The following is a 236,650-nucleotide window of genomic DNA, read 5'->3' as shown; positions in this document are numbered from 1 at the left end:
GCATAAATTAAACACAGTTCTGATAACTTTTTTTTGTTGTTTTGAGACGGAGTCTCACTTTGTTGCCCAGGCTGGAGTGCAGTGGTGTGATGTTGGCTCACTCCAACCTTTGCCTCCCGGGTTCAAGCGATTCTCCTGCCTCAGCCTCCTGAGTAGCTGGGATCACAGGCGCCTGCCACCATACCTGGCTAATTTTTTGTATTTTTAGTAGAGACAGGGTTTTGCGATGTTGGGCAGGCTAGTCTCTAACTTGTGACCTCAAGTGATCCACCCACCTTGGCCTCCCAAAGTGCTGGGATTACAGGGATGAGCCACCACACCCAACCTCTGATAACATTTGAAATATCCTTGTCTATTACCTCTACATCTACATCAGTTTGGGGTCAGTTTCAATCAATTGATTTGGGGGCCACGTTTTTCTATTTCTGTGCATGCCTGGTAATCTTTGATTTAATGCCATAAGTTGTGAATTTTAATTCACAATAATTTGGTTAGTCCTGGTTTTTGACATTTGTTATGGGGTGATGTGTTACTCACAATAATTTGATTTTAGGGGTTTTTGTGTTTCAGGTTTGTTCATCCTAATTATTCCCCAGCTGAGACTGCCCAGCGTCTCCCTTCTGAGTTCTCCCCCAACAATCCCATGGATTTCGAGGTTTTCCAGGCTGGCTGGGAAAGAGGCCCTCTCCCGGCCCTGTGGGAACACGGGGTTGCTCCTCGGACTCCTCTAGATGGGCCTTTTCCTGGCCTGGGCCGCGTCCGCCCAGGGTGTGCAGAGGAGATCCCAGAGGCTCCGTGTCGGAGCAGCTCCCTTCTCTCCCTCTCTACCAGGCACCTTGGCTTCCTCAGACTCCGAGGTCGGTCCCGTCAACCCAGGACTGCACCAGGAAGAAGCTGCAGCAGCTGGAGGGCTCGTCCTCTTGGGGGCTGTGGAGCTCTGCTGCCGACGTCCCAGGCCTCTAACACTGTGGCTGCAGATATTCCGTCTGTTGTTGTCCAGGCAGGAGGTGACCCTGGCCCTATTACTGCATGTCGGCCCCAAAGCCTTTCTGAATCACGGTGACATCCTTGTCCCGCACATGGCCGCCTCTATCTCCCTGCCCCGGGCCTTCGCTCATCCAAGTTCAGCCCCAGAATGCCCACCCCACCCACCTCTCAGAATTCCACCTGTTACGGGGTATCCCGGAGACCCAGTGGGTTTGTTCTTGATGTGGCTGCCACTGAGAGCCACCGAGAGTGTAGGGATGGGTGGTGGGGGGTGGAGGTGACGAAAGGAGTGGGGGTGAGGTTGGGGTTGGGGTTGGGGGGGTGGCGGTAGAGGGTTCCCTGGAAACAGGCCTCCTTTCCATGGTGGTGCCTACGATGTAGCCTCTGTGAGTTTTGGGGGGTTTGGACACTGGGGGAGGACGGTGCATGGAGTGGGGTCAGGGTTGCAGCCTGGGCGGCACTGGCTTGCTCTTCTCTGCACCTCTCGGCTGTGGGCCCTGCCTGTAGTGGTCCGTGAGGATGAAGGCCCAGTGAGCTTTCCTGGGCTATTGTCTTCCTGCTCCCAAAAAGTCCTGACCATCCTGGGGAGCCAGGCTCCCCAGCTCCCAGCCGCCAGGAGGCCGACTCAGGCCCAGCACTGCAAGGACGCTGAGGCTCGGACAGGTGCCTGGGTGGTTGGTGGGGCCCAGTGACTCCTAGGCCCTATCCCCGAGCTCTCTCCGCATCCCAGTCCCCTGAGTGATCCTGGCTGCCGGAGTCGGTGGGAGCACCTTTCCCACCTCCAACCCCAGCAGGTGGTGCGAGGGGAGGTGTGAGACAGAGACTTTCTCATTCTAATTCTGTGCATAACTCTTTATTTGACATGGTTACAGGCATCATGCATTCGTTTTGCAATTAAAAAAACCCAGACAAGTAAGTCAATGATTTTACTGCTAAGGAAACAAAACACAATAAAAAGAAGCGAGGCAGAGCTGGCTGGTGATAAACTGGCCCATGTGGTGGAACCGAAGCCCCCGGGCCAGGCAGCAGCCTTGAAAATAAAGTTCCCGCGGTTTGTGATCGGACACCCCCCAGCCACGCATCCTGGGAAACTGCTGGGGGCAGGGCTGGCCATGACCTCAGCAGGTGGATCTGAAGGGGCCACTTGGCTGCTGAGGATGTGAAAGTGAATTTTATTTTCTTCAGGTTCCGGAGGCAAGAAATGGCCTGGTAAATATTTTTTGTGCCTTTAAAAAAAATATTCAGGCTGGGCGTGGTGGCTCACACCTGTCATCCCAGCACTTTGGGAGACCGAGGCGGGCGGATCACTTGAGGTCAGGAGTTTCAGACCAGCCTGGCCAACGTGGTGAAACCCTGTTTTGACTAAACATGCAAAAAATTAGCCAGGCGCGGTGGCGGGTGCCTGCAGTCCCAGCTACTTGGGAGGCTGAGGCAGGAGAATCACTTGAACCTGGGAGATGGAGGCTGCAGTGAGCTGAGATTGCACCATTGCCCTCCATCCTGGGCTACAGAGTGAACTTGATCTCAAAATAAAAAAAAAAAAAAAATCAGCCGAGAGAAGCCTTTCCAAGTCAGATGCCCTGTGTGGACGGACAGGTAGTGCTGTGGAAACCCGCTGGCCAGTCAGGTGGGGAGAGCCCCGGGCTGAGTCCTGCCTCTCGCCTGCTTGCTGCCAGCGCCAGGAGGAAGGGTTCCCAGCGCTATTCTGGGCAGCTGAGGACCAGGTCTGCCATTGGCCAGGAGAAACCCAATGGGGTACAGCCCCAGCCCTAAGGGAAGGAGGGAGACTGGGCCAGGGAGGGTGAGACCTGCTTGTGGGAGGGGTGGGGCTGGTGACAGTCCACACAGGGATGGTGGGGCGGGGGCTGGGGTCCAGCTGGCACCAGGTGCAGAAGGGTTTACCCACACATGGGTCTAGGGGGTCCTCAGAACCCCTCATGGACACGGGTTGGGGAGATTACCAACCCCTTCAGCGGGTTGGCCAAGACCTCCCTGGGGGTAAAATGGGTGGGGAGATTCCTGGTCCTGCCCAGGCCCTCTGCCCTGATGCCACCCGAAGGAGTTCACCCTACTCCAGAGGCTGTAGGGCCAGGACCACTGGGGACTTGAGCCAGCCATGAAAGAGTCTAGGTCCCCAGATGGACCACCCCCATCTTGATAAGGACAGAAAGTCCCCCCTTTTCTGGTTTATCATCCTCTCTTTCCACCTCCCCGCCCCCAGCTCTCTCCATCGACACCGTCCCCAGCATGGACCTAGATGGGGTCCTTACACCTGGGGGTGCTGGTGACCCCATTTTACAGATGACGAGACTATGGTCAGGACCAAATGGCAGAGTCAGAGTTCATAACCTGATGCGTGACCCCGGGGTCCTCACCACCCAGCGGCAGCGCCCCCAGCCCCCGCTGGTGCTGCGACACTTCCAGCACCGCCCAGCAGGTGGTGCTGCAGGGACAGCTTCTGGGGCCCGGCTCTCCGGCTCTGCACTGGGGGCTTGGAGCTGGGGTCAGGGTCTCCCTCCAGCCTGCGGTTAACGGCGACTGCAGCTGCGGTATCAGGGAAGGCCGAGCATCCAGAGGCCAGTGGAAAAACCATCTTGCCACGGAGTCTGTTTCCTCCTGAACTGGAAACGGATTTCAGGTAAACAGTGTTGAGTCCGGGCCCAGCAGAGCAGTCACTGCACCTTCTGGGTCTCGGGTTCCCAGTTCCCTCCCCCGGAGCCGCCGTCTTCCCTGGTCCCTCTGGACAGGTCAAGCGCCCTGTAGGGAAAGCGGTCGGCCCCACACTCCTGAAGCCCCCTCCACGCTCCCCTCTGCCTGGGAAGGCTCCGTCTCCGCCCTGACTCAAGAGGAGGCAGGAGTGGCCTCGGAGACAAACAGCCCCTTCGCCAACTCCCCAGCCAAAAATATACACAGGCAGGAGCGCGGTTACCAGCACAGCCTGAGAGCAGGAGGAAGGGCCTGCAGGCCACAAGGGCCCCCGAGCCACACAGGAGGTGAGGGACGGTGCCTGTCATACCCTTCTCTTTCTCCGAGCCAAAGCGGCCCTCTGCGTGAGGGCAGTGGCAGACCTTGGATCCTGAGTTCACATCTGTGCCTCCCTACTTTTCTTTCTCCTCTGATGGAAGTCGGGACACCAGGGGAATGAGGGGGACCCCCAGACTCACATGATGTTGCCCCTAGCTCTGGGGAACCCGTGAGAATGGCATTTCACACCCAAGCGGCCACCAGGCTTCGGTTCCCATGAGCTCCTATTTTAACCTCCTTCTCCCAGAAGGCAGAGGTCTTCAGCACAGGCAGAGCTACCTCTGGTGCAGGGCTGGGCACACCGCAGAGGCCAGGTGCCTGTGAGGCTGGGGAGCCGGCCCTGGAGTTGGAATGAGCAGGTTCTGGAGGCTGAGGGGGCTAGTGTAGGAGGCTGAGGGGGCTGGGGGAGGCTGAGAAAGCTCATCTTGGCAGTTGAATGATCTCGTCTTGGGAGAAGGCAACATCATAGGGGCTTTTAGGGTGCCACAGGGGGCAGCACCCAGGCCTCGGCCTTTGGGTGGGAGGGTGGGATCCCTCCGCCTTTGGGCGCCTCCCTCCCGCCTCTGCTGGAAGGCTTCTCCCTTTGTCACGGGACCCTTGGGCTGTTGCTTTTCCTGCTGGAAGCCTCTGTGGCCGGTGGCACCTTTGCCAAGGTTTGCTGGGGCCCTCTGGGCTCATTCCGCCCACTCGGCCCAGGAGGTTGGGCTTGGCTCATGCTACCCGCGTGGACCCCACACCTGCCGAGGGCTAGCCAGGCGCAGAGCGGTGTGTGAGCGAGTGAGCGTGGGGTCCAGGCACTATGCACAGCCAGGCATGCCGGCTGCGGCAGGGAGGACAGCTCCACATGCCGGCTCCCTGTGAGGCTGGCGCTGGACCAGGCAGACCACAAGTGGCTTCCACAGCTGGCACCAGGGAACGTGGTGGTGCCTGGAAGCTTGGAGGTACCAGGAACTGCAGAGCCCCAAAGATGGCGTCACAGCCCTGGCTCTAGGAGCTCCTTGGTCTGGGCTCCCCGAAGGGCCGCAGCTCTTCTCTCCTCTCTTCTCTCCCTCTCATCACCCACAGCATGGCGAGCAAGGGGGGTGTCTCAACCCTGTCTGTCATGGCTCTTTCAGCCCTGCCATTTGGGCCCCACATTCTTGTTCCACACCAGGAAGAATGAGGTACGTGGACACGTGGGGGGGTGACCGGGTGAAGGGGAGCTTCACTGAACAGCTCAGAGGCGACCCGCAGTGGGTCACTCCTCTAAGCAAGCAGGTGACCCATTGTCATCTGGAGTCTGGCTGAGTCTGGGTTTTTATGGGCTTCAGAGGGGAGGAAGTGCATGCTGATTGGTCCGTGGGTGGTCATGCATGCTGATTGGTCCATGGGTGGTCATGCATGCTGATTGGTCCGTGGGTGGTCATGCATGCTGATTGGTCCATGGGTGGTCATGCATGCTGATTGGTCCGTGGGTGGTCATGCATGCCGATTGGTCCATGGGTGGTCATGGGTGGGCCCAGAAAAAGTATCACAAGTTCTCACTGTGGTCCACAGAACTGGCAGCCCTGGCCTGAAGATGAGGCTTCACTGGGACCCCCCGCTTTCCACCCAGGAGCCCATCTGCCCCCTGCCACCATTAACCTGCTCTCCACGGTGCCCACGGTGCCCAGACTGTTTGTGCTGAAGGCTGCCTGCAGGCCCACACTGACCTGCCCTTAGTGTCCCTCAGCCTCCCTCCCATGCTTGTCAGCGCCCAAAGTCTGAAGGGGGGCCAGGGCAGCAGAGGCTGGTGTGTCAGTGCTGCCCCAAGGGTGAGTACACCCAGGCGGGCTGTGACAGTGCCTGGGCTCAGCCTCAACTTTGCCCTGAAATCAGAGCAGGCACTGGGAGCAGGGAGAGGCCAGGCAGCGGGGGCAGGGGCTTCCTGGACCTCCGAGAGTGCAGAGATGCCTGGGTCTGCAGCCACAGCTGGGCCCCCACCCTGTCAACTCAGAAGTGGGTGGAGCTTCCACCTGTTCCCAGCTCCCACCAGCTCCACAGAGCGCACAGCCCCGGCTACACCTCCCCGACGGCAGCCAGCATCATGGCAGCCCATTCCAGACAGGCCGCCGCTGCTATCACCTTCACCGTTGGGTGATCCAGTCTGGTTACATGCTGGCCTCTCCCTCCCCCTGCCTTCGACACAATCAAGGGAACAGATCATGGAAAAAATGCAGAAGGAGCCTGAGTGGACACTGGACGTGTGGGTTTGAGTCTAATTTTTGAGCAGATGAAGAAAGGCCCCTCCTTTTCTTTGAAAATTGAAGCTGGAATAACACAGAGTATCCAACAGCAGATCCGTGTGGAGGGCCAGCTGTGAGCAAATTTCAGTGTGGACACAGCACAGTGCAGGCACAGCCCTAAAGGAGGGTACCACGCAGCGGGGGTGAATGGGGGGCCCCGGAGCACAAAGCGGAGGGTGGTTTTGGGAGGCTGGAGTTGCTGTTTTGTGTGCACGCACCCCCTTCCCCCACTCCCTGTGTCTTCCACCTCAGACTGTCCCCCACTCCCTTCCCTGGGTGACCCTCAGAGCTGCTCATCCTGGGGAGCAGGTAAAGTCAGCACCTTGGATAGCTCTGTCACACAGAGGAGGCCAGGCCTTGAGCAAGGCCCCCTGGCTTCAGCTCCTAACAGCTTCCACTCCTACAAGCGTGCAGCTTCGGGTCAGAGCCCCGCGACCCCACAGCCCACCCAGAAGACGTCCTCGTGGCACGGCTGTCCCATTGCACTTTGCCAAGTGTTGGCTGGAAGGTGGTGGGAGAGGAGTGACAGTTTGATGAAGAATGAATGAATTAATTAATTAAGGCACAGGGTAATAGAGGCTGGCCAGGCCCGGTCCCCGTTCCTTATTTCCTAATGCAGATAAATTCCAGTAATTTCTGTGGGGTGAGAAATGGGCATCAGAAATAATGGTTTTACTATCAAAAATTGAAACATAGTGCCTGTGTGTATCTGAAACAATACTCGTTGTTCAGATGTCTCTGGGGCAAGAACAGCTCGATGCCGAGGGAGGAGGCTTTTTCGATTCCCGCACTGCGAGGTACTCAGCAGCGATGAAGCCCCCAGGGCTGGGCCACAGCTGTGCCATCACACCCCCGGCCCCGGGGCTGACCCTTTGCTGACGTCAGCTCACCAGTGCCAGCTCAGCTTCCCTGCAATGCCCTTGATATTTACAAGGTAGATGCTAGAAGCCCGGGATGCTTTGCTGTTGGGAGGGAAACGCCTGCCAGACGGAGTAAACCAGCTGCTCCGGAATTCTCACCAGCACTGGGAGGGTTGGTGTTGCTGCTCAGCACGGGGGCTCAGAAGCCCTCCCCACGCCCCCATTATCCTCAGCTTCCCCAGGCTCCATCCAGCAGGAGGGAGCAGACGGTGGGCCCTGCCTCCTGGCCTTGAGACCAGAAGACGGCCCAGGGTTTGAAGCAGGTGAAAGTCTGAGCTACTTCTGCAAGTGCAGCCTTTGTTCCAAGGAAGCAGGGCTGCCCCGCACCCCGGTGTGCAGGGGGGCAGCTGGCTTTTCCCGTCTGCAGAGCTCCGTCTCCCCAGGAGGGGCGTCCTGTCTCGGGCCAGCATGACCGCCGTCTCCCTGCTGCTGAAGGGGAGGGCCCCCTTTCTGTGGGCCTTGGCCTCTGTCTGTCAAATGACGGTAAGACGCAATCGGGGTGCATGAGCTATGGTCCAGAGAATGGCATGGGAGGGAGCTGGCTCACCTGCCCCCCAGGCTGGCTTAGGGTCATGGTTCACCCGTCCACTCTGCACCCTGTGAATGATTCAAGTCAAGGCCGTGCCTTCAAAGAGCTCACGGCCTCATGAAATGTGACCCACAGAGGCACGTGCAGGTTGCTATGGAAACACACACAGGCTATTCGGGGTGGGGGATGGGCCCGGAGGGTCTCGCCGGGGATGAAGTGTTGAAAGATGAATGAGTTTTCCTCTCAGAGCCGGGGAGGTGGCGGTGCGGTGGGAGGCGTGTGCTCCGGAAGCTGGAGGAGACCCCACACTCCAGATGCATCAACCTGCCGCCCCGCAAAGCTCGTTTATTTAGAAACGTCTCGGCAAAGCCAACCGTGGGATGGAAGCCTTTCCCTCTTCTCCCTGATCTGGATGTGCAGAGGCGAAGCCACTACCGTGACTGGCTGCTGATGCTCCCTCCGGACGCACCCGTCCCTGGTGCAGCTCCGAGCTGGAGGGGCCTGGGTGCCCCCGGCTGTCACCCCAGACCAAGGGCCAAAGAACTGAGCTCCCCAGATGAGCCAAATGGGGGCTCCCTCTGTCCCCACCCCCCAAGGAGGGATGGCGGGGGAACCCAGGTCCTCGGCCCCGGTGGTCGCCCGGGGGCTCTGCGGTGGGTCCACCAGCTCCCCTGCTGTGTCTACACCCAGAGCCTTTATTTCTCCCAGGCAAAGCCACTCGCCAGCCCACCCAGGTCGGGGAGGTCCACGGCGAGGGGCTTTCCCCTGGTGGAGCTCCTCAGCGGCCCTTCTACCAGAGTGGCTGGGGGCAGAGCTGTGCCCCTGGCATCCCCAGGTTGAGGTGTCCTCAGAGCAGGCGCCTGACAGCCTGTAGACCGTGACCCTGGGGGCTGCACGGAGAGGGGTCTCCCAGAGGCCTTGGCACCGAGCCCAGGCAGGGGCACCCTGGATGTGAGCTGCTGATGCACCTGCCACAGGCACTTTGTTTGCTTGGCCTCTGAACTGTGAGTCAAGGGTGAAAACAGGAACCTCTCTTCCAGGGAAACTGTCCTGAGGGGTCCAGGCTGTGTGGCCTCTGCCCAGACTGCTGACCCAAGCTGGTGCCGACGAGCCTGCAAAGGCCAGCAGCTCCCATGCAGGCCCTTGTGTACTTTCAGGGTGGGGAACCGCACCTCATACCTCCGCTCCTGGGCTCCCCCCGACCTCAACACCCCCACTCTGGTGTGGGAAAGCAGTGAGGAGGGAGGGGCATCCCCGGGCACCCCCGGCTTCCTCTGCAGCAGGGACTGGGCAGCCGTCATGGGAAGTTCCCTTTGTCTGGCTGCTTTGAACTCTTTTCCAAGGAAAACCTATTCGTGTTTTACCCACGGAATTAAAAAATCATTAAAAGAAAAGTGTACGAAGAGAAAAATCAGTGAACCTGGGAGTATCTTCTCCCCAAAAATGGTTGAGTTATCACTTGTTGCTGAGAAAATTAACAAAAGATCTGAGTTACGGACATGAGCAGAGCGGGCAGTTTCTGAACGGTGCTTCCTGGAATCTGGGGTTCCTGGGAAATGCCTCGGAGTCTGCGCAGGGGGCTGGGGCTGGAGTGCAGGGCTGGTGGGGGGTGTGGGACTGGTGGGGGTACAGGGCTGGTGGGGGTGTGGGGGTGGTGGGGTGGGATACAGGGCTGACTGGAGGATACAGGGGTGATGGGGTTGCAGGGTTGGTGGGGGTGCAAGGGTGGTGGGGCATAGGGCGGGTTGGGGGTGCAGAGGTGGTAGGCGGTGGGGTACAGTGCTGGTGGGATACAGGGCTGCTGGGGTGCAGGGATGGTGGGGTTCAGGGATTGTGGGGTGCAGAGCTGGTGGGGTGTGGGGTGCAGAGCTGGTGGGGTGTGGGGTGCAGGGCTCATGGGGGGTGGGGTGCAGGGCTGCTGGGGTATAGGGCTGATGGGGTACAAGGCTGATGGGGTAGAGGGCTGATGGGGTACAGGGCTGATGGGGTATAGGGCTGGTGGGGTGCAGGGTTGATGGGGTGCACGACTGATGGGGTGCAGGGCTGCTGGGATGCAGGGATGGTAGGGGTGGGGTGCAGAGCTGGTGGCCGGTGGGGTGCAATGCTGGTGGGAAGTGGGGTGCAGGGCTGATGGGGTACAGGGCTGATGGGGTGCAGGGCTGGTGGGGTGCAGGGCTGATGGGGTACAGGGCTGCTGGGGTGCAGGGCTGGTGGAGTTCAGGCCGGTGGATCTGACTCAGAGCCACCAAAACCTCAACCAAGGCCTCTCTGCTTTTTTTCTTCTAAATGGTTCTGTCATGTAAACTTTTTTTGAAGACGAGTTCTGTGGATAGAACAAGGTTAGAAACGCCACCTGACAGAGCGGCCTGCAATGCCCATCACTGTCCTGGAGCCAGACAGGTGGAGGAGAGACCTCAGGGCTGGGCCGGGTCAGCTGACTCCAGAGTGGACACCAGGTGAGTCCCAAACCTTAGGTGAGGGTGAGCCCTGTCCAACCCTGGGACGCATCCTGGGGGCTAGGGAAGCCGTGACCTTATGCCCTTGTCATGTGCTGCTGAGATGGCACCTCTGGTGAGACGCTGGGCACTGTCTCTAGGGGTGCAGGGAGTGGGGGAGCCTGGGAGCTGTCTCCAGGGGCGCAGGGAGGTGGTGGGGCCCTGACTGCCCCCCACCTGCCCACCTCCTCCCTAGAGGTTGCATCCAGCCAGTATGGCTTGCACAGAGAGCCTGTTAAAATCGTGCATCTCTTTGAGGGGAAGTATCTCTGCCCCATCAGCCTGGTGGGAGGTGGAACGCCGCCCATGCCTCCGGAGTCCGAAGGAGATACAGGACCCGACCATGGTGACTGCCTGGGCTCAGCCTCCCAGGCGTCTCTGTGGGAGAGAGAAAAGAGTTCCTGCGGGCACTGGGGGTGTTGCAGCTAACTAAGCCAGAAGCCAAAGTGCAGCCACCTTAATTAGCAGTTTCCCCAGTGTGGAGGTTGTTCATTAACCGGAAGTTTGATGCGTAAGGGGCGAGGGCGCTGGAGGCAGGGATGAGTGAGCTGTCTGCCTGAGCCTGCTACTCTGAGACCCTCCTCCCTCCATCCCGAGCCAGTGTCCTGCCAGGGTGTTGCCCCGACTGCTCCCTTCCCCTCAGGTGTGTGGCCTGACAATCCATCGGCCCCTCATTTCCAGGCAATGCCCAGGGAGGGGACTCCTGGAAGAAGCCGGCCTCTTGACTTAGGGTTAAATGTCCTCTGGTTTGAAGACACAAGAGTCTGCATTTGCCCAATACTTGGGGTTCTCAGCTTTTCTCCAACCTGGTCATCACAGAGTGACCAGCATTGGCCTGGCAATGGTGCCTTCACATGGGAGCGAAAAGGACCAGCCTGAGGTGAGGAGGATGGGTCCTGTGTCCCCACTCTCCCCTGAGCCCGGGGCGTTGCAGTGGCCTTGACCTTCAGCCCTGGGCTTCTTCCTACCCGAGTCCCCGGCAGTGTCCCTCAGCCCAGCCCGGCCCGTTCAGCCTTTGTCTGGGGCCAGTCACTGAGGGTGGCTTCCCCGGGACGTCCCGGGCTCCCTTGAAGGAGCTGCTCTCAGCGCGATTCTGCGGACGGATGGCGGCATCTGTGCTGAGCCCTCCACTGTCTTGGGCTCTTCTAATATCACACTGAGCACTGGGCGTTGTTCGTCCCACTCTACGGATGAGAAAGTCGGGGCTCATGTAGGTGGAGGAAACTGCCTGAGCACCAGAACCCGGGGAGGCGCCGAGGCTGGACCGAGCCCACCCTGGCTGTGCCTGTGCCGAGCTGAGCCTGCTGTGGCTGTGTTGCTGCACATTTACCAGGCAGGGACTCAGTTTCCCCTGGGGTACAACTGAGGGCTGGGCTGGGGGATCACAAAGAGGGAGGCAGCACGAGGTGCTTGTGGGGGCTCTGGGCTGCACGTTCCAGCAGGAGCAGGGGCGACGGCCCACGTCTCTGAACAGGCTCTTTTAGTGGTGCTGGGCGGGACCCGGGTGTGCCCCTCCCGTGGGCCAGAGCGACTCTAGGGCCCAGGCCTGGACTCTTGGGCTGCAGGTGAGAGCCAGGCGGCGGGGCAGGGAGTCAGAGGCAGAGGCAGGGGCGAGGCAGCTCCTCCCGGCTGCACCCCGAGACACTGGAGGAAGCTGTCTCTGAGCTCTTCCTCCTGCTGTCCAGACCAGGCGCTGAAATCAAAGACAGAACTGATACTGACCACAAAACCTCTCAGAGCCACTTCATTGGAGAAGATTAGGGTCAGGCAGCTGCGGGCAGCTCACAGCCGGCACGGGGCTTCCCTCTGGGAGGCTGGGATTTGATCTCCCTGTGCAGGATTTTCCATAGGAAGAGTCAGTCCCGTGCGCCTCCTTTAAGCCTTAACCAAAGCGGGGTTCCTCCATCAGGCCTGCGGGGGCCCAAGGCCCCCAGCTGTTGCCCGTGTGCACACCTGGAACCACGTCTAAGTCCTTGCCGTCCAGAGGCCTTTTCTCACCACCCACGCTCATCCTCAGCCCTTCCTGCCTTCAGCCATGCCCGAGGCTCTGCCCTGGGTAATAGGTCTGCCCTGGGTGGAGGCGCTGCCCTAGGTGGTGGGTCTGCACTGGGTGGCGGGTCTGGAGTGGCCAAGGCAGGTGCGGCCCTCCTGGGCCCTTCAGTCGGCTGGGGCGAGAGTTAACCAACAGTCTCCATGGCGGGGAACAGGAGGGACCTGTCCCGTGAGAGGGGAGTCAGGGAGGACTCTTGGGAAGATGGCCTTTCATTCAAGGCCTGAATGAGAATCAGCCAGATGTGCTGGGGCCAGGCAGGTGGGGACGAGTGCGCGGGGGGGGGCTCAGCATCTTCTAGAACCAACCACACACCTGCAAGAGAGAAGACAGGGTAGACCCCTGCGGCCCCCTGGGGCTGAGACGGCTTTAGGATGGTACTCCAGTTGCCCCCATCCTTTCCCGAGACCCTCCTGGACCTGAGCTCCGGGATGCAGGAGCGGTGAGTCTGCCTTGCTTTGGTTTTCTGTGGGACTGGCGGCACGTCCAGAAGACGTTTGCTGCGTTTAATGAGACTGGGGACAGGACAGTGGCCCTGGGCATTTAATGGGGCTGGGGACAGGCCAGTGGCCCTGGGCGTTTAATGGGGCTGGGGACAGGACAGTGGCCCTGGGCGTTTAATGGGGCTGGGGACAGGACAGTGGCCCTGGGCGTTTAATGGGGCTGGGGACAGGACAGTGGCCCTGGGCGTTTAATGGGGCTGGGGACAGGACAGTGGCCCTGGGCGTTTAATGGGGCTGGGGACAGGACAGTGGCCCTGGGCATTTAATGGGGCTGGGGACAGGACAGTGGCCCTGGGCGTTTAATGGGGCTGGGGACAGGACAGTGGCCCTGGGCGTTTAATGGGGCTGGGGACAGGACAGTGGCCCTGGGCGTTTAATGGGGCTGGGGACAGGACAGTGGCCCTGGGCGTTTAATGGGGCTGGGGACAGGACAGTGGCCCTGGGCGTTTAATGGGGCTGGGGACAGGACAGTGGCCCTGGGCTCTGAGGTCCCTGCAGACCTGCTGCATGGCCAGGTCTCAACTTTGGTCTCTGCACCTCAAAACAAGGGTGTTGACACAGGGTCTCTGCGACCTGTGGCAGCCCCGGTGTTCCGTCCTTGTCCTCACGGGACTCAGAGCCTCCCTCCACGAGATGCTGCTGGGCTCACCTGTCCTGGTGGTTTTCCTGAGCCAGGAATAGAGTCTTCACCTGACCTAACCTGAGGCCATGCCCAGGCCACTCTGAAGTGAGATCCGACGGCCTGGGGAGGTTCAGGGGCTCATAGGTGGCTGCGCCCAACCCTGCCACACTTCTCCTGGACCTATCAGAGGTGCATGCTGTGGTCAGTGCCTGGAGACAGAGCAGCTCCAGGCCACCCACCCTTCCGGTCTGAAGCGTCTCACCCCACACAAGGCCCCAGCACCACAAGCCCATTCTCCCCGTTCCTTGGAGCAGACCCTGGTGGCAGCATCTACAGGGGGGTCCCAGGCAGCCTCACCGCAGGCACCACGGAGGCACGGAAGAGCTGCCTTGCGCCAGCACAGGGCACGCAGGGACGTCTGGGTGCCCCGGCTGGCAGCCACTCTCCCCGCAGGCAGGGTCTAGTGTATCCGTGTGCGATGTCTGTGATTGGGCTTTGTGCTGGGAGCGTAATGAGGAGCCTCCCCGGCCTCCCCAGACCCCGTCGCTGATGGGGGAAGGACACGTGGCCATCATAACACATACATCACCAAACGTGGGCTTCCAGCGCGGAGGAAGCAAATTAAACGCTGCAAACGAGCGTCAGGGTAATTATCCCCACCAGGGCTGGGACAGGGTCCAGGCCTCCCTGAGAACGGGGCAGACGCATGTTGAGCGCTTAAGAGACGGGGAACTGGGGCAAAGGTGCTGGTGCCACAACAGCCCAGACACAGAGGAGGGTCGAGGCCGCCCCACACCCCCATCTGCTGCGAGGAAGAGAACGATTTGGAGAGGAGCTGAAAGTCAAGTGAGTGCAGCCCATGAGGGGAAGCTCGTTGGTTTAATTCCAGATGGTTAGGAGGCTCAGAGACACCATCGGAGCCGTGAATATTCATGAGCCGGCAGCCTTGCCCAGGTAGCCGAGGCCTGGCTGGTGGCTGCGTTGGCTCCGCTCATTTTTGAAACGACACAGCACTTCTGGATTGGAGACGTGATGAGCTATTTGTAGACATGTCCTTGTTGATAAGGAAACGGCACTGGTTGACAGAACTCTCCACCCTCCGGCGCGGCTGGGCTCTTCTCCCGGGGGTGGGGCGGGGGCATTGGGGGCCCGGGTTTGGGGAATGGGGCATCAAGAAGCTGTGAGGGTAGAGAAGGGCCCTGGGCTGGGTCAGGCTGAAATGGGTCCGTCTCCCCAGCCCTTGGCTCTGTCATCATGGGAGTAACAGAATAATAATGTCACCCCATATGCTCGTGACAATCCATCTGGTATGACAAATGTTAGAACACGCTGGAAGCTGACAAGGGCTTCGTGCTGCAAACGACCCCTGCCCCCCAAAGCTATGCTCAGAAGCCCAAGGCAGGTGGGGCCTGAGCTGTCCCTCCTGCTCAGGGGGCAAAGTCCCGTGAGGGCAAGCTGGCACTCACCCACCCACCAAGGACCCAGGCCGGCTCACAGGGACCTGTCCAGCTGGGTCCCAATCGTTACACTCCTCCACCTCCTCCCAAAGGCACCTTCACCCAGGCCTGGCTCTGGGCTCCCTGTAGGGGGCTAAGTGTCCAGCGTCCCCTTCCTGTAAGGAAGGAGACCAGGCTGCCGGGAGGCTCGCTGTGGGCCCCCAGCTGGGGCCAGGGCATGAGGGGACTCTGGCGTGGGGCACACTTGTGGCGGTGCTGGCCCCACACGAGTCCAGGAGGGTGGGTGGGGCTGGGAATGAGGAGGGGTTGGCTGAGGTGTGGTCTTGGTCTTGACTTGAGTGCTGGGGAGGGCAGGGCTGAGGAGGGACAGGTGGGAGGAGGCACTGCGTGGAGGAAGAACTGAGCTCCTGGAGAACTGGGTGCACCGCTCAGCAGGCGGGCAGGGTCCCAGACTCGGCATTGACACTGCCCCGGGAGGGCAGGCCTGGCAGCAGGCGTTCAGGTGTCCTGCACTCGGCCACGTGTGACTGAGCGGTGCCCCGGTTTCCCGACATTACAAGAGGTGCCCGAGTTGCAGGCTGCAAGTTCCCCACCCGGCCTCAGAAGCCTGGGGTACCCGGTGCTGGGAGGCAGAGCCTGAGGATGCCCAAGGACCCCTAGCGGCTGTGGGGATGAAGCCCACCCTCTGCCCCCACTTTCAGAGGAATGTGCTGATGTGAAAATCCAATTGCCTGGCAAAGGAAACCTCTCCCTCTGAAATTAGCCCCTGGGCCTGGGGACCTGAGTCCCCATAACCACAGGCTGAAAAAGGCAGTGCTGTGGGGGTCCCACCCCCAGATCCAGGGATAACAACATGGAGAGGCTGAGGCTGCGGACGTGTGGGCCACCCCCCTCTGCACAGGACCCTCCCAGGCAGAAGAGCTGGGCAGGGGATGTTGGGGTAAATGAGAGAGGCCCTGGGTCCGGGTGGGCAGGGTGAGCAGAGGGTGAGGCCGCCTGTCAGCAGGTGACTGTCACACTCATGCTTGTGAAAACATGCTCCTGTGCACACACATGCCCCATGCACACGTGCACACACCCTGTTTGTGCATATACAAGCCCTGTGTACACACGCCCCATGCACACATACACACTGCACACACATCCTGTGCGCACATACACACGGCACATCTCATGAAGCATGTACCACCTGCACACACACACCCTGTATACATATACATCTCATGAAACAGTCCATGCACACACACACGTCTGTGCACACGTACCCTGTGCATGCATCTACAAGCCTGGTGCACCCACACCCTGCACACATACATCTCACACACACACACATCCTGCACACACACATCCCACGTACACACATCCCACAGACACATATCCCACGTACACGCATCCCACACACACACATCCCATGTACACACATCCCGTGTACACACAGGAAAATGATCCCTGCTTTGTGCCTCCAGGCCTGCAGCCATTCTGCTTTGGTGGAGAGGCCAGGACTGTCCAGGGCTTCCTCACCTGCTGCAAGACCTCAGCCAGTTCAGGCCCCAGCAAGACCCTCTCCACTTGCAGGAGCCAGGCGGCCATCTTGGTCCCTTGGCTCATTCTCAGCAGCTGGGAGACACCTGCTGACACAGTTCACTTTGGCTGAGGGGGAGGGAGACCCCACGTTGCTGCCTTTTCCAGCTGGTGTTTGTGGGACACGGGTCCCCAGGAATTGTTCCGGAAAGTCTGGCAGGGAGTGTCCAGCATGGCCCGTGTGGCTCCCCAGGGAATCTTTGATCTTAACAAGGTTTGGGTGGTCTCAGCAGGGTGGGGAGGAGAAGAAAGCCCACTCAGGGTGCTGGTCCAGGGGTCGCTTCTCTGACAGTTCCCCCCGCTGTTCCCTGGGACGGGGGCCTTCTGGAGTTTGCAGCACCCTCCCTCGGTTAGAGACAGCCCTGCTCTCAAAGCCTCAGAGCCGGGACAAGCAACCCAAATTTTATGGGTGGGGAGGCTGGGCTAAGATGGGTGGGAGGACTTGCCCAGGGTCCTGAACCTGGAGGGGGCAGAATCAGGCCTAGGCCTGGATCTCCTGACTCGAGGTCCCGTGGCTCACACATACCCCAGAAAGTGGGGCCCTGATATGCCCGGGGAGGCTGAGGTGGGCTCGGGGTACATGCCCTAGGGAGGAGGGGCAGCCAGAGGGCAGGGTGTGAGGGCCACAGTGTGGTGTGATGAAACCTACATGGGAGCCCAGGGCTGCCCCCAAGAGCTGGCCCAGGGCTCAGGCCCTCGCTGTGCATCAGAATCTCATGGGAGCTTCTACGGGCCCAGAGGGGCCAGGCTCCAGGGGTCTCGTGGACACTGGGGAAAGCCACATCCACAACTGCAGGGGTCTCCTCTCTACTGGGGGTCTGGCTGGGGAACACGGGAGAGGGCAAGGTGACCTGGAGGTGCAGGAGGAGGAAGAGAATTCCCAGGACTCGGCACTCTCCTTGGAGGGGTCACTGGATCCGCAGCAGGTCTTGACGGTCACCTGAGGTCCGTCCGCAGCTCTGGGGCAACGTGCAGAAGCGTCCGGAGCCTTCACCCACCCTCCCCACCCCTGACCCCAGGGAAGCTGTGGCCCTTGTTCCTCCCCGGCTGGAGCCGCCACTGTCCTTTCTGGATGCAGAGGTGGCCTTGGAAGGTGCAGGCTGGATGTCATTAGCAGGCGGCCAGCTGGCTGGGACAAAGGGCTTTTCTGTGTCAGTGACCTGTCGGGACGTAATTCCTCACAAAGAGCCGAGATGCGCTCCCTCTCCCGATGCCTGCCCAGAGCTCGCTGCTCAGGGCTGGGAGTGTCCTCTGGATTGGGAGGGGGGTGCTGGGGGGAGCCTAGGGCTAAACCCTGAGTGGGATTCCCGGCCCCTGATGTGGTGTGAACCGATGGCCCACGGCCCCCGGGGCTTGCCCCCTCCCCTGGCTGCACCACATCTGGCCTGGCCTCCGGGCCTGTCTGGACCCTGAAGCCACTGAACCGTGACCCTCAGATGTCAGCACAAGGGCTCCCCTGAGAGTGCAGGAGAACTCCTGGGTGGCTTCAGCGAGGACCCAGGAGCCTGCACGACCCCCTCTCCATCCTCACAACGGCCCAGTGACTCGGGGCCAGCACTGTCCCCACAGCTGAGGAAACCAAGGCCCAGAGAAAAAGATGATTTGCCTGAGGTCCCCTGGCAGCAGGGGCACAGCCAGAGTTCAAACCTTCAGCTTGCTGCCAACCTTCCCACTGCACGGTCTCTGGGCCATCCGCGAGACTTGGAGGCAGACCTGGGTGCCCGATCATTCTCATTCATCGCTGCAGTTTCACTAAGAGGCTGGAGACTTCCTCTGGAGCGTGCTTATAGTGAATTAACTACTCAGCAGAGAGGCAGGGAGTGTGGAGGGAGGGCCAGAAGCACTTAGAGCCACAAAACCGGAGCCAATGGGAGATCAGTAACTGTCTACAAAGAGCCTGGCAGGCGTCACAGGGCAGGACCCAGCCCCCAGGAAGCCCAGGTGTGGCGGAGCCCCTGAGAGCTTGAGGAGCCCCACTCAGAGGGCTCAGGGGAGAGGGGAGTTGCAGACAGCCCCGGCCCTGAGCCAGAGACACCCTGTGAGCCAGGACACCTGTGGCAGCTGCTGGAGCCGGTGGCAGACCCTCAGGCCTGAGCTGTGGACGTCAAGGACATCCCCACAGGAGGAAATCCACTGTGGCCCCAGGCTCTGACCTTGACCGTGACCCCAGGCCCCGACCTTGACCGGGACCCCAGGCCCCGACCTTGACCGCGACCCCAGGCCCCGACCTTGACTGTGGCCCCAGGTCCTGACCTTGGCTCGGCTTGGTCTCTGCTTCGTGTCTTTGGTCCAGAAGGTGGGGATGAGCTGCTGGCTTCTTGGTGGTGAGGGGCCTTGGCTTCCGGTGCTGCCATTCACTCCTCCCCAACAAGGAAGACCTTTGGCGATTTTCAGGTTGTGATGCGTGGAAGGAATCAGGCCTCTCAGCCAACCTTTCCGTCTCCCACTATCACCCCAGCGGCTGTGCCCTACATCTTTTCAGCAAAGGCAGCTTCAGCAGGGCCCGGGATGGAAGCAGCTGCAGGTGGGGAAAGAGGGGGTGTGAGGAGAACATGTTGCCCCTTTGGCAATCCGGGCCCGATTCCCATGTTTCTCTTACACTTAACGGTCTTCAAAACCTGTGCTGAACAAAACGGACAAAGACAGGGGCTCAAAGATCTCTTCTCTCAGCCCGAGGGAAAGCACTCTCTGTTCCCTGCAAGGCAGAGCACCAGGAGAGGGCAGGGAGCACCAGGAGAGGGCAGGGAGCACCAGGAGAGGGCAGGGAGCACTAGGAGAGGGCAGGGAGCACTAGGAGAGGGCAGGGAGCACCAGGAGAGGGCAGGGAGCACTAGGAGAGGGCAGGGAGCACCAGGAGAGGGCAGGGAGCTGGGAGCGCAGCCGAGGGCAGGGAGTTGAGAGCACAGCCGGGGGCAGGGAGCCAGGCCTGGGGATGCAGTGGGGAGCACCTGGGCTCTGGTGAGGCTCCAGGAGGCCACTCTCATCCATGGGGTGCTCATGTCTGTGAAGGGGCAGGTGACACTGCTCACTTGTGTGGCCTCTTCGTTTTCCCGCCTCAGAGGAACGGGGTCGGAGGGACGCAGGCCAGACTCAGGTGAGCAGCAAAGCATGGGGCTCAGGCCCCACAGAAGGGGTGCGAGTGACTTGGCCCCACAGAGGGGCTGAGCCCAGGCCCGACTCTCCTGATAGCCCCAGAAGGAACAGCAGCCGGGACTCCCGCAGGGCCGGGTGCACTCTGTCTCCAGGGGGGGCCCCATGGCAGGGCTGGCAGGGAGGGGTGCTTGGGGGCCACCAGGCGGTGAGCATGACCCCCGGGTCCACGGGAGGGCGAGGAGGCCTTCCCAGACTCACGGAGGCTACAGGACAGAGTTACTCTCCGCCCGTCCTGGTGGATGACAGGGAAGTCAATGTGGTGAGAACTGACAGCATTGAGTCTCCGGGGCCCCAGCGTTTCTGCTCCCACCTGTCCTGAACCCTCCTCAGTCCTCTCCTGGGCCCCGTGACTCCTTGCAGACATGGGTCCTCACTCCAGGGAGGGGTGAGGTGGCCGCTGGTGACAGGCCTGCTCTGGGCCAACCCTCCCTTAGCCCTTGGACAGGCATCCGTCCATCTGTCCACGTGGTCACTGTGGCCCAAGAGCCAGGCTTCGCCTGCCAAGCCCAGACCTGCCCTCAAGGACTGGCACTGTTGGCAGGTGGGGGACAGGGGAGGCCAGCAGAGAGCAGACGCATGACGTTTGGTGTGAAGAGTGCCAGGAAGACAGTCGGGCAGAGCAGGTGGGGGAGTGCTGCCCTTCCCCGGGCTTCCCCTTTCTCTCAGGGGTGCTGGGTGGGACAGAGTTTCCACAGAGCACGGTAGGGATGGGCGAGGCCCAGCTGCAGGAGGGGGAGGCCCTTGGGGGGGATGGGAGCACAGGCAGGGCCCCCTGTCCATGGGCTGAGCCCACAGCGCGTCCCAGCACTGGGACCTGGGGCTGGATGCCTCCTGCCTCCCACAGCCATCTCCTTGGGTGCGGCTCAGGCTCAGCTGGTGCCCCGCAATGCTCACCTTTACTACAAACCCTCGGTTACCATGGGCAGGTAGACAGCAGTGAGGGAGAGAGAAAAATCACCCCCAGAGCCGTGCTCCCAGGGGAGCTGCTTTGCACCGTAGCCAGTGGCAGCCTGGAGTTGGTGGTGACATGGGGAGGGTGGGGGGCAGGGGCTGGTGTCTGCAAGGGCCTGGTTGTGTCCCCCAGGGTGGGGGGCGGGGGCTGGTGTCTGCAAGGGCCTGGTAGTGTCCCCCAACCTACCCGCAAGCCCCCTAGGGCGGCTCAGGCCACAGAAAAGCTGTGCCCCCAAATCTGGTCTCACTGGACTTTGAATCCAGAGTTTTTGTTTCCTTTGAAGCAGCAATTTCAGGAGCAGCAGAGGCAAGGGCCAGGATGTGGAGTAGGAATCTAATTCAGCCTCGGTGATTACTGGGTTCCCACAACCAGCGCTCTCCAGCGGGCGCAGGTGGGAGGGAGGGGCTGTGCAAATTAATGAGTTAGACCTGATTAATCTTGCTGCATTAGCAAATCCAAAGGGAAAGCCAGTGAGGTTGGACAGATGTGTGTGAGCGTGTGCACTCGGCCGCAGGGCTGTGTCACCAGAGCCCCGGGCGTCCAGCTGACCCGGCCTGGCCCCTGGCTCCGGGAGAGACAGGCCTGCTGGCCCTGGCTGAGCTCTCAGAGTGAACTCACCTGCAGGAATCCACCAGGGAGAGCCGCCGGCTTGAGACCGCTTGACCCTGTGGAAGCCTGGGCCTGTTTTGTTAGAAAAGTGAGGAGGAGACAGAAAAGGCAAAGCTGGCTTAGTCTCAGAGCCTCTGCTAGGCTCCTGCCGAGGCCCACGGCCTCTTCCCCTGCACCAACGGGGGACAAATTCCAGCCCCTGCCCCAGGCCAGGACACCAGGTTCGGGCTGAGCCCTGGCTGCGGTGGGGAACCCTGACCCTCCACATCAGCCCTGGGCCAAGTGGCTCTAAGCTGACATTTCTCCGGGCACTCTGGGGCCGCCTGCATCAGAGCTGCCAGCAATGGCTGGTGGAAGCCACAGATTTGGAGGCCTCACCCCAGACTGAACAGTCTCTGAGGGTGGAGCTCCAGAATCTGGAGTTAAACAAACGCCCCCACGCACGGCTGAGTGGACACCCGTGGCCCTTCAGGGATTCACCCAGCTCACCACACGCCCCCCGCTCTGCTGTGACCCCAGATAATCTCCACAGGAGGCCTCGATTTTAACAAGTCCAGGGGGAAACCATGAGCCCAAGTGCAGGAGCAGGGGTGTCCTCTTCCCAAAGAGGTCTTTGGTTTGCCACGGGAGGGTGAGGCACCCACGAGGGTGTGGAACCCACGAGTGGACATCACTTTATCAGCAGAAGAGCCCCGTTTCGGCCAGCTGCCAAGTCAGAGAAACGATAACCCCGTGTCACAGGGGCTCCAGCAGGGACCGCAGCACGGCTGGCCTCTCCACTCACAAAAGAATGTGGATTTGGCTCTGCCAATGGCATTTGCTCTGCGACACCACAGGCAGGGGCTTCTCACCAAGGTGGGGCCTGAACCAAAGGGCAGAGGCCAGTCTATACCATGCGGGAACCGCTGGCCTTGCCACCTCTCTGTCCCCTTCCTAAGCAGAGAGCCTCATGGGCTGTGCCGCAGGGAGCGGGGGTGGGGTTCTGTGAGTGGGTCAGAGGTCAGAGGTCAGCAGGCTGCCCTCACGGGGCCTCGGGGGACTTTGCTCTTCTCCCCTCCCTGTGTTTACCAGCTGCTTGCTCAGCCCAAATATCCATCCAGCTTGGAACCTTCTAGTTCCTGGCACAGAACTGGCCCATGGAGGGGCTTCATGTAGGCCAGAAGGACCAGGGTCTTGCACTGCCCAGGGGCTTGGGAAGAGCAAGGAGAGGAGGAGGAGGAGAGGGAATCCTTCCTTGGGGGACTTCAGTCTGCCTAGGGAAACAGGCCCTTGAAACCATCGAGGGTTGGATCTGCAGGGTGGTCTGAGGGAGAGCCGTCAGCAGGGTGGGTGGCAGACACCCATGGCTCCAGGAAAGAGTTCAGGAAAGTAGACCTGGGATCTCCCAGGAGGCTGTCCCAGTGAGGGCACGTCAGCCCAAAACTACATCTGAGGCCAGCAGGAGGCCGGGGTGCAGACCCTAAAGCCAGATGGCCTGGGTTGGAATCCCAGTACTGACTGTGAGCTTCGGCAAGTCGCTCGGCCTCTCCGCACCTGTGTTATCTCTTTGGTAACGTAGGGACAATTGAAGAGGCCACCTCAAGGGGGCCGTGGAAGTGCAGGGGGTCCCTGCATCCAGCTTGCTTGGACCAGCATGTGGGAAGGCCACAGAAGCAGGGCAGGTGTTGTCGCTGGACCAGGCAATTCAGGAGGGCAGTGTCGTCGTTGGACCAGCCACTGTGCAGCGGCTGTGTGTTCTGAAAGCTCTAATTGTAGGCACTGCCCACAGAGCGGACAGACAGCTCTGGCCAGTGAGGAAGAGCTCCTGCCCGTCCCAAAGCAGGTGTATGAGGAGCCATGAGCTCAACCTGGAACCAGAGGTGGGCAGGGAGGGGGGAGAGGGGTGGGCAGGAGCAGTGGCTGCTCAGGGAAGCTGGGGGGAGGAGGAGAAGGAAGGTAGGGGGTAGGGACAGGGGAGATGGGAGAGCGATGGGAGGGGCAGGAGCTGTAGGGCTCCAGAGGCCTGTGCTGGAGAGGGGGTTGCTGCAGGGAACTCCTGACGGAGCCCCCTCGCCCGACCAGCAGCCTTGCAGCCTTGGAGGGAGGGGCGTGAATGCGGAGGGTCACCGGACCTCTCCAGCCCCTTCTGCTCTGCCTTCCATTACCGACGACGGAAATCTCCGTTTTCGGGGGCTGTGTCCCAGCTGCAGAGCCTGAGGCTGGGCCAGGGGCGCGGCTACAGGGATGGCCGGGTCTGATGTTTCTGCAGAGCCTCGCCCTCTCCTCCTGCACACGAGATTCAGCCGCACAAGGCGCCCCTCCTCCAACGCACCTGCTGCTCTGTGGGCGGCCACCTCGGCACCCACCTGAGGGCGGGGCCCCTCCCTGGGGACCGTGCGCCTGGGCTCCCCTCTGGACGCCTCTTGGGTCTCTGCGGAGGTACCAGGGAAGGCGGGGGCTGCAGGCGGACAGAGAGTCCTGAACGGCTCGCTGGGGAACAAGACCAGAGACGCGATTTTCAGGCTGCAGACACCGGCTGGCGCGATGGAGTAACCCAGATGTGCTAGGGGTGCCCCTCCTTGCGCCGGATCCCCTAGATGTGCCCCCCACCCCTGCAGGCAGGGAGCGGGCGCCCAGGCTGGAGATGTGGGGAGGGAGGTCAGACTGACTCCGGGACCCCCCAGTCGCACTCAGTGACCCCGGGGTCCCCGTCCCCGGCTCAGGCACGTCTCGAACCCCAGGAGAACAAGGAAACTTTACCCCCGCCCGGGGCCCAGCGCAGCCTCCCCGTCCCCCTGGGCGCGCGGTCCATCCCTGCTCATTCTCCCTGGCCCTTGCTCCCTCCTCCCTTTTCACTCTCCGTTCCCTCCCCCTCCCCTGCTCCCCCTCCTCCCCCCTCCCCTGCTCCCCCTCCCAGCCGGCTGAGGCGGGCAGGGCCGGGCGGGGCCGCGCCACGGAGCCCACAGCCCGGCGCTCCCTGCCGCGCCGCCGCCGCACCGCGCCCCACAGGAGAAGACGAACCGGGCCCGGCGGCCGAAGCGGCCCGCGAGGCGCGGGAGGCATGAAGTTGGGCGCGCACGGGCCTCGAAGCGGCGGGGAGCCGGGAGCCGCCCGCATCTAGAGCCCGCGAGGTGCGTGCGCCATGGAGCTAGGGGGCCCCGGAGCGCCGCGGCTGCTGCCGCCGCTGCTGCTGCTTCTGGGGACCGGCCTCCTGCGCGGTAAGTTACGGGGCGCGGGATGGGCCCCCTTTCGCCCGCGTTCGGATGGCCTGGGACCCCCAGAGCCAGAGGGAGGCAGGCTCCTGACTGCGGTCCCAAGCCGCGGGTGCGCGCGACTGGGCGACCGCGAGGCTCCCCATCCCCAGCCGCACAGGCTGCGCTCGCACCCGGGCTGAGCCAGGCGAGGAGGGAGTTGACCGCCGGCGAATGCGGAGGGCTGGGAAAGGGGCTTTCCGCGGGGTGTGGGGGGTTCCGCTGCTATTTCAGGGCTGGCCCCAAAAGCTCGAACTTGAGCAGAGGTGGGGCCACCTTCGCCCTTCCCCCATCCATCCAGCTAAATTTCCCTGAAGACCCCCATGCCTGCTTCCTCCGGTTTAGGGGATCAGAGGGGTGGCCTCTGCCCTTGGCGGCCGCCACCCACCTTTTCTGCAGGAAGGACAAGGTCGCGGGTGGGGACTCTGGGCTGGGAGTCAAGGCTCCCAGGGGTGTAGAACTGACCCCTCCCCCTCCCCGAGTCCTGTCTGCGCTCTCAGGCCAGCGGGACCCACCAGGGAGGTGGAGGTCTCCCCCTCCGCCCAGACCCGCCCCTTATGGCAGCGCCCAGGACAGGCGGGGAATGCCTCAGATCCTGGGGCCCCGGACCTGGAGCACAGATGGACCTAGGGCTGTGCTCCTCCAGAGCGACTCATCAGGGGCGTTCTGGGTCTGCCCAACAGCACGGGCAGGCTGGGGTGCGGAGGGGGCTGGCACCTCGTTGGGGTCTGCATCTGAAACACTCCTCGGGCATCAGGGGATTGATGAACCAGGGGAGGTTCCGTAGGAAGCGGGCGCTTGTGGGGGCCCGATCCTCCTTCCCCTTCCTCCCTCTTCCTGCCTGGGCTGGCCCCGCTGCCCTGTACTCCCTCCTTTGCTGCTGTTACCCCCGAGTGTCCTCTGACTCGCCAGCTGCTAGAGACACAGCCCTTCCCTGGAAGTCAGTGTGACAGGAGACCCAAAGCAGTCCTCGGCCCATCCGCCGCCTGGTTTTGTGGTGCGGTCAAGGTGCTGGGAAGGCCTCCGTGGGCTGAGGGGCCTGGGAAGCTTCCCCGAGGAAATCACAATTACACCCAGGGGTGGGAGAGAGCCGGAGGCCAAGAGAGGTCAGCGCACGCCACGCCCGGCACACACACACACACACACACACACACACACAGCACACGCCCGGCACACACACACACACAGAGCGCACGCCCGGCACACACACAGGTCCTGGGGTGGGAAGGGCTCATGTGAGGAGCTGAAAGGAAGTGGACGTGCTGGGCAGGGGGCTGGGGCAGCCTGGAGAGCTCCTGGACAGCTCCCGGCTCCTGTCCCGCCTGCACCTGAGCCACTGGCCTGCCTCTCCCCGCAGCCAGCAGCCATGTGGAGACCCGGGCCCACGCCGAGGAGCGGCTCCTGAAGAAACTCTTCTCCGGTTACAACAAGTGGTCCCGACCCGTGGCCAACATCTCGGACGTGGTCCTCGTCCGCTTCGGCCTGTCCATCGCTCAGCTCATTGACGTGGTAGGTGAGGGCGTGGCCATCGTGCACTGTGACTGAGGTCGCCCTGCAAGGAGCACAGGGGTCTGGGTGGGCAGAGGGGACACAGCCATCAACACTCCCCGTGGCTGTGAGTGTCCGGCCCGGGCTGGTACGTCAGAACGACAGCCACCAGCTCTGCCCCGCCTGAGCCCCAGCCAAGGGTTGATTCAGAGCGTCCCAGCCAGGCCCTGCCCTTTCCTCCCCCTTGACGTGGGAACACTCCAAGTGGCCAGGTTCTCAGTACAGAGCCCAGGCACCTTCGGAAGCAAAGAACAGCAAAGGCCTTGCTTGGGGGTGGCGGGGCACGCTGTGACCTCGGAGCAACAGGGACAACCGGCCGGGGCAGGGGCCGGGGCAGGAGCAGGCACTGTGGTGTCCCGGCAGCACCCCAACCTTAGCTGGCCCCAGAGGCCCCTCACCCACAGATCTGGAATGTGGGGTTTGGGGGAGTCTTGGGCGAAGTCTGTTTGTCTGAAGATATGTTCTTTCTGGTGGGGGGCCCAAGAAGGCTGCTGGGAGGAAGCCTACTGGTCCAGCCAGGCCCCTGCAGCGTGGGCCAGTGCACATGGAGCCCCAAGGCAGGATAGGAACCAGGAGGCTTCGAGGCTGAGAGAACTGAGCTGCGGGAGGCTCGGCCTTGTGCTCGGTTGAGATGCTTGGTTACCTACCCAGGCCTGAGCCAGACTGTCTGGGGGTCTCGGCGGCCCTGGAGGGGCCGGGTAAGGGGCAGCAGAGACATTTCCACGTTTCCCAGCCAGGCTCAGCCACTCCAAATGGGGTGAGACCATCCCTCAGGGTACCTGGCTGGGTGGGGGTGCATAGCCTGGGGGCTGCCACCATGGAGGAGGGCAGGTTGGGCAGGCCATGGTCTCTGGGAGCTGGCCCACTTGCGAGTGGGCAGCCAATGGCCAGCTGAGCTGCAGGGGCTCGTCTTCCACACTGAAGTCCGCCAGCTCCAGCCCTGCTGCCAAATCCCAGCTCGCTGGTCCAGGGAGGGCACCCCCACATGGGGAGGCATTTGTATGCTGTAGAGGCCCAGCCCACACCTTGCCAGGATGCCAAGCCTGGGTCTGCCGCTGAGGGAGGAGCCACCGGGTTGCGGGAGAATTTCCTCTCTTTGGGAGGCTGGTGCCGTGCGTGTTGGGTAACCCTGGGCCTGGGGCCTGTGAAACGGGGTGAGAGCTGCTTCACTATCCCAGGCTGAGTGGGCCACACCCCAGGGGCTTTTGGGAGGTGTGGGGAGCTGCAGCCACATTCCCGCGGACAGGCTGCTCAGTGGTGGCAGTTGCCCATGCAGGGCAGCGCATGGAGACTCCAGTCAGCCAGCCCCGTCCAGGGTTGGCCACCCAGACCTCCAGCCTCAGTGTCCTGGAGCTGCCCTTGAGTGGCTCCTGTGGAGTGTCCCTGGCGGAGGCCCAGCCAGAAGACAATGCGGGTTGCACAGGCTTGGCAAGCCTGCTGAGGTTTGCAAACACGGCTGCAAAGTGATAGCTGGCAGAGGCGGCCGCTGGCAGCTGCCCAAGGCTCTGGGTCTGCCACCCCCCACCTGGCTGCCTACCTGAGCTTCTCAGGGCTCAATCCATGGCTCCCTACGCCACCACAGAGTCCCCAGTTTGCCCAGGAGACATTGAGGCCTGGAGCACACCCAGAACCAAGACTCCCAGAGCTGCCCACCCCTCTCTCCACCCTGCAGCCGACTAAGGACTTACACGAACATGCACACGTGGGTGCTGACGCTCCTGGGTGCCCAAGGCCGAGGGCCACGTGTGCACGGAAGGGGCTGCCTGATGCTCCTGGGTGCTGGCCTAAGGCTGAGGACCACGTGTATGTGGAAGGGGCTGCCTTGTGTCTGGCCCACTCTGCCCGTCCCACCAGGGGCTGGGGATTCACCTGTGCCCCCTTTGCGGGCTCGGATACTTGTTATAGGTGCCATCACCAGGGTCTGTCCTGGAGGGGAGGGCTTGTGAGCTGCACGTGTGAGCTCAGGCCCCAGGACTGGCTGCAGAGGAGGGTCTGGAAGACCCAGTGCTTTTCCAACCAGCCCAGGCCAGTGCTGAGTGGTGGTGAAATGTGCAGTGTTGACCTGCCCTCCAGCTTCAAGGGCGACTGAGAATGACGGCTGCAAGGGGGTAGGGCACGACACTGGGCAGGAGGGCCAGGCCTGGCCACGTGAAGCTGGTTCTGAGGACCCTGGAGCTTCCTCAGACACACGGGATGAGGTCCTGAGGGGATGAGGTCCTGTGGGGAGATATGGCCCTGCACGGAGACATGGTCTGTGGGGACGTGGTCTGTGGGACGTGGTCCTGTGGGGACATGGTCAGTGGAGATGTGGTCCTGTGGGTTGTGGTCCTGTGGGAATGTGGTCCTGTGGAGACGTGGTCCTGTGGGGACACGGTCCGTGGAGACGTGGTCCTGTGGGAATGTGGTCCTGTGGGGATGTGGTTCTGTGGGGACGTGGTCCGTGGAGATGTGGTCCTGTGGGTTGTGGTCCTGTGGGGACGTGGTTCTGTGGGGATGTGGTCCATGGAGATGTGGTCGGTGGGGACGTGGTCCTGTGGGGATGTGGAAGGAGGTGGGTGGGGTGGGTCGGAAGGGGCTGGGGTGAGTGGCCCAGCTGCACACAGTGACCTTGAGTGACAGGTCCCACCTGCTCAGGTCATGAGGCACAGTCCTGGAGGGGCCACCCTGGCCAGCAGTGGAACCCACTTATGTGCCAGGGGCAGCTTTGCTGGCTGTGTGTGCCCACATGGGGGCCTTGTCTGCAGAGGGGCTGCCCCCAAGGGCCGGGAGGGAGCAAGGCAGGTGGGCAGAAGGAGGCTCCCCATGCCCGCCACACCTGTCCTTAGCTGGGGAAGCCTGTGAGGCCGCCGACTCCTCTCCAGTTTCCTGCTGGAGATGTTTGTGGCCTTGTCCCCACATCCCTAGGTCCCCTCAGAGTCCCCATCCTGGGCTCGGCTGCCTCCAGGGACGGGGCACTCACCCCCTCCACAGGTCGCCCGTCCACCATATCTTGCCCTGGCCGTGTCCTTGTGCCAGTGGCTGTAGATGAGGAAACCTAGGGCCAGAGAAAGACACCAAGGGGTCACTGGCCCCCTTCCTCTCTCGGTGCCCTAGGATGAGAAGAACCAGATGATGACCACGAACGTATGGGTGAAGCAGGTGAGTGGGAGGGCACTGCCCTGCCCCACCCCTGCCCTCCCCCACACCCCTCACCCTGCTGCCCTGTCCTGGCCCTGCCCCACCCTGGCCCTGCCCCACCCCTGCCCTCCCTCACACCCCTCACCCTGCTGCCCCACCCTGGCCCTGTCCCGCCCCTGCCCTCCCTCACACCCCTCACCCTGCTGCCCTGCCCTGGCCCTGCCCCTGCCCCACCCTGGCCCTGTCCCGCCCCTGCCCTCCCCCACACCCCTCACCCTGCAGCCTCCCCCCGCCCCACCTCATCCAGGAGTGGCACGACTACAAGCTGCGCTGGGACCCAGCTGACTATGAGAATGTCACCTCCATCCGCATCCCCTCCGAGCTCATCTGGCGGCCGGACATCGTCCTCTACAACAAGTGAGTCCTCTACAACAAGTGAGTCCTCTACAGGGCCTTGGTGGGCAGGAGTGGCCAGGGCCTGCCCCTGCCCAGACAGGGAGCTCCACCAAGGCCCAGCCTGGCCCAGCGGGGCCTATGCCAGCCCCATGCATGCCAGCCCAGGCCCAGGAAGGAAGAAGCAGGAGCAATGGAGAAATTGGTGTGGGTTGAGGAGGGAAGGGTCCCCCCAGGCCAGCAAAGAGGCTGAGGGCATCCCTGGGTCTCAGCACTGGAGCGTCAGAGCCGGAGGGGCCTGAGAGTGGCTATGGCACCTGGACACAGTGTCCCTGCCTGGACCAGTCCTGAGGCCTGGGGGCTGGCTCCTGACCCGCGACGTCTTTGCCCCCACCCTTGACAGCTGCAGGAGAGCCCTTTTGGGCAGGAGTGCTTTTCGCCATCAGACCCCATCCTGGCCTTTCTGGGAGAATAGTGTGGACTGCAGGGTGCCCTGGAGAGGGGTGAGGAAGCCCCAGATGGTTCTCATGCCACTAGGGCCTCTGCTTTCTCTGCATACTCACGCTCTGCCCAGGACATGTCACGCCAGGTCCCCAGCAAACAAACAAAGCCTCGGGCTGGGCCAAGCCCATGTCAGGCTCCTAGGAGGCCAAGATGAAGTCTGGTCATGGAAACGGGTTTTCTGTGCCTGGAAGCCAGGGCAGCGTTGCCACGGATTGGCCGTGGCAGATGGTGGCCTCCGGAGGCTGCTGTCCTCTAACTTGTCCTTCCTGCAGATCTGTGCCGAGGGCCCTGCGCCCGGCAGCCAGCGCTCTCTGAGCTGAGTCCTCCAGGGATGATCTCTGGCCACAGGCTCAGGGTCTGGGTGTGGCAGGGTCACAGCTCCCACAAACAAAGCAAATGGAAGCTCTTCCTCCTCTCCCGTCCCAGCCATCTGCCCACAGCCCTTTCCAGGCCCCAGGGCACCCGCCTGACCTACAAACCCTGCTGTATGATTAAGAACGATTGGGCTCCTCTTCCAACTCAATTGATTCCAGTAATGGCAGCGGGAAGGGCCTCCGGCAGTGGGAGGGCCGGACGCTTTTCCAGAGTGCATTGGGGAGGTGGTCAGTGGTGAGTGGGCAGCGGGTGGTCTTCCCTTAGGACAGACTCCCTGCCCCCTGCAAGCCACCCAGCCACCTAGCTCCCCGCCACCAGGACCATGCACCGAATCCGCCTGTGTGACTCGCATGGACACATTTCAGGGAGAAGTGGAAACGCCCAGGATGGGCCGGGCAGAGAAGCCGCTCTGGGTGCCTGTGCACAGCCCTCCAGGAATGCAGCCCCCAGGAACGAAGCCTCTGAGGACCACAGCCCCCACTGTGACCTCAAACCCCCAGGACCACAGCCCCCCGAGTACTGCAGCCCCCCCCACTTCCACAGCCTCACCAGGACCACGGCCCTCCAAAGACTGCAGCCCCCACCAGGTTCACAGCTCCCCCAGGACCACAGTTCCTCTAGGACCACAGCCCCCTAGGACCACAGGCCCCCAGGACCACATTCCCTGCCAGGACCACAGTCCTCCCAGGACTTCATCCCACCCTAGGGCTACAGTGCCTCCTGCAGAACTGCAGCCCCCACAAGGATCACAGTTCTTGCCTGACCACAGCCCCCTAGGACTACAACACCCCTAGGACAGCAGCTCCCCCCCAGGACCACAGCCCCCTAGGACCACAGCCCCCCAGGACTACAGCCCCCCAGGACCACAGCCCCATTTAGGACCACAGCCCCCTAGGACCACAGCCCCCCAGGACCACAGCCCCCCCAGGACCACAGCCCCCCAGGACCACAGGCCCCCAGGACCACATTCCCTGCCAGGACCACAGTCCTCCCAGGACTTCATCCCACCCTAGGGCTACAGTGCCTCCTGCAGAACTGCAGCCCCCACAAGGATCACAGTTCTTGCCTGACCACAGCCCCCTAGGACTACAACACCCCTAGGACCGCAGCCCCCCCGCCAGGACCACAGCCCCCCAGGACCACAGACCTCCCAGGACCGCAGCCCCCCCGAGGGTCACAGCCCCCTAGGACCACAGCCCCCCAGGACCACAGCCCCCCAGGACCACAGCCCGCTAGGACCACAGTCCCCCCAGAACCACAGCCCCCCCGAGGGTCACAGCCCCCTAGAACCACAGCCCCTCCAGGACCACAGCCCCCTCTAGGACCATAGCCCCCTAGGACCGCAGCCCCCTAGGACTACAGCCCCCCAGGACCACAGCCTCCTAGGACCACAGCCCCCCCAGGACCGCAGCCCCCCCAGGACCACAGCCTCCTAGGACTGCAGCCCTCCCAGGACCACAGCCCCCTAGGACTACAGCCCCTCCAGGACCACAGCCCCCTCTAGGACCACAGCCCCCTAGGACTGCAGTCCCCCCAGGACCGCAGCCCCCCCAGGACCACAGCCCCTCCAGGACCATGGCCCCCTCTAGGACCACAGCCCCCCAGGACCGCAGCCCCCCCTAGGACCACAGCCCCCCCAGGACCACAGCCCCCCTAGGACCACAGCCCCCTAGGACCACAGCTCAGGAGAGCAGGGATTGCTGCCACCCCATGTTCTCCTGTGTCTCCTCCTCACCATGGCCTGTGGGATGTAGTGGGGTGACCCCAGTTTTCTCTTTGGGGCTGGGATTGTCACCGAGGCTCTCTCCGGACAGGACCCAGGGTTCCTGGAGTGGCCGCTGGTGCTGGGTCTGCTCCCGCTGAGGAGGCCTGTTTCTGGGGCAGCAGGTGGCTGTGGCTGGTGGCCGGCCAGGCTGCAGGGTGGGAGGCCTCGGCCCTTCTCTGGGATTTGGCCACCCCCAGTTGGGGGCCCTGCTGTCCACTTGGGGCAGGTGCCCAGAAATCCCTGACCTGGACTGGGGTCGGGGTGGAGGGGACAGAGGGTCTCACGCCAGCCTGTGGGCCCTGGAGCAGGAACCTGGACCTGCTGGACTGGGCGGCTCCTCAGACCCTGTCTGCTCCCAGGGTGCAGCTTTATGGTGCGAGTCCAGAGCCGGCTCACGGCCGGGTGGTTCAGCCCAAACGGGGTTCTCCTCAAAGGCTCCCCAGAGGGCGGCTGGAGCCAGGGGTGGGCGGGGCAGGGAGCAGCAGTGATGCAGCCCAGGGGTGCTGTGGGACCTGGGGGCTGGGGGACCTGGCCCTGACCTTGTCCCGTTTCCTGTGGCGCGGGCAGAGGACCCTGGGGGAGGGGGGCCCTGCCCAGAGTGGCGCAGACCTGCACTGTTCCCTGAGCATGGCCCTGGCGTTCCCTGTAGAGTGTGTGCTGAACAGAGTAGTCACCCGCTTGCCATATGAGAATCTTTTAATTTGTGCCTCAGAAGGTGGAGGGCGTTGGTTTTTGGAGAGATGGGCTGGGGAGAGGGAGCAAACTTGAGCCTGATTCCACCCAGACTGACTTGGTGGTAAAGCCCCGCCCCCCGCTGGAGGGACGCTCGGGAGCCAGGCTGTGCTGGGCCGGAGCCGCATTGAGATGCAGCTGGTGGCTCTTGCTGGGTCTCCCTCCCTCTGCAGCTGAGCGGCAGCCCAGCCGGCGGTGTTGGCTCAGGACCAGTTCAGGGGGGCAGAGGCTCAGCACCGACTGAGACCGTGGGGGGCCAGGTCTCCACGACCTGGAGGGCAGAGCTCCAGCAGTGGCGGCTCCACAAAGGGAGGGTCCCTGAGGGTTGGGAGGGAGGTTGAGGTGCAGGTCCAGCCCTGGGACTCGGGGGCAGGCACAGAGGAAGCTCAGGGAACAGTCGCCAGCTCTGCCCAAGTACCTGGAGAGGCCCTGGCCTTTGAGCAGGCTCTCAGGGAATGAGGCAGAGGAGGGATGGGCAGGGGTCCAGGCAGCTTGGCAGAGGTGGAGCAGGAGGTGTGTGGCTGGGCAGCCGCTCCCCCCGACGCGTCGTGCCCCAGCGCCCTCCACAGAGCTGAGCCTGGCCCCATGCCTGCCAACGCTGGGGATTTAATGGGGCCTCAGGCTTCCCATTGGTGGGGACTTCTGTGGGTGGGGGTGGAGGGTCGGCTGCTGCCCCCGTGAGCCTGGCTGCCTCAGCCCTGAATGTGCTCCTGCAGTGCGTCCCACCCAGCCAGCCGCTGTCTATGGAACCAGGGGCTGGGGCTGGGAGCTCTGCCTACCGGGAGGAGTTCAAGGGACATCAGCCCCTCGCTCCATTGCTCTGTTGCCCACCTGGGCCTGTGGACAGAACACCCACGTCCCCCAAGGCAAAAGAGAGTCCAGAGCCAGTGGCTCAGACGTGGCCCTGGAACTGGGCAGTGCGTATGCAGCCCCACTGCATTGGCCCTGGGTGGCCAGAACACCTGTCCTTGCCTCTGTGGCCCCTGGTGTCCTCATGCTCACACACTGGGAGGTGGCCTCCAAGTCCTTGGGGTTAACGGCAGAAGCTGGGTGAGGAATTCCCATGGTGGCCCGGGGTGCTGCTTGGAGGGGCGGGGACATAGGGATGCCGTGTGTCCCAGGAGGTGACGCTGGGAGACTAGCCCCATCCATGCGCCACTCATGGATAAGGGTAATCACCAGCAGCAGTGATTATGTGTGTCAGGCACTCGTAGGTCCCTTCCCGTTCTCTGAACCACGTGCTACGCCCAGCTCAGGGATGATAAACTGAGGTGCACGAGTAGGTGAGAAGACGAACAGTGTACCCGGGCAAGGCCGCCAGCCCTTTTGTGCTCCTGTGACGTGAGAATGCCTCTGTGTGTGGACGTGGACGTGGACGTGGACGTGGGTGTGGATGTGGGCGTGGACGTGGACGTGGGTGTGGATGTGGGCGTGGGACATGGATGTGGGCGTGGACGTGGATGTGGGCGTGGACGTGGATGTGGGCGTGGATGTGGGTGTGGGTGTGGACGTGGGCATGGGTGTGGCAGTGGGCGTGGGTGTGGACGTGGGCATGGATGTGGGGGTCTCACACCCTTCGCTCTCTTCCTGCCCAGTGCTGACGGGGACTTCGCGGTCACCCACCTGACCAAGGCCCACCTGTTCCATGACGGGCGGGTGCAGTGGACTCCCCCGGCCATTTACAAGAGCTCCTGCAGCATCGACGTCACCTTCTTCCCCTTCGACCAGCAGAACTGCACCATGAAATTCGGCTCCTGGACCTACGACAAGGCCAAGATCGACCTGGTGAACATGCACAGCCGCGTGGACCAGCTGGACTTCTGGGAGAGTGGCGAGTGGGTCATCGTGGATGCCGTGGGCACCTACAACACCAGGAAGTACGAGTGCTGTGCCGAGATCTACCCGGACATCACCTATGCCTTCGTCATCCGGCGGCTGCCGCTCTTCTACACCATCAACCTCATCATCCCCTGCCTGCTCATCTCCTGCCTCACCGTGCTGGTCTTCTACCTGCCCTCCGAGTGTGGCGAGAAGATCACGCTGTGCATCTCCGTGCTGCTGTCGCTCACCGTCTTCCTGCTGCTCATCACCGAGATCATCCCGTCCACCTCACTGGTCATCCCACTCATCGGCGAGTACCTGCTGTTCACCATGATCTTCGTCACCCTGTCCATCGTCATCACGGTCTTCGTGCTCAACGTGCACCACCGCTCGCCACGCACGCACACCATGCCCACCTGGGTACGCAGGGTCTTCCTGGACATCGTGCCACGCCTGCTCCTCATGAAGCGGCCGTCCGTGGTCAAGGACAATTGCCGGCGGCTCATCGAGTCCATGCATAAGATGGCCAGTGCCCCGCGCTTCTGGCCCGAGCCAGAAGGGGAGCCCCCTGCCACGAGCGGCACCCAGAGCCTGCACCCGCCCTCACCGTCCTTCTGTGTCCCCCTGGATGTGCCGGCTGAGCCTGGGCCTTCCTGCAAGTCACCCTCCGACCAGCTCCCTCCTCAGCAGCCCCTGGAAGCTGAGAAAGCCAGCCCCCACCCCTCGCCTGGACCCTGCCGCCCGCCCCACGGCACCCAGGCACCAGGGCTGGCCAAAGCCAGGTCCCTCAGCGTCCAGCACATGTCCAGCCCTGGCGAAGCGGTGGAAGGCGGCGTCCGGTGCCGGTCTCGGAGCATCCAGTACTGTGTTCCCCGAGACGATGCCGCCCCCGAGGCAGATGGCCAGGCTGCCGGCGCCCTGGCCTCTCGCAACACCCACTCGGCTGAGCTCCCACCCCCAGACCAGCCCTCTCCGTGCAAATGCACATGCAAGAAGGAGCCCTCTTCGGTGTCCCCGAGCGCCACGGTCAAGACCCGCAGCACCAAAGCGCCGCCCCCGCACCTGCCCCTGTCGCCGGCCCTGACCCGGGCGGTGGAGGGCGTCCAGTACATTGCAGACCACCTGAAGGCCGAAGACACAGACTTCTCGGTAAGTCCCGCCCATGGCTGTGTTGGGCGCCTCTGACCCAGACGGAACCGGCGGACGCCCTTTCTTCCTGGTGTGTAATCCAGGAGCCGGGCCCAGGCCTCAGGCTGCTTCGCTTTGGGGTGCAGGGCGTGGCCCCTGCTGCAGCAGCCTCTTCCCAAGCCTGCTATGTGGCCGCAGGTCCCAGGCTGAGCGGGGCAGGGGGCCCCGAGTGGCTGGCACAGGGTGGATCCCGGTGCCGTCTCTGGCTTTGGGACACAGTGGGCCTCGGCGGACGGCACGGTGAGGGGCCACAGGCAGCGTCCTTCCAGCACAGAACGGGGGCGCTCTGGGAACTCCTGCCCAGCAATGGCCAAGTCCCCAGAACGCAACGAGGCACTGCCAAGGCCCTTTCTCCAGAGTGCGCCTGTGCCTGCCCCGCGGGCCTCCCCGGGGCCCCTCCGTATCTGGGGCCTGGATGTAGGGGGCTCAGAGAAGATGGGATGGGATGGGCTGGTGGCAGGAGGACGGAGCTGGGACAGGGACACAGCTCCAAGACCATCAGCCCCACACGGCCAAGCTGGGGACAGGTGGGAGAGCCAGGGGCTGGGGGCAGAACGCTGGTCCCACGGCTAAGGCCCCCCGGGGCCCGGGGCCAGCCCACCTACCCTCACCCTCCAGCGCCAGGCACTGGCCGCACAGAGGCCCCAGGAGCCACAGTTTCTGCTAAGTGGCAGCCATGTCCGTGTTACCCGTGGCTGTGCAGTCTCCTACCCATTCCATGCAGGAGAGGCTGGGGCTGAGCCAGCTTTGCCTGACCCCAGCACCAGGTAGCTTCCCTGTTTCCTTCTGCAGACATTTACTGCCTGTCACATGGGGGGAGGCACAGGGGCCAGGGTCCACGGACAGGATAATGGGGCGGGACGGGTGGGGCACACAGGTGGCCGGGGGTCTCGGCCTCGGCTGTGCAGCCCATGACGTCCACAGCGGCAATTCGGCATCTGTCCTGTCCATCCACCTGCTGTCGCCGGCACCTCCTGGCTCTTGTCCCGGTGCCAGGGCCTGGTGCCCTCAGTGGGCCACCTCCGTCTGAAGGGGCCACCTCTGCCAGGACCCCAGAGCGCCATCCTCGATGGTTTATTCGGACGCATCTGGTGCCTGCCCCCACTAGCTGAGCGAGCCCCAAAGCGAGGGGCCCGTGCTCCATACCCATGAAAAGTGAGGGAGTTGCTCGCCCCACACAGCCACCCCACTGAATCCCAAGAAGCTGCAAAACCTCCTGCAGGTTCCAGAACATTCTGGGGTCACGAGAGCAGCCTGGAGAAGCATCGGGATCCTGCTTTGCTGCCAGCTCTTGAAGCGAGAGGCAGCTGTGCCCGGGCTGTGCCACCGTGGGGTCAGATGCATTTAGGTGTTTGATCAAAGCGGTCCTGAAGCTGGCAGTGGGTCTGAGCTCGGCGGTCGCGCGCCCTGGGCCCCTCCAGCAGCCTTCTCGGGCCGATTGCTGCCGCTGCCTGACCTGGTTCTGGGCTTGTGGGGAGCAGAGCTGACTTCACAGCAGCCACCTCGGGGACAAAGGGAAGGCTTTGGTCTGCGGCTGCGTTTCATCTTCAGGGTGGATGGAACGCGGCACACAGAACCCAGGGAACTAAAGGCACATAGGAAAGGGCGAGAGGGCGGCCGCGTCCCCGCCCCCAGAGCCGAGGCCTGGGCAGGACTTTATTTATAAGTGACCCCGTTTGCCTTCAGGCTTCCCGTAGATAAATGCGGCCGTTTTGGTTCAGTTTAACACCATCAGGAGACCCGGGATTGCTATAAACAATCAGAGCAGGAGGCGGCACTGTCCCCACAGTGTGCCCAGGCCCCCGCGGCACATCCCTCCCATCCCTCAGCATCCACAGGCCTGGGACCCAGGACACCCTCACGGCCGGGCCCAGAGGCAGCTCATCAGCTTGGGGGTTGTCTCAGGTCCTACACGGCAGAGCCAGAGACGCGGGACGGGGGAGCCGGGGCGAGGGCAGTGGCCAGCGGCATGAGTGCCTTGGGCTGCACACAGCGGCTGTCTCGAGAGTGGCTTCCCGACTCCAGGCCTGACCAGGCCACTGCCTCTGCCCTCCCTAGGCCTCTGCTCCTGGGGGTCACCCGGGGGAGGTCCGCCCTGCATCAGCCCCAGGAGTGTGGGGTTAGAAGCCGGACCTGGAGCCGGAACCCGCTGTCCCCGTTCAGATATGTAACCGCAGCCGCCCCTGAAGGCCTCAGTGTGAAAACGAGACAGGCCAGGGGAGGCTCGAGTGAGAGACTGCAGATGGCGGCAGCTCTGCGGGCTCCATGTGTGCTGCTTTCGTCCGCCCTCTGTGCGCCCACCGGGCCACATTTGCCCATCTGCAAAACGGGGAGGGGGATGGGCCCTCCCAGCGCTGGTGAGCTGAGAGCAGACCGCTCACGGGGTGCCTGAGCCCCCCTCCCCCGTGCCCCCTTCCCGGAGCACAGGCCGCCTGCTGAGAAGTGGGGGCACACAGGGCATAGTGCAGAGCTTGTCTCCACAAGGGGGTCTGCCCAGCCAGAATTCCCAGGGTTGCAAGGTCCTCCTGCCCCATACCATGGTGATGATGCCCCCCGCAGAGCACTGGCTGTCCCGTGCACCCCAATTCCTCCCCTCGGTGCAGCTGTGTGCCGCGTGCACCAGCAGCAATGGCTGCCTCGGGTGGAAGGTGGGAGGTGGAGAAGCTGTTGCCGGCGGCGCCGGGGTCCTGAGGGCTGTCCCCGCTGGCGGCGGCCGGGCCGTGCTGGAGTGACGGCGTCTGTGCTTGCAGGTGAAGGAGGACTGGAAGTACGTGGCCATGGTCATCGACCGCATCTTCCTCTGGATGTTCATCATCGTCTGCCTGCTGGGGACGGTGGGCCTCTTCCTGCCGCCCTGGCTGGCTGGCATGATCTAGGAAGGGACCGGGAGCCTGCGTGGCCTGGGGCTGCCGTGCACGGGGCCAGCATCCATGCGGCCGGCCTGGGGCCGGGCTGGCTTCTCCCTGGACTCTGTGGGGCCACACGTTTGCCAAATTTTCCTTCCTGTTCTGTGTCTGCTGTAAGACGGCCTTGGACGGGGACACGGCCTCTGGGGAGACCGAGTGTGGAGCTGCTTCCAGTTGGACTGTGGCCTCAGGAGGCAGTGGCTTGGAGCAGAGGTGGGGGTCGGCGCCTTCTACCTGCAGGACTCGGGCTAAGTCCAGTTCAAGAGTCTCCTGAGCTCCCCTGCAGATGGAACTCACTCCTCCCAGTCTCTCAGCAGATCTGGTGATGGTCCCGACCGCCCCAAGGGGCCCTTGAAGGGAGTTCACGCCCCTTCAGCCCCAAGCGCCCCGTCTTCTGGAGGCCCGGCCGCCTCTCCCACCCACCGTGTCCTGCGCCTGTGTGGGCTTCAACTTCTCCCCCAGGGTCCTTGAGCCTCTCGGGCCCCATGAGGGTGAGCCAGCAGCGCTCCAATCTGCTTCGCTAGGAGAGGGTCCAGGCAGGGATTGTGTTTGGTTGTGTTTTGGGTAAGTTAGTGAGAACTCAAGTCTTGTGCCTAAGGAGCCTTGGAGAACAGAGTTTTGTGGAGCTGGTTCCGCGTGGGGAGAATCGGGAGGCCCACGCGGGACCAGCTCTCCCCTGCGCAGGCCCTCCGCGGGGGACAGGAACACCCAGCCCCAGCGAGTCTGGAGACCAGGACTCTGCCTTCCAGGCGTAGGGCCAGGGCTCTGGCAGGTGGCCAGGGCTCCACGGGGGCCTAGTGGCTTCAGCCCCTGGGGTACTTCTGTGTTGTGATTCCCCGGAGCTGGGAAGGTCCCGAATGGAGTCCAGACCTGGGCCCTGGTTCCCCCAGGACCCTGAGGGTTTCCACCTTGGCGCGCAGCCCGGGAGATCCGCCCTGGGCTCTGGGTTCGGGAAGAAGGACTTCCTGCTACAGTAGCTGTGGGGAGCTGGTGGGGGCATCCTTGAGGACCTCCACCTGGGAGATGCTGGGACCCTCGGGGCAGGAAGTCCCTGAGAAGCCTCATGGGAGTCAGGGAGCCCTGGGGTTTCCACACAGGCCCATGCCCTCCGTCCTGGCAGGGCAGGCAGAGCTCAGCACAGCCTCACCCCTGCAGGCGGTATCCAGAGGTGAGGGAGGCCTGAAATGTTTCCAGGCATGACCCTGGAGCCCGGCAGTGCACCCCCTAAAGATGGCGCACCCGGCAGCCCCCCAGTGTCCCCAGGGGCACACTTCCCCTTGGGATGGGCACAGGCTGCCCCACCCCTCCATGATTCCAAGGGCCCAGAGGGGCGGGGCCAGGATGGCGTGTCCCCTGCCTGTGAGTGACATCGGTTCAGGAGGAGACAGTCAGGAAGCCTCCTGCTGAGTGGTCCACATTCTGCTGCCCCCAGACCCCATCCAGCCAGGGGTGGGGATGGGGTTGGGCTCTGCGTCCCACTGAGTCTCATTCCTCTGTCCCCGAGCCGAGCTCTCCTGGGCCAGGGTCTCGTCAGGAGGTGCCTGAGAGCAGAATGAATAATTGAGGTTAGGAACCCGGCATGCCGAGTGCCCCAGAAATGCCGCTGTGTCCCCGCGGGCAGTGACGTGAGTGGGGAGGAGACTCAGGCCCACATTGCCCACACCTGCCTCTGAACTGCTGCTGGTCACCCCCACCCCCGGGTGCCTGTGACCGGGGTCCTGAGGCTGGGGCTTTTGTGCCAGGAGTGGGTGGGACACAGAGACCCCCGTGCCAAATCCTGGGCATCCCCAGCCCCCTGGCCCCTCCCACATCCCCCGTGTATTCAGGACCCCATCTGCTGAGCTCTGACCTGCCCCCGCTCTGCCATCAGCCCCTGCTGCTCCTCGGCCAGAGCTCCCAGGACGCAGGGAGACCCTGGGAGAGTGAGGTCATCCCGGGGCCATGGAAGCTGGCAGGAGACACTGGTCTCAGAGGAGGGATAGAGACGCAGATTTCAGATGTAAGAAGCCCGATCCACATTGCATAAGTGGACCCAGCTGCCAGATGTGTGGGCAGCTGCAGGGAGTGGCCCGGGGTGCTGGGCCCAGCTGTGGTTGTTCTTTTCTGGGTCAGGAGTGACTGCGGAGTGGCTGGGACGCTCCTGCCGGGGGACCCTCCTGCCGGGGGTGGCCGCTTGCCTGGGGGAAGACCCCTTTCCCTTTCTTTTTTTTTTTGAGGCTCAAAAAAAAAATCCAAATAAAGCACCATATTCCCACCACGCCAAATTAACCTTGACAACAATGTTGGCGTATTTGCGTCCAGTGCTGTTTTTATTAATTAAGGTAAAATTTACATATGGTGAGATGCATGCTCTTCAGTGGAGACCCAGCCCCTAGAAGGTCCCTCCAGCCCTTCCTGTCGGCGTCCCTCCCCATCTGTGGCTCTGACTTAAGCACCGTGGATTGACCTCTCCGGCTCACGACCTTCGAGGAGTCAGAATCCTGCAGTTGGAGCCTTTGATGTCTGGCTTCTTCATCCTATGACTTAGAGCTTCATCCGTGCTGTTGTGTGTGTCCGTAGCTCCTTGCTGTCTGTTCCTTCGTTTTTAATTGTGAGCAGTGTTCTTCTGTCTGAATAAACTAAGACGCAGTTTGTCCATCACCTGTTAGTGGACTTTGCTTGCAGCTGTCGGTGATTAGGAATGGAGGTGCCGGTGTGTGCATGGCACTCTATCCGTTATGCATGTTTATTTTCTGCATCTGTTAATGTTTTAACATCTTTCAGACCCAGGACTGCTCCTCCTAGGGCCAGTTAGTTCCCGGGGGTGGACAGCTTGCCTAGAACCCACCTTGCCAGGGCTGTGACCCCCGACCCCCTATCAAAGTCTCACACTAAGCCAACGTTTCCCCGCCCTGTGCCAGGCACCAGGCAGCGGGAGACACTGCTGCAGCTCGAAGCCTGCCGGGGCGCCGGCCCCTCTGCGGCTGCTTGCGCCATCCTGCCCCCTCCTTCCCAGGGGAGGCCCCAGTGAAGGCCCTGGCCAGGGCTTCCCAGCCCCTTCTGCCTCCGGACCGGCCTGGGTGCTTCCCGTGTGGCCCGGCCTGGGGCGACGTGGCCCTCCTCTCAGGAAGCGTGGTAATCTCTCAATGGCTGGCCTCCGGAGTTGTCACTCAGGCTCCCTTGTAAGTTAAGGCCGGGCCCAGGACACTCTAGGGCACGCAGCTGCTGTGGGACTGCTGGGTTAGGTGTCCCCTGGAGCAGAGGCGGCTTCGGATTTCTAAAGTGGCTGAGTCCTTTCACCTTGCACCAGAAATGCTGGATCAGGCGCAGCACACACAGCACCTGGGGATGCAAGCCCGGCCAGCCCCATGGACCAAGCCCCGCCGACCGTGTGGCCCGCCGAGCCCAGGTGCGGCCGCCCGGCTTCTGCAGGCAATGTCTGCCAAGCCCTGGAATGTGCTCCCAGTGTGTGCACAGACTTCAATGAATAAAACGCACCGTCACCACGTGTGCCGTGCTTTGCATTTTCTATTCAAGTGTCTTCTATTTCAGTCTGTAGGAAAGGCTGGATGCAACCCACAAAACTGATTTCTTGACCCACGGTTGGAAGCTCGCTGCTTAGGACGGAACACCTGGTAGTGGGATTGTCAGGGGTTTGCACTGGGTTTTAGGAGATAATGCCAACGTGTCTTCCACGTGACTGTGCCGTTTACACTCCCTGTCTGCAGACAGGCGCTCCCGCTGCGCTAATCCGAGCTGGCATTTCTTGGCATTTGCCTGCCTCGCGGGGTAAGGTACACAGCGTGCGTATGAATCCTCAGCGGCATGACAAGGCATTTTCTTTCACAGACTGAAGAATATTCGCATAGAGCCGGCACCCAGGAATCCCCTGCCCAGCCCGGCCGGCCACGACCCGCCCGAGGTCACCCAACACCTCTGCCCCGCGTTGCCTGGCCCTGGGTTCTGTGCGTGGCCGCGCCAGGCGTGCCCTTCTGTCGGCTCCCGATCCCGGGTCATTGCTCGCTGCGCGGCCACTGTGCTGCGGGCTCCGCCGCGTGGCTCCACCATCTTATTTACCCGTCGCCAGCTCGGGGCTGCTGTGAACAGACTTTGGCAGGGAGGCTGACCCAGGAGCTCCCGCTCTGCCGTGGGAAGGAAGGGTGCGTGGTCGGCTCAATGAGCTGCTGACGAAGGGTTTGCCAACGTGGTTGCATCGACGTTACCTCCTCTCAGGGCTCCGATTCTCCCCCCTGTACCAAGGGTTCTTAAGTTTTGCCAGTCTGGTGGGAATACAGTTCTCTCTGTGTTTTAAATTGCATTTCTCTAGTTACTTGAGTTGGGGCATCTTCTCACACGTTTATCGGCTGTTCACGTTTCTTCTATGACGTGCCTATTTTGTCAGGTTTTTGAATCTCTGTTTTGTATTTCTAACTGAATTCCTCTGGAGTCAGCAAAGTATTCCATTTAATTTCAGTGCTTTCAAATCCTTCACGCTTGTTATCGGGTTCAGCATATGGTCTGTCCTCATCAGGGTTCCACGCAGCCTTGAAAAGAAGACATCTTTCGGCTCTGTTTCAGGGAACATTCTAGAAATGCCCGCCAGGTCCCGCCTACTGAGGTGTCCTTCAGGCCTTCTACACCCGGGCCAGTGTTCTGTCTACACGGTGTAGGAGGTTTCAGAGGGGAGCTGAAGTCACCAAGGAGAACCGTGGCTTTGCCCCTTCTCGCAGGCGTGCTGGCATTTGCTTCGTGTATTTGGAAGCTCTGTTAGGTTGCATTCAGGGTTGCTGTGTTCTCGCGAGGGGGCACCTGCTCACTATGTAACGGCCTCTCTATCCCTCGTACCGTGCCACTCTCTCAAGTCTCCTTTCTCATCATCACGTAAACGCTCCGGCCGTCTTTTGAGAGTTGTTGGTAGATCCCTTTCCAGTCTCTCCTTTTCACTTTGCTGCTCCATTTGATTACATATAAGGAAGGTTTCCTGCAGACAACACGTAAGCACCATCCTAGTCAGACACAGAACGTTTCCCTCACCCAGAGAGCTCCTTCGTGTCCTGTGTAGCTAAAACCCTCTGCGCTCCAGGAAACCGCTGATGTGATTCCCAGCTCTGTGGATCATTTCTGTTATGTTCTAGAACTTCATGTAGGTGGAACAGGTGCGTTTGTGGATAGCCTCTGTCATGCAGCATGGCGTTTGGAGTTGTTGATGAACAGTCAAACTCTGTAAAATATTTGAAGAGATTTATTCTGAGCCAAATCTGAGTGACCATGGCCCATGACATAGCCCTCAGGAGGTCCTGAGGACACGTGCCCGAGGTGGTGGGGCGCAGCTTGGTTTTATGGATTTTAGGGAGGCGTGAGACATCAATCAATACGTTTAAGAAATACATCGGTTTGGTTCAGAAAGGTGGGACAGTTCAAAGTGAATTCAAACATTTTCTGGTTGACAATTGGTTGAGTTTGTCTGAAGACCTGGCATCCATGGAAAGGAATGTTCAGGTTGAGATAAAGGATTGTGGAGACCAAGTTTGATTGGTGCAGAGGAAGCTCTCAGATAGCAGACTTCAGAGACAGCAGGTTGTGAAATGTTTCTTATTGGACCTAAAAGGGTGCCTGGCTCTTAGTTGATTATCTCCTGGATCTGGAAAGGAAGGAAAACAAAGGGGAAGGGGATTCTCTATAGAATGTCGGTTTTTCCCGCGAGAAACTTTGCAGGGCAATTTCAAGGTATGGCAAGGAAATATATTTTGGCGTAAAACATTTTTTTTTTCCTTGTCTCATAATGTTACACCAGAGTGAGACTGGGAAGTAAGTCACGATATATAGGGTCAAATAAAACACATCTGGTGAGAATGGATAGTTTGTAGGGCATGACTCCCCAGACACTTTTGATAGGAATTTGGGCAAGATAGGAAATCAGAACTTAGTCCTTGTGGTATTCACCCAAGCTGTTGAATGTACGTAATTCACTCCTCTTTATGGATATGATGTAGTTCGTTCATCTGTGTGGATATGATGTAATTCACTCGTCTTTATGGATATGACATACTTCACTCATCTTTGTGGATATGATGTAATTCATTCATCTGTGTGGATATGACGTAATTCACTCGTCTTTGTGGATATGATGTAATTCATTCATCTGTGTGGATATGACGTAATTCACTCGTCTTTGTGGATATGATATAATTCATTTATCTGTGTGGATATGATGCAATTCATTCATCTGTATGGATATGATGTAATTCACTCGTCTTTGTGGATATGATGTAATTCACTCATCTTGTGGATATGACGTAATTCACTCGTATTTGTGGATATGATGTAATTCATTCATCTGTGTGGATATGACGTAATTCACTCATCTTTGTGGATATGATATAATTCATTCATCTGTGTGGATATGATGCAATTCATTCATCTGTGTGGATATGATGTAATTCACTCATCTTTGTGGATATGATGTAATTCATTCATCTTGTGGATATGACGTAATTCACTCGTCTTTGTGGATATGATGTAATTCATTCATCTGTGTGGATATGATGTAATTCATTCATCTGTGTGGATATGATGTAATTCACTCATCTTGTGGATATGACGTAATTCACTCGTCTTTGTGGATATGATGTAATTCACTCATCTTGTGGATATGACGTAATTCACTCGTCTTTGTGGATATGATGTAATTCACTCGTCTTTGTGGATATGATGTAATTCATCTGTGTGGATATGATGTAATTCATTCATCTGTGTGGATATGACGTAATTCACTCGTCTTTGTGGATATGATGTAATTCATTCATCTGTGTGGATATGATGTAATTCACTCGTCTTTATGGATATGACATACTTCACTCATCTTTGTGGATATGATGTAATTCATTCATCTGTGTGGCTATGACATAATTCACTCATCTTTGTGGATATGATATAATTCATTCATCTGTGTGGATATGATGCAATTCATTCATCTGTGTGGATATGATGTAATTCATTCATCTGTGTGGATATGATGTAATTCATTCATCTGTGTGGATATGATGTAATTCACTCGTCTTTGTGGATATGATGCAATTCATTCCTCTGTGTGGATATGATGTAATTCACTCATCTTTGTGGATAGGACGTAATTTACTTGTCTTTGTGGATATGATGTAATTCACTCATCTTTGTGAATATGATGTAATTCATTCATCTGTTTGGATATGACGTAATTCACTCGTCTTTGTGGATATGATGTAATTCATTCATCTGTGTGGATATGATGTAGTTCACTCATCTTTGTGGATATGACCTAATTCACTCGTCTTTGTGGATATGACCTAATTCACTCATCTTTGTGGATATGACGTAATTCATTCATCTGTGTGGATATGATGTAATTCACTCGTCTTTATGGATTTGCTGCAATTTGTTGAGTAATCAATGCACATGTGGATTGTTTCCAGTTTGGACTTGCTCTGATTAAAGTGACTGTGAACACTCATGTGCAGGCTTCGTGCAGACACCTGCTTTCATTGCTTTGGGGCAAATACCTGGTAGAATTGCTGGGGGCATAGGATAGTTGTACTTTTCTGTTTTTGTTTGTTTTTAGACGGAGTCTCGCTCTGATGCCAGGCTGGAGGGCAATGGTGCGATCTTGGCTCATTGCAACCTCCGCCTCCGGAGTTCAAGTGCTTCTCCTGCCTCAGCCTCCTGAGTAGCTGGGACTACAGGCACACACCACCACGCCCAGCTAATTTTTGTATTTTTAGTAGAGACGAAGTCTCACCATGTTGGCCAGGCTGGTCTCGATCTCTTGACCTCATGTGATCCACCCGCCTCAGCCTCCCAAGGTACTGGGATTACAGGCGTGATCCACCGTGCCCAGCCTGTACTTTTCTCTTTGTAAGGAGCCCCGACGTTGTTTTCCAGGGTGGCTGGAGCATCCACACGCCCCGACATCCTCACCAGCACCCAGTGTCTTAGCTGTTGCAGTGACTGTGATTTTCATATGTGCCTCCCTGATGATGGTGATGTTGACCATTTTAGGTGCTTACGAGCCACTTGTATGTCTTCTTTTTGTGAAGGATCTGTTGAAATATTTTGCCCATTGTTTTATCAGATTGTCTGCTTTTACTGAGTTGTAGGAATTTTGTGTACATTCTGGATGTAAAACCTCCATCCAGGACTTGTGGTCAGAGTAGGTCCTCTCTGCCTCTGACAGCCCTCATTCACTTAATGGTGTCTTTTGAAGAAAAGCTTTGAATTTTGACAAAGTGTCATTTTTTCCTTCTGTTTGTTTTAATGGTTAGTGCTTCGTGTGTCCTGTTTGAGAAGCCTTTGCCTACTCCGAGGCTGTAAATGTGATCTTCCGTTTTTTCCTTTTGGAAAGTGTAGTTCTGGTTTTGGTGTTTAGGTGAGAGTCTTTGAATTAACTGTTGTGTCTGGTGTGAGATAAGGGTGGAGGCTCATTGTCTGAGCACCATTCCCGTGGACGTGGCTGGAGACTGTCGCGAGCGTGTTACCCAGCTCTGTGGCTGTTACTGGCCCAGGACTGCTCCATCACGGCTGGAAGCAGAAAGCTGCATGTCATCTTTAAATGCCATTTGGAGAATTCATCCTTCGATCAGTGAAAGGTATTGCAGTTTCTACTACAGCGGGATATATTTAGGCCAACTCTGTGGTTTGTTGTTGTTGTGGAAATACGTTCCATCCCTTCTGTGGGAGAAAACTGGTATAGTCAGCTGCTCTGGAAGCTACACATTCCCTGGTGACTGCTCCTGACTCAAAACAAGCATTTATGTTTTTCAAGAGCTTAGTATATTGACCTGAAAAATGCCTCCCACCTCCAAAGAAAACAAGTACCCCAGCGTGCCTTCAGGAATTCTGGCCTCCCACACACCAGCCACACTGGAATAACCTAGAATTTCAGCTCTGGATTGCCACAGACATGATTTGTCTGGGGTGAAGGGTTTGATTATTTGGTCCATAGGGAACTTTACTAAGTTTTACACTTACTGTGGGATTTTCCCAGGTATCTGGTGTAATTTCTGATCATTTTCCTTTTTTTGCAGAATACTTCCTCCAGTGGTATTTTCAGAGACGATCTTGTGTGTGACTCCTTCTGACAGTCTCAGGGATTCAGAATGTATTTTTGTCTCATTCATTTAAGTGATAATTCTGTAGATATGAAACGCGAGCATGTTTTCTTGAACCCTGTGGAGCCACCGTCCCAGCGTCTCCTCTGCTGGCCCCTGGTTCTTCTGTAGTCTGGGCTGCAGGTTTTCCCCGGAAAGATTTCTATTTTTTTTCTTTTAACTGTGTGTCATCCCAGCAAATGGGGCTATGCTAATCTTCTCTGTATCGTTCCAATTTTAGGATATGTACTGAAGATTTTTAAAAGACTGTTTTTCACCGTCATCATTATGTACTGCATTATATATGGCATTGAGGAACCTAAGGGTACATTTAAAAATTTATTCCATTTGACGTTCTAGGCCCTTTTAATCTGAGATCTTAAATCTTTCTCTAATGCACAAATCTTCAGAAAACCCAGTTATTTCAACCTTTCCCCCTCCTCTTGCTGTTTCTTTCCTCGTAGAGCCCCCATGGTGTGGGTGCTAACACTTACATTTTCTGTTTCCTTTTTATCTTTTCCCAAAGCCTCCCGGGAGACGTCTCAGACCTGATCTTACAGCTCCGCTTTTAACATTTCTCTTTTTATGTTTTATACACATCATATTCCTAGTTGGTTTTCCTTTATACCTATAATTCTGGCGTCATGTTACCGATATCCCTCCTTGCCTCTTTAAGAGATTACAATTTTAAAAAATTAATAGATCAAAGAGAACAAACATGAATTCTTCTCTGCCTGGTACAGATTCTCCGGTTTGTCTCTCCCAATGCTTTTGATCTCAGATACCCCACCTTCCCTTGTGAATACGTCCCCTCAACATGGATAACAGCGCTGTGCATGCACAAATGTGTGAGTACGTGTGTGTATGGGTGTGTGTTTGCAAATGCATGCCTCGTGTGTGTGTGTACGGATTTGGGGAGGAGACAGTCCATTGTCATGTAATGGTTTCTTGTGGGCTACTGTCACACACGCGTGCATGCACACGCACACACGTGCACAGTGCACGCAGACACGCACACAAACGTGCACGCACACGCACGCACACACGTGCATGCAGACACGCACACACGCAGATACGTGCATGCACACACACGCACACACATGCATGCAGACACGCACACACATGCACGCAGACACACGCACACACGTGCACACACAGGGTGGCCTGAGTCGTCCCCAGGGTTTCTCCGTTTCTGTGTTCAGATCCTGGATTTGTCGGGCTCCCTCCCCAGTCCTGGCGTCTCACCAGGCAGGAGCCTCTGTTAGTGGCCATCTTGTTTCCAGGAGTCTGTGGGGACTCTTCTGGAAATGCGGATGTCTGAACGCCCATTTCACCTGGGCCTGCAGATCTGTTGGCGTAAAATGGGTCAGAGGGCTCTGGTTTTCAGCCTTGTCTTCATCCATGGTTTTGTCCTCTCTGCCCCAGCACTGTGGTGGCCCTCTCGTTTCTCTGGCCAGGTGCACTTCACTGAGCCCTCCGGGACGTGGGGGCCACCTTCCCCACCCCGTGGCTGGCCCAGGGCTGGCCCCACTCTCCCTTTCCCCTCTTGCCTCAGGAAGGAGCCAGAAAAGGTTCTACTCTTGCAGCTCAGCTTGGCCGTGAGACCGACGTCTGGCCACAGGGATGTAGCTGACAGTGGCAAGGACACCTTTGGAATGTGCCCTTCAAGGTTCCGAGCCTGCCCTTCTCCCTCCTCTTCTTCCTGTTGTTGGAATGTGACCCGATTCCGGGCCAGCCTTTCTCCTCCCTCCTCTTCTTCCTGTTGTTGGAATATGACCCAACAGTGGAAACAAGGGCAGTGTCCTGTGTGGAGGATGCAGAGCCAGGTGAGGGAAAGAGGCCTCCCCGTGCCTCTGAGAATGTCACTTCCACACTGCGAGAGCCACTCTTATCCTGTTATTATTGTTACTTGAAGCCACATCGAGCCCTACACGGCGCGTTTAGTCACTCTGTGGGAGGTGGTAACGTGTTCAGCTAAAACGTCTGTTTTCTGGACAAGGAGAGTTGCAGTCTTTGTCCTTAGGTACAAGCAGAAGTCTCCAAGTGGGACTCCTGTTAACACTGGTGCTCTTCACCCAGAGGACTCCCGCCCCTTCCGCCAAGTGAGGTGTAGCTCCTGGAGCAGCAGCAGTCATCTTGTGATGAAGGGCAGCTACATGCCAAGGACAGCCAAACAGGCTGGGATCCGCCATCTTGTGGTGAAGGGCTGGGATCCGCCATCTTGTGGTGAAGGGCTGGGATCCGCCATCTTGTGGTGAAGGGCTGGGATCCGCCATCTTGTGGTGAAGGGTGGGGATCCGCCATCTTGTGATGAAGGGCTGGGATCCGCCATCTTGTGATGAAGGGTGGGGATCCGCTATCTTGTGATGAAGGGCTGGGATCTGCCACCTTCTGATGAAGGGCAGCTACATGCCAAGGATGGCCAAACAGCCTGGGGTCTGCCATCTTGTGATAAAGGGCTGAGATCCGCCATCCTGTGATGAAGGGCAGCTACATGCCAAGGACGGCCAAACAGGCTGGGATCTGCCATCTTGTGATGAAGGGCTGGGATCTGCCATCTTGTGATGAAGGGCTGGGATCCGCCATCTTGTGATGAAGGGCAGGGATCCGCTATCTTGTGATGAAGGGCTGGGATCTGCCATCTTCTGATGAAGGGCAGCTACATGCCAAGGACGGCCAAACAGCCCAGGATTCCCTCAATGTCCATTCCTGCCCACAGGACTTTACGTGTGATGGCAAAAACTGATTTAGGGAAGCCAATGGCAATCAGGTTTTAATTAAATACAGGCAAACACAGTACTAATGAATGCACACTGCTTCAGGGTTTATTTTCTACTATTTAAAATTGTTTGAGTTGGAATCTTCCCTAAAAACTGTGTTTAAGGGCCGGTGAGGTGACTCACACCTGTAATCCCACCACTTTGGGAGGCCAAGGAGGGTGGATCGTTTGAGCTCAGAAGTTCAAGACCAGCCTGGGTAACACGGCAACACCCTGTCTCTATTTAAAAAAATACAAAAAACATTAGCCAAGCGTGGTGGCGCACGCCTGTGGTTCCTGCTACTCAGAAGACCGGAGCAGGAGGACCACTTGAGCCCAGGGTGGCACAGAGGTTGCATTGAGCCGAGATCATGCCACTGTACTCCAGCCTGGGTGACAGAGCAAGACCTTGTCTCAAAAAACAAGAAAACAAAACAAAGCACTGTATTTACAGCTATAAATTGCCCTCTAGGTACCACTGCAGCTGCAGCACAGAGATTCTGACGTGGCGCTGCATCCATCATTATTTGGTTACAAGTATCTTCACGTTTCCTTTTTTCTCTTTAACCCATGAATTACTGTGGAGTCATGGGTGTGTCTTTTAGCTTCTAGAGGCATTCTTTAGCTTGTTATCATTGGTTGTTTTTCCAGTTTCATCAGTGAGTGAGTGAGTTCTGAACAGCAGGATCCTTTGGAATGTAAGGTTTCTTATGGCCCAGTTCATGGTTAGTGTGTGGATATTCCACACATGAGAGGAGAGTGTTTCTCCACTGGGCAAGGAGTTCTGTACTTACCATCAGATCACGATGGGGGGCTGTATTATGACATCGTCTCTGTGCTGGGGCTCAAGTCCAAATGTTCCACGCCCTTCCCCAAGAAATGCACTGAATCTACAGACACTGGCTTCCCCCACCATCTGCCCTGGTGTGAGTCCACGTGTCCCAGCTCTCCCGTCCCCACTGCCCTGGTCCTTGGTAGATGAAGAGGCTGGCAGCCATACGTCGCCCCCCAGGTGCAGATGGCATCGGGGCAGGCTCCTCTACAGCTGGGGTTGGGTTTCCTCAGCTTCCATTTCTGACACTGCCTGGGCCAGAGCCATCCTCTGTGGGTGGACACGCCTCACCTGCTGGTCCTGCGGGCACAGCACCCCCTGCCTCCTGCTACACATTCCTCCCAGGCCTGCACGCACCCGCCTTCCTGGGCGCTGTGCCCACCCCTCCCTCTGAGCTCATCACTGAGCCGTTCTTCCCAGCTCCCCACCTTGCAGGTGGCTCTCAGAGGGGCTGTGAAGGCCTGGAGCTTCCAAGGTCGCTCTTGGGGCCTCAGGCAGAGCCACTCGGCACTGCCTGCAGACCTAGGGAGGGCAGGTCAGATACGCATGGCTGCACGCCCCTTACAGTCCACACAGCCACACCACCCTGTGACCCCAGCGTGAGCCCCGTGATTCCATGACCTTCCCACAACCCCCATGACCCCAGCGGCCTGAGCTGAGCGTCAGATCAGCCTTGCGTCACACCACCTCGGTGGCTGGCCTGAGCTGAACATCCCCGGCTGCATGGGCACGGGGGTGACTGGGGGCAGCACCTAAGGCCATGAGCTCTGGGCCAAGACCAAGCACCTCCCTGCATTTCCTCCCGGAGCCCCCACACTGCGTAGGGCTGAAGCTGTGCTGCCTCTGGGGGTGGAGAGGGGACCGAGGCCCACTACAGAGGGGCCTCTGGAGGGGAGAGCTGTGGCCGTAAAGGCAGGAGGGGAGGCATTGCCAGAAACCCAGCGCTCTGGCCAGGAGCGTGAGCCCCGGCTCAGTCCCTGGGGGCTCCTAAAAGGACCCAGAGGGATGCGGTGGAGTCGGGGCTGATGGGAGACGTGCAGGTCGGCTGGGTCTCGGGGAGGCTGCCTTCCTGCAAACAGGAGCCAGGCCGGTTTGGTGCATCCGGAGGCTGCTCTCAGCTCCCTTGCCATCCTCACCTTTGATTCGTACTCAGCTCCACTGCACAGGCTGGGGCGGGTGGGGCCTCAGGGACCAGTCCCTAAGCTGCCTGGGCACCAGCTGGCCGCTGCCTTTGCTGTGCCATTTTAATTGGCCTCCAGCATAAAGTCAGTTTCCCGAAGACAGCCGGACTCCCCTTTTGAGGCTGAGCATCACTGGTGTCACACCAGCGTGGCGGGGGTAGGGCAGCTGAGGGGGTGGTGGGGATTAGAGCCACCCTGGTTCCCCCCGGCCAGGCTGCCTCCTCCTGGCTGCCAATGTGGTCTCAGCCACCCAGTGCCCAGTCCCTTCATCAAATTGGAGAGCCCCAGGAGAGGGGCTCCTTTGGAAGGCTCTGGATGCCCTGTGGGCTCTGGGCTTGATTCTAGCCCCACTCCTGCCTCATGACAAAGCCTGCTCACTCCACTGCTCAAAGAGCCTTCTCAGTTCAGCTGGGGACATGTAATTCCCCGCCCTGGAGAAACCAAGTGAGAGCAACCAAGCTGTTTTGCTGGTCACACAATCTGAAGCAACTCAGCTCCCCAACAGAAGCCAAGTGACCTAGGTGTCCTCCCTGCAGGACGGAGGGGCTGGCTTGGGCTGCTGCTCTCAACAACTGTGTCTGATACCTGCACTGAAGGCTATAACTCTGCCCCAGATGCTGCTTTACCTGCACCTACTTTGGCCACATGCTCTCCTTGTCCCTCAGTGCAAAATCTGTCTCGATGCCACGTGACTTCTTCGACGTCTGATTTGTCCACAGACTTTGGGAATTTTCAGTGGTCTGTTTCTGTTCTCATGCTGCAGTGGGAGCTGGCATTTGGGGCTGCTTCCTGGCCTCAGTCAGGGCTGTGGCTCCTGTGGGTGCAGGCGCTCTCTCCCATCCTGCTGACCCTGCCTATGACTCTCTATTTGGTCTCCAGGTCTGGTCAGTTCCTGGAACAGTTGAATCATAGATGAAGTGTTTGCCCTGAAGCTGTTTTGCGCTCACCTCTTTGGGGTATGCTTTGGTGCACGCAATGCTGCACTGGTGATCTTGGTGGGTTTTCCTTCTGTCAATATCAAGGGTCTCTCTTTGTTCCTTTTTAATACTTTTCATTCTCTCCTCAATGATATGGCTTCCCTCTTCATTTCTGGCACCTTTCTTGCTTAGCTGCCTAAGTGGTAACAGTGGACTAGTTACTGAATATTTGTTTGGAAAGGAAGTAGAAGTTCCCACATCACCCCCACGGGCCACAAGGCCCAGAAGCCCAGGTGTGTGTTCTGAGCTTGCCCCCATGCTGTTTGGGCCACAGTGGGGATAAGGCAGGAAGTCCAGGCTCACACAGCGTCTGTGATGGTTGGGAGAGACCTGGGCAGAGGTGCTGAGGAGCGCACAGGCCAGAAGCCTGCTGAGGGATGACCTTGCTCTGAGACCCTAAGGACCAGGGGCTGATGGTGCCAAGTCTCAAAGCAATGTCCCTGCACAAGGAACTCAGCACAGGGCTGGGTGGGTGAGGGGTGGCCATTCACACACAGGATCTGAACTCCTTCTTGGGCTGGGGACAGAGGGGACGATGAGGCAGGCAGGGACCTGCCTGTGCCCAGATGTGAAGGTGCTGGGGCCGGGGTGGGAGTGCTGTTCTGAGGGAGGAGCCATCGTGCAGGTGACTGGTGGGCCAGCAGTGGAACCATCTGTTGCCTGCGTGAGGCGCAGAGAGAGGCGGGCCCACAGGGCCCTGGCCAGGCTTAGATGAGGCCCAGAGAAAGGGGCGGGGCATGTTGTTGAGCCTGTTTTAGAGCTACTGAGACGGCCACAGGGCACTGCTGCCCTCCTGAACCCGATTCGCCATCAGCCCAGCCCCTCCCCTTCCCCACTGCGGCTGAAGCTGCAGGGCCTCAAGGTGGGGTGCACAGAGCCAGGGTGGGGGACACTCTCCCAGGAAATGACTCCCGCCTCGCTTGGCTGGGTGAGCACTCAGGGGTTTATCTGAACTTGGAAATGCTACAGAGCCAAGAGTATGGGGTGGGCCTTGGCCGAGGCCGCTGCTTCCCTCTCCTTCCACCTGCAGGCTCTTCCTGAGCTTTTCTCCTGGCTTCTCCAGGATGTGGTCGCTCTCGGTGTCCAGACAAACCCAGGGAGGAAGGCTCAGCGTTCCTCGGGGCAGTGCAGAAAATGTCCTGGCAGGAGAGAAGGGAGGACAGATGTGAGAGGCCGAAGACAGCTGGACACCGGCTCAGGGCCAGCGCCTGGCACTGTGGCCACCCTGAGAGCCCGCATCCTGGGTCTCTGCACACTGCGTCCAGCAGGGCCGTGAGTGGGCAGAGCCATGGGCAGGGCCGTAAGTGGGCAGGATTGCGGGCAGGGCCGTGGGTGGGGTCATTCTCTGACGGGTCTGTGGAGGAGAAGCAAGGCTGCTTGTTCTTAGCCCTGGGCTCTGACCTGATTCTTGGGCATCTCAGGCAGCTGCCCTCTTGCCCCAGCCTTACCAGGAGCCCCTGGGTCTCCTGCCTGTGCTCCTCAGCCCTCCTAGCCCCTGCCGAGTCCCCTAGCTCAAAGGTGCCGGCCCCTCATGGGCCCCAGGTCACACACCCTGCGCCACGCTCTGGCCCCTGAAGCTACTTGAGGCCGGAGTTGTGCTGTACCCACCACCTGCTCCTGGGACCCTGTCCCCACACCTGCTGCTGGGACCAGCCCCTCAGCTAAGTTTGCACACAGGGTCCGCCTGCCCAGCGCTTCCTGAGGAAGGCAGAGGTTACCTGGTGCTACTATGGCCCCCACCCTGCCTCTCTCATCGACATACCCAGGGCCTCACAGGCCCCTCCTGGGACTCCTGTGAGCTTTCCCACACTTGGACCAGGTGCCCACTGAGCAAACACCTGAGCTCCACTCTCCCTGCTGCGCTAACCCTGGTCAGGGCCTCCTCCGCCCCAGCACGCAACTCTGCATCCCACGAGGTGCAGCAGACTCCCAGCACGCCAATCCATCTCCGGAACCCCACGTCCTGTGACCCCACGCCCTGTGACCCCACACCCTGTGACCCCACATTCCTGTTGCCCCTACGGGGTCCATAGTTGACCCTACTTTCCCCAGGGCCACCTCGCCTGCCTCTGCTGGGCCTTGTGCTCCCAGCACCCCACCCTGGACAGCATGAGGCCCCACCCGTTGGCCCCTCAGGAGCTCCTCCTTCCTGGATGCCCTCAGCCTTGGCAGATAGATGCAGGCAGCAGGGGCTCACCTGTCACTCCCAGAGGCCCTGGGTGCTAGCCCCCTGCTGCCCAGGGCTGCCCATCTGACCAACAGCTCCAGGCTCCCCTGCGAGGAAAGGGAGGGCATGTGAGGACGGAGCAATGCAGTGGCTTGGGGCCCTGTTCTGACGGGGACAGAGGGTGTCAGGGCCCCTCCCTGGGCACAGGCAGCAGGTCTGGTCCTTAGATGGGAGTCTGAGATCTAGGGGCAGCAGCGTGCCAGGTCCCCGTGCTCCACACAGGCGCCTCCTGGGCTCCATGACAGTTCTGGGGGGGCATGGCCAGGTGGGAAGGCGTCAGGTGGGGGCCCTGTGATAGTGCCTGTCACCCTCATCTAGACAGGTGGGTGCAGAGGGGGCCGTTTATTCTGAGTAGTGATGTACCCCTCATCTGCCAGGCTGCAACCAGGCCACTGTGGGCAGCTTCCAAGCCGGGGGCAGGGGTTCCCACAGCCCACGGGGCTCCCCCCAGGTTGCCCCCAGTTTCCTGAGACGTCTGTGGGATGAGGGGTGGGATTCAGCCGATGCCCGAACAGAGCAGAGATGCCCCCGCTGCTGCCCCGGCCAGTGCAGAACTCAGTCCTCGTCTGGCTGGGTCATCCCCCGTCTGTTCTCCCCGTGGACGCCCCTCTCCAGCTCCAGCTCCCCGAATCAGCCTCTCCTCCATCTCAGCGTCCAAGTCATGACCCACCGCTGCTGCCTCAGAGGAGGAGGAGCACCAACAAGGTCACGGGAGCCTGCGACTGTGCGCTGGGTGGGGAGAGGCGGAGGAAGCAGCAGCCAGGAGGATAAGAGGGCGGGAGTGGGGAGGACAAGGAGGACAGGAGGGCGGGAGGGCGGGAGGAAGGATGGGAGGTAGGCTGGGCTCTCCTGTGTGGCCCTAAGCAGGCAGCTCATGTTTCCTGAAGACTGGGGAAGAGGTCATCTTGAGGGCCCTGGAAGGCCAGGCCGAGGCTGACCTCTTTGCCATGACTGGCTTTGTGTGGGCTCAGGGAAGCCCCGTGTCCTCACCCCAGCACCCCAGAGGCTGGACAGTGGCATCTCCAGCAGGAGCTGCTGTGCTGACACAGATTGAAGCCCCAGCCCCAGGACCAGGGGACAACCGGCGCCCCCACCGGCCACAACTCCCTCCCCAAGAGCCAGGAGCCCAGTACCTCTGCCCTCAAGGTGGCGGCCACCACGCCCCCATTCTCCAGGAACCAGGGCCTTGCTGCGGGTGCCAGGGGACCCCAGGGGCTCAGTGCCCGGCTCCAGCTTCTGCTCCAAGATGGGCATGGGGGGCCTGGTGTTCTCGTGGAAGGAGTCGAACTTTGACACGTGTGCTGTGGGGAGGAGGGGTGTCAGCAGGACACAGTGGGGACCCGGGGATGCGAGGCCTGTGCAGGCCACGCCAGGACACCTGGCCCAGGTGTGCTAACGATGGGTGAAGGCGGCCTCCCTCGGCCTGGCCAGTGTGAGGACAGACAGGTGTGGTAGGCACAGGTGCAGGGCTGCTGGCCTCACTCACTCTGAATGGCAGACTCACAGGCCTGGCTCACAAGCTGGTAGAGGGTGGCAAGGGACTGCGGCTCGCCCTGGAAGGGAAGGTGGTGCAGCTTTGGGACCCGTGTGGCAGGTGCCTTCCCAGGAGATCCCAAGTGAGCCAAAGATCTCAGCCTCACTTACCTTCTCTCCTCGTTCCCCTTTGGGCCCTGGCAGTCCCTGATGAGGAGGGGAAGAGAAAAGAAGTCAGCAGAGATGGCCTGAGACCACACGTGACAAGTGTGAGATGGCCCTGAGGTGGATCCTCACTCAGGCAGCCTGATAGCCACAGTGGCGGTGTGAAAGCCCCATCCCAAATTCCCAGATCCTAGGAGCCTGTGGTCCTCGCCTGCACCCGAGAGCAGGCATGTGAGAGGCTCGGTTCTGCAGCAGAGTCCTGAGTGGGGCTGGAACTTGTGCCACAAAGGACTTGCCTCTGGCTGTAGATTTTGTGCTAGGGGAGATGGCGGGTGTGGGACACTGCCCAGAGAACAGACCCCTCCCGGGCCCCGGGCCCGGGTCAGGCCTGTGCTGGCACTTCCCTGCCGTCTTCTGTCTTCTTCCACCTCCCCAGCTCCTTGGTGAACCTGGAGCCCACCTAAGGGGGGGCCCATGGAGCTGCTGAAGGCCAAGGCATCCCCCAGGGGACACTACACCCCCATCTCCCACGTCTGTCCCCCTACCCTCCATGGAGCCTGCCGCCCCACCACCTCCCCTCCACCACGTCTGTCCTGGGTGGGGTTGGGAGAGGTGCAGAACCAGCCCTTAGCTACACTCTCTTGTACTAGCACCAACACCAAGCTCCCAGCTCAGAACAGGCCTCCAACAACAAATGGGAAGTCCCTGAGTGGTCAATAGGAAGTCCCTGGGTGGTCAATAGGAAGTCCCTGAGTGGCCAACAGGAAGTCTCTGAGCGGTCAACAGGAAGTCCCCGGGCCGTCAACAGGAAGTCCCTGAGTGGTAAACACAAGTCCCTGGGCAGTCAACAGAAAGTCCCTGAGTGGTAAACAGGAAGTCCCTGGCAGTCAACAGGAAGTCCCTGGGAGAGCGACAGGAAGTCCTTGGGTGGTCAACAGGAAGTCCATGGGCTGTCACCAGGAAGTCCCTAGGGGGGTCAACAGGAAGTTCCAGGCCAGTAAACAGGAAGCTGTCAACAGGAAGTCTGTGGGCTGTCAACAGGAAGTCCCTAGGTGGTCAGTAGGAAGTCCCTGAGCTGTCAGTAGGAAGTCCCTGAGTGGTTGCATGTGGGGCTTGCACCCTTCGCTCCCCCACCTTTGGTTGGCTGGTGGGTGTTGGAAATGCACTTACTGTGGGCCCCACGGTCCCTGGAGGTCCTCGCTCTCCACTAGTGCCCCTGGCCCCTGCCATGCCCTGGAACCCCTGCATAGACACAGAAGTCAGGGTTTGGCTTGGGCCCCCAGCAAATCTGCTCCCACTTCAGCCCTGGTTCCCAGATGTCCCAGGGGCCCCCTGACCTGACAAGGGCGGTGGATGCCTGGCTGGCCCCAGCCTCCTTCAGGCCATTCCTCCGGCAGGTGGTGCCTCCCCTGCCTCCAGGCCCTGGCTCCCCATGCCCTGCACCCCTCCTCCAGCACTGTCAGCACGCTGCTCTAAACGTCCCCAGCTGTGCCAGCTGCTCCAGTGTGACTGCAAGTTGGGCTTCCCCTAAAGTGGCGCTTGCAGGGAGGCAACCTGGCCTGCCCAGCACTCAGCCCGAGGCCGATGCCAGGAGACCCCCCTCCAAGGTCTCCCAGGAACTGAGTCCTCAGCACAGAGCCCTCACTTGGGAGCATGCAGTGCTCCTGGGCAGACGCTCACCCACCCACAGGGCCCTGCAGAAAGTTCCAGCAGAAGTGAGGCCCTCCCAGGCACTTCCTGGGGTAACCTAGGGGTGGCAGCTGGTGTTCAGACTGGCCTCTGCCTGACCCCTGGAACACAGGAACCCTGGGTGGGGGTCGGGGTCATGGGAGGTCGGTGCCTACCCTGGGGCCAGGGGGTCCAGGCAGGCCAGCAGTTCCCTCCAGGCCTCTCATTCCCTGATGGCAAAGGAAGGCGCAAGCTGGGTGGGGTTTGTACCTGTACCCAGCCCTCCCATGGTGACAGCCCCCCAGCAGCACCCAACACACCCTGTAACCCAAGCAGCAAAGGTGAGGCAGCTGAGGCTGCCAGGCTCCTACCCAGCCACTCCCCCACCCACCCTGCCTCAGTGACAGCTCCTGCCTGGGGTGGGCTGGAGCTCTCCAGCCTTCTGGCCAGGCCACAGGCTGAAGGGGGTGGTGCAGCAGGTGAGGCAGGAGCCCAGGAGAAAGCACCTCCCCCTCCCTACCCCACAGCCTCCATCTCCAAGGCCCCCCGTCCCCAGGCCAGTCTCTACCACCCTGACAGAACCCTCCAAGCCCAGAGCCGGCACCTTTGGTCCCTGGAGGCCAACTCTCCCGGGGATGCCCTGGTGGCCGGGGTGGCCCTGGGAGAGAACAGAGGGGCCGGCCAGGCAGGGGCCAGGGTCACATCCAGAGGTGGCCCTGCCTGTGAGGCCTCACCCCCAACCCCTGTGCCCCCCAGGCACTCCCCATCTCCATCCCTGTCCTTCCCCCACCCCCACCAACCCCTGTGGCCCCCTGGCCCCAGCCACACTACCTGCAAGCCTGGAAGCCCATGGTCTCCCTTCTCTCCTTTGACCCCTGGTGGACCCTGGAGGGGGAAGATGGGCTGGACAGCGAAGCGGAGGGGGCACAGGGCAGGAGGGCAGGGAAGGAGTGACACCTACCACAGGCCCCTGGACTGCACGGCCCTGGGTCCCCGGCGAGCCCTGCTGGCCTCCAGGACCTTCTGGTCCCATCTGTCCGGGTGGCCCGGGCTCTCCCTGGAGACACAGGCAGCGGGTAGGGCCTGACAAGGTCACGCTTGCCACCCCTCCTGTGGCCCCTCTGGGTCACAGCCAGCCCTCCCAGCCCTCTGGGCATTCAGACCCAGACCGACATGGAGACACCTCCATTAAAGGAGCAGGGGCAGCCCCAGCACCCTCACTGCTCACCCTGGGAGGGTCTGGGAGAACCCACAGCAGGGGTCTGCAGAGCTAGAGAATGGCAGAGCCAAGCCTGTGAAGCCAGTTCCAACCAACCTCACCCCCAGCCCTCCCCTGCCCAACTCTGGGTTCTAACGGGGTGTGGGGGGCGCTGCAGAAATCACCGAGGAAAAGCCAGAGACCCCCACAGGCCAACTGTATGGAAGAGACAGAAAACTTTCTTAAGCCCTGGACCCCAAAACACTAGACTCAGGTTTTATGGGAAATCCAACCCTGTGGGGCAGAGGACACTGCTGCTATTTAAACTCAAATTATCTTTTGAACAAAGCAAACTGAGGTTCCAAACACTATAAAGAAAACTGTGACAGTCTTATTTAGAAGCATCAGTGCGAAATCCAAAACAAAATGTCAGCAAGCTGAGCTCTGCAGCACATGGCATGGATAACGAGAATTCAGCGACCACGTCAGATTTTCGACGGATGCAGCAATCATCCAGTATTTAGGGATATCCTACAATTAATAGCTCCAAGACGCACAGTCATTTCATTATGTCCATAACAGCACTAGAGCTTGTTTAATGTGCATTCTTGGTGTTTTAAATCTAATAAAAGAAGAGTGGATGGACTTCACTACCACATGACAAAATGCACCTGTCTCCGCTTCCAGGACAGCACTTTAATGGTCAAATGCTAGAAGCACTTCTGTTAGGCCAAGAAGAAAATGAGAGTATCTGCTACTGCCACTGTTCTCTGACAAAATTCTGGAGTATTCACCAACACCATTAGACAAGAAAAAGAAATTTGAGTGATCAAGACTGAAAAGCCGAAGGTGAAGTGTTTATTTGCAGGTGATGTCACTGTAAACCTGGAAAATCCAAGAAAACCACAAAGAAGATAATTGAGAAAGAAAACTGGGTACAAAAGTCATACACAGCGGTCACGGCCAGTGTGAAAATAATGAGGTAGAAGCTGTAATGAGAGAAAACACCTCACTTATAATAGCAACAAAAAAGAGGACATACGTAGGGATGAAGGAGAACCGAGTGGGTCTGTAGGAAGAGACCATCCCCACACTGTACTGAGGGCCACAACAGGCCCTGTGAACAAAAGGCAGGATGGCTGTGTTTTTGGATGAGAAGATTCAACATCATGAAGACATCATCTGTTCCCGAGTATATCTATAAAGCGAATGCAGTTCCAGTAAAAACACCAACTGAATTGTTTAGGTTAAACGGATAAGTCGATTCTACAGTTCACTGAACAATGAAATAAGCAAAGAGAGCCAGGAAAATTCTGGGGGAATAATACAAAAGAGGACCAGCCCATCTGGCATCGACATCTTAAAGAAATCTGTAATAATTTAAGCAGCACAGCCCTCGCCTGTGAACAACAGACACATCAACGGGACAGACTGGAGCATCTGAAAAACCCCAAAATACACAGGGGCCTTAGGACAGCACGAGAGCCAGGGCGTTCAACTTCTGCAAGGGGCTGGCTGTGTAATGAACGACTCAGGCGACCAGGGGTGGTCTGTGAAGAGGTGAAGCTGGAGTCCTCCCCGTCCTCTGTCCTCCCCAGTGCTGTAACAAAATCAGCTCTAGACGAATCCACCTGGGAGTGTCGAAAAGTGCCTGGAAGCACCAGGAGGAACCAGGAGGAGGCGCGATTTCTACTCTCGGAATAAGAAAGATCTTTTAAAACAGGATACAAAATTCAGAAGCCATAGAACAGAGCAGTAACATGGACTACGTAAAAGTTATTTTAAAATCTGTATGGAAACGCACGTCGCAAACAAGGTCAAAAGACAAGAAAATGCCAAACGCAGTCAAAACTCACATCACAGACACAGGGCTGGTTCCAGCAAGTAAAAAGCGTGCCCACAAATTATTAAGAAAAAAGAACGGTGGAGAAGAAGTCAGAGGACATCTCCAGCAAGAAAATATTGGCAACTTTCAAAGGGCATTCACGCTGCTTGGAAGAGAAATGCATTTTCATCTATCAGACGCGGCTCCCAAAGCAGCCAGGAATGCAAGATGGGGGTGGGAGGTCACCGCTGGCTCGTCGCGGGGGAGCGCCTCGCACGGCTCTGCCGGGCCAGTGTGGGGACATCCACCCCAAAGCACAGGGGCGTGTGCCCTTCCACCCAGCGACTGTCCTAGGGACTCTGTGCCTGAGATGTGCTCTGAGGCTCCAGCACAACCGCAGACAAAGGGAATATGGCAGCGCAGGTGCAAAAGGACAGCCCCGCCAGAGCCAGGCGCACGTCTTTGCTCACGGGGATGTGGAACTCGCTGGAAGGCTGCCGGGGGAGAGGTGGGTGTCGGGGTCGGGAGGAGGGCGGCCTTGCTGCATGCCGACCACGCCTTCGGCATCTGTGTCACGCTTGTGCAGTACCGTGGTTTAGGTAAATGTTTAGAATCGAGCCTGGAGGGCGGCCCTTTGGCGCCTGGGGTGGGGGGCTGCTGCCATCGCTGGGCGCGCTGTCTTCAACATCCCTCTCCGCAGAACCAGAACCTCCGCCCCCGAAACACCTCCCTGCACGCCGCGCATGCGCTGAGCCTAGAGACATCTGAAAATACTCTGTGGGCCTAAGCTCCTGGGCCCAGCCCGGCACACAGAAGGCATCTGGCTCATGCCTGCCCCATGGAAATCAAGGGCGGCCTTCAGGGCCAATAGGACAGGTGGCCTCACCTCCCCAAGCCTCAGATTCCCCTGCTGGGCCATGGGGTTCATCCTCCCTATCTGGGTGAAAAGGGGACTTGCACCATAACCAGGCCTGGGCCAGGCGCCCTGCAGGCACATGGGGGAGGCCAGCCTAAACCCCCTGGACTCCTGGGGTGCTGGGGTCCCTGCCTGTCTGCAGCTTGGGGAGACCCCACCCTGCCTAGGGAAGCTGCGTGCAGCTCCCTGCACTCTCAGGAATGCACTGGGAGGGGTGTTCTCTTCTGGTAGGTACGATCCAGGCCCCTCACCTCCCAGGGCTCCCCAAAACTTACCCTGGGCCCTGGGAAGCCCTGCTCTCCTGGGGTGCCATTCCTCCCAGGGAGGCCCTGCAGAGGCACAAACAGGGCTAAGCCCCCAGAACTACCCAACCAAGGTAGAGGAGCAAAGACCAGCCCCTGAGCCCCATGCCTGGCCCACCCTGAGCCCCATGCCCCACCCAGCCCCAGACTGTCCACTGCTGTCAAGGGGAAGAGAAGGGGTTTCCAGGGCAAGGACGCACTAGCCCATCCTTCCCTCTCATAGTCAGGCAGTTCTGGGTTCAAACCCCGGCCCCCTGAGTAGACAAGGCTGTGGACACTGAGCTCAGAGAGAGTGTGCTTGACCGGTCCCAGAGCCAGCTCTGGAAGCCCCAGCCGTCACCTGTGGGGCGCTGGAACCTTGGGGTGAGCAGAGGCAGCTGCAGCCATGGCAGGTCCAAGGACCTCTCAGGACCCACCCCATGGCAGGGGTCCAGGCCTGGAGGGCCGCCTCCCTGAGGCCTGGGTAGAGGGCCCGTATAGCTCCTGCTGCAGGTGAGCTAGGCTGCCAGCACCCAGGACAGTGGCCGTCCAAGTGGCTGTGACTCACAGCCGGCCCACGTCACACCCTGTGGCCACAGCACAGTTCTGGATCCCAGTTGCGCCTGGATCCGTCCCAAGCCTCACACTTCAGAAACACTGGATTCCACGCCAGAGGAGGGTTCGTGGGGGAGGCCCAGCCTGGGGGAAGGAAGGAGCTGCGCCTGGCCCCCCTTCCCAACCCTGACAGTGAGAATCACTGGATTCCGCACTAGAGGAGGGTTCGCAGGGGAGGCCCAGCCTGGGGGAAGGAAGGGGCTGGGCCAGGCCTCTGTCTCCTGGCCCAGGGCGGGCACAGCAGGGAAGAGGCTCATGAAATACATCCCAACTCTGCGGCAGGACGGGGGCATGGACCGGGGCGGGAGGGCCTGGGTTACACATCCACCAGTGGCAGCAATACATTGGCCAGTGTTCCCTGGTCACCCCAAGGAGACGCCACTGGACTCACTGGGGGTCCTTGAGGTCCTGGGGGCCCAGGGGTCTCTGAGGAACAGGAACAGGCAGACACGAAGGCGGGGCAGGTCTCTCCATCCCTCTGGAAGAAGAGAGACCCTGCCCATTAGAGAGACCCTCTCCCTGGCTCTTGCCTGACCCTAGAGCTGAGATTAGCCAATGACACCTGGGCTCCAGGGAGACTTCCAGACCCGCACCTGGGAGGCAGGGGCGAAGGTCAGGGGCCCAAGTGCATAGTGGGCAGGTCCAGGACTCAGGCCACTGAGCCCCTGTGTGTCCAGCCGGCCCTGGGTTCCCACCCTGCCACGCTGTCCGCATGAGCCCCAGGACAGAATGGTGCCTTCTCCCTCCCTCTCTCCCGTCTGGGCCCCCAGTATGGCCAAGCCCAGCACAGGGTATACAGAGGAGTCACTGAGGATGAGAGGGGCTCTCTGGCCTGGCCACGTGCCCCTTCCTGACTCATCTGCACCTGGCTGGGCCCACAGAGGTGGGCATGGCCCTGAGTGCAGCCAGGGGTTCCCAGCCTGCCCCAGGGCCTCCAGGACTCTCTGTCCAGCCCCTCTGGGCTCATCCACTGGCCCTGAGGCTGCCTCCTCTGAAAGCCTTCCCTGATCTCTCCCAGCACGGTGACAATCTGGACAGGCCAACTGACCCCAGGCACTGTGACCCTCAGTGGGCACTTGCCCTAACTTGCTTCGTGGAACAGGGGCAAGGGACGGGGCACACCGAGGCAGGGAGCTCACAGCACCGGTCCTCATCGGCCCAGGTGTCACTGCACACGATCTGCAGCATCTGGAGCTGAAACTGCAACGCAGGGGAGCCGGCTCAGCCCCGGGGCTCAGAGAGGCTGCCAGCCCCCACCAGCGTGGCCCAGCAGGTGGGCAGGGCCCAACTCACCGCGGCCGAACTGCTCCGGGGGCCCCTGGCCTTGGCCAGCCTCCCCAGCGTGACGAAGCCCGCAGCGGGTGGGCTGCCCATCTCCCCAAGGGGCCGCTCAGCCACCTTCCGGCAGTCCACATAGAGCCTGACCTTGGAGCGGCCCACAGCCACGTGCACCTGTGAGACGGCACGGGAGGTTCTCCACAGCCCAGGCGGGGCCGGTGCCCACCTGAGCCCCCAAGGCCAGGCCAGGGCTGGGGAGTAACACCCATCCCTGGGACCTGGGGTCAGGAACCTGACCTCACCTCAGGTTTCGGGGGACCCTGGGAGAACCCCCCCTTGCTGGGCCTCGGCTTCCCCTCTGTAAAATGGACCAAATGGCACCTGCTGCAGGAGCCTCCCGGGGTCTGTGGGTCCCAAAGAGATGGGCTGGGAGGCTCTTCAACTCCAATTAAGATGGAAGAGCTGGGGTAGAGGAACAGAGCCCCAGGTCAATGTTCCCTCCCAAGGAAGGTCCTGCTCTCCTAGGGAGAGGAGTTGGCATCCGGCAGGTCCCTGTGGGGCTGGGCTGCCCCAGAGCTGGGGGAACGGGGGAGAGGGGCGCGAGCTGCACCAGGACCTTGTGGAAGCTCCCGAAGAAAATCTTCCTCACTTCCTGCGGGTCGAAGGTGGCCTCCTGCAAGGCAGCCCTGGGGTCACGGTGGAAGTAGGTCAGGGACTTCTTCCCGGCTGCCAGGGAAGGGGTGGAGCAGGTGAGAACGGGCTGCAACCAGCCGGGCCTATACCTTGAGCAGGGCGGCCCCCACGACAGGACAGGAGCAGCCCTGAGGGTGCCAAGCTGGAGGTGACCCTCAATGTGGCCCACAGCCCCCTGCCCGGGACACCTGCCTCCCACCCAGAGGGTGCTGAGGGCCTGGCCTGGAGGCTGGACTTCCTCTGAAGGCCTCCCAGGGCTCTGGGGCCTCCCTGCCCCTACTCCTCCTGACTGCTGGGGGCGACGCGGGGCCCACGTCACCATCCAGCAGAACCCCAAGGAGGGGCTGGAAGTCCTCGGCTGTCATCTGCCACAGCGCGAAGGCCTCACGGGGTGTCTCGGGAAGTAGGCGCACAAGGAAGACGATGGTGTGCTCTGGAGGTAGGGGGGCTGGGTAGACGTCACTGTGGGGGTTGGGGGAGGGAGAGGCACATGAGCAGACCCAAGGGCAGCCAAACCTGGCAGAACGATCCGCTCGCCCAGCCCCAGCCCCAGTGCCAGTCCCTGAGGCTGCTCTGAGGGTCATGGTGGACCCCTGCACCCGCACACCCTTCCCAGCTGTAGACTGAGCGTGGAGGCCGCTGGCTCCCTAGGAGCCCAGACTGGTGGTTCCACAGAGCTGAGGGTCTATGAGGCCACACTGGGGCCTCCCTGCCTTGGTTTCCCCATGAGTAACATGGGGTACATAAAGGACAGAATCCCTCCCATTGAATGAGGAGGATTCAACAGAAGTACTTGGAGGCGCCAGGCCCAGGGCCATCCCAGGTCACATCCCAGATGACCCCAGCAAGGGCTCACCAAGACCCGTGCTCCCGGGGCCCGTGAGGGTGAGGGGTGCCGGCCCAGGACACCCCACAGGGGAGTCTCAGGATCACTACTGAAAGGCAGCTCTGCTCTCGGGAGCAGCTCCCCCGACTCACACTCATTGGCACCGCCCAGTGGGTCCTGGCCAGTGCCCAGCCAGACACCCTGAGGGGTGGGACCAGGGTCTTGGTCCCCTAATGTTCCAGGAAGCAGGGTCTCGGGCCTCTGATAGAATCGGGGTCCAGGGAGCAGGGTCTCGGGCCCCTGATAGAATTGGGGTCCCAATGGCCGTAGCCTCCTATCTGTCTTCCATTCACTCTTAGGATGCCCAGCCACCTTCCTGCCATCCCGAGAGCAGACTGGTCTGGGGCCTGGGCACCTGTGATGCCACCTCAGGAGCCTCCCGACCCCACACAGCAGGAGCCCTCCTCTTTTGGTGTGGCAACCCTCACGGGGGTCCACCCTGGGTGGCCGCACCTGGAGAACCATCTGCCCCCACTTCTCAGGCTGTGAGCTCTGGAAGGGCAAACAGGCATGGGAAGTGCCTGCTCATGCCACAAGGCTGGGAGGAGCCCTCATTTGAGAACAGGGACTCATGGAAACAGCCACCCTGTGGAGGCTGCCTGGTCCCAGGAGGGTTTGCTTGAGAGCAGAGAGGTTGGGGAGGCACCCAGGAGGCCTTGAAGCTGCCTCGGGCTGCAGGCGATCAGAGCTCCCACCTCACCCACCCGTAAGAACACCCAGCTCAGTACGTGCACCTGAGGCCACCGAGGAAGAGGAGAGGGGGGCGGGGGGCGTCTACACCACCTGAGGCCATGGAGGAAGAGGGCTCTGCAGCCTGCTGCCCAGAGAGGAGGGCAGAGGGCAACTATACCACCCTGAAGAGAAACTGCCATGGGGGCGGAGCACAGGGGGCATGTGCAGCAAGACTGGGGGGAGGGAGAGGATGGTGAGGGAAGCCGGGGAACAGTCATCGAGTTCAGCCACGAAGACACCGTGGTGACCAGGGGGCCAGGGCCGAGCATAGCACATGGGCCGGCGGCTGTGTGGGGACAAAACAGGCTGGGAGAGACATTCCTAAGCCCCAACAGTGCTAGGTGAGCTTTTAAATATATATATTTCTATAATTTTAAAATCTCTGTTACAGAATATAACTCTCCTTTGTAACTTCTTTTTTTTTTTTTTTTTTTTTAAGGGACGGAGTATTGCTCTGGTGCCCAGGCTGGACTACAGTGGCACAATCCTGGCTCACTGCAGCCTCCGTCTCCTGAGACAGACATGCTCCCACCTCAGCCTCCCGAGTAGCTGGGAATACAGGTGCCTGCCACCGCACCCAGCTAAGTTTGTTTGTTTATTTGTAGAGATGGGGTCTTGCTGCATTGTCCAGGCTGGTTTCAACCTCCTGGACTTAGCCTCCCCAGTAGCTGGGACTGCAGGTGTGCACCACCACACCTGGCTTCCGCCTTTATCATCAACCATTTTAACTTAAACTGTCATGCAGCTTATATCACAGTTCAGGGTCACGATGAACAACTGTTCTCTGTAAATAAGGGAGGGTGGTCATGAGATATCAGGAATTGTCCCAAATCTCATGCAAAGCTATTTGAGTGATCGCTTCCTCTAAATCCGGCTACTGGCAGTTTGGCCCATCGCCTCAGGTCAGTCTGGGGCTCCTGCGTGTTTGATCAGCCCTCAGCTCACATGGGAAATAGATCCATACTTGGTTGCCAAAATATGCCAAGGGGCTGGCCTCACTCTGCCCATGGAGATTTTATTAATTTGTAAAATGTGAATTTCTGAAGTGTGAGTACTGGGGTGAGTCAGCCGTTTGCTGACATAGCAGCGCTGCCCTGTCCCACAGCCTCCAGGAGGTCTCCGGCCCATGCCCGCCCCCCCACCATGTCCTCCTAATCTTCAGCGGCCCCAGCCTGGGCTTCCAGCTCCACCCCAGCCCTTGCCCTCACACCTGACCCGTCTTGTCAGCTGGGCGTCCTTGAAGAGCGTGAAGGTCGGGGTCCCACCGAAGGCAGAGGGCTCCATGGCCACGCCCCGGATGGACGCATAAGCCTTTTCCACCAGGCTGAAGGCCACCATCAGGTCAAACCCTGGGGAAGATGGTGGGGGAAGGGGCACCGAGGGACCCTCAGAGATGGCAGGGGAGGGAGGAAGGGGCAGGAGCGGGGACTCAAGAGGGACCCAGGGGCTGCAGTGCGGTGGGAGGGAGGGGTGACGGAGCGGCGTGGGTGGGAAGTCAGCACAGGGGCTGGGGGGTGGGCAGGGGTCTGCTTCAGGCCCTGGGCTGGGCATCGCCCCCCACCCCTCCCCAGGGGAATCCAACACACTGGGAGGGGCCGCTCCCCAGGCCACCATGGTAAATCACTGGGCCAAATGCCCAGCTTCGGAGACCCAGAGATGGACAAGGTGGACGCCCAGCCCCCGATCATGAGCCCCAACTCCCACCTCTCGCCCCTGCCCCCCAGCAAGCCCACTGCACCGCGTCCCCCGCCCGCCCAGGGTCGTTTTCCCTCTGAGGAAGACTCTGTCAGTGAGTTCCCCTTTGCTGGCACACAGCGTGGCCAGCTCGCTCCATCCACCCTGCCTGGGGGCCTGCGATGACCCCATTCCCTGGCGAGCCCCACCGCGCAGAGCCGCAGGTGCCAGCCACCACCCTCGAAGCCCCAGCTCCTTTCCAGCACTAATTGGTACAAAGTGAAGGGCGAAATCCCATTCACACTGCAGCTTATCAGCGCTGCCAGCAGGCACCGGGCAGGAGGCGGCAGAGGCCGCAGCCCCTTCCAAGGCCTGTTTCAAGTAGGCAGTCCCTGCCTTCCCACCATCTCCACCTCTCAGCCCCTCTCTGGGGAGGGCCTCACTCTCAGGCAACTCGAATGAGAACCCCGGGCTCAGCACTTGAAACCCCCAGCTCCAGTCAGCAGAGACCCTGGAATGGGGCTGGAAAGGACCCAGCGCCCCCAGCGCTGCCTGGGCTCTGCCGGTTCCTGGCCCTGACCTTACATAACCTTCGGCTCCCTCAGTGAGAAGCAGGAATAACCACCGCCCAGCCAGCCACAGGGACGTCTGTGGAGGCACAAACCCGCCCAAACATCCTCCAACTGCACCACCACTGGGTCCCAGGTCACGACACCCTTGGCCCCCACGCCCAGGAAGAGCCCGAGAGACTGTGGGTGGGCAGGCAGGGGAGGGCATGCAGGACCCACCTGGGAGGGAGCCGTCAGGGCGGAGGGCTGGGCAGGCTGCTGAGAGGAGACAGGGTCAGTGTGAGTGGGAGCGGCCCAGCCTCCAACGCCTGACAGACCGCTGGGGAGGGGCCACTTCATGGACGATGCCCCAGCCTGTGCTCCATCTGTATAGGTGGGACTGTGCTATGTCCCATCTGCCACCCACAAGGCCTGTGGTCCCCACGCCTCCCAGAAAAGGAAGGGAACAGGGATGGTCCCTGCCCCTCTGGATCTCACTGAGTGAAGCAGCTGCCCCCAAGACAGCCCAGTGGGCCCCGGGTCGTACCAGGCATCTCACTGGGTGTGATACCCTTCGAGGGTACTGGTCACCCAGGAGTGCCCTGAACTGGCAGGGCCAGGGAGATGCCTGGTGTGTGGGCAGGCTGGGGGCACACGTGTCCTGGGGGCCAGGGAGATGCCTGGTGTGCGGGCAGGCTGGGGACACACGTGTCCTGGGGCCAGGGAGATGCCTGGTGTGAGGAGAGGCTGGGGACACGCATGTCCTGGGGGCCAGGGAGATGCCTGGTGTGCGGGCAGGCTGGGGGCACGCGTGTCCTGGGGTCCAGGGAGATGCCTGGTGTGCGGGCAGGCTGGGGGCACGCGTGTCCTGGGGGCCAGGGAGATGCCTGGTGTGCGGGCAGGCTGGGGGCATGCGTGTCCTGGGGGCCCAGGGACTTGGGTTTGCTCCATGGCAGGTGCTCGGAACCCTTCATGGGCAGAGAAGGCAGGAAGGAGCACTCCTGATGGGAGGAGCAGCTCTCCCCTCCCATGGGAAGGCTGCCTCGCCGGGGAAGCTGTCCAGGCAGTGAGGACCCCGTCCCCAAGGGCGTGCAAGCCAAGACTGGAAGACCCCACAATGGGAAGCCCAGAGGGAAGCTGGAAGGTTGGGATGGATGCCTCTCAGAGCCCTCGCCCTGGACCTGTGGTTCTCCAGGAAAACCAGCAAGAGACAAAAAACCAGCAACAGCAGCTCCCACCGTGGAAGACCCCAGGCAAGTGTGACCACGTCCTTGTCCCTGGAGAATCCAGGTGGGGCCAGCCTGGAACCAGTCATCTCCAGCCACCCAGGACCCCTGCCTGCCTGTGACCCCTGGGGTCAACTAGGTCTGGGGTTGGCTGGGTCTGGGGTTGGATGAGTCTGGAGCTGGCAGGGTCTGGGGTCTAGGGCCCGGCTGGGGCTGGGTCTACCTGGGTCTGGGGTCTTGGTGCCCACTCACCTGTCTGGCCCGTGGCAGACACAGCCTCACTCCTGCCTGCTGCATAGATAGCTGAGACCAGGACCCTGTACTTCGTGGCTGCCTGCAGGTCGGGCAGTGTCACGTGGCTCCTGGCTCCTGGCACAGAGACCTAGGAGAAGGGAGGGTGCCTGGTCCCCACTTCCTGGGCAACTTTGCTCGTCCACGCGGCTCAGCTGCCTCCCTCTGCGTCCCGCCATGGCAGAGCTGCCACCCTTCGCAGACAGTGTGGCCATACCCCTTCCAGGAGGCCCCACGAGGTGGGGCAGCCTCAGGCTCTACCAAGACTCACGGATTTCTCGGGTCCCAAGCCAGAGGCGGGGGCGTAGGTGAGCCAGTAATGGAGCACGCGGCCAAGCGGGGGCGTCCAGCTGACCTGCAGGCTGTCGGGGGTCTCCGAGGCCAGGGCCAGGTTGGAGGGTGGGCTCCTGCTCACCGTGGCTGGCCGAGAGCATGGGTTGTGTGGGGCTCAGGCCCCTCCAGAAAGGAGGCACCCGGTGGCCAGAGGACCAGCTGCCCAGCCCCTACCCTGCTCTGCGTAATGCCTCCACCACATCATGCCACACCCCTACCACAGCCCGCATCACCCCCCTGGCACAACCACACCACACCCCTGCCACTGCCCACACCGCACCCCACCACACCCACACCACGCCACCTGCCAGGGCCCTCACCATACCCCCAACCAGGGCTGCTGCCTGGGCTGCCCTGCGGGACACTAGGTGGTTTGTGCACTCGGCCACTGGGGGAACACCTATACCCGTGTGAGCTCAAGGAAGTGCTGCAGACTCCAACGACCAGGCCCAGTGATCAGGGCTCTGGAGCCAGCAGTTCTGGGAGTCTAGGGTCCTGGGCCTGTGCAGCGGGTGAGTCAGGGATCCCCTGGGCCATCCCTGCCCCACACCCAGCAGAGGGGAAGTGGAGGGGCACCTACAGGGGGTATAGCGGAGGGACACAGGGTCACTGCGGGCCCCGTCCCTGTAGTAGGCCAAGATGGTGACGTCGTACTCTGTGTGCCTCCCTAGGCCAGGCAGGACGGCCGTGCCGAGGTTCCCTGGGACAGAGATCTAGGGAGAGGAGAGCCCCAGGGGTCACCGGGTGCAGTGGGGTCCTCAGGTTGGGGGGCCGGGCAGTGAGGCATCCCTGGGAGACAGGGTGGGCGCACATATGGCTCTGAGCCCTAGACTTTGGCTTCAGGACTAGGGGCCCACGGGGGGCCCCTCGGAAGGACAAACCCACCCCTGCCCACCTCGTGAGCCTTCCCCTCTCCCAGGGGCGTCCACGTGATCTGGTAGACAAGCACGCCAGACGGGGCTGCGGCCACCCACGCCAGCTGGACTGCATCCCCTGGCAGCTCCGTCATGGACAGCTGGCTTGGGCTGGGAGCTTTCTCTGAAGGAAGTGGAGACACAGGCTGGGGGTGTAGCCCCTGAGCCTGGGCACCTCAGAGGAGGGGCAGCCACACCCAGGAGCACCCTATACCCCCATCCATCACACCCGTCCGGGTGCCCATCCCCACCTGGCTCAGCACTGACCCAGGGCAGGCTCCCAAAACACTTGATGTGAACTGTCTAGCAGGGCAGAAGGACACAGAAACCCTGCTGGACCCCCAGCCCCAGCCTCTCCCCACTCACTGGTGGTCACCCGGCCAGTCAGCGTAGAGGAGCCACCCCCAGGGTAGAGGCAGGTGACACGGACAGTGTAGGTGGTGGAGGAAGAGAGAGGCCCCAGCGTGGCCGAGGTGGCGTTCCCAGGAGCCTCTGTCTGCAGCAGGTGGGAGGGCGACATGGCAGGCCCAGCTGGTGCCTGGAGCCCTTGCTGGGGTGGAGAATCAGGCCCAGCACCTGCAGCCAGGACTACCCCACGACCCCCCAGAAACGGGGAAAATGGGCTTGTCCTGAGGGATGGGAGGGCAACAGAACTGCAGGACGGCTGGGGTGGGCCTCCCCAGCCTGGTTCCCCCCAGACCCCACACCCACATCTGCCCCCACACCAGGTGCCCCCGCTGTGCCTCGTGGCCGCTGTGGTTTTGAATGTGTTATCTGATGGTTGGCTCCACCCCATGCCTGCCAGACAGGGCCCTGTGGTCCCTCAAGACACTCGGGCCCCCGGAGGGCTCTGCTCTCACCTGCCCCGAGTGTCCACCCTCGCTGGACACATAGGTGACCCTGACCAGGCGCACAGGCCTCGGGGCACCCTCCCAGAACACTCGTGCCGCGTCGTGGCTCACGTCTGAGAAGCCCAGGTGTCTCGGGGGGGCCAGGGTGGCTGCAAAGCACAGCAGAGCCTCAAGGCCAGCACGCGGCCTCCATGGCAGGGGCAAGGGTGGGCAGTGGCTGGGACCGAGGGGGCCTGAGGTCTCCCATGCCATGGAAGGCTGAGGAACAAGATGGGGCACCCGCCTGTGGGCAGGCAGCCGGGGTTGGAGCACTCACGGGTCCTGGCACGGATGCCCCGGGCCTCGCTGCCCTCAGGGCCTCGCAGGCTCTGCACCGAGACCTCATAGTCCCTGCCAGGTTCCAGGCCATCCAGCAGCACCTCGGGCCGCCCGACCTGCACCTGCAGAGACATGACGTCCCAGGCCAGCCCCCACTCGCTCTGCCCCACTCCTCTGCCTCCCCCGCCACCCCCCGGCCCAGCTCACCTCTCGCTCCTCCTCTTCACCCTTGGGGGAAGCAGGAGAACATCGCACCAGGTAGTGGGTGGCCCCGGCCGAGGGCTGCCAGGTGAGGTGGACGGTTCTGGGCGTCACTGCGGCCAGGGTCAGCGCCCGGGGCGGAGGCAGAGGTGCTGGGGGGCCATGCAGGGACACTTTAGGAAGGAGCCCACACAGAGATCACACCCACGCACGGGGCACCCTCACACCAGAGTGGGTGGGCACGGCCACCGCCTGGCAGGTGCACAGGATTCAAAGTGGCACTTCCCAGGCTTCACCTTGGGCCAAGGTTTGTGGCTCCAGCTCTGGGGACACAAGGCCACCCCACAGTTTTGTCTAAGGCCATCTGCCTTGAGGTCATGGGAGGAATGTGGCCTCCGGGGGGTGAAAAGGGCTTTGGGAAACACCCAGACACAAAAGTCTGCACTGTGTGATTCCACCTGCAGGAAACGTCTGGGACAGGCACATCCAGAGACAGAAGGTGGCTTGGGGTGGCTGGGGGGGCGGGTGCTTAGGGGTGCAGGGTTCCTCTGGGGGGATGAAAATGATCTAACATGAACTGTGGCCATGGGTGACAGCTCTGAATATACCAAAGCCACTGGAGTTGTACACTTTAAATGGGCAGGTTGTATGGTGTGTAAATTACATCTCAACAAGGCTATTACAGACGGGCTCATGGCAGTCCCTGGGGGTCCAAGAACCCAGCGAGCTAAGCCACGTGCTGGAGGCCAAGCAGGGGGGAGCTCCATGAACACTGTGGACAAGCAGCATAATGGGCTGTGATTACAGTTGAGGTGATGACACCAACGGTATAGCTGGTGTTCAGAAGAGAACACCCAGGGTCAGAGGGGCCCAGTGACTCGGCCTTGGTCACACAGCAAGCTGGGGATGGTGCCAACTGTGGGTGGTTAAGATCCAGAGCTGCTCGCTATGCTGCCCTGGGGTGTCAGGCTCCAAGGGACAGCCGTGAGTGGGGCCTCCCACCCAGAACCTGGCCGCTGCCTCTGCCCCACCTACCTGTGGTCACCAGGCCCCGCAGGCCTTCGCCAACCCCGCCCTCATAGATGGGGAACACGGAGACCAGGTACTCTGTGCGGGAGGCCAGGTTGTGCAGCTCCGTGGAGGCGGCGGGTCCCTCCACCACCACCTGGAACAGAGTGGGCAAGGACGGAGCCAGGAAGGGGGGTGCCGGGGGATGGGGAGCAGGACAGGAACTCCGTCAGCTGGAGTGTGAGCTCAGCTGGGGCCCGCAGGGTGCCCCACTTCCCACAGGCCTGGGCTCCCTGTACCTACGACAGAGCAGTGCCAGGCCCACCACAATTATCCATCGATCGATCAATCAAAGGGAGAAGGCGCTCTGAGTCTGACCCTAACCCCAGCACCCTCGGAACGCCCCCTGCTCTGCCCTCCTCGGCCACTAAAATGCACTCATCCCAGGCTGCCTCCCAGACGCAGCTCCCCAGTGAGTCCCTGGGCTGTCAGCCCCTCGACACCCCCTTCTCAGCCTGGACCCAGTTATTTGTGGGCCTTTATTCCTGCCCTCCCTTTGGCTTATCAGATCTCACTACGGCTGAGGACCGGCTCGGGGAGCCCTGTATACCGGCCCCCTCACCTCCCTGGGGGTGCCACCTCTAGAGGCTCGCCAAACGATCAGATACTTGAGGGGGTGCCGGGGGGCTGGAGTCCAGGACAGGCGGATGCTGGAGGAGGTCACCTGGCTCAGGACCAGGCTGGTGGGGGCAGGGAGGGTGTCCAGGGCTGGAGCCGCTGCTGCTGGAGTAGCGGGAGTGGGGGGCAGGTGGTCACTGCACGGGCAGCTGTGTCCACGCTCCCCCTGGTGGCCACTCACAGGAGGGACAGGAAAGCTGCTCCCCAGCCCTTCTGTGGACAGATGTAAGGGGGTGCTGCAGACCCCCTCAGAGCCACAGGAGCCGGCCTCAGGTACCACACGGGAGCCACAGCGTCCCCCCAACCCTTTGCCCAAAGCAGCCGGGGGGGCTGCAGCCTGTGCGGGTGACCCTGCCCCTCACCTGGGCCCTGCCGCGGGCTCCCACCCTGGAGCCTCTGGCAGATGAGACGGCTGAGCAGGCCAGCCAGCGCGCCGAGCTGCAGGAAGTCCAGCACGCTGTGGACGGTGATGTCCCTCGGCGGGGACGCCAGGAGCCTCAGCTCAGCCTCATCGGCGTTCTTCACACCTGCTCGTGAGGAGGGAGGTGGGGTTGGCCTGCACTGGGGTCACCCGACGGGGCCACCTGCGGTGGGGGTCTCCATGGAGACTGGGTCAGGAGTAAAGAGGCCTATGGGCTGTACTCGGCCCACCTGCCACCCACATGCTGGGCCAGGCGCTCCCGAGGGGTTGGGGGCATCAAGGAAGGGTCTGTGCTCCTGGGACTCCTGCCTCGAAATCTGGGGTTTCCTCCCCACAGGACAGAGTTGATTCGCCTGTGAGTCCCAGGCCCTGGAGGATGCCAGGAAGCTCCTTGCCAGGGCACAGCAGGCGGGAGTCACCAGGCACAGGGATGGTGGCCAGAGGGGGCAGCTGGAGCTGCTCAGTGAATATCTCACCAGGGAAGTTCACGCCACAGGGGGAGGGTTGGGGTGGTTCCACGGAGGGCACCAAACACCAGGCGATTGGAAAGGAGCAGCCCGCCTGTGCCATCGCCTCTGAGTGCCAGGCGGTGCCTGGCTCTGCGTGCAGCTCCGTGCCGCAGATGTGGAAGCTGGGGCTCAGGGACCAGGTGCCCAATGCAAGCTCCCTGCTGCGACCCTAAACCCACCCGGCGGTGAGACTCCAGGGCCGGGGGAGCCGCATGGTGCTCACCCACAGCGAAGACGTTCACGCCCAGGTCCTTGAGGACACGGGCAGCAGTGTGCACATCGTCCTGGGACTTGCCGTCCGTCACCAGAATCACCACCTTGGCTGCCTCTGGACGGAGGCCAGCCGCCGGCTGCAGGTTCTGCCCCAGCACGTGGGTCAGGGCAAGGCCTTGGGAGCAGCAGGAATAAAGTGACAGGCAGCTGCCAGCATCCCCTCCTGGTGCTCGGCTGGCAGCAACCGGACAGCAGAGATGCTCCTCTCCTTCCCTTGTGGGGTATCAGGAGGCCCCGCAGCAGCCCAAGGGAGCAGGGAGGGTCTACCTGTTGAAGGGCCCCAAGTTCCCCAGCCAGACCCTACCTGCAAGGTGAGCACCCAGACTGGGCCGGGTGTGGACCCAGCCAGAGCTGCTAATGTGGAACAGAGGAGCCACGCGCTGGACACAGGCCCTCGTTTTCATCAAAGGTAAACAAGGGGGTGACTCTGCCCTCTATAAAGGTGTGAACAGGGCTCAGGTCCACACCACTTGGAGCTCGATTTACACACAAGCTTTCGGGATCTGGGAGGGCGGCAGAAGGAGGTCCGCCCTCAGGACAGAGGGAGGGGCAGGCCTGGGCCGTACCTGTGAACGTGTTCCCCCCCTTGTAGCGGAGGCGGCGCACAGCTGCCAGCACCTGTTCCTTGGTGCTGAGGGAGTTCAGGTCCCACTCAGTCTGAGCATCCCCGCTGTACTGAGTCAGGCCTGGGGAGCAGGGGCATGGCCACGGGCTGAGTTTCCAATGCTGAGATGCCCAGGGAGCTTGGCACAAGGCCACACCTGAGAGCTGCACGTGCCTCTGTGGGGTCACCTGGCCACAGTAGCCAGTCCCCAGGGAGAGGACGCTTGCAGAGCCAGGGCCTCCACACGGAGGGGTCCCCAGAACACCCCATGTGGAGCAGGCGTCCCACCCCACAAGGTGAGAGCCCTGGCTGGTACGGGGACCCCCACAGGTCACAGCCTCCTCTGGCAGAGCTGTGGGGACCACACCCGGGTGGGGCAGGAGGCGGGCCGGGCCAGCACCCACCTACTTGGACCTTATCCGGCCCGATTTCAAAGGGTGCGATGACACTGGCCAGGAAGTCCTTGACCTGCTGGAAGTGACTGTGGCCAATGCTCCAGGACCCGTCCACCAGGAAGACCATGTCAGCAGGCACGGGGGGCAGGCAGCGGAACTGGGGGCCGGCTGGGGCGGTGGGAGCGGGTCAGGTGCTAGGTGAGGCCCATCCCTGGTCCAAGGCCCCCAGATCACCTACCCCGGGGCTCCAGCCACAAGAGTGAGGCAGGCTGGGCCAGGTTTCAGGGGAAAGGACTCCAAGGCCCTCAGGCCTCACCGGACTAGACAGCCCCACACCGGCACGGCTGCACATCGAGCCACCGCTAATGTGAGGCAGCCTGGTGCTCGGGCACCTCTGCCCTCCACGGCTGCATGCAGCTGCCCGCCCAGACATCAGGCCCAGAAGCCCACCAGGTGCAAACCAGGCAAGGAGGGGAGGGTGGGCACCACAAAGAGCCCCAGCAGAGCCGCCGTGAGCACCGCAGCGCGGCGCTGTGGAGGCAAAGCCGCCATCCCCGGTCTGGCGCTCCCCGGGGTTTTGCAGGAGCAGTGCCTGGTGAGGCGGGCCCCAGAGCCAGGGCCAGACCCCCGGGGAGATGCCTGAACGAGGCCAGCAGCCATCACGGTGGAGCCCCCCGTGGGGCGACCGAAGAGGCCCAGCTGCCCTGAGGCCTGCATGGGTGGGGACACTCCCCTGGGGGAGCCCAAGTCCAGGGGACCCAGCAGAGCCCAGCACCCTGAGGGGAGGACAGCAGCGGACCCGAGGACCCTCTGGAGGGGATATGCCCAAGTCTGAGGAGAACACTTCCTTCAGTTCCAAGTCTGACGGGGGAGGTAGAATCCTGCTTCTGAGGACCCCAGTCTGATGGAGGAGACAAAGCCAGGCCCTCCCAGTTCTATGGGGAAGCCCAGCCCTGCCTACGGGGGCCTTATGGGCAGACACAGTGCACTGCCCCCGTCTGTGCCCACCCCTTACCTGGCTTCTCTTCTGTCCTGGTGTGGCTCTACCTCTCCACGCCTGGGGCCGGCTGGGCAGGGCCCTCCCTCCAGGGCCCCCGGACCAGCTCTGCTCCTGATCCCACTCCTGGGGGAGCATGACCCACCCCTCTCACCACCCCCTAGACCCAGGCTGGAGGTTCCCAAAGGGGTCAGAGGTAGTGGGACCACCTGCTCCCAGTGGCCTGGCTTGAGTGAACCTGGGAACATGGCAACTTTAAGTTAAAGCCAGAGACCGTGTGGTCAGACACGAGGAAGAACTTCCCGGCCTCGTGGTCAGAGACCGTGTGGTCAGACACGAGGAAGAACTTCCCGGCCTCGTGGTCAGAGACCGTGTGGTCAGACACGAGGAAGAACTTCCCGGCCTCGTGGTCAGAGACCGTGTGGTCAGACACGAGGAAGAACTTCCCGGCCTCGTGGTCAGAGACCGTGTGGTCAGACACGAGGAAGAACTTCCTGGCCTCGTGGTCAGAGACCGTGTGGTCAGACACGAGGAAGAACTTCCTGGCCTCATGGTGGGAAATGTGGGAAACCAAAGGTCACTCCCTCCCCGGAGACTTACTCTCTCTCCACTCTGACCCACCAGGAGTGCGCGGATCCTGGCTTGGTGTGAAGGCAACTTGGGGCTCAGAAGCCTGCTCAGGGTCTGGGCTCCCCGTGTGGGAGGGGGTGGGCTCCGGGGCTCCAGAGCCGAGGGGCCTCTGGCTGCTCCTGTCCAGGGAGCTACTCTTCAGATCCTCAACTGCAGGGAGACACAAAGAGCCATCAGGGTGGGAGTGGAGGGCCTGGTCCACTGGGGCAGCTGCACATACACCCCTTCAAGGGCGCATCTGTGGGTGCTGAGGGCCCAGGAGCCTGGGAGGCATGCAAAGATGTCAGGGGCAAGGCAGCCTTGCTGGTGAGTCGGGACTTGAACCTGCCCCTAGCACAGCCCAGAACTGCTTCACACATACCCACCCCTGGGGCTGGAACGCAGCCTGGAGGAGGGTGGGACCCCAGCCCAGAGGAGGGTGGGACCCGGCCTGGAGGAGTGGGTACCCAGCTGGCAGACGGTGGACTTACTCACAAACTCCCTCCGAGCTAGCAGGAAGCGCCCAGAGCCAGTGAGCTCGAAGATCTGCAAGGTGTAGCCCTTGGAGGGGCTCAGGCCCCCCACTGTGGCCTTAGGGGTCTTGGTGGTCAGTATCACCTCCTGTTCCGAGTCCCCTGGGTAGGGGTGGGGAGAGCTTTAGAGGCCAAGGTGCACACGTGTGTGCATCTGTCACGGCGGGGAGTGAAACCCTCTTGGCTCCTCCTCCCCACCCCAGCTGCTCCCCTTGAAGCCAGAGAGACAGAAAGGGAGAGGGTCTGATGGAAGGGACATGGGCTCCTGGGTAATAATGTGACAGAGAATGGGGGTCTTGGGGCGGTGAAAAGAAGATGTCACTTACTAAACCCCCCTAGAGGAATCCGCCGCATGGTGAGGTGAGAAGCCATCAACCCTCAGAGATACTGTCAAGGTATGAAGACAGGGCTGCCCAGGGAGGGGATGACGACCCGAGGGGCCAGGTCCAAGAAGGAAGAGTCCGGGGCCAGGGCCCTGCCCACTCCCACAGGCTCCTACCCTATGGGCTGCACGGACCGACCAGCCGCAAGTATTTTCTGCTGTGTGACTCCATGATTCTAAAGTTAGGTCTGGATTTCAAGTGTGAAAAGCAAACAAATGATTCCAAAGGGGACACTGCCATATTCTCAGAGGAAAGAGCAAGAAGAAATGGCCTTGAAAGAGCACTCAGGAGGCAGCAGTCAGACCTGGAGAGGCACTGTGAGCACTGGGTGATTCTCTGGGTCTCAAGTGCTAAGGCAAGGGAGAAAAGGGCAAGAAATCCACACTTGCACACCTCGAGGGAGGGAGGGAGGGAGGAACCCACACCTGCGCACCTGCAGGGAGAAGAGGAGGGAGGAACCCACACCTGCACACCTGGAGGGAGGAAGGGAGGGAGGAACCCACATCTGCGCAGCTGGAGGGAGGAAGGGAGGGAGGAACCCACACGTGCACACCTGGAGGGAGGAAGGGAGGGAGGAGCCAGCACCTGCACACCTGGAGGGAGGAAGGGAGGGAGGAACCCACACCTGCGCACCTGCAGGGAGAAGAGGAGGGAGGAACCCACACCTGCACACCTGGAGGGAGGAAGGGAGGGAGGAACCCACACCTGCACACCTGGAGGGAGGAAGGGAGGGAGGAACCCACACCTGCACACCTGGAGGGAGGAAGGGAGGGAGGAACCCACACCTGCGCACCTGCAGGGAGAAGAGGAGGGAGGAACCCACACCTGCACACCTGGAGGGAGGAAGGGAGGGAGGAACCCACACCTGCGCACCTGGAGGGAGGAAGGGAGGGAGGAACCCACACGTGCACACCTGGAGGGAGGAAGGGAGGGAGGAACCCACACATGCACACCTGGAGGGAGGAAGGGAGGGAGGAACCCACACCTGCACACCTGGAGGGAGAAGAGGAGGGAGGAACCCACACCTGCACACCTGGAGGGAGAAGAGGAGGGAGGAGCCCACACCTGCACACTGGGAGGGAGGAAGAGAGGGAGGAACCCACACCTGCACACCTGGAGGGAGGAAGGGAGGGAGGAACCCACACCTGCGCACCTGCAGGGAGAAGAGGAGGGAGGAACCCACACCTGCACACCTGCAGGGAGAAGAGGAGGGAGGAACCCACACCTGCACACCTGCAGGGAGAAGAGGAGGGTGGAACCCACACCTGCACACCTGGAGGGAGGAAGGGAGGGAGGAGCCAGCACCTGCACACCTGGAGGGAGGGAGGGAGGAAGGGAGGGAGGAACCCACACCTGCACACCTGGAAAGAAAAGGGACACCATCCTCCCTGTGCAGTGAGTGGCTCCCCACAGCCCTACCCAGCCCCGCGCCAGGGAGTGACCAGCCAGGGAGGACCCTCTGTTCTTGGCTGAGCAAATGGGAGGCAGGGGTGTTGTCATTACCATCAACAGCTAACTGTTATTGAGTTTTCACTGTGTGCCTGGCAGTATCCTAAGCATTTCACAGGTATCAAGCCTCATAATCTTCACAACTCCATTACACCCATTTTATAGATAGGAAAACTGAGGCACAAAGGACCAATCACACAGCTACTCCGCAGTAGAAGTGGGATAGAAGCCCAGGTCTGTCATATTCCCAAGGCTTCCTGCACAAACACGTGATTAACAAGCAATGACAATAATGAAAAAGTTTTATGACATTTAATATAAATATAGAATTTTAAAAGCCGGGCATGCCTGTAATCCCATCTACTTGGGAGGCTGAGGTGGCAGAATCACTTGAGCCCAGGAGTTTGAGTCCAGCCTGGGCAGTATAGTGAGACCCCATTTCAAAAATCAATAAATAAACACAAGTGCTTGAAAATGGGATAAATATTATTGTGATGTTCTAAGGTCCTAGCGTTGCCTGGGGACAGCTGAGACAACCATTATGTATATCATATGCTGATAAATCAAGGCTGTATGTTGTGGTCGCTAGTGTGGTTACTTGAAGGGTAAAAGAATATAGAATCACCAAGTTGATGGCATCAGGGAATAATCACCCCATACCTACTGAACAATCTTAACTTCACAAGACACACCAGACATTATGTACCGCCAGCTGTGGTAACGCAGGAGTTACACAGCACCACTGATAAAGAATTCTTGTTAACAAATATAATCAAACTTGAGTCTGACCAAACTTCCAGGATGTAACTGCCAGTCTATGGGAGACAGGGTGGAGAGACGAAGGAGCGAGCTAAACGGCTCCCCAAAGATGCCACTGGCAAGAGAAGAAAGTGGGAAGTTCGACAGAACAATCTTGTTTCTTCTTCTACAAATAAATGTCAAGGAAAAGGGAGAGGGGGAAACTGCTTTAGATTAAAAATTGCTTAAGACACAGGAACCAAACACAGTGTGTAGACTCTGTTCACACCCCAATTCAGACAAATCAATTGTAAAAGACATGCATCAAGACCAGGCGCGGTGACTCACGCCTGGAATCCCAGCACTTTGGGAGGCCGAGGCAGGTGGATCACCTGAGGTCAGGAGTTCGAGACCAGCCTGGCCAACACAGTGAAACCCCGTCTCTACTAAAAGTACAAAAATTAGCTGGGCGTGGTGGCACGTGCCTGTAATCCCAGCTACTCAGGAGGCTGAGGCAGGAGAACTGCTTGAACCTGGAAGCAGGAGGCTTCAGTGAGCCAAGATCATGCCACTGCACTCCAGCCTGAGTGACAGAGTGAGATTCCATCTCAATAATTAATTAATTAATAAAAGACATGCATCAAGTTAGAAAACTCTACACAACTAAATATTCCATGATAGTACTGAAACATTTTAAATTTGGGAGCTGCTCATGGTATTGGGGTTATGATTGAGTCTTTTAGAGAAACATATTGAAATATTTATAGACAGGATTATATAATGCCTGGGATTTGCTTTAAGATAATATAGAATGTAGAGGGGGGTTGAGGAGAGGGACATAAAACAATATTGGCCGCACGCTGATAATTGCTGAAAGCTGCATCATGAAAACATGAGGTTTCATTATACTATGGTCTCTTCTTTTGCCTGTGTTTAAATTTTTCCATTGAAAAATCAGTTCAAACAAAGACAAGAAAGCGGAGAATAAAAACTTATAACAAGTGTAATAAAAAGGGAAGATTATAGATATAAACTCAAATGTATCATTAATTTCATTAAATATAAATGGAAAAAATCTTTTAATAAAAAGACAAAGACTGTCACACTGGGTGAAAACAATACCCAATTATATGCTGCTTAGAAGACACATCTAAAATGAAAGGCTGGAGAAAGATTAACAGTAAAAGAAGGAGAAAGGAGATTTAATGCAAACACTACCTGGTGAAGCAATAGTACCATCACAAGTAAGATGTAAGGAAAAAAACAGCACTAGAGAGATAATGAAGAGCATTTCAAAATGAAAAAGGGTCAACCTACCAGGAAGATACAATCATTCTAAGTTTGTATGTACCCAATAACAGAGCCTCATGCATAAAGCAAAGAACAGTAAGACAACCACAAGAAAGACACATCTACAATTAGAATGGAGATTTGAAATACTTTTTTCAGTAACAGCATAAGTAGACCCCAAACATAGTAACTATATAAAAAATCTGAAAAATAAGGTAAATGACTTAATTAGAACATTAGAAAACTCTACCCAACAACTGCAAATTGCATATATTTTCAAAGTCACATGGAACATTGACCAAATTGATCATATGCTGGACCATAAAGCGAGGTACTTTTTTTTTGAGACGGAGTCTTGCTCTGTCACCCAGACTGGAGTGCAGTGGTGCCATCTCGGCTCACTGCAACCTCCACCTCCCAGGTTCAAGCGATTCTCCTGCCTCAGCCTCCCGAGTAGCTGGGATTACAGGTGTGTGCCACCACGCCCAGCTAATTTTTGTATGTTTAGTAGAGACGGGGTTTTGCCATGTTGGACAGGGTGGTCTCAAACTCCTGTCCTCAAGTGATCTGCCCACCTTGGCCTCCCAAAGAGCTGGGATTATAGGCGTGAGCCACCACGCCCGGCCAGCAAGGTACTTTCCAAAGGACTGAAAGCATATTGTACATTTCTGGCCACAATGCAATGAAGGAAGAAATCCAAAACAAAAAATAAGTAGAAAATCCCCCATGTTTTAAAACTGAGAAACACACTTCTAAGTAGCCTATGGGTCAAATAAAAATATCGTAACAAAAATTAGATATTTTTACCTGAATGATAATGAAAATTCTACATATCAAAATGCAGCTATAGCTACTGCTTAGAAGAAAATTCAATAGTTTTAACTTTATATCTTGTAAAAGGGCAGAAAATCAATGAACTTAAGCATCCATCTTAAGTTAGAGCAGAAAATTAAACACAGAGTAAAAGAAATAGAAACAACAATAAAAAATAAACAAAATCAACGACAGACCAACCAAGCCAAAATGTGTTTTATTAAAAGACTAATAAAGTAAATAAACTTCCAGACTGCCTTTTGAAAGCAGAGAGAAGATTCAATCAATAACGGGAATGAAAAGGGTGCTATAACTATAGAGTCTATGGGGTAATATGAAAAACATTATGCCAACTAATCAGGAAATTTATATAAAATACAAATTCCTGTTTAAAAAACTAACTTACCAAAACTGACCAAAAAAATTAGAAAATCTGAGTAGTCCTATGTCTGTTAAGGAAATTGAATCAATTATGTGAAGTATTTACACACATACACACACACCACAAGCCCAGAAGTCAGTACCAGTGAATTCTAGCAAACATTTAAGGAAAAAAATACCACCAACATTACACAAACTCTTCCAGAAAACAGAATAAGAGGAATCCTTCCCCACCTCATCTTATGAGGTATAAAGCTGATACCAAACTTTAAAAGGACTTTATAAGAAAGGGTAGTTATTGGCCAATATTCCCTCATGAATATAAGTATAAAAATCTTAAATGAAATATTTGCAAATTGATTTAATAACATATAAAAGGGGATAGGCCAGGTACAGTGGCTCACCCCTGTAATCCCAGTGCTTTGGGAGGTCAAGGTGAGAAGACTGCTTGAGGCCAGGAGATGGAGGCTGCAGTGAGCTATGACTGTGCCACTGCACTGTGCACTCCAGCCCGGGTGACAGAGTGAGACCCTGTCTCTTAAGGTATACATATATATATACACACACACACACACGTACATATATATATACACACAACGTATATATGTATACACACACACGTATATATACATATATATGTATATATGTATATATTATGTTTAATATTTAAAAAATCAATCACTGTAGTTTACTACATTAATCAAATAAAGGAGAAAATAACCACCTCACTGAAGAAAAAGTTTGGAAAAAATAATGCATTCTCTTGACAAAAACTCAGCCTTACGTAGGAACAGCACAGGACTGAACCTGATAAGGTCCATCTATCTGGAAAAGGCAAAACAGAAAACAGCTCAGTGGTTACGGGCACTGGGCTAAGGGCTGACCTTGGGGTAACAGAACTGTTCTCTACATCAATTGTGATAGCGGCTACAGGATTGAATTCATGTGATAAATACAAATCACAGACCTCTTCTCAAAAGGGTGAAGATTTCTGCACGTAAATTACAGCTCCACAAAGAAACACAGGATACCACTGAACACCCACCAGAGTAGCTCCAGTCAGGCTGCCAAGCGTTGGTTGCCAAGGGTGTCATGCAACGGAAGCAATCATACAGTGTTGACGGGAGTATACACTGGCACGACCCCTTTGGAAAATAGTTCAACATTTTCTACTAACGTTGAAACTATGCACACACTGTGGCACTTCCACTCCTGGGTTTACACCCAGAACAGGCGCACGGACACCAGAAACACACGCGGGATCCCTCACACGGCGTCTACACAACAGCCAACCTGGACACAAGCCACATGTCCATCAATAGCAGAAGAGATCACACAGGGGAATACTATACAGCAAAGAAAATGGACGGCTGTTACACACCACGGGGCAAACCTCACAAAATGCCCACCAAAGACACAGACATGAGGGAGTCGCCATGGTGTGATTCCACTTAGAGAATGTTCTGAAACAGGCAAACTAGTCCATGCTGTTGGAGGCGGCCGTCCAGGGAGCAGGGGAGGGTGGACGTTGGCAAGGGCACCGGGGCACCCGGGACGGTCGTTTTCCACCCCAGGAGGGGTTTGAGTTGGCCACCCCACAGTGCTGATTCATACAGTTAGCATTTATGCCTGTGTGCTTTTCCATCTGAGTTTTGAAAAGCTTTAAAATTAGCACCCATTGTCAGGTTAGGACTGTTCCTGCTCTAGGAACAGGGTTCCCTGAAAAGGTGTCCTCAAGGCCCTGCTCCTGGAAACAAGGATTAACGCGTGGGGAGCAGGTGCTTCTGGGGTTCGCTGTGCGGAGTCCAGGCTGTTCTGAATGCCCCTGACGCATTGAGACTCGTTCTGAGGAGGGAGTCGTTTCTTTAAAAAATATGGACCGGGCATGGTGGTTCACGCCTGTAATCCCAGCACTGTGAGAGGCTGAGGGGGGCGGATCTCCTGAGCCCAGTTCAAGACCAGCCTGGGCAACATGGTGAAACCTCTTCTCCACAAAAAATACAAAAATTAGCCAGGAGTGGTGGCACGCACCTGTACTCCCAGCTACACAGGAGGCTGAGGTGGGAGGATCTCCTGAGCTCGGGAGATTGAGGCTGCGGGGAGCTGTGATCGCACCACTGCACTCCAGTCTGGGCAACACAGCAAGACCCTGCCTTTAAAAAAAATTAAAAATTGAAATTAAAAATCAAAAAAATTAAAAGTATGTACTGAATGCCTTCTGCAGGGGCTGCGTGCCAGGGACAGAGGAGCCCCATTCCCTCTTCCATGTCATATGTGACGGGGGAAAGGAATGTGGGTCAGCAGAGACCAAGGCCAGAGAGGTGCTGACACTAAGGGGCTGGTGGGAGGGATGCTGTGGGCCTGAGTGGTGGCTGCGGCCACCACACTGACTGTCCTCGGCACGTGCTAATGGGGAAGGGGGCCTGGGAGGGGCAGGTCCTCACCTGCCATGGGCTTCACCTGCACCAGGTAGCCGAGGCCGCTCCCCTCCGACTCTCTCCACTTCATCTGCAGCCGGTCCTCAGGCAGCACAGCCAGCCTCAGGAGACCGCTTGCTACAGAAACAGGACATAGTGGTCAGGACTGACCTGGCCTCCCCATCCACCTAATCAGCTGTGGGGGTACAGGCATCCTGCCCTCAGCATTTGGGAGGAACACAGTCCTATCCCGGGGGACCCCGAAGAGACAGAAGCCCACCCAGGGTGTCTGAGGCGGACTCAGCCCCACTTGGGGATACGAGGCCTCGCCTGGGCGCTGAGGAGAACCCGGCCCTCCCCGGGGTCCGCAGTCACAGGGCCACCCTGGTAGCTTTGGTGAGAGGGAGTCCAGTCCCACCCAGGGAGGCCCCAGCCTGGCTCTCCGGGGGTCCTCCCACCAGGAAGAGGCTCAGGCCCATGTCTGGGAGGACAGCAACCACCCCACTGATGATCGGAGGCCCCGAGCCAACACAGCAGCTGGCAACCTGCCCAGGGCCCTGAGCTGAGTCCCCTGAGCTGGGGCCCCTGGGCTGAGTCCCCGGGCTGGGTCCCCTGAGCTAAGTCCCCTGGGCTGGGGCCCCTGGGCTGAGTCCCCTGGGCTGGGTCCCCTGAGCTGAGTCCCCTGAGCTGGGTCCCCTGGGCTGGGTCCCCTGAGCTAAGTCCCCTGAGCTGGGGCCCCTGGGCTGAGTCCCCAGGCTGGGTCCCCTGAGCTAAGTCCCCTGGGCTGGGGCCCCTGGGCTGAGTCCCCTGGGCTGGGTCCCCAGGACAAGTGGCCATGCAGCTGCAGACCCCTAGCTGCCAAGGTCACTGCCAGGTGCACGTGCCGCCTCAGTGGGGAGTGTGGGTGCAGAATCCCACACTGGAAGTGTGTGCACATTGGCACGTGTGTGCACGTTGGTACATGTGTGCGTCCATGCCAAGACGAGGCTGCCTCCCGCGATGGGGGATGGGTGTCCAGGCCATCTGAGAGGAAGAGGGGGCGGCAGGGGCCTGGCCAACCTCCCAGGGCTCTGGAGAGGGTTGGTGCCCCCTGAAAGCTTCCGGGGCTCTGCAGTAGGGGCAGCTATTTTTGGAAAATGGGGACAGAGATGGGCTTCTTTGGGCTGCCCCCCGGAAAGCTGGGGCTCGGGGGGAAGAGCAGGGGCTGGGGGGCACTGGGGCAGACACAATGACCCATTCAGAGCAGGCAGCAGCTGGGCCGGGTCTCCGGATGGGGCTGAAAGGCAGGAATGTGTGGGGGATGAGGAGGGGGCTCTGAAGGCCAGCTGTGAGCAGGGCCCCTCCCGCAGCCCCTGCTTGTGAAGAGCCTTCTGTTGCTCCACTCTGCCTGAGAACGTCAGGGACCCCTTCCCCAGCTCCCTGCTGGAGGACAGCACTGTTGGGGCCTGAGCAGGGCACTGGGCAGACAGCGGCTGGTGGGAAGGGCCCCACCCAGGACCACGCTCCCCTCCCTGGACTGTGGCCGCACCCAGCCTGGGCCATCCTGGGAAGGGCTGCCCCAGCGTGTGGGCTCCCACCCGTCCTGGGCTGGACTCAGTGCCCCCAGCCCACCTGGCTGTCCTCAGGGACTCAATGGCCCCCGAAAGGCCCTTGTGAGGGGTGGCCCCATCATGCTGAATCCTGAACTAGATAGAACTAGATTTGCCTTCGCCTAAACTCAAGTTGTTTCTGTAGAAGCAACTTACTGATTTGGCTCAAATTGACAGTGCAAGCTTCTTTCAAACTGAAATCTCAGCCCCCACTGGCCCCAGGGCAGGGTTACCCTGTCTGAGCTGAGGGGACCAAGGCACCTGCTCATGCAATGGTCTGTTGCCTGTGTGCAGGGCAAACCTGGCACATCAGCATGGCAAGACAAGCCGTGAAACCCGGAAGGGTCTCAACAGGCGGCTCCACGCTACACCGGGGCTCCCGCATCTCACCCGCCCTTCTGCAATGGCAGCGGCACCTGGAGGCTCCCTCGCCCCGGCCTGTCAGGCCCTGGTGGGGGTGCTTTAAACGCACAGTAGAAGGGGGAGCTGCCTTTCACCCCAGCGGAACAAAACCATCGCTCAGTGGGAGCCCGGAACCTCCCAGGAGCTTGCAGGTGCCGGGAGGCGCCGCGTTGGCCCAGCCCAGGGACAAGTTTACAGCGTGGCCGAGGCCCCGGAGCCTTCTCCATAGACACGGAAATTCACCTTCCTAGAGTCAATCTAAACCCACATTTCTCAACAGGAGGAAGAAGCTGCTCAGACAGGTGAGCCCACAGCATCCTCTGCCATTTCCCTTTGCTGCCATGGGCGGTGCCCTACGTTACCCAAACGCCCCAACCAGTAGCAGCCAGACTGGAGGGGCCTTCTGAGGACGTGGTGCTGTCGCCCAGGGATGCGCACGGAGGGGGTGGTGCTGCGTGGAAATGCGAGTGCCGCACCGAGAGAAGCCAGAGGGCTATGTGCCCAAAACACCAGTGGGAGGCGGCGGTGGGAAGCAGGCAGGAGGGAAGGGAAGGCGGCTCCATCTTTACCCCAGCCTCCTGCTTCCTAGAGACTGCTCCGAAAGGTGTTCGTGGAATAACTCTCGGCCAAGCATTAATATAACAGAGAACTAAACCACAGAGATGTGCTCCCAAGGCGAGGCTGAAGGTTTGGCGGGAGCACACGCTCCCTCCCGTCTTGCCTTTGTTGTGGGAGCTGCTGTGAATTCAGCACGCATTCAACTTAGGAGGAAGACGGGGCTCAGGGGCGGAGGGCTCGTCCCGCGTGGGCACTGGTGGGGCAGGCGTGGCCTCGGGGCAAGCAGGGGCCCACTGCCAGTGTCCTTACCTTGAACTTGCTCTCTTCCCAGGGTGGCGCCCAGCCACAGCCAGAGGCAGAGGCCGAGGTGTGCAGGGTCTCCGGAGCTCATGGTGCTCGGGCTGTGGCAGGGAAGAGGCCATGCCCTTCAGCCGTCCCCCCGTCTGTCCTCTCCCTGACCACAACGCCAGAGCTTCTCCAAATCCTCGAGGGCCAGGCAGCCTGTCCCCACACCGGGCTCCACCCCTCACATGTGTGAGGACCAGAGGCCTGCAACCTGTTGTCTAGGGGATACCTCCCAGCTGCCTAAAACTCAAGGACCCAAGGCTAGAGCTGGGGCTGCCTCCCACTCCCACCCCACTCTTGGCATTTACACCACCGGGGGCTGCTCTGAGTGACAACAGGACCCCCAGCCCCCAGTTGTCCCCACGCCCAGTGCAGGGGTGGCTGGGACGGGCACGGGGCCTCCTGCTTGTGGGGCTCCCGAGGGCCACGGAGGGCTGAGGCAAGGGGCGAGCTCTCCAGGCAATGTCTGATTGCTGGACATGTGGAGTCCCTGTGGCCCCAGCCTCGCCCTGGAGGCGGAAGGGTCATCAGAGACCTGTGGAGGAGAGTGAGAGCTGCCTAGTAGGAGTGGGGAGCGGGTGGGTCTGGGGGACGCCAGCCGGGGGTGCAGGGTGTGTGTGCCACGGGCACACGGCTCTGAGGCCGAGACAGGGAGGCCGCCAGGGCCACTGGAGAGCTGAGTGGGCTACAAGGAGGACCAGAAAAAACCAGGCCCGGCCCACTCAAAGGGGCTGGGAGTGGAGGTTGGATTTGGGGTGCTCTGAGGAGCAGCTGAGGGGGACTCAGAGGCCAGGGTAACCCAGTGACCAGTGCCCAGAGGTGCCACTCGGAGAGGTGGGGAGCATGTCAGCTGCCAGGCCCGAGTCCTCCACCTGCCACCACGCCCAGGGCTGAAGAAGAAATGCCGGGGGTTCACTTGCACTCCGTTCCCCTGCACCCCCAGTCCCCTGCACCCCCAGTCCCCTGCACGCCCCCTCCCCCGCACTCCCCTCCCCCCGCACTCCCCCTCCCCTCACACTCCGCTCCCCTGCACTCCCGCTCCCCGAGACTGCTCATGCCAGCCCCTCACCCCACGCACCAACTCGGGCCTTCAGAAAGCAGACAGAGCACTCCCGGCAGGCCGGGCCCCTACCCCTCTGTGCTGAGCTGAGGGCATGGCTTGAGTGCAGGCCCTGGTTCTGTGAGCCCCAGCCTCCCACACAGTAGGGTTCTAGGGTCCTGAGTGACCCAGGCCCTCCCACCCCCTGCAGCCGAACAGAGACCCCCCCAATACACGCCCCCTCCCAGTGTGTGACCCCAGTATCCCCACCAGGGAATCTGCTCCTCTGCAAGGGAAAGGCCTCACCCGGCGGGAAAGCCACCGGCTTAAATCAGGGATTTCATGCCCGCCCGGCCGGCCAAGGGCAGTCAGGTAAGACCCAGGCATTGGAACAGGAGGCACCTGAGGGCTGGGCTCCCAAACTGATCACAGAGGCACCAGTGGGCAGCCCGAGTGCCCCCAAGTCCCTGGATCCTCCCACCCCAGAAACCTGGCTTGACTCAGTGGGACCCCTGCCAGGGCCACAGGCATCCAGCCTGAAGTGCAAGCCGCTCTCTGCTCGATGTGCACCCTCCTCGTTCCCCCACAGCCCTGGATGTTGTCTGAGACCCCCAGAAGGGAGCCCTTGGTGAGAGCTCAGGCAGCCCCGGGCTCCCACTGCCCCGGCCCCTCCTGGCCACACCCTGTGCGTGCTGGGCACCCCGGTCCTGTGGCTCACAGGGGCACTTGGCCTCTATCTAGACTTTTCTGAAAGTCAGTCACCCTCAGATCACAGGCTGAGTGGATCTCCTGGCAGCCCCTTATCCACCCAGCCTCAGGACCACAGGGAAGTCACCCACCTCCTCCTACTCCTGGGACCCCAGTCCTCTCTCCTGGGGTGTGCTGGTCCACTCTGGTCCTGCTGTGGCCACAGGAAGGCTGGAGCTTATGAAAGGCTTCTCCTCCACAGAAGTCACTGCCCCAGCCCACCCCCCGACCCACCCCTCGGCCTGCCTCTCTCTCCTCCCCTCCCTTTGCCCTCCACCCTTCCTGTCTGCCGCCCCGGGCATCTCTCCAAGAACGGGGACCACAAAGATCCCAGCACGAAGGACCCCACTGCACAGCAGGGCAGGGTCCCACCAGTGAGGAGGCAGGGGCTGCACGGCCCAACACTTTTACTCCTCACTCCCAGAGGGTCCATCCTGCAAGGAGGGGCTCACAGGGAAAGCCACTCAGATGCCAAGGCCGCCACGTGTGGGTGCTGGACACTAGGGATTCTGGCTGCCCACTGTGGGGAGCAGGCTGCAGTGGCACCTGGTCCCCCACCCATGTGGTCACCCTTCCCCTCCCCCAGTATGCCCTCCCAGCCCATCCTGAAGGCTGCCACCACCCAACCCACTTTGCAGACTGGTGCCGGTAACCAGAGCTTCAGCAGGTGCCCAGGCCTGGAAAACAGGCCCCTGACCCGACGGGACCCTGGGCTGCTCCCAACTGGACCAGCCCAACACTGGCCCTGCCCCTGCCCTGGCCCTGCCCCTGTCCCACCCGTGCTGTGACGTAAGGCCCCACCTAGGCAGCGCAGAGTCCCGTAGCACCTGCTGGCTATAAAGGGCCCACCGCTCACAGCTGTCCCTGCCCCGGGACTGCCTGGGAGATAACAGATGCACCCCAGCGGCCCTTGCCCAATGACTGGGTGGTGACGCAAGTGTGGGCATCCCGGCCTCACTGCACAGCCTCCTAAGACACTCACTGTCCACAGCTCAAGGTGGATCCGGCCGAGGCATCTGCCTCCCCGATAGACCCGAGTGCACCCAAATACGTGTCCCTACCTCTGTCTTTAAGGACCCCAGCCTAATACCACGCGTCGCATGGGTGCTTCAGGACCACTGGAGGCAGCTGTCGGCCTTGTGAGCCCAGTCCCCAAGTCCATGCCTCCTCTGCACTCAGGACAGTGCGAAAGGGCCAGCCCCCTCGAGGCCTCCCGACCCTGGGTTGCCTGAGGCCTGAGGGAGGATGAGCCTCTCCCGACCCTGCCTGCTGCTCTGGTAGCTGAAGAGAAACCACTTGGCCTGGCCCCAGGCTCAGCCTCCAGAGGCAAGAGATGAGCTGGAGGTGCTCGGTGAGAGGCCAGCGCTGGCACAGCGGCCACAGAGGAAGAGGTGACACCTGCTGGAGGCAAAGGCCCAGGCTGGATGCTGCGGAGGAGAGGGGCCAACCTCTCCACACCTCCCTGGATCCCTGGGCCACACCGATTCAGATTCAGGATACACCTCTTCATGAGCACCTCCTTTTTCTCGAGATGGAGTCTTGCTGTTGTCACCTGGGCTAGAGAACAATGCCGCAATCTCGGCTCACGGCAACCTCAGCCTCCCGGGTTCCAGCGATTCTCCTGCCTCGGCCTCATGAGTAGCTGAGATTACAGGCACCCACCACCACACCCAGCTAATTTTTGTATTTTTAGTAGAGATGGGGTTTCACCATGTTGGCCAGGCTGGTCTCAAACTCCCGACCTCAGGTGATCCACCCGCCTCGGCCTCCGACAGTGCTGGGATTACAGGTGTGAGCCACCACACCCCACCCATGGCCACCTCTTGCACAGCCCATCCACCAACTGGCTGTCCCGGAGGAGCAGCCTGAGAGATGGTGTCAGGTCGTCGCCGTGGCGGGCTCCCAGGGGGCCGGTGGTGCCTGCAGTCCTGGCCATGGCCAGAGGAGGGCGCCCAGGCTGGCAGACGGGCACCAGGCACCAGGCACCGGGCGCAGGGGTGCAGCCCCGGCTCACAGGCTCCTGGGAACAGGTATGTGCACCCACATCCCACACATGCAAGCCAGCGTCAGGGTCATCACAGACCAGGCAGTCAGGCACCCAGCACTCCTGGCTCATGAAATGTGAGCTCCACAAGGGCGGACCCGTCTGCCTGTTCACCCCGCCCCTGCTCCTGGACTCCTGACACCTCTGCAGCACCCCTCAGACCACGTGGCAGTGATCCGGCTCAGGCAGGGCCGGCGAGCTGCCGGGGTCACAAACGACAAAGGGACAGGACAGAACCTGGGTCGGCCACTGTCCTCTCCTCACCAGGGTACTGTGGCCTGAGGCCCCAACCCCACAGGAACCCCCCGCATGCTTGTGGCCAGTCACATATCACCCGGTTCCAGGTGGGATCCCAGGCCCACAGGTCCCAGAATTGGGGACATGGCCCCAGTGGCCTCCTGTGCAGCCTCCAGCCCCCGAGAAGCCTCAGTGCTCTGGGGACTGACCCCCAACCCCCGCCTGTGTTGGCTGGGTCAGAACAGAGCAGGGCCAGGCCCCACAGCCGTCAGCCTCACCCAGCCCCCTCTGTCGGCCAGCAATGAAGGCTCATGGGGCAGGGCTTGTCCCTGGAAGGCTCAACAGGGGGACAGCAATGCCAGCAGGCGCGATGAGTGGGTGGCCAGGGGAAACCCAGTGCACTTAGAAAAGTTTCGGGAAGGGCAGAAGCTGGCCTTGAGCATCCACTGGGTCACGCCAGTATCTGGGGACAGACAGCAGAGGCCGGCTCAAGGGAAGAGACGGGTGGCAGAAGGTGCCCAGCGTGGTCAGCCTGGACTCCTGGAGCCACGGTGGGGGTGGAACTGCATGCTGGAGGCCGGGAGCTGTGCAGCGTTACTGCCCATGCCCCACCAAGCTGGCCAGAGACCGAGACCAGGCTTCAGCCAAGAACGGACCCCAGGCCCACAAAGCCTGGCCGGGACCCGCCACTTTCGTCTTCCCCATCCGGCAGTTCTGACCTCAGCCCACCTGCCCTAAAGCGCTGCCCCAGAGCAGGATGACCCTTGGGAGCCACCCAGTTGAGACACAGAGACTCCAGGACCTCTGTGGGCCTCTCCTGGCTACAGCCACCCTCCTTGCCCTCCAACCCCAGCATCAGGTGGCACCTTGAGTTTCCTGGATACGGGCTGGGATCGTCCCCAGCATAGGGGGTGTTGAATCCCTGGGAGGGGCAGGAGCCCTCCTAGACACAAGCCCTGGTGCCATCCTCTACTACAGGAGCCACTGCCCACCTCCCCAGGCCAAGGGTCACTGGACCCCACCACAGTGTCTCGCTGGCCAGCCGGAGGCACATGCCAGGACCCCGTAAACTCTTCCCTGGCTGGGTCACCCAGCTGCCTGCTCCCCTACTCCCCAGAAGCTCTGGCTCAGATGGGGTGATGCCAGGGCCTCCCCAGGAGGGCTAGGTGGAGGGGGCCAGGAGCAGTGAGGGAGCCCGCCCACGATTCCTAGTGTCCCACCCCTGCCTTCCCGGGGGTCCCATGACCCTACTGGCACAGCACTGGAAGTGGCCCCTTGGGATGCATCCAGACATTCTGCATGTTCCCGTATGCTTTATTGGAATGCTGTCAGGTCCGCGCCTTCCACCTGGGCCCTCACACACAGCAAGGAGAGGCCCCAGCACCGGTCCCAGGCCCACCTGCCCGCACCTGCAGAAGGGAAAGGCCATCACCCTCCGTGGACGGGGTCTCGGCCACCACATCCACCTTCTGAAGGTGGCCCAGACACCTCCACGCTGCTGACTGCACTTCCCATCAAAAGGGACTCCCTGGGGCAGAGTGGGCCGTCCCCCTACCCCCGAGGAAGGCACCCTCCTGGGCGGGGACAGACCTTGGCTCCATGCTGCCAAGTCAAGGTGCTGGCGTGGAAACAGGCACATGTGGAACACCACATCCCACTGTCCAAGGTGGAGTCCACCCCTCCTCGGAGCACTCAGCCCACCAGGGTCCAAGCAGCCCTCGGGAGATACCACGCGGCCGCCCACGTCTCAGCTTGGAGAAAGACACTCAAAGACCCCCACGCTCAGCTCTCGGGGGCTGGCTTCCTGGGCCCTTTGTGCTGGCTGCTTTCCCGGTGGCTTCTCAGCACCTTGAGCCTCTGATGCCCCGCCTCTGACCTCAGGTCCAACTACAGCAGGTGGCTGCTTCGGTGATCAAATCCCTCCGTGGCAGCCAAGGACACCGGCCCTCCACACCAGCTACCAAGAGGGCTGGTGCCCACAGGGAGGACCGGGCGCCAGGAGGGCTCGCTGAAATCTCGGTCCCATCCTGTTCTGCAAGTGGCTGAGTCCCTAGGGTGGGACGAGCACAGGGGCTGAAGGGCCCAGGCTGCTCCAGGAGTGCTGCAGACGGCGACCGGGAAGTGGGGTGACCAGGGAGCATGGCCAAGGCCAGAGTGATGAGCATGGTGGCAGGGAGGAGAGCACCTCACGTACAAACTGCACGAGCTTCGGGCGCATGCATGGCTGGCCAAGACTGAGGGTCACACAGGGCAGACAAGGGAGACGAGTCACACGTGGCAGCACATCATCCAGTCCTCGGGGAGGTGAGGGTTGGCATGTGGCGGGCACCGGTGTGCAGGGCAGCCCCATCCTGGGGCTGGAGCTTCCCTAGACCCAGGCACCACGCACAGGCATCCCCTGCTCAGCTCCTGAACCCGGCCCCTCCTGCCTGGCCACGTCCGCTATCGCACCCTCCTGCATCAGGGCCGAGGGCCCACCCTGCGCTCCTTTTTCTTCCAGGGTGTTCCAGGATGGTCAAGTTCCAGCACTGAGAACAGCTCAGGTGTGGGTGTGGCTATTGTGGAGGCCGTGTCTGGTGAACCTGGTGAACTTGGTGGTGGGACGGTGCTGATGCAGGGGAGCCACAGAGGGTTACGACCGACGCGGGTCTGACAGCACAGGCCCAGGCAGGCGTGGACTCGGGAGCCGAGGGTGGTCGGATGGCAGCGTGAGCGCCAGTATCATTTCCAGCATTTCCATCTTTACCACTCCAGTCACTCTCTTCAAAAAGAAAGAACTAGAGCAAAACCAAAGTTAAATATCTCAACGAGAAGGGACACCTCACGTCGCTGACAGCTCGGCACGTGGCTGGTCCCAGGCCCCAGAGATACTGCGTAGTGAACTGGCCGCTGGAACGCAGTCACAGGCCTCTGTGCTGCAGCCCACCTCCCAGCAAGCCACGCAGAGCCCCGGCCTTGAGTCCAAGAATGCCCAGGGGAGTGTGGGACGGGACGGCCCCCACACAGGCTGGACAGCAAGCCGCCCCCACGCACCGAAGACTCCCCACGCGCAGGCGGCGCACACCCGGGTCTCCCTAGGGTCCTGCCTCCCGAGACGCTGTCCTCACACTGCAGTTGCTGATTCTTGGGTCAAATGGAAGGAGGAGGAACGACGAGGGCAGAGTGCAAACACGAAGTCGCCCGGGGGCGCTGGGGACGGGGGCGCAGTGGGCCCTACCAGTTCTGGTTGTCCCAGCCATCATCAGTGGGCACGGCCGGCGGCACTGCCTTCTTGGTGCCCTCCCCGCCCTCCCCGCCGTCGCTGTTGCTGTTCCTGTTGGTGGAGGCCGAGCCCCACACCTCCCAGCTGTCCGAGCTCCTCCTCTCGGTGGAGGTGTCCGCGCACGTCCAGCTGTCGCTGCTCGGGGACTTGCGGGTCTTGGTGGGCTCAGCACTTCCAAAGGTCTCCCAGAAGCTCTGGTCTATGTTGCTGTTTTGGAAGTGGTCCAGACCGCTGTTCTGATAACTGTGGCCCTCCGAGGGGCTTTTAAAGAGACAGAAGGGGGACTCTAAATGACTGTTACTCAGTCCACCACTGGGAATTCTGTGCCCCCGAGAGCTCTGCACCTGGACAGTGACCGCCTTCCCAGGCCAGCGCTCAGGGTCCACAGCAGCCCCACCAGGTGGGATCTGTTTCTCCCGCTTCAGAGCAGAGGAAACTGCTGGGGAGCTGGAGAACCAGGGCCCACTCTTTATCAACCACCCCAACTGGAGGACAGTTTTACAGAAAACTTCCTTTTCTACCAGCTCCAAACTGCTGCAATAAAACAGTGGTTTAGTCAAGTGGGGAGGGGCAGGGGCGCTTGGCCTCAAGCCGGGACACAGGCCCTCCCGAGCGACGCCCTCAGCTACGCTGGCCCCAGATCTGGCCCTGCCCTCTGTCCTCAGCTGCAATCACACCACTGAAAAACCACATACACAGAGGGAGAGAAGGGACATGGCGTCTGCAGGGAAAATTTGGGCCCACCTAGTGGGCAGTGCATCTGTGCCCACCAGGGCTGGCCTCTCAGTAGACAGCACAAGGCCAGGCCCGATGAGATCCCCGGTGGTTCCCCTGTTGGGGTCAGAGGCCGAGAACAGCAGCCAGCTTCCAGCAGAAGCGACTGGGGTGCCAAGCACTAAGGGCAGAGCTGGACATGGGGCCCAGGACAGGTCTCTGGGGCCCTAGCCTTCCTGTCCCCTGGCCCCCGACCTGCTCCATCCACCCAGAGTCTGGGAGACAGAGGAACAGCAGAGCAGCGCCAGCTCCTCCTACGTGGGGGCATATGGGTGAGACCCTCCCTCCCACCCTAGCCTGGGGAGCCCAGCTCCTGCAGGGTTCCAAAGAGCACACAGCAGGGCAGAGACAGGCAGGACAGGCCTCTGCAGCTGCAGAGCACTCGGAAAGCCTCCACAGTGCCCCCTCCCCAGCAAAGATGCCAGCCACCTCCCGGAGAGGCTCCACAGTGCCCCCTCCCCAGCAAGGATGCCAGCCACCTCCCGGAGAGCCTCCACAGTGCCCCTTCCCTCCCCAGCAAGGATGCCAGCCACCTCCTGGAGAGCCTGTAGGAGGAGTGGCCAAGGCAGGGGAGTGGGATGCAAGGCCCAGGAGGGGACACAGCATACCTGTCCAAGGGGCCCTCTGCTTTCCCCGAAAAAAAGGTGGTGACGTCCCGCCATCCCTTACTACCGACTCCCTGGACCTGGAAGGAGACGGGAAGAGAGGTTAGGCAGGCCCTGTCGCGGCACAGGCAGCTTCAGGAGGCCCCCACACGCAAGCCGGCACGCGCCGTCCCGCTGAGAAGACCCAGGCAAAATCCAGAAACAAGGGGTGCCTCGCACACACGTACAGACACAGACGCCCCGGCCACTCTGCAGCGGTGCCAGGTGTGTGCGGGACATGGCAGCGAGGACAGCCTCGTGCACAGACCTCAAGAGCTCCCACCACATGCTTGGGGGGGAGGAGCGAGGCCTGCTCTTCCCTCCCCGTCTGTCCGCAGAGCGCCTCATGCCAGGAAACAGGACAAAATGCACGCCCCAAATGGCCCGCAGAGCAGTGGGACTGATGGCAGCAAAGACGGCGCTGGCACTTACTTACCGAGGAAAAGGCCAGCAGCAGCAAGATAAGAGCAGAGGGAGAAGTGACAGTTAGTGGCTGACCGGGCCGCAGTGGGCCAAGTTGTTTCCATATCCCTCGGGCTGTCAGGCTGGGCAGCTCTCCTCCCGTCTCAGAGGACAGCGGCCACTGCCAAGCTGGGCTGAGGGCTGCACGGGGCACACCCTGCTCTCACGCCCAGGGCCGTGGAATATGGAGACTGGCTTCGACTGTGCCCGCGTATCTGGCAGGCTCCCTACCTTGGACGCCAACTGAGAGACCCCACTGGAGACATCATCAAAAATCTTTCCCTCCTTCACCTGCACGGATGAAGACAGCGGCATTAATGGGGGCGGGAGAGATGAAAGCTTAAAGCTTCAGGAGTGCAGGAATCCCCCGGGTGAGGGCATCCGAAATATCAGGGGCATGTGGATACCCATCAGGCTGAGCCCCAGAAAGTTCTACAGTGGCCCCAAAGGGATTCCAGCATCAAGAAACCATGTCACTGTGAGGCCTGGTGTCTGCAAACGTGGCCCCTGCCGGCCACTGCTGACAAATAGCAACGTGACCTAAGGACAGCCCACGCTGCCCCAGGTGGGTCTTCCCCACTTGTCCCAGTCAGGCCCCGAAGGAGGCAGGGAGCTGGCGGGGCTCTTGACCCCCTAGGATGGCAGGCATCATTCCCATACCAGAGCCTCCTCTGGGCACAGCTCCGCGGCCAGCTGTGGGGGTGAGGCAGAGGAACGGAGGTGGGCTGGGGGTGCTGGGCTCTGGGGCCAGCTGTAGGGGTGAGGCAGAGGAACGGAGGTGGGCTGGGGGTGCTGGGCTGGGGGCACTGCAAGGGAGGCCCTAGGCCAGGGGAAGGGACCAGCTGGGGGGTCCAAGAGGAGCCCAGGCCCCGAGGAGGACGCCTGTGCTGGAGAGGTGGGGTGTGAGGCTTGGCCTCGCTGAGTCCCAGCTGCTGGACAAACAATCCCCCTAACACCCCTGACACACCCACGTCCCCTGGAGTGAAGGGCTCCAGGCACAACCACCCGGAGCTGCCCGTTACCTTCTCCTGCGCAGGCTTGAGGACGTTCTCGTTCAGGCTGTGGCCCAGCTCGGACGCCTGTAGGAAGGGAAGTCACGTGAGCCCCACGACAGCTCCACCACGGGACACGGGTCGGCAGTGGCAGCACAGGCCAGCAAAGGGCAGCACGAGCTTCACCAGCAGGAGGGAAGGCAGCAGGATACAAGCGCAGGGAGCAGGAAACGGGGCTTTGCACACAACACCCGAAGGGCAGTAGGCCGCCACCTCTAGAAGGCGGAGACCGCGGCCCCCACCAATTCTTGCAGGAAGGTCCCCCTCCAGGGTCCTCCCTCACGCGCCACCATGCGGCCCTGCCGGGCCGGGCTGGTGGGAACAGGCCCTGTGGAGCCTGTGCCTGAGGCCAACGCCGGCTGCAGCCACCCCATGCTGACCTGCAACGCCTCTCCTTCCTCCCCAGGCAGGCACCGAGTCCCCCCTGGAGGGAAGAGGGCACGGAGGCTGGGGCCATAGGAAGAAGCTGCTGAGAAAGGAGCTCAGCCTCTCCTGATCCTGGGTCAGTGGAGTCGAGGCCACACGGCCACCTGGGGATGTGGTGTGAGGCCTCCTCTTCCCCCAAAGGCAGGGAGCAGCACGGATCAAAGGCCGGAAAGGGAAGAACTCGTCACAGAGCAAAGATCCTCCCCTTTGCACTGCGTTCAAGGGAGCGCAGGTGGCCAGGAAACCCTGCTCAGCAGCTCTGCGCCCAGTGCCCCCGCCCTCCCTCCAGCACCTCCCCGGCAGCAGGCCTGCGTTGGGGGTCTGTGTGTTTTGGAGATGGGGGTCTCATTTTTTTGCCCGGGGGGAGCGCAGTGGTACTGCGCAGGGGTGACAGGCACACACAGCCAAGCCTGATGCAGATCCTGGATCTTAAAGGAGAGCCACGGACCGAGGCCAGGGAGAGGGTCTGAGCGTGCGCACATGTGAGGTGACACAAGACAGTGGCAGCACGCAGGAGGGACAGAGGAAGCCAAGCACATTCTCGGCGGAGATGCGGGCGGCATGCACGAGCAGACACGGGCTTTACCGGCTCCGGCTGCTGCTTGTGACCCCAAAACTTTACCCGACAGCAAGAAGACAGGTGAGGAGAGAGCAAGGTGAGGGGCGGCATTAGTAACCAGCAGCGCCTTCGAACCCACCATGGGGTGCCGCAACACTAAGGCAGCACCGGGCAGGCTCTCAGCAACACAACCCTGGAGCAGCCGCTCCCTGCCCTGGAACTGACCACCACCTTCAGAAACTGCGCGAGCGACTGCACCTCAGGACCCTGGGAGGCCCACGAAAAAGCCAGATGGGCGTCCCTGCAGCTGGGGGTGGGCACGTGGGGAGACTCCCTCAGAGAGGAAGGGGTGATATGGGCCACGGGGGTGACGGATGGGCACCTCGTGAGAAAGGACACCCTCGCCCAGGGGGCAAAGGCGCGTCCTAGAGCCATGCACAGCTCCACGCCTGCAGTCCTGAGCTTTCATGGTGAGCCTCACATGGGTACTGCCTCCTGGGTGTGATTCTGAACCCGAGGACAGCCAGATCACAGCCCTGACCACCAAGTGGGAACCGCGGGGCCCCTACCCACATCCTAAAGAATAAAAAACATGCAAAGGCCTGAGGCCACACTGCCCCGACTGGGGGAAGCCCTGGCCAGAGCAAAGAGACGCTCCGTTGCCTCGAAGTGCAGACGCGTCCAGTGTGCCGCAGGCACAGCACCAACCACAGCGGCCCTTCTGGCTGAGCGGCCACCGCCAGCGTGGGCCATCTGCCAAGCCGGGCAGTCCTGCTCCCAACAAGGTGGCCGGCTGCAGTGGCCACACACCGGTACCAGCTACCAGTGAACAGGAAACGAGTTTGGCCCTGCAGGCCCTGAGTGGGTCCATGAGGCAGCCACCCGGGCATGAGGAGGGGAACAGCATGGCAGGAACACCCCCTTCTACGCTGGGACCCCTCAGCTCTGAGCATGTGGCCTGAGAAGAGGGAACCAGGCAGCTTCAGGTGCTGCACGTGACGTCAGACTCAGGATAGTTTCAGATGCACCAGGGTGCAGAAGCTTCTCCTCTGTTACCTTCTGACTCGCTTGGGATCCAAACTTTGTAGCCTAAAATGAAAAACAAAGACAAGGCTTGACAGACTTAACATGGGCTGCCAGGCATCCTTCCTCAGGGCCCACAGACTCAGGTCCAGGACTGTCTCTCAATGGCCCCCGGGCTGCCAGCGGCTCTGGGCGGGCCCTATAACTCTGAGATGCCCAGAAGAGCTGCAGCAGAGACTGGATTAGCACAAATGCTGGCCTCTCCCTAGAGGGAGGCCAGCTCGGTGTGCTATTGGGGTGAGGGCACACGTGAGCAGCGTGCAAGGCCAGGGAACAGCAGGGCCAACCCCATCCTCCAGACTTCAGGACAGGGCCGGGGCCTGCTGGAGCAGAAGACGGGCTGGGGAAGCCACACCAGCGCTATCTTCAATGGACAGTGCCACCGCCCCAGCCCCATCTACCCTGCTGTGGGGACGGCTCCATGCCCAGCACAGTCCAGGCACCTTGGTCACTTTAAAGCTCGGGGGGAGGAGAAAAGGCCCGGTCGTGACACTCTGGCTGGAAGGTACCTGGGCCTCCCCAGGCCGCAGCCCTCCCGTGCAGACGAGAAAACGGCGGCCCTGGCGGGAACCAGAAGCTGACGCTCGGCAAAGTCACGGGGCCGTGGGAGCTGGAGCGTGGACACCTGGCCTGCTGCCCCTTCCAGGGCCCTCCCAGGCCTTCCTCTCCCAGGGAAGACACGGGGCCAGAGTGACCACAGGGGCATGTGACAGGTGCGCGCTGTGACGGGGGAAGACACGGGGCCAGAGTGACCACAGGGGCATGTGACAGGTGAGCGCTGTGACGGGGGAAGACACGGGGCCAGGGTGACCACGGGGACATCTGACAGGTGCGCACCGTGACTTCCACTCACAAGAGCCCCACCCTAGGTGCCTTGGCTGCTTCTGCGGGCAGCTGCAGGCACCCAGCTGCCCCGCGCTGCCCTGCTCTGGGCTTCCCCTTCTCCTGTAACACCACAGCCCAGCCCCCGGGGGCCCATGCTCCATCCTGGTGTCAGGCCTGCTCTTGGGTCTCTGCCTCATGCTTCACTGTCTGCCCTGACGAAAGCCCCAAATCCTCCCCTCATTTCAGGCTGAGGAGCAGGCGAAAGAGAGAAATCGCTCTCAAAACACGACTTGAGCCCCAGAAGAAGCTCCAGGGCACAGGGTGCCGGAGACCTGCCCTGCTTGGATAGGGTGGAGTCTAGGAATCAATGGGGCTCACATCTCCCTCACTTTCATCAGGGCGGGACCCCTTTGCCAGCAGCTGGTCTGACACAGGAGCAGCTCCTGACAGCCTGGGCTGCTGTGTTCCTGCAGAACCTCCAAGGTCTCAGGACCACCCTGGCTGGTACTGCGTTGGCACAGCCCATGGTTACAGCACCCAGAAACCCTCTGTGTCCCACATCCCTTCTGCAGCTCCCAGAACCCCAGGCCAGCAGCAGCCAGTGTCCCGAGGGCCTGGTGGGGACGGTGGCATGGCAGGGGCAGTGACTTACGCCCTCCTTGGCTGCCGAGGCAAACCGGCTGGCTCCAGTGGTGAAGCTGCTCCAGCCCTGAGGGAGGCGACAAAGAGCAGCCACATCAGGACTGGGACCCAGGAACCCGGCGCTGAGCAGAGTATCTCAGCAAGGAAGAGGACCAAGGCAGAGGCTGCCCCAGGCCCCCGTCCCATCCTGACCCCACCGCGCCTGCTTCTCCAGGCTGCTGGAGGAGTGCAACTGGACCCAGGGCACAACAGAAACGCACCCTCTACCCCCACCTCGCCAACTGCAGTGCTCCCAACACAGCGCAAACCAGCCTCCCGTGGCTCCCACCACCCTCAAGAAGCAAGCCCACCCTGCAGGGCAGGACCCCTCCCCATGGCCGGCGCTCCCTCCTGCCTCCCTAGAGGAACAGGCAGAGGTGAGGCGTGTGGGGTCACGACCAGCGTAACCTGCTCTCCTTCATCTATGCTCAGGGTTTCCTTCTGAGCCTCTCAAGATAATTAAAGCTATTTAAAAAAATAAACGTCTCATTTCAATCACAACTCACCCTCTTCCTCCTAAAGGAAGTGCAAAGGGACCCTCACTTGAGAGATCACCAAGCTGAGCTGCCTTCCCCAGAGAGCAGCTTCCCAGCAAAAGGCAGCAGAAGGAAGGGCCACAAAAATGAAGCCCACACACAGGCTGGAAAAATGCGCTTTTCTTCCCTAAAGATGTAGCAATGACTGCAAGAGCTAGCAACCATGGCCGTCAGCGGCCAGAGGTGCAACCAGGCCACCCCGAGCGACTGGAAGCTCCACACACTTGGGGGCTCTTGCAGATGAAGACATCCGCTTTAAACCTGCTTATTTCCAGTTAACAGACTTTGAAGATCTTGTCATGCTAGTTATTAAAAAGCCCTTTCTGGCCAGGCATGGTGGCTCATGCCTGTAATACCAGAACTCTGGGAGGCTAAGCAACTTGAGAGGCCCAGGTGGGAGGATGGTTGAGCCCAGGGTTCCAGGCCACAGTGAGCTATGATTATGCCACTGTACTCCAGCCCTGGCAACAGAGCAAGACCCGTCTCCAAAAGAAACAAAAACAAAAAAACAAAAAACAAAATAAGCCCTTCCTTGGCTCTCAGCGCAAGCTCCCGTTTAAGCAGCCCCCGTGGCCAAAGGCTCAGGTTGCTGGTGTCACGGACAACAATGCTGCAATGAATAAAAATCTTTTTTTTTTTCTGAGATGGAGTCGGACTCTGTCGCCCAGGTCGGAGTGCAATGGTGCTGTCTCGGCTCTCTGCAACCTCCGCCTCCCGGGTTCAAGCAATTCTCCTGCCTCAGCTTCCTCAGTAGCTGGGGCTACAAGGCACATGCCACCCCGCCTGGCTAATTTTTATATTTTTTTAGTAGAGACGGGGTTTCGCCACATTGGCCAGGCTGGTCTCGAACTCCTGACCTCAGGTGATCCGCCCGCCTTGGCCTCCCAAAGTGCTGGGATTACAGGCGTGAGCCATCACACCTACAAAAATCATTTTTTAAAGATGGTAAAAATTTCCTTGGAAAAAGAAAGTGGAACAAAATGTATTCCCGTTAATAGCAAAATGGCAACAAGCCCAGGGTGTCATACTCTGAACATCTGACCTGGAGCTTCCAGGCATCCCCAGACCAGAAATGGCCCTGAGTGACCTCAGGCAGCACCCGAGCAACTTCCCAGCGCTGCCAGAGACCCAAGCACAGAGCCAGCTTCCCAATGCATGTAGCACTCCCCTCTGCAGAGAACCTGGCCAAGTGGCTGCCATCAGAGTCCTTGGGTTCCTTGGAAGAATGGCTGTTGTTAGATTTGAAATACACACATTTTGTGTTAGAAGTAAGTGATGGCCGGGCACGGTGGCTCACTCCTGTAATCCCAGCACTTTGGGAGGCCGAGGCGGACAGATCACCTGAAGTCAGGAGTTCGAAACCAACCTGGCCAACCTGGTGAAAACCCATCTCTACTAAAAATACAAAAATTAGCCTGACGTGATAGTAGGTGCCTATAATCCCAGCTACTCAGGAGGCTGAGGCAGGAGAATCACCTGAACCTGGGAGGCAGAGGTTGCAGTGAGCTGAGGTCGCACCACTGCCCTCCAGTCTGCAGCCTGGGCGACAAAGCAAGACTCCGTCTTAAAAAAAAAAAAAAAAAGGAAGTGATTGAATACATTTGGGATCTGAAAAATTTAAGCCACATTTTTGAAAGAAAACGTCGCTGAAGGTAAGGGAGGGGTCCTTAGATCAGAACAAGGCAAAGAGCACATGTTCCAGGACTGCCACACTGCCCACTATGGCCCGTCGTGCCCTCAGGGCGGGGTCTGCCCATGGGAGATGCTCTGCAGGGCCAAGTCCTCACCGAGTACAGGGAGGACATGGCGTTGTTGAGGAAGTCATCTTCTTTCTTCTGAGGCGGTGGCGTGTTCCCAAACCCCACGTAGCGATTCCCCTGGGCCCTGAAAACAAAGCGGACAAGAGGCCGAAGATGCTGGCATGAACCCTGCTCCTCCCGAGGGCGTGGGGCCCTGAACACAGGCAAGGCTGGGGCTCTGGGGGACGTGCCAACGTCCCCACGCACAGGACATGCACGCTGCCTCCTGTGGCAGCAGAGAGATGTGCTTTCTGATCATTTAAAAAGACCCTCCTGCCACATCACCACAGGGTCCCCAGCAAGTCCCCAAAGCCAGCCACAGAAGTACTAGAAGAAGGATCAAAACAACTTAATATGACAGCTTTGGGGATAAAAATTCATTTATAGGTCCAGCAGATTCCACGCAGAAAATGTGTTATGCTTTTCTTCTAAGTGTTAGCGCTTCTCTACACCCAAGACCCCCAATTCACACCTGGGCAGCTGGGGGTCACTGCAATACACCCAAGACCCCCAATTCACACCTGGGCAGCTGGGGGTCACTGCAATACATCTAAGACCCCCCAATTCACACCTGGGCTGGCTGGGGCTCACTGCAATACACCCAAGACCCCCAATTCACACTGGGCTGGCTGGGACTCACTGCAATCAGACCCTGCACCGCGCATGCCTGGGTCCCACACCCACTGCACATGGGAGGCCCCAAGGGAAGCAGCCCTACCCACCAGACTGAACCCTGTGGGCCTGGCCCACGCCAGGCGTCCCCAGCTCTCAAGTCCTTACCCTTGATAGGAGCCGAGGTCATCATTCAGCCAGTCTTCAAAAGCCTTGTCCGAGGAGGCGGTCACACTCTGCGGCTGGCCAGAGACTCTGAAACCGAGAATCGAAGGCTGGTAAGGCCAAAACTGGGTGAAGTCTGAGGTAACCCCAGAAGCACCCCCAGAACCATGTGGCCTACGTGGGCAGTGCCTTCACGTCACCCCTGAGAGCACCTGAGGCCAGGGTGGCCTTCAGCTCTGAGTGGCTGCTCGGGCTCAGGTGCTGAAACCCCAGCAATGCCAGCCTCATGGGCAACACGAGAGGCCTCCACAGTGGGCTCTGCACTCTCCCTGTTGGCAGGAGGCAGCGGGGAGAGGTGAGGCAAGAGGGCCGAGGGCCTGGAATCAAGCCGGAGTTGCCCGCAGTGCAAAGCCTTCCGTCAGAAGCACGTGGATGTGGCAGGACTACAGGGCTCCAGATGAGGTGGGGAGGCCTCGTGCTACCCAGTCACCCCACCCGGGACGTTCCTGCAGTGGGATGTGGGACGCATCCATGACGGGGTCAGTTCAAGGGTGCCAGGGCCAGTGCCACAGGCAGATGGGCAACTCTGGGGAAGGGCAGACAACACCCCCGTGAGCAGATGGAGATGTGAACTCCCACAGCGCCACGGCAGACACGGCTGTGTGCACACCTGGAAGGCGTGCGGAGCTTACCTGGGGCGCTATCTGAGACAGCTCTATGGGTGTCTAAATTTACTAAAAGCTTGTATTGTTTTGGCAATTTTAAAAAGCTGTTTTTCCCACTGACTTCTGGGAAAAGAGCTGTCACAACAGCAAAGAAGGGGAGAATTCTGTGGGAAACCCAATCTACTAAGTTCAGGACCCAGTGGAAACTGTACTAAGGCCCCACGAGGAGCAGCTACCGGTGCACCATGGACGGCAGCGTCCTGGGCTGAGGTGGGGTCCAGTTCTGGGCAGGTGATGACTCCAGAGACCACTCTCTGCCTTCGGCCAGAGCGACCACCTGACAAGGAGACACAGGGCATTCGAGAGCATAAAGGCGCCTGGCGATGCCCTCGGGCACCGTCGACTCCAGCGCACCCCCCACGGCCCGCCTGGAGCACCCACCACCCGCAGCCTCCTCCCGGCCCCCTCGACGGCCCCTGCTCAGGTGCACAGACCAGGTGTGGATGCGAGGCCAGGACTCACTTTACAATGAACAACAGTGCTGGGGAGCTCCTAGTTGGTGCAGCTCCAACTTCCAACACAGGGGGACCCACCTATTTGGCCTCCAGACTTCTTAGAAACACTGTGCCCAACATGTCACAGAGGCAATAAACGGTCACAGCTGCTTTCTCCCCTGGAGGCGGGGAAGGTCTGTCTCCCCCCGCAAGCCATTTGCCTCCCCTCTGGGCAGGAAGCCTCTGCTCCAGGGCGGCAAGTTGTGTGTGGCCCAGTGGGTGTGTCAGAACCAGCAGAAGAACCGACTCCAGAACCACTAAAGGCCACAGTCCAGCTGCCACAAACGGCAGGGCAGCCCCACACCATGGGCAAGAGTGAATCGGGCCCATCTCTACCTTATCCCTAAAGAGGGCCGCGGCTCTGCTGTTGTACTTCTCCTGCAAGGACCAGCAAGGATCGTAATCCTCCTGAGACTCCAGGAACTCTCGGAACTTAGCATTCCCACCAGCTTTCATCTTCTCAAGCTCAATGTCCTTCCACTTGTCCATAGTAACAGAGCGCACAAAGCTGGAAAGCAGAGGATCGAGCAGATCAACCAGCACCGGGGACACCCAGGGACACCCTCCACCCAGCATCGTCCTGAGAATTAGACACAGCAAGCAGCAGCCGCAGGGAGGCTGAGTGGCCAGCAGCTGGAACTCTGTGCCATGGCGTCACTAGAGTGGACACTGGCAATGCAATGGGAGGTGGCCCCCAAGCTTCCCTGGCGTCAGCACCTCTGGTGTCAGGAACAGATGCTGGGGTGGCCGCAGGCTCTCCGCAGAGCCAGAGCGGCAGGACACTGACCTGAGGTGAACCCCAAGCCCGCGGTGTCTCCCCGAGCACTCCAGGCAGATCCAGATGCCGTAGGTCACACTGACCCACTGAGGATTGAACGCGCCACACTCAAAACAAACCTGCAAAGGGGCCACAAGTGACTCACCAGGTGGCTCAGGGCAGAGCCCAGGGACCCCAAAGACCCGACAGGTGGCCTCAAGGAGCGAATGCAGAGGGCTGCCCAGGGTGGCCGGGGGTGTGGGTCAGGGCAAGGCGTGAGGGGAAAGAGCCTCCGTGTAATAAAATGTTCAGATGGGAAGACGAGGCGGACCTGTCCTTAGAGCGAGTGACCTGAGAAATGTGGAGGCGCCCCCACCCCCGACAGCCAGCACTGATGAGCGCCAGAAATGGCACCACTCTAAGAGCCGGCCACCCAGGCCACCAGCCAGCACAAGCCATGCACGTCCAGAGCCACGCCAACCACCATCCACTGCAGGAGGGTCCCAGAACTACAGGCTCAGAGTACAACTTCCCGGAACTCACTGACCCTGACCAAGCCTTAGGGCGGGGGGTGGGGGGCAGAGGCTTACGTTGTTCTCATCCTGCACCCTGACTTCTTTAAGAACCTTCCTGGTTCTTGGGCTGGCCATGATGCTGCAAAGGAGAAAAATAAACACTTTAAACTTACAAACAGGCTACTCTACAAAAAAGAAAATAACGTCTGTCCAAAAACACCACACAACAGAAAACCTGAGGGGCAATCTGTTGAGCTGCTTGGAAGCCCCGGTCACAGGACCACTCGCAGCAGGGGTCCGCAGGGACCACTTACTGAAGGATCTGTTCCCCATACCCCCAGGAGGCTCCCAGGCTGCGGCCAGGGCGATGATCAGGAAGACCATATCATTACTGCTGCCGCTTTGCTTAAGCTTATTCATCACCAAGACTGCACCAGTTATAAAAAGTCCTGTCTTCTAATGGTGAAATCCACAGCAAGGGGTAGTCTTTAAAAATACACACAGATTGGCTGCAAAATTCGATTTTCCACCTAAAAGGCGACACACCACACTTGGGCTGATCACTGCCAACGACAGGGAGCCCAGGGACTCTGCGCTCCACCCTCCCCACCACCTTCCCAACGCAGTGCAGGGAGGCTCCCGCCTGTGCCCCGCTGCCTGGAGTGTGTGGAAAGTCCAGCCTGCTGGGGGACCTGCAGTAGGTCCTTCTGGGGCCATTCTGAGGCATGGGGGCGACAGTGTGGCTGCTGCAGGACAAGGAGAGTGGCTTCAGACCATCAGCCCCCACCACAGTGACTCACGGGGACCCTACTGGGACAGCAGCAACAAGGTTTAGGGTGAAGAGAAAACCTATGGATGTCTCTGCAGCTCTCCTAGCTTCAGCAAAGTACAACTTCAACTGGTGGCCCATCTAATTCAGGACCAGGAAAATTGATATAGTTAAGATTCAAAGCCGGAGGAAGGGGTGGTACCAACCCCAGCGTCAAGGGGGAATGACCCAGTGGCCCTGCACACCACGCCACCGAGCAAACTGTAGAAGATAGTCCAGCCTGGAGGCAGCAGACCTGGATCCCTGCCAGCCCATGCCTCAGTGCGTTGTCTGAGGCTCATCCACCTCTCAATATGAATGGAGCCGTGTGCTGTTCCCTCTACCTCTCACTACACAGAGAACACGCTGAACTCTGTAAGCCATGGGAAGCTACACACGTGTGTACTGCTGACCTTCCCAGTGCCAGCCCTTCCCTCCTTCACTGTGTTTAAGAGGACTGTGTAGACCAGCTTTCCTATTCACAGTGTAGGCAGAGCTTTTAAAAAACAAAAAACAAAAACCTCTGTCTTATATTTCATTTCTAATCTTAAGTATCCAGAAATAAGATATTCACTGGGCGGGGGGGGGGGGGGGGGTCCCAACTCCACACGGCCAAAGTTTCTAAATTCTGAAGCCCATGACTCCTAGTATTGACCAGTGCCCACCTTAAACCTATTCAAAGTTAGGAAATAAACACCTGTTTTCTGCAGTTCATCAAAACAAAACCAAAAGTTCACCCTGGGCTCCCTTCTGCTCCATAATTCTGTGCCTTCTGTAAGAGTGTCCAGGAACCACAGATCATGAGGCAGACATCTGAATGCTCACTCCTGACCGCAGGACTTGGACCCCCAGCATGACTCATTCAGGCGGATACCGTCATCAAACTGAGCATCCACCTATACAGCCGACTGAGGATGGAATAGGGAAAACCTGTGGGGAGAGGTGCCCTGGCGGGGCAGGGAGCGGGACTGAGCTTACAAGGGCCTCGGGACACATTCTTGTCACAGCAGCCACTGAGGGCCCTGTGCAGAACCACGGCACATGCAGAAGCCACGGCCCACGGAGAGGAGGTGAGCCGCCAAAGCAGGACGAGACCAATCCTGGTCGCCATACTCGGTCCTGTACTCTTTCCATAGCACCACGTCTGCCCTCGGGGCTTATGTATTGGTCAACAGACACAGGCAAACAAAAGTCAGAACCATGAGGAGACGGCTGGAATTTCTAACTGTAAAACATACAGGATACTCACAGAACTACCGGAGGGAGAGAGTGTGTAAAAAGGAAAGGACTTGGCTTGGATTTAAGAGGAACTCCTCTACGTGACTATTTTGAATATTCAAGAGCCCTAGTTCCCTGAAATGTTAAAGTTAGTAACACGAAAGCAAATACCTCCTAACCTTCAAAAGTACAAATATAGTTTATCTTGAAAAATAACGCAAAAACTCTGAACGCTTGAAACCAAGATGTAAAAATATATCTCCTTCTTAGGACCCTCACTTCTTAGGGGGTGGAAGCCCCACCGGGCTTCAGAGGCCACCTGACTGGGATGTGTCCAGGCCGAGTCCTGGGTCCGAAGGAGCTCGGGAAAAGGGTGTTGAAGCGGACGGGGCAGGGTCCTGCTCGCGCCCCGGGAGGCGACGTGCGTGGGCAGGGACCCTCTGGACTCCCGTAACCGGTGGGAGATTCCAGATCCGGGGTGCGGGTGGAGGGCAGCTTCGTACGGAAGGGGGCACGAGGGGCGGGGGGCGGCACGGCGGAGGGGCGGCTGCAGCGGGGCGTCCGCGCGAGAAGGGCCCCGCCGCCCAGCGCCGAGGGAACTGGGGGAGGTCAGGGTGGGCGCCCCCAAGCTCTGGGGCAGCAGCCTCAGGGTGGAGCGGGGTCCGGGTGGAGGAGGCTGCGGCAGGGAGGTCCGCCCGCGAAGGCCGGGGACGACGCCGCGGCAGCCGGGGCCTCAGGCCGAGCCCGCGCCGCCGAGCCGCGCGCTTACCTGGAGGGAGGGGCGGGCAGGGCCGCCGGGGTCAGGCCAGGGCCGAGGTAGGGCCGCCGCACTGCAATGAGGATGCGCCCGGTCGCCCACCAGCCGCCACCAGCTTCCGGCTACGTTGCGCTTTGCAAGGTCTCACGGGAGCCGGCAAGGGCGGGACTTCCGCCTCAGGCCCCAGCCCCTGACGCGCGCACCCGCCCGGTCGCCATGGGGACGCGCAGCCACGCAGTCCAACTCCCACCCCGGGCCCCGGACCGCAGCTGGTCGTAGTGGCCGCGGAGGACGGCAGCTTTTGGGGGCCGGGCGGGAGAAGCGTCCGTTCATCCGCGGAACCAAGCTGAGGTGCTTCTGGGACGGCGCGTTCACCGGGGGCCGACAACGGGGGCGGGGCGGGTGGGGGCCTGGGGCGGGAGCTGCGGGGCTGGGACAGCCGGGCAGGAGGACGCAGGTAGGAGGACCGGGGGCCATGGAGGACCGGCAGGGGAGCGAGGTCTACGGGGCGGGGGCAGAGGGGCCAGGACAGCCGGGGACCGGCAGGGGGACTCGGGTAGGAGGACTGGGGCAGCGGGCGACAGGCAGGGAGGCGAGGGTCACAGGCAGTGGGCAGCAGGGGACCGGGGGACCGGCGCGGGGGTGGAGGGTTGCGTCCTGGGGCCCATGCTCCCGCCCTGGGGTCTGTCTCCCACCACCCGAGCCTTTGGGCCCTGGTGGGAGGCGGCGGGGTTGAGAGCGTCTGCGGGTCCCCACCCCTGCCACGCAGACGCCCCAGAGCGCAGGTGCGCCCTGGTGGGACCTGAGTCTGCACTAGGAAGGTACAAAGCTGAAAAAGCGATCACCTGTGGGAGGTTAATTGCAGGTCACTTTTTGTTTTGTTTTTACTTTGTACTTTTCTGTGCATTCCACGTATTCCTCCTTGATCTGGGTGACTTTCGAAATGATGGAGAATAAACATTTTTGAGATATAAGCTACACACCGCAAAGCGTCCAGTTCAATGAGTTTTGACAAATGCATACCCCCAGGTAACGTCTACCATAGTGAATTATAGAACATTTCCATCAGAGGCAGCCACTCTTCTGATTCCAGTATCCCCATATCTTAGTTTTGTCTGTTCTGGAATATCACACAAATAGAGTCGTGCAAAATACACTTTCGTGATGGCTTCTTTCCCTTTACGTGATATCTCGGAGATTCAGCCACGTTGTGCGTATCCGTAACTGCCGAGTAGTGTGCCATGGAAAACACGCCACATTCCTTCATTTATTCACACTTTGCACACTGGGGTGGTGTCTAAGTTTTGGCTAGTATGAATAAAGCTGTCTTGAAAGGTCTTTTTGTAGGCATATTTTTTCTTCCTCTTAGGTAATTACCTAGAAGTGAAATTTCTGGGTCCTGGGTAAGTGTGTATGGAACGTTATTAAAACATGCTAAGTGGTCGGGCGCAGTGGCTCATGCCTGTAATCCCAACACTTAGGAAGGCTGAGGCAGGTGGATCACCCGAGGTCAGGAGTTCAAGACCAGCCGGGCCAACATGGCGAAACCCCGTCTCTACTAAAAATACAAAAATTAGCTGGGCTTGGGGGTGCACGCCTGTAATCCCAGCTACTCGGGAGACTGAAGCAGGAGAATTGCTTGAACCCTGGAGGCAAAGGTTACAGTGAGCTGAGATCACTCCACTGCACTCCAGCCTGGGTGACAAAGTGAGACTGCATCTCTAAACAACAACAAAAAGATGGTAAGCATTTCACGCTTCCGCCAGTGATGTGTGAGGTCCAGCTGCTCTGCATCTCTGTCAACACTTGGTATTGTCAGTCTTTTGACGGCAGCAGGCCTTGTGGGTACAAAATGGTGTCTCAGTGCCATTTATTTGCCCTCAGGAGGGAGTCGCCAGTTCTTGCAGTAAGAAACCACTGGTGTGCACAAAAAGGAAAGGGCCAAGGTGACGTGCACAGGCACCAGCAGCATCTACACAAGTGGCAGTTGGAACAGTGTAGATTTCAGCACCGATCTCGTGGTCAGGACTGTGTGGGTACCATCAGTTCAGAGAGTGGGAGCCATGTGCTGGATTAGTCACAGTGGGCTGCCTGGAAGAGGCAGACTGTGAAGGTTGAGAAGCTGAAAAGGAGGAGAGGAAAAGGGAAGGCAGTCTTGGAAGGGGCACAGTTGGGGCCAACATCTGGCATTGGGTAACCAAACAGTCAGTGGAAGCTGAACTTGCAGTTTTCTGATTGTAAAGCAAGTAAGTCAGAGTGCTGTCTCATCAACCAGGCCCACCCGGACTCTGGGAGGTCTGGGGCTATCTCCACCCCCCAGAGCAAGGCCGCCCCAGTTCCTAAAGCTCAGATTAGAGGCATGGCCCTTCCAAAGACAGGGTAGCCTGCTGCCCCACAGCATCCACAGCAGCCTCGCCTCTCTCTGCAATCTCAAGGCTTGCAGAGGCCAACTCACAGAGGGGCCAAAGCTCGCTCACAGTGGTGGGATCTGGCAATGGAGTGGGGAATAGGGCGGAACCTGCAGCTGCCAATTGAAAACGTTCTATTTTCCCATCTAAAATATTTAGGTAATTTGTTTTTCTTCTGGAAGTGCCAGCAGTCCATTAATTTTCAGTTATAGTAATGTGATCGTCTCTGTGCTTTCCTCCCCGAGGCTCTTGAAGGTCTTGATGTGAATAAAATCAAACAGAATAATACAAAAACAGTGAAATGAGAACTTCCTAGTAAATGGCTGTGCAGAGCTGCCTGGGGCACAGGCAGGTGAGCAGGAACGAAGCTGCTGTGAGCCAGGCAGGAGTCCAGGTCACCTGTGAAGTTGTGGGACCTGCAGCAAAGCACTGCCTTTCCCCAGACTCAGGTCATCCATCTGTGGAACAAGGTCTCCAATTTCCCTTTCAAGCCAGAGGCCTACACTGGCTGAGCACTTGCCAGAATTTCAGCCCTGGGCTCGATGAGGAAGAGCATATTTAAACCGCGCAACCGTGCACTCCGATGTGAACCCATTGTTCAGATGAGGAAACCGAGGCACAGTACAATTCAATAATTTGCCCAAAGTGAAAAAGATGGTAAGTGGTGGTGTGAAGGTTTGCACCCAGTCTTCGGAATAGAAGGGGAGGGTCTGTGGAGCCAGCTGTCCGCTGGGCCAGGACCAGGTGGGCCCTGGGATGGGGAGATACAGCGTCAGTTGCAGGGGTGAGAACCACAGAGGTTTCATTCTAAACACAAGGAACAGAGAAAGTGGGCAGGGCCTTGAGCACAGGTCCTCTGTGACCCTGTATGGGCCTCACAGCCAGTCAGCCTGGTCTACAGGGTCCAGCCAGCTCCCAGCAGGGGTGGCAGAGCCTGAGGAACAGCTAGAGCTACCCAATGCTGGGGTGTGTACACACATGTATGTGCAATGTGTGTATATGTGCATGTGTGTGTATGCGTACATTTGTACTGCATGTATGGGTACATGCCTTCAGGCTCATCAGCTTAGGGTCACCATACTGGGTCAGTTATGGGGCATCCCCAAGGGCAGCCACCCTCCTAGGGCTTCCTTGCAAGGCAGGTCCCACTGCATCCACACCTTGCACAACTGTCAGGGCAGGGGCTAAGGCTATGGAGAGACATGCCCAAAGTCCCACAGTGGGTGGCAGCAGCACACAGATGGGGCTCCAGGCCACCCCCACCCCAGAGGCTCCGGGCCAGCCTTGCTGGAATGCCTCCAGCATAGCCAGAGGGTCGGGGCCCCTGCGCGGTCAAAGCACCCTCCCACTCCAGCAATTTGTGCAGCTCTTGGGAAGCCCTGTTGTCTCGTCTAAGGAGTGGCCTGGACCCTCCTGCATGGCAGAACCAATGGGCATCTTGAAATGACTTTTAGTCTCGTCAACTGTCCAGGGCTCCAGGCCCCCATGAGAGGCACATCTGGCCGTAGCGTCACCAGAGCCCTTAGTCTCCCCCGGACTCGGAGCTCACCTTGAAAACTGAGGCTTAGCCCGTTCATTCCTGTGGCTCAGCCCAGCACACATGGCCATGCATGTGGCTGAGAGCCCCTCCCAGCTCAGCTCCTCCCATCCTGCATTCCACCCACCTTTCTCCAGGGAGCACGCCTGAATGTCGGCGTTCCTGTAAATTCCCACGTTGAAATCCTAACCGCCAGTGTGCTGGTTTCAGGAGGTGAGGCCTTTGGGAGGTGATGAGGGGTCAAAGGCAGAGCCCTCATGAATGGGATGAGTGCCCTCATAAAAGGGGCCCCAGAGAGACCCGACGCCTTTCCCATGTGAGGACACAGAGAGGAGGTGCCGGCTCTTGGGCACAGACCCTCGCCCAGCCCAGAATATCCCCATGCCTTGATCTTGGACTTCCGGCCTCCAGAACTGTGAGAAATGAATTTCTGTTGCTCACAAGCCACACAGTCTGGTGGATTTTCTTACAGCAGCCTGAGCAGATTAAGACAAGCACCTCCCAAAGAATCACTGGCACAGCAATCCCTGTCTTCAGCCTCCAGGGAACCTGACCTACGACAGCAGCCCTCCCAGCTGGCATTCCGGCTGCCATGTGCTGTGATGGGTGCCAGCACCTCTTAGTTTGGGTGAAGGGGAGAGGCCAGCAGCATAGCAAAGGGGAAATCCTTCTGGATCGTCGCCTCTCTCTCTCCAACCCTCTCCATCACCAGCATCAACCTGCAAGTCAGGTCACCTTGAGCCAAAGCCAGAAAGCCCCACACTCGCTGGGCTGCTCCATGCTCAGGCTGTTCCCTGCTCAGCGCTCCACACTTCATGGTAGAGTCCCCTGAAGTTCTCCTGCCCAGAAGTTCCTTCTTTCTGCCCAGACCTCGCTCAGCACCATCATCCTAGGAATAAAATCCCAGGAATAAACTCATCATTCCAGGCCTCCTAGGAACTTGGGTTCTGGTCTTGTCTCTGCCCCGCCCTCTCGTGCAGCTGCTGGGGGCCTCCAGCCCCTGCTCACTCACCCACGCCCTCTGCACCCTCCACTTGAGAGAATTCTGGTCATTCCCCTGGCCCTGCCCTGCCCCGTTGTCTGGGAGTTGCTGGAGGGTTGGCTCATCCCCTCGCCCTCTCCCTGTCTCTTGGTGTGTCCGGCCAGGGCTCACACAGAGGCAGCTCCAGGGAAATTCCTGTAGCTCAACTGCTGGGTCCTGCATTGCCACCACAGTCACAGCCAGCTTGAGCGGTGACGGGGGGAAGAAGTGAGGCAGGGGAGCTGACTCGCAGGTGGGGCTTTCAGGAAGGAGGCATTCTACAACCCCAGGGCACCATGGGGGTGCCCCTTGGAGGCTTGAAAGCCCCTTTGGTCCTGGGCAGGACCTCCAGAGGGAGCACGGCCAGCAGTTTGGGGTGGACCTGCCCAGATCTTGTCTTCTGCATAAACAGGCACACGGCCTGGGCTTCCCTGCTACTCACACCTTGATTGGTGGCTTTCTTGCGTCCCCTCTATAGCAGAGGCTTGTTCATCTTAACCACTGAGGTCTCTTACGTTCTCTAACTGGCCTCTGATTGGAAGACAGGACTCTCCTGTCACAATCATCATTACTTTGTTTTACCTTCGATGTTGCACTGGACATCTTTGTGCGGTGACCTCTCTCTGTTTGTGCGAGTATTTCCACAACATAGACCTCTAGAGGTGGAAGTGCCAGGTAAGTTCTGGGAGATTCCACCAAATTGTCCTCCAAACCCCTGTGCCAGATGCGCTGATGGGAGTGTGCCTGTTCCTTGCGTCCCCTCCCTGGCTGCCATTACCAAGGGGGCTGTCTCCGCCGGGCTCTAAGCACACGCGTCGCCATCGCTGTTTAATTTTCTCATCTTAATGGTGGTGAGGCCAAGCAAACACGGCCTGGCCATGGTGTGTCCTGTGGATGCCTGTGTTTTTCTCTGCCCATTTTTGTCTCCTGTTGATCATCTTCCACCACCAGGTCCTTCTGAAACAGCTTTGTCCTGTATCTGGAGAGAAGCACGTGAGGTTGGCCCGGGGCTGCCCACGACGGTGCCGCCTGGGTCCTGGAGAGAAGCGCGTGGGGTTGGCCCGGGGCTGCCCACGACGGTGCCGCCTGGGTCCTGGAGAGAAGCGCGTGGGGTTGGCCCGGGGCTGCCCACGACGGTGCCGCCTGGGTCCTGGAGAGAAGCGCGTGGGGTTGGCCCGGGGCTGCCCACGACGGTGCCGCCTGGGTCCTGGAGAGAAGCGCGTGGGGTTGGCCCGGGGCTGCCCACGACGGTGCCGCCTGGGTCCTGGAGAGAAGCGCGTGGGGTTAGTGCGGGGCTGCCCACGACGGTGCCGCCTGGGTCCTGGAGAGAAGCGCGTGGGGTTGGCCCGGGGCTGCCCACGACGGTGCTGCCTTGGTCCTGGCTTCTGGCCTGCTGCATGGTGGGACTCCACCTGGCTGGTTCCAGCCCCGTCTGCCCCCACTTCTGCTGCCTGTGCGTGGCGTCCAGAAGAACTGGGGCCCAGGACAGAAGGAAATGGGAAGAATGTCAGGGTGTGTAAGTCACCCAGAAGTACAAATGTTCCTCGAAAATGCTGAGCCGCTCTGTCCTGAGCTCCAAGAAACTTGCAGCTGTGCTGAATTACGTGTGGCCACAGCGGCTAAGGAGTCACAGCTAAGAATGTGCTGAGACCAGGCCAGCTTCTCAGATTGCAGAACTGGTAGCTCAGATCCTGGGGCTGTGACAGCTGGACCCGCAGGGTCCTCCTGCTTTGGACCCTCCCATGCGTATCTTAGCCAGGAATCTTTCCAGATTCTAGTTGCTAGAGGCAAAAATCTCAACCCCAAATGGCTTAGCAAAGGGAATGTATTGATTTGTGTGATGAAAATTCTAGAACAAAGTTCAATTTCAGGTGTGGCTTGATCCAGCAGCTCAGCACTATTGCTGAGAACCAGGATTCTCTGTGTATGTTTGCAGTTCCGTCTTCATCCTGAGACCCCAGGATGCTTCTGGCAGCTTCTAAGGCTGCAAGCTTCATGATTCGCCTCCAGCAAGAGAAAGTAGCCTTGCACCGGCATCCCAGCTGAAAGCTCACGCTCCACCCTGATGGGCCTAGCTGGGGTCATGTGTCCACTTCCAAACAATCACCGGCCAGGAGGATAGAATGTGCTGACTGGGTGCCCTGGGCTCCAAGCTCCAGCCCTGAGGCCCATGTGGACTCAGTTTCCCCAGACTGTGAGGACCCCTAGCAGAAGACCAAGGTGTTGGGCACGGAGGGCGAGGTATTGAGAGCCTTGCCTCAAACCGGTGCTGTGTGGCTGGGCTTCCATGGTCCCGAGGGACCGGGAAACTCTTCCTGTGTGATCGGAGTTGTTCCCATGTGTCCCCAGGCCCAGCCAGTTGCCGACAGCCAGAGCGGTACCAACACTGGTGACCGAGTGGTGGGCATTACCAGCTTCCCAAACTGGGATGCCTCTCTCCTGCAGGACGGGGCAGTGTGAGGGTCGGGGCAGGGAGGGTGGGGGGAGAGAAAGGACTGGGCTATGGGGGCACTGAGACATCTCCCCACCCCACCCCTGCCCAGGAAAGGGGGGCAGGGCTTGTGCAGAGGCATATAAACTGTAGGCCTGATTAGCAGTTTAAAATGTTGTTTCAGGCTGGGTGCCGTGGCTCACACCTGCAATCCCAGCACTTTGGGAGGCCGAGGCAGGGAGATCACCTGAGGTCAGGAGTTCGAGACCAGCTTGGCCAACATGATAAGACACTGTCTCTACCAAAAAAACAAAAATTAGCTAGGCATGGTGGTGGGTACCCATAATCCCAGGTACTCAGGAGGCTGAGGCAGGAGAGTTGCTTGAACCGGGGAGGTGGAGGTTGCAGTGAGCCAAGATCGAGATCGCACCAATGTACTCCAGCCTGGGCGACAGAGTGAGACTTCATCTAGAAAAATAAACTAAAAATAACATTGTTTCAATATTAAAACAACCTTAAGTACATTACAAAGTGAAATTCAAGTGCATTTTAAGGATGAAACAGGAGCTCTTGAAATCCCAGGTTCATATCAGGCAGCTCTAGCTGGGCCAGGTCTCAGAAATGAGATCTGTTTCTTTAGAGACTTTGAGGAATGCTCACTGGGTCCCCAACTCACATCTCTGTTTTGAGATGACTTTGCTAATTAGTCATCCAACACGGCCAGTGTCGATTCATTCAACATTGACATTTTTGAGCGTCTGCTGGTTCCAGGTTCTGCGCTGGGAGTATGTAGGGGGGCAGGCACAACTCGGAGTGTCCCCCTTCAAGGGATGATCAGACGGACGGCAGTGAGCGCCACAAAGAGCAGGCTTGTGGGCCCCAGTGCAGGCGTTGGCCCTGCCCTGGGCGCTGCGGGGTAGTGAGGAAGCAAGGGAAGCAAAGACCCGGCAGCAGGAAGACTCGGTGTTTTTTTGAGCCTGGAGAAGCCACATGCCTCCTCTCGTGTGCTGGAGACACAGGGACAGCTAGGCATGTGCCTGGCCCTGGAGTTCCCGAGCAGCACAGTCTAGAAGGCTCACAGCCGCCGTCCCCACTACAGCCAGCAGCCGAAGCAACCAGAAAATGCACAGGGGCATGGCAAGTGGACGGCCAGGTGTCCACGTCTTTAAGGACTGCGCAGCCACACAAACAAGCAGACCACTGCCACCAGGACACAGATGAGTCTCACGCCACACTGGACATGGTCTGGGCTGCGCCATCCACTTACATGGATCCCCCAGAACAGGCGAGACCCACCAGTGCTGGGCAGGGGCCGATGCCTGCTCTTGTCAAAGAAAACTGAATGCAGAGGTCATTGGTTTGGACGGAGCTCCTGCAGGAGGCCCAACAGACAAAACCAAAATGGAGTCACCCATGCTGTGGTTCCTAAGATCTGTATCTGACCGCCCCCACCCTTCCCAGAAATCAGGGAGAGATAGCAGCCGAATCCCCAAACAGGCCACCAGAAGCCAGCAAGAAGCCAACATGATAAGGAAGTCCCCTCTGCTTTAACCTTTGTTTTTTTTGAGACAGTCTCATTCTGTCCCCAGGCTGGAGTGCAGTGGCGTGATCTTGGCTCACTGCAACCTCCACCTCCTGGATTCAAGCGATTCTCCTGCCTCAGCCTCCTGAGTAACTGGGACTACAAGTGTGCACCACCACGCCCGCTAATTTTTGTATTTTTAGTAGAGACAGGGTTTCACCACGTTGGCCAGGATGGTCTCAATCTCCTGACCTCATGATCCGCCCATCTCGGCCTCCCAAAGTGCTGGCATTACAGGTGTGAGCCACCGCGCCCACCTTTTTTATTTTTTTTCTTTTGAGATAGAGTCTCACTCTGTCACCCAGGCTAGAGCACAGTGGTTCAATCTCAGCTCACTACAACCGCCGCCGCCCGGGTTCAGGCAATTCTCCTGCCTGTCTCCCGAGTAGCTGGGATTACAGGTGCCCACCACCACACCCGGCTAATTTTTGTATTTTTGGTAGAAACTGGGTTTCACCATGTTGGCCAGGCTGGTCTTGAACCACTGACCTCAGGTGATCTGCCCGCCTTGGCGTCCCAAAGTGCTGGGATTACAGGAGTGGGCTTTAATCCTCTGCTTTAACCTTTACAGGAAAAGTAACTCTGAAGTGACCAGCGCGCCTTTGGTTTCTGTCTACTTTCCTCGGGCCTCTTCTGTCTGTGAAACCGACCTCTGACCTCCCCTCGGCTCATGAGAGCGTTCGTTCTGTTTTATGGAAAGAGGTGTTGCCCGATTCTAGAGTAGCAAATAAAACACAACTAAGATCTTGAAACTAAATGTGTTGTTTTGTCTCTGACACTCCTTCTGGGGGAGAAGCACTGACTGGGGGCCAGCAGGAGGGGGTTTCAGGGGAGCAGGAGGGTCTGTGTGTGGCCCCGTGGGTGACTAGTGACGAGGTGCAGCTTACTGCCTGCACACAGGTGTCTCCTACTGAGGGCCCCCACCTGTCTGCAGGTGCGCCCTCTCTGTACTGCAGTCCAGGTGTCCTCTCTGCACCTGCAGTTCAGGCGTCCTATGCTGTTCGCTCCCACGCCGGGGTGAGGAGGCGCTGCCAGAGCCCCAACCCTGGGGACTGGGGGTCCCAGGACCTGGAATGAAACTCAGCCCTTCGACTTCTGAGCTGTGGGGTCACTCAGCACGTCCCCACCCCCGTCTCCTGAGGGTCACTCAGCGCGTCCCCACCCCCGTCTCCTGAGGGTCACTCAGCGCATCACCACCCCCGTCTCCTGAGGGTCACTCAGCGCGTCCCCACCCCCGTCTCCTGTAAGTCACTCAGCGCGTCCCCACCCCCGTCTCCTGTAAGTCACTCAGCGCGTCACCACCCCTGTCTCCTCATCTGCAGAATAGGAGAATGGATGGTCGCTTCCTCCAAGGGTTCTTGAAAAGTAAACGAGGTGATGGGAGGACGGTGGGGACGAAAGGAAGTCCCTTGAGGTGAAGGGAGGACGGTGGGGATGGAAGGAAGTCCCTCGAGGTGATGGGAGGACGGTGGGGACGGAAGGAAGTCCCTCGAGGTGAAGGGAGGACGGTGGGGACGGAAGGAAGTCCCTCGAGGTGACGGGAGGACGGTGGGGACGGAAGGAAGTCCCTCGAGGTGACGGGAGGACGGTGGGGAAGGACGTCCCTGCTACGGCTGCTGTGGGGGCTTCTTAGTGCAGGATGGGGCCTCCTGGGCTCTGGCAGGAAGAGGGAGGGGCAGAGACTGGGGAGGGGGCACTGGTGTGTCCTCCTCAAGCAAAATCAAACTAATGAGGGCAAGGAGAACGCGAGGCTGCCAGGCGCTTCCTGTGCTTCCAAAGCCAGGACGCGGCCGGGGGGCACTCCTGAGTCCTTCCTCACACTTCCTGCTCTGGTTTGAGTGACATCTCCTCCAAAATTTGTGTTGAAAGCGAGTCCCCCCCGCAACAGCATTTAGACCTGTGGCCTCTGGGAGAACGGGACGAGCACCTTGTGAATGGGATCCAGGGGAAGGGAGCACCCTCTCACCCTCCCACCTTGCACCATGTGAGGCCACGGCCTTCGTCCTCTCTGGAGGAAGCAGCAATCAGGCGCTTTCTGGAAGCAGAGAGCAGCCCTCACCAAGCAGCGACCCTGCTCCTGCCTCAGTGCTGGACTTCCAGCCTCCAGAAAAACCCAGTTCTTAAACACAACCCAGTCCAAGGCATTTGTTACAGCAACACAAACGGAGCGAGACGCTCCCCAAACACTGGATTCATGTGACATTTGGGAATCCTAACCCCATGTGGGGCCTCCATCAGGAGAGCCAGAGAGAGGAGAGGGAGAGAGAGGGAGGGAGGGGCGTGCGGCGCTGGCCTCCGGGGAGGGCAGACAGATCCACAGGCAGCAGCCTGGCTTTCCTTCTCTTTGATTTTTTTCGTTTGTTTAATGATCCGAATGCTTGAGCAAGAAACCCTGGCCTCGCCTGCCTCGGCCTTTTCTCTTTGATCCCTGAGTTGCTGAGATTAAAGATGAGGTCCCAAATGAGAGCTACCAAGATGTAGTCGAGCGGCTCCAGCCCCTGGGTTCCCACAGAGAGGGTCTGGGGAGATCCAGGGGAGGGGCTGGCTTGGGGCCTGGACTCAGGATCCAGGGGAGGGCCAGTGCGGGGCCTGGACTCAGTGAGGCCTCCGTCTCGTACTGTGTCGGGCTCAGGGCAGTGAGCCCTTCTCCTGCTGGGGGCTTCATGCAGAGAGTTGTGCCGGGGGGACCCAGGGGGCTCTTTGAGGGCTGGCAGCCAGTCCTGGGGCAGCCTCATCTGCAGCTGACCCTGCTGCCCCCTCGAGACGCACTGGCAGCACCTGCCACCCAGCTGGGTCTAGGCTGCGCTGGTCTGGTGTCCACGTTTACTCCTGGTGTCAGCCAGCAGCCACAGCCACAGCCCTAACCTGTACGCGGTGCACCCCGAAGCTGGTGCAGCCCATGCTCTGTGCTGGAAGAGCCCACACCTGCTCCAGGAAGCCCTGCAGAGGCCGTGGCTGCTGCTAGGCACTAAATGTCGGCTTGACACAGCCTGACGCAGAGCTGGGTTCTTTCTGCCCCCACTCCTCGGCTGTGTGGCCTTCCCGAGACTCAGCTTTCCCCTCTGAAGACAGGGGTCAGGCCACCTGCCTCAGGGGCCAGGGAGAGCACACAGGGCAGTGTGCTCGGTCCCGGCCGAGGCCGAGGGGTGCAGTCTGCATTGGCTGGGCTGTTCTTGCTGGTGGCATGGGGCCTGGGGAAGGATGGAGCCTAATGTAGGCTCGGGAGGAGGGACGGCAGGCCGGGATCCAGAGGTGTCTGCGGGGCGGCGATGGCTGTGGGGTGGGCGAGATGAGCCACACCAACCCTTGCCGTCAAAGCTTCCTCTGCACCCAGGTGATCCGAGCTCCCAACCAGTGCAGTAGAGTGGCTGTGGCTGCAATCCCCTAGCCCCAGCGCCCTGCTCCAAAAGCAGAGAGGCCAAGGCCCTCCCACAGATGGACGGAATGGCCAAGGCAGGAGCCCTGGGCCCACCGCGTGTCTCAGGAAGCACCCTCTCCCCTTACACTTATTTGCTCTCCTCTCGGCTGAGGCTCCCTCTTCATGAAGGGTGAGTGTTGCAGGGCAGACAGGCTCGGGGCCCAGCCAGGGGGCGGCTGCAGCCAGGGCCAGGGGCATTGCAAAGCACCAAGAACCGAGGACACACGGGCTCGGGGTCTCAGCTTCCTGCCGTCCGTCAGTAGAGCTGGGAGAGACACAGGCTGGGTCTCACCTGGCCAGAGGTGTGGAGGATGCAGAGACCTCTGACCGGACTGGCCACGCTCGCCGTCACACCCTGACGCCTGCGGCCACCCGTGCAACTGGAAGCTGAGGAGGCAGGTGCTGAGCCAGGTGGGTGTCAGACCGGGGACTCAGAATCCTGTGAGGCCTTCATTCAGTTCCCACCTGCTCCGCGTGGGAGACTTGGCTGAGGCAGAGGAGAAAGTCAGCAGACCCGCAGGAGGGCGTGTGCGAGGTGCACAGGGGGCTACTCTCTGGGGCATGAGACACCACCTGGGACTTCCCAGGCTCACAGCAGCCCCTGGGGAGAGAGGCCCCACATGTGCACACAAGAGCCATGGGGATCTTCTCCTTAAACAAGCTACGTGACTCTCCTGGGACAGGCCCACCCGCCCAGAGCTCCCACTGGGAAAGGACCCCTGACAGGAAGGACAGGAAAGCCCTGAGGCTGGTTCTGTGGTCGCCAGCAACAGGAGCCTGGAGGGAAGTCAGGAAAGGCGCAGGCTGGGGAGCAGGCTCGGTAAGACGGCCTGGAGGATGGGGGCTCCCCTCTGGGAGCTGCGGCCATGATCCTAGCTGCCCCTCTGCCCCCTCAGCCGAGGGCTTATAGTACCAGGGAGAGTCTGACGGCCACACTCAGGCGGAGGCCATGTCTCTACGGCCAGCCCGAGGACGTGGTTGATGCGTCCCCTGAGGTTGCACACACAGCCCGTGTGGCTGCACAGAAGCATCCGAGTGAGGGAGAGGCGGCACTGCCAATGGAAACCAGGGTGACTCAGTGACAGACGGCCCAGGAAGCTGAAGTGCCTCTGCCTCCGAGAATAAGAAGACAGGGTGGGAAACGGTATTTCTGGCGAAGAACAATTCCAAAATGGTGGTGGGGGGCAGGGTGTGTGCCGTCAGGGCTGGAAGTGGGGGGCTGCACTGCTCTGCGGGGAGCTGGCATCTGGGTGGGTCCTGAGTGTGGGAACGGAGTTCAAGGGGGTGGGGGATTGCGGGGAACAGGACCACGCGTACCGTGAGGGGCCAGGGAACAAGAATCTCACCCAGGAAGCCTGGGCTGAAGCCAGCTGGGAAGAAGCTGCGGCAACTCCCAGGCAGCTCCCAAGAAACCTCTGGGAAAACGCCCCACCCGAGGCAAGCATCCTGGGCTGCCCCTGAAGTCCAGCTCAGCCTGATTCCCACACTGGGAGTGCACACACGTGTTGCATTGTTGGGCAGGACGTTCCTTTCGGGAGGGAGAAGCTGGGACTGGAGAGACCCGGGCCAGGCTCTGAGCCAGAGAGGGGCCTCTCTGTGTGTCTGCAGTAAACTGGAAACCAACCAGCACCCTTTTTTTTCAAAGGAAGAACAGAGTCGACAACATTGCCTGTGGGCCTGGATGAAGGGGTCTGGCTGTGCTCTCTGTGGAGCCATGGGGATTGGCCTCTCCTTTTCCAGGAGTGTTTGTTGCAGTTGAAAGTTCTCCCGGTTTCATCTGAAACGGGGACAGGGGTGTTGTGACAACAGAGGGGCCTTTGCAGCCCCGCACAGGCTCTGCGGACAGCTCTGCCGGGAACCCAGGCCTGGGTTCCTCTTCCTTTCCTTTTCCTGTTGTCTCTGCCACAAGGAAGGTCTGCCCTGCGGGCGGGCTGGGGCTGCTGCAGGTGTGGGAGAGCAGCGACTGAATGGTGGCCCCCAAATCTAGGCCTGGCACAGTGGCTCACACCTGCAAACCCAGCATGTTGGGAGGCCAAGGCAGGAGAATTGCTTGAAGCCAGGAGTTTGGGGCAAGGTTCTTTGCAGATGTGATTAGGGATCTTGACATGAGAGCATGCTGGATTACATAGGTGGGCCCTAAATGGCATCACAAGCATCATAGCAAGTGACACACAGGAGAGGAGGAGGTCACGCAAAGGTGGAGGCAAAGACCAGAGCGATAACGCCCACAGGCTAAGGACGCTGGGAGCCACAGGAGCTGGGAGGGGCAGGAAGGACCCTCCCCAGAGCTTCGAAGGCAGTGCAACCCTGCCCATACCTGGATGTTAGATGTCTAGCCTCCACAACTGTGACGTAATAAACTTCCGTGGCTTCAAGCCGCTAGTTTATGGGAATTTGTTATGGCAGCCGCTAAAAATGAATACACTGGGTTTACTAAGAAAGAAAAAAGGAGAAGATGCACAAGGTCCTGGCCTGAACAAGCTGTCACTCTCCTGAGTTTCCCTGCCCTGGAGGCCTTTCCCAGCTTGCCAGTCCTCCCAGGAATGCATGGGCCCCACTCGGCCTGCGTTTGTGCTGACTGGGGTGGCTGTCCTTCCATTGCTGTCCTTCTCTGTCTTTCACTGTCCTCCTCTGTCCATCACTGTCCTCCACTGTCCATCACTGTCCTCCACTGTCCATCGCTGTCCTCCGCTGTCCATCACTGTCCTCCGCTGTCCATCACTGTCCATTACTGTCCATCACTGTCCTCCGCTGTCCATCACTGTCCTCCACTGTCCATCGCTGTCCTCCACTGTCCTCCACTGTCATCCGCTGTCCTCCACTGTCATCCGCTGTCCATCGCTGTCCTCCGCTGTCCATCGCTGTCCTCCGTTCTCCATCACTGTCCTCCACTGTCCATCACTGTCCTCCGCTGTCCATCACTGTCCTCCACTCTCCATCACTGTCCTCCTCTGTCCATCACTGTCCTCCGCTGTCCATCACTGTCCTCCGTTCTCCATCACTGTCCTCCGCTGTCCATCACTGTCCTCCGCTGTCCATCACTGTCCTCCGCTGTCCATCACTGTCCTCCGCTCGCCATCACTGTCCTCCGCTGTCCATCACTGTCCTCCGCTCTCCATCACTGTCCTCCGCTCGCCATCACTGTCCTCCGCTGTCCATCACTGTCCTCCACTGTCCATCACTGTCCTCCACTGTCCTCCATTGTCCATCACTGTCCTCTGCTCTCCATCACTGTCCTCCACTGTCCATCACTGTCCTCCGCTGCCCATCACTGTCCTCCGCTGTCCATCACTGTCCTCTGCTGTCCCTCACTGTCCTTTGCTGTCCATTACTGTCCATCACTGCCCTCTGCTATCCTCCACTGTCCTCCACTGTCCATCACTGCCCTCCACTGTCTGTTGCTGTTCATCACTGTCCTCCACTCTCTGTTGCTGTCTATCACTGCCCGTCACTGTCCATCACTGCCCTCCTCTGTCCATCACTGTCCTCCTCTGTCCATCACCTTCCATCACTGTCCGTCACTGTCCTTCACACCTCAGCAGGACCATCAGCTTTTACTCTCTGGAAACTGGGGGATATTTTCCTGCCTGGCTGCTCCAGCTCTGCCCAGAGTCCCCCAGGTGGGCAGGCCGTGGCATTCCAGCCCCCATTCCCCAGCCCCTTAAGCGACAGACCTGTTGGGAGCCTGAAGACAGCCCACCTGTCCTCAGGTGTGACTCACACTCACTGCAGTTTGCTGCTGCCCCAAAGTCCAGTTCCGGGCAAGGGTGGGGGCCTCCGACTAGGGTCTTCCCACATGGGATTCTGTGTAATGATGGAGACGTGCTGCCATTTCACTTTTAAAGCTGTCATTCTTAGGCAGAAGGAATTCGAACAAGAACGAGAGCAGATGAAGCGTCCGAGAAAACCTCACCACCCACAGCTGGCCAGGCCCCAACAACTGACCTGGGCCAAGTCACAACTGTGTCACCCGCGAACCAGGTGTGCAGACCGAACCCGCCTCTGGAGGCTGCTCTAACGTTCACGAGGCAACACTGCGCCTGGGGTCCCCGCGGCTGGCTGCTGCCGTCAGTGTGCACCAGGGCAGGTGGAGTGTGGGCTGTGCACGGCGTGGGACCTGTGCAGACCTGCTCTGCTGAACTCTCAAAGGGGCTGTCCTGACCCCTTCACCAGAACTCGTAACTTTGGAGCAGGGGATGCCCACGACGGCTCCTGGCTCTGACACTGGCTCCTGCAAGGGACACTAGAGCATCGTTGCATCCTCAGCAAGTGAAGTCTTTTGCTTTCAAGAGGAAGAGCAGGCAGCCTGGCAGGACAGAACTGCAAGGCGCACGCATGTCCAGGCAGCTTCCCCTGAGAGAGAAGGATCCACACACACAGGCAAGGCTGAGCAGGTGCCCCTCCCTCTCCCTCAGGACCTCAGCAGCCGGCTCCGGGCCTTCCTCTGCTTACGTGGCACTGGGCCTCTGCTTACCCGGCTCCTCTGCTTACGTGGCACCTTTGCGAATCACCTTCTAGGAGTCCACGTCCTTCCACCAATGGCTCCAAGTGCCTGGAGGAACCAGGGTTATGGGGGACGGGGATGGTACCGCTGTATTTAAAAATCAATGTCTTATATATCGTATAAATAAACATTAATTTTTTCACATCTTTTAAAAATCGGGATATAATCCTCACACCATAATAGTCACCCCTTTACAGTGTAGTGCTCAGTGGGCTGCAGTATATTCACAGAGCTGTGCAACCATCACCACCATCTGATTCCTGAATATTCTTATCTCCCCAGCACTGCAAACAACCTGACGCTCCCCCTCCCTCCACAACTGGCCACACCTTTGCTCTCTAACCTTTGGGGCTTGGAAGCTACCCCCTCACCCGCCCATGAGCCTGGACTACAGATCTGGGGTGGCTCCCCGCAGTGCAGAAAACCTGACCCTTGGTCTTCTGTTAACCCCTCCTGATCCCCGGGACTGTGGGACACACAACCAAAATTAGGAAGGCAAGAATCCTCAGTAATTCATAAAATCTCGAGTGGGGCAGGAATTCAGGTTGCCATGGGAAACCCATCTCAGGCTCCTCAGGCGGTGGGTGGCAGTCAGGGAGCCTGCCCTGCCACTGAGTAAAGACCAAGTGGCAGCCCTGGCCCGGCCACCTGCCCTGATCTCCCGCTGTTCTGCCCCCATGGGCTTTCCGACCGGCTGACACTCTGGCTCACTGTATCCACGTCCTGCTCCTCTCGGGCCTGGCTGGGACCCTTCCCTGCCTCCAGCGCAAGCTTCTTCCGGAAGCGCAGGCTTTACGGGGTTCAGCCCCATCCAGACCCCAGGACCTGCCCTGGGCAGCTGGGTCCTGCCTCCACCGTGCACAAGGCCTCAGGCTGTCCCAACCCGAGGCTCCCTAGGCCCCTCCCGCGCAGGCAGGAGGCCGGTCCAGGCAGTTGGAGCAGACCTGGCCTTCAGGTCTCAGCCTTCCAGCAGAGGAGCTCCCTGTGGGAGGTGGGCGAGCCCGGCTCACTCCCTCCTCCTGAGTCCTCGGCCCGCCCGCCCGTGGAGGGGACCTCTGAGCTCTGGACCCGGGTCCAGGACTTCTCCAAGCCAAGGAATCTCTGAGACTCTCAGAGAAAACGCCTCGCGGATGCGGGTCGCTCAGACCCCACACGGGGAAGGTTGATGGGGATCTCACGCCGGAGGGCGCACGGCGGGAGCAGGTGCTGGGCAGGTCATCCTGCAGGAGGGGGCGGACGCCGGTCATCCCTGCCGCGTCCAGGGCGGGCTCCCCTCAGCTGCAGGTCTGTCCTGGGGCCGCGGCGCCGCCCCTCGCTACCCGAGAGGCCGCGCCATCGCCCCTTTAAGAACGGTCCCCCTCTCCGGCCGGCGCGAAGCCCCCAGGGGCCGCAGGCGGGGGTGGGAGGGGAGACGCAGCGCAGCTGTTACCCGGGGCTGGGGCTGGGCCGGGGGTTGCGGGGAGGAGGGGGGAACGGGATGCGGAGGGGGCGGGGTCCAGGCTGCGGCGCGTGGGGAGCGGGCGGAGCGGGGGCGGGGGCCGAGCGCGGGGCACCCGGGGGCCTCCTGTATAGGCGGGCACCATGGGCTCCTGCTCCGGCCGCTGCGCGCTCGTCGTCCTCTGCGCTTTTCAGCTGGTGAGTGGCGACCCCTCCGCGAGCCTCCTGGAGCCCCCGGTGCCCGACCCACGGCGGCTGTGGGGTCCCGAAGCGTCCCTCCGCCCCGGGGCCCGTTCGCTGGGTCCCGCGCCAGCTCCGAGGGGGGATGCCTCGGACCCCGGGCTGCTACGGCCGAAGGTGGCGTCGCCTGCGGGGCGTGGGGAGTCGCGGCGCCGGGTCCCGTCCCCGGTGTGCGTGCGCGGGGGGCGGCCGCGGGTCCGGAGCGGCGGGGACAGGTGCGGGGCAGCGGCTGGATGGGCTGGCCGGACGGAAGCCTTCGGGCGGGGCCGCCTGGACCCCATCGCCTGGGGAGGCGTGTGTGGCCCCGGGTGCGCCCCCGGGTGCGCGCCTGTCTCTGTCTGTGCGAGCGTTTCCCGCAGCCGGCCCCGGGCGCCGAGTGAGCGGCCAAGTTCCGATTCTGAGATTCGGGTGGGGCGATGACGGAGGCTGTGCCTGCGAGTTTGCGAGTGTAGGGGGCGGGGGGTGAGAACGTCCTGCCCACCCGCGAGCAAACCGGCCCCGCCCGCCCCCGCCGCCCCCCATTCCGCCCGGCGTGGAGCTACGCGGAGGCGAGAAGGGGCTGGAGCCGATGCCCGGGGCGCAGCGCGGGCGTCTTCGGTGTCGGGATTGGTCGGGGCTCCCTCGGCCAAGTTTCCATTCTGCCCCGGAGTCCGAAGCTCCCTGGGACGCCTGGGGGGCGGATTCTTTCCCGGAGCCCGGTGCCCTCGGGGGAGGGGGCTAAACAAAGGCCTCGCCTGTCCAGGCTGGGGAAGCTGCTTTGCTTCGATGCTAATTGGCCCTGGGTCTCCCGTCTTAAAAAGGAAACGATGCTTTGTGGGCTGCGGAGCGCAGCTGGACCGCGCGCCCCCCTCCTCCTCTTGAAGCTAGAAGGGCCAGAAGGGGCTGTTTCAGAGTTTTGAGCAGCGAAACCCTCGGAGTCCGTGGCTGTGCAGCTTGGGTGTCCTGTGCTCGGCTTAGGGGCACAGGCTTGCGGGCGGACCTAGGGACGGCGGAGGCATCGTGTCCTTCCTGCAGGAAGGAAGGAGCTTCCGGCGCTTTCCTGGGAGGCTCGCTGGGGCCGCGGAGATAACCTGAGGTCCTGCAACAGGCTGGGGGCCCAAGGACCATCCCAGGCCTTGGAACAGTTGGTATCTTTCAGTGAGTGGCTCCTCAATGGCAGGAGTCCCTTAGGAGACTGGTGGGGAGGGGCTGGAAGCAGGAATGGGGAGAGCAAGGGTGGGCACTCGAAGACTCCAGTGCCCGTCGGATGACCTCATGAAGGACAGGCACCAGCCTGGACGGTACCCCAGTTTGGAGCATGGCCAGTGGCAGCTGGTGATGCATGAGCGTCAGGAAGTGAGGCTGCTTTGGGGGACACTAGTGACATTGGTTTCCATCTGTTGAAGGTGGTGTGAGGATGTGCTGGGGTTGATGGTGCTGGGGTTTGGGCAGGAGAAATGGGTGCTTCAGTCTCAGGTGCAGGGTGAGGCACGACTGTGCTGGTCGGATGTGACCTCAGGGTGCAGAGGGGCGGGTGGGGTCATGTTCCCGTTTCACCTCTGCGGTGGACAGTAGACAGATGGGCGCACATGCAGGCCCTTGGAAATTTGGTTGCAGCCAAGAGGGAAAGAGTCATCCTGGCTTGAGGGCCGCAGGGCTTCACTAGCAGACCTGGGGACTCTCCAGGGACTGGGCAGAGCCGTGTCCTCTCAGGGCCAGCCTCTGGGTCACTGCTGAACCGCAGCAGGGAGCTGTCAAAGGCCTTTTGTCCTGGCCGGGTTGGCAATCTGGCAGCCCACTGTGCCTCCTCTGCCTTGGGGAAGAAGAGTCCTTGACCACAGCTCTAGTCACTGCATGGGGGTAGGGGGCCCGGGAGGAAGGGCGGGGTTGTTGGATAGCCCCTTTTTTTTTTTGACAAGTGTGAGAATTTTGTGTTACCAAGCTACAGGACAAAGGGCCCAGGCATCTCTTCTGAGCGCCTTTCTCCCCAAAGAACAGTGTGAACTTTGCTGGCTCTGAGCCGGGCTGTGCTGCGTCCAATTCCCAGGCTCTGCCCTGCTGCATTGAGGAGACCCTGGGAGCCAAAGGCCCAGGAAGGGGTTTGGGGCTGGGTCCTGGCAGGGCCACCAGGGTCACCTGCTTCCATGGTGGCATGAGCCTCCCTGCTCATGCATGTCGCCACATGTCATGGAGCCCTGAGCCTCTGGGAGCCTTGGCTTCGAGATGAAAAAGACGCCCCCAGCCCCTCTGTGCTGCAGGGTCTCCATTCTGGAGCCAGACCTGAGGCTGCTCCTCAGGCCGAGACCCCTTAGCCGAGATGTGCAGCTTGTCCCAGCCGCCAGCCCAGACCTCACAGAACTGTGCCCGGCGTAGGCAAAGTGGGCCAGGGCAAGAACTGCTCCCCTTGGGGGGCTCGCTTACCTTCCCCCCGGGGCTCCGGCAGGGCAGACATCCCTCCTCGTAGGTTAGTGTCCTCCGGGCACGATGGGGAGGCCTGAGACTAAGAGTTTCGTGGGCGGCTAGCCACCCAGGTGCCCAGGCAAGAGACCAAGGGCACGAGATGTTCCAGTATAATAAAATATATAATACAACAATAGTTATACTAGATATAGGTCATAGACATGATTATATATGAATATCATTCATCATTAGTTTGTAGCAATTACTCTTTGTTCCCGTATTATAATAATCCTTGCTCTACAATCATAATCTAGGAAAAACCAGGCCATACAGAGATAGGAGCTGAGGGGACATAGTGAGAAGTGACCAGAAGACAAGTGTGAGCCTTCTGTCACGCCCAGACAGGGCCACCAGAGGGCTCCTTGGTCTAGCGGTGACACCAGCGTCTGGGAAGACGCCCGTTGCCAAGCGGACCGTGGTCTAGCGGTAGCCTCAGTGTCACGGAAAAACACCTGCTACTTAGCGGACTGGGAAAGGGAGTCTCCCTTTCCCCGGGGGAGTTTAGAGAAGACTCTACTCCTCCACCTCTTGTGGAGGACCTGACATCAGTCAGGCCCGCCCGCAGTTATCCGGAGGCCTAACCGTCTCCCTGTGATGCTGTGCTTCAGTGGTCACGCTCCTAGTCCGCCTTCATGTTCCATCCTGTGCACCTGGCTCTGCCTTCTAGATAACAGCAGCAAATTAGTGAAAGTACTGAAAGTCTCTGATAAGCAGAAATAATGGCGTAAGCTGTCTCTCTCTCTCTCTCTCCTCTCTCTCTGCCTCGGCTGCCAGGCAGGCAAGGGCCCCCTGGCCAGTGGACATGTGACCCACGTGACCTTACCTGTCATTGGAGATGACTCACACTCCTTACCCTGCCCTTTTGTCTTGTATCCAATAAATATCAGCACAGCCTGGCATTCAGGGCCACTACTGGTCTCTGCGTCTTGGTGGTAGTGGTCCCCCGGGCCCAGGTGTCTTTTGGCTGGGATGGGGGATGGGGGATGGAGTGGCTGGGGTGGGGGATAGGGCGGCTGGGGTGGGGGATGGGGTGGGTTCCACAGCATCTTCTCTTCTCTGGGTTGTGCTTCACCAGCACGTGGGAAGGAGCTGGTGACGGGTGGTGCCGAGTGCGCCAGTCCCTGCAGTTAGCGTCCTGGTCATGGCTTTGCTCAGGTTTTCTTGGTCTCCTAAATATAAAATACCAACTTTATATTCCTCAGGCACCTTTCCCTCCCCCCCTCATTGGTTCTCTCTCGGCCCTGTGTAGAGGGCAGTTCAACAGAGTCCTGTAATATCCTGAAGTGGAGGGGAGGCTGCCTGCCTGCCAGAGAGCAGCCTCACCAGCCCTGTCCCCAAGGCCGAGATGCAGGCAGCAGGCTGGGGCCTCGGCGTCCAGTACTCTTGTGAACCCGCGTCCGTCCCTCCCGGCCATCCGACCCCCCCGAGTGGCGTTTTCTGGGCTGTGTGTCTGTCACCTGGCCCCACAGTTCGTGATTTAGAGCAGCCCCTGGTGTTCCCATTCTCCAGATGAGGAAACTGGGGACAGAGGGGATGGGGCCTACTCAAGGGAGGAACGCTCACCGGGGACAGACGGTGACACACGGGGACACAAGGGGGCCTGTCAGGCTCATTTGGGGATTCTTCTTGGAAGAGCCAAGCACACAGTAGATGCTCAGTGCCTGCTCGGTGGTGGTCACAGAGCAGGAGTTACAGCCCTGGTGTCCTTCGTCAAACAAAGGTGTGGTGGGCGGGTGTGGGGAGGAAGTCCCTGCTGAGATCCTGTCACCTTGGCCCAGTACCTGGCTGGCGGGCCTGGGGCCTCCCTCGGGTCCACCCTTCATGGCGCCCGCCCTGCTCCTAGGTCGCCGCCCTGGAGAGGCAGGTGTTTGACTTCCTGGGCTACCAGTGGGCGCCCATCCTGGCCAACTTTGTCCACATCATCATCGTCATCCTGGGACTCTTCGGCACCATCCAGTACCGGCTGCGCTATGTCATGGTGGTGAGTCCTGGGCCCGGCCCTCTTTATGGGCAGGTGGGTTGAGGTGACCAGGATGGCGGCTCCCATGGCACCATCCTGGCATATTTTCCTGGACACCACTGAACACCCCACAAATGCCAACCCAGACCCCTGGGTTCAGACCTCTTTGCTGCCTGGACATCTAGAATTCTGGTTCGGACGGAGGGGCTTTTCCGAGGCTGCTTGAAGGAGCAGCTGCATATATTGGGGGGCCCCAGGCACTGAACGCCTTCACGAATTCATCCCCTCAGTAGCCAGGGATCTGGGTGCTGCCACGATCCCTGCTTTACAGATGGGAAATCAGGCACAGAATCACTGTCGGAAGCCCAGGGTGGGACCTGGACCCCAGCAGACCCCTGGCCATACTGTCCTTGCTGCATCCTCTGGAGAAGCTGAAAAAATGTTCAGAAAAATGTCTCTCTGCTCAGTCAGCATTTTCATTCAGTGCAGAACCAAATCATCGGTCCAGACCAGTAGTTTGCAGCTGACTTTTCCTGTAAAGGGCAGATGGTAAATACCTTAGGTGCTGTGGCCCGTGCAGTCCCAACGCAAAAGCAGCTGGGCTGTGTGTGCACAAATGGGTGTGGCTGTGTCCGCAAAACTTTATTTACAAAAGCAGCTGGCAGCTCTTTGGGGTGCTCTCTTGGGGGTGGCTTCTGGGGTGCTCTGCAGTGGAGGCCTGTGCTGTCCACGTGTAATGTCAGCCCGGTGAGGCGAGGACAGGTCACGGCAGCTCAGCCAGGGATGCTGTGTCCGTACGCCGACCTGCGCTGGGGCTCCCTTGAGCTGGCTGTCCCACCGCCTCATTCCCGGGGCACCCACGTGGGAAAGCTCTGAGACGTGTCCCAGGGTGGGCTTGGGGGACCCCTTTCTCCATGCTGTGCATCTGGGGGCCGCCAGACTCAGGAGCAGAGGCCGCCCCTCCTATGCGATCATGGGACCCCTTCCCCCGGGGGCTGGATGCAAGCAGGTGTGCCCGGGAGCTGTGTTCAGCTGCCGCCCCATCCTCTCCTCTCCCTAGTACACGCTGTGGGCAGCCGTCTGGGTCACCTGGAACGTCTTCATCATCTGCTTCTACCTGGAAGTCGGTGGCCTCTTAAAGGTGAGTGCAGACTGGGAGGCAGCGCGAGGTCCTTCCCTGGGGTCTGGGCCGGGCCCCTGGTAACACCCCCTGTGTTTGCTTTTCATCTGTCGTCTGAGGCAGGGGCTCAGTCTGTGCATGGCTCTGTCCCCAGCACCCAGAACAGCCCTGGTCTGTAGTTGGTAACTCAGTAAAGGTTTGGGGAAAGACCAGTGATTTGATTGGTGAAAGAAAGGCGTCTGTGGGTATTGGCAGGCGAGGGGGCTCCAGCTGGGGAAGAGGGGCCTCAGAGCAGGGGCAAACCCTGGCAGAGATCTGCAGGTGAATGGACACCACCCTCCTGGGGCCACGTGGGGTCCTTTGTCCCAGCCCGACCAACCCTCCAGGCTGGTAAAGCCTCGTGCCTCCTGCAATGCAGGGAACCAGGGGAAACGTGGGGGGAGGGGGTGGGAAAAGGCCATCGCTGAGCCGACCCTGACCGAGGCTGTTCAGGGGAAACAGGGTGGGGGCCATTGCTGAGCCCACCCTGACCGAGGCTGTTTCAGGCACTTTGCTTACAGCTCAGAGGGTGGTCCTAAAGCCAGGGTGGATGGATTTTGGTCTCCCCCAGGGGCTCTCTGCTCTGGCCAGTGTAGCACAGGTGGGCACTGGGGCAGGTGCCCAGCCAGGCAGACGGGCCCCCGCTTCCTGGAACCACACCTGGGGCTGCAGCCGGGAAGACTGTCCCGAGGCAGACACACGTCACATGGCAGCTTTGGCCAGCGACACGAGGAAGGGGCCCGGTGCCCCTGAGAGCGAGTTCTGGGGTCTGGGCAGGGAGGCCTTCCTGGAGGAGGAGGTGTGTGGGTCGAGGGCAGGCGCAGGAGCGGCTGGGAGGGCCTTGGTATTCCTTTCCCCACCATGGCTGGAGCCCTGGGGGCGGGGTGCAGTGGGAGGACAGGGGAGGTGAGAGGACAGGACCTCCCCTTGCCTCGGTGTGGTGGCGTCCCCGCAGGCTGCAGTGGGTGAGGCCGCCCACCTCCTGGTGCTAACCGGCCCTGCTCCTGCACCTCTCCCCTAGGACAGCGAGCTACTGACCTTCAGCCTCTCCCGGCATCGCTCCTGGTGGCGTGAGCGCTGGCCAGGCTGTCTGCATGAGGAGGTGCCAGCAGTGGGCCTCGGGGCCCCCCATGGCCAGGCCCTGGTGTCAGGTGCTGGCTGTGCCCTGGAGCCCAGCTATGTGGAGGCCCTACACAGTTGCCTGCAGATCCTGATCGCGGTGAGCGTGGGGAAGGGGGCCCCCGGGTGGGGATGGGTTGATGGGGGAGGGGACATGGAGCTGGGGGCTCATCTCCCTGAGGCGGGGCCAGCTGACCTGGCCTCAGGCGTGTCTCTGCCTTCCTCATCCCCCACCCTTGCTGGAGAGGTTAAGGTATCACGGGTGGGTCCCATGTGGCTGGCACCTCAGTGCCTCCTCTGCAAACCACCTCCCCCAGGCGGGGCCAACCCAGGCGCTTTCTCAAGTTGAGCGTGGTGTTTGCTGTGGGGAGTGGGAAGGAATCGGATCAGGCCGAGACACCCCGCCTCTGGCTTTGACGGCCCCAAGGAGGAGGGGCATGCATCTTCCTGACAAACCCATCCATGCGTGTCCCGCCTGTTCCCTCGGCTGCCCCGAGCCCATGCCGGTCACAGGAAGTGGACAGAGCCTGAGGCTGGGCTGGCAAGAAGCCCCTCAGCCTTGTCGGGAACCCTGGCGTATGCATCTGGCAAGGCTGGCGCCACGTGACCCAGGTCTGACCGGACAGGGATTCTGTGGCCCCGGGTGGCGCTGAGGAGCAGCTGTTGCTTGTGCGGGAACGGGACTCTGCCGTCCTCTCCGGCCCTGCACGGGTTGGTAGAGAACAGGGGCTACGATGCTGCTCCTGGTATGGCCACACGGCCACTTCCCCGCTGTGCCGCCTCTGTGAGCCTAACAACCTCCGTGTGCCTCAGCTCCCGCCTCTGTAAAATGCAGATGGTGTCAGTGCCTTCCTCGAAGTGCTCAGAAAGAGGCAAAAGCTGAGGCGGGTGTGTGGAGGGTGCTCGGTCAGCGTTTCACCTCAAGAGCTCCGGGGGCAGGGCCAATGTGACTGCAGCACGGCTGGTGCCGTCGCTGGAGGAACTTCTGACCGATCTCGAGGCTCCCTGGCTTTTCCTGGTGCGCACGGTGGTGTCGACGCAACACACCAGGTGGACCTGGGGCTTCCAGGAGCGAGGCTCCATGGCCGGCGGCTGGCGGTGGGAGCTGAATTCCAAATCTAAGGAGCCCGTGGCCTGAGCACACGTGACGGTGCGGGTGGCCTCGTGAGCTCCCGGGGCTCCTTCCTGGGCTCTGCTCTGGTCCTGCAGGAAATCAGGCCAGGAAGGTGCTGCCCCATAGCAAGGGGCCACAGACGCACCCTGCCAGCTCCAGTCGGGGCCTGTTTCTCCCACCAAAGCCAGTCAGCAAGGCACAGAGGGGGCCCCAATTGCCCCCAAAATGTGTGGAACCCAGGTGCCTGCCACTGGAGGAGAAAGAGCCAATTTCCCAAGTGTGCACATCAAAGCTCCTGAGATTAGGCTTTGTGAGGAGGCAACAGAAAAGAAGCTAGGCTGGGTGCGGTGGCTCACACCTGTAATCCCAGCACTTTGGGAGGCCGAGGCAGGCGGATCACGAGGTCAGGAGACTGAGACCATCCTGGCTAACACGGTGAAACCCTGTCTCTACTAAAAATACAAAACAATTAGCCGGGCGTGGTGGCGGGCGCCTGTAGTCCCAGCTCCTCGGGAGGCTGAAGCAGGAGAATGGCATGAACCCGGGAGGCAGAGCTTGCAGTGAGCAGAGATCACGCCACTGCACTCCAGCCTGGGTGACAGAGCGAGACTCTGTCTCAAAAAAAAAAAAAGGAAGCTTGAGGGGAATGAATGAAGAGTCTCTCGGAGGGGGCTGGCGTGCTATGGGAGCCGAGGCTGGAGGAGTGGGCACTCTGCATGGTTGGGGAGATGGGGCCTCCTGTTGGCTTTTATCCTGACTCCCAGGGATGGGAATTTCTTTGATAGGATGTAGTTTCTAAATTCCAGCCAGCTAGTCCTCGCTAGGATCTCGCCCCTGCTGTTTGCTTTGGAGGGTCTGGGAGAGGCTGGCGGCTTGGTTGGCCTCTGCCCAGCTGTGCTGGGGATGGAAATGGTGGTGGCAAGAGAGTCGTCTGACAAGGCCAGGCTCTGGGGGTTGGGGTGCGGGGCCTGCAGATCCCAGGCCTCCATGCAGCAGGGAGAGGGGAGAGCTTTGGGGTGGACCTGGGGCTGGAGCCAGGAGGATGGGCAGGAGGCGGTGGTGTGCAGGGCGGGGAGCATGGGGGTGTGGGACAGAGGTGGCCTGCAGGTCCCCAGGCAGGAGGGCACCGGCTGGAAGGGGCATCTTCCAATGGCTCCCCAAGCTCGGCTGCCTGTTCGGCGCCACGGCCAGCTCCGGGATGGGGGCGTCTTGGGCTCCTTTGGGGTGAGGAGGGGGACGAGCCGTGGAGGTTGCCCACCCTCACCGCTGCTCCCACCCTGGCCGTGGCATGGAACCAGAAATGGCCATTTGGGACAGCTTCTTGAGCTTGTCTCAATATCAAGGAGATAGGTCTGCCTGCTTGGTGGTAAGAGAGGTCTCCTGGCCCCTGACTGACCCCTAGAAAGGAGCTGGATTTCCAGGAAAGCAACCACCAACTTGCCTGTACCAGATGGGGTCGGGGGTCGGGGGGACGGAGCCCAAGCATGTCCAGCCCTGGGGCCTGGCCTGCGTGTCCTGTCTCCTCTCCTGGGCACGGTGGCCTTCACGGGGGGCTGTTGGGCCAAGTCTATGGAGGAAGAAACCAAGACCAGAAGATGAAGTGAATTTTTGGGGTCACCCGGCTGCTGAGTGGTTGGCCTGAGGTGCAACCAGGAAGGTTTCCTGCCTCGTTCCGGGGTCCCTCCAGTCACAGACCCACTGCCGCCTCCCTCGGTGTCTGTGGCCTGGAGTGCCCCTGGCCAGGCCCTCTCGCTCATGCTGTTGGTGTTTCTGGCTGCGGCAGCACTGCCCCCCCTTTGCCAGAGCCCTTTTTCCCTCAGTGGCCCTGGATGCAGGTGTCTGCGAGGTGTGTGGGGCTTTGCAGCGGCCTGCCCTCTGCCCTGGACTCCCAGTCCCTCCCCTCTCCCTGCCTGACCCCTGCCCCAAAGGCAGCAGCCAGCCCCCAACTCTGCCCGGAGTTGCCCGCTGGACCCCGAGTCCTCAGCCTGTCTCTCCTGCACTTTGCCGGGCTCAAAACCAGAATCCCAGATGGCTTGCTCCACAGAGGAGGAGGAACCCCTGGTGGCTGCTGGCTGGAGTGGGCTGGGGCCAAAGGCAAGAGGCCCGAGGGGACGCAGGGCTGGGACTGTGCTGGCCTGGGGTTCATCCAGCCTGGGCTTCTGTGTCCTCACCCCGCTCCCTGCAGCCACTCAGGCTGACCTGCTCATCTTCCCCACCCAATATCCATTATCCTCACCCACCTGCCCCCTACCCAGTTGAGTGGGGTGGGGTGGAAGGCAGGGGTGCGTCCGGAGCTTGAGAGCTGAGGATACCCACGGGTCAGCTCTCCCACTCCAAGTCACAGAGGAGGAACCTGAGGTCCAGGAGAGGCAGGGCCTTGGTGGTCAGGGGCGCTCCAGTGCTTCGGCCCACATCGCCTCAATGACACCCCACAGGCTCGCCTGGCCGCACTCACGCCCCTGCCTGTGGTGTCTTTCAGCTTCTGGGCTTTGTCTGTGGCTGCCAGGTGGTCAGCGTGTTTACGGAGGAAGAGGACAGCTGTGAGTATGGGGCCTCTGCAGGCAGTGGGGCGGGAGACGGCTACAGAGGTGGCAGCTCTGAGTCTGTCCCGTCTGGGGCAAGGCGAGAGACCTCCCCACTTGGAAGGGACCTCACGCCCAGCAGGGCCTTGCTCACGGCCGTAGGCCTGAGCGAGGACTCGCCACACACCAGGGAAGAGATTAGCAGAGGTCCTAGCCTGGGGGCTCCAGGGGTCAGCTGCCCCCCGGTCCAAGGACTCCTGTGCTTTGGGCTGGGCCTGCCCTCATGATCCCCGCAGTGGCCACGGGAGGAAGGTCTGAGCTCAGACTGCCCAGGTCCAGGCCGCTGCAGCCTCCAGGCAGATCGGAACCGGGCCCATGGCCAGGACGCTCACATCAGGCCCTCGGTGGCAGCCTGGACCCATCTGGGCAGGGTTTCATCTTCCCTTTGCTCGCCAGCCCGTCAGCTTTCCTGTGATTTGCAACACGAGTGGTCCACACTCAGGCGCCCTCGCTGGGTCCCCTCGTCCTGGTGTGGTCTCACAGGAAGACCCTGTGGAGAAGGATAGAGCCGGGTGGGGAAGGGCAGACGCCAAGCAGGGTCTGGGTGTGCCCAGGGGTCCTGGTTCCTATGGACAGAACTCTCCCTGGGGTCAGAATCCAGTTCAGAACCATCTGTCCCCAGGACTCCAGGGGCCATGGGGTCAGCAGTCCACGTGTCAAAGGGCACCCTACCCTCAGACCAGGCCTGATTCCAGAGGCGAGGAATGCCCTCAGAGCCTCGGTCCCCAGCGCCCAGCATCCCTCAGCCACTCTGCTGCTGATCCTAAACCATCACTCAGAGCTCAGCCAGCTTCCTGGGAGGAGGCAAACGACTGGTTCCATTCAAACATTTTAAGATGGGAACCCCATTTGAACCTGGGGTTCAAAATGCCTCGACTTTGCCCCGCAAGCCCCTGCTGCCTGCTGGCTGTGCAGACACAGTGTCAAGGAAGCCATCGGTCTGAACATGACGGAGGGCGGCGGGAGAGTGGGCGGAACACGGTGCAGCCCCTGCACAGGCTGGAGGACCCGGGCTGTCCTGACCCCACTGTCCCCCGAGGCCATCCCCACATAGGCCGAGGACCCGGGCTGTCCTACCCCTGCCGTCCCCCCAGGCCATGTCCCCGCACAGGCTGAAGATCCGGGCTGTCCCACCCCCACTGTCCCCCGATGCCGTCCCCGCACAGGCCGAGGACCCGGGTGTCCCACCCCCCCCGTCCCCCCAGGCCATGTTCCCTCTGCTGTCATGTCAGGGCTTTGGGCACTGTCTGTGCCCCCAGGGACCCCTTGGGCTTCTTTGTCTGGTTGGGCTTGTTTTCCACTCTGACATCTTTTCCATTGTGTAGGTTTTGTTTTATTTGGGTCTTGATTTCTTTCAGTTGATTTCATTGGTGGATTTGATCCATTTCCTCTCTACCATGTCAATGAAAAGCCATCCAGTCTCTTGTCCAAGCAGGTGTACTTGTAAGTATGGCTGGCAGAACCTGCTCTGCGGCCAGCCTGGCCAATCTGGCCCTCACAGCGAGAGGCTGCCTTCCTTGGGGGCCTCACCAGGCACCTGCCTGTCCGTTCTGCCATCCATCCGTCCATCCATCCACTCTCACTTTTCTAACATCTGCTTCATGCCAGGCTCTGGGGTGGTACTGGGGCTGCAGAGACCTAGGACCCAGTCCCAGCCCAGAAGCTCAGAGCCCAGCAGAGATGGAGACTGTGGGAGGGGGTTGGGTCCAGGAGTCGGCTCTGAGTCGGGGGCCGCAAGGGTGTCCTGAAGAGCCACTTCCCAGCAGGCGGCATGGGGGTGCTGTAGGGGTCTCTCTGTGGCAGGAGCTGGGGCCCTGGCTTCCTATCTGGCAGAACCAGACTTGTTTCTTGAAAGGCAGTGTCCACAGCTCTGCAAACCCCAGACTTTGGCATGGGGTGCCAGGGCTCCCACCTGGCCTCCTCTGAAACAGCTTTTGCCACACAGCCCGCCCCGTACACAATCCTAGTTTGGGGCTCAGAATAGGTGGCTGCACCGCCCCTGGGCTGCCCAGGCCCCCAGACACACCTGATGGCACGCCCCTGGGTAGCCCCTGGCTCTTCTCTCCTAAAAATGAGGGCTGTCCCGGCAGGGGCCGTTCAAGGTAGCAGGAGCCCAGCTCCCATGTCAGAGAACAGGGGAATAAAGACCTGGGAAGGGGTGGGGTCACACGCAGACCCTGAGCCAGGGACCCAGGCACACCCCTGGGTGAGCCCCCTCTCCACTCCCAGCCCCACAGGCCAGACCCCACTGAGATGTCAGCAAACAGGCACAAGACGCTGACCTGCCGGCACAGAGAGAGGCAGTGGGGGCTTTCCAGAGCCTCAGTCCCACCCATCTCCTTTCTGCCAAAGGCCTGAAGCCGTCCACTGCTTGGACTTTGTTCCATTTCAGGTTCTCCAAGGGGAGGGGGTGGCAGCCCCCAGTGGCTGCCCCAGCCCTGTTCCCCCAGGTGCTCTCTGACCTTGTCCCCACAGGCCTGCGTAAGTGAGGAAACAGCTGATCCTGCTCCTGTGGCCTCCAGCCTCAGCGACCGACCAGTGACAATGACAGGAGCTCCCAGGCCTTGGGACGCGCCCCCACCCAGCACCCCCCAGGCGGCCGGCAGCACCTGCCCTGGGTTCTAAGTACTGGACACCAGCCAGGGCGGCAGGGCAGTGCCACGGCTGGCTGCAGCGTCAAGAGAGTTTGTAATTTCCTTTCTCTTAAAAAAAAAAAAGAAAAGAAAACATACAAAAGAAAAGGCAAAACCCCACATGCCCACCTCCTCTGGCAACATGGGGGTCACAGCTCTGCCCCCAGGCTGTCGTCTCGTCGAGGAGCCCCTCCCTCAGGTGCCCACCTGGGGCTGCTGGACCCTCGGGCTGCAAGCACTGCTGCTGGGATGCAGCCTCCCCAGGAAGTCAATGTGAGGCCCGAGACCCCTCAAGCGGTGAGGGCCCCTGTTGAACATGGAGGGTTCCTAACCCCAAACTCGTGCCAGAAGAACCCCCACCCCACCCAGGAGCTGAGGCTGATGGAGCCCTAGGGTGGGGGCTGGGCTTGACCAGGAACAGCAGAGCCAGGCCCCAAGGCATAGGGCAGGGCACATGGTGGTGACGAGCAGGCAGTACTCTTGTAAAGGGGGCTCTTGGGCAAACAGTCCCAAAGGCTCCCCCAGGTATCATCAAGTTGGTAAATAAACAGGAACATGGCCCTCACCCACTCTGTGGAAGATGCCGAGCTTGGGGGACAGTCAGGGGTACAATCTCAGGTGGGGCCTGCGGCCTGCCCGTTCCAACAGTCCTTAAAATACTGGAGGATAAGCGCGAGGGGAAGGAGGTGAGGGGCCTGGAAGGGGGGTGTCTGCGGGAGTGGGGGAAGTTTGGGGAGCAGCCTGGAGCCAGCTGGACCTGGGCAGGTGCTGCCCTGCCAGCCTGGAGAGGTGGTGACCTGTGTCGGGTTGGGTGGGTGGGGAGGCAGCTCGTGGTCTGGAACAGGCTGCTGGGTACCTCCAGGGAAAACCCACTTTATTTCTATTCAGAAGCATCCAAACAGGTACAGTTAAGCCATCCCCCACGCCAAGCAAGGGCCTCCTTCTCCACCCTGGGCGGTGGTCGGGGAATCAGGGCTGGTCAGTGCTGGATGGACACCAGCTCTGCCATCCTCAGCAGGCCCAGAACACAGTCCAGAACAGGCAGAGAGGGGCAGGGAGCCCACTCTGCAGCCCACCTGGCCGGCCATGGCACCTAGAGGGAGAGGAGGGGTGGGTGAGTCAATGGCAACCGACGGGGCCCACCTAGCCAGGGGCCTCAGATCCCAGAGTTCCCTGCCCGACCACTTTGTCCCCTGCCAGATCTTCAGACACATCCCGGGGGTAACTACAGAGGCTCTGGGGAGCCCCGAGGCGGTCACAGCACCTGTCCCTCGGCCAGTATGGGGTATCCCACCCACTTCTCTAAGAACAGGTTCACACACCCCCTTCCCGTGCAGGTGTTCCCACCATGCCTTGGCCCCGGGTTGAAGCCAGGCCAGTGTCTCGCTTGTGTAAGCCCAACCTGGCCCACCCTGTTTCCCCAAACGCCTCCAAAGCCGGCTTTCCTTGACCACTGAGGAAAATCAAGGCTGAGAGGAGCCAGCAGGCGTCAGTTAATGCAGGCAGGCAGAGCTATGGTGGCCGCCAGGGCACGGTGCCCGAAGGACCAGGCCCCAACCTAAGCGTCAAGGGAGGTAGTAAGATTGATGGGCGCTATCAGCGGGACCTGGGAGCCGGGTAAAAACAAGCTGACGCTGCCACCCGGGAAGGGCCTGCATGGGTTCAGGAGGGCCGGGCACAGCCGGCTCAGGGCCCCCTCCGCAGGAGGGCTGGCTGCGCGTGGTGCTGGGGCGCTCACCTGGCCTAGGACAGGAAGGTGCGCACGCGGCTGCGGACGGGGGCTCTGCAGATGGGGCACAGCTGCAGGCCGGGGGCACACTCAGCACAGACCAGGTGGCCGCACGGCACAAAGACGATGGACACGGCGCGGTCCAGGCACACCTTGCACGTCCTCTCCTCCTGCAGCCGCCGCAGCTGCGCCTCCACATCCCTGGCTCCTGGGGGCTCAAGAACCCACCACGCCCTCTGGGCCTCGGCTGGACTGACCCCTCCTAGGAGGACAGGCCTGCGAAATGTCCCCACACCCTGGCCCCCACCCTCTATGGGCCATGGAAGGTCGGGGTCCCTCAGCCCTCCCCTGCCCCAGCCCTCACCCAGGGGGTCCCGGGCCTGCACCTGGCTCCTGGGCACTTTCAGACTGGACCTCTCTCCTGGGTGTGGGCAGCTCAGGGTACCCAGAGGCAGGGACTGTGGACAGTTAGGATAGACTTGAGGCCTAACTCCCAAGGAGAAAGCTGGGCCGGCCCAGATACAGGTCTGCAGCCTGTGGGGTCCAGTTCTGGCCGGGAGTGGAGGGGCTGCAGAGTATCCCCGCTCCCGACACTTCTTCCCACCCCTCCCACAGCATAACAGGATCCAGAGGCTTCCTGGAGGCGCCACCAGAGAGCCTGTCCCTTGTCCAATGCCCTCTGCACATCCTGCCCATCTGGCAGTAGCTGCAGATGCTGTGTGCTGGGCACTGTTGGGGGTGGTATGGCGACAGGCAATGGGCTGTGCCCAAGGGGTAAGCTGGGAGAGAAGCAGAATGGGGCCTGGCACTGGGGGAGGCCCCTGCCGCCCCGCCCCCACCCTCACATGGCACAGCCCCCTGAAGCCAACCCAGGCAGCAGCGTCACACCCTGTCACGTGCCCGTCACTCTCCCTGCTGTCTGGGAGGGTGGGGACACCCAGTGGCCTTGGCCAAGCACAGGCTGCAGGCGCACAAGGAGTCAGCAGGGGTGGTGTCAGCTCTCACCGGAGGGGGCCACAGGGGCTGCGTCTTCCGGTTCTTCCCACGGGTCCTGGAAGGAGCCAGAGACCATCAGGCCTTGGGGAAATAGGAGGGGCAGGACCCCACTGCCACCCGGAGCCCCGAGGAGAGGTGGCGCTCACCCAGGAGCCCAGCAGCTGGGAGTGAGTCTCCTGCACACTGTGGACAAAGTCTCTTCCTTTTGACCGGAGCAGGAACTGACAGCTGCAGATGCCCCAGAGATGTAGGTTGGGGTTCAGGGCCCCCACTGTCTGCTTCAAGCCCTTGGATCCCCGGGGGTCAGGGTTGGGCCCCCTCCTCCCGCCACCCTGCAGTGCCCGTGGGCATGGGCGAGGAGGGCTGCTGTGGAGACGCCTCCATGGGGCTTCAGGGTAGTCCCATGGGAGAGGCATTTCTGCCCCCAGCAGCCCTTCCGAAAAGGGGCCCTCACAGGAAAAGTGGGTACCTGCCGGCCAGAAGCACCTCCCACAGAAGGGCCTCCCCAGTGCCCTGTGGGGCCAGGGAGGCAAAGCAGGCCTGGTGTTGGGTCGACAGAGCCGTTGGGGGCCCACCCCCTACCCATGATCAGACCCGGGGCCCCGCAGGGGCAGCCGGTACCTGGGGAACCACTTGGCATGCTCCGTCCAGGGGTCGTCCCCGCGCTTCCAGCTCTGCAGGCCCCCATAGCAGAAGAAGCACCTCACCTTGTCCTGATGGCCTGGGGTGCGGAGAGATGCTGGCCCCAGCCAAGTCCCACCCAGTCCCCGGGCCCCCGGTGTGTCCTTCCAAGGCTATGAGAGCTTCAGCTGGAGGGGAGCTCCCAGGTGGCAAGAAGGAGGAGGGGGTGGGCAGGGGGCTTGGTGGGGGATGTCACTTGTACCTCATTAGCATCAAAGGTGAAAAGGGGACAAGGGTGACTGGGGTGCCGGCCAGGATGGGCGAGAATGTTCAGGAAAGGACTGAGCTGGCATTTGCATTGTTCCCAGAGTGAGCAGTGGGGGCCCCCCAGGGCTTGGTACATCTATAGCCCTGGGGCTTCAGGAGCCAGAAGGGCCCCTCCCCAGGTCTCTGCTTCCCCAAGATGGATTCCCAGTGAGAAGAAGAAGGGAGGCTGCCCTAGAAGGCCAGTCTGGGGCCAGGCTTGCTTTTAGGAACTCATGCCTCCCTTTGGGGGTGGGGGACCCGTCATCTCTCTACCTCCTGGCGACCCCGTCCCCTCATCGGCATCCATGCGATACGTCACCTGCCACTGACATCACAGGTTTGGGCTGCATCGGGCACTGGACCTCTACCAGCCCCAAAGACCCCGGCTCTGCACCTGCCATGCCTCTTGCCTGGCCTTTGCCTCCTGAGCCTTGGACTTCCAGGGAGGTGGGTGAGCTGGGCCTGCCCCTTCACGCCACGGCTTCTGACTGTCCCAGCCACTGTCCCCCCGACCAGCTGTCTTAAGTTGGTCCAGCCTTACCAGGATGGTGCCCCGCCAGAGCCCACTGCTGACAATGACCATGGCTGTGCCAGTATTTGTAAAGCCCTCGGTGGGCCCTGCTGCCCTGTCCTTCAGCCAGGAAGTGGCAGAGCTGGGACCTGAACTCAGGTCTGACCACATGGTCTGCAGCTGTAGGGCAGAGGAGCAGGCCCGGGCCAAGACTAGGATAGGTACTCCGGGGACTTGATTCAGTTGGGGAAGACCAGACAGTAGCTGCAGGTTGGGGCCTGGAGAAATTCCCCACAGGCTGAGCATCCAGGACCTTCTGGCTGACCACTGCCTGCCTTGGTCACCCTGATCCTGTTCTTTAAACATCTCCTCTCCCTGTGCAGAACAGCAGCGGGGAAGGTGAGGGCCCCAGGCAATGTCAGCCCCACCCACTTCTATCACAAAGGGGTACTTGTGCACCAAGCTGGCGGCCTCCACAGCTGAGACCCTCAGACTGTGGCCAGAGGCAGCCCCTCCTCACATCCCACGGTCTGAAACACTCAGCCAGCAGAGACTCCGGGGGAGGGTGTCAGGCACGAGCCCATGGGCACTGGAGGGGCTTGCAGGACCACTGCTCCGTCATCAGGCCAGACCCTTCCTGTTGGGGGATGGATGCTACGGAGGAGGCAGAGCCCTGGGCTGGAAGGGTCCAGAATCGTGCCCAGGCCCACGGCAGGAAGGCCCCCCCGCCCGGGACTGACCTGTGTGGAAGAAGCCGGCAGCAGCCAGCAGCTCGGGTGGCACCTCAGCAGTCAGCGGCCAGTCATAGAAGGAGGCCAGACGCAACTCCTCAGAGCCCATGCCGGGGAAGGCAGGCCCCCTGGACAAGGTGGCCCCGGCGCCCTCCTCCTCTTCCTCCTCTGTCAGGGGCCGCAGCTGGCCCAGGATCTGCCCATCCACGTGGTCCCAGGCTCTGCAGGTGTCCAGGCCTAGGACAGGGCTGCCCAGAGAGCGGGGTCCACAGCGCTCCTGCGTGGGACCATCACCGGCTGCCCAGTGGCTCGGCTGTGGTCCACGGTGCAGGCACTTGGCACTGTCTTTAGGTCCCATGGAGGGAACACTGGCTCTGACCAGGTTTGCAGCAGAAATGGGGGCTGATGGCCAATCTCAGAATATGCCCAGCTGGCCCTTCTGGAGCTCCTGACCCCCGGGGCCCACCCTGGGGACAGCAGGGATAGGCACAGGCCTGCCACCAGACACCCTGGGAGGGGAGTATCCCAGGGCCCACAGCTTTCTGGAAGTGGCCAGGGTGGCCTCTGGGGTCACATGCTCTGTGCAGCGGGGGCGTGTCACGGGGCCCCTGGCAGGGTTGCGGATGCCGCTGACTGCACGTGGGCAGGCCACGTCTCTCTGAACAAGACGGGAAGGAACTGAGCATGGAGACCCCTCCCCAGGCTGGTGTCTGCCCCAGGGCTGTGGGGGAGGGGTTGGGGAGCTGGAGATGATGGCTCCAAGGTCAGGCGCCCAGGGCAGCCTCCGGAAGCAGAGAAGGCTCAAGGAAGGACATGTGAGCTGTGCTGCCTGTGCAGGCAGGGGCCGTGACCTCCCACCTTGCGGGGGTGACTCTAGCCTCACAGGGGCCTAGGGCTGCGTCACGCAGAGCAGGGAGGCAGGTCACCCGGCTGTTCTCTGAAACATCCCTCTGCCCCAAGGGGCCTCTGCAGGTCTGGGAGCAGCTCTTGTCCTCAGGCCAGGAAGATCAGAGCAAAAAGAAGGGCCCGAGCTGCCCTCACCTCCCGCTCCCCCTTCCCCCATCTCCCTCCACCTCCCTCCATACCAGCCTCCCCAGGTAGCCAAGGGAGAGGCTCTGATGCCCCCAAAAGAGGAGTACTCAGTGTTGGCACTGGAATCGGAGTTCCTGAGGTCTGCTGTGACCCTGGCTGCCGGTCCAAGCTCCACACTGTGCCACACTGCCAAACCCCACAGTGAGGGAACAGGGAGGAGGACTTAACCCCAGAGAAGCCAGGGGCAGAACAGGAACCCCAGGGACACCTGGGCGGGACAAAAAGGACAGCTGGATGGGGCCCAGACTTCGACACCCCCCAACCCCCGACTGAGCCCTCAACCCCAGCAAACCCAGCTCATCCACCCGGCTGGCCCTAAAAGCCCCCTGTCATCCTTCAGCCACTCTCCCCTGCTGTTCCGTCCTGGATGGGAGCGTGCAGGCTCACAGAGTTTGGAAGAATAAAGAGGAGTCGCACGCTGCAGGGCCGCTGGTTGCCACGGGGAGCGCAGGTGGGCAGGAGAGGGTTAGCTGCAGTGAAAACCGTCCCTGAGCTCACCTGGAAGCCTGGCCCGTTCTCTTCCCACTGCTGAGCCGCATAGACCCAGCTGCTGCCCACCACACTTTCACACCTGCCCCCCGACCCCCACTCACGGCGGGGGCTGGGGCTGCACCCGCCCTCCCAGGAGGCCTCTGGTGACTGTTCTGGTCATACTCAGGCCAGTGTTGCCAGGCCCCAGCGAGACCCCCAACCCTTTCCTATGCAAGGCCCAGAGCCACCTGGTTTCCTGCAGAAATCAAAGTGAAGGGTGTGGCTGGAAACCCCTCCCAGGCTCTTAAGGCCTCTGGGGTGTCTGCAGGCCCTGCTGAGGATAGAGCCCAGAAGCCAGGGCTGCAGGGCGCAGAGGGAGAGGCAGCAGGAAGCTCAGGGGCATAGGAGGGGAGGGCTGTCGGGAAAGGGCCTGAGGGCCAGCAAAGGAGTTAGGCTAGACACAAGGTAGAACTTCCCAGTGTGTTTTCTGGGATGATCTCAGGGTACCTCGCCTTCGCCCCCTCTCTGTCCTCCAGTGCCCACCTCGCCTTCGCCCCCTCTCTGTCCTCCAGTGCCCACCTCGCCTTCACCCCCTCTCTGTCCTCCAGCGCCCACCTCGCCTTTGCCCCCTCTCTGTCCTCCAGCGTCCACCACACCTTCGCCCCCTCCCTGTCCTCCAGCGACCACCTCGCCTTCACCCCCACGTCCTCCAGCGCCCACCTCGCCTTCGCCCCCTCCCTGTCCTCCACCGCCCCCTCAGCACAGCGGTTACCTTTGGTCACTTCAGCAAAACCCCGGGTGTGGGCCTGGGGCCCTTTCAGGAGGACGTGGGCCTCAAGCTGGGTGGATTTGCTGCCTGGTTCCCAGTCTGCCCGCAGTGCACCGGGGAGGTGGGAAGAGGGGCCACTGTCTCCAGCCTGCTTCTTCCAGGGGAGAGACACATGCAGCACCCAGGTTTGCTCTGAACTCTCAAGCTGGGGACCCTCTGAGGTGGGCAGGCAGCAGAGGCCGCTGCCATGGCCTGTTATGGGACCCTCTCTTCCCACTGCTTGGGGCTCGGAGAGGAGACAAGGTTGGTGTCACTCCTGGAAGTGGAAGGAAAGGCCCTGGGGCCCACTGGGGAGTTGGGGTTAGCTGGGCCATAAGCCGAGCCCCGCTCCTCCGGTGGGATCGCCCCGAGGTCCTGTGCACCTCCAAACCCAGCAGGTGTTTCTCCACACGCATCGCAGTGCCATCCCAGTGCGTAACTGTGCAGGGAGCTGCTGAGGGGCGCTCAGCTGCTTTGCCGTGTGCGGCCGGCCCAAAATTCTCAAAACAAGGACTATCCATATGTTGCTTATTTAATTAAATAAAAAGAAATAAGGAGCTAAAAATAATGGTCATGTGCCTATTCCAGAAGTGTCGGGAATACTGGGAGTATAAAGAAAGCGAAGTTCGATGTCTGAGCCATCCCTGTGGGCACCGGGGCGTGTGTGTCTGGATTTGGCAGTTGCCCTGCAGCTTTGCAGGATGATACCGTGGGGTGGGGCAGGGTGCATGGACACCTCTAGGCTTCTTTGCAATTCTGCATCTACAATGATTTCCAAATAAAAGCTGGGAAAACCCATATGCCTTCTCCCCGCTGAGCGGTAAGCACTGCTGTTACTATTTTGCTGTTTTCTTCCAAACATACCCTAAACATCTTTATTTGCTATTTGCCCATTTTTCAAAATGAATAAACATCTGTCAGTACCTAGGAGGGCCCCCTGTGATGCCCCCTGGATCCCTGTGAGTCTTTACAATTAAGTCTCCCAGCTGAGAAGATGTCAGATGGGGAGCCGTGGGGAGAGGCCTCCAGGTCAGTGAGAAAAAAGCCCTGGGCCCAGCAGGGACTCCTAGAAGCCCCAAGACCCCACAGTGACTGGGATTTGCAGCTCCCTGCAAGATTCAGAACCAGCAGGAGTTGGAGGAGAATATCCCCAAATTGCCCCCCACAGTGATGGGGACTAGCCTATTAAGGCAGGAAAAGAGGACCGTCGTCAGGGCCGGGCTCAGCATTCTCCACCAACAGCTCACACCTCCCCCAAAGCCACCCAGCCATCCGGGAAAGTCCACGCCCTGAAACTGCGTGTGGGTGCCACACGAATGAGCCCTGCTCTACTCCATGAAGCCTGGGGTTGGGGCCACGTGGGCAGATAGGTGGACCCGCTGGGCACAGGGTTCGTCTTCCTGTGCAGAGATGGGGGGTCTCAGGAGGGGCCTCCAGAGAAGAAAACATCTCCCCCAGGGCTCATGCCTGACCTTTCACCGCCAGAGCCTCACAGTCTCCTCCTGTTAACTTTTCCTCTGGGAATGCTTTGTGAGTCATTAACACTTTAGTATAAACAAGACTCTCAACTTTCTCAGAAGGAAGTTAGTGGGATTTTTAGACGGGGATGGGATCAGCCTGGGATAAGAGGGCTGAGTCAGAGCCTGTGGAGGTCCAAATGCTCTGAGCAGAAGGTGAAACCGTCAGAGGCATGTGAACCAGAGCAGCTCCGTGTTGAACGGGAGCTGGGTAAAATGGTAAAATGAGGCTGAGACCCACCGGGCTGCATTCCCAGACGGTGAAGGCATTTTAAGTCGCAGGATGAGACAGGAGGTCAGCACAAAATACAGGTCACAAAGACCTTGCTGATAAAACAGGTCGTGGCAAAGAAGCCGACAAAAACCCACCAAAACCAGGATGGTCACGAGAGTGACCTCTGGACGTCCTCACTCTCCACCAGCGCCAGGACAGTTTACAAATGCCATAGCAACATCAGGAAGTTACCCTAGATGGTCTAAAAAGGGGAGGCATGAATAATCCACCCCTTGTTTAGCGTATCATCAAGAGATAACCAAAAAAGTGGGCAACCAGCAGCCCTCAGGGCTACTCTGACTATGGAGTAGCCATTCTTGATTCCTTTACTTTCCTAAGAAACTTGCTTTCACTTTACAGACTCACCCTGAATTCTTTCTTGCAGGAGATCCAAGAACCCTCTCTTGGGGTCTGGATCCGGACCCCTTTCCTGTAACAAAACTGTCTCCACAGGGCTGACAAGAATTGCATGTCGGGTTCTGGACAGAAATATTATTATAATTAAGCATTAATCAGACTGCACGGTGGCCCGCTTTCTCGCTGCTAAACATCACCACGTTGCCCTCGGTCGTGACCACTGTGTTCCCACAGATGCGATCCCTGATATTACAGTCATGAGGCTTTTGTTGATTCCTTAAGATGTTTTTCAGACCCCAAATTCCAGCAACCAGTTTGAAGACCCTCATGGAGGGATGGGATCCACATGAGAACAGCTTCTTCACTCTGTCCTGTGGCTTCACCCTGCAACCTTCTACTAATCAACCATCTGCACATTTGGCCCACTCCAAAACTCTGGAAAACCCCAGCCTCAAGGCAGGAGGACTGCTTGAACCCAGGAGTGCAAGACCAGCCTGGACAACATAGCGAGGCTCCATCTCCACAAAAAAATTTTAAAAACATAGCTGGGCATGGTGGTGCACAACTGTGGTCCCAGCTACTCAGGAGGCTGAGGCAGCAGGATTATGCGAGCCCAGGAGTTGAAGGCTGCAGGAGTGGTGGGCAGGGAAGTGCTGGCTAGAGGAGGGCATGGTCCCTGGCTAGGGCTCCACGCACAGGCCTGTGCCCACGGACCTAGGTGAGGATAGACACACCCTGCCTTCATGTCCAAATGTTGCATTTCCCAAGACCACCCTGCCCTGCCACGCCCCCATCTGGTGCCTATAGAAACCCTGAGACCTAGCGGGCAGGCACCTAAGCCCTGGACACGGAGAGGAGCCCATTGGCAGAACACACAAGCGGCTGGACGTCGAGAGGCCATCAGGGGGAGCACGCCGGCAGAAGAGCACACTGAGACTCCGGCAGGCGATCAGCTAGTGGAACGATGCAGAGTTTGGTTGGGATGGTTGGAGGAGAGCCCCGGCTGCTGAGCGGCCTGATTCCAGGGGAAAGCCATCTCCCTTCTGGCTCCCCCATCTGCCGAGAGCTACTTCCACTCAATCAAACTTTGCACTCATTCTCCAAGCCCATGTGTGATCTGATTCTTCCGGCACAGCAAGAACCCTGGGATACAGAAAGCCCTCTGTCCTTGCGGTAAGGCAGAGGCCTAACTGAGCTGGTTAACACAAGCCACCTACGGACGGCTAAACTAAGAGAGTGCCCTGTAGCACATGCCCACTGGAGGTTCAGCTGTAAACATTCACCCCTAGAAGCTGCCGTGGGGCTCCCTGCCCATCTATATGCTCCCCTAGGGGTTTGAGCAGCGGGGCCCCAAAGAAGCGAGCCAGTCCCCATCGCAGGCCCTGCAAGGGGACAAGGAAATCTTTGCCATTTCACTATGATTGTGCCCTTGAATTCCAGCGTGGGACTGTCTCAAAAAACAAACAAACAAACACCAAACAGACACCAAACAACAACAACAACAAACCCCAGCCCCAGATTCCTCTGGGAGATGGATTTGAGGTTCCCTCCCAGCAACTTCTTTAGTGACCCTATGATTAACCCCTTCTTTGCTGCAACCCAGCATCTCAGCATACAGACTTGCCGTGTCCATCGGCAGCAAACTATCATAGTTACAAAGAGACAACTGGGGCTAGGAAGGAAGAGAGTTTCCCTCCAGCTGTAGCAGGAGGAGTCATAGACAAAATTCCTCAGACACTGGATTGTGGAAGGAAAGAGCTTTATTCAGCTGGGATCGTCGGCAGACTCACGTCCTAGAAACCGAGCTCTCCGAATAAGTGATTCCTGTCCCTTTTAAGGGCTCACAACTCTAAAGGGGCTGTGGGGGCGGGGGTCGTGATCTATTGAGCAAGCAAGGGGTATGTGACTGGGGGCTGCATGCACCAATGATCAGAACGAAACAGAACAGAACAGGGAGTTTCATGATGCTTTTTTACACAATGTCTGAATCCATAGATAGCACAAGCCCTGAGGTCAGAGGTTGAATTTTAACACCAGGTCTGAAATGTGGTCCCCAGTTGTCTGTGATTTTTCACTTCTGCCAATTCTAACTTCTACTTTTTCAGCAAACAAGAAATTAAGTATAAGACAATATAAGGAATGGTCTCCTCTCTGACAGCTAGATGTCAGCTTGCTTTGGGATTCACTGGGAGGGTCCCAACCAGGACAGTGTGCCAAGCCCTATGCTAAGGCCATCACCCACATTCCCTCACTGATCTCCTCAGTTACCCTTCGAGATGGGCACAGAGCTTATTTCAGAGGTGAGGAAACCGAGGCTCAGAGAGGGGCACAATGAGTTGGCTGAGAGCGGAGATGGAGGGCCAGGAAGCCTGTCCAGGGAGGCAGCGGCAGCCGCTGCCGGGGGAGACATGATCCCCACGCGTGGGGTGGGGCCGCAGGAGGGCGATGGCCTGAGAACCTGCCGGGAGGCCAGTGCTCCTGTACCCTTCTTCATCAGGGAGGGGAGACGGGGAGTGTGGACGGTTCTTTTGATGGGGCATGAGTGATCTTCGGGGAGAAGGGAGGGACTCCAGAGACAGGAACTAACTTGTAAGTGATTCCCTTTGGAATTCGAATGACCTCCAGAGGAGACATTATCTGGGGCACAGGTCCGTCCAGGTAAGGCTGCATTGCTGCTGCCCTCTTTTCTGAGGTTTCAGGGAAGGGGTGGAAGGTGACTGCGCTTCTCCATGGTGGGGCCCGGCCTAAGGCAGAAAAGGGGTTTCAGGGAAGCGGTGGAAGGTGACTGCGCTTCCCCATGGTGGGGCCGGCCCTAAGGCAGAAAAGGGAAAATCACAGCAGAGCCTCTTCCAGCATCTGCCGCCCTTCAGTGGCCTCTGACTTAGAGCAGTGAGTACGCCCGGGCACCATATGTGAGCCAAAAAAAAATTCCAAGCCCCTAGTTGACTGAATGGAGCCCCCTCTTGGCCAACGGTACTCAAGGAAATCTGAAAAACAAGTTCAGCCCATGACAGGAAGGTGGGGGCCAGACAGGCCTCGTGAGACCCTCCTCCTTTTGGAGTTCAGGAACGACTGACCAGCGTTAACATTAAAATCGAGCTCTTAAGCCTGACAAAACAGGCCAGGCGCAGTGGCTCACGCCTGTTATCCCAGCACTTTCGGAGGCTGAGGCCAGAGGCTCTCCTGAGCTCAGGAGTTCAAGACCAGCCTGGGGAACATAATGAGACCTCATCTCTCAAAACAAACAAAAGAACAAATTAGCCAGGTGTGGTGGTGTGCACCTGTCCTCCCAGCTACTCAGGAGGTAGAGGCAGGAGGATCGCTTGAGCCAGAAAGGTCCAAGCTGCACTGAGCTGGGCCACTGAACTCCAGCCAGGATGACAGAGGGAGATCCTATCTCCAAAAAAAAAAAAAAAAAAAAAACACCAAACTGACTAAACAGACTGTAAGATCCCGAATGCCAGCCTGACTCTGGCATAATATCACATGACAAACAAGGAAAGAAAAATATTTTATCCCCAAATACATTTCTTTGCCATAGTTTGGAAAGGCCCTATTGGCCGGGCGTGGTGGCTCACGCCTGTAATCCTAGTACTCTGGGAGGCTGAGGCGGGTGGATTGCCTGAGCTCGGGAGTTCAAGACCAGCCTGGGCAACACGGTGAAACCCTGTCTCTACTAAAATACAGAAACGTAGCCGGGCGTGGCAGCGTGTGCCTGTAGTCCCAGCTACTCGGGAGGCTGAGGCAGGAGAATTGCTAGAACCTGGGAGGCTGAGGTTTCAGTGGGCGGAGATCGCACCACTGCACTCCAGCCTGGGCGACAGAGTGAGACTCCGTCAAAAAAAAAAAAAAAAAAAATCAAGACCGGGCACGGTGGCTCACACCTATAATCCCAGCACTTTGAGAGGCCAAGGGAGGCAGACCACCTGAGGTCAGGAGTTCGAGACCAGCCTGACCAACGTGGAGAAACCCTGTCCTTACCAAAGATACAAAATTAGCCAGGTGTGGTGGTGCATGGCTGTAATCCCAGCCACTTCGGAGGCTGAGGCAGGAGAATCGCTTGAACCCAGGAGGCACAGGTGGCAGTGAGCCCAGATCACGTCATTGCACTCCAGCCTGGGCAACAAGAGCAAAACTCCATCTCAAAGAAAAAAAAAAAAAAAAAAAAGAAAGAAAAGAAAGAAAGAAAAGGCCCTGCAAAGCCATCTTGTGTGGGGGAAAATTTGTGTCTGTAAGGAATCTCTATTAACATAACTAGCTCTTTCCCCTTCCAGGCCCTCCCAATCCTGAAGAGGTTACCTGAGGGTCCAGCACCTTCTAAAGGTCTGCATAGGAAACATTTGCCATCTACTGTCTTTAAGGACAGACACCTATGGGACTTCATCTTCATAGTAAGAACCTCAGTCTCCACAACCCCTTATCTTAACCCAGATGCTCCTTCCTATTGGTCTTTAGATAATAACTTAACTCTTTCAACCAACTGCCAATCAGAAGATCTTTGAATCCACAATCCACCCAGGACCCGTAAGCCCCCACCTAGGACCTGTAAGCCCCCAACTAGGACCCGTAAGCCCCCACCTAGGACCTGTAAGGCTCCACCCAGGACACGTAAGCCCCCACTCAGGACACGTAAAGCCCCACCTAGGGCCCATAAGCCCCCACCCAGGACCCGTAAGGCCCCACCCCCTGCTTTGAGTCGTTCTGCCTTCCTGAACCTGAGCAATGTACACCTCACATGTACTAACTGATGCCGATGTCTCCCTAAAAGGTATAAAACCAAGCTGTCACCCAACCACCGGGACACATGTGCTCAAGACATAATAAGACTGTACCTCAGGCCATGGCCACCGGTATTAGGCTCAGAATAAACCCTTTAAATATTGTACAGAGTTTGGCTCTTTTTGTCACACGTATTTTGGGGTGAAATTCGCCGGGCTGCTTCACCATCCTGGCCTGCTGTGGCATGGCCATGCCCCACACCCAGATCTGCCTGACGAGGGCCTGGGACAGAGGGGCCTTGGGGGCCTGGTGTGGTACTGCAGGATCTCGGGTTCCCTTCCCCACCCTTGCCCATGTCCTGCTTAGAGATCTGTTTGTGGCGGGAAAACCTTGGGGCGGGGTCCAGCCTGCCTCCACCTGTGGGCCCCACAACCACTGCGTCTGGGCCGTCCAGTCCTGGCAGTCCTGGGATTCTGGGTCAGTGGCTGCAACGAAAGTCTGGGCTTGTGGTTGCAGTCACATGAGGCCAGGTCCTGCTCACCTCCGGGCCGTGCCGGCTGGAATGAGGCTGGACCTGGAGCCCACATAAGCTGAGGAGAAGGAGGAAAGGGGTGGGAGGGAGGAGGAGGAAAGGGGTGGGAGGGAGGAGGAGGAAAGGGGTGGGAGGGAAGAGGAGGAAAGAGGTGGGAGGGAGGAGGAGAAGCTCCAATTCCTGTCCAGGCCTCAGGCCTGGGTTCCCAGGAAGCTCAGCAGGTGTATGCTGGGCAAGGTGGGCCGGTAACCCCTGTGACAGGCAACCCTCCCGCACCCAGCCCCACTCCTGCTGAACAACCCTAAGTGCCCTCACCAAAAGTGGCTGAGCCGGTCCCCTCCTCCTCAGCTTGGGGGGCCAGAGCCTGCCAGCACTGGAGCAACCCTCCCTGTGGCCACAGAGCAAGGACTCCAGGGGACCGCAGGGCTCCGGACAAGTGCATCAGAGGCCCACAGGAGGGGCTTCCAGCTTCTGAGGCTGGCAACGGCATTAAGAAGCTCGAAGTGAGACAGGCAGGCTGGCTAGTTTCCTGTTTTCAGATGGTCTGGAGGGGCTGGGCGCGGTGACTCACACCTGTAATCCCAGCACTTTGGAAGGCTGAAGCAGGTGGGGATCACTTGAAGCCAGGAGTTGGAGACCAGCCTGGCCAACATGGCAAAACCCCGTCTCTACTAAAAAAATTAGCTGGGTGGGGTGGCGCGCGCCTGTAATCCCAGCTACTCGGGAATCTGAGGTGGGAGAATCGCTTGAACCCAGGAGGCGGAGGTTGTAGTGAGCTGAGACTGCACCACGGCACTCCAGCCTGGGCAACAAGAGCAAGACTCCATCGCAAAACAAGGCCAGTGCAGTGGCTCACGCCTGTAATCCCAGCATTTTGGGAGGCCAAGGCGGGCGGATCACCTGAGGTTGGGAGTTTGAGACCAGCCTGGCCAACATGAAGAAACCCCATCTCTACTAAAAATACAAAATTAGCCAGGCGTGGTGGCGCATGCCTGTAATCCCAGCCACTTGGGAGGCTGAGGCAGGAGAATCGCTTGAACCCTGGAGGCGGAGGTTGTGGTGAGCTGAGATCACGCCATTGCACTCCAGCCTGGGCAACAAGAGCGAAACTCTGTTTCAAAACAAAAACAAAAACAAAAACAAAAACAAACTCAGGACCCCAATTCACTCTGCCACAAGAAAAAAATTAAACTAAAAGCTAAGTCATGTGAGAAGCTGCCTTTCTTTTTGTTCCTAAGCAGGTAGTTACAGATAACAGGTGAAGCATCTCTACAGGAGACGTTCACCTTATTTCATACAAGTGCAGGTTTCCGAGCATGAGAGGAACACACAGCTGACGATTCCCCTGCCTGCTCCTCTTCTCTTGCAGCATGTGATTACCAAGGCCTCCCTCTTGCCCCTCCAGCCTGCTTTCCCCCCCTTTAAATGGTGGAGCCCTCAAAAGCATCTTTGGAGAAAGGCACAGACCACAGACTAAAAGGACATGTGACTCCATGTGCTTTTCTTCTAGGCATGTCCTTAACCTTGGCAAAATAAACGTCTCGATCGACTGAGCCCTGCCTCTCATGCTTTTTGGTTTACAGCTTCCTCCCCGAGTCTTAGGTGGAGCTCTCCAGAGCAGACCCCAAAACAAAAATGAGCAGTAGGTATGTTCCCGAGGGGTCACTGCCCTGGGCACCCCGCTGAGGGCCTCCCAGAGCCCAGGGACTCCCCAGGTATCCTGCCAAGGGGCCAGCATCCTGGCGCAAGTCCATCCCTCTGGGCTTTGGCTGCGGTGAGCGCTGGCTCCCAGCCAGCGCCTAGAGAGCCACAGGCAGAGTTGCAAGAGGCCAGCAGGGAGCGTCCTGAGAAGACCAGCGTGGGCCCAGAGCAGGCCCCACCACGGGCTTCTCCCCACCTGCTGGACTGGGCTGGGCTGGATGCTGACCCGACCATGGGTCTCAGTCTGGATGGTCAGCATTCCTCAGTGCCACGGCAGCTGTCTGGACCACACCTCCCGTGGCTGTGGCCCCACCTGGGTCCGTTAGTCTGATTTATTTTCCTGGCATGCCTGGCCCAGGCCTGTTGGGGGCAGGGGTGGGGAGAAGCTTATTTAGTACAGCTGTGCCTGGCTCCTTCCTGCAGCTTCCCAAGCCCCTGTGGCTTGTGAAGTTGAGCTGAGAGGCCACCTAGGGCCAGGGATGGACAGAAGGCCTGTATTAATGGGGAGGGCGGGAGGATGAGAGCAGCAGGCCTCTGTTCCCGCAATCCTGCAGAGCCCAGACATCCACCGAACAGCCCTGCTATCTGTGAGCTTCTGGGCATCATTTGAAAACATGAGATGCACCATCTCTGGCCCCAGATTCCAGCCTGGGAATCCAGGAGGTGGTTGAGTCAGCTTTAGGAAAGGCTAGATCAGGGAGCTCTGGGACCACAGGGAGGACTCTGGAGAGGGAAGGGGAAGCAAGAGGCTGCAAGAGGCAAACTGGACACTGCACTCTCCAGCTCCACACGCAGAGTGAGCAGGGCCAGTGAGCACTCCCCAGCTCCACATGCAGAGTGAGAGGGGCCAGTGAGCACTCCCCAGCTCCACACGCAGAGTGAGAGGGGCCACTGAACACTCCCCAGCTCCACGCAGCAGAGGGAGCAGGGTGGGTGAGCAGGTCTTAGGAGCTTGCCAACCTCGCAGAGTGCTAGGCACATGTGCAGCCATCAGGCTCACCTGGAGGTTTCAGGCTCAACCAGAGGCCTCCTGACCATGTAGGTCACCAACTCCACCCCAGACTACTTTGATTTCTCTGCTGGGGGTCGGTGGGGGGCAGAGGGGTGGACATGTGTGTTAATTAAAGCTTTCTGGGAGTGTGAAGGATCAGCGTTGAGTATCAGTGCCTGGAGTCTGAGCTTGGCCGTCAAAGACATTAGCCACTAGCTGCGTGTGTCTGCTGGAATTTAATTAAATAAAATTGAAAGGGCAGTTTCTCAATTTCAAAGGTTCAATAGCAGCACCTGCTGGACACAGCAGGCCACAAGTTACAGAATGCCCACCAGGTGGGGTGAGCCCCTCTGGCGCTCCCTTCCACATGCTGCCTCCCAGCTGGGGAAACTGAGGCAGGTCCCTGGGGAGCTGGAAGGTGCACACCAAGGACCTAACTCCTGATTCAGAGCTCCCTCTGCTGGACATAAAGCAGGTGACAGCACAGAGGTGACACCAGGGGCCTTGGAGCTGTCCCTACAGACAAGTGATGACCCAGTGGTCCCAGGTGTCCCCAGGGTGAGCATGAGATCTCGAGGAGCCACACGAAGCTTTGGAGAGGAGGTGAAGCAGGCGGCTTCAGGCAGAGGGAACAGCGTGGCCCTGGGGGATGTGCATGTGGCTGGCATCCTGGGGACTGTAGGCAGACAGGGGTGCAGAGGTGTGTGGGGCTAGCGCACGGGTACCTGGAGCCCCTGGTCCAAGAGGCGCTGGGAACAAGGGAGGGATCTGAGCAGGGCTGGACTGTCCAGACACACTCCTCCTCTGTGGAACTGTGGGCCAGGCCCGAGGTTCGTATGTTATGCTTGTCCCTATGGTCAGGACACTCAGCTGCAGGTGACAGAAACTCAAAGCTAAAAATGAAATGTATTGCTTCACCCAACCAAAAGCACAGAAGTGGACCATTTCAGACTCAGCTGGATCCTGGTGTTCAAGCATCTTCATTCACTTGCTTCTCCCTCTCTGGACTGGCATCAGGCCCAGGTGAGGCATCCATCCCCAACCACAGGGGTTGAGGAGGGGACGCCCTGAAAGAATATCAGGAATGTGGTCACTCAACTGAAGGGAGCTACATGCCGGGCAGGCCAGTAGAGTCACCCAAGACAGCTAGCAAGCCACGTGGAAGGGTGGGAGAGTCCAGGTGGCCTTCCTCATCCTGGGACAGGTGCTCCCCTGGGGAGAGGCTGCTGTTTGCAAGGGCAGATGAAATCAGCAGCGTCTTTTGCTAGCACAGTACTCAGCACCCGGCACGCCTCCCTGTAGCACCGCCCAACCCCAGGTCCTGTTCTCCAGAGCTAGCCCTGCCCATTCTCATTCCTGTCCCACCTGTGGCCCTCCCCAGGCACCTGGCCCAGGTAGATCCAGCCATTGTGGGGCCTCCCTTTCTGGGCCACCTGCAGCTCTAGCTGTGAAGCCTGAGCCTGCAGGTGCCTATCTGTGTCATCTGATCATGTTGGTTACTCTCTGGTCCCCCTCCTGGCATGGTTTCCTCCCCACTTTCTAGCCTGAGTCGTCCCCATGGTCCCCCTCTTTGAAGACCTCTGGTAGAGCCCCAGAGTCCTGGTGGCATCCAGGGACTCCTCTGGTGTCTTTCAGACCCAGGGCTGGCCTCATAGGATGTGACCCAAGCGGCCCCACACCCAGAGGGTGCTGTCGTCACCATCTTGATATTAACACTTTTGTCTGAATCTGTGTTTTGTGAGTGCCATCTGATGAGATGGTGGCATGCGCCTGCACTTGGGGTCTGGGAGCCTGGCTTGGCACAACCCTCCTCCCCCCACCCCCAGGAATGGTGTTTAGCCACCCAGTGACCCCTGCCAACCCTCATCCCAGCAGGGACCTGGGTGTGGGCACAGAGGGATCAGGGGCATGGCCCATGCATGGAGCCACAGGGACAGGTTCAGGTGCCTGTGAGAGTTTCCCCTCCCCTTGCCCAAGAGCACATGACGTTAAATAACAAATAAAAACACCATCACAGGTGCAGGGAGGGGCGCTGGAAGGAAGGAAAGAGCCTTCTCTTGCTGTTTGAACGAGGGCCCCGAATTTTCATCTTGCCCTGCTGGGACTCTGTCTGGCTGCCAGGCGAGGCCTCTCCTCACCAGAGCAGAGCCCAGTAAGCACCTCTTGTAGCAGAGCCTGCATTGTCTCACTGCTGAAGGTGTCCACGGAGGCGGGTGGTGCTGCAAGAGCAATGCAGTCCCTGCAGTCCCTGCAATCCCTGCAATCCCTGCAGTCCCTGCAGTCCCTGCAGTCCCTGCAATCCCTGCAGTCCCTGCAGTCCCTGCAATCCCTGCAGTCCCTGCAATCCCTGCAATCCCTGCAATCCCTGCAGTCCCTGCAGTCCCTGCAGTCCCTGCAGTCCCTGCAGTCCCTGCAATCCCTGCAGTCCCTGCAATCCCTGCAATCCCTGCAATCCCTGCAGTCCCTGCAATCCCTGCAGTCCGAAGCTACTGCGATGAGCAAGGCACGCTCACATCTGCTCCCTGAGCCTCCACCTTGGGGCTAACGGAGACATCGGCCCCAGAGCACCTGGCACTGGTACTTACAGGCAGATGACAGTTCTCTGCAGTGGGAGAAGAGGCTCTTGGCAAAGTGGAGTTAGGAGAGGCCCTGTTTCAACTCCTGGAAAAGCAGGGAGGGAGCTGAGGCCTGCAGACCAGCAGGACCGGGGCTAGGAGCTTTACTGTTCAGGCTGGGTTGCTGGCCCCTGGGGGATGTCATGCCGATGGAGCAGGGCCAAGGACAGGGCAGGTGCCAGGGCTCAGGACCAGGTGAGAGCTCAGGGAGCTGCCAGAGTAACTATGCGGCCTGGACACTTTCATTAACTTCTCAGAGGCTTAGCTGCTCCAGCAATCCAGAGTTGCTCTAACTCCCTCGGCTCTCTGGATGCAATGCAGAGCTTCCTTCCACGTGCTGAGCCGTCTTCCCTGTACCTGCACTCGGCAGTGGACACGAGGGGACCTGCTCAGGGACCTGACCTTCCAGTGGGCAGGCAGGTGTTGCTGTGTCCTGCCTCCTGCTGTCCATCCACCTGGGGCACCCTGCCCACCTGCCTGCATCCTCATTTGGTGAGTGCCTGCCTATCCTGAGTCTCTGGGCTCCTCTCTGTCCTGCCTCCATCACAGCTCAGATCTACAGTGACCCATCTACCTCTGCCTCCCATCTGGGTTGCAGGAGCAGCACCTGGCCTGTTCTGTCCCCGTGTGTGGAGAACAGCAGGTGCTCAGTGAAGCTAGATGAACCTTTGTAGGGCTATGGAAGGTCCCAGCACCAGGAGCTCTGCTGGGCAGGGGCCACCTCGTGCCCCCACGCCCCATACACATAATAAGTATGTGCTCAGTTCACACTTGTGGGGTGAATGGTCCAATGAGAAGCTTAGAGAGAGAAGGTTTGAAAACTGTAAAGTGCCGTGCATCATGGGAGGCACGTCAGCGCACTCCACGTCAGCGCACTCCACACACTCCACGTCAGCCCACTCCCCACACTCCACATCAGCGCACTCCACACACTCCTCCATGTCAGCCCACTCCACACACTCCACGCCAGCCCACTCCACACACTCCACGCCAGCCCACTCCACGTCAGCGCACTCCACACACTCGTCAGCGCACTCCACGTCAGCCCACTCCACACACTCCATGCCAGCCCACTCCATGTCAGCCCACTCCACACACTCATCAGCGCACTCCACGTCAGCGCACTCCACACACTCCACGTCAGCACACTCCATGTCAGTGCACTCCCAAGGCACAGGGAGGCAGGAGGAACCAAGAGAGCAGGAGCCAGTTTCATCAAGGACAAAGCAGCCCCGCCAGGGAGTACGGTGGGGAGCGGTTTTGGAAGGAGGCCTGCCGACTGGGGATGAGCCCGGGGTTGAGGTGAGGGAGGAGATGAGGACCTGAGACAGCATTCGTGGAGAGGGCAGCTGCGTGAGTGGCTGGTGTCCATCGAGACAGATGGGTATCTTCACTGAGAGCCCCCAGAGGCCAGCTGCAGGGTGAGCTGTGTCCAGCACTCAGGAGGGGTTTGGTTCAGCCAGGGATCATCTGAATTCAGGGCCCACAGCGTTTGGACCCTGCACCCAGCTCAGAAACCTCCTCTTGGCTGGGGGTTTTGGTACAGCCTCCTTGGGGGCCATCTGGCAACATCAGCACAATGGCCAGTGTAAGCGCCTTTGGCCCAGTGATTCCATGGGCAGGAGCCTCCTGCCAGGTGTCTTCGCACACGTGTGCATGTGTGTTGGGGCCAGGACACTCACTGGATGAGGCTGGAGCCCATGCCCTCCCTGGAGAGGGACGAGGTGGGTGGACGGCGGGTGTTGATACTCAGCAGCACTGTGGATCCCCAAAGTGCGGTTTCCCAACACGTGAGATGCAAGGGCAGATAGTGGAGACAGAGACTCATGCTTGCATGCACAGGCAGGCATCTGGAGGGCTCCCTCTCTGAGGGGTTTGGGGGTGGTGGTTTTTGCTTCCCACCTTATATCCTTTGAGTGCAAAGATAGCTTTTTAACCATGCGCCTGTGTGACTTTCAAATAAATAAAAACCCAAACCTTCCTAATGCTAGTCATGTTTAGACAATCCCATACCACTTGAGGGTGCTGCCAGGAGCGGGTACTGCTAGGAAGGGCTCTTGGATGAGCAACAGGTTCCCCGAGCAAGAAGGTTCCCGTCTGAAGGCAGACGGCCCACAGGGGATGGGCTCTTGTCTGTCATTGACGGCACAGGCTTAGAAATGGCAGGCTTTGTCTCAAGACCGCTGGGCCACCCAGAGGAGTGGCCAAAGCCCTCTGATCCGTTTCCATCCATGACATGAGGAGCTGCCTGCTCCCTGTGAGGGAGAGACAGTTGTCCCCTGACATTCGGTGCTGGGTGACCTCCCTTTTCCTGGCCGAGAGCTGGGCTGGGGTGTGAACCTGGGCAGGCTGGGCAGTGGACGTGGCCCTCCAAGGTTACAGGCAGCTCAACTCCTGGTTTTCTGTGACACCCTCCCAGGTCCTCAGGCCTGGCCAAGATAAAGGCTTTCCCCCCAGAGCTGGCCTGGGGACCTCAGCACCCCCTGCTGGTGCCACACCCCCTGCATTCAATTCACTTTAGGGCCCCCTGTTCCCGCCAACCAGACCTGTCCTGCCCCTGGGCAGCCCCCAGTCTCCTTCCATGTCAGGGTCAGCATGGAGCCTTCTGGAGTTCACAGCAAAAGCCTGGGTGGGTCCGGGCAGTGGCTGTGGGATCCTGCCAGCCTCTTCCCTGGCCAGTGGGGCTAGGCTGGCATGGTGGTGCCTCCTCAGGCCTCACTGTGGGGGCCTCTCCTTCCATCTACATTTGTGAGTAGAACCTACTCAGCCCCAGGAGTCACCCTCCAAAATCTCTCCATAGGCATCACTGTGAGGCCTCCCCAGTGATCTCTGTAGTGAGCTGAAGAGTGTACCCCCAAAACTCATGTCCACCTGGTACCTGCGTGACTTTATTTAGAAATAGGTTCTTTGCAGATATAATCACAAGACGATGAGGTTATCCTGGATTAGGGTGGGCTCTAAATCCAGATGAGTGTCCTTATAAGAAGAGACACAGGCACAGAGGAAAAGGCCATGAGGTGACGGAGGCGAGGAGGAAAGACCAGGAAGGGCTGCGGCCTCCACCGGAGGCTGGAGGAGGCTAGGATCCTCCCCGAGGGCCCTGGAAGGAGCTTCTGTCTCCACTTCAGCCCAGCAATACTGATCTGAGACTTCTGGCCTCCAGAACTGGGAGAGAATAAATTGCCGTTATTTTAAGCCCCCCAGTTCCGGGTACTTTGTTGAGATAGCTCCAGGAAACTGAAACACCTCCAGGGTCCTGCATTGCCGGCACTCAGCCATCTAAGAAGGCCCCTAAGCTCGGAGTGGCCACTTCCCGCAGGGCCAGTGCTGCCTCCTGTGACTGGCTGGGCATTTGTGGGTGAAGGCAGCAGGTAACAGCCAGTGTTGACAGAGCCCTGGCCTGACGCCAAGGGCTGCATACCCAGTTTCTTCCACACACTCATCCTGTGAAAGGGGAGTAATTAACCCACCACGGAGGAGGAAAGTAGGCCTGAGGCTGAAGGCCCTGTAACTGGCTGTGAGGCTCTGAACTCCAGTGGTGACCACTGCACCGTCCTGGCCCAGGGATGGGAGCTGGGTGAGAAGACAGACAGGGGCTCCAAGAGTCCGAGTGTCTACTCTGACCACCCAGACACCCCCTTGCTGCAGTCTTGGCCGCCAAACAGTTCAGTGTCCTGGGAAGCAGGCACTCAGGGCCTGCCCAGGATGCGCAGGCCTTATCACACAGAAGCAGGTGGCAGGGTGCCCCCAGGGACCCCACTGTCCCTACAATCCCCACACATCTTCTCCATGTGGGCCACCATCCTGGAAACGTGCTGTTCATTTTCGGATGTACCCCAAATGCACAGATTTCATCCTGGCCTGAGATGTCTGCCCATGGCCCAAACACATCAAAGTCCCAGGGGATCCAGATTCATCCTCAGGGCACCAGACATCCCCCAGCTCTGTTCCAGGGAAACAAGCCCAGCCCGCTTTCCCCAGCTTTAGGCGAGGCAGGGCTCCAGGGAGACCTGGAGCAACTTGGAGCAGCAGTCCTCTCTGTGGCTGACCGGCCTGCTGGGGGCAGTTTCCACCTCCTCCTGCAGCAGTGTGAGAGGCTGTCTGCTACCCCACTGATGCGGATGTCCAGGCTTGGAGCCGTCTTGGGACTCCATTGCCGTCCCTGCTGTCACTGTTCACCCTGCTTAGCGCATCTGCCCGGGCCCACTTTGTGGAAAACACTCATTTGACGTCAACCTGCCTGACACCCCATTCCAGGTCTTTCTCCTTTAGCAGGACCCAGATCCAGGCCACGTGAAGATGTTACAGCTGCCAGAGCTGGAAAGAAAAATATCAACCTGGAAGCCTCTGTAGGGAGTTAGCCACAAGGGTGGCAGGATTGGATACTGGCTGCAGGGAGCGAAATTCAACACCTTGACCAGAAGGGCGTCCAGGTTGGGGATGCTGAGGGGTTAGGAACTGAGAACTGGGCTCTCTTTGCACAGTTGCTGCTAAGAAGGGGCTGTCCATCCTCGAACAAAGATGACAAGTCCCCTGGCCCGGCCTAGGCTGGGGCACAGAGCACTGCTTTTCCTCCTGGTGATGAAATCGGGGTCAAGAATCTAACATGAGAACTTGGTTATAAGCCGGCGAGCCTCTCGCAGGTCCAGGGGTGCATCCACACAACAGCTGACCTCCGGGACCGGGCCCAGGGCTCCGCTGCGGCTGAAGGCCAGGGCCGCAAAGCGAACAAAGCCCGCAGGTCCCGCGGCAAGGGCCGAGGCGCGCGACCTGGAACACGCGGGGGCTCGGAGCTCTGGGCGGGCAGGTGTTTGCGCGCGGGGGAAGGGCAGACCGACCCCGGACAGACCCGTAGCCCAGCTGTCGGACCAGAACAGCGTTTAGTCTTCGGACCTTGGGGAAAACTACAGAGGCCTCAGTGCCGGTAGCGCGTCGGGGGTGCGGCTGTGGCCGGGGTGTGTGTGGGCGGCTGTACACCTGGCAGCAGCCCGCCAGCCCCTTCCCGCCAGGCCCCGCGGCGCCTCCGGACACGCCCCACGTGACTTCCCCGGCTCAGGGCTTCCCCGCCCAGCCGGCTGCGGTCCCCGCCCCGCCGCACGAGACTGGGACCTGAGAGCGAAATCCATCCCGTAAGACGGGAGCGCGCAGGCGCGAAGTGTGGCGGCCCGGCGCGGCGCTCCCGGCCTGCCCCGCGTGCACGCTGACGCCGCGCAGTCTCGTCCCCTGCCGCCGCCGTCGCCGCTGCTGTCGCCGCCGCCGCCGCCATTGGAGTCGACGCCTCCTCAGTGCGTCCGCGTCCCGGGCTCACCGCCGCTGCCGCCTCGCCAGGGGCCCGCGCGCCCAGCAGCCGCCGCCGCCGCCCGGCCGGCGCCCGGGGAATTGGCGGCGGGGCCCGGGGCCGCGCGAGCTAGGGTGACAGGCCCGGCCTCTAGGGGAGGCCCGAGCCGGCGGGCGCCCCGGCCCCGCGTCTAGTTGTTCATGAAGCATGTCGGCCACCAGCGTGGACACCCAGGTAGCGGGGCCGGGTTACAGGGGCCGCGGCCGGGGCCGAGGCGCGGGGTCTGGGTTGAGGTCCTGGGGCTGGAACGCAGAGCCCGGGGTCGCGGAGGCCGGGCCCAGGCGGGACCGGGGTCTCGGGGCCGGGGTCGCACGTGACCGCGCGTCGGGGCCGGCGGAGCTCGCGGCCCGTTGGAGACCAGTTCTCTGGTGAATAACTTTGTGTTTCCCTCTTCCCCCGGGTTGTGTGTACCCCACGTCCCGGCCTGCGGCGGTGCAGAGAACAAAAGGACAAGATAATAAAGGTGAGCGGAGTCCCGGGACGGCCGGCGCGGGCTGGAGTGGAGGAGGACGGGGAAGGAACGGTCCAGGAAGCTGCGTCTGGAACCGGAAACTTTCTCTCTTCCGCCAGCTTCAGGGAGATAAAACTTGAGGTTGTGCGACGATTCTGGGAGATTTGACAGGTCGAAGACAGGGGCTTCTCAAGAAGTGAATAAATGATTGCTCAGAGTAGTTTGGGCCCGTCTCTCCCCACCGCATGATCATGGATTTGCTTTGGGGAAGGGGAGGTAGGAGAGCCGGGTGGACATGGCCGCAGGGGTTGAGCGACTTGCCTTTTTCCGCCCAGCAGGGGCTGCTCTAGGAGAGGGGCAGTCCAAGGTTCTGCAGGCTAAGCTCCACATCCCCGGTAGTTGCAGCCCGTTTTCCAAGTCTGTTAGCATCTCCTGTGACATTATGGCTTGGGATAAACCCTCAGAGCGCACTCATGTGAAAACTGTTAAGTGACACTTCACGTTTACTTGGAACACTTTTTTAGCCAGTTTGTGTGTCAGCTCAGGTGTAACCAAATACGGTTCATCGTGTTTTAAGATTGGAAAAGGCCCAGCACTTTATTTACCTTTGCTTGCTTTTTCTGGCTGAGCATAATAACAGTGGGAAGGTAAGTGGTGTAAAAGGAAAACCAGTCTTGGGGCACCCAAATCACTGAGCCAAAGGGAGAAAGCTACGCTGAGAACTGCTGAGGGCAAACCTGCCTCCCATTCTATTCCTGAAAAAGATAGCTTCTAAGACAAAAAAAGTTACATACTTCCCCCACAGTTTGCCCACAAGGAAATTCCTGGTGGACAAAGGACAGAACTCAGAGTCATTCCTGCTCACTGAGATAAATGCTTATCTGATTGCTTCCTTTGGAAAGGCTAATCAGAAACTCGAAAGAATGCAGCCGTTTGTCTCTTATCTACCTATGACCTGGAAGCCCCCTCCCTGCTTCAAGTTGTCCCGCCTCTCCGGACCAAACCAATGTACATCTTACATTGATGGTTCTCATGTCTCCCTAAAATGTATAAAACTAAGCTGTCCCCCGACTACCTTGGGCACATGTTGTCAAGACCTCCTGAGGTTGTATCATGGGTGTGTCCTTAACCTTGGCAAAATAAATTTTCTAAATTAACTGAGACCTGTCTCAGATATTTGGGGTTCACTGTGGAGAGTCAGATAATAGCTCCCAACAGTCCTTCAGTTGCAGCCCCTTCCCTCCTAAGTTTTCTTCCCTCCGTTCTCCATACGTTTGGGCATACATTCTGCATTTGGGCTTTTGGAGGCTCCACTTCTTTTTGCCACACATAAGTCTTCTTAGACCATGTCAGTTTTCACCCTGGTTATGTGTTCCTTGCATTATGTGTTAACACTTGATTTGGTTAATCTCACCAAATTACGATTAAGCCTTTATTTAAAATTTATCCTAAATTATTGAAAGTTTCCCGTCCCCCTTCTAATTAGTTGTATAAACATCAGTTCTATACTGGTTGTACTCCTTTTAAAATTAAAGCATAATTTCTGCTAGAAATAGATGGAAATAGACTTTGCTAACTTTGCCTTCCAAGCTTAAAAGTAATCTTTTAAAATTTGAGGGTAATATTTTGCAACTTTTTGTTCTAGTACAAAATGGTTCGTTACATCAGAAGGATACAGTTCATGACAATGACTTTGAGCCCTACCTTACTGGACAGTCAAATCAGGTGAGTTTATTTTGTTAGCATATATTTGTTTTTAAGTTGGTTTTAATTGTTTTGTACCTTTACTGTCATTTCTGATTTTTAAATTATCCTAAACAACAAAGCAGCAGACTATAAAGTATTAGGAATGATAGACTGCTCATGAAGATGTGACTCCTGTTAACCTTGGGCATCAGTGGGGTGAAAATGATTTTCCCTGTGGAGGAGGCGGCATCCCACTGGGGCTGGGATGCAAACAGGTCTAGTTGGCTCTAGTGTTTGTGGGTCAGTGGTGTGTCTTGCCTTTGACGCAGTGGAGGTGTGTGTGTGTTTCTGAAGCTTCCTGGTTATTCTTAGCTCTGGATGATTGGAATTGTGGTCTGGGGAGGCAGCTAAGAGCTGGGCTGTGGAGCGACTGTGGAGCCAGAGGCCGCCTGGGTTTCAGTCCTTTTTTTGAGACAGCGTCTCACTCTTGCCACCCAGGCTGGAGCGCAATGGCGTGATCTCAGCCTGCTGCAGCCTCTGCCTCCCGGGTTCAAGCATTCCTCCTGCCTCAGCCTCGGGAGTAGCTGGAATTGCAGGCACCCACTACCACGTCTAGCTAATTTTTGTATTTTTAGTAGAGACGGGGTTTCACCATGTTGGCCAGGCTGGTCTCAAACTCCTGACCTCAGGTGATCCACCCGCCTCGGCCTCCCAGAGTGCTGGGATTATAGGCGTGAGGCACCGCGCCCAGCCTGGTTTCAATTTTAACTCCACCACTGACTGGCCTGTGTCCATGGCTTGCCTTCTCTTGCCTCAATTTCCTTTTCTGTAGAAGAGAGAGAGTAGTAACTGTTTGTAGAATTGTTGGGAGGATGACATCAGATGGTGCACATAAAGCGCTGAGACAGTACCTGATACAGCAGGGCCCAGTGAGTCATAGCTGCCCTGTTTTCTTAGGTAATTCAGGCTTTCTCTGCCTTGGCACTGTGGACATTTTGCACGGGAACATTCTGTTTTGGGGGCTGTCCTGTGCATTGTTGGATGTTTAGCAGCCTCCCTGGCTTCCCACCCACTAGATGCCATTAGCAACTCCTTCTCCCCATCCCCAGTTGTAGCAAGCAAAACTGTCTTGGTGGATGTTTTTTGGGGGATACAGTTGCCCTGGTTAAAATCTACTGGGAGCTGCTCTCTCTCCTCTGTGCTGCTGTTGCAGCAAAACTCCCAAGAGAAGCGGTATCTGTTTATGTCTAAGAGTCCAACTCGGGAATCAGACTTCCCCTGCCTCACTTTCCTACCTCCAGGCCGTTGGCTTGGATGAGGGGCTGCACCTCTGTGAGCTCCTCACTTTGGTGAGCAGGCCTCATGGGGCAGCACAAAGCAGATGCTCTGAGTGCTCCATTTCGTGTGCTGTGATTCACATTCCTTCCTCCGCCACTCCAAGTAGCCCTCAGCTACTGGGCATGTTTACTTTAAAGTAAAACCAGGCTTCACCTCTTCTCTGTGAAGGAATAAAACTAGTCTGCCCTTTTCTGAGGTGTCTTAGAACTTCTTAGAATGTTCCTTCATCCCCCTCCCTCCTACTGCACTTGGCGAATCAAGCAGCTTAGAGACCAAGAAACCTTGTACAGGTGGAGCCTCGGCAGCGCTGCCCCGCGCTCCGACCCTGCTTCTGTTTCTTGTCTCTTGGTTGCCTTCTGAGAATCTGCCCTTCCTCTGGGCAGAACTGACTTGACTTTAGTGATGGGCCTTTGGATAGAGGTAATGGCAGGAAGTTAACTAATTTTTTGAATTTCTTGTTTTCTAGTGTGTTCTTATTATTTTAGTACTTTAATGGTATTATGTACTGAATTTTAGCCAATAAAGGGGGAGGGAGGTTGCATCAGTACACTTAAAAGTGTGTGTGTGTGTGTGTGTGTGTGTGTGTGTGTGTGTGTGTGTGTGTATTTTGGAGACAGGGTCCTGCTGTTACCCAAGCTAGAGTTCAGGGGCATGATTATAGCTCACTGTAGCCTCAAATTCCTGGGCTTAAGCAATCCTCCTGCCTCAGCCTCCTGAATAGCTGGGACTACAGGCATGCACCACTACACCTGGTGATTGATTGATTGGTTGGTTGTAGACACAGGGTCTCTTTGTGTTGCTCAGGCTAGTCTTGAACTTCTGGGCTCAAGTGATCTTCCTGCTTTGGCCTCCCAAAGTGCTAGGATTACAGGTATGAGCCACTGTGCCCAGCCAAAAATATTTTTATAAAGTCGGAGCTTTTGTGTTGTTTGGGAGGATTTCTTTACAAATCGATTATTTTTATGTCAGTGGGTGTCTTAGCTCCATATGTAGAGTATACAGTATGGTTTTATAACTTTTGATTTACACAGACATACCTTTGGAGCCATGGCCACAGTTAAGATAGTGGGCATATCAATAGCTCTGGGTCCTTTTTTGTTGGAGACAGGGTCTCACTCCATTGCCCAGGCTGGAGTGCATGATGTGATCATGGCTCACTGCAGCCTCGACTTCCCAGGCTCAGGTGATTCTCCCACCTCAACCTCCCAAGTAGCTAGGACTACAGGCATGTGCCACCACGCCCAGCTAATTTTTAAATTTTTAGTAGACATGAAATATTGCTGTGTTGCCCAGGCTGGTCTTGAACTCATGGGCTCAAGCAATCCACACGCATCAGCCTCCCAAAGTGCTAGGATTATAGGCATGAGCCACTAGTGCCCAACCTAACCCTGGGTACTTAAAAGAGAAAAATCTAGATATGGTTTGTAGTAGCCAGTTGGAGGCTACCGTGTTTTGTGTGAAACTGTCATACTTAGAATGGTTTAGAAAGTCTTAGGAGAATGCCTGCCTGTTAGGTTGGTTTAACTTGTAATGGGCTGTGAGGGGTTGTTGCCGTGTGGTGGGGGTCCTTCCCTCAGAGAGGCCTCACCCGCCTTGCTGTGCTTCTGGTGCTAGAGTTTCAGTCCTAGTTGCCCCTGAGGCGCTTGCGACTGTAGCCGCTCAGTATCTGTCTTCTAGTCTGTGACTTGAATGGGAGTTGGGGGAGCAGAGGAACTGGGAGTGAAGGGCTCTGGGTTGGGCTTGATTGTTGTGATTTTCTCTCTTTTTTTGTTTTTTGAGATGGAGTTTCGCTCTTGTTGCCCAGGATGGAGTGCAGTGGCGCGATCTCAGCTCACTGCAGCCTCCACCTCCCTGGCTCAAGTGATTCTCCTGCCTCAGCCTCCCGAGTAGCTGGGATTACAGGCACGCGCCACCACGCCTGGCTAATTTTTTTTGGTATTTTTAGTAGGGACGGGGTTTCTCCATGTTGGTCAGGCTGGTCTCGAACTCCCGACCTCTGGTGATCCCCCTGCCTCAGCCTCCCACAGTGCTGGGATTACAAGCATGAGCCACAGTGCCCCGCCGATTCTCTCTTTTGAGGCTTTTCCTGCTCGGGGACTTCTGGTTTCCCAGTTCTCTGTTGTTTTCTGAAAGGAAAGACTGTGAAATGACCCAGAACAGTTCCTACTCAGAGTTTAGAAGACACTGTCTTGGCATGATGCCTGAGTTGGGAATAGATGCCGCTGGCCCCCCAGGCTTCCTGCACACTCCCTGACCAACAGACTGAGTGTGTTTGCTGTGATCCCACTGACAGAAATTACCAAGGCCATCTGGGCATGCCTGTACCTGTGCTGCCGGATGCAGTTTGGTCAGCAACAGACCACAATATGATAGTGGTCCCATAAGACTATGATGGTGCTGAAAAATTCCTGGCACCTGGTGACGTTGGAGCTACCATGTTGAGGGCAGTGTATTACTCGTGTCTGTGGTGCTGCAGTAGGTGTGACCAAACCTACTGCCCCAGTCATACCAGAGTATACACCTACAGTTACGTACAGTACCATACAGTACGTAATAATTGATGATAAACGACTGTTACTACTTTGTGTATTTGCTATACTTTTAAGAGCATATTCTGCCTACTTACTAGAAACAAAGTCAACTGTAAAGCAGCCTCAGGCAGGTTCTTCAGGAGGAATCCAGAAGAAGGCAATTGGTGTGACAGGAGATGACAGCTCCATGTGTGTTGTTGCCCCTGAATACCTTCCAGTGGGGCAAGATGTGGAGGTGGAAGATCCAGACCCTGTGTAGGCCTAGGCTAATATGTGTTTTTTGTGTCTTTTTGGGTTTTTGGTTTTTTTGTTTTGTTTTGTTTTGAGGCAGGGTCTCTCCCTCACCTGGGCGGAAGTGCAGTCATGACTCATTGCAGCCTTGACCTCCTGGGCCCAAGTGATCTTCCTGCCTTATTTTTGATTTTTTGTAGAGATGGGGTCTCACTGTGTTGCCTGGGCTGTTCTCGAAATCCTGGGCTGAAGCAGTCCTCCTGCCTCGGCCTCCCAGAGGGCTGGGATTATAGGCATGAGCCACTGTGCCTGGCCGTGTCTTCATTTATAACAAAAAAGTTCAAAAAGTTAAAAAAAATTTAATAGAAAAAAGCTTATGGAATAAGGATATAACAAAAAAAATTTTTGTACAGCTATATGATATATTTGTGTTTACAAAAGAGTCAAAAACCTTAAAGCTTTTAAAAAAGTAGTTTGTAAAGTAAAAAAGCCATAGTAGGCTAGGGTTTATTATTGAAGAAAGGAAAATTTAAAAATTGAGTGTAGTGTTAAGTGGACGGTGTTTCTAAAGGTGACAGTGGTGTCCAGTGAGGGCCCAGGCCTTCACATTCTCTCCCTGACTCACCCAGTGCAACTCAGGCCTACCTGCTCCATTCACCGTAAGTGCTCTGTACAGGTGTCCCGTTCTTGATTTCTTATACCGTATTTTTACTGTACCTTTTCTGTGTTTAGATAATGTTTAGACACACAGATACTTATCATTGATGTACAGTTACTTCCATTATTCAGTACAGTTACACACTGTACAGGTTACGGCCTCAGTGTGTGGTAAGGATACTGCCTCCATGCTCACACGTCTCTGTTTGTGTGAGGACACTGATCACACAGTGACGAAATTGCTCATCAGGTTTTGGGTGGTTTTTTTTCACTGAACACAATGCCTCATCAGAGCATCTAGGACTTCTTTGAGAACAGCCTGGAGATGCTTGGCACAGGGCTTCCTGCTGTGCCTGGGCAGCTCTGGTGGGCCCGGGGTGACCTGAGGGCCAGCAGGGGAGTGTCAGTTTCTTGTGGCTGCATCTAAAAATATGGGCTTCCTTAAAATACCCAGTGGCAGCGCCTGCTAAGTAGGCATTTGCCATCACAACGGCTTCCCAGAAACGCAGCTGGAAGGACATAGTGGGATCTTAACGTGCTTCTTACTGGCAAGTTGCTGAAACAAATGCAGAAATTCTGTCAGAAACTGCTGTCTCTGCATATTGATGCCACCAGCTGAGGGGCTGAAATTGCAGCCTCAGAGGGACCAGTCCTGAAAACAGATCTGAAAAGTGAGCAGCCAAGTAAGTAAATTAGGGTTTTTCGGTTATTTTCCTCTAACATTTTCTCTGTGCTCCCTAAGGCTTCTCCTGAAGAACAGGTCATCCTGGTAGGCCTGTTCCCAGTCCTGGGTCAGAGCTGCTTCCCAGGAGCCATATCACTCCCTCACTTTTCAGCAGTACCCTTAATACTTTTCCATTTTACATAATTAATTATTTTGTTTTGTTTGTTTGTTTTTATTAAGCAAATGCTTCTCTCTGTTCCTCTTGGGCTTCTGAAGGGATCCTTTCTGCTTCTCCCTCTAGTCTCTCCTTTTGGTCATTCCAACTCCATCTCAGAAAAATGGATATAGGAAGTAAACTTAACCATTGAACTTCAACTTAAATGGTTCTGGTCATTCGGATGGAAGTTTCTTTTTTTTAATGTGGTTAAATTTGAGTAAATATGTAAAACTGCTCTTAGTTCTTTTTTGTTTGTTTTTGTTTTTTTTTTTTTGAGACGGAGTCTCACTCTGTCACCCAGGCTGGAGTGCAGTGGCGTGATCTTGGCTCATGGCAGCCTTCACCTCCCAGGTTCAAGCGATTCTCCTGCCTCAGGCTCCGGAGTAGCTGGGACTACAGGTGCCTGCCACCATACCCGGTTTAGTAGAGACGGGGTTTAACCATATTGATCAGACTAGTCTCGAACTCCTGACCTTGTGATTCACCTGCCTCGGCCTCCCAAAGTGCTGGGATTACAGGCCAGAGCCACTGTGCCCGGCTAAAAATGTGTTAGCCTTTCTTCGATGAGGTCGTCAGTTCTCCGCAGGGGCTGCAGTGAGGCGCCTAGCATGTGGAAGTGTTCAGCAGTCTTCTGTGGAGGCGGCTGCAGAGTAACAGGATCATGGTTTTGCTTGTATTGTCCTTAAAAGATCTGTTTATGCCACTCATTTACGAGGACCAAAATATGCTTGCTCAGAGGTAGTAATGTGTTAAGAACAAGCTTTGAATTTGTTCTTTTTTTTGGAGGGGGGTGGGGGGGACAGAGTCTTGCTCTGTCACCCAGGCTGGAGTGCAGTGGCTCGATCTCGGCTCACTGCAAGCTCCGCCTCCCGGGTTCACGCCATTCTCCTGCCTCAGCCTCCTGAGTAGCTGGGACTACAGGCACCCACCACCACGCCCGGCTAATTTTTTGTGTTTTTAGTAGAGAGGGGGGTTTTACAGTGTTAGCCAGGATGGTCTTGATCTCCTGACCTTGTGATCCGTCCACCTCAGCCTCCCAAAGTGCTGGGATTACAGGCATGAGTCACCGTGCCCGGGGTTAATGCAGCTGTATCCCTGAGAAGTAAACTTTCACACTCATAACTCAGTGCCCATGGAGCCGTGGCACTAAGGAATGTTGAGGGAGCAGCACAGCTCGCCTCCAGCACTTGGCAGCGAGTGAGCGCTGAACCTGTGCCTGGCTGTGCGGGAGACAAAGGGAGATCAAAGGCCCTGAAAGGAGGCTGCATGTGTTTTCCAGGCAGCCCGAACTGTGCGTTTCCAGTTGTCTCCCACGCACTGTGACCAGGACTGTGAATGGGACAGCTTCCCTCACCAGGGAAGGAGTGTGGGGCAGCAGCCTGACATGTGGCTCATAAAGAAGGCAGAGGACAGCATCTCCAGGTTTTCTTATGTACAGAATGACTGACTTCACATAGCTTTACAAATTAACCTGCTTCTTTACCTTCAGAGTTTTGGAGGAAAGATGGCAGATGTAATAGGAAATGGGCTGTCAGTGAGATTGAGGTAAAAATGGAAATCCGGCCCACAGAACCCCAGGTCACTGTATCCAGCCTGCCTGTGTGGCCGTGGAACCCGGTGAGCACAGAAAGTATCAGGAGGGTTTAGGGCTGCCAGCAGAGCTGATTAGCGTCACCGTCTTCTGTGGCTCAGGATGTGAATGGTGGTGATCTGGAGCTGAAGGATTTGCAGAGTACTGGCTAGAACTGCAGGCCCTGCACCTTGGGTAGAGGGAAGCTGGATGGGTCATTTATGGGCTCTCTGTCTGTGCAGCGTGTGTGCTAGGTGTGTCCATTTAATACTTAAAACGGATTTTCAGGAATGTTACATGCCTCATGTAATGTGGATTTTTTCATGTGGTAAGTGATGTCCTGTCTTAGTTAAGGCTTTAGGTGTAAGTCAGAAGTGTCCCTGGGCATCTGTTTCTGTGGCCTGACTCCTCTGGTTGGTGTTGGGGCCAAGTGGATTAGAATACCACACAGCCATCGAGGTCTTTTTTTCCCATCTGCTCTTTTTGCGTGGAAGGAAGATGTGTTGTGATTGCAGCGCTGCTGAGGAGCACGTGTCCAGCTAATGGGAGGAGGAGGGCTGGCTTCCCTGTGGGGGGGACTGTCCCCTTGCCTGCCGTCCTTGAAGGCACCTGCGGCCAGTGACTCGAGGAGCAAGTCCTGTGCACAGACCGCCCCCCTGATTCGCTCACCCCCCCAGTCTGGGCCTGTTGGCCAGGGCAGCACCCGAGGGAAAGGCTGCAGCAAAGGAGCCAGCATCATGGAAACTGTTTTGAGGGAGAATAAGCTCAGATTAATCTCATGTTTGTGGAACACTGATAGCATCCCACTTGTCTTCTTATACCCCCAGAATCTCAAATTTATATTACGGGGAAACAGCAGTTAGTGCATTTTAAAAGATGATTCTGGGGCCAGGCGCTGTGGCTCATGCCTGTAATTCCAGCACTTTGGGAGGCCGAGGCGGGTGGATCACCTGAGGTTGGGAGTTCGAGACCAGCCTGGCAAAGATGATGAAATCCTGTCTCTACTAAAAATACAAAAATTAACCGGGTGTGGTGGTGGGTGTCTGTAATCCCAGCTACTTGGGAGGCTGAGGCATGAGAATCGCTTGAACCTGGGAGGCGGAGGTTGCAGTGAGCTGAGATCGTGCCACTGCACTGCAGCCTGGGCGACAAAGTGAGACTTCGTCCCAAAAAAAAAAGGGGGGGGTTCTGGAATTGTCTGCTCACAAGTGGAGAAGTCAACAGGAAGAAAATTAGAAAATAAATTGGATTTCTGAAGCCCTCAGTATTCTAGGATGGGAGCAGGAGGCAGGAAGTGGTGGCCGGGTCATTGGTTCATTAGTCCACCAGTGTTGGCTGGTGTTGGGGCACTGCCCCCAGGGAGAGCTGCTTGTGGTCACCCCTCCAGTGAAGCAGGCCTGTTTCATTGTCTGGGATCCCACAGTCTCCCTCATTGCCTCAGCTACTTTCCCACCTGGTGTCCCCGACTGGGTGCTGTTATCCTTCATAGTGTAGCCTTTGATGCCAACATGAAAGGTCAATGTGGCAGGGATGAGGTTGTGAGATGAGGTCTGGAGCATATTCTCTTTATGTAGAACCTTCTGGTTACTTGGGGGACTGGGGGGCGGGGAGCGGGAAAACTAAAAATCCAAAAACGGGCGTCACAGACTGGAGAGCCCCGTGTTTTACTTCCGGCTCTGTTTTCTGTAATAGCATCTTGGCACTCTCAGACGATGCGTCTAGGTGGGAGCCTTCTTACCTCACACTGGACCCCGTCTCACCGGCCTGTGTACAGGTGTGTGTGCGCACACACATACAGACACACCTCACACGAAAGTCATTTTAAGGCAGTGTTGGAGGGACCCAATCATGACCAGACCCTTAGTTGAGTCTCTCCAAGGAGATGCCGTCCCAGAACTGCTGACCCTCAGTCTAAATTTGTGCCCTGGGCAGCTCTTCAGAGACCCCTACGATGGGGCACTCAGGCACTCACCTTCTCTAGCAGACCTTTTTGCCTCATGGTTCCGTCACTTTAAAACCACTCTCTGAGGTTCCAGTCACTACACAGACATGTTTTCATAAGGAAGCCCAGGTGAGTTGGCATCCAGAGTGAGGGCTGCTCTGCACCCGGAGCACAGAGTCCACACTTCGGATGCTTTCTCTTGGCTGAGGAGCTGGAGCCAGCCAGGGCCCTCTGTGCAGGGGCCTACTGCAAGAGCCCAACGCTGTGCCCAGGAAATCATGGGAATGTGAACCCCCTTGGACTTAGAGGCAGGGGCCATCTGCTAGGAAGGGTGTGTGGAAGGAGCCTCTGAAGCACCCTTGAAGGATTCTGGGAGAGCTTTGGTCCAGGTATGGGAGAGTGTCCCAGGAGGAATGTCAAGGCCCAGAGGTGGGCGCCCAGGGCCTGCTGAGTAATCAGCGAGCTTGGGGTCTGTTCTCTGGAGCAAACTGCCTCACGGCCCTGCACATCCTGGTTTGCCAATGGAAATATCTCTGCCTTACAAAGCTGTTTCAGTTCCCATGATGCCGTCCGTGTCTGTCATAAGCGTTGTCGTCAGCAGGCAGGGGTTTACTCCTCTACCTCTGGATTCCTTTGCAGGTAAGAGTAGAGGGGGCTGCTACCTTGCCAGTTCTAGAGAGGCATAGCTTCGTCATTTAGCCTGAATTCAGAGCCTTGCCAATGATGCTTCGTATTTTGAGACGGCACCCTGGTTTGTGTTCGTTATTAATTTCTCTGTCTTGATTTGGTTCTCACATTGGCGACTACAGCTTTCTTTCTGGAAGGAGTAGCCCCATGCTGTGCAGGTTTTGTTTTTGCTCCACCTGTGCTTAAGCAAGAGGCGGTTGGCATTCTCAGCATCTCGTGTTGTAGAAGTGGTGTAACTTGTCACGTTTGCTTTTGCAGAGTAACAGTTACCCCTCAATGAGCGACCCCTACCTGTCCAGCTATTACCCGCCGTCCATTGGATTTCCTTACTCCCTCAATGAGGCTCCGTGGTCTACTGCAGGGGACCCTCCGATTCCATACCTCACCACCTACGGACAGCTCAGTAACGGAGACCATCATTTTATGCACGATGCTGTTTTTGGGCAGCCTGGGGGCCTGGGGAACAACATCTATCAGCACAGGTTCAATTTTTTCCCTGAAAACCCTGCGTTCTCAGCATGGGGGACAAGTGGGTCTCAAGGTCAGCAGACCCAGAGCTCCGCGTATGGGAGCAGCTACACCTACCCCCCGAGCTCCCTGGGTGGCACGGTGGTTGATGGGCAGCCAGGCTTTCACAGCGACACCCTCAGCAAGGCCCCCGGGATGAACAGCCTGGAGCAGGGCATGGTTGGCCTGAAGATTGGGGACGTCAGCTCCTCCGCCGTCAAGACGGTGGGCTCTGTCGTCAGCAGCGTGGCACTGACTGGTGTCCTTTCTGGCAACGGTGGGACAAATGTGAACATGCCAGTTTCAAAGCCGACCTCGTGGGCTGCCATTGCCAGCAAGCCTGCAAAACCACAGCCTAAAATGAAAACAAAGAGCGGGCCTGTCATGGGGGGTGGGCTGCCCCCTCCACCCATAAAGCATAACATGGACATTGGCACCTGGGATAACAAGGGGCCTGTGCCGAAGGCCCCAGTCCCCCAGCAGGCACCCTCTCCACAGGCTGCCCCACAGCCCCAGCAGGTGGCTCAGCCTCTCCCAGCACAGCCCCCAGCTTTGGCTCAACCGCAGTATCAGAGCCCTCAGCAGCCACCCCAGACCCGCTGGGTTGCCCCACGCAACAGAAACGCGGCGTTTGGGCAGAGCGGAGGGGCTGGCAGCGATAGCAACTCTCCTGGAAACGTCCAGCCTAATTCTGCCCCCAGCGTCGAATCCCACCCCGTCCTTGAAAAACTGAAGGCTGCTCACAGCTACAACCCGAAAGAGTTTGAGTGGAATCTGAAAAGCGGGCGTGTGTTCATCATCAAGAGCTACTCTGAGGACGACATCCACCGCTCCATTAAGTACTCCATCTGGTGTAGCACAGAGCACGGCAACAAGCGCCTGGACAGCGCCTTCCGCTGCATGAGCAGCAAGGGGCCCGTCTACCTGCTCTTCAGCGTCAATGGGAGTGGGCATTTTTGTGGGGTGGCCGAGATGAAGTCCCCCGTGGACTACGGCACCAGTGCCGGGGTCTGGTCTCAGGACAAGTGGAAGGGGAAGTTTGATGTCCAGTGGATTTTTGTTAAGGATGTACCCAATAACCAGCTCCGGCACATCAGGCTGGAGAATAACGACAACAAACCGGTCACAAACTCCCGGGACACCCAGGAGGTGCCCTTAGAAAAAGCCAAGCAAGTGCTGAAAATTATCAGTTCCTACAAGCACACAACCTCCATCTTCGACGACTTTGCTCACTACGAGAAGCGCCAGGAGGAGGAGGAGGTGGTGCGCAAGGTGAGGCTGGGTGTTGCAGGCAACTGCCATGCAGATGTGTCCTTGGTGCCGTACTTAGACCAGGTGGCCCGGTGGTGAGCAGATGCGGCAGGTCCGCCGAGCTGAGTCTCGTGACAGGCAGCTCCCAGTTGGCCGCAGGTGGGCGGGCCCAGGTCCTGGCAGCCTCGTGGGCTTTCCCTGCGGAGAGTACTGCTAGTAACCAGTGATGGTATTTGGGTAGATGTCACCGAACGACTTTGATCACTTTCCAATTATAATTGAATAATTGGGACCACAGTGTACACATTCTGTTTTTCTGTTACAAAGAATTTGAGGGTAACTTTCTCCTCTCCTTTTTGAATTGTGATACTTTCTGGAACAGTGCTTCCCAGCCTCCGTCCATGAGGAACACTTAGGTGATATTCACGAAGCACTGCGGTGGGCACGTAGGGCATCGAGACCCCACCTGGCCAAGGGCCCTTGCTTCCCAGGGCACTGTCCCTCAGTAGTTGGGAATCTCTGGTCTTTGATCTGGAGGTCGTTGCTTTATTTTTCTTTTAAAAACCCAGTATCCTGCAGTTTTTGGAAACAAACTCACTCCATCTAGGTCGTAAAGAAAATGGTGGTGGTGGGGTAGGTTTGGAATCCAGACATTTTATAATGACAAATATGGATCCTATATCAAAAATTCATTGACTGGGCCTTTTTGAGACAGTCCTGATTTCCTGGGATACTTGTAGCCAAACTCCTGAGTCTGTGCTGTCATGTGATGTCTGACGGGATTGAGTGTGTTTGCTCTTCAGAAGGGCTCAGATGCCCGTAAACTGGCACCAGCAATGGGAAAATGATGATGCTGACATACTTCATAATGCTTCCTTTATTCGAGAGAGTTCATCCTGAGATTCTCTCCTGCTTTTTAAAAAATATCCCTTCCTGAAATGTCAGTTGATAATAGATGGGTTTTCAGTGTTTTTTTCAGTTCTCTATGTTAAAGGAATTATTCACCTGTGAGCACCAAGTGTCCTAATGTATTTTGGGCAGAAAGGCGTGTACATGGCATATATAGGGATGTATAGAGTAGAGCCGCCTGCACTGTCTGCAGTCTTACATTATGCAAGTCCTGAACAACTTGGGGCTTGTAGAACTTTGGAAAAGTATCAGTCCCTCTCTTTTGTGAGAAAAGAAGTGGATGTCATTTATTTCCAGTTACTGAATTCTGAATTAGTTACTGAAATTCTGTGTTTTAGGTCTTTTTTTTTTTTTTAAATGGAGTTTTGCTCTGTTGCCCAGGCTGGAGTGCAGTGGCGCAATCTCGGCTCACTGCAACCTCCACCTCCTGGGTTCGAGTGATTGTCCTGCCTTAGCCTTCCAGGTAGCTGGGATTACAGACAATAGCTCGGATTACAGACTTTTAGGTATAAAATGAATACTGAATTGCTAAAGTTGCAGGGATAATTGCTAATGAAGCTTTAGGTCCTTAGCTGGCTAAACTGGAAGCTGGCTGTGTGTGTGTGCGCGCACAGTTTTTCTTCTTAAATACCGTAATACTTGGGTTTTCATAAAGTGTGCGGACTCCTGACCTGGTTGGTGTTTTTAAAACTCTAGTGTCCTACAACTTGCATTATAAAAACTTGATCTAGATAACTGCTTTTGTGTGTCGGGTTATGGGTTAAGCATCTTGGTAAGCGGCCTGCAGGGTCTGTGGGCATCTGCCTGCAGGCAAGATCCAAGTGTTCCTCAAACCACTGGGTGCTCCAAGGCGAGTCCAACAGAGCCGCTGGTGGAGCATCATTGGAAGGAACTTGGTAACCCTCCCCTAAACTGTTAGCCAAGCTGGAGAACTCTGGGCCCATATGGGTCAGTGTTAACATTAATTCATTTTATTGAAAGTGACAAATGAGAACCTGGTTTGTTAATGTTTGGTGGAATTTCAAATAGCTTTTTTTTTTTTGAGCCAATCTCACCGTCAGCCAGGCTGGAGTGCAGTAGTGCAATTTTGGCTCACTGCAACCTCAACCTCCGAGGTTCAGGCCATTTTCCTGCCTCAGCCTCCCAAGTAGCTGGGATCATAGGCGCCCACCACTGCACCCAGCTAAATTTTGTATTTTTAGTAGAGATAGGGTTTCACCATGTTGGCCAGGCTGGTCTCGATCTCTTGACCTCAAGTGATCTGCCCACCTCAGCCTCCCAAAGTGCTGGGATTACAGGTGTGAGCCACCGTGCCCCGCCTCAAATAGCTTTTTGTTTTTGTTTTTGAGACAGGTCTTTCTCCGTCTGCCGGGCTGGAGTGCAGTGACTTAATCACAGCTTGTTGTAGCCTTGACCTCCTGGGCTCAAGCGGTCTTCCTGCCTCAGCCTCCTGAGTAGCTACAGGCGTGCACCACCACGCCTGGCTAATTTTTGTATTTTTTTGTAGAATCAGTGTCTTGCTATGTTGCCCAGGCTGGTCTTGAACTCCTGGGCTCAAACAGTCTTCCCACCTTGGCTTCACAAAGTGCTGGGATTATAGGAATGAGCCACTGTGCCCGGCGTCAAATATCTTTTAAGCTTATTGGGCAGTGTAGAGAAATGGAAGTGGTCCTTGAGGAGGTCCCCAGACTGGACTTCGCTGCTGGCTCTCCCTGCCTGCGAAGGTGCTCTAGGCCTTGTGCTTAACGGGCTGGGCTAGTGGCTCATCCAGGATTGGAGTCTTAGGTGTCTTGAGGCTGAGACTCTGGGTGTCTAATGCTTTCTCCCTCTGGGTTTCCCATGAAGAGTCAGTGCAGTTTTGTTTTGTTTTTTTTTTTTTTAAGACAGAATCTTGCACTGTTGCCCAGTCTGGAGTGTAGTGGTGTGATCTCGGCTCACTGCAAGCTCTGCCTCCTGGGTTCACACAATTCTCCTGCCTCAGCCTCCCGGGTAGCTGGGACTACAGGCCCTTGCCACCACGCCCAGCGAATTTTTTGTGCTTTTAGTAGAGATGGGGTTTCACCGTGTTAGCCAGGATGGTCTCGATCTCCTGACCTCGTGATCCGCCCGCTTTGGCCTCCCAAAGTGCTGGGATTACAGGCGTGAGCCACTGCGCCCGGCCGAGTCAGTGCAGTTTTAAGAACAAAGTAGTGTGCCGAGGAGAGGGTTGTGCGCCTGTGCTGGTAGAGCCCCCGGGCGGTTTTCTCAAGGTTCTCTCAGGACTTCGAAGAACAGACCCACCTTTTCTTTATCATTTAGAGTTTGGCCCCATTGCTGTAAAGGTCATAAACAAGTTGAGTGTTGAGAAAGTGAAGTAGAGTTAGCATTTTGCAAGATTGCTGTCCAGCTATAAATTTAGAAACATACTGATTTCTTAGGATGGCAGTAGCTTTTATGGCAGCAGAGTCAGACCAAGTCCTGGGTTGATACATTTTTTGGTTTTAAAAAAACCTAGAAACGGCCACTTCTTAGCTTAAAACAGTGAAAGTGGTGAGCGTCCCACACTGTGAGCATTGCTTAGTTCCTCAGACTGACTGTCCTTGCCCTGGCGGCAGGTGCCCCTGACCTGACCCCACTTCGACCTCCAGGCCGGCTCAGCAGAGTGGCTCTTTGACTTTGGAAATTAAGAAAGAGCATAGAGAATCTTAGGCCATAAGCATTTCCTGGATGCTTGTTGAGCATTCCTCAAAAGAACGAGCTGTGCTTCGTCATTTTTTTTTTTTTTGAGAAATTTTATGAGGAATAGTATTTTTTAAAGAGCACATAGTAAACTTTGTAGCTGTTTATAAGGGCTGAAGGGAGATGGGGATCTGGGGAGTTTACCTGTGAGTGGCTTTAACATCAGCTATTTGAACTCAAGAGATTGGTATTTGCTTTTTAGGAACAGCAGTACCTCTTTTGTTAAGAGATTGATTGATTGAGAGTTTCGCTGTCTCCCCCAGGCTGGAGTGAAGTGGCACAATCTCAGCTCACTGCAACCTCTGCGTCCTAGGTTCAAGTAATTCTTGTGCCTCAGCCTTCAGAGTGGCTGGGATTACAGGCGCCGGTCACCATGCCCTGCCAAATTTTTTTTTTTTTTTTGTATTTTTAGTAGAGGTGGGGTTTTACCATGTTGACCAAGCTGGTCTCAAATTCCTGAGCTCAGGCAATCCACCCACCTTGGCCTCCCAAAGTGCTAGGATTACAGGCATGAGCCACCACACCCAGCCTGGGAAGAGATTTTTTTTAACGGAGAATGTTTAAGAGAATGTAAAATACAGAGTTCTTAATTTTTCCAGTTTTACATTTGAGGGTAGGGAGGAAATGTTAATTCTTAAGAGTAGGACCTGCCTATCCAGGTCCTTAATCCAAATACTCTGGAGCCTTCTCGGGACAGGGAACACCACATCTGCTTCTGAGAGCAGCCACAGTTGAGGAGGCTGGTGTTTATTCCAGTGCCCAGCAAAGTTTATTATTAACCGGAAGACACATTCAGTCCATTTTTAGCAAAAGAGGAGGTTTCAGGTTAAATGTTTGGGTGTCCTGCCCGCTGGTTTTCTTTATTAGTTTGCATCTTGATAGATGGCCAGATGAGGGTGGATGTGCCTGGGATGCATCTTTTTGTTTTGTTTTTATTTCGAGATAGGGTCTCTCTCTGTTGCCCAGGCTGGAGTGCAGGGCAGATAATAGCTCACTGCAGCCGAAAACTCATGGGCTCAAGCGATCCTCTCGCCTCAGCCTCCCGAATAGCTGGGATTACAGGGTGCGCCACCACACTCGGCCTGGGACACCTCTCTAGCAGAGTGGTGCAGCGTGTGCTCCTTAGATCGCACATTTTCATCTTTGTATGCTGCCTTGTAAGGAGACTGAAGGGGCTTCTAGACCCTGCTACTCAGGGAGGCCAGTGTGGGAAAAGATTCGGGTGTAAGTCTCAAGCTTGTGTGTCACATACACTCTGGAAAAGATGATTCTCTTACGGGAGTGGGCAGCAAACCTGGTCAGAGGAGCTTTGCCTTGAGCCAGTCTAGCCGTGGGGGAGTGGGGAGGGGCATGCTCTTCCCCTTGGCGTGGGAGTGAGCTGGGGAGTGGGAAGGGCCTGAACTGGACAGGCCCACACCGGTCCTCCTGCCCTTCATTAGCCACATGACACAGCACCTTGTTAGCCAGTTGGAAGGATTTTGGTGTCCTTTGTGCCACTGAGAAGTTTAAATGAGATAAAATACAGAAGAACAGCTTCTGTCTCCCTGGCCTCCTTGAGAGCCTGGTGCGTGCCAGCTCCTCCCTCTGAGTGCAGAGAATTTCACATTGCTAAGTGTCTTTCCATGTGGAATGATAGTGGCACATGAGGGAAAGACAGCTGTGGGAAGTGAGGCTTCCCAGCAGACAGGTGGCCCATGTGACCGTTGTGGTTGATGCTTTTCTCCTGGTAGAGGGGGTGGGGAGAATGCCATGCCCAGTGTGGCCAGTCCCCCACAGAGCAGGCCCCAGTGCAGCTCAGAGTTGTGTGCTGGTGTGGCTTGGGTACCATTCAGGGTCCCGCCTCCAGATTTGCAGGTGCTGCTAAGGGGCAGCCTCGGATCTCACTTTTGGGAGGGATTCATTGGTGTGGTTACTCTGCGTTCAACTTTTGTTTTTTCTTTTTACAGGAACGGCAGAGTCGAAACAAACAATGAGGGCGAACCAGTTTCTTACATGTTCTAACGTTTGACTTTGAAAACAGTTTAAAACACGTGTGCTTGGTCAGCTCCAGTGTGTCGTCCCGTGCGGGGGTTGAGTGTTGCATCTTTGCCTTTCTTGTCGTTGATTTTTGCCCAGATGGATCTGCATTTATTTGTACTTTTTCTATGTATTATAATCCTGTAGAAGTCACTAATAAAGGAGTATTTTTTTTGTCAGCTTATCAATCAGACTGATCTAATGTGAAATGTAAGTATCCTTAAAAACAAAGCATCTATTTTGGCAGAAATTGTGTTCTTAAATTCAGTCATTTGATATTCTGTGAGACTTCATATTTCTCATCCCTTTATTGCTTTTTAGCAAACATAAGAAACCATGAGTCATTTTGTCATTTAGAGTATTCTGATAAAATCTCTTGAAAATACTGAAATCAAAAGGTTAATGATTTTTTGTTCATTCTGATTTGTCATTTTATTATCTGTTATCGGTCTAAAGTGCTAATTTACCCATTTGATTTTTCTGCTAGACAGATAACTTTTAATTTTTCAAATTTGGCAGACACTTTTTTTTTTTTTTTGAAAATCTTTCCTTCCAGATCTGTTGCCCACTGAACAGCCACCCGTCCCTCACTGTCCTGGTGTCCGATTGGGCTGGATGGTGTTGGGGCATGATGTGTGGAGGAACTGGAAGGTGCTTTAGGTCTGGTTCAGGGTCGGGCATTCTTTGTTGTTTGCACATCTTTTTAAATTTTACACCTTTTCTTAAGAATTCTAATGCCGTCTTAAGTTTTTATACCAATAATGCTGAGCTTTAAGTGTAGGATCTGGTAGTACAGACAGTGTGATGGATGATGCTGCTGGTTGTAAATTTCATCGTGTGTGTCTAATTTTTTTTCCTGTTGAATGGGTAAAAACAAAACAAAACTTTTTTTAGAAGATGAATTTGCTGTCATGTTTTGTGGAATGAGGGACCGTTGAGCTCACTACCACCTGGAGTTTGAGTTGAAGCATGAAAATGGTGCCCATGCCTGACGCTCCAGCGCCTGGATCTGCACGTGCCCTTGTAGAGGATCCTTACCGTCCTAGAGAGCAGACGCTTTCTGAAAACTACTTGCTCCAAAAGACCCTCTGAGTTAACGTTTCAGCTGTATCATTAGACTTGTATTTAGAGCGTGTCACTTCCTCTGAACTGTTACTGCCTGAATGGAGTCCTGGACGACATTGGGTTTTTCCTCTAGGAGAATACAAGCCTTAATAAACAATACTATTTAGCAAACTTGGTGTCACCTCATTCTTCACCCTACTTGATGAGTTTATGTGTTGGAGCTTTTTAAGCTGCAGAGCCATTCGGGGAGTCACCGTAGAAAGCCCTGTGTTTCTCAAGGTGTGGGATTCTCGTTCCCTCGCTTTGGAAGAGGGAGCTGTTAATTTCCTTAAGACTATAAACTACATGGCACCGTCACCCACCCCTCATCACATGAATGTGCAGACGCAGCGGTGCGTGCAGCACCTGGGCACCGCTACCCCCTTTCTGGACTTGGCTCCTCACCGTCTCTCTCCATTCATCCTCCAATGCCTCTTATTATTTATGCAATAAGAGTTTAATACCTGTTTAGTTTGTTTTCCTTTTGAGGTAAAATTTATAAGCAGTGAAATGCACATTGTGTACATCTGCAGAAGTTGACAAGTATGTGATAAAGTTATGCAATATTAGCCTCAGCCCAGAAAATCCTGAGCTCAGGCAATCCGCCCGCCTTGGCCTCCCAAAGTACTAGGATTACAGGCACGAGCCACCACACCCAGTCTGTGAAGAGATTTTTTTAACAGAATTTTTAAGAGAATGCAATGCAAAATACAGAGTTCTTAATTTTTCCAGTTTTACATTTGAGGGGTAGGGAGGAAATGTTAATTCTTAAGAGTAGGATCTGCATATCCAGGTCCTTAATCCAAATACTCTGGAGCCTTCTCGGGACAGGGAACACCACATCTGCTTTTGAGAGCAGCCACGGTTGAGGAGGCTGGTGGTTATTCCAGTGCCCAGCAAAGTTTATTATTAACCGGAAGACACATTCAGTCCATTTTTAACAAAAGAGGAGGTTTCAGGTTAAATGGGTGTCCCGCCCGCTGGTTTTATTAGTTTGCATCTTGATAGATAAGGGGGCCAGATGAGGATGGCATCTTTCCCAGGCAGTCACCACCTCTGCCAGAAGTTAGTAGTTGGTTTAAGGAAACACAAAATGAGAACGGGAAAACGTGTCTGTTCTGACAGGCCAGTTAGAGGTAGGCTGTGTGCTCCCACCTGCAGCTCCAAATGCTGCTGTCATTTTAGGGAAGTGTGTTTTCAACCTCGAGTGGCTAATTCCTTCATTTTATGCCATTTTCTTGCTTGTATTCAAGTCCTGGCCTCCTTTAAAGATGAGTTCCCGGCTTTCAGAATGCTGAGCCGAGAGGTGCTGAAAGGTGGCAAGCATGACGACAGGTGCCATGCTTTATCTTTGTTGTTTCGTTGTTGTGGAAGAAGTGGATGCTGTTGTCCCCACAGAGTGGGAGGTGGTGGCAGGGACTCTGGCAAGTGGTAGTTGCTGACTGGCTTGTGAATGGATAGTGGATTGGGCGGTCTAGACAACACCTCCCCTGAGGCCTCCAAACCGGAGGAGGCAGTGGCTTCTCCTTCTGCCAACTTGGAAAGTTTTGTAGAACTGACACCGTGTCTGGGTGTTTGGGGCCTCCTGCCTGCATTCGTGGTGCATGGTAATGCCAGGCAAGGAGCCAGGCCTACCAGGGGAAGGGAGAACCGAAAGGCATAGGTTTGTGGAGTGAGAATTGGGGGGGCGGGGGAGGGATTTCATCTCATTTTGCTTTATAAAGAGCTGTAAGTTGTTAGTATTTCTCACACCTGCCTCCCTAAAAGCCAGCCACATGAGCCCTATTCCTTTTTCCCTCTTCCCCTCCCCAAAGCCCACCATGCTAGAATTCTCTTTTCTTTTTTTTTTTGAGATGGAGTTTTGCTCTTGTCACCCATGGTGGAGTGCTGGAGTGCAACCTCAGCTCAGTGTAACCTCCGCCTCCCGGTTTCAAGTGATTCTCCTGCCTTAGCCTCCCAGGTAGCTGGGATTACAGGCACGTGCCACCACACCCGGCTAATTTTTGTATTTTTAGTAGAGATGGGGTTTCACCATGTCGGCCAGGCTGATCTCGAACTCCTGACCTCAGGTAACCCACCCGTCTCGGCCTCCCAAAGTACTGGGATTACAGGCGTGAGCCCGTGCACCTGGCCTATGCTAGAATTCTTAAATGTCATAATAAATTGCAAGCTATTGGAAAAGCCTTCAGCTGGATTTACAGTTTGAGGTGCCTCTGCCTGTAGAAGTTTCCTTGGAGGGGCTGGGTGGTAGCTCAGGTGCAAGCCCAAGTGTGCTCTGGGCTTCTGGTGGGTTACAGGCTGGCTCTGCAGGTTGCTGTCTGCATTGGGTCTTAAATGGCCAGGCTAGGGGATGACATGGAGGAAACGTGTGGCCTGTGGTACTTTGGGCTGAATCCTGTCCCTCCAGGCCCCTCGCTGTCCAGAATTGTTGCAGTCTTTGGTAGGACAGAAATGCCCTCTCTGGCCGGAGACCAGCTGTAAGCCCAGGCCGGCTTCTGCTGTGATCTCACCATAGGAGGCCCGTGAGAAAGGAGTCCGCACCTTGGCTCCCAGCTTGGGGCAGCCCCGTTACTCTGTGACTTCAGTCACCAGACCACAACTCATGGCTTCCCTCAGTATCCGTCTCCATCCTGTGGACTCCACACAGTGTGGGCGAGGCATTGGTGGCCCGCCCTCCTCCCCGCGCATCCCCACGGCCGGCGCTCACGTTTCCCTGCAGCCTGGAGTTGCTCCATCACGTAACTGTGGCTAACTTTCGGGTGCACACATCTGGAGTTAAAAGAAGCGCCTGGGCCGGGCGCGGTGGCTCACGCTTGTAATCCCAGCACTTTGGGAGGCCAAGACAGGCGGATCACGAGGTCAGGAGATTGAGACCATCCTGGCTAACATGGTGAAACCCCCTCTCTACTAAAAATACAAAAATTTAGCCGGGCGTGGTGGTGGGCGCCTGTAGTCCCAGCTACTCGGGAGGCTGAGGCAGGGGAATGGCGTGAACCCGGGAGGCGGAGCTTGCAGTGAGCGGAGATCGTGCCACTGCACTCCAGCCTGGGTGACAGAGCGAGACTCCGTCTCAAAAAAAAAAATAAAAAAGAAGCGCCTCAGCCGGGCGCGGTGGGTCACGCCTGTAATCCCAGCACTTTGAGAGGCCAAGGTGGGCAGATCACGAGGTCAGGAGATCGAGACCATCCTGGCTAACACGGTGAAACCCCGTCTCTACTAAAAATACAAAAAATTAGCCGGATGTGTTGGCAGGCACCTGTAGTCCCAGCTACTCGGGAGGCTGAGGCAGGAGAATGGCATCAACCCGGGAGGCGGGGGTTGCAGTGACCCGAGATCATGCCACTGCACTCCAACCTGGGTGACAGAGCAAGGCTCTGTCTCAAAAAAAAAAAAAAAAAAAAAAAAGGCTCGCTTATTCCTTCATAGTGCTTAATGATAAGAAGAGAAAGCCGTGTGCGGTGGCTCACGCCTGTAATCCCTGCACTTTGGGAGGCCGAGGCGGGCGAATCACCTGAGGTCAGAAGTTTGAGACCAGCCTGACCAACATGGAGAAACCCCGTCTCTACTAAAATACAAAAAAATTAGCCGAGCGTGGTAACGCATACCTGTAATCCCAGCTACTTGGGAGGCTGAGGCAGGAGAATTTCTTGAACCAGGGAGGCAGAGGTTGCAGTGAGCTGAGATCGCGCCATGGCACTCCAGCCTGGGCAACAAGAGTGAAACTCCGTCTCAAAAAAAAAAGAAACAGCAAAAAAAAGCCCGGTTCAGAGGCTCCTCGAGCCACCAGGCTCCTCCCTGGAAGGTCTCTTCTCAAGAGTTCCTCCTTATGACTGAGAAGGATTATCTGGGAGGCGACCCTGGTGGAGGTGTGAGAGAGTGGCCTGCTTGCTGGTAAGTCACGGGGTATTCAGATGGTGAACAGCAGTCTAGGTTCCCTCCTTTCCTGGCAGCCGGCCACAGGCCTAGGTGTCTCATACGTTGTCACCAGCTGGACCAGGCGGAAGCGTCAGCGTTGGGCACGGGCCAGGCCTCGCCCTGCTGCGTCGCTCAGCTCGTGCAAGAGGGAGCTAGACTTGCCAAGCTAATCAGGCTTCAGGTGTCGGAATGAGCATCAGGACCAGGCCTCAACTCCAGTGAGTTCCAGGGGTGCCCACCAGACCTGCTGGCTTCCTGCTGTGGCCCAGGGCTGAGGCTCCTATCTCAGGACAGGTCTGCCACAGGGCCCCTTTGCCTTTGGGGAGTCCACACGGCCTGTGGGGTTGTTTGGGGCCAGCACCCTCCCTCCCGCAAGTGTCCTGGCCACCCAGAGTCAAAGAAGGACCAGCAACTGCTAATGTCTGGGCAGAGCTTGGGCACAGGGGCCTCCAGTGTATCCTGGACAGAGGCGCCTCTTGGGCACTCCTCCGAGCTCTGTGGCCGTGGAGAGGGCGAGCCGCCCGAAGTCGGTCCTAAGCTATGGGAAGCCATAGCCCAGCACTTGCCCGTCACGGGGCTCTGTGGATGGCAGCATGCTGACGCTCCTGGTGTCCTGCGGAGGGTGAGGCTCGGAGATTGCAGTGCTGCTTCCCGTGGGTGATGGCGGGGCTCCTATGGGCAGACGGGGAGCTCGGACACCGCAGCGCCACTGCTTGGTGCCAGGAGAAGCTGTGGGGTAGGAAGGGTCTCCTTCAGGGCCGAGGGCAGCCTTGACATGCTGCCACGGACAGGGCTGGGCCCCTGCAGGCTGGGCAGCCCCAGGGCAGCTTCCGAGGGGACGGGAGTGGAGTAGGTGGTGCACAGGTGATGAGGCCCTTGGCGGCTTTGGGCTTTGGCCACCACTTGTGAGACCAGGAAGAGTGTTGCCTCAGTCCTGTGGAACTGTCAGGCTTGGAAGAGGAGACTTTCTGTGGGTGGGCAGCAGCTGTTTCTCTGGAACAGCATCCCCCGCTTGGCCCTGTGGAGGGTCCAGGTTCTCTGGGACAGCGTCCCCCGCTTGGCCCTGTGGAGGCTCCAGGTTCTCTGGGACAGCGTCCCCCGCTTGGCCCTGTGGAGGCTCCAGGTTCTCTGGGACAGCGTCCCCCGCTTGGCCCTGTGGAGGGTCCAGGGCACAGGGGTGGGCAATGGTGTGCTTCGGGGTGAGAAGTGCCTGGGTTCGGTGTCCAGCCCAGACAGGAGGGGACGTCCAGAGCTGGTGTCATGGTTCCCCTGCCTCCCCCAAGTGCCGGCTTCTGCCGTGATGTTCTCATCACGGGAGGAGACCTCAAGGTGCAGTTTGCTGCTTGGGCTCGTCCAAGCTGGGCTAACGTAGCCCTAGCCTTCTCCAAAGATGGTGGCAGGTGGCAGGTGAGGTCATTCCTCAGTCTGGGTACAGGTGTGCAGGAGGGTGGCCTTGACGGGGCCTCAGAATACCAGGTCCCTAGGCCAACTTGCTCTGCCAGGCCTCAGGGATGGGATGGCCTCCCTTCCCCCTCCCCCTTATATTTTGGGAAGCTTGCTGCACCCTGGGGCTGGGCGTGAGCACCTGGAGGTGCAGGGACAAGCAGCAGCTTGGGGCTGGGGTGGGGGCACAGGTGTCTGTCTTCACTAGCTGGGGACACTGCATCCCTGCAGAGGAGCGGTGAGAGAGGGACTCTGGTCCCAACATCAAGAAGAGCTGCTTGAGGTGTATTCGAGGGGGTGGTATGGGGTGGTGGCTGGTGAGGTGACGGCATTCCTTTTTTAAAAAACTTACTTTGGAAATAAAGTCAAATATACAGAAAAATTGCAAGAGTAAGCATAGTATAGAGAATACTCTTCACCCAGATTCACTTATTGTTAATATTTTGATCCCTTTCCTTGATCATTTGGTTGCTGTGTATGTGTCTGCATGTGTATTGCATGTTTGTGCATGTACTGTGATGCTTATGTGCATGCGTGTATATGTGTAGATACATGTATGTATGCCCGTGTGTGTCTGTGTGAGAACGTGTGTGCAATTGTGTTTGCCTGTGTGTGCCCGTGTGGTGTGTGCACGTGTGTGCCTGTGTGTGTGCCTGTGTGGTATGTCTGTGGTGTGTTGTGCACAGGTGTGTGCCTGTGTGGTGTGTGTGCATGTGTGTCTGTGTGCCTGTGTGGTTTGTGTGCTGGGGTGGCATTTGTTTTGGGAGCCCTGGGCAAGAACAGGAGGATGCAAAGCCACTGCTCTCCACCCCTCTCCCCTGCCTACTGCAGAGGGTGACTCCTCCCTCCTCCTCCGCAGGTGCAAGCCCCTCAGCCTGGTGGGGTCTGGGTTCAGTGGGAGCCTCAGAAGTTGTCTGGCTTCTTCCTGCTGGGTCCCCTGGGGCTGGGCCCTCAACCACCTCTTCTGAGCTCTGGGCCATCCATCCTCCTGGCGATCATCCTCCTGGCGATCCATCCTCCTGTCACCAGCCCCCCTGCCGAGGTCCTCATCTCGAGTTGTTCTAGTTTGACAACTTAAAAGCCTCAACATCCCAAGTTGCAGGATGGGGAGACAATGGGGGGGTCACTGAGGTCGTGGCAAGGTCTGGAGGGGCCACACCAGTGGGGGACCCTTGTCATCACCAAGGAGAGCAGTCCCCAACTTGGGGGGGTTGTTCATGGAGAAGCCAGGCTGGTTGGGGGAAATGACGAGTCCAGCAGGTTTGGTTTTGCAGGTGGACCAGGCCGGGGGTGTGCTTGGGTGGAGGCTGGGCGGGGCCTCTGCCTGTGTACGAGGTTGGAGGGGTGTGGGCAGGGGGCAAGGGGTGCCAGGGCTGTGTGGAGCAGCCTGGCGGAGCAGGGAAGTGGGCCCCACTGTGGGAGCACGGTGCAGCAGACTGCAGGCCTGGGGACAGCCGGAGAGCTTTGGGATGTGGGTGTGGCCAGGAGCACGCTGGGATTTGCGCCCTGGAAGAGTAGCACCTGTGGAACGGTCCCACATGGGACAGTGGGTCCTAGAGGAGTCCCGGGAGGGGGTGTTTCTGTCCTGGGGGTGGTCGCTGTCCCAGGCACAAGCTCTCCTTTGTGGCTGGGGAAGCCCTGGGCAGTAGAGTCCGTGGAGTTGGAGGTGGGTTTCATCCCTGCAAGTGCACAGAGTAAAGGGAGTGCCTGCAGCCTGAGGCAGGAGTCCCAGGAACTGGGCCAGGACCACAGCCCCTTCTGCCTTCCTGAGAGGCACTGAGGGGCCCTGCCCCCTGGGGTCTGTGTAAGCCTAGGGTAGTCTCCTTGTCGTTTGTGAGACTGACCATCCCGGGTGGGAAGTCCTTCTGAGTGACAGCCATCCGTACCCCCTGCCCCACCCTCGGGAGACTGGCTTCTCCACACCCAGCACCTGCTGCAGATGGAGGTTCCACTTACGACAGGGCCCCTGTGCTTCGTGCCTGAGCCTGAGACGATCCCGCCGGAGGCCGATTTCCAGCCCCGCTCACCGGTGGATCGGTGAGTGGCTAGTGGCTGGGGCTCAGCCCCTTTTGGGGTCCTTCCACCTCCCCAGGGCTGATGTCTGGGTTTCTTTCCTCCCCCAGGAAAGGGCCCAGAGTGCAGGACCCTGGGCTGCATGAAGTACAGGCAGCACCATGGCCAGCATGGAGGCCCCCAGTCACTGAAAGTGCCTTTATGCAGCTCCAGCAGGGCCTCCCCAGTCTCCCCATCCCTAAATTCACTTGGAACCTGCAACTGAACCTTCTGGGGCTCTGGTCACTGGCTGCCTTCAAGGGAGTGGGGCCAGGGGACCAGGACTGACAGAACATGATCTGAGGCCAAGGACGGCTGGCCACGGCAGCTCAGAGGAGGAGGCTGGTGTGGACCGTATGTGTCCTGGAGCCTTTCCCAAGGAGGTGGGGGTGTGTGAGGGCCAGGCTGGAGGCTGCTGAGCCCTGGGGTGGGGCCTGAAGTCTGCAGTCTCCCCAACAAGCACAGTTGCTTGTTGTCCAACAGGCGGGGAGGCAGGTGGCAGGGTGATGGCAGACACAGCACTGGAGAGACTGCAGAGGCTGGGATGTGAGCCTACATCAGGGCAGGAGGTGAGAGGACTTTGGGGTGCAGGAGGTGGGGGTGGGGCAGGCACAGCACGGGAGAGAGAGCAGAGGCTGGGATGTGAGGCCACATCAAGTCAGGGCAGGGCAGGAGGTGAGGGGACTTTGGGGTTCAGGAGGCGGGAACAGCATTGGCAGCTGGGCACCTGTGTCTGAGGGTCAGGAGCAGGCGAGGGCATGGGGTTGTGGTCTGAGGGGGACTTGGTTAAGTGTGGCATTGAGGAGGCCAGGGGCTGGGGTAAGAGTGTCCAGAGAGACCTGGAGGGCAGGCCCAATCCCTGCCATGCCCAAGCCCCTCGGGGCTGGTCCTTCTCTCTGCCACTGCCCTGCTCCAAGCAGACCCCCATTTGCCCCCCACCTCTCTGTGAGCCAGGGGCAGGCAGCTCAGTCTTCTAGGGGACTTCCTGACACTCAGGGGCCTGGCCACAGGGTTCTGTTGACACATGCTTGTGCTACACAGTGGGTGGAGGCCCAGGGGACACAGGGTACTGGGAGGCAGGAATGTGTGTTGCCCGGAAGGCAAATTGTCCCACCTGGCCTTCCTGGGATGGAAGACATCCCTGAGGGTGTCTTGGCCCCAGGGCCATATGGGGAGCAGCTGATGTTGGGGGCTGACCACTCTGGGCCACACTCAGCCGGGGGTCCCTGCATGAGGCAGTGTAGAGCCTGCTCTGCTCTGCTCTTGCCCCCTCCACAGGTCCTCAGGCTGCTATCTGGGGAGGGATGCCACCAAGCAGATGTCAGAATGGGGTGGAGGAGGACCTGCCTGGCCTGGGAGGGTGGATCCTGGTTGGAGAAGGAGGTGGACTAGCCGCACCCGGTGACTAATCCCTGTCTGGCCTCTCCTTGCCAGTCACCACCCCTAGTGGCTGGTGAGGGACTTGAGAGTGGGGCGGCTTTGGGAAGTGGAGGCCAAGGGGAGCCCATGCCCCAGGAGTGCCAGAGCTTTGACGCACATGGTGGTCTCTGAGACAGACCAAGTTGGGACCTGAAGGATGAGTTGGGAAAGGGATGTGGGAGCATGAGAAGAGCCTTCCAGCCGGAACATCCTCATGGGCAAAGACTGCCAGGCAGGAGGGCCTGAGCATTCTGGGAGTCCGGAGGGCCCAGGGTGGTTCTTTCCTACCTTGGAGCTGCTCTCTGTACCTCAGCACTCCCCCACACACAAATGCACAGGTGCACACAAAAGCACACATACATGCATGAGCATCTGGGTGCACACAGGCACATACATGCACACATGTACAGAGAACATACAACAAACACGTGCATACAACACACATGCCTGTCATGGGCACACAGACACGTGTGATCATATGCCCTAACATGGGCGTGCACTGACACACGTGATCATGTGCCCTAACATGGGGATGCACCGACATGTATGATCATGTGTCCTTCCATGGGCACACACCGACACATGTGATTATATGCCCTAACATGAGCAGGCATAGACACGTGTGATCATATGCCCTAACATGGGCACGTACAGATATGCGTGATCATATGCCCTACCGTGGGCACGCACCGACACACGTGATCATGTGCCCTAACATGGGGATGCACCGACATGTATGAGCATGTGTCCTTCCATGGGGATACACAGACACATGATCATATGCCCTACCATGGGCACATGCCGACACGCTTGATCATGTGCCTACCATAGGCACACACCGACACACGTGATCATATGCCCTAACATGAGCAGGCATAGACACGTGTGATCATATGCCCTAACATGGGGACGCATAGACATGCATGGTCATATGCCCTAAAATGGGCATGTGCCGAACATGTGTGATCATGTGCCCTACCATGGACACACACTGACACACGCGATCATATGCCCTACCATGGGCACGCACTGATACGTGTGATCACATGCCCTAACATGGGCACACACTGACACACGTGATCGTGTGCCCTACCATGGACACGCACCGACACACACGATCATGTGCCTTACCATAGGAATGCACAGACACACATGATCATATGCCCTACCATGGACACACACTGACACACATGATCATATGCCATAACGGGCACACACCGACACACGTGATCATATGCCCTACCATGGGCACACACCGACACACGTGATCATGTGCCCTAACATGGGGATGCACCGACATGTATGACCATGTGTCCTTCCATGGGGATACACAGACACGTGATCATATGCCCTACCATGGGCACACACTGACACACGTGATTATATGCCCTAACATGAGCAGGCATAGACACGTGTGATCATATGCCCTAACATGGGGACGCACAGACATGCATGGTCATATGCCCTAAAATGGGCATGCACCGAACATGTGTGATCATGTGCCCTACCATGGACACACACTGACACACGCGATCATATGCCCTAACATGGGCACACACCGACACACGTGATCATGTGCCCTACCATGGACGTGCACCGACACACACGATCATGTGCCTTACCATAGGAATGCACAAACACACATGATCATATGCCCTACCATGGGCACACACTGACACGCATGACCATATGCCCACAGGCATCCCCAGGCATGCACGCACACACGCACACAAATGAATACACACATGCACATATGCATACAGCCACACACAGGTGCACACACATGGGCCGTGTAAAACTAATGTAAAGATGATAATGGTCCCAGATAAACAGGAGCCCCTTGGGAAGGATCCGCCTTCTGCTCTGTCTGGGTGCAAGCCACAGCACCTCCTCAGGTCTGTAATTCTTGGGGGGTCTGCACATGAGGAAAGGTGGGGTTTGGCTGGAAATGGGCTTTTCTGTGGGCTGTTTGGTCCTTAGGCTCTTGGGACATCTCCAGCCTTTTGGCAGGTGGGCTCTGACAGGGGGTGCCACTCTCCCAGGGTAGCCACTATGTCTTCTAAGCAGGACTACCTGCCCCCAGCAGATTCTGCACTTCTCTGGGTGTGAAGTCACGGAAATACCTTTTGGGGGCCAAGACAGGGGTATTCTCTAGACATTTGGGAAGACTTGTGGGGAAGGGACACTGGAGACTGTCCAAGGTTAGCTGGTTCAGGGGCTGCTTAGGTGGTGATGACCAGGGCCTCTGTGGCCAGAGGAGGGCTGTCCTTATGTGGAGTCGGGGACCTGAGCATCACCAGGCTGATATGGCACTGAGGCCCTGTAGCTTCCCCTCCTGTGTCCTCAGCATGCAGTCACCCTCCTAGAAGTATATGGGTCTATGGAGTGACCTTTGGGTGGCCACAGTTCAGTGGATCTGCATCTCTCCCACATCCCCACTGCTTCAAAGAACTGAAAACAGGACCAGCCAGAGGGAGTTTAAATGGCCCCACTCTGCAGGGTCCATGGTGATGGTGCTCCTGCCACTGCTGCTACTGATGATAACAATGATGATGGTGGCAATGGTTATGTTGATGGTGGTGATGTTACTGATGATAATGGTGGTGATGGTACTGATGGTGGCAGTAATTATGGTGATGATGACCGCTGACATTTACTGAACGAACATGTCTAAACTTACCCTCCAGCTTCCAGAAGGGAAGCACAGAGCGGTGAAGTCTTGACTCCAGGAGTCTGAGACATGCCCTTGTGTCCTTGTACCAATGGCTGAGGGGGCCCCGCCTTCCCACCCACTGTGACCAGGATGCTCCCGCTCTGTTCCAGACTCTGTTCCAGGTGGGTTCCAGGCAGAGCCCAGACTACCCTCTCTACCCATGGAGGTCCTGTCCCTGCAGGCCCACCTGGACCTTGGTGGTGCTTGTGGCACCATTCCTAGGAAGGGCTCAGAAATATCTGTTGAATGAACGAATGAATGAACAAAGAGCATCCTGATGTGCAAGGGCCCCCGTGTGTCCCTCCTCCCCTGGTCTGAGGTGTGTGGGGCAAAGGGCAGTCTCCCCGTGGGGAGGGGCCTGCCTCTACACATTGCTCATGCAGACGGCATTCGTGTCTGTGCAATGCTCCAGGTCCTTCTGGGGCCTGATTCTGCCAGGGGTCTCCCCATTCCTGTCCAGGTGCAGGATCCTGTGGCAGCTCCAGGGCGCCCTCACGTGGTAAGTACAGGCACCTGCAGGAGGGCCTGGCCACACATACCGAGGTAGCCAAGAGGTGTGTTGGGGAGTTCTGCCTGTGCCCCTAGGTGGATGGTTGTGTGCCACATGGTTGTACTTTGAGACTTTACCTCAGCTTGGTCTGTGTGCTGCGTGGACATCTCCATCCTGTCCCTGCAGAGACGTGCCCACTATGGAGCACTGACCCTATGTGCTGTGTGTGTGGACTGGGTGCAGCCTGGGCCTGGAAGCCTGGTCCCCAGCCTGGTCTTGGTCGTTTGTTCGTGTGGGGCTCAGATCCTGCTCACAGGGCTGGACATTCCTGGGGTTGGCCAAGGGTCTGTGTCTCAGCTGGGGCTCTCAGCAGGAGGGTCCAGAGTGGCTGTGCCCTAGCCCAGCCCACATGCCTCCCAAGTGTTCAGAGGTGGTGGCATAAACTTGTGTGGCAGAGCGGCCCCCGGACCAGGCTGGAATGCCCGGCCCACTGGATTCTGGGGCGCCTCTGGCCCATGTTCCCAGCTGGCAGTGACTCGGGGCTGGGGAGCCAGGGAATGAAGGAGCTGCAGAGGCCACAGCATCTCAGGAGCAACCCGACCAGGTCTGCTGAGATCTGCTGAGGATGCAGAGGGGCTGTATGTTTCCATCTGGCTCAGTTTTACCACTCATGGCCCTGAGGAGGGGGCTCAGCTGCCCTCGGCTTTGAGCTGGCCCCCAACCCCATGGCTCCATCAGAGCATCTGTGGAAATGGCTTGTGGTGGGGGAGTCTCCCCTGAAACAGTCCTGTTCCCCAGCACTAGGGCCTATTTCCGCCCCTGTATCCCTGTATTCCTGCTGTGAGTCTTCTGGGTGGTGAGGGCTGCCTTCTGGGATCTGGCCTGGCCAGCTGGGGTGGGGGTTGCAAAGCTGAGAAGAGGAGGGGTGTGGCCATCTCTGTGGCGATCATGGCTTGGCTGATGCTGAGTTCCAGAAAAGGAGCCGGAATGACCTGCGTGTCTCAGCCCTGCAGGGATGAGGATGGCAAGGAGGGGCGGGGGGAGGGGGGCGGGTGCCTGGCCGTGCTCCCCCTGAAACACATCCCCAGCCCCGGGCTGGGCCCCACCCTGGCCTCAGCTTCCCCTGGAGAGCCTCTTCTTGATCTCATTCATGGTGTTGCCACCGGTTACCCCGAGGCAACCGTGGGAGACACTGGCTTTATTTTTCCCCTCTACCAAGGAGGAAATAGAGTGCGGAGGGAACTTGATGCTGGGGCAGGGCACGGTGGCTGAAGACATGGAGCCTGGGCCTCCATCTGGTGAATAACCAGCAGCCTCCGTCAGGCCAGGCCAGAGTCCAGGGTGGAGGAGTGTGGCTATGGCGATGCATTTGAGGGAGGGTCCTGCTTTCTGGTGGTGCATGTGAGGGAGGGTCCTGCTTTCTGGCGGTGCATGTGAGGGAGGGTCCTGCTTTCTGGCGGTGCCCGTGAGGGAGGGTCCTGCTTTCTGGCGGTGCCCGTGAGGGAGGGTCCTGCTTTCTGGCTCTGTGGCAGCCCTGGGGGCCACAGGACATAAGGCTCCAGGGTGTCTGTGTGTGCACGTGCATGTCATGAGTGGTCCCAGGACCAATGCCAAGCCTGCTGGATTCCAGGGCTGCCTCTGGCCCATGTCCCTGGCTAGCGGTGACTTGAGAAGACCCTGCTACCTTCCTGGCACCTCGGGACAGGGTCACCAAGCAGAGGCAGACTTCTCTGCTCTGTGCTCTCACTGTCGGGCAAGGCCTCTCCATCCCTCTAATAAGCTGGAGGGAGTCACCCTGTATCATTTCATTTTTTAGTTTTTAATTCATTCCCAAACATTATCCCCTATGCCCCACCCCACCCAGCTGCCAACTGTTCCTGGCACCCACAGCCCCAAAATAGCAGCTGGTCTGGGCACCAGGGGTGAAGGCTGGGCTGTGAGGGTCTGAACTCTGGGGTCATCACTGCCAGGAGCCCGGCTTATGGGCACGGCCAGGAGGCAGCCAGGGGCAGGGAGGCTGAGAGCCAGCTCCTAATCTCTGCCCTGGCCAGAGACCTGCCAGGGGGCTTGGACTTGAGGGGAAGGAGGGTGGGGGCTCCTGGCCAATGGCCACACAGGGAGCCCTACCTGGAGGTGAGATCAAGGTGGAGACCAGGGGCTGCAGAATAGAGGGACTGGCTGCCCTGGCCCCTGCTGATTGTGGCCTGGCCCCTGCAGCTCCTCCCACCTCTGCTGCTCGTGGACCGGGGGATTTGGAGGAATTTCAGAGGGGACTGTGGGGCCTGTGGCTTCAGCCTCAGCAGCTTTATTAGGTTTTATTCAGAATAAAAATCTTTGGGTCAGGGAAGGGATGTCTTCCTCTGGTCCCACACTGGGGAGGGCCCTGCTGGATAGCCCTGAGCTGGCCTTGCTGGGTGTCATGGTCTGGTCAGAGGGTGTCCCAAGCCCTTGGCTCAAGTTTGCTGTCCACCAGGACCACTGCCTGGCAGCCGACCCAATGCAGGCTGGGTGCTGAGGATTCAGTTGGGGGTATGTGCCCAGCTCTTCCTGAGTGGAGGCGGGCAGTGTCTGTGTGTGCGTGGGAGGTGAGACTGTGTGAGCATGTCTGTGACTGTGGCTGCGGGTGTGAGCAGGAGGAGGAGAGGCTGAGCTGGACATGCAGGGCAGTCCATGTTGGCTGCAAAGCATGGTGATGGTGGCCCCTGCCCCAAGGGCCTCTCACTGAGGCCAGCAGCTCAGCTGCTGCAGGTCCGAGTGGACCCTGTGGCACATGGGGCCCTCCCCGCACTGCGGCAGACGGTGCTACAGCTATGGTAAGGCCTGGCCCAAGAAGGTGCGCACTCAGCTCTGCAGCTCCTTCGCAGTGAGCTTCCCCCCGTGTGCCCCATACCTACTGGGCTGCCCACCTTCCTGTGACCCCCTGAGCTCCAGCCCAGAAGCCACAAGTCTGCCCTGGGGGCTGGGGCCCAGGTGCACCACTGGGGGCAGGCATCAGGAGAGGTAGCTCCCTGACCGTGACAGAGTCCAGGAAGCTCTTCCTAGGAGACCCCACAGAGACTGACTGTCTAGGGACAGTGCCAAGGGCAGTTTGCCCATGCGCTCCCACCAGCTCTCAAGTGTCCCCCTCCCCAGGCTACTGACATGGAAGGTCCATTCTGGCTAGGAGCCAAGTCCCCTCCCCAGGAAGGAAAGTGGTACAAGAACAAAGCCCCAGCCCCCATCTCTGGCCCCAGAGGAGGGAGCAGCCAGGGGCCACCTTCCCTCCGAGGGAAGGGCCAGGCTGGAGGTCAGAGCTCCAAGAGGAAGCTCCAGCTAGGCTAGGGCCACATCTTGTACCCCGAAGGAACACCCCACTCCCACCAGTCCCTTTGGTGTTGTCCTGGAACGATCCTGGGGCCCCTTCCCCTTCTCTAGGACCAGAAGTGCCCCTGGGGGATGCTGCCTGTCCCCTCACAGCGGGAGGAAGGAAGAAGGGGACGCCAAGCCCCGGGGTCAGTGTTGTGGTCAGGCCGGGGCTTGCTGGGGCTGCCTATGCCACTTCTGTGCCCTCCAGGGGGAACCTGCCCCTGAGGAGACTGGTGGACCGTGTTCTGACTCTGCCTGGCTGACTGGGGTGGGGGTGGGAAGATGGAGGCACCAGTGGCTCCTGCTTGTGTCTGCAGCAGGCGACTTGGGTGGAGGGGCTGGAGGTCTGTGCTGAGGACAGCCGCAGAGGCAGGTTCCCTTTGTGGCCCTGCAGCGGCGGTGGTGGGGGTGGAGATGCCACTGCCTGAAACTCAAATGGTTCCTTTTATCCTGATCTTCTGCTCCCTGCCTTGGGCCTGGAGCTGGGAGAACTTCAGGTGACTCAGACTCCTGCCTCGGATTGAAGCCGGGGAGGAGAGGCTCAGCCTCTACCTGGTTAAGAGGAAAGAGGCAAAGCTGCAAAGCCAGGTCTGGCACTCGCCCCAGGGGAAGGGGGCTTTTGGGGAGGGGGTCGTCCTCTGACTGTTACCGGGGCATCACAGCCCAGCCGGGGCCTGGGATGGGCGCGGGGGAGGCGGCGCAGAGGCGGTGCCGGGCGTCAGCAGGTGGCGCTGGCTTCCGGGGACAGAAAAAAAACCCCTGCAGCAAACCCGAGTGGGTGTCACTGCGGCTGCAGATGGCGGCGGGGGAGGGATTTGTCATTTTCTCCCTGGGCTGCGGAGTCTCACGTGCCTGGTCCTGCACAGCCCAGAGCCGGCTTTGGGGGCGGGATGCGGTCCGGCGTGTCCACCGCCCTCGTTTGGACCCTGGACGCGGACGCAGACCCCCGTCCCCATGCAAGCCTGGTCCTGGGCTGCGGGGGCTGCTCTGGGGCCACAGCGAGCGCCGCCTCCGCCCCGCCCCGCGGCGCAGCGGCCCGAGGAAGGGCAGACTTAGCGGTGACCTCAGACCCTGCCCCACCTCCTCCCACGTTGCCGTGGCAACTGTCCAGGGCGCCCGCTGTGGGGGCGAGGGCCGCACTTGGCCGCCCTCCCGTCCCGCGGGGGCCGCCCCGCCGCCAGCACCGCGGACAGCGCCGCACCCTAGCCCGCCGCCCCACGCACCCGCCCGCCGCTCCCCGTGGACCCTCCCTTTGTCTCCCGGGCCCCGCCGCCCTCTGCGGGCGCCTGGGCGCTCCGCGCTGCGGACACACGTGGCCGGGGGCCGGCTGGCCGCAGCCTGGCCCCGGCCGCAGGCTCCCCCCTCGGCCGCCCTCGGCCGCCCCCACCCGCCCCGCGACGCCAGAGGCGTGCGGGCCCCTTTGTGTCCCGCGGCCAGATCCCCGGCCCGGCAGCTGGGCCGCACTCTGGGCGGGCGCATTGTTCGCCGGATTTGTCCGCGGCGCGAATGGCCGCCGGGGGCCGGGCTCGCCTTCCTCCCGCGGGAGGGGCGCTGGGCCGGACGGGCTCGCGGGCCATTTCCATGAGAAAGGAGCGGCGGAGGCGCCTCTCTTGGCATTCACCGCGTGCCTTAATTGTATAGACATTAAATCAAGGTCCGCTGTGAACACGCAGAGGGGCCCTCAGGGCTGGGGCGGGCGGCGAGCGTCGGGGCCAGGGTCGGGACCGGCTCGGGCTTGCGTGGGGTCCTCGCCCGAGGGGCGCGAACGCTCAGGCGTCTTCGCCGCGTGGCGGGCAGGGCGGGGGCGCTGCGCTCAGCCGACTGTGCTGTCCCAGTCCGCCCCCGACTCGGAGGAGCCCACACTTCTCCCCTTTCCGCGGCAGAGAGTGGGCCCCCAAGTGCGTCCCTCCGGGCGTTCCTGGAGCTGGGGCGCCCGGGAATCGCGAAGACGGATTCCGGGGGTGGGGGTGGTGAGCGCGTGCGCACCCGGCCGCCTCCCGCGGGGCTCCGAGGGGCGCAGAACCGCTCCGACTGGGCGGCGCGAGCTCCTCCGCAGCTGCCTTCCCCTGCCGTCGCCCTGCCCGTGCCGACCCAGGAGCGCGCACCGAATGCGGTTAAAAGAACGAATCTCGATGCTCAAAGATGAAAACTCGTCTCTTTTTACAACCCAGCGAGCTCGTCCTCTCCGCGCGCAGCGGGCCCGCGAGAAGGCGCTCGAGCTGTTCGTGGAGAGAAAGACGGGGAGACCCAGAGAGGCCGCTTGCCCGGCTCGCCCCGGCCCGGCCCCGAGCGTAATTACCAGTCCCGGCGGGAGCCGCTGCTGCCGCCTCCGCTCCCTGCGCCTCCCGCGCCGCCGCCAGTTCCCGCCTGCTCTTCGGCTCCCGGGGGCCCCGCGCGCTGCTGCCCTGGGCGGAGAAGGGCGCGGGAACCCCGAGAAGGGAGCCAGGCAAGTCCCCGAGCGCCGCAGGCCGGCTGCGAGCCGAGTGTCCACGGGGTCCACGCTGCAGGCGCCCAGCTCCTGCTAGCCCGGCCCGGCCCCGATGCAACTGTCCCCGCGCCCGCCGCCGCCGCCGCCGTCGCCGTTGCCTCCGCGCGTATCCGCGCTCCGCTCCGGCACCGGCCGATTATCACTGGGGCGCGCGGTGACGTCACCCGGACACCGGCCCCGCCGCTGCCTCCCCGAGGTGTCCTTGAGAACTGCGGGGCACGCGCGCCGCGCACACGCGCACACACGCACTGCGCGCCTCGTGCCTCCCGCGCATTCGCACCGCGTCCCGCCCCGCGCGCTCCTCGGCTCACGCGGACTCAGCCATCGAGCGCCCTCGACCGTGCCCTGCGCCCGGCGGCCACACGGAGACCCAAGGAAACGCCTGTCTCCCACACACTCCAGCCCCTCACATGGCCCTCCTGCACCCACGCGCGCAGCCCCTCCAGCTGCACATTGACACCTCTAGCCACACCCCGCCACGCGCACGCCTCGCCACGCGCACGCCTCGCCGGCACGCAGCCCAGCGGCACCCGCAGACACGCACCCGCACTCGGGCCCTGACCGCGGGTTCGCGTCTCCTGTCTGGCGCCTGCAGAACGCACTCTGCCGCGCAGCTCACACCGCGGTCCTCCAAGCCTCTCAGTCCTGAGAAAGGCAAGGGTCCCGCCGGCCTCCTGCGGATGGCCCTGCTGGGCTCCGTACAGTGGGGTGGGAATTAAAGGTCGTCCTTCCCCGCCCCCATCGGAGCTTGCGGTTCTCACAGTTTCAGACCGGGATGGGAGCTCTTGCCCGTAGGGACCACGGAATCACAGGCGACACTCCACGGCCCGACTGCAGTCACTGCCAGCTCGATAGGGTCCTTGGGGCGCCCCCGATCTGGCCCTCTAGGGCCAGGGATCAGTGGCTTCCCCAAGCCTCACCGTCCGGAGCCTCCCCCGCTGGCCTTTGTTTAGACTGCAAGGAGCGCAGGCCGGCGCGGCCGGCAGGCCTCTGTCCCCATCTCCTTCCTCCTAGGGCCAACCCAGCCCCTGCGCCATCTGCCCTCGGAGCAGAGCCTGGGCCTCCCTGGGAGCAGGTCCTGCTTCCTTCCTTTTCCACCCTCTCCAGCACTGCCCAGCCCATGGACAGCCGGTTAGGAAGGGCGGCAGGAACTCGGGTTGGTTCTGCCCGCACCGACTCCGCCGGTCCTCAACCATCAGGACGCCCCTCCCCCTTTGGTGCGGCTTCAACCTGACCCTTCCCAGCCGCAATTCCTCGCCCTTCGCAAGTGTCAGGGACAATCTTTCTTTCTCACAGGTCACGCACAAGCCCTCTACTCCTCCACAGCCCAAGGGGAACCTTCTGTTCCAAGCGCAAAGCTCTGGAAGCTGCCCCAAGCCTGCGGGTGCCGGCAGCCTCAGCAGGTGCAAGCCGGACGCTGGAGGGGCTGGAGGGCTGGGGAGGCCAGGCTGCAGCAGCCCCGCTTCATTGGAGACAGTTGCCCTTGGCCTCCAGTGGTCGGAATCGGACCCTCACCCTAATGAAACGGGGGCAGTCCCCAGGGCGGTCCTAGGCTCCCAGTCTGAGGCATCCGCTGTCCATGGTGTTGAAACGGAACCCTGAAACCTCCGCCTCACTTTCGGACTTTATACCCCCAGCCCTCTTCTCACCAAGGGTTGGGGCCAGGGAGGCCGGCTCCCGGCCCCCTCCCCTCCCGTCCCCCACCCTTAGCTTCCTGGACGGGTCCAGGACGCCTCGGGATTCCAGCTCCTTGGAGCTTGTTCCCATTCTAAGGGGAAAGACTCCTTAGCACCCCCCATCGGTACCTTGGCTTCGGGGACCCCAAATCTTTCTTTGGGTCTCTTTTCCGTACAGGACCGGCTCCACCTGGGGCAGGGTGGATCGCCGCCCCTGGCAGACCTGTTCCCTCACCTGGCGGAGCACCTTCGTCCTTCCCACTTTACCTTTGGCGGAGGGCTCTCTGGCAGGCCGGGGTGGGTAAGGTGGAAGGCTGGGGGTCGCCCCCTTCCCTTGGGTCACCCTAGATTTTTGTACATCCCTAGAAGAACCCGGCCCCTCTTGGAGTCCTGAGTAGCGATCGGGGTCCCCGGCTCCCCACTTCCACCCCCGGTGTGCAGCGGCCCCCAGCCAGGCGGGCTGGGGGAAGGGCCGTCCAGGGCTTGGGGGCGGAGCCGGCCGGTAGGAGCCGCGCGGGAAGGGGAGCCCGCCTGCAGCCTCTGCCCCGCCCGCCCCGCAGAGTCCGCTCCGGTGGGGACCTTTTCGGTGGCCCCGCGAGCTTCGTAGGTTTCATAAAAGTCAACTTACTGCTGCCGGGCCCGGGCTGGGGTCTGTGCTTCCCCCGCTCCGCGGGGGCCTAGTCTCGCCTTGCCCGGCGCCTTCTCTCCGCCGCCGCCCACGCCGCCGCCTCTCCGGAGCACACGGATAATTTGTTTGTGGATTTGTTTATTTGCCAGCTCCGGGGACAGTGGGGGAGTGAAAAGGGGCGCGAAGGTGGGGGCGGCGGCGCTGCCGGGCCAGCTCGGGCTCCCGGTTCCCGGCGGCCGCCTCGGTGCGCACAAAGGCCGGCGCGCAGCGGGGCCGGCAACTTCGCTACGGGTCAGGTGGCTCCGGCGGGGGCGGGAGCGGGAGGAGGGGAGGAAACACGGGCCGAGACCCCCACCCCCTCCCCCTCCCTCTTGTCCGCCATCCGTGAAAGCCTCCGAATAGCGTGGGATTAAACAAATCAACAGAACCCGTGGAGAACCCCTCCCTTTCCGCTCCTTCTCCCTCGTCACCACCCGCTCCTCCTCTGCGGGAGGCCTGTCATTCCTCCAGAAAGAGGAAAGGCCGCGGCCCACATCTGGGAACAGCTGGCTCACCACCTCTTGACCCTTGACCCTCGCCTCCTTTGGAGTCTGCTGCAGACCACCCCCCACCCAGCCCCTGCAGCATGCGGAGGTGGGGAGGATGTGGAAGGCCAGATGGAGGTGCCCACAGTACAGATGTGGGTGGCAGAGGGGGTGGGGACCCTTGCCTCCCAGTGGCCCACAGCTTCCCAGTTCCAGCTGGGGTGGTCAAAGGAGCTCAGAGGCCCCCACCCAGTGCCTCACCCAGGGATGGCGGAGACTTCTGTCTGGCTCTGCAGCAAGGCCTGGGTCCCCCTCCCACCCAGCATCTGTGACTGTGACCCCAAACATCTCCCCTGTGGGTAAGGGGGCCTCCCATTCCTCCCACGCCAGGCTTAACCTCCAGAGGTGGGCAGATGCTTGGTGCCATGAGGAGCAGGGGCCCCCGAAGGCCCATCCCACCTAGCAGGGGCCCTCTTCCACCCCCAGGAGCTCCAGGGACACTGCCAGGCAGCTTGATCCCCAGGACTAGGGGGTGGGAGTGCAAACATGGCAACTGGCCCCACGCACAAACTCAGAGGCAAGGTGCAGGGAGCAGGGAGACTCCATCTGCAGGTGCTCCCTCCACACCTGTCCCCTGGGCTTGGGTCTGGACGAGGCCAGTCGTGGGGCCCCGTGCCTGGTGGGGAGAGGGAGGGCCTCTCCTGGTCTTGCTCCTCCTCACCCTTTGTAGCGGGTGGCAGGGACCCCGCCTGCCTGAGCGCTGAGGGTGGGAGTGCAGCAACCGACCACAAAGACCTCGATTGTCAGCCCGCCCAGGCGCACAATAGGGTGGGGATAGCACAGGGCCTGGGGCCTCCGCATGGAAATGAGGCCACGGCCCCTTTCTCTCTGCTCCCGGCCTGGCCCCCTCCTCCCTGGCCCCAGTGAGAAGGAATACATAGACCTTGGACTGACCGTCCCAGAGGCGGAACTCCTTGTGGGTCCCGCCAGAGCTACTGGGCTGAGAGCTGGGCAGAATAGAGGCCAGGTAAGCACTGCGCCTGGGCGGGCAGGGAGGCGGGAGCCAGTGTGGAGCGAGGGGAGCTGGGTGCCTGGCCCATGGCGGGAATAGGCCTTTTGTTCCCCAGGGGCCAATATTTCAGCCTGAGGTGCGAACCTGGCCAGTCCCAGCCTCCCTGGCCATGCACTGTTGCTGGGGAATTGGGGATATGGAGCCTGGGCCAGCAGCCCCCGGCCCCCGCCCCTTGCCCAGGGCTGGCCCCCTCTACAGGGCGCCTCTTGGCTTTGGGCAGCTGCCTCCTTCCCATTGCCTCCAAGCCTAGCCTAGGGTCCTAGAGGGTGTGTTGCGGGGAGGGTAGGGAGGCTGGCCCCTGCTGGCCCCACCTAGGGATCTTGGTGTCAGCAAATTACCCTGGAGGAGTGAGGGGTGAGCAGCTTGCCCCAGCACTGCTCTCTTCTCTAGAAAGATGGAGGAGTTTGAGAGCAGGAGCTTCGAGAAGGCTCTGGGGCCTTGTGGCCTCGACTCCTCCAGCGGGAACCCCTCCTGCTTGGCTTTGGGGCCACCCCAGGCATGCAGCAGGACACCCATTTAGGGCACTTTCCTTTTGAACCTGGGCCTCAGGACCACCCAGAACAGACCTACGCAGAGCTGGGGCAGGGTCTCTCCCAGCCCTGGGTCCCCCTCCATGGGACCCAGCAAAGTTGGATGCGGCCAGCGTGGCCACAGGGTGAGGGCTCTTTGTCCCTGAGTCCACATGGGGTGGGGACTCTGTGTGGCCTCCTCAGTTACAGCCTGACCTCTAAGTGGGAGCAGGCGGCATCTGACAGGGCGCCCTCTCCTTCCTCAGGCCCTCAGGTGTCCCCCATGGAGCCCCCTCCTGGTCACAAGGGCGGGACTTGGCTCAATGCCCCTCCCCCTATGTTCTCAGCGGCCCCAGCACTCAGGACCCCACCAGAGGGAGCTCCACCACAGAGGCGCTTGTGGGGCCCAGCTGGCCCAGGCACCAATCCTCCAAAGGTGGAGCTCCCTCAGAAGTGGCTTGGCTCGGGGTGCAGAGAACAAGGCCATCCTTGGCTGGGCTGACAGCTGCTGGATGGCCTGCAGCTCATGGTCCCGGGGTAGGGCTGGAACGGCCCTTGTTCTGTCCCTCCCTCCAGGACACATCTGCCAGTCCTTTCTCAGGGTTCAGGTCCCCATCACTCTCTCAGCACCTGCCCCTGGGTCTCTGTGTCTCTCCCCTGGTCTCTGTCTCTTTCCTGTCTCTGAGTCTCTCCCCTGGTCTCTGTGTTTTTGCCAGTCTCTGTGTCTCTCCCGTGTCTCTGTGTCTCTCCCCCTGGTCTCTGTGTCCCCCCCAGTCTCTGTGCCCCCCCCTGGTTTCTGTGTCTCTCCCCTGGTCTCTGTGTCTCTCCCCTGGTCACTGTCTCTCCCCTGGTCTCTGTCTCTCCCCGGTCTCTGTCTCTCCCCTGTCTCTGTGTCTCCCCTGGTTTCTGTGTCTCTCCCCTCGTCTCTTTCTCTCTCCTGTCTCTGAGTCTCTCCCATGTCTCTGTGTCTCTCCTGTGTCTCTGTGTCTCTCTCCCTGGTCTCTGTCCTCCCAGTCTCTGTGTCTCCCCCCGTCTCTGTCTCTTTCCTGGTCTCTGTGTCTCTCCCCTGGTCTCTGTCTCCCCCTGTCTCTGTGTCTTTCCCCTGGTCTCTGTCTCTCTCTTTGGTCTCTGTGTCTCTCCCTTGGTCTCTGTGTCTCTCCCCGGTCTCTGTCTCTCCCCTGGTCTCTGTCTCTCCCCTGGTCACTGTCTCTTCCCTGGTCTCTGTCTCTCCCCTGGTCGCTGTCTCTTCCCTGGTCTCTGTCTCTGTCTCTCCCCGGTCTCTGTGTCTCCCCTGTCTCTGCATCTCTCCTTCTGGCCTCTATGATTCTCCTCATCTCTGAATGTCTCTCCCATAGGTCTATGTGTTGCCATCTCGCCTTTTCTTGGTTCTCTCTCATCGCTGCACCATCTTCCTCCTCAACTTCCTCTTGCTCATCTCCATCTCTTTCCATTTACCTCTCAGGAATGACTCCAGCAAGAAAGGAGGGCCATCAAAGGGACTTCTCAGGCTGCTGTCTGCTTTTAGGGACATGGGTATTCTCTTACCTCACTCTTGGGGGATGCCCCCTCCACCGCTAAGTCAAATGCCACAGGAGTGTGCCATGCTGGGAAGAAACTGGAGCGTCCACCCCAGGCCATTGCCCTAGGGCCGCCTACCTCCCTGTGTAACTGGGGCCAGGCATCTAGGGGCAGGGGAGGAGAGGACAAGCCCAAGGAAGGATGGGCTTAAGAAATGGGAGGGATTCCTGGGGCTGAGCAGAACAGCAGCCCACCAGGCAGAATGCACCCCTCCTGTCTGACCAGTGCAGACCCTCCAGGGAGGGGGCATGAGAGCCCTGGGATTTCCCCGGGTCGCAGAGAGGCATGGGTCTCTGTGCTGTCCTGGGTCTTGCTGCAGGGAAGGACACACAGCCTGCTCCTTGTGCCCAGCTGCCTGCCTGGGGCTGGCCCTCTGCCTGGGGCAGCTCTGGGAAAGCAGGCAGGGTGGACCTAACAGGGCGGTATCCTGGGGTGGGGGCTAAGGATGGCGCACCTGTAGGGTGCAGAGAAAGGACCTGTTAGTGCTGGTTTGTCTTCGAGTCTCAGACACTCCAGAATGTCCTTGTTTTGACAATGAGGGCAGGCGCTGGGCTCAGAGCCTTCAGTGGCTGTGCGACGTGGGTAGGGGCAGGTGAGCCTGTTTAAGTGCAGTTGTGTTCATTTAGGGTATTGTTTATTTAGGGCAAGTGATAGTGATTTTCCACTAATAGCGGAAATAGAAAGCTGTCTTTAAAACACAGTTACTTAAACGAAAGAGTGGATAGAAGGGAGATCTTCTGTCAGGAAAGGGGCTCAGTCGCCACAGGGGCTTCCATGCTTCTGGAGGGCCTCACGGTTTCTGCACAGAAGGCTTATGTCAAGCATTGGATTTCATGCTCTAATTTGTGACTTTTGAAAATCTGCTATTTTCCTCCCACGCTCGCCTGATGGGAGTTGTGCCTGGAGTTGGCATCAGATTGGGGTGGGCTGACCCTGGGGCTATCTGGGGCACTCTCCTTGTCACTGGGGGCTTCTCAGGCTGGACAAGGGAGTGTGGGCCTGCATTCTCAGGAGAGGCAGCTGAATGTGTCTGCTGGGGAGGAGCAGAGGCAAAGGATGAACTGGGCCCTTGGAGGTGCACCATGGTCTCATCCCTTGGCCATCCCCAGGACCACTTTGTGCAGCTCTGTTTCCCACTGTCTTTCCAAGCCTTCTTTCTCCCTATATCTTCCCTTGGAAGTGGCTTAGACACAAATTCTCACTAATGTGTGAATGACTGACTGTGAAGATGTGCTGCATCCCAGCCAGTGCACAGAGATCCCCTCCTCCCCTTGGCTCTGGTGGCCACCTGTGCTGCACCATGGGCTCTGAGCCTCTGGCTTTGGCTGAGGGAGGGGAGGATGTGAGGGAAAGGAGGGGAGGGAGTGTCAGCCCCCAAGCCCCTTGCAGGACTACTCACCACATCCCTCTGGTCTGGAGGGGTGGCAGCCTCAACCTCTCCAGCCCCAGGATGCCGTTCTGTCCCTGGGTTTCCCCACAACTGCCCGTGTCACTTGTTAAACCCTCCTGCAATCCTCAGCTCAAGGGCACCATCTGTTTCTTTGCCAGTTGTCTTTACTGGGAGGGAAGGCATCAATGGCAGGACTTCCTGCCCCTCAGACCAGGGCAAGAAACTCTGGGAGCCCAGAGAGGCACCTTCACCCTGGTTCCCCCGCCAGCAACAGTCTCTGTGCAGGTTGATGGAAGGGAAGAGCCTTCTGGTGGGGGACCAGTGAGGCTGTTGAGGATGCCAGGCAGGGGTGGGGCGAGAGGCAGGGATGGGGAGAGCTTAGGCCCTTCCTGAGCTCCACCCAACGAGGGGTGAAACAGTGCTGGGAGATCCGGGGACTGGGAGGTGCCTGCATTCCGAAGGTGACTGTGCAGAAGCTCAGAGCTGCCCCAGGAGACTAGGGCAGAGTGGAGCAACCTGGCCCTGAGCAGAACAGGGAAGGTGGCAGTGGTAAGAGTGATGCAGTCGCCAAATTCACAGGGATCTTGAGGGCCAGACCCTGACCCCAGAGCTTTACAGGAACCCCCACCTAATGCTGAGGGAGGGTGCAGGGAGAGGAGGACAGGAGCCCTGAGGGTTGACGATGGAGGCTGCAGAGACCAAGTGAGGGGCTCACCCTTCAGGCCCTGCAGGCTTTGGGAAGAGGAAACCCCACCCAGGGATGTTGGGGGAGCATTTACAGAGAACAGACCAGAAGAGCAACCTATCTTTCCAGCCCTGCAGGAGGAGAAACTTCTAGAGAATGGACCAGGCTTGCTCAGCTCCCTAGGCCCCAATTCCTGATTTCCGGGGGCCTCCCTTAGCAGGGGGTAGGATGCCTGAAATCCTGCCCACCCTCTGCCCAGATGTCCCTGTACTCCCTGAGGCCTGGGAGGGAGCCACACTGCCCTCCCCATCCTGTGCCTGGGATCTGTGGGCTCTGCCAGCAGGGGCAGGAGGTGCCACATGGTGAGGGGTGCCTTTGCTCCTGGCTTTGCACTGCCCGGCCTGGGAAACGCAGACCCTGCATCTCACCACTGCCTGCAGGGCCCCTACACCGAGCCTTGGGGACTCTCCTGTGTGCTGGCTGGCTGAGGGTCATCGGGGGGCTTGGGGTGCCACAGGATATCAGCCCCTGTAGGGGTAGATCAAGGCAGCCAGCAGTCCCGCCACGCAGGTGTGGGTGAGGATGGGGTCCCAGCAGTCTGCTTATCATTCCCAGCTCTGAAGAGGGACCTGGAACCATGCCTGCAGGGCGCCAAGCTCCAGGCTGGGTGGGGCAGCCACGGAGGCGCTCACTGCTGTGTCTGTGCCATGCTACTGCCCCAGGGCTGGCACGTGGGGTCCCCGGGTCCCTGGCTGGGGCCTGCCGAGGCCTGGGTGGTGGCTGGTGCCATCCCAAGGCCCTTCCTATGGGGCTGTTTTGTTCATAATTTGGTTTAATTCAAAACAGAAGCACCTGGAACCTGCCTTGCATCCCTTCTCCTCCCCTCTGGGCAGCAGGTTTTGGAGGGGACATGCCATTCGCAAAGCTGCAGTGGTACCATCAGGGTGGTCGGGGTCTGGCTGTCCTGCCCCAGGAGCTCAGCAAACAGGCTCGCTGCAGGCTGTGGAGTCTCTCTGGAAGATTCTGGGGTCTCACAGGGCAGGAGCCACCGTGAAGAGGACAGAGGGACGTCATCCAGGGCGTGGGTCTCACATCCCAGGAAATGAGGGTGCCAGCTGCACCTGAGGACCTGGGGCGGGAGCCTCGCCATGGTCCATCTTGGGGAGCGCCTTCCCTGAGCCAGCTGCACCTGAGGACCCGGGGCGGGAGCCTCACCATGGTCCATCTTGGGGAGCGCCTTCCCTGAATGCTTCCTGCTGTCCCCGCCGGACCTCAGGCGTCCTCTCGGGCTGTGTGTCTCACATGATAGGACCAGGAGGTGCTGCTGCCTGGGGGGCCCGGTGTGGGGCTCCTCCAGAGGCTTTGCCTCAGAAGGGGCAGATGAGGCCTCTGCGTGCCGCCGTATCTGCGGGTGGGCTGGCACCACTGTTCTATCTCCTTCCAAAGCAGAGAACACAAGGGCCGCCCTGCCAGCCCCTCCCATGCCCGCTGGCCCCTCAGAGCCAGGCCCAGACGCCTGCCAGGGGCGCCTCACACCTGGGCTTTGTTGCCACTGGCTGGAAAGGACAGAGGTAGGGCAGGAGGGAGGGGCTGAGCCAAGCTCCGGTCTCCACAGGGCGGAGTTTCCCTGGGCGTCCCCAGAAAGCATGGACAACTGCCACCTTTTCCTCCTAGGACCGACCCCAGGGACCCCCCAGTTCCCCCACACACCCCTCAGTGAGCCAGGTTCGAGGCTGCAGCTGCCAGAGTGGGCCACCCCCAAGGGCAGCAGCAAGAAAGCAGGTTCCAGGTGTCCTCCTTCTTTCAGCCCTGCTAGGAATGGGAACTGGTGGTTTCAACATTCGCTGCAGCCGTGCTCCGCTGACGGGGCCCCAGCAGCCTGTGGTGTGAGAGGAGGCTGGGGATACAAGGCGCCCAACAGGGTGCAAGTTCCCTCCCAGCAGCTCCCCATTTTTCCCTCGTCAGGGTGTGGCGGAGGTGGGAAGGGAAGGAGCCTGTGGGGTGCCAACTCCTGAGGGTAGCCCATTCCAGCAGCTGCTGAGGAGGGGATGAGGAGGGGCTGAGGAGGGTCTGAGGTGGGGGCGGAGGTGGGGGCTGAGGAGGGGCTGAGGTGGGGGCGGAGGTGGGGGCTGAGGTGGGGGCTGAGGAGGGGGCTGAGGTGGGCACTGAGGTGAGGCTGCGGTGGGGGCTGAGATGGGGGCTGAGATGGGGCTGAGTGCTGGTGGGAACCATGAGTGACTCCAAATCTGGAATTAATTTGGTAAGTATTAGTCGAGGGGATGGATAGCAACTTGTTGCGGGAGGGATTTGGCATGTCCACTGGCCTCGGCGGGACGGGCTGGCCATTCCAGTGAGCTGGTGGCAGCCAGTCTGGATGTCTGGACGTCGGTGTCTGCTCTGTGGAAACAGGAGCAATGAGGATGTGACTTAGTCAAAGACTGAGCTGTGGCTATAAAACGGGTTTCCTTGTCTTTGTTTCACAGATGATGAGACTGGGGCTGCAGGAGCAGCCGATTCCCAGTCTTCCCCTGCAGGAAAGACCGGGAGGCTGTCCCCGTGGTCTCACCGGCCCTGTGCATGGTGACCTGGGCCTCCAGGGGAGTGGCCGGGTGCCCTGTTGGATGTCCTGTAGCGAATTTGTCTCTGGGAGAAGAGCAGAGAGATGAAGGCCTCCATGCCACAGCCCAGGCCGTGCACATTTGTGTTGACCTTGGCCACAGGCCGACGGCGCGTCTGCGAGGTCTCTGCATTGCAAGGCCCTTCTCCTCCTGAACTGAAGGCCTTCTTCCTCCTTTCCCCTCCTGATTCTCTCGCCCTCCTGGTGCATCCAGGTGCCCGTGATCCTGTTCCCGTCCTCGGCGTCCGGGGCTCCGTTCTTTCCACCTGGCGTGTCGTTCCCTGAGCTGGAAGCTCCTGCCTGGGTCCTGTCCTCCTGCTGTTCCTCATCCAAAGTTTCATGGACACCAAGACAGGCAGTGCCCTCCACCATAAGCTGGGGAGCCCTTGGGCCCTGGTGTCACCACATCTTCTCAGAGACCTCCACCTTCCTGGCTTCTCCCTCTTCTTCCTTCCGACGTCTTTGTCCTGCAGACAGCCTGGGTCTTGCTCTGGGTGAGGCATCCTGGAGCTGAGACCTTGAGGCCTGACCTAGTGGTGCCCCTTGGCACGGCCCGTTCCTGACAACACAGTGGTGTCACAGGATTGATTCTAACGCCTCATGCTCCCTAACAGTGAAAGTGACAGTCAACTGGGCCTGTAGCGTGTTCAGAGGAGCTGGTGAGGAACCCCCTGGAGCCCCGGAAAGCTGGATCTAGTGCAGCCCCGCACAGCCCTGGTGGAGGCCAGCTCTGCCGTTTGCCGTGTGCCCTGGGGTGCATGCTGTCTGAGGGTGCACCCTGTGCATGACATGGTGGCAGCCCCCACCCTCCCATGTGGAGGGAACAATAGCAGTGAAGACCCAGGAGCCACCGGCTTCCAGGAGGAGGCCCTGGTCTTTCTTCAGAGCAACTTCGAGGTGCGACCCAGGATACACTTTGGGAAATGCTGGCCGATGGGCAGCCCCGGCCTCTGGTGGAAGTACACGTCCCTCATCCCAATATAAGTGCGTGCCACCTCCTTGTGCGGATGCCCAGGTGTTCACTTCCCTGTCCATGGAGCATACATGAAGCACCTACTGAGTGCAGGGGCACCACAGGTGTTGGGCAGAAGGGGCAGCTCGAGGGCTTTGGGGCCGGGGAGGGACAGGAGGTGCTCGCTCTCATCCTTCCTTGAGTGGGGCTCTCTCAAAAGCTGGGTTCAAGGGTGATGCCTCCCTTGTCCATTGTAGGCCTAATGGAGGATTCGGGGCAGCAGGACCCAGAGAAGTTGTCCCTGGCCATGAGCTTGGCCCTGAGCTCTGTGAGTGGCTCTGCCCTCCCTGCTTGTCCAGGTGCCTCCCGCATCCCAAGCTCAGGGCAGCCCGGGTCTTTCAGTTCAGTGCTGAAGAGAGTGGCTTCCATGTGTGCCCGCCCTCTCTTCGGAAGGCCGCCTCTGCTCTGAGTGTGCGGTGTGGGCCCTTGCTCTTTAAACGGTTGCGGCGATGGGTGGGTGAGCATGTGTGGGGGCCACAAGCTGAGTGTGGGGTTCGAGAGTGACCCAGGTCGGTCCTACCACCTGGAGCTTGCAGACGGGAGCCCCAGGTGAGAGTGGGGTTCCTCCCAACTAGGGGGCAGTGGGAGGTGCTGGCCGAGTCTGTCTCCCATGAGGGCCAGGCCCAGGTGACTGTTGATGGTGAGAGGGGTGTGGCCGCTCTCCCGAGAGCCCACAGTCAGTGGATCAGGGGCGAATGTCTCAGCCTTGAAGGTGCCTAAGGACCTTGCTCGGCTGTGGTTGAAAACCTTCTGCAGGCCAAGCAAATGGGAGCTGCAGCAGGGAGATTAGGCAGCCTGCGGGCCACGGGATGGGCTGCAACAGGGAACCTGGGGTCTGCTCCTGGGAACACCTTCCTGGGCTGCCCCCACCCGGCCGATTGGACCCAGGTGGCGGCTCTAACCCGTCCTGCCCACCGTGTGGGCCTGAGGTGCGTGAACAGGATCCAGGTCCATGGCCGCTGACTGTGTTCTTCCCGTGCATTCCTTGCCACTAACCCTCCCACCCCAGACCCCTCCACCTGAGTTCTCAGCCCTAAGGGCCCGTGTGTCTCTGCCCCCAGAGCCAGGCACGGGGCCAGCACCCAGAGTTTGTGGCCCTCTTTGGCTACTGATTCATATGTCTGGGACTGGGTTCTGGTCAAGGGGACTTCCTGAGAAGCCAGTGGCGGTTAGCTTCCAGCTTCGGGGTCCCTTCTTGCACGGACCTCTGCAACACCCTGCACCCAAGTTTTGTGAGGCCCACCATCCTCTGGGCCTGGGACTTGAGGCATCCCAGCCTCTTCCCACCACCATGTGGGGCGTTAATCATAGGGTTGACATTCTCCCCGCTGCACACAACAGGACGTCCACTTCTGAAGCTGTCAAAAGAGCTGCGTATGATTCAGGGCAAAATGGAATTCTCAGAATCCCCAGAATTCACTGGGGAGAACAATGAAATGAAGGAGAAATATAATCCAGCAAAGACCCTGCTAGCCCCCTGGGGGTTCTGGCAGAGCCGGGGTCCCTGCCCCAGCTTGCACCCCAGGAGTCACGTGGAGGAAGCGAGCAGTGCCTCCTTCATGCTTTCTGACTGCTCTGGCCAGAACCCCACTGCAGTAGATGAGAAACTGCTGCAGAGCCCAGGAAGGAGATCCTGCCCTGGGCTGGCCCCCAGCTTTCTCCAACCGCCACCCACAAAACTGGTTGTGCCTAGATGCTCCCAGGGGTTGTGAGGTCATTGCCCAGATGTGTGTCGGCCAGGCCTGTGGTCGCTAGTTGGTAACTGTCCAAGGGGGGTAACTGGACCATCTCCTGCAGGAGCTGCTGCACTGTGCCTGGTCCCAGGTAGGAATTCAGGCCTTGCCAGGGCACCAAGGGACCCACTGTGGGACCAGCGACCTGGCTGCCTGCATAGGTGGCAGAAGATTTCAGTAGAAACAGCACCAAGCAATGCCAGGACCCCTGGGCCAGGTCAGGATTAGGAAAGCAAATTGGACCTGTTAGAAAACTCCGGGGCCAGCAGGAAAGCGGGGAGCCTGCCCTGTGTCAGCCAAATGGTTAAAGGAGAAGAGTAGAATCCAGGGGAAATCAAGCCGTCAAGTCGTTAATTGACTTTGCCTCAATCAGCCTGATGCATATTCATGAGGCGCCAGCCCTCCCCAGGCCTGTGCAGCAGTGTGCTCCCCTCTGTCTGAGCTGCTGTGACATGGTGGCTCCCGCCTCCGCCTGCCTGCAGTCAGCCTTGATTGGCCCAGCCGCTCTCTTGAAAATGCCATAGCAACCCCTGGCTGGTTGCCTAGCAATTCCTCCCTTTTCCCTTTTCCTCCCCTAAAGCCCAAGCGAGTAGTCCACAGGCTTCTGGTGGAACATGTCTCTGTGCCATGGCAAGTGCCTGTGTGTGTGTGTGCGCACTCATGTGCGTGAGAGGACAGATCCGGAAGGGAACACTTCCTGCCAGCAGCGTCTCAAAGACTTGGGAGTGCACCTGCTGCCTGTCTCGGTACCAGCTCACCTGCTCAGGGGTAGGGGACATGGGGGCATAGACCCCTGGCCCTGGCAGGGCATCCTGTGCTGCTCACTTCATTATCACCAACCAGGATCCCCAAACCTGAGTCACTGGGGAGCCGTGGCCGCCATCAGCATGGTGGGATGGAGGGTTGGCTTTCAGCCCTCCCAGGTTCCTTGATTCTGAAGCAAAGATGACTTTGATGCTCAGGCCCCAGCCAGCGGAAGGACAACAGGCTTCTGCCATTCCATGGACCAATGTGGGTCCAAAGGGTCTACCATTCTGCACAGGGCCAACTTCAGGGCAGCTGTCCGGGGCTGCAGATGCTCCCTCACAGGCCAGGTGGGGCTTTCAGCTGTGACAAAGTCTGGATGTCCACCCCTGGTGAAGCCACTAGGAGGCTGTGGGGGAGCCGAGGGTAGTGTCCAGGAGCCATTGAGTCCATCTCAAGGCTCTCTCTCCTCTTGGATAGTGTGTGCCCGTGTGCATGTGTGTGCCTGAGCATATATAGGGTGCCCTCAGAGAGTGCATTGGGTGATGATGACTGATGTGGGCAGTCTTTTCTTTGATCAATGGAAGCAAAATCATTTATGGCCCACGCTGAGCTTCCTTCTCTGGTTTCCTGTTAAACACAGCAAATGTGTGTCTCCAATAAAAAGCTACACAGCAACTTAATCTCTGATCGATTGCGAGGAAAGGAAAATAAAACCCTGCTCCCTGGGGATGGGCAGCCTCTAGGCAGTTGTTCCTGATATAGAATGTGGGCAATAAATGCATTAAATATAAATGGAGTGACGGAGAAGAGCGATAAACCCTGGTTCCTCCACGCTAATTGAAAACCACGTCAAGGGTTGATGAATGTAGAGGTCCTCTGGGGCAGCGGGAGGCCCTGAATCTGTTTGTGCTGGGCGCTCACCCTTCCTGGCAGGCAGGGGCTATGCTCTCTGTCTGGGGTAGGGGGTGGGGTTGGGCAGGTGGGGAGGGCATTTGCAGCAGGTCCCAGGAGACACCCGGCATCTGCCCGCCCGAGCTTGCTCCACTTCCTGGGAGCTTCCCTGGACGGTCTATCCGACTGTTGACCTGTCAACTCCCTAAGCCCCAGAGCGTCCTGTAAAGCCGATGCATGATTCACAAGTGTCCCAAATCTCCAGAGATCATGGAAAGGCTGGGATTCCCCTTTTCAGGCCGGGAGGTGTTTGTGGACCCCAGCGGGTGCCACGGCGGTGCTCCAGGTGCCGTGTGGAGCTTAGACCATGGCCTGAAAAGGACTCGTTCAGCCCTGTGTCTGACTCCAAGGCTCTTTCATTCCATATTTGACCAATATCTACCAGGACACAATGACGGTCCAGGCCCCACGCTGGATGCTGGGTGCAGGCAGGGCTGAGCAGTGGCTCTATCAGCACGGGCTCTCTGGTTAGCCAGGAGACCAGTCTGCAGCCCCACAGCGCTAAGAGCTGTGGAGGGAGCCAGAAAACAACAGAAAATTCTTCCCTCATGTTCTGGAGATCAAGGATCTGAAATCAAGGTGTGGACAGGGCCTGCTTCCTCCAGGAGCTCTGTTGGTGGGGGATGTCCTTCCTGCCTCTTCAAACTTTCAATGGCCCCAAGCGTCCCTTGGCTTGTGGCTGCCTCGCTCCAGCCTCGGCTCCCCTCTTCACGTGGTGTTCTTCTCCGAATTTGTGTCCATCTCTGCTTCTCTGTCTCACTGGATTTGGGACCCACCCTCATGCATGGTGGCCTCATTTCAGTATCTTTCCCTTCGTTATGTCTGCAAAGACCCTTATTCCAGATAAGCTCATAGTCTGAGGGTCTGGTGGACAGGAAATTTGGGGTCCAACATGTGCCCAGTAGGGATGTGGTCAGCGGGCCTGCATGGCCACTGGAGGCGGAGGAGGTGGTGGGATCCTGGCGCAGGTGAACCTTGCCAGGGGCTCCACGTCTGCAAATGGCCATGGGGTGAGTCAAAGGCGGGAGTGGGGGCACCCAGGGCAGGGAATGGCAGGAAGGGGACTTGGAGGTCAAGGGAGGAGGCAGAGGCCCTCCTGGGGCTGGATGTGTGTGACTGTGGCCAACACTCTGTAGTGTTTGGGGGTTAACTGGGGAGTCAGGGGCTGGAAGGGCCCCTTGTTCTTGGGTGCAAAGCTTACGTTAGGAGCTACAGGACGTGGTCAGCGGCTGGCTGACCCCTCAGGCAGGAGGCCGGGCCCTGGTGCTTACTTCCCACTGTCCTCTGTGTGTGCCCGGCCAGGCCTCCCTGGTGTGGTGCCCCAGGACCCTGTGAAGGAAAGAGGCGGAAAAGCCTAAAACAGCACCGCAAATGTCACCATGGAAGCAAAAGGTGTGTTCCTTGCAGGAACCTCCGGGACAGAGCAGCAATGGAGGGGGCTTCTTGGGGCCTTGAACGGTGGGCACGTGACCCATGACCACCGGTTTGTCCTTCCAAAGTCTTGGTTGAGCCACCGGGTCTCAGTATGGGCAGCAGAGGAGGTGACTGAGTGGGGGGCAGTGGGTGGCTAGTGTGAAGCTAGGGCGCCTGTTACCACTCAGCCTCCTCCAGATGGGCCCAGGGGCTCCCAGCCATGCTGCAGTTCTGGCCCAGATCCCAAGGCCCCTCGGCAGGTGTCCTCAGCAAGCCTCCCCTGGCTTTGGTCTCTGCACCTCCAGGGTTGGAGCAGATTTGCCTCCCGGGCTCTAAGGCCTCACTTTTCCCAGGCAGGTGTGGGAGGGGCTGTGCACACGGCTGACAGGGGCCTGCTTTTCCCATGGCAGTCCTGAGTGCTCAGGAAAGCACCCTGGCCTTGGGGTCCTCCCTCCATGGAGAGGAGCCTCCCCTGGCTGCCCTGGGCTATACTTCCCCTAGCCCGTGAGGATTGTCCAGTCCCATCCAGCAGGACACATGCCCCTGCCAGAGCTTGGATGTCAGAAGAGGCCAACGTCCTGTTTGGGAGCTGGCAGCTCAGCCCAGCCACATAGCCTGAGGCCCCCAACAGTGGAGCTGCTCAGGGTGGATGTCCCCTCTGGTCACTTGGGAATGTCCCCTGTGACGGCAGAAGCTGCACAGTGCCCTCTGGGACCAAAGTGGGATGTTTGCCCGCTCCTGGCTCCATCAGCCTGTAGACCCTACCAGTGGATCCCATAGCTGACAGGAGACTTGCCCAGGGCCAGCCCTGGGGCCTTGGCTGTCCAGCTTTTAACGAGAGGTGTGGCCCAGCTCCTAGTGGGTGTTTCTGAAATGCATGGCCATCAGGCTGCTTCCACAGGCCAGGGCTGCGGGGCTCAGAGATTGCCTCCCTGGGCACATGGGATCCCCCAATCTGATGAGCCCCTGGGGGGGGGCTCACTGCTCCCCTCCCTCTGGTGGGAAATGGACAGCCTGGGCTGAACAGGAAGCACAGTGCTGTCCTGCCTTGTGAAAAGAGGGTGACCCAGTCTGTGCAGGGCCAGGCCCAGAGGTGAGGAGCGGAGCAGGCTGGGGCTGGCAGCATGGTGCAAGGTGGCCCCACAGACGCCCGGCCCAGGGCCTTGTCCTTGTTCCCCAGCTCCTGAGTTGAGCCTCACCCACAGGCCCCTGGGAGGAAGCAGGGTGATGGGCCTGACCATCTCGCTTTCTGTGCTTTTCTTGGGTAACTAATAGCTTTACTGAGATACAACCCACATGCCCCACTTCACTCTTTCAAACCGCACAATTCAATAATTCTTAGCACGGTCACTTTTTTTTAATGTTTTTTTTTTTTTGAGACAGAGTTTCGTTCTGTCGCCAGGCTGGAGTGCAGTAGTGTAATCTCGGCTCACTGCAACCTCCGCCTCCCAGGTTCAAGCAAATCTTCTGCCTCAGCCTCCCCAGTAGCTGGGATTACAGGCGTGCGCCACCACATCCAGCTAATTTTTGTATTTTTAATAGAGACAGGGTTTCACCGTGTTGGCCAGGCTGGTCTCGAACTCCTGACCTCGTGATCCGCCTGCCTCGGCCTCCCACAGTGCTGGGATTACAGGCGTGAGCCACCCGCCCCGGCCCCCGGCCAGCATAGTCACAGGCCCGTGCAGCCATCACCCCTGATCCGCTTTAGAACATTTTTATCCCCCAAAGGAAGGTCTGTGCTGCTTTACCTTGCCCGTCCCCACATCTGTCCCAGCGACCGCGCCTCTACCTTCTGTCTCTTTGGAAGGATTTGCCTATTCTGGATGTGTCATACACACAGAACCACACGATACATGCTGTCGTGTGTGTCTGTTTATTCACTGAGCACGACGTTTGCGAGGCTCCCTGACGTTGTAGCATGAATCTGCACATCAGTCCTTTTGTGACCCTATCACATCCCTTTGTCTGGGTGTGCCCCGTTTTCCTGATCTGTTCATCAGGATAGACATCTGGGTTGTCTCCACGTTTCGGCTCGTCATGAATGAAACTGCTGTGAACGTGGGTGCACGTGTTTTTGTATGGCTGCTGTGAACGTGGGTGCACGTGCTTTTGTATGGCTGCTGTGAACGTGGGTGCACGTGCTTTTGTATGGCTGCTGTGAACGTGGGTGCACGTGCTTTTGTATGGCTGCGTGTTTTCATTTTTCCTTGCTACATGCCTAGGAGCAGAATTGCTGGGTCACGAGGTAACTGTGTTTACCCCAAAAGAATGCCCCCCAGGGCTGGGTGAGCACCACCTGAGTACATGGGGCCCCACGGCTGAGCCCTGGGAGGGACCTCACAGCCTACCCCAGAGGTTTTGAGGAACTGCCAGACTATTTCCCAAAGTACCTATGACATTTCACATTCCCACCAGTGGCGTACTAGAGTTCGTCTTGCTTTTCTTACTCTCTGGAGACTAAAGTCATCCATTCACCCACCTAATCCTCCATCCACCATCCACTCATCCACCATCAATCCACCACCAATCCACCATCTATCCACCCACCTAGCTACCATCCATCCACCATCCACAGCCCACCCACCATCCATCCACCATCCATCCACCAACCACAACCCACCCACAATCCATCCACCATCCACCACCCATCCACCATCCACAACCCACCCACCATCTATTCACCCATCCCCCATCCACCATTCACCCACCTACTCATCCACCCAGCCACCATCCATCCACACCCCACCCACCATCCATCCACCATTCACCATCCAGTCACCCATCCCCATCCATCCCCATCCACAACCCACCCACCCCCTATCCACCATCCATCCATCCATCCATCCATCCATCCATCCATCCATCCCCTGAATTATCCTCCTACCCATCCGTCCTTCTATTCATTCATCCTTCCACCCACCCACCCAGTCATTCACCTATCCATCCACGTGTTCCCCAACCACCTGCTGAACACTAAGCCTGTGTGATCAGGACTCAGCGCTGACAACCCTCCTGTCCTCTAAGTGCTGTGAGGATCTTGAGCAGGGGAAACGCAGTTGTAAGCATGTGCACGCTCACTCAGGAGTGTGGGCACCTTCCCACCCTCACTCAGGAGCGTGGGCACCTTCCCACCCTCGTTCAGGAGCGTGGGCACCTTCCCACCCTCGTTCAGGAGCGTGAGCACCTTCCTGGGAGCTCTTTTGCTTTTTTTTTTTGAGACGGAGTCTCACCCTGTCACCCAGGCTGGAGTGCAATGGCATGATCTCGGCTTACTGCAAGCGCCGCCTCCTGGGTTCAAACGATTCTCCTACCTCAGCCTCCAGAGTAGCTGGGATTACAAGCATGTGCCACCACGCCTGGCAAATTTTTGTATTTTTAGTAGAAACGGGGTTTCACCATATTGGCCAGGCTGGTCTCGAACTCCTGACCTCGTGATCTGCCTGCCTCGGCCTCCCAAAGTGCTCGGATTACAGGTGTGAGCCACCGCGCCCGGCCTCTTTTGCTTTCTAAAGGAGGAGTGTGATGGGGCGATGGCTGCACCGGCGCCCTCTTGTGCTTGGGGGAGCTTCAGGCCCTGATGACCCTCTGGCTCAGGGACCACACACTGCTTCCCACGTGGCTCTGCCCATCTGCAAGGCCCCCACCTCTAGGACTGACCTCCCCCAGGAGCCTAACAGGGCAGCAGCACTTCTCAAACATAAATGTGTGTTTGAGTTGCCTGGAGGTCTTGTGAAAATGTGGACTTGGATGAAGAGGGTCTGAGGTGAGGCCTAGGATTCTGTTTCTGAGGAGCTCCTGGGAGAGGCTGACACTACACTGTTTTGGAGAAGCCCAGGGACCAGGCGCCTGCGCTGCACTCTTCCAGCCCTCGCTGCTGTAACGTGCATCTCACCCCGTCAGTTTCCCTCCCTGCTGTAACGTGCATCTCACCCCGTCAGTTTCCCTCCCTGCTGTAACGTGCATCTCACCCCGTCAGTTTCCCTCGCTGCTGTAACGTGCATCTCACCCCGTCAGTTTCCCTCGCTGCTGTAACGTGCATCTCACCCCGTCAGTTTCCCTCGCTGCTGTAACGTGCATCTCACCCCGTCAGTTTCCCTCGCTGCTGTAACGTGCATCTCACCCCGTCAGTTTCCCTCGCTGCTGTAACGTGCATCTCACCCCGTCAGTTTCCCTCGCTGCTGTAACGTGCATCTCACCCCGTCAGTTTCCCTCGCTGCTGTAACGTGCATCTCACCCCGTCAGTTTCCCTCGCTGCTGTAACGTGCATCTCACCCCGTCAGTTTCCCTCGCTGCTGTAACGTGCATCTCACCCCGTCAGTTTCCCTCGCTGCTGTAACGTGCATCTCACCCCGTCAGTTTCCCTGTTGTTGGCACAGGGAGGTGTTATTTCTCTAGACAGACAAACCTGCCCAAGGCAGGAGCCTCCCCTTGCACACCTTGAAACCTGGCATCATTGCAGGGCCCTCCGTCATAGGACGCCCAATGGGCTCTGCAGGAAGCGCTGGGGGGCTGATGGAGGACTCCTTAGCCTCCCCAGCTAGCGCCCCAAGTGAGTCATCTGTGGTCACCCTAGCCACAAAAGGGCCAGGAACTTTGAATCCCTGGGGGGAAACTGGACCCAGGAAAGAGGTGCAGCCACAGCCCACAGGCCTTTGCTGCCAGGAAGGATGGCTTTGGCGGTGGGGGGCATAATCCCACCTGAATCCAGAGCTCCGTGACCCAGTGCGCTCCATGTGGCCAGTGCACTGTGGGCTGCCACCAGCCTGGCACAGTGAGGCCCCTGCCAGCAGCTGGCAGCCAGCAGGGCTGGCAAGGGCTGGGCACACAGCGATAATCCCGGCCTGCTGTCCCCAGGGAATTAGTGCCCGCTAATACCTCCTGCTCCCCGGGCCGGCACTCTGCCTGACCTCGCCACCACAAATAGCAGCACACACGAGCCAGGAGCTTCATCTTTAAAAATTAATCCAGCTCAGCACAGAATTAAGGAGGGCATCCCTTTAGACAAAGGTGCTCAAGGTCAGGGGAGACAGGGCTGGCTGGGAGCCACAGAGCATTGTTTCTCCTGTAAATAGGGCGGGGAGATTTTACGGAAGGGAAGAGATGCCACCTTCTCCCGCAGGCTCCTGGCCACTGCGGAGGCCATGGGCGGGTGGAGGCCCAGGGGGCTGGCTTGCGGGAGAGATTTTATTGAATGAGGGAGCAGAGTTTGGCTTGGAAAAGGCCCAGAGAAGTGGCGGGGTGAGAAGAGAGGAGCAGGCCCACTGGGGATCAGGCTTGGGGTCAGCCAGGGCCACTATCTTCACCTGAAGCCAGTGGGACTCCACAAAGGCCCTCCCAGCCCTCACTCCGCCCTGTGCTGTACTGTGTCCAGGGGCTGCAGTGGGGCAAGGGGAAGATGCTGCTGGTGGGAAGTAGGTGGGGCTCATGGGCCCCAGGAACCAGTGGGCTCCCAAAACAGAACTTCCTCCTCTGAGGCCTGCAGGGTCCGTAGACCTGGCCTCTGTATCCAGCCTGACTTCCACCCAGGGCAGCCATGGAGCTGAAGCCGTCCTGAGCCTGCTCCTGCTGCTCCTGGACAGAGACTCTGGGGCAGGGTTAACCTGCACCCCTGTACCCTGCTGCCTCTTGGACATCTCAGCCAGGCCTGGATGGAGCTGCCTCCAAGGGGCCCCTCTGCCCTTTAGCAGGTGCAGAAGAGACATCACTGGCACCAAGGGCGGGACCTGTGAGAACCCCGAGTGGGGAAGAAGAGGCCGGAAGAAGGCATGTAGGAGAACTGGCCCTGCTCCCTGCTCGCCTCCTCCCTCCCCTCCCACTCCCGTATTCCAGCTGCCCTGCCAGCCTCCAGCCTGGGACATCCCCTTCCTTCTTACACAACCCCAAGGATGTTTGGGGTCTAGGGTGGGGAGAAAAAGGTTTCCAGAAAGCCAACAGCTCTATCCATGGGAAACCAGCTCTGCTGAGCAGGGGGCTTGTTCCCATTTCTGAGACAACTGGGGTTGCCTGCAGCCTCTAATGTGAACAGGAGGGAGGGCTGTGTCTTGCTTGTCTGCTGTTTCAAGAGCAATTTCTGCCTTGTACATGTGTTTTGGAAACCACCTTGTGTCCTCATTTAAAAGCAGAGAGCAGAACTTTGTAGCTGAGACAGGCCCTTGGATATGGGCTAGGACCAGGCAGCCTGCAAATGGACAGTGTGGGGAGGAGGGAGGAGGGAGGAAGGAGGGAGGAGGAGGAAGGGAGGAGGGAGGAGGAGGAAGGGATGAGAAGAGGGAGAAGGGGAGAGGGAGTCGGGAGGAGGGAGGGAAAGGGGGAGGAGGGTGGGAAAGGGGGGAGGAGGAGGAAGGGAGAGGGAGGAGGAAAGAGGAGAGGGGAGGAGGAGGGAGGAAGAGGGAGGAGGGAGGGCAGAGGGAGGAAGCAGGAAGGAGGAGGAGGGAGGAAGAGGGAGGAGGGAGGGCAGAGGGAGGAAGCAGGAGGGAGGGAAGAGGAGGGAGGAGGAAGGGAGGAGGGAGAAGGAAGGACGGGGGCAAGAATCTGGGCATTGCAGGAGGAGACTAGGGGAGATCAGGCCTGATCCACACCCCCACCTGCCTCTCACTGGCTCTTTCAGCCGCTGGAGGGCTGGTGTGATGACATCCCTGTACTCCGGGGTGGCTGAGGCCAGTCCATCTCCCTCTTCTCTTTCCTCTCCCTCCTTCCTGCTTCTCTCTTCTGCCCCACCTTCCCCACCTTGCTCCCCCTCCCCCCTGCCTGTTCTTGGTGGCCCTGCACGGTGGTCCCTGGGAGGCAGCGGGAGGGCACCTGAGGCCGAGGTGTGCGACTCACCCTCCCTCCTGCCTGGGGGTTTTTGAAGGAGCCTCTGAGAGCGATCTCTACCTCGGGGAGGACATACACTCCAGTCCTGAGAAGAGCTTCGAAGTCATTGAGGGTTGTGGCTTCAACAGTGATTTTACAGATGCTCAAGATGTCCTTGCTCATTTTCTTTGATTATGCTTTGATTTAAAAATCCAGGCTCATTAGATGCTGTAGAAAGGAACCTTTCCATAATTTAGCACCTCCTTCTATGAGCACGTTAGTAAGAGATGCGCCTGTACGCGGTGCAGGTGTGGGACCCTTGGAGGGTCTGACTCCCTGAACGGCACCCTGGCCTTGATTACTATGTTAATTTGGAAAACAGGTCATTGGAAATTAAATTGCCTAAAATAGGTCACCAATTATAACTCCTCATTCTATTAAAATGAGAGCATCTGAAATCTTTATTAGTTTATTGTAATTAAAGGCAAAATATTCAGAGTTGAATTATTGCTGGTTCTGTTTTGCATCTTGGCACTGCACCTCCTCCGGCGGGCCTTGCGAAATGCCGTTTAGAAAGACCCTGTCCCTCCGGCACCTTGACTCAGAGTCTATGAGAATCATTTTTTGACTGAAGTCCCAGCAGGACAGAAAACAAAGGAATAATAAACACAGTTTTTAGTCATTATTAATCAAAATGAGAAAAAGTTTTATCCATTAGCAAAATGGGACCTCTACACTGACCCCTCCTCCAGTGGGACCCACCCCTGTGCGACTTTGTGTCTCAGAGCCCCGGGGGGGGCCAGGAGAGCCAGCAGGTAAAGACCCAGGTCCTCAGCCTTTATTCCTCTCTGAGTAAGCTGCTGCAGCCTCGTTTTGCAGGTGCGGTGACTAAGGCACAGAAAGGCTAAAGAACAGGTCCAGGGTCACACAGCACATGTGTAGGGAGCTGGGGTTTGAGTCTGGCCACCTGGCTCCAGAGTGTGTGCCATGACCCCTCACTGTCATCCACAGAGCATCTGCAAGGGTTGTTTCTCCAAGAGTCCTGCTCACGTCCCAGACGGGACAGCTCAGGGTGTGGGTCTGGCTCAGCCACCTCAGCCCCATAGGGCAGGCTGGCTTCCATTCTCCCCAGAGGAGGAATAGCTCACCCAGAAACCCGCTTTCCTGGGACATAGCTGAGGCCTTGGACACGTCAGAGGCCTCCTCTGTGGAGGGGCTGCTTCTGGAGAAGCCAAAGCCCAGGACTCGAGAGGCACTGGGCCAGCCTTGTCCTCCACGTCCTCCCGGGCTCTGGGTCACTTCAGCCACACTGGGCACAGGCAGGACTCTCGGGAGCAGAGGACCGAGGCCACTTCCACCCTGCCCCACCCTCTGGGCCCCCAGGATGGGTCTTCTCCCAGGCGGTGGAGGAGATAGGCGGGCAGAGCGGGTCCAGCCCGCAGTGGCAAGCAGGGAGGTGGTGTGGCCCCCTTGGGTGGCCCCTCGCCACCCTACCCCCGGGCCTGGCTCTCCTCTCTCAGCCTGAGCTCTCCCCCTGAAGCACAGTCCCTCGCTCTTCCCTGACACCCTTATCGGAGTGGAACGCCTGAGGTTTGCCCGAGTGGCTCCAGGCGGCTCAGGTGTGCCGAGGGGGGAGCACCGCAAGGAGCAGTAAAGTAGGACTCGTCTGGCACTTGCTGGGGGAAGGGACCCTCATTGGTCCCCTTGTGGACGGCAGTGAGGGGTCAAGGCACACACTCTGGAGCTGGGTTCAAATCCCAGCTCCCCACACACCTGCTGTGTGACCTTGGCCAGTTCTTGACCCTCTCTGTGCCTTAGTCTTCCTGTGCTTCCTGCTGGGTGGTCCTGGTTGTGTTTTTCCAGCTGCATCACAATCCACAGCCCAAACACACTCAGCTCTGGGGCTCACTCATCTTCCTAGCGGACCACACTGAGGATCCCCGTCGGCCTGCAGGAAAACAGAGAGATGCTGTGCTGCCTCCGCCTGGGCCTCCCAGGAGGAATCTGTTGCCTGCCCCAGGAGTCAGTACCCGAAGGGACGCCTGCCCTCTGGCCTCCGAGCCTGCCAGCCTAGGAACCCGGACGCCGTCACCCAACCCGGCTTCCCTGGCTCCATCTTGGTCCCAAGCATCTGTTTTGGAAAAGGAAGCTCTGGAGCAAAGCCCCGGCCGGCTGAGCTTCCTCCGCAGGGCTCGGCGTACGCTTAGTCATTTATCCTGAGCCAACCCAGCTGGCCTTTGAAGCCGGTTGCTGGTGTTATTGCGAGAAATCATTTTGCACTTTATTTTGAACAAAAGGACACGTTGCCGAATGGGCTTCTTGCTGGCGGGATTGCACTATTTTTATTGCAATTTAGCTCCGTCGTGTGATCCTGAGTGAAAAGCACACTCTAAAAATAAGTAAGTGCTCCTTTTAAAACTCGCCCCTAGGTCGCGTCGCTTGGGGGTGATGTGCTTTCGTTTGGAACGCGGGCGGGGGTGTTCCGCGATGCCAGCGCCACCCCCGGGCCCCACCCGGCTCCCTCTGGCTCTCCAGGCGGCTGCAGCTGTTCCGGTGGCACCAGGTGGCTCAGAGGCCTCCTCGGGAGGGTGCTCTCCGAGGGGCCTTGGAGACCCAGCAAACTGTTTTCCTCCCAACTGTTTTTCATGCTGGGATTTTCTCAAGAAACAGGGCCCTGGGGCGTGGCTCTCAGGGAAGCCTGGGTGGACGGCACGGGGCTGGACTTTGAAATCCTTTTCCAGAGAGTACTTGGAGGGGCCTGACCGGCAGCACGGAAGGGATCCTTTTTTAAGGTCCCTGCCTGGAGACCCCTCTCTGCCCAGCGCACCCCCTGCTCCCTGCATCCAGCTGGGCCCAAGGCCTTAGCGGAAGTTTGGGCACAGCTCGTGGGCGGGAGCTGCAGGCCTGAGGGGAGGTTTGGGCACAGCTCGTGGGCGGGAGCTGCAGGCCCGGGGCGATGTTCCCTGCACCACCATCACGTCCCCAGAGCACTTGCCATGGGCCAGGCCACAGGGAAGTCACTGCATGAATCATTCCGAGGGCACCTCCCAGCCACCCCGGTGGGGCTGCGGCACACGCATAGCCACTTCCCAAGGTGGTCACGGACACATCTGTGGGCGCCCCCAAGTGCTGGGCACCAGGGTGCGGGTTTGGGCACAGGGATGAGGAGGTGGGTGGGCCTCAGGTGGCTGCAGGAGAGGAGGTGGGGCTGACGTCCATGACACCCGCACCCCCCACCCCTAAGGCTGCAGGTTGCCCCCGACTCCAGCAGACCCAGGAGAAGACCCTTCGTGTCCTGACCTCGGTGCGGCCCACTCTGCCAGGGGGACGTCAACCTTGGGACCAGGAACCCATTTTCCCAAAGTATCGACACCCCCAACAGGGAAACTTTCCCCTGCTCTGGCTCTGATCAAACCTGGGAAGAAACCTCTGCCAGCCATGTCCCTCTCATCAGGCCAGGCCAGTGTCTGAGGGCTGGAGAGGGGCACCTTGTCTGAGGCTAGAGACGGGGGTCGCTCTGAGACCCAGCCTGGCTGGACTCTGACCTCTCCAAGCACCTTCAAGCTCGCCCGGCCTGTGATCAGCTGGGCGTGGTCTGGGCTGGGGTGCACGTGGGCACAGATGAGGGGTGGGGGCTGGAGCCAGACGCAGCCCCACCTCAGGCCATGGGATCCTGCTCTGATCCCACTGGGAGACCTGGTGGCTTAAAGGGCCCCACGAGGAGCCTCGCAGGGCAAATCCCCTCCCAGATGCTGCACCCACCCGGTTTCCCTGGGGCGTTCTGCTGACCCGCGCTCCCAGCCCCTGCTGACCTGGGTGGGTCTCAGTCTCCCCCCGACCTGCAGCCAACAGCATGGCGACTGCCTCTTTGGCAAGTGCCTCCTCCTGGGACAGCCCTTCCCCACCCTTCCCCGCCCGGGGCTCTGAGTCTCCCCGGGGACTTGCCTGGGTTGCTGTCATTGCACGTGTTTCATCTCCTGGTGGGGAGGGGTCCAGCACCCACCGCCCTCCCAGACGCACAGCCGGGGTCACCGTGTGGGTCCCGCTGCACCACATGCAGCTCGGGGAGGTGTTATTTCTCTAGCCAGAGAAACGACCAGAGAAATCTGCTGCCGTTGGCTGGTGGCCGCATCACTGTCACCCCATCTCACGTGGCTTCTACCTGTGTCTCCGTATCTCCCACTTCTTATAAGGACAGTTACTGAATTTGAGGTCCCCCCAATCCAGTGTCACCCCATCTTAACCGATAACATCTGCAAGGACTCTGCTTCCAACTAGAGCTCCCCTAGCAGTCCTGGGGGTCGGGATTTCAACATTTCAGGCAGACGAGTCAGCCCAGGACAGACAAAAGGAGCTGTGGCTTCTCCCCAAGTCCCCTGTGCCCCTCTTACACACTTCCCTCTCCAGCCTCGAGGGAGCCTCTTTTTCTCATCTTTCCTTGCAAAAACACACCAAACCAAAAATAGCTGCCTTCCTCTGAATCTCTCATGCTTAAGTCTATTTTTAGTTGAGCCTTGTTTGTTCCAGGCCTCTGTCTGGAGGGGACATTTCGGTTGTGGGGGACTCGAGGCAGCCTCGGTCCCAGCAGTCGTGGGCTCATCTGGTTTCTTGTGTGCACTGAGTCGAAGGGACAGGCACGTGCTGGGAACAGCTGTGTGCACTGCAGGCCTGGGCCCAGCTGCAGACCCAGAAACCTCAGGGCGGGTGAGCTGTTGGATCCCTCAGGTCAGTTCTGTGCTGCGTCTGCATGATGTCAAAATGCCCAGACAGGCTGGTGTGGTGGCTCACGCCTGTAGGTCCAGTGCTTTGTAAGCCCTAGGCAGGAGGATTGCTGGAGGCCAGGAGGGAGTTTAAGACCAGCCTGGGCAGCATAGTGAGGCCCTGTCTCTACAAAAAACAAAATATGAATTAGCTGGGTGTGGCGGCACACGCCTGTAGTCCCAGCTACTCAGGAGGCTGAAGTGGGAAGATCATTTGAGCCCAGGAGGTGGAGGCTGCAGTGAGCCGTGATTGTGCCACTGTACTCTAGCCTAGGCAGCAGAGCGAGACCCTCTCTCAAAAACAAACAAACAAACCCAGGTGGAAAGTGAATTATTGTGGCAAATCCCAAGTCACTGGAGAGCTGCCAGATCAATACACAAGTTAAACATTCCCGTCCGTTGCTTGGGACCATGCAGAGCAGGTTCCTCTTTTGCCAACAGAACACAAATGCAGCTGCAGAAAACACCAGCACGGGGCTGCTGGGAAAACAGATGCTGGGACTGGTGGTCTCAGTGCCAGGCTGTGACTTCCCGGGAGGACCCAGAAGCCAGAAGCAGCCTAGTCCTGAGCTGCTTGGGACCTGGAAATTGAAGATGCAGGCCATGGGAGGTGGGGCCTGGGAGGGTGAGCTCTGGACTCGCTGGGGGCTCCTGCCTGTTATCTCGCAGCTCTGTGACCTGGAGCTGCCTCCAGTCTCCTCATCTGACAAACGGGGCCATCAGCGGCCCAGCCCATCTGTGTGAGGTCAGGCGGGGCCACGTGAGTGACATTTAGCTGCATGCTTGGCACGTGGCAGGTGCCCGGGTGATGCCAGCCGCTGTTCTA

The 236,650-nt window shown here is 58.8% G+C and overlaps 7 protein-coding genes, 4 long non-coding RNA genes, 3 other non-coding genes and 1 pseudogene across 50 annotated transcripts, besides 46 other annotated features; 5 read left to right on the top strand and 10 right to left on the bottom strand.

The window, feature by feature from the left end:
- Positions 2,902-3,586: an enhancer, noted in NCBI's record as "H3K4me1 hESC enhancer chr20:62013199-62013883 (GRCh37/hg19 assembly coordinates)". NCBI's record gives its function as "activates a minimal SCP1, AML or CMV promoter by ChIP-STARR-seq in naive H9 embryonic stem cells {active_cell/tissue: H9 hESC(naive)}" and the evidence as "EXISTENCE:reporter gene assay evidence [ECO:0000049][PMID:30033119]".
- On the top strand, positions 3,543-9,118 carry LOC124904953 (uncharacterized). Its single transcript, XR_007067716.1, has 3 exons — positions 3,543-3,625; positions 5,077-5,174; positions 5,548-9,118. It is a non-coding gene; the product is annotated as an uncharacterized LOC124904953 (long non-coding RNA).
- Positions 7,482-7,776: a silencer, noted in NCBI's record as "tiled region #785; HepG2 Repressive non-DNase unmatched - State 4:PromP, and K562 Repressive non-DNase unmatched - State 20:ReprD". NCBI's record gives its function as "represses a minimal TATA promoter and a strong SV40 promoter by Sharpr-MPRA in HepG2 and K562 cells {active_cell/tissue: HepG2 | K562}" and the evidence as "EXISTENCE:reporter gene assay evidence [ECO:0000049][PMID:27701403]".
- Positions 7,762-8,056: an enhancer, noted in NCBI's record as "tiled region #8221; HepG2 Activating DNase unmatched - State 4:PromP, and K562 Activating non-DNase unmatched - State 21:Repr". NCBI's record gives its function as "activates a minimal TATA promoter and a strong SV40 promoter by Sharpr-MPRA in HepG2 and K562 cells {active_cell/tissue: HepG2 | K562}" and the evidence as "EXISTENCE:reporter gene assay evidence [ECO:0000049][PMID:27701403]".
- Positions 10,179-10,678: an enhancer, noted in NCBI's record as "H3K4me1 hESC enhancer chr20:62006107-62006606 (GRCh37/hg19 assembly coordinates)". NCBI's record gives its function as "activates a minimal SCP1, AML or CMV promoter by ChIP-STARR-seq in naive H9 embryonic stem cells {active_cell/tissue: H9 hESC(naive)}" and the evidence as "EXISTENCE:reporter gene assay evidence [ECO:0000049][PMID:30033119]".
- Positions 14,256-25,445, bottom strand: LOC100130587 (uncharacterized). The gene is made up of 5 exons (NR_110634.1): positions 25,264-25,445; positions 23,492-23,615; positions 21,156-21,218; positions 16,373-18,950; positions 14,256-14,572 (listed from the first exon to the last, which is right to left on the bottom strand). It is a non-coding gene; the product is annotated as an uncharacterized LOC100130587 (long non-coding RNA).
- Positions 23,343-23,976: an enhancer, noted in NCBI's record as "H3K4me1 hESC enhancer chr20:61992809-61993442 (GRCh37/hg19 assembly coordinates)". NCBI's record gives its function as "activates a minimal SCP1, AML or CMV promoter by ChIP-STARR-seq in primed H9 embryonic stem cells {active_cell/tissue: H9 hESC(primed)}" and the evidence as "EXISTENCE:reporter gene assay evidence [ECO:0000049][PMID:30033119]".
- CHRNA4 (cholinergic receptor nicotinic alpha 4 subunit) lies at positions 24,084-42,210 on the top strand. Of its 3 annotated transcripts, none has more exons than NR_046317.2 (6): positions 24,084-24,343; positions 25,734-25,885; positions 29,018-29,062; positions 29,324-29,458; positions 34,406-35,780; positions 38,570-42,210. NR_046317.2 is itself a non-coding variant. In NM_001256573.2 (6 exons), exons 5-6 carry the CDS (start codon positions 34,551-34,553, stop codon positions 38,693-38,695), a joined length of 1,356 nt encoding a protein of 451 aa, NP_001243502.1. In that variant the 5' UTR covers positions 24,084-24,256; positions 25,734-25,885; positions 29,018-29,062; positions 29,349-29,476; positions 34,406-34,550; the 3' UTR covers positions 38,696-42,210. The 3 variants fall into 3 exon arrangements, 2 of the variants coding, with proteins under 2 accessions (NP_001243502.1, NP_000735.1); NM_001256573.2 differs by having other exon boundaries at positions 24,084-24,256; positions 29,349-29,476; NM_000744.7 differs by having other exon boundaries at positions 29,349-29,458.
- Positions 28,754-29,953: an enhancer, noted in NCBI's record as "P300/CBP strongly-dependent group 1 enhancer chr20:61986832-61988031 (GRCh37/hg19 assembly coordinates)". NCBI's record gives its function as "activates an origin of replication core promoter dependent on BRD2, BRD4, P300/CBP, MED14 and CDK7 cofactors, with strong dependence on P300/CBP, by STARR-seq in HCT116 cells {active_cell/tissue: HCT116}" and the evidence as "EXISTENCE:reporter gene assay evidence [ECO:0000049][PMID:35650434]".
- Positions 37,354-37,523: an enhancer, noted in NCBI's record as "experimental_60863 CRE fragment used in MPRA reporter constructs". NCBI's record gives its function as "activates a minimal promoter by MPRAs in K562 erythroleukemia cells, with activity observed for both the introgressed and non-introgressed 20:61979347 variant alleles {active_cell/tissue: K562}" and the evidence as "EXISTENCE:reporter gene assay evidence [ECO:0000049][PMID:34662402]".
- Positions 43,932-45,131: an enhancer, noted in NCBI's record as "BRD4-independent group 4 enhancer chr20:61971654-61972853 (GRCh37/hg19 assembly coordinates)". NCBI's record gives its function as "activates an origin of replication core promoter dependent on BRD2, P300/CBP, MED14 and CDK7 cofactors, and independent of BRD4, by STARR-seq in HCT116 cells {active_cell/tissue: HCT116}" and the evidence as "EXISTENCE:reporter gene assay evidence [ECO:0000049][PMID:35650434]".
- Positions 48,009-48,078, bottom strand: RNU6-994P (RNA, U6 small nuclear 994, pseudogene; annotated as a pseudogene).
- Positions 50,627-92,247, bottom strand: COL20A1 (collagen type XX alpha 1 chain). 3 transcript variants are annotated; one of them, XM_011528937.2, is made up of 36 exons: positions 92,158-92,247; positions 90,244-90,335; positions 87,413-87,523; positions 79,873-80,016; positions 79,394-79,552; positions 77,785-77,943; positions 77,343-77,462; positions 76,727-76,891; positions 75,936-76,100; positions 75,518-75,678; positions 74,923-75,052; positions 73,894-74,039; positions 73,685-73,808; positions 73,378-73,517; positions 72,884-73,013; positions 72,499-72,641; positions 72,184-72,316; positions 71,542-71,690; positions 71,232-71,361; positions 69,994-70,032; positions 68,742-68,880; positions 66,233-66,375; positions 65,837-65,946; positions 65,236-65,394; positions 65,065-65,142; positions 64,334-64,420; positions 63,322-63,375; positions 60,069-60,164; positions 59,939-59,992; positions 59,712-59,765; positions 59,284-59,337; positions 58,610-58,681; positions 57,446-57,481; positions 56,935-57,102; positions 55,772-55,848; positions 50,627-54,713 (listed from the first exon to the last, which is right to left on the bottom strand). In XM_011528937.2, exons 2-36 carry the CDS (start codon positions 90,323-90,325, stop codon positions 54,335-54,337), a joined length of 4,290 nt encoding a protein of 1,429 aa, XP_011527239.1. In that variant the 5' UTR covers positions 90,326-90,335; positions 92,158-92,247; the 3' UTR covers positions 50,627-54,334. The 3 variants fall into 3 exon arrangements, with proteins under 3 accessions (XP_011527239.1, NP_065933.2, XP_011527240.1); NM_020882.4 differs by lacking the exon at positions 60,069-60,164 and adding an exon at positions 57,306-57,354 and having other exon boundaries at positions 69,994-70,029; positions 75,518-75,675; XM_011528938.2 differs by lacking the exons at positions 50,627-54,713; positions 55,772-55,848 and adding exons at positions 56,192-56,476; positions 57,288-57,354.
- Positions 63,995-64,495: an enhancer, noted in NCBI's record as "H3K4me1 hESC enhancer chr20:61952290-61952790 (GRCh37/hg19 assembly coordinates)". NCBI's record gives its function as "activates a minimal SCP1, AML or CMV promoter by ChIP-STARR-seq in naive H9 embryonic stem cells {active_cell/tissue: H9 hESC(naive)}" and the evidence as "EXISTENCE:reporter gene assay evidence [ECO:0000049][PMID:30033119]".
- Positions 91,353-91,852: an enhancer, noted in NCBI's record as "H3K4me1 hESC enhancer chr20:61924933-61925432 (GRCh37/hg19 assembly coordinates)". NCBI's record gives its function as "activates a minimal SCP1, AML or CMV promoter by ChIP-STARR-seq in primed H9 embryonic stem cells {active_cell/tissue: H9 hESC(primed)}" and the evidence as "EXISTENCE:reporter gene assay evidence [ECO:0000049][PMID:30033119]".
- Positions 91,853-92,354: an enhancer, noted in NCBI's record as "H3K4me1 hESC enhancer chr20:61924431-61924932 (GRCh37/hg19 assembly coordinates)". NCBI's record gives its function as "activates a minimal SCP1, AML or CMV promoter by ChIP-STARR-seq in primed H9 embryonic stem cells {active_cell/tissue: H9 hESC(primed)}" and the evidence as "EXISTENCE:reporter gene assay evidence [ECO:0000049][PMID:30033119]".
- Positions 93,489-94,113: an enhancer, noted in NCBI's record as "H3K4me1 hESC enhancer chr20:61922672-61923296 (GRCh37/hg19 assembly coordinates)". NCBI's record gives its function as "activates a minimal SCP1, AML or CMV promoter by ChIP-STARR-seq in naive H9 embryonic stem cells {active_cell/tissue: H9 hESC(naive)}" and the evidence as "EXISTENCE:reporter gene assay evidence [ECO:0000049][PMID:30033119]".
- Positions 93,489-94,737: a biological region, named in NCBI's record as "H3K4me1 hESC enhancers GRCh37_chr20:61922048-61922671 and GRCh37_chr20:61922672-61923296".
- Positions 93,901-94,240: a silencer, noted in NCBI's record as "silent region_13153". NCBI's record gives its function as "represses an Ori minimal core promoter by ATAC-STARR-seq in GM12878 lymphoblastoid cells {active_cell/tissue: GM12878}" and the evidence as "EXISTENCE:reporter gene assay evidence [ECO:0000049][PMID:35858748]".
- Positions 94,114-94,737: an enhancer, noted in NCBI's record as "H3K4me1 hESC enhancer chr20:61922048-61922671 (GRCh37/hg19 assembly coordinates)". NCBI's record gives its function as "activates a minimal SCP1, AML or CMV promoter by ChIP-STARR-seq in naive H9 embryonic stem cells {active_cell/tissue: H9 hESC(naive)}" and the evidence as "EXISTENCE:reporter gene assay evidence [ECO:0000049][PMID:30033119]".
- Positions 94,251-94,300: a silencer, noted in NCBI's record as "silent region_13152". NCBI's record gives its function as "represses an Ori minimal core promoter by ATAC-STARR-seq in GM12878 lymphoblastoid cells {active_cell/tissue: GM12878}" and the evidence as "EXISTENCE:reporter gene assay evidence [ECO:0000049][PMID:35858748]".
- On the bottom strand, positions 95,643-112,620 carry ARFGAP1 (ARF GTPase activating protein 1). 19 transcript variants are annotated; one of them, XR_001754329.2, is made up of 15 exons: positions 112,513-112,620; positions 109,793-109,856; positions 109,233-109,342; positions 108,782-108,953; positions 108,128-108,228; positions 107,230-107,316; positions 106,438-106,534; positions 104,086-104,142; positions 102,582-102,614; positions 101,553-101,582; positions 100,511-100,567; positions 99,720-99,779; positions 98,991-99,067; positions 95,937-97,869; positions 95,643-95,755 (listed from the first exon to the last, which is right to left on the bottom strand). XR_001754329.2 is itself a non-coding variant. In XM_011528901.2 (14 exons), the coding sequence occupies exons 2-14, from the start codon at positions 109,850-109,852 to the stop codon at positions 97,560-97,562; spliced, it is 1,251 nt and encodes a 416-aa protein (XP_011527203.1). In that variant the 5' UTR covers positions 109,853-109,856; positions 112,513-112,620; the 3' UTR covers positions 95,643-97,559. The 19 variants fall into 19 exon arrangements, 13 of the variants coding, with proteins under 13 accessions (XP_011527203.1, NP_783202.1, NP_001268411.1 ...); XR_007067465.1 differs by lacking the exon at positions 101,553-101,582; XR_007067467.1 differs by lacking the exon at positions 101,553-101,582 and having other exon boundaries at positions 98,991-99,061.
- Positions 98,567-98,625, bottom strand: MIR4326 (microRNA 4326). Its single transcript, NR_036220.1, has one exon. It is a non-coding gene; the product is annotated as a microRNA 4326 (primary transcript).
- Positions 100,747-101,247: an enhancer, noted in NCBI's record as "H3K27ac-H3K4me1 hESC enhancer chr20:61915538-61916038 (GRCh37/hg19 assembly coordinates)". NCBI's record gives its function as "activates a minimal SCP1, AML or CMV promoter by ChIP-STARR-seq in naive H9 embryonic stem cells {active_cell/tissue: H9 hESC(naive)}" and the evidence as "EXISTENCE:reporter gene assay evidence [ECO:0000049][PMID:30033119]".
- Positions 112,410-112,629: a silencer, noted in NCBI's record as "silent region_13151". NCBI's record gives its function as "represses an Ori minimal core promoter by ATAC-STARR-seq in GM12878 lymphoblastoid cells {active_cell/tissue: GM12878}" and the evidence as "EXISTENCE:reporter gene assay evidence [ECO:0000049][PMID:35858748]".
- Positions 112,640-112,939: a silencer, noted in NCBI's record as "silent region_13150". NCBI's record gives its function as "represses an Ori minimal core promoter by ATAC-STARR-seq in GM12878 lymphoblastoid cells {active_cell/tissue: GM12878}" and the evidence as "EXISTENCE:reporter gene assay evidence [ECO:0000049][PMID:35858748]".
- On the bottom strand, positions 123,818-131,455 carry FLJ16779 (uncharacterized LOC100192386). Its single transcript, NR_024389.1, has one exon. It is a non-coding gene; the product is annotated as an uncharacterized LOC100192386 (long non-coding RNA).
- Positions 124,809-125,424: an enhancer, noted in NCBI's record as "H3K4me1 hESC enhancer chr20:61891361-61891976 (GRCh37/hg19 assembly coordinates)". NCBI's record gives its function as "activates a minimal SCP1, AML or CMV promoter by ChIP-STARR-seq in primed H9 embryonic stem cells {active_cell/tissue: H9 hESC(primed)}" and the evidence as "EXISTENCE:reporter gene assay evidence [ECO:0000049][PMID:30033119]".
- Positions 126,660-127,277: an enhancer, noted in NCBI's record as "H3K4me1 hESC enhancer chr20:61889508-61890125 (GRCh37/hg19 assembly coordinates)". NCBI's record gives its function as "activates a minimal SCP1, AML or CMV promoter by ChIP-STARR-seq in naive H9 embryonic stem cells {active_cell/tissue: H9 hESC(naive)}" and the evidence as "EXISTENCE:reporter gene assay evidence [ECO:0000049][PMID:30033119]".
- Positions 130,512-144,649, top strand: NKAIN4 (sodium/potassium transporting ATPase interacting 4). Of its 12 annotated transcripts, none has more exons than XM_017027636.3 (7): positions 130,512-130,604; positions 135,361-135,498; positions 136,538-136,618; positions 137,658-137,855; positions 141,349-141,409; positions 142,810-142,894; positions 143,681-144,649. In XM_017027636.3, exons 2-7 carry the CDS (start codon positions 135,493-135,495, stop codon positions 143,730-143,732), a joined length of 483 nt encoding a protein of 160 aa, XP_016883125.1. In that variant the 5' UTR covers positions 130,512-130,604; positions 135,361-135,492; the 3' UTR covers positions 143,733-144,649. The 12 variants fall into 12 exon arrangements, with proteins under 12 accessions (XP_016883125.1, XP_047295827.1, XP_047295828.1 ...); XM_047439871.1 differs by lacking the exon at positions 130,512-130,604 and adding an exon at positions 130,643-130,685 and having other exon boundaries at positions 143,927-144,649; XM_047439872.1 differs by lacking the exon at positions 130,512-130,604 and adding an exon at positions 130,663-130,685.
- Positions 130,651-131,182: an enhancer, noted in NCBI's record as "H3K4me1 hESC enhancer chr20:61885603-61886134 (GRCh37/hg19 assembly coordinates)". NCBI's record gives its function as "activates a minimal SCP1, AML or CMV promoter by ChIP-STARR-seq in naive H9 embryonic stem cells {active_cell/tissue: H9 hESC(naive)}" and the evidence as "EXISTENCE:reporter gene assay evidence [ECO:0000049][PMID:30033119]".
- Positions 131,183-131,714: an enhancer, noted in NCBI's record as "H3K4me1 hESC enhancer chr20:61885071-61885602 (GRCh37/hg19 assembly coordinates)". NCBI's record gives its function as "activates a minimal SCP1, AML or CMV promoter by ChIP-STARR-seq in naive H9 embryonic stem cells {active_cell/tissue: H9 hESC(naive)}" and the evidence as "EXISTENCE:reporter gene assay evidence [ECO:0000049][PMID:30033119]".
- Positions 132,786-133,294: an enhancer, noted in NCBI's record as "H3K4me1 hESC enhancer chr20:61883491-61883999 (GRCh37/hg19 assembly coordinates)". NCBI's record gives its function as "activates a minimal SCP1, AML or CMV promoter by ChIP-STARR-seq in naive H9 embryonic stem cells {active_cell/tissue: H9 hESC(naive)}" and the evidence as "EXISTENCE:reporter gene assay evidence [ECO:0000049][PMID:30033119]".
- Positions 135,946-136,777: an enhancer, noted in NCBI's record as "H3K4me1 hESC enhancer chr20:61880008-61880839 (GRCh37/hg19 assembly coordinates)". NCBI's record gives its function as "activates a minimal SCP1, AML or CMV promoter by ChIP-STARR-seq in primed H9 embryonic stem cells {active_cell/tissue: H9 hESC(primed)}" and the evidence as "EXISTENCE:reporter gene assay evidence [ECO:0000049][PMID:30033119]".
- LOC124904950 (uncharacterized) lies at positions 136,099-142,772 on the bottom strand. Its single transcript, XM_047440633.1, has 2 exons — positions 138,675-142,772; positions 136,099-138,577 (listed from the first exon to the last, which is right to left on the bottom strand). Exon 1 carries the CDS (start codon positions 140,624-140,626, stop codon positions 139,550-139,552), a length of 1,077 nt encoding a protein of 358 aa, XP_047296589.1. The 5' UTR covers positions 140,627-142,772; the 3' UTR covers positions 136,099-138,577; positions 138,675-139,549.
- Positions 136,778-137,610: an enhancer, noted in NCBI's record as "H3K27ac-H3K4me1 hESC enhancer chr20:61879175-61880007 (GRCh37/hg19 assembly coordinates)". NCBI's record gives its function as "activates a minimal SCP1, AML or CMV promoter by ChIP-STARR-seq in naive and primed H9 embryonic stem cells {active_cell/tissue: H9 hESC(naive and primed)}" and the evidence as "EXISTENCE:reporter gene assay evidence [ECO:0000049][PMID:30033119]".
- On the bottom strand, positions 144,938-149,528 carry BIRC7 (baculoviral IAP repeat containing 7). Of its 3 annotated transcripts, none has more exons than NM_139317.3 (7): positions 148,988-149,528; positions 147,431-147,530; positions 146,956-147,037; positions 146,819-146,864; positions 146,200-146,271; positions 145,823-146,075; positions 144,938-145,177 (listed from the first exon to the last, which is right to left on the bottom strand). In NM_139317.3, the coding sequence occupies exons 1-6, from the start codon at positions 149,334-149,336 to the stop codon at positions 145,828-145,830; spliced, it is 897 nt and encodes a 298-aa protein (NP_647478.1). In that variant the 5' UTR covers positions 149,337-149,528; the 3' UTR covers positions 144,938-145,177; positions 145,823-145,827. The 3 variants fall into 3 exon arrangements, with proteins under 3 accessions (NP_647478.1, NP_071444.1, XP_047296451.1); NM_022161.4 differs by having other exon boundaries at positions 145,823-146,021; XM_047440495.1 differs by having other exon boundaries at positions 145,823-146,028; positions 147,431-149,528.
- Positions 145,689-146,189: an enhancer, noted in NCBI's record as "H3K4me1 hESC enhancer chr20:61870596-61871096 (GRCh37/hg19 assembly coordinates)". NCBI's record gives its function as "activates a minimal SCP1, AML or CMV promoter by ChIP-STARR-seq in naive H9 embryonic stem cells {active_cell/tissue: H9 hESC(naive)}" and the evidence as "EXISTENCE:reporter gene assay evidence [ECO:0000049][PMID:30033119]".
- Positions 146,591-146,654, bottom strand: MIR3196 (microRNA 3196). The gene has a single exon (NR_036163.1). It is a non-coding gene; the product is annotated as a microRNA 3196 (primary transcript).
- Positions 149,644-149,763: an enhancer, noted in NCBI's record as "active region_18225". NCBI's record gives its function as "activates an Ori minimal core promoter by ATAC-STARR-seq in GM12878 lymphoblastoid cells {active_cell/tissue: GM12878}" and the evidence as "EXISTENCE:reporter gene assay evidence [ECO:0000049][PMID:35858748]".
- Positions 150,111-150,712: an enhancer, noted in NCBI's record as "H3K27ac-H3K4me1 hESC enhancer chr20:61866073-61866674 (GRCh37/hg19 assembly coordinates)". NCBI's record gives its function as "activates a minimal SCP1, AML or CMV promoter by ChIP-STARR-seq in naive H9 embryonic stem cells {active_cell/tissue: H9 hESC(naive)}" and the evidence as "EXISTENCE:reporter gene assay evidence [ECO:0000049][PMID:30033119]".
- Positions 151,532-151,727: a silencer, noted in NCBI's record as "fragment chr20:61865058-61865253 (GRCh37/hg19 assembly coordinates)". NCBI's record gives its function as "represses an EF-1alpha promoter that drives an FKBP-Casp9 reporter gene in an ReSE screen in K562 erythroleukemia cells {active_cell/tissue: K562}" and the evidence as "EXISTENCE:reporter gene assay evidence [ECO:0000049][PMID:32094911]".
- Positions 152,491-153,690: an enhancer, noted in NCBI's record as "CDK7 strongly-dependent group 2 enhancer chr20:61863095-61864294 (GRCh37/hg19 assembly coordinates)". NCBI's record gives its function as "activates an origin of replication core promoter dependent on BRD2, BRD4, P300/CBP, MED14 and CDK7 cofactors, with strong dependence on CDK7, by STARR-seq in HCT116 cells {active_cell/tissue: HCT116}" and the evidence as "EXISTENCE:reporter gene assay evidence [ECO:0000049][PMID:35650434]".
- Positions 153,764-154,533: an enhancer, noted in NCBI's record as "H3K4me1 hESC enhancer chr20:61862252-61863021 (GRCh37/hg19 assembly coordinates)". NCBI's record gives its function as "activates a minimal SCP1, AML or CMV promoter by ChIP-STARR-seq in primed H9 embryonic stem cells {active_cell/tissue: H9 hESC(primed)}" and the evidence as "EXISTENCE:reporter gene assay evidence [ECO:0000049][PMID:30033119]".
- Positions 158,091-159,045: an enhancer, noted in NCBI's record as "H3K4me1 hESC enhancer chr20:61857740-61858694 (GRCh37/hg19 assembly coordinates)". NCBI's record gives its function as "activates a minimal SCP1, AML or CMV promoter by ChIP-STARR-seq in primed H9 embryonic stem cells {active_cell/tissue: H9 hESC(primed)}" and the evidence as "EXISTENCE:reporter gene assay evidence [ECO:0000049][PMID:30033119]".
- Positions 168,950-169,229: a silencer, noted in NCBI's record as "silent region_13149". NCBI's record gives its function as "represses an Ori minimal core promoter by ATAC-STARR-seq in GM12878 lymphoblastoid cells {active_cell/tissue: GM12878}" and the evidence as "EXISTENCE:reporter gene assay evidence [ECO:0000049][PMID:35858748]".
- On the top strand, positions 169,302-190,004 carry YTHDF1 (YTH N6-methyladenosine RNA binding protein F1). Of its 2 annotated transcripts, NM_017798.4 has the most exons (5): positions 169,302-169,567; positions 169,832-169,856; positions 171,490-171,569; positions 181,626-183,146; positions 188,699-190,004. In NM_017798.4, the coding sequence occupies exons 1-5, from the start codon at positions 169,541-169,543 to the stop codon at positions 188,723-188,725; spliced, it is 1,680 nt and encodes a 559-aa protein (NP_060268.2). In that variant the 5' UTR covers positions 169,302-169,540; the 3' UTR covers positions 188,726-190,004. The 2 variants fall into 2 exon arrangements, with proteins under 2 accessions (NP_060268.2, XP_024307682.1); XM_024451914.2 differs by lacking the exons at positions 169,302-169,567; positions 169,832-169,856 and adding an exon at positions 169,874-169,985.
- Positions 169,360-169,429: a silencer, noted in NCBI's record as "silent region_13148". NCBI's record gives its function as "represses an Ori minimal core promoter by ATAC-STARR-seq in GM12878 lymphoblastoid cells {active_cell/tissue: GM12878}" and the evidence as "EXISTENCE:reporter gene assay evidence [ECO:0000049][PMID:35858748]".
- Positions 184,911-185,512: an enhancer, noted in NCBI's record as "H3K4me1 hESC enhancer chr20:61831273-61831874 (GRCh37/hg19 assembly coordinates)". NCBI's record gives its function as "activates a minimal SCP1, AML or CMV promoter by ChIP-STARR-seq in primed H9 embryonic stem cells {active_cell/tissue: H9 hESC(primed)}" and the evidence as "EXISTENCE:reporter gene assay evidence [ECO:0000049][PMID:30033119]".
- Positions 185,513-186,112: an enhancer, noted in NCBI's record as "H3K4me1 hESC enhancer chr20:61830673-61831272 (GRCh37/hg19 assembly coordinates)". NCBI's record gives its function as "activates a minimal SCP1, AML or CMV promoter by ChIP-STARR-seq in primed H9 embryonic stem cells {active_cell/tissue: H9 hESC(primed)}" and the evidence as "EXISTENCE:reporter gene assay evidence [ECO:0000049][PMID:30033119]".
- Positions 188,022-188,316: an enhancer, noted in NCBI's record as "tiled region #12386; K562 Activating DNase matched - State 5:Enh". NCBI's record gives its function as "activates a minimal TATA promoter and a strong SV40 promoter by Sharpr-MPRA in K562 cells {active_cell/tissue: K562}" and the evidence as "EXISTENCE:reporter gene assay evidence [ECO:0000049][PMID:27701403]".
- Positions 197,974-198,474: an enhancer, noted in NCBI's record as "H3K4me1 hESC enhancer chr20:61818311-61818811 (GRCh37/hg19 assembly coordinates)". NCBI's record gives its function as "activates a minimal SCP1, AML or CMV promoter by ChIP-STARR-seq in naive H9 embryonic stem cells {active_cell/tissue: H9 hESC(naive)}" and the evidence as "EXISTENCE:reporter gene assay evidence [ECO:0000049][PMID:30033119]".
- Positions 206,149-206,438: a silencer, noted in NCBI's record as "silent region_13147". NCBI's record gives its function as "represses an Ori minimal core promoter by ATAC-STARR-seq in GM12878 lymphoblastoid cells {active_cell/tissue: GM12878}" and the evidence as "EXISTENCE:reporter gene assay evidence [ECO:0000049][PMID:35858748]".
- Positions 206,726-207,686: an enhancer, noted in NCBI's record as "H3K4me1 hESC enhancer chr20:61809099-61810059 (GRCh37/hg19 assembly coordinates)". NCBI's record gives its function as "activates a minimal SCP1, AML or CMV promoter by ChIP-STARR-seq in naive H9 embryonic stem cells {active_cell/tissue: H9 hESC(naive)}" and the evidence as "EXISTENCE:reporter gene assay evidence [ECO:0000049][PMID:30033119]".
- On the bottom strand, positions 206,847-206,933 carry MIR124-3 (microRNA 124-3). The gene has a single exon (NR_029670.1). It is a non-coding gene; the product is annotated as a microRNA 124-3 (primary transcript).
- Positions 210,587-211,161: an enhancer, noted in NCBI's record as "H3K27ac-H3K4me1 hESC enhancer chr20:61805624-61806198 (GRCh37/hg19 assembly coordinates)". NCBI's record gives its function as "activates a minimal SCP1, AML or CMV promoter by ChIP-STARR-seq in naive H9 embryonic stem cells {active_cell/tissue: H9 hESC(naive)}" and the evidence as "EXISTENCE:reporter gene assay evidence [ECO:0000049][PMID:30033119]".
- Positions 211,738-212,312: an enhancer, noted in NCBI's record as "H3K27ac-H3K4me1 hESC enhancer chr20:61804473-61805047 (GRCh37/hg19 assembly coordinates)". NCBI's record gives its function as "activates a minimal SCP1, AML or CMV promoter by ChIP-STARR-seq in naive H9 embryonic stem cells {active_cell/tissue: H9 hESC(naive)}" and the evidence as "EXISTENCE:reporter gene assay evidence [ECO:0000049][PMID:30033119]".
- Positions 212,313-212,889: an enhancer, noted in NCBI's record as "H3K4me1 hESC enhancer chr20:61803896-61804472 (GRCh37/hg19 assembly coordinates)". NCBI's record gives its function as "activates a minimal SCP1, AML or CMV promoter by ChIP-STARR-seq in naive H9 embryonic stem cells {active_cell/tissue: H9 hESC(naive)}" and the evidence as "EXISTENCE:reporter gene assay evidence [ECO:0000049][PMID:30033119]".
- Positions 216,639-217,413: an enhancer, noted in NCBI's record as "H3K4me1 hESC enhancer chr20:61799372-61800146 (GRCh37/hg19 assembly coordinates)". NCBI's record gives its function as "activates a minimal SCP1, AML or CMV promoter by ChIP-STARR-seq in primed H9 embryonic stem cells {active_cell/tissue: H9 hESC(primed)}" and the evidence as "EXISTENCE:reporter gene assay evidence [ECO:0000049][PMID:30033119]".
- Positions 218,023-222,583, top strand: LOC124904952 (uncharacterized). The gene is made up of 2 exons (XR_007067715.1): positions 218,023-218,059; positions 218,283-222,583. It is a non-coding gene; the product is annotated as an uncharacterized LOC124904952 (long non-coding RNA).
- Positions 218,165-218,365: a silencer, noted in NCBI's record as "peak4310 fragment used in MPRA reporter construct". NCBI's record gives its function as "represses an SCP1 promoter by STARR-seq MPRAs in K562 erythroleukemia cells {active_cell/tissue: K562}" and the evidence as "EXISTENCE:reporter gene assay evidence [ECO:0000049][PMID:32103011]".
- Positions 222,584-236,650: the final 14,067 nt, after the last annotated feature.

Source organism: Homo sapiens, chromosome 20 (assembly GCF_000001405.40).
Source record: "Homo sapiens chromosome 20, GRCh38.p14 Primary Assembly".
Taxonomy (NCBI): Eukaryota; Metazoa; Chordata; class Mammalia; order Primates; family Hominidae; genus Homo; species Homo sapiens.
This window is presented reverse-complemented; position numbering and strand designations above follow the sequence as displayed.

Coding starts and splice junctions, on each gene's coding strand:
- CHRNA4 (NM_000744.7), top strand. CDS start 24,268: ATGGAGCTAGGGGGCCCCGGAGCGCCGCGGCTGCTGCCGCCGCTGCTG. Junction 25,886..29,017: donor TCGCTCAGCTCATTGACGTG/GTAGGTGAGGGC, acceptor TCGGTGCCCTAG/GATGAGAAGAACCAGATGAT. Junction 29,063..29,348: donor CGAACGTATGGGTGAAGCAG/GTGAGTGGGAGG, acceptor CACCTCATCCAG/GAGTGGCACGACTACAAGCT.
- LOC124904950 (XM_047440633.1), bottom strand. CDS start 140,626: ATGAGCGAGAGGGCCTGGCCAGGGGCACTCCAGGCCACAGACACCGAG.
- COL20A1 (XM_011528937.2), bottom strand. CDS start 90,325: ATGAGCTCCGGAGACCCTGCACACCTCGGCCTCTGCCTCTGGCTGTGG. Junction 87,524..90,243: donor GGGAAGAGAGCAAGTTCAAG/GTAAGGACACTG, acceptor CTGTTTCTGTAG/CAAGCGGTCTCCTGAGGCTG. Junction 74,040..74,922: donor GCGGGGCCTGGTGACCACAG/GTAGGTGGGGCA, acceptor ATGGCCCCCCAG/CACCTCTGCCTCCGCCCCGG.
- BIRC7 (NM_139317.3), bottom strand. CDS start 149,336: ATGGGACCTAAAGACAGTGCCAAGTGCCTGCACCGTGGACCACAGCCG. Junction 147,038..147,430: donor CATGCCAAGTGGTTCCCCAG/GTACCGGCTGCC, acceptor GGGCATCTGCAG/CTGTCAGTTCCTGCTCCGGT. Junction 146,865..146,955: donor CCCAGCTGCTGGGCTCCTGG/GTGAGCGCCACC, acceptor GGCTCCTTCCAG/GACCCGTGGGAAGAACCGGA.
- ARFGAP1 (XM_011528901.2), bottom strand. CDS start 109,852: ATGGCCAGCCCAAGAACCAGGAAGGTTCTTAAAGAAGTCAGGGTGCAG. Junction 108,954..109,232: donor GGGCTTGGGGTTCACCTCAG/GTCAGTGTCCTG, acceptor TCTGCTTTCCAG/CTTTGTGCGCTCTGTTACTA. Junction 104,143..106,437: donor CCATGTCCTCCCTGTACTCG/GTGAGGACTTGG, acceptor CGCCTCCCTCAG/GGCTGGAGCAGCTTCACCAC.
- YTHDF1 (NM_017798.4), top strand. CDS start 169,541: ATGTCGGCCACCAGCGTGGACACCCAG. Junction 169,568..169,831: donor CCACCAGCGTGGACACCCAG/GTAGCGGGGCCG, acceptor GCGGCGGTGCAG/AGAACAAAAGGACAAGATAA. Junction 169,857..171,489: donor AAAAGGACAAGATAATAAAG/GTGAGCGGAGTC, acceptor TTTTTGTTCTAG/TACAAAATGGTTCGTTACAT.
- NKAIN4 (XM_011528527.3), top strand. CDS start 130,983: ATGGGCTCCTGCTCCGGCCGCTGCGCGCTCGTCGTCCTCTGCGCTTTT. Junction 131,037..135,360: donor TCCTCTGCGCTTTTCAGCTG/GTGAGTGGCGAC, acceptor CCCTGCTCCTAG/GTCGCCGCCCTGGAGAGGCA. Junction 135,499..136,537: donor GGCTGCGCTATGTCATGGTG/GTGAGTCCTGGG, acceptor TCCTCTCCCTAG/TACACGCTGTGGGCAGCCGT.